The 277490-nt window shown below is 41.6% G+C and overlaps 2 protein-coding genes across 2 annotated transcripts; one reads left to right on the top strand and one right to left on the bottom strand.

Annotated features, from left to right (window-relative positions):
* Nucleotides 1-72342: 72342 nt before the first annotated feature.
* Nucleotides 72343-256999, top strand: adgra2 (adhesion G protein-coupled receptor A2). The gene is made up of 19 exons (XM_028799174.2): nucleotides 72343-73620; nucleotides 170218-170289; nucleotides 210175-210246; nucleotides 214692-214763; nucleotides 216433-216504; nucleotides 220968-221131; nucleotides 221514-221727; nucleotides 221809-221973; nucleotides 232147-232333; nucleotides 239058-239207; nucleotides 240588-240749; nucleotides 241833-242021; nucleotides 248718-248907; nucleotides 249673-249881; nucleotides 250052-250179; nucleotides 253845-253968; nucleotides 254367-254512; nucleotides 254760-254849; nucleotides 255422-256999. The coding sequence occupies exons 1-19, from the start codon at nucleotides 73388-73390 to the stop codon at nucleotides 256935-256937; spliced, it is 4155 nt and encodes a 1384-aa protein (XP_028655007.1). The 5' UTR covers nucleotides 72343-73387; the 3' UTR covers nucleotides 256938-256999.
* Nucleotides 257000-261384: 4385 nt separating this feature from the next.
* On the bottom strand, nucleotides 261385-271725 carry brf2 (BRF2 RNA polymerase III transcription initiation factor subunit). The gene is made up of 6 exons (XM_028799175.2): nucleotides 271638-271725; nucleotides 271450-271521; nucleotides 265246-265420; nucleotides 264966-265022; nucleotides 264348-264669; nucleotides 261385-263162 (listed from the first exon to the last, which is right to left on the bottom strand). The coding sequence occupies exons 3-6, from the start codon at nucleotides 265397-265399 to the stop codon at nucleotides 262367-262369; spliced, it is 1329 nt and encodes a 442-aa protein (XP_028655008.1). The 5' UTR covers nucleotides 265400-265420; nucleotides 271450-271521; nucleotides 271638-271725; the 3' UTR covers nucleotides 261385-262366.
* Between the last annotated feature and the right edge of the window lie 5765 nt (nucleotides 271726-277490).

Raw genomic sequence — 277490 nt, 5'->3', positions numbered from 1 at the left:
TAAAAGCATACAATTCTAAGCCTAAAGATATAAAACTACTTTTACAGTTACTACTGATTTTACTTTGGAAAGTAACCTTTTCACCAGTTAAAGATCAGAGCATAAAAACAGTTTATTAACAGTCATAGGTTACTCACTTTTTTTGGATGCAATTAAAGCTTGTAAGATCTTGTGGGATTGGGATTTCCCATGCTTGTTATAGATGCAATAGAAGTCATAAGCACTTTGTTGACGGTGTGTCTGTTAGATTAACTTTTTAATGTTTCCAAGACCAGTCACAAGTGTCCTGTTGTGCTACATTTAATCATCTACATAGAAATAGTAATAGCATTGTTACATGAACGGGTTACAGGGAAATTCTTGCATGCATATCAAGCCGACATTCAACATGTCACTACTCTCCGGTACCATGAAAAAACAATTTATAGAGAATTATAGAATTTAATATAATTAATTCTATGATAACAAGCAGCAATCCATCACTCTGCATTGGATCATGCAACATGTACTATGTAAAAGACAGCTGGACTTGTCTTTTTTTTATTATAATATTCTTTCTCTGTGATGTTAGTTGTGTGAGATCCAAATCTTTCTGTTGAGAGGGTAATTTGTGAGAATCCCTTGTGAAGTTAATTGACTATTGACAGTTTTTCCCAGAGTGAGTGTGTTAGCTTTGTGATTGACTGGCCTTACATTTTGCTGTCTCTTCTGTTTCGACTCCACATGACATCTTTTAAACAGTCAATAAACACTGAATTATAGTCTTAGGTGCTCTTTTCTGATTGATGGGGTTAGGGGTGCTTATTTGTTGAAACTTCTCTTTTAAAGGTAAGTATTTACTAAATTAATACCAAGACAGAGTTGATTTGAGATATTGGCCAGTCCTTGATACAACAGAATTAGCCATAAGGATTCTGTAGTAAGGCCAGTGTCTCATTACCCAACTTCTAGTCATTGAGTATGTCAGACTTGACAACTGCAGTTGCAGATCTCGTCATGCTGAATTAAGTTTTGAAGGCCTGACGTGTTGATTTATCTTTAAAGTGTGGATACCTTTATCCAGTGTATTCATTTTTCTCCATTTAGTTTTCCTTATTATCTGGTCCACCAACAAGAAAAAGCCTATATCGATAACACCTATAGAAAAAGCACAACTAAAATTTTGGGCAAAATGCCAGTCCATCACAGTTCAACATGTCTTGCAGTGCCATATTAGTCAAAAGCAAAGAATTACATGTGCTAAATTGCAAATATAACTTGTATGTTTTGAGTCACTGAAATAATCTACCTAATGACCATGGACAAAAGAGTACAATGATAGTGTTATAAGATGTGAAGAAAATGTTTTAAGATACATTTAAGGAAAGGCAAGAGTTTGCATATGAATAATATCATTGATGCTGCTTCATATACAGAGTTGAAAACAATCCCAGAGAGGAGAGTGGTACAGCTATAAGAAGCACTGTGAGTTGTGTGCTGAGGCTTTGAGCTAGCTGGAAGGCCATTGTCATGTAGGTTTATTAAGGGTGTTGAGCATCCAGAACATTACAGCCCAGTCAAAGAAAGTTGAAGATATCCTAAAGCCATCAGAGGTGTAACACAATCACAGTGTTTGATGAAAGTCAGGGTTGTATGTATTTTAAAATTTTCTATAAAATCACCAGTATGTTGAATTAAATTTTTTTTATACTGTAACTGTGATTTAATCGAATCTCTACCCAAAAATATATATGTGTGTGTGTGTGTGAATATGTATGTGTGCATGTATATAAGTATTATGTATTATGCCAGATCGTAGTTGAAACACCATGTTTTGTCACTGGTAATGATATTTTCCCAAAAATGTTCATCTTGTTCCGTTAACAGAAGATCCTGGCACGCGTTCTTGTTTCTGCTCTGTTTTCAAGGCGTGAGGAACACTCAGATCTTTCTTTTTCCCACGTCTTCAGTTACAATCTGGTAAACTGTCTCCTTCAAACGATCAGCAATCATTTGGAGAGTGGTACGACAGTACATGAAGCATAGCACTATGTAGTTACTGTGTCGGCCGCTAGATGTAACGCAAAGTACTCTTTTAAAACAACTCATCAAAAAACTTTTGGGTCGCACAAAAATGCAAAGTTGTCTCACTATTTCCCATGAAGTTAAAAAGCTGAAATTTGGCAGTATGGTACATCTAGTGTACTAGGTACAGTCATATGAAAAAGTTTGGGAACCCCTCTCAGCCTGCATAATAATTTATTTTCAACAAGAAAGATAACAGTGGTATGTCTTTCATTTCTTAGGAACATCTCAGCACTGGGGTGTTTTCCAAACAAAGATTTTTAGTGAAGCAGTATTTAGTTGTATGAAATTAAATCAAATGTGAAAAACTGGCTGTGCAATAATTTGGGTCCCCTTGTAATTTTGCTGATTTGAATACATGTAACTACTCAATACTGATTACTTACAACACCAAATTGGTTGGATTAGCTCGTTAAGCCTTGAACTTCACAGACAGGTGTGTCCAATCATGAGAAAAGGTATTTAAGGTGGTCAATTACAAGTTGTGCTTCCCTTTGATTCTCCTCTGAACAGTGACAGCATGGGATCCTCAAAGCAACTCTCCAAAGATCTGAAAACAAAGATTGTTCAGTATCATGGTTTAGGGGAAGGCTACAAAAAGCTATCTCAGAGGTTTAAACTGTCAGTTTCAACTGTAAGGAATGTAATCAGGAAATGGAAGGCCACAGGCACAGCTGCTGTTAAACCCAGCAGGACTGGCAGGCCAAGAAAAATACAGGAGCGGCATATGCGCAGGATTGTGAGAATGGTTACAGACAACCCACCGATCACCTCCAAAGACCTGCAAGAACATCTTGCTGCAGATGGTGTATCTGTACATCGTTCTACAATTCAGCGCAATGTGCACAAAGAGCATCTGTATGGCAAGGTGATGAGAAAGAAGCCCTTTCTGCACTCACGCCACAGAGTCGCTTGTTGTATGCAAATGTTCATTTAGAGAAGCCAGATTCATTTTGGAACAAAGTGCTTTGGACTGATTGAGTTATTTGGTCATAACAAAAAGCGCTTTGCATAGTGGAAGAAGAACATCGCATTCCAAGAAAAACACCTGCTGCCTACTGTCAAATTTGGTGGAGGTTCCATCATGCTGTGGGGCTGTGTGGCTAGTTCAGGGTTTGGGGCCCTTGTTAAAGTCGAGGGTCAGATGAATTCAACCCAATATCAACAAATTCTTCAGGATAATGTTCAAGCATCAGTCACAAAGCTGAAGTTATGCAGGGGTTGGATATTACAACAAGACAATGACCCAAAACACAGTTCGAAATCTACAAAGGCATTCATGCAGGGGGAGAAGTACAATGTTCTGGAATAGCTGTCACAGTCCCCTGACTTGAATATCATCGAAAATCTATGGGATGATTTGAAGCAGGCTGTCCATGCTCGGCAGGCATCAAATTTAACTGAACTGGAGAGATTTTGTATGGAAGAATGGTCAAAAATACCTCCATCCAGAATCCAGACACTCATCAAAGGCTATAGGAGGTGTCTAGAGGCTATTATATTTGCAAAAGGAGGTTCAACTAAGTATTGATGTCATATCTCTGTTGGGGTGCCCAAATTTATGCACCTGTCTAATTTTGTTATGATGCATATTGCATATTTTCTGTTAATCCAATAATCTTAATGTCACTGCTGAAATACTACTGTTTCCATAAGGCATGTCATACTGTATATTAAAAGGAAGTTGCTACTTTGAAAGCTCAGCCAATGATAAACAAAAATCCAAAGAATTAAGAGGGGTTCCCAAACTTTTACATATGACTGTATCTGCTAAAAAAAAGGGACATTTTGAGATCTCAATATTTAGGGGTAACCCCCTACAACAAAAATTACCCCAAAATCTGAAACGTGCCTTGATGGATTTGATTGAAGTTTGGTTTTGTTAAAGAAAATTACCTGAGAAGCGATTTATGTGCATGAAGAACTTGACAGAAGTGATTGACTGGCATTGCGAACAGCACCGCTAAAGAAAATGTTGGATGGGTGACTGAAGATTGGTTGTGTCCTGGACAGGAAAAACAGACATCATCCTGATGTGAAATGGAAAGTGAACTTTCTATGAGGTTCGCTTCCCGGGTCCTCCCTGTGTGGAGTTTGCATGTTCTCCCTGTGTCTGCGTGGGTTTCCTCCAGGCGCTCCGGTTTCCACCCACAGTCCAAAGACATGCAGGTTAGGTGGATTGGCGATCCTAAATTGGCCCTAGTGTGTGCTTGGTGTTTTTGTGTGTGTCCTGCGGTGGGTTGACACCCTGCCCGGGATTGGTTCCTGCCTTGTGCCCTGTGTTGGCTGGGATTGGCTCCAGCAGACACCCATGACCCTGTGTTCAGATTCAGCGGGTTGGAAAATGGATGGATGGATGGACTTTCTGTGAAGCTCAAGTAAGAAGCAAAGCTCAACGGTTAGCAAGTGTCATCTTTTTAATTTTGCCATGGAATGCCAGCACTCTTAGATGCATAACGGCTCTCATCTTGGTTATCTGTTCTGCTCCATCGACCTCCAGCCTTCAGTCACATCACTGAAACCAAAACCCCAACCGCGGCCTTCCCCGTTCTTCAATCGTGGCACTTAAAACCATTACAGCAGAAACCCACGTTTGATTGTCGTGCTGCAAACTCTTAGGGAGAAACGTCACTCTTAGTGCTTGACTTTTTAATGAGGAAATACTCTGCGCTCCTCACTCTTCATGTTACTAAATCAATGTAACACACAGCGTACCAATGCTTAATCCACTTGAAGCACTGCTCTGCATGTACGTCACATCAAACTGACAAGAAACACCCAAAGAAATCTTGTACCTGAGTGAACAGTGTAAACAAATGAAAATTGTAAAAATCTACTAATGCTAATAATACAAACTCAAATATCACATTAGATTATCCATTTCAATTCAAAGGAATACACCTTCTGTAAAATTGTGTTTTTCAGTGGGCATCAACAGAAGCCAATAGGAAAAGCAAGAACTGATCCAATGCAGTGATGTTTTACTCATGAGCAATTGTAGATAGCGTGTTCAAGAGTAACCATTTCCAGTGATGTAATAATATTTTTATTTGAGTGATGCCTTTATCCCAGGTAACTTATGACATGTGAGATATGATTGGTTACATTTCCTTTGTTTTTGAGATTGTAGCACAGCACAAGCTTGATTTGAACCCACAACCTACGGGTTTGCAGTTCAAAGCCTTAACCACTCCACCACACTGCCTACCACTAATATTAGCCATTGGCTTAAAAAAAAACTGCAAATATTGTTAAAGGCACATGGATGCACCCGATTAACCGATGGCACTATAACCGGCACCCATTGCTTTACAAAATTTCAAAGCTAATTTTTTATGTTACCCCATATAGTTTGCAGTGGTGAAAAGTTTCAGAGTTATAGACCTGCCACTTCCCCTCATTCATTGGTGACGAGTCCCGTCTCTAATTCAAAAGCACAATCCTATGTGAAGGGGCTTTCTGTTTGTGGACTACTATCATTTTCCAGAGTTACTCGTAGTAAGGGGGCCAGTGTTCTTTTCCTCAGTTCTCCATGTATCAGTATGAGTTTCCTACCATAGTCCAAAGACTTGCAGCTTAGGTGGACTGGCGATACTAACTTGGCCCTCGTATGTGGTTGTGTGTGTGTGTTGTTCACCCTATGATGGACTGTCCAGGGTTTGCTCCTGCACTGCTTGCTGGGTTAGGAACTGAATGACTGACTGACTTATTTAACAATATTTTAACCCCCTTAGCGTTGTTTTTTCTCAAAAAAACCTAAAAAGCTTTGCATTATTTGGCTACTGTAAAACGTGCAAAACACTAAGAGTACAAAGTCAGAAGTATTAAAAGTATAATGCAAATAATAATAGTGAATAATCGTAATAGTATGAAATCCATCCATCCATCCATTTTCCAACCCGCTGAATCCGAACACAGGGTCACGGGGGTCTGCTGGAGCCAATCCCAGCCAACACAGGGCACAAGGCAGGAACCAATCCCGGGCAGGGCGCCAACCCACGGCAGTAATAGTATGAAATGAATATTAATAATAACAATGATGCTAATACCATATATACTTGCAAAATATGTCTTTTGTGTGGTATATCTTTGAACGAGAAAACTGCTCTAGTGTACGGTCATTTACCCGACACCATTCTGCATAACGGTTAGTCTCAACAACAATTGTTTCGATTACGTCAACACCCAGAAATAATTACTATCAACATTCCCTTTTATCCCTGGCTGCCCCACAAAATCAAAACAAGGTGGTGCTGGTTTATATGAAGCATCACTTTCAGATTCATCAGAATCGCTTTCACTTTTACTGTCCGCTTCATCTTCACTACCTGAAGACAGATTCACTTTGTTATCACTGCTGATGAGAAAACGATTCTTACAAGATGCCATTGTGAGGCTAGGAGAAGATGCGGCTACACTGTGGGCCGGGTAGCGCTCAGGTCTGACGCTTACGTAAGACCCGCATTTACCGTTGCCTGAATAACACTCAGAACTAAAGTTATTATCTCTTTTACAGCCCGAGTAATGTTCAAGGCTTACGCGAGACCCTCCTATACAGTTGCTCGAGTGACACTCGAAACTAATGCTTTAACACTCTTTTTGCAGCCCGAGTGGTAATCATGTCTAACGCTAAGGAGGTTAAGCAAAAAATTCATGCGTTTTGCACATTGTGAGCATGCGACTGGATGACTTGACCTGTCGATTATGTACCACAAGTAATGTGAGATTTCTTTTTATAGATATTTGTGATGTTGTTTGCTGTTGTCCAGCATTGGTCCAATTCTGTCAGAAATGCTATATCCTTTCTACCCGAAAACATGAAATTAAATTATTTTTCAGCCACCACTACAAACGTCGTAGGGTAAGTAGCATTAAATAAAATACATTTTTGGGTGGAGTGTTCCTTTATCATTTAAGGGGTAAAACACCGACAGCTTAGTCATTTAATATTAAATTGCCGATCGTAAGTTTGTAGCGGGGCCACATAGGGGTTTTTTGTTTCTATGTAAGTGTGTCTTGTTGAGTGTTTGTTAAATGTGAATGACAACACTGGGTGCACCGATTTCTGTTTGTAAATTGGGATCGATGTCTTTAACCCTTTAACCGCCAACTCCCTAAATATTCCCCAAGCCAGGCGAAATCTGAACAATTTTTGTTTTTTTACTTTTTTACATTTTTTACATTTATTCAAGCAGTATTGACCACTAAATGTTGTGCAAGTTGCCAGTGTATACACGAAATCTATAAATGTAACCTGAATTCTCAGCTAAGCAAAACATCTTGATACCAAACCGTGCCCTTTTCAATGGTAGATACTGTCGAAACTGTAAGCGGCCCTTCCACGACAATAAACTTTCATCAACTGCAACTGACGGTCCTGGCATGTAGGGCAACTGAAATGCTTCAAATAAATGATCAATCAAAGGACGTAGCTTGAACAAGCGGTCGCGGTTTGGATCTTTCTTATCTGGCTCATTTCTGTTGTCATTCAAATGAAAGAATTTCAGCAGCAAAGAGAATCAGTTACGTGTCATGACAGCTGCAAAAATATGTGTTGCATACATAGGATCTGTAGACCAGTACATCTCAATATCTGGTTTTCTGATTATTCCCATCAACATCAAAATCCCAATGAATTTTTTCATTTCGTTTTCATCAGTGTCAAACCAAGCACGAACACGGGAATGTGGAGGTAAATTGGGATTTTTCTCAATAAACTGTGCTGCATACAGATTTGTCTGATGAACAAAATGTCTGATCAAATCAGGTGACACAAACAGCTCATAAAACTGCTCAGCAGTGTAATTGTTTACATCAACAATAAAGCCACACGTTCCCTCAAACGAATGCAGAAAAGGTAGTTCACCTCGGGCAGCAGTCCAGATGAGATGCTGGGGATACACCCACTCAGCGCCGTCATCCGATGCGTCTTCATTCACAGTATCATGCAGCGCACGTTGCTGCTCATCACTGTCACTAAAATCTTCTTCAGAACTGCTACAATCATGATCAGAACTGTCCAAAATCGCCTGCAAAGCCTCACTTGAAGTCAGTTTATGTTTCGCCATATTCACAGCTGTTACATGCGAATCACGTCACATGACCGGCCAAAACAACCACAGACTTGTCGAAATACAACATAGTAATAATACCCACGCCAAACCGTCAGTTATACTACTTGCCAGGCATTCATATAACCACAGGCAAATGTGCCGGATAATTCCGGCAGTAAGGCGTTAGCATTAAAACAGCGGTGCCGGATATATCCGGCAGAGGGCGGTGAAGGGGTTAAACAGGTTTGCACTGATGCGGAGGGGCTTGTGGGATTTGTAGTTTGTATGCACTGTATCAATAAAGGCGGGACCTTTCGATTGGATCATTTTCTAATCAACATCATCCTCAGCAGCTCCTAAACTTTTCATTTACTGGACATTCATAGCGGAGATGGATGGTGTTCGGCCACTGGATGTAAGGACAGCAGTGGGTTCTTTTCCTCCCAATCCAGTCCTTCGATGCTCTTGGAGAAGAGGCGCGACTCCGAAGACTATTATTCTGGACTCCGGTGGTAGAACAGAATTTCACTATCCATGTTCCAGGAAGCAGTTTATTGAATAGGAACATTCCGCACTTCTTTCCATCATGTAACCATAGTTTCCATTTCCAGAATCATTTCCAACATTTACAGTAAGGACTTTTTTCAGGACTGTAAAGATTGGGTTTGTTTGTGGGGTTTGTTTAGTACTTTTTGTGTTTGTAAGTAGTTATTCTAGCAAATAAGGATCATGTTATATATTTTTGTGTTTGATGTTTTGAATCTTAAGGGACATTTTCCTGGGTGTTGTTAATATTCGGGTGGCATGGTGAAAATTTGGTAGGGCTTAGGTGTTGGCCTGATTCTATCCATCCCTCATTTTAAAAGCGTAGCGGCTTCCTTGCTATATAAATCTGGTGGCACCCTCCGCACAAGCTGTAAGGGGGCAGGGGTGTGCTACAATTTGCAAAGTTAAAATGCAATATCAGATGAATTAGCTGTATGACTAAGAAGCTGTTTCTATAGACTTCCACTACTTTTTTGTAGGCATTGAATTTGTTTACTCCTAGATTTAAATAGCAGATTAAAGTTTATTGGTGCGGGTCTGCAAATGATGGCAGATTCTGATGTGACATGCTTTGTGTTTTTTTGTAACTGAACAATTTTATCATAGTGTGGTTTCAGTTTCTGTTGTGTTCACTACATAGCAAAGCAAGGAGACAAGGTTCATCCACTCACTGGTCACTAATTGGGAGAATGGACACTCCTGTGTCAAGGGCAGGGGTTCAAGTAAGTGTTGCCATTAAAGCCTAGCAGGCCAGTTGAATACACCAGGTTAGTTAATGAAGTCTTTTGCTGGATGGGACAGGCTGCTGTACTCTAATGCGTTTACATCGTCTGCTGCAAATGTTGGCTGGGGCCTGAAAGTAGCATTTCCCTCATCATCTTGTTTTCCGCCGCGCCAGTTTGTTTGTTTTTGCTTTGGTACTTATAAAAATATTTACAAATTTATTTTTTTCCCCTCAGAGGAAGAAGAATTTGAAGAGATCTACATGACCTGCGTTTCCGGTGTTGGGAAAACATTCTGGATTTGCTGCTTAAACAATAGTTGGTGTGTCTGAAAATAAAATATTGTGAAAGGTTTGGACTCGGCTAGCATAATGTGATATGAAAGGTTATAAACACATTACATAAACAGATATTCACGGAGACTTTAAAGAAGCATTGCAGCTGAGAGGAGGTCTTGGAAATCTGTCCTTGTAAATCTTTAGATTGAATAATGTGCATCATTTTATGAGCCATGAGTGAAGCCAAAACAAACAGCAAGCAAATGTTTAAGTGCAACTCTAGACAGAAAGAAGATAAAAGAGAATTTAATAAAACTCAGAGACACAAAAGGAAAAAAATCATTAAACATGATATGGACATAGGAAATACAATGAACAAATATTTTACCTAAGTGTTTGTAAAGGAAGAAACAATAGAGTGCCCCATGCAGATGCAAAAACAAACTCTTAAGTTCTAAGATTTTAAGATAAAAGAGTCAGATGTCCTTCACGTCCTTGATACTTTGAGGACTAATAAAACCCCTGAACTGATCAGATTTTACCTATTGTATTGAAAGGAATGAAAGATGTCCTCTATAAACCCAAAATAGGCACATATCAGTAGTCACTTGAGTAAGGAGAAATACTGGAGGCTTAGTAAGTTGCAAATGTGACAAAGTCAAGAGACAGAATTACAGACAATTACAGTAATTGCAGACTAATAAGTCTTACTTCTGTACAGTAGATTAGAAAAGTGCTTACATGATAAGAGCGTACTAAATAATAAACTAATCTTTCAGCTTTTTTTTATTTGAGCAAGCTACTGCAATAGTTTGAAAAAACAAAGCAAACCGTATAATTTATTTTGACTGTCAGAAAGCCTTTGATATGGTCTCACGTATTGAAGGTTAATTCTAAAACTAGACGCTGTAGGCATCAGAGGTAACGTATAAAACAGGATCTCAAGTTGCTGAACTGGCATGAGATAAAGAGTACAAATAAGAGGTGACTGGGGTCATCAGTGGAGTCCCTCTGGTTTGTTCTTGGACCACTACTTTTTCTGATTTATATTAACACTAGAATTCTTGAAGCCTACGAAAAAACTTGTAGTCCCAGCCCACCTTAAATCCCTTCGCACCTCTCTATCAGCGTCTTTTGTTTTGTAAAAGTGTCAATCAGCACAAGCAACCTGCTGTCCCATCCCCACCTTGACGGCGCTCAGCTCGGCCAGAAAGCCCTTCCAGCTCAAGCCAAGGCTCCTTATCTTCATATGAGGTGCCTGGAGTTGTACAGGGTAAATAATACAATATACCATTATTTGGAATACAGTGATCCCTCGCTATATTGCGCTTCGCCTTTCGCGGCTTCACTCTATCGCGGATTTTATATGTAAGCATATTTAAATATATATCGCAGATTTTTTGCTGGTTCGCGGATTTCTGAGGACAATGGGTCTTTTAATTTCTGGTACATGCTTCCTCAGTTGGTTTGCCCAGTTGATTTCATACAAGGGACGCTATTGGCAGATGGCTGAGAAGCTACCCAACTTACTTTTCTCTCTCTCTCTCTTGCGCTGACTTTCTCTGATCCTGACGTAGGGGGATTGAGCAGGGGGGCTGTTCGCACACCTAGACGATACGGACGCTCGTCTAAAAATGCTGAAAGATTATCTTCACGTTGCTACCTTCTGTGCAGCTGCTTAGTGAAGCAACATGCTGCACGGTGCTTCGCATACTTAAAAGCTCGAAGGGCACGTATTGATTTTCGGTTGTTTGTTTTTCTCTGTCTCTCTCTCTCTCTCTCTATCTCTCTCTCTCTCTCTCTCTGCTCCTGACGAAGGGGGTGTGAGCTGCCGCCTTCAACAGCTTTGTTCCGCAGTGCTTCGCATACTTAAAAGCCAAACAGCCCTATTGATTTGTTTGCTTTCCTCTGTCTTTATGACAGTCTCTGCTCCTGACGCGCACTCCTTTGAAGAGGAAGATATGTTTGCATTCTTTTAATTGTGAGACGGAACTGTCATCTCTGTCTTGTCATGGAGCACAGTTTAAACTTTTGAAAAAGAGACAAATGTTTGTTTGCAGTGTTTGAATAACGTTCCTGTCTCTCTACAACCTCCTGTGTTTCTGCGCAAATCTGTGACCCAAGCATGACAATATAAAAATAACCATATAAACATATGGTTTCTACTTCGCGGATTTTCTTATTTCGCGGGTGGCTCTGGAACGCAACCCCCGTGATGGAGGAGGGATTACTGTACATGCATTTCATGTGTTGTCCATGTCTACAAAGATCTTTATAAGTGTAGGATGAAAGGAAATGCTGAACACATACCTAAAGCAGAAACTTTTTCCATGTTATGCTAATAATGGTATGAAGTGTATAATGTGTGAAGACATTAGTCCAAATATCAAATAAACACGTGCGCATTTATTCAAGAATATAACCAAAGAAAAAAAAAAGCATTTGATTTACATGTGGCTGTCAATGAGTTAAAAACTTAAACTTTGATGTCAATCGACAGGAAGTTTATAAGTGGTCTTGAATGGTACAGGAGTAAGAACTGCTACCTTATAACCTGAAGGTCCCGGGTTTGAGACTGGTCGCTCTGTGTTTTCAGTAGTGAGCTGCTATTATTATTATTATTATTATTGTTATTATTATTGTTTCTACAACATAATAAAAACATACATTTAATTTGAGTCTGTGTAAATTTTGGCTACTTGTAACAGTTAGCCCTTGTTTTTTTTATAATTTAGTTTTATTCTCTCAGTGACGTTCACATGGTACAACGAACTTGCCTCTCCCTCTCTGAGTTGATGGCATTTATCTCCATTCTTTTCACAAGAGCAGCGCTGTGGCTGATGCCTGCTCAGAACTGTTTGTTGTACCGGCAATCAAAGATACAATCAGACTGGACAAAGGCAGAACTGTAACAACAGACAGCTTCTTCATAATGCTTTCGCCGGCTAATAGACTGCTGCATATCGGCACAACTCTGCTTGGCACTATAAGTAAAATGGGACTTCCACCTGCAGATAAAGTCACTTCAGTACACAAACAATTCACCACACTAGTATTTAGACCTGACAGTGCCGTGCTGACGGTGTATGCACCTATAAAGAAGAAGCCTTTGATTTCAGTCTGTAACAGCCGGTGTAAAGTTTTAGCGCATACACCGTCAGCACGGTGCTGTTAGATCTAAACAATAGTGTGGTGAATTGCTCGCGTACTGAAGTGACTTTAGCTGTAGGTGGAAGTTGCTGCTCTCATTGTGTAATAGCAGACATTTTCAAAATTGTTGATTTTTTTTCTTTGCTTTTCTAAGTGCACTGTTAAAATGGTTTGGGACCTGAGCAAATCAACATCCCTGAGACCTCCACCCTTTTTTATTTTCAGATATTGTATGATGGTCACAGTTTGATGGTCATGTTTTGGTTCATTTTGTATCTCATTATTGTTTGGCTGCTTATTAAGGAAAAGGAAACAATTAAGGGGTCTGAGCCTTCAAGAGCAAGTCAATTAAAATGAATTCAAAAGAAGTTAATTAGCAGCAAAAACAGGTCACTAATTAAGAAAAGGGTTAGCCACTGCGGCCTTCCAGGACTGGAGTTTAAGATTCCTGACCTACAGGAAGCAACTTCTGAAAAGGATTTAGGAGTTAATATTGACAAAAGATTTACGTTATCAAGCAGTGGGAAGGAAGCAATGAAAAATGCAAATTATATTTTAGTTTATATCATAAAAACTTTAATATAACCAAGGAATGTCATGCTTGCACACTATAATGGAGTAATGAGATCACATCTAGAGTATTGTGATCACCACACTAAAGAAGACATAGCAGCACTTGAAGCTATGCAGTGGAGAGCAACCAAGTGCATCCCAGGACTTAAGGACATGTCCTACTCTGACTGACACAGAAAATTAAATCTGTTTAGTCTAAAGCGGAGGAGAGACTCTGTATAGAGACCTATTCCAGGACTTCAAAATCCTCAGAGGTATTCATAAAGTTCATCCAGCATAAGTGTTTCTAAAAATTCTTTCCTGTACTTGAGGTCACCAATGGAGATTAAGGGAAGTACATTTAGGACTGAATGCAAGAAGCTCTTCTTTACGTAAAGAGTTGTGGGAATCTGGAACAGACGACTGAGACATGTAGTTGAGACCTTAGCAATCTTAACAAAGTGTTTAGATGAGACATCGGGACAGCTTAGCTGTTAGCTAAACAAACAAACCTGACGGACTGAATGGTCTCCTGTTGTTGGTCAGATTTCTAATGTTTTTGGTCTGTATTTGTGTATTGGTTGCGTTTCTTGTTATGATAACTCTAATGTTAGATAATGATACATAATTGTCATTTTTCTTGTTTCATTTGACCTTTTTGTAGTGTTGTTTTGCAGATTATGTTATCTTTTTAATTCACTTAGTGGGTATTTTTAAATGTTAGGGGATTTTTATAAGTAGAGGCCATTGCTCAGCAGAGCTTGGCATTTCCTGTCCACCTCATCTTTCTCGCAGCACTAAGTGTAACTGCTCCTCCTTAGCTTGGGTGTATATATTTTATTTATGGTAAAGTGTTTTCTGACAACTCCATATTAAACCAGTTTTGATGATGTTATTTTTTGTTGGTGCCCTTATGAAATCCCTTTGTGGCGAGAAGCAATTTTCTAGTGGGCCTCCTTGAGGTCTCAGTGGACCTCGCCTGAAAATCTGCAGCCCTTAGAAAATACACAGCCAAACTGGAACAGCTAGAAGTGTTTTTGTGTTACTTTCTGAAATTTGATTTTAATTTTATATATTTTTTATCCCCCCTAGGATTTTAGCAGAAATTGAAAGGGACTAAAACACTTGAAGGTGGCACAGAGATGCAGCAGTTATCATGAATGTTTTGCTACTCCAAGGAATCTTGGTCCATGATGGTATCTTCTGTTTGGAGGTTCTCAAGGTAATCTGGTTCCATGCAGTGTTTTAAAGATTATGTTACTTACCAGTATGAAATTATGCCAACATTCGTAAGTACACGGTTGACATCCAAAGGTGCTGGGATAGGCCATAGCTGCCTGTGTTCCTGTAATGGGATGTATAGAATTAGAAAACCGACTAATGCTTCGAGAGGCTGATGAATGTAGAGAATGAGAGAGAGAGAAGTTTGGATGATGTGGAGATAGTGAATCAGGAAGTGCAATGGATTAGCAAGGAGGAAGTAAGGACAGCTGTGAAGAGGATGAAAATTGGAGGTGTTTAGGAGAGATGGCAGTGGAATTTTTAACCAGATTGTTTAATGGAATCTTGGAAAGTGAGAGGATGCTTGAGGAGTGGAGAAGAAGTGTACTGGTGCTGATATTTAAGAATAAGGGGGATGTGCAGGACTGCAGTAACTACAGGGGGATAAAATTGATGAGCCACAGCATGAAGTTATGGGAAAGAGTAGAGTAAGCTCGGTTAAGAAGTGAGGTGATGATTAGTGAGCAGCAGTATGGTTTCATGTCAAGAAAGAGCACCACAGATGCGAGCGTCAGGAGTAATTTGTGACAGACTGGTATCAGCAAGAGTGAAAGGGAAGGTCTATAGGACGGTAGTGAGACCAGCTATGTTATATGGACGTGGCAGAGTTAAAGATGCTAAGATTTGCACTGGGTGTGACGAAGATGGACAGGATTAGAAATGAGTACATTAGAGGGTCAGCTCAGGTTGGATGGTTGGGAGACAAAGTCAGACAGGCGAGATTGTGTTGGTTTGGACATGTACAGAAGAGAGATGTTGAGTATATTAGGAGAAGGATATTAAAGAAGGAGATGCCAGGAAAGAGGAAAAGTGGAAGGCCTAAGAGAAGGTTTATGGATATGGTGAGAGAGGACATGCAGGTGATGGATGTGACAGAGCAAGATGCAGAGGACAGGAAGATATGGAACAAGATAATGCGCTGTGGCAACCCCTAAACAGCAGCAGTTGAAAGAAGAACAACAACAAAATTCCAGCAAAACTACTTTGTCACCTACTTGACTATAATGGTTTGCAGATGCTCCATTTCTTGACTATTTTGGCACTGCCTCAATGTATTCCATGTTCCTTAAGCCGTGTTAGGTAGGATTTGGAGTGTTGGCCAGCCATTCCTGTAACTCATAGCTCTAGAGAGTTGTGTTTGAATCCCGGCCAGTTCACTGTTGATGTGGAGTCTGCACATTTTCCCAAATTATATTTGAGGTTTTTCATGGGGTTGTCTTTCCTGCTACATCCAAATAATTTCTTAGTTAGGGTCATTTGCAGCTATCATTTGACAGATTGGTGACTCATCCGGAATTGGTTGCTGAATATGATGATGATGATACTGGGATAAGATTTGCATTCCTACAAACCTGCAATGAAATTATTAAGCTAAGAAAAATGAGTGAATGGATATTAATTTAAATTGGAGTTTGCACCATAACAAAATGGGAATATAATCCATGTGCTGTGAAGATGTTATATCGGCACAGTGATGCTGAGTGCTTTACTAGCTTATAAAAGAAGGTTATCAAGGAGGTGGTCTCGCTCCAGCACTTTAGTGTACTTTATGTAATCCCTGTGCTGGCTTTAATTAGATGAGAATCTGCAAAATGCCAAAGCATTTTCACTTGGGAGAAGGCCTTGGCTTTCATGCTTCTATGGAAATGGCAGAACATACTGATTTCCTTGAAAAAGTCAGCTTTGAAGAAGGTGTAGTTATGTTGACTAAGCTGATTGCAGGAACATGGGAATCTCTGGACCAGTTTATATTGTGGTAGTTTTGTCAGAGGCTGTTTGTGAATTACTGTCCATGCATGTTCACTCTCACACAGACTCGTGCATTGTTTCTGCTCTGCACATGCAGTTGCTCGCTTTCCCACACATATTGTAAAAGTGGGCTAATGTGTTTGCCATCTCACTTGCGCTCCAGTTGACGCTGCTAATGATGCGACTTGACTTTCAATGGAGGATGTGTGCTTAGTGTCACACATGCTACGGGGGTCTAACAAGGAACAGAGAGCACCCTGTCCTCAACCATGATGAGGGTAAAGGGGGTCAGGGTAAGCTTGGGGTGAGTGCTTTTAAACCGGCAATTAACCTTGATTGAACTGGAGAAAGGAATCCCATTGAAAATGAGGAACAAAAGCTCCTTTTCACAGAGTTCTGGATGGATATCCTCCATTCAGTGTTTATCTGTAAAGTTCGGCTGAGAGGTGCACAGTGTTCTGCCCAGGGGTGTCTCTTTTGTCTCACTGTCTAGAGCTGGTGATGGAGTTGTACGTGTTCTACTTGTTCATCTGCTGAGAAACTTTTGTAGTTCATCACTGCGGTGTACAGAATTGGGTTGGCCATTTAATGCTGGAGATTGCTGGATTGTTTGTCTTGTTTCATATAGACTAAGACACGTTGTATTAAATATATTTCCGTTTCTACATTTCTAAATATATTCCTAGGGGTGACAAGGCTACAGAAGAGTAGATGTAAGGTGCTTTTCACATACAAATATACAGTAGAACTGTTGAACATTTTCATTTTCAGTAGAATACTGCCAGCAGTGGAATGACATTTCTAACTCCAGTCTAATTAAAACTCCACTCTTGTTTTGGTTGAAACGCAGAGCTCGGCTTCTCATTCTCTCTTCTGTGAACCAGTGCTCTCCAGGAAGTCCTCCTCACCTAGACCTGATCAAGTTGGTCCACTGCTTTCTGTCCTTTTACCTCCAAACATCCAACCGTTTCTATGGCTTAAGGCAATGTTTGAGTTCTGTCTTTCGAAACTTCAACAAGAAATAAGTTTCTGCGCCTCTTGAGATAAATTTATTGTAGAGCCCAGAGTTATATGGAATGTGAGTGTTATGTTACAACAATCATTAGATGCTCATCTCGACCCATTTACTATTTTTGTCATCCATCTGTGATCACCAGCAGGTGAAAGGTTTCTGTTGTTAGGGGTAGTTTCTCTTTTTTTTCTGCTCCACAGTTTAAAATTTCAAATCAAACAATTCAGATGTGATTAAAGTGCACTTTGCAGACTTGAGTGTAAGGGTATTTGTGTCCATTTTGGGCACACCATATAGAAACGACATGTTTTCTACACGGCCTCCCTATTTCAGGGCGCCATATTGTTTGGGACATGGCAATGGCAGGTTCTTTATAGCAGTCATACTTAGGACTCTGTTGCACATCCACTGCATGCAATGACTGCTTAAAGTCTGCGATTCATAGACATCAAGAGATGCCAAGGATCTTATCAGATGATGTTCTGCCAATGTCAATTTATTTATAGAGCACATTTTAAACAACATCAGTGCTGCTGTGGCCAAAGTGCTCTATTTTAAAGTAAAGAAAATAAATAGAAATAAATTACAATAAAACAAAATACAGCCAGCAGAGAGTTAAAAAAGAAAGAAGATGACTAAGAGTAGGGAAACCATCAGTATCCCTGAAGGTCAGTGAAAGGTAGAGAATAGAAAAGTGTCTTTAATCTCATTTTAAACAATTCAGTTGAAGGTGTCATGAGATAAAGAGCTCTACAGATGAGGGGCGGCAGCTACAAAAGCCCTGTCCCCCTTAGTTTTACACTTATTGCATGGGGCCATAAGAGACAACTGTCTGGTAGATCTAAGCTCTCTGGATGGCTGGTATAAAACTCACAACTCAGAAAAATAGGCAGGAACATACCCACGTAATGATTTAAAAACTAGCGACAAAACTTTAAAGTCAATTCTGAAACAAACAGGTAGCCAGTGTAAAGAAGCTAATTGGAGAAACAGAAGCAAACTTTCTTACCCCAACCAAAAAAACGAGCAGCAGCATTTTGAACCAACTGCAACCTACGTATCGGGATTTAATGCAGCCATCTTCGGCTTCTGCTTGTTTCGAGGGCTTATCCCCTTAAGTTTTCTCTTCAGAATATGGAAGGCATGCTCAATAGGCTCTTCCATATTTCATATCAGCCAGCTGCTGCACTTCTGGTGCCGATATCAAAACAGACTAGCTATGGTGTTTCAGAACGTACCCAGACATACAGTAAACAACCAAGTCGCATTATTCAAACATTGTGCCAAACGTCAGGAGCTGAAAAGGAGAAGGGCTTCAAACTACATGTTTCAAGCTACATCGACAATGACATCTTACCTTGTAAAAAATCAAATGTCTCTGTCTGAGCCAGAAAAATGGTGAATGCCAAACTGCTGCTTCATTGTAGGGGTCTCAATTTGCTTCCTCAGCTGGAGGATCTCCTCTCTGAGAGACATGTTTGCATCAAGCTCTAGGTCGACAACTACTGGATTTGGAGCTGAAGTATAGTCGTGGTCCTTGAGGATTTTATCATCCTCCTCCTCATCTGATGCATCATCCTCCATCGGTTACTCTATCCTCTCCCAAATCCCTGGTCTTGAAAGTGGAAAGGAGAAATTGTTCCACTCAAACAAAGCAGGAACCGCTCACTTCTTCAACAATCGCTGCCCTATCTCGGACCTGGATTGTGAATATCTTCTTTTTTAAAATAACAACTACAAACTTAGGTATGGGGTCTAACCATAAAACTCCCCCTCCTGTCGGAGACGATCCATCTAGGTCAGGTTTCCACATAGGAGAGAAATGTATCAAACTAAGTACCTTGTTTTACTTACTGGAAGCTTGAAATAAAGATACACAACAAATTTCAGCTGTAAAGCTATGTGAACGCTGATACTTCTTTTTCTTGGACATTCTTGCCACTAAACAAAAATCACAACTGCAGTATGGACAAAGGAAGTGACTGAGCTGGCCGAGATTTCACCAGAATTATGTCTGCACTACCGTGTCCATATAGCCTATTGGATTTATGTCGGGGGACTGGCTTGGCCATTCAAGAATTTTCCATTTTTTAGCTTTGAAGAACTCCTGTGTTGCCTTAGCAGTATGTTTGGGATCTTTATCTTGTTACCATCCGATGAGTTTGAAACTTGAGCAGATAAGATGTTTCAGAATTAATTGTGCCACTGCTGTCAGCAGCTGGATCATCAATGAAGATACATGTGCCAGTTCCTTTGGCAGCCATACTGTACCTGCTCAAGCCATAACACTCCCAGCACCATGTTTAGCAGATGAGATGGTATGCTTTAGATCTCGGTCAGTTCCTTTTTATCTCCACACTTTGCCCTTGCCATCACTCTGATGAAGGTTCATCTTTGTCTCGTCTGTCCACCAGACCTTTTTCCAGAATTCTGCAGGCTGTTTTAAGTGCTTTTTCACAAACTGTAATCTGGTCATCCTGTTTTTGTGGCTAATTAGAGGTCTGCGTCTTGCAGTGTGGTCTCTGTATCTCTGTTCATGAAGTCTTCTGCAGATAGAAGATTCTGACACATCCACATCTGCCGTCTGAAGACTATTTCTGATCTGTCAGACAGGCTTTTGGGGTTATTTACCGTAGTGAGGATTCCTCTGCCATTTCTTGGCCTATGAGTTCCTTTGTGATTACTGAGCTCACCAGTGCATTCTTTCTTCTTAATGATATTCCAGATAGTTGATATAGTGTAAGAGACGCACCGAGAATGGAAGGATGGGGGAAGGCAGCAACTTTTGGACACTGCCTCCCCCAAGAGGCTAGATGGCAGCTCCTCTGGATTGTAGTGGTGCCCCGGATTCCCACAGGGCATCCTGGGACTTGGAGTTTGGTATCTTAGCCCTGTTGGGTGCCACTACACTCCATAGGCCCAGTCTGTGGTCTAGAGTGCTCTGGAGTAGGTTTTCATTAAGAATATCTCTGTAGTTGGCTCTGTTCAGCTTTCCCTCAACCCTGCCTAGTCTCCTATTGTCTTCTGCTGAAAAACATTCCCACAGCAGGAGGTTGCCACCACCATACTTCACTGTTAGATAGTTAGGCTTAACCCTTCAATCCTGGTTTCAATAGCTTGGAGAATCTTGTTTCTCATAGTCTCAGAGCAGTATAGGTGTCTTTTTGAAAACTTCAGGTGGGCTTTCATGTTTTGTCTGGCCAATCTGCCATTAGTGGAGTGTAACAGCGATGGTTGTTCTTCAGGAACTTTCTCCCATCTCCATACAGGTTCTCTGGAGCTTAGCCAGAGTGACCATCGGGTTCTTGGTGAAATTTCTTGCTATGGTCCTTCTCCCACAATTATGCCAGGCATCCAGCAATATGGAGAGTCCACACCTACATCTGGAAAGTATTCACAGCACACATTTTGTTATGTTACAGCCTTATTCCAAAATGGATTAAATTCATTTTTTTCCTCAGAATTCTACACACAACACCCCATAATGACAACGTGAAAAAAGTTTACTTGAGGTTTTTGCAACATTCAAGTGAGTTATTTACAAAAACCATCAGTTTTGAAAGAAATTCAGCAAACAAGAGAGTCTTCAAATGCTTCTTAACAATGAGGGAGTCAGCATTTCAAATGGAGGTGGGTAGCTCATTCAATCAGCTAGGAGCTATGCATTATGAGTCTGGACTGAGATTTGATGTCACACACAGGTGGCATTGCCAAATGCCTTTCATCAGCAGACCTGAGTGGTCAAAAAGGAGCACAGGACCTCACAAGTGTTTCCATATACAGTGCATCCGGAAAGTATTCACAGCGCATCACTTTTTCCACATTTTGTTATGTTATAGCCTTATTCCAAAATGGATTAAATTCATTTTTTTCCTCAGAATTCTGCACACAACACTCCATAATGACAACATGAAAAAAGTTTACTTGAGGTTTTTGCAAATTTATTAAAAATAAAAAAACTGAGAAATCCCATATACTTAATTATTCACAGCCTTTGCTCAATACTTTGTCGATGCACCTTTGACAGCAATTACAGCCTCAAGTCTTTTTGAATATGATGCCACAACCTTGGCACACCTATCCTTGGCCAGTTTCGTCCATTCCTCCTTGCAGCACCTCTCAAGCTCCATCATTTTAAGATCTCTCCAGAGATGTTCAATCAGATTCAAGTCTGGGCTCTGGCTGGGCCACTCAAGGACATTCACAGAGTTGTCCTGAAGCCACTCCTTTGATATCTTGGCTGTGTGCTTAGGGTCGTTATCCTGTCTGAGGTCAAGAGCGCTCTGGAGCAGGTTTTCATCCAGGATGTCTCTGTACATTGCTGCAGTAATCTTTCCCTTTATCCTGACTAGTCTCCCAGTCCCTGCTGCTGAAAAACATCCCTACAGCATGATGCTGCCACCACCATGCTTCACTGTAGGGATGGTATTGGCCTGGTGATGAGCGGTGCCTGGTTTCCTCCAAACGTGACGCCTGGCATTCACACCAAAGAGTTCAATCTTTGTCTCATCAGACCAGATAATTTTCTTTCTCATGGTCCGAGAGTCCTTCAGGTGCCTTTTGGCAAACTCCAGGTGGGCTGCCATGTGCCTTTTACTAAGGAGTGGCTTCCGTCTGGCCACTCTACCATACAGGCCTAATTGGTGGATTGCTTCAGAGATGGTTGTCCTTCTGGAAGGTTTTCCTCTCTCCACAGAGGACCTCTGGAGCTCTGACAGAGTGACCATCGGGTTCTTGGTCACCTCCCTGACTAAGGCCCTTCTCCCCCGATCGCTCAGTTTAGATGGCCAGCTAGCTCTCGGAAGAGTCCTGGTGGTTTCGAACTTCTTCCACTTATGGATGATGGAGGCCACTGTGCTCACTGGGACCTTCAAAGCAGCAGAAATTTTTCTGTAACCTTCCCCAGATTTGTGCCTCGAGACAATCCTGTCTCGGACATCTACAAACAATTCCTTTGACTTCTTGCTTGGTTTGTGCTCTGACACGAACTGTCAACTGTGGGACCTTATATAGACAGGTGTGTGCCTTTCCAAATCATGTCCAATCAACTGAATTTACCACAGGTGGACTCCAATTAAGCTGCAGAAACATCTCAAGGATGATCAGGGGAAACAGGATGCACCTGAGCTCAATTTTGAGCTTCATGGCAAAGGCTGTGAATACTTATGTACATGTGCTTTCTCAGTTTTTTTATTTTTAATAAATTTGCAAAAATCTCATGTAAACGTTTTTCACGTTGTCATTATGGGGTGTTGTGTGTAGAATTCTGAGGAAAAAATTAATTTAATCCATTTTGGAATAAGGCTGTAACACAACAAAATGTGGAAAAAAGTGATGTGCTGTGAATCCTTTCCGGATGCACTGTATTTAAGAATTATGGAGGCCACCATGATCTTGGGAACCAACATTGTGATAGGATTTTTTTTGCAGATTTTCCAGTTCTGTGCCTCGACACAATTCTGTCTCTAAGCACTGCAGGCAATTCCTTTAACCTCATGGCTTGGTTTTTACTCTGATACACATCTTCAGCTGTGGGACCTTCTATAGACAGGCATGTGTCTTTCCTGACCTTGTGCAGTCATTGGAATTGACTACAGGTGGACTCCAAACAAATTGTAGAAACATCTCAATGATGTTAAACACAAGGGGATTCATCTAAGTATCATAGTAAAGGGTCTGAATGCTTTGGTCAATGTGATGTTTGAATTTTTTATTTTTTATAAATTTGCAAAAATTCCTAAAATCATGTTATTTTGTTTTGCCGTTTTGTAGCAAAATACTATAGCACAGCAAAATGTGAAAAAGTGAAGTGATCTGAATACTTTCTGAAGACACTGTACATACTTGGTCTCTTGACTTCACAGAGGATATCCAATCCAACTGGTTCCTCTAGTATAACCTCAGCAGACAAATTCTTTCTCTCCCATCCCAGATATTTTCCAAGCTAGGAATACTAGAGTTACTGGATAGCTACCAGAAAGTGAAATCAGCAAAGCTGTTAGTAATGCCACATCAAGTAGTTGATGAGAAGTGGTTAAAATGTAATTTAGATGAGGTTAAGGCCGGAAAGGCAGAGTGATGGATGACAGTGTACCATTGACAGAACAGTGACTCATCCCTCTGCGTTCCTACTCTAACCCTCATTTTCATTTTTTTTTATTTCCAGTCACTTTAACACAACTTTGAGTTGCATGAAAATGCTGTATCACTTGGCTGGTCAGAGTTAGCACAATTTCTTTGCTGTCATCTACTCTGATTTGTGATTCAGACTGTAGAATGAATGTGAAAAATGTTTTAAGTAAACAAATGCAAGGAGTTGCATGTACAAAGGAGAAATGCATTCCATGAAGATTAAAAACAAATCTGGCCCCCACAGTGTGGTGTAGCTACTTCTGATCACTCTCACTGGCAGAACATCAGTACCACTCTGTTCAGATTTAGAAATACCATAATAAGACCATCAGTTCTCACCGGACCAAAGTAACCGCGGTGTAAACGTCTGTTCCGGTGAATTGACTGATGGAAATAAAGTTTCACCTGAGTCAAGGGTCAGGTCTTCTCACCAGAGATTTGATCATTTCTTCGCCTTCACAAAAATGTTGAAGAATTTCCAACAAATTTTTTAAACAACCTCTTTAGAATCTCTGTGAAGCAAAACATTTTACTGAAGGAGCGGTTTATTCTGCCATAGATAGCAAACCTTTTCCTTCACACTAATGTTGCATTCCATTTACCTTGGAAATCAGATGTTGGAGATGGGAATAAGGTCAGGCCCAAGTTGACCACATTCCAGTAAAACACATGGAAAATGAATATAGATGTGTCCAGGAAAACCTTTGTTGTGTTTACTCCATCGTACTAAATAGTTGATAAAAGTGTGTTACGTGGTATTTTGCTTATTCAAACACCGCTGCAACATGTCCACGAATAGAAGTTGGACAATACTGTGTGTACAACTGATTTAATGAGGCACAAATTGATAGAAGTCCTAATAAACAGTATAATACAATGGCTTTCAGTAAAGTTTACTGTGTATGTCACCATTGTGGTTTGATGTCTGTAGCAGATAAGGCTTTTGTCCACCTCTTGAACCCTCAGGTACCACTCCAAACACGATGTAAAAGTACAACTCTTCTTTATTGTACAACTATACTGTGCACAAAGCACCCTCCACTCCACACTACTCATAAATTCACAATCAACTCTCACAAACCAATCCTCCTCGCCCAGACACTTCGCCACCCTACCTCCCAGCTCAGCTCAATGTCTGGGCTTTCCCACAATCCTTTTATACACCCTGACCCGGAGGTGTTCCTGCCCAATCAGTCCACAGTTCCTTTTCCCTTCCGGGTCAGGGTAAACAGTCCTTTTCTTCAACCCGGGAGCACGTCGTTTCTTCCTGTCACATGACCGTGACGTACTCCCGGGTTATAGGGCACATAAGAGTCCACGAGCCCTCCTACAGCGACTCCCGGTGGCCCCCAAGGTATCCAGCAGGGCTGTGTATAAAAACTACATAGTCCATGAGGCCCTGCTGGAACTCGGGGCACGTCCACGCTGCTGGGAGAGCTCCTCCTGGCGGCCTGGGGGTGAGGGCCGGAGTAAAAAGCCGGCAATCCTCCATGATGTCATAATCTGAAGTCAGATAAACTCCAAGTTTCTGAGTTGGAAAATCCTGACTTAAGGGAACATTCCAGTTGAAAATTTGGAATAAAAATTCCCACATCCTACTTCAAATGGATCATAGCAAATATATAAAAAGGCAGCAGAATTAAAATCATTGGAAAAAAAATGTTTTCAATCAAATTTGTAACAACTTTTATTTTAAACCAGTAACAGTGCACTGTATGATAACGTGCAGTGAATACACTTGATGTGAGCATTCCTAGTTCTCACTCTCTTTCTCTGTATGTTTAGCATTCGTTTGCTCAGAGGTTGATGCGCTTGCTGCTTCCTGAGCAGATCTTCTTTTCTCCACCCTAGCGGCCCGCTTCTTCTCTTCTTTCGTCGGCATCTTTTCACGTTAAAACTGATTAAGTCAGTGTTTGTGTTCCAATTACTTAGTACGTTTTCTTTAATTTTCCACTTAAGCTGGCACTTAAGTCTTCAATCTGCCTCAAGAAAGATTTAAGATGAGAAGATGTAGGGGAAGTGACAGTGAAGGTGGTAGGGATGAGAACGGTGCTAATACACATGCGCCGCACGGCCGCCCTGCGGGAAGCTACCAAGAGTTGATTCATAAAATAAAAATAAAAAGAGGAATAACCTTGGAGGTCAATCATCACCCTGAAAGCAGATAGCAGACATCACGTAGTATATGTGTACCAAATCTCAGGTCAATTGGTCAAACGGTTTGTGAGCTGCAGGTGATTTAAAATCCTGGACAGACAAACGGACAGCCACGGTAGCGTATTATATAAGAAGATGATATCCTTAAATGGCATCTTTGAATACAGTTTAGAAAAAAAATAGAAACCGTATTTAGTAAGAAATGAATTTCCATGTTTTTTTTTATTATTATCAGTGAAGTCTAATAAAAGCCAAATTGATTTGTGACTGGTTGGTTTGCTTGTGAGTTGTGTGTATGACGGACATGAGACACACACAATTAAATGGTAGAAACAGCAGGATCACGTGCACACATGCTTAAAGCTCATAAGTGAAATTTAGACCTATTTCAATATTTCTTTCAATACTATTTTGGAAAAAGTACTTAACACTAATAGTACCATTCAGGCACAGTGGTCTAATTTGAATGGGAAATCACCATTGTCAAATATGCTAAAGCCCTGCTCGGCTTATTTGTGACTTTTAAAACAGCCACTTCATGGCTTGCATTAGAGCTGCAGTAATACAAGATCGTGTCATGGTGATATTGGACTAATTATACATCCACCATGGTGCATCGCGAATGTCTTCATAAGGTGTTTAACAGTTATGGGAACAGTTTGTTGCTGTTGATAGTGGATGACCGCTGCCCAGTCCAGGGATTGTTCCTGCCTTGTGCCCAATACTTCCCAAAATGTCCTCCAGCTGCCCCATGAAGCGGGTTAAGAAGAATGATGGATAGTTCATGGAGTAGAAAAGAGTGTTGGAGTGGGTGGTGGTGGCTGCAAGCCCATCTAGGAGAAACAGGAAGACCCTTGCCTTTCTAGTGCCATTTCCAACAAGGCAATGACTGATCACACATGATGGTCTTTTCCCTGGAATGCCACTCTGGCTTCAGCACCCTTTTCCTAGCAAACTTGTCCTGTCCTCTACATGGGACATCCTGAGAAACCTACCACAGCCCAGTCTCTGTGGACCATTGCCTTTCCTGGAACAGCAGCCATACGCTGACTGGCATAGTGGTTTATCAGATATTAACAACTAGAATGTGCAACTTCAGTCTTTACCAGTGTGTCATTCTTCAACTCCATTTATGGAATAATATTTTGCTGGTGTTGTTTTAGTTACCAGTTTTCATGTTCTGTCTACCACCACCCATGAATGCCAATATAACATCAGTATCCTTTCCTTCGGCGGCACGGTGGCGCAGTGGGTAGCGCTGCTGCCTCGCAGTTGGGAGACCTGGGGACCTGGGTTCGCTTCCCGGGTCCTCCCTGCGTGGAGTTTGCATGTTCTCCCCGTGTCTGCGTGGGTTTCCACTGGGCGCTCCGGTTTCCTCCCACAGTCCAAAGACATGCAGGTTAGGTGGATTGGCGATTCTAAATTGGCCCTAGTATGTGCTTGGTGTGTGGGTGTGTTTGTGTGTGTCCTGCGGTGAGTTGGCACCCTGCCCGGGATCGGTTCCTGCCTTGTGCCCTGTGTTGGCGCCTTGTGCCCTGTGTTGGCTGGGATTGGCTCCAGCAGACCCCCGTGACCCTGTGTTCGGATTCAGCGGGTTGGAAAATGGATGGATGGATGGATCCTTTCCTTCCCTCCCTTTTATGTTATATAGGGTGTGACCAGTAGGGGGCATCACAGAACCCCACAGACACAACCCCACAGACACAGTCCTGGGTTCAAAACATTTATTTAACAAAATTCCTTTGACAGGTTTCTCTCTCTAAACACAGCTCAGTCATCAATATAACTCTTCCTCTCTTCTTTCCTCCATTCCTCCCAAAGGTTGTCCAGCACCTCTCCAGACTCCAACGCTACCTGATGAAGCAGAGCTGCTTGCTTTATACAGGACCTTAGAGTACTTCCAGATCAGGCGGAAGTCCAACAGAATAGAGACCATTAATCCTCACAGCACCCGCTGCCAGCATCCAACAGGGCAGACCAATTGGACTACAGTCCCCAAATTGACCTGCAGGTATCTGTACAGGTACCATAACCCAGGGACGCTGCCAGCTGGGTTGCCTCCCCCAGTTAATCCATTGCACAGGCCTTCCGGCAGGTTAAGGATCCTTGGTCAAGTCCTTCCGGGCTCCCAGCACATCCATTTCTGTCATCACCTGGCTTCAGAAGGGACCACCCTGCCTGTTTTTTGGGCCTGCCTGCTGGCCAGGTAAGAAGCCTTGAACTATCCCAGCCAGGACATCAGCCCATGCCCATGCCTGCCACCCATTACAAGGAGAGCTGTAGAATATACTTACACCGTTAGGAGAAAATTAGAACAATTTTTAACAAGGACAGACCATTCAGCACCATTAAACTCGCCATTTCTATTCAACTAATTTTTTAAAAAAAACTTTAAGTTGAGTTTTGAAAGTCTCTAAAGTCCTACTCTCCACCACACGGCTTGTTAAATTATTGCATGTGTCTGTGGTTAACTTAACATTTCTGTTAAATCCACCCTTACCAAGTTGTCGTTTGTGTCCTTGTGTTTTTCTTTAAGTTAATAATTCCATTTGTAATTTTAAAAACTTTAGTCATGTCATGTCTTACTTTCTATTTTCTTAAACTGAAAAGGCTGAACTCCTTTAATCTTTCTTCATAATTCATTCCTCGCAGTCCTGGAATCAATCTTCTCTGAGCTTTTTCTAGTACTGCAGTGTCATTTTTTTATAATACGGAGACCAAAACAGCACAAATTACTCAAGGTGAGGCCTCACTTGTGTGTTAAATAACTTTAGCATAACCTCTTTTGACTTGTGCTCCACACTTTGTGATAGATAATTTAACATCTTCTTAGTGTTTATAATGGTTTCTGTATACTATCTGGATGTGGAAAGTGACAATGCCTGTGTCTTTCTCATAACTTGTATTTTCATGTTTCAGACCTCCCATTGTGTATTCAGGTCTAATGTTGTTACTTCTTACTTTAATTTACATTAAATTTAATCTGCCAAGTATTCAACCCATTCTGCCCAGGTCCCTCCATAACAATTAAATTGATTCTACATTATCTTCCATTCTGCTTGTTTGATATGTTATGCAAAGTTATTCAGATCATTATGTATATATAATGACAATACTACGGCACCATCTGATGAGATCACTTCCGTCATTACCTCACTTCCAGTCCACCTTTGATGACGTCGTATCCGTCCCACAGTTTGACGTCATCTCCTGCCAACTCACTTCACGTCTCCATTTTGTCTTCTGTATATAAACGCCAGTTTTGACTGTTATTGTATCAATTGCAATACATGCTTTTGATCACTGCAAAGTCTTTGCATTTTCTTTTCTTGTCCAACAGACATTATATGGGGACGGTCCCCAAATCTTTATTATTTGAGAAAACTTATTACTATATATACACATATATATTGTAGCGGGCGGCCGGGTCTCATGCTCGGCCGGGATGCCCCTTCTACATATGTTCCAGGGGAGCATCCATGGGCATCTCACTACCTCCCCCGGGATGCTTGGTGGCAGCCTCCCTGGCTGATGGTGGTGCCTCTGTTTCCTGCAGGGTTTTGTGGGAAATGGACTTCTCCACAACCCTGTGGGGATCTGGGGTGGCCGCCAGGGGGTGCTGCATGGAGCCAGGAACCCACCTGGACATCTCTACACCCCCGCCCGGAAGTGCAATTAGCCACAGGTGATCAAGCACCTGGATCACTTCCGGGTGGGCTATAAAAAGGGCCAGCATCCACCGCTCAGGAGCCAGAATCGGGAGGAAGAGGACGAGGTTGCCTGGGAGGAGTGGTGGTGCCAGAGGAAGGACTTGTTTATTATTTGTGCCATTTAAAGTGCTTGTGGGACTGTGTTGGGCCTGTGGGACACGGGGAAGGCGTGCCCCACGGCTGAAGAGAAATAAAAAAGGTCTGATTATTTTATACGTGCCTCTGCGTCAGTCTGTGCCATGTCGGGCGCTATATAGCACCTTTTTACAATATATATATATATATATATATATATATATATATATATATATATATATATATATATATATATATAATGTACACACATATATATATATATATAATAATATATACAGTATGTATATATATATATATCCATCCATCCATTATCCAATCTGAACACAGGGTCACAGGGGTCTGCTGGAGCCAATCCCAGCCAACACAGGGCACAAGGCAGGAACCAATCCCGGGCAGGGTGCCAACCCACCGCAGGGCACACACCAAGCACACACTAAGGCCAATTTAGAATCGCCAATGCACCTAATCTGCATGTCTTTGGACCGTGGAAGGAAACCGGAGCGCCCAAATGAAACCTACGCAGACACGGGGAGAACATGCAAACTCCACGCAGGGAGGACCCAGGAAGCGAACCCAGGTCTCCTAACTGCGAGGCAGCAATGCCACCGTGCCGCCCTATATATATATATATATATATACAGTGGTGTGAAAAACTATTTGCCCCCTTCCTGATTTCATATTCTTTTGCATGTTTGTCACACAAAATGTTTCTGATCATCAAACACATTTAACCATTAGTCAAATATAACACAAGTAAACACAAAATGCAGTTTGTAAATGGTGGTTTTTATTATTTAGGGAGAAAAAAAAATCCAAACCTACATGGCCCTGTGTGAAAAAGTAATTTCCCCCTGAACCTAATAACTGGTTGGGCCACCCTTAGCAGCAATAACTGCAATCAAGCGTTTGCGATAACTTGCAATGAGTCTTTTACAGCGCTCTGGAGGAATTTTGGCCCACTCATCTTTGCAAAATTGTTGTAATTCAGCTTTATTTGAGGGTTTTCTAGCATGAACCGCCTTTTTAAGGTCATGCCATAGCATCTCAATTAGATTCAGGTCAGGACTTTGACTAGGCCACTCCAAAGTCTTCATTTTGTTTTTCTTCAGCCATTCAGAGGTGGATTTGCTGGTGTGTTTTGGGTCATTGTCCTGTTGCAGCACCCAAGATCGCTTCAGCTTGAGTTGACGAACAGATGGCCGGACATTCTCCTTCAGGATTTTTTGGTAGACAGTAGAATTCATGGTTCCATCTATCACAGCAAGCCTTCCAGGTCCTGAAGCAGCAAAACAACCCCAGACCATCACACTACCACCACCATATTTTACTGTTGGTATGATGTTCTTTTTCTGAAATGCTGTGTTCCTTTTACGCCAGATGTAACGGGACATTTGCCTTCCAAAAAATTCAACTTTTGACTCATCAGTCCACAAGGTATTTTCCCAAAAGTCTTGGCAATCATTGAGATGTTTCTTAGCAAAATTGAGACGAGCCCTAATGTTCTTTTTGCTTAACAGTGGTTTGCGTCTTGGAAATCTGCCATGCAGGCCGTTTTTGCCCAGTCTCTTTCTTATGGTGGAGTCGTGAACACTGACCTTAATTGAGGCAAGTGAGGCCTGCAGTTCTTTAGACGTTGTCCTGGGGTCTTTTGTGACCTCTCGGATGAGTCGTCTCTGCGCTCTTGGGGTAATTTTGGTCGGCCGGCCACTCCTGGGAAGGTTCACCACTGTTCCATATTTTTGCCATTTGTGGATAATGGCTCTCACTGTGGTTCGCTGGAGTCCCAAAGCTTTAGAAATGGCTTTATAACCTTTACCAGACTGATAGATCTCAATTACTTCTGTTCTCATTTGTTCCTGAATTTCTTTGGATCTTGGCATGATGTCTAGCTTTTGAGGTGCTTTTGGTCTACTTCTCTGTGTCAGGCAGCTCCTATTGAAGTGATTTCTTGATTGAAACAGGTGTGGCAGTAATCAGGCCTGGGGGTGGCTACGGAAATTGAACTCAGGTGTGATACACCACAGTTAGGTTATTTTTTAACAAGGGGGCAATTACTTTTTCACACAGGGCCATGTAGGTTTGGATTTTTTTTCTCCCTAAATAATAAAAACCATCATTTAAAAACTGCATTTTGTGTTTACTTGTGTTATATTTGACTAATGGTTAAATGTGTTTGATGATCAGAAACATTTTGTGTGACAAACATGCAAAAGAATAAGAAATCAGGAAGGGGGCAAATAGTTTTTCACACCACTGTATATATATATATATATATATATATATATATATATATATATATATATATATATATATATATAATATACACAGATATATTGTCACACACGTGCACTTAGGAGGCAGTCAAAAAGCCCAAAGGTGAGTGTAACATCGCGAGACAGGGAGTTGTTACGTGGTACTTACCCAGATCTCTTAATCTCCCAACAGGAAAACCGAAGAAAAGTAGACACTTCAATTCTGGGTTCCAAAATGGCCGGCAAGATGTCACTTCCGGCGCCACTTATGAAATCACTTCTGTCTCCTGTTTTTGATGTCATCTCCTGCCAACCACTTCCTGTCCTCCATTTTGATACTGTATATAAACACCATTTTGTTTCATGTAAACTGTCAATTGTTACGAATTACAAGTACTTTTGATCACTGTAACCCTTTGCTTTATTTTTGTTTGTTGGACAATATACGGGGATGGTCCCAAAACTTTTTGTGGAGCTTCTTTTTTTTCTTTCTCTTACGAAGTATTTCCACTATATATATATATATATATATATATATACACACACACAGTATGTGCATAGGCCTGAGCACAGTCTGATATTTTGGGTGGTTACCTATCAGGTAACACTTGTCGTTGGTTGGCCAGTCTGTGAATATCCACCACAACCTATCAGATGCGAGAAACAAGTGGTAAAAATGATATACAGTATAGTACCTGTAACCACAAGTGTTACCTTTTAGGTATCCACCAAAAATATCAGATTGTGATCAGACCTGTGCATGTAATACTCCGATCTACACCCTGCCAAGTAATTGAACCAGCTACCCTGGCACAACATCTGAGACTTTGCCTCGGGCATTGATGTCTGAGGTTCAAGCCCCACAAGGGGAAGCTAAAGTGTGTACCCCTGATGAGCCCCAATTAGGGCAAAACATATGTCATGTACTCTTTGTATTGTTTGGCAGGTACTATATGTCATATATATGTATATTATATATATATATCAGTATTTTATTTTTTTTTAGATTTGCGAGACATTAGATAGATAGATAGATAGATAGATAGATAGATAGATAGATAGATAGATAGATAGATAGATAGATAGATAGATAGATAGATAGATAGATAGATAGATAGATAGATAGATAGATAGATAGATAGATACTTTATTAATCCCAATGGGAAATTCACATTCTCCAGCAGCAGCATACTGATATAATAAATAATATTAAATTAAAGAATGATAATAATGCAGGTGAAAAACAGACAATAACTATGTATAATGTTGAATGTTAACGTTTACCCCCCCCGGGTGGAATTAAAGAGTCGCATAGTTTGGGGGAGGAACGATCTCCTCAATCTGTCAGTGGAGCAGGACAGTGACAGCAGTCTGTCGCTGAAGCTGCTCTTCTGTCTGGAGATGATACTATTAAGTGGATGCAGTGGATTCTCCATAATTGATAGGAGCCTGCTGAGTGCCCTTCGCTCTGCCACAGATGTTAAACTGTCCAGCTCCATGCCAACAACTGGACTGGGGAAGTGTTGGGGTGCCAACTGGGAACTTTAAATAAAAATGGCGCACAATGGTACAATAACAAAGCATAAACTGCCCACTGCAGGAAATCGTTAACTGGTCAGGTCTGCTTTGGAGCTCCGTGTCTCTTGATTGTGGATCCAGAACGAAACGCCACCTCCTGCGAACGTCTTACTTTTATAACCCTCCGACTGGAAGGGATGAAGTCAATTACCCTCACTGGCCATCTTTTCCAGGCTGCTGGAAAAGAGATGATACCATTAGCTACAGCGCCTCTCCTCATCCAAGGATGGGACTGCTTACCCAAGATGAATCAGGAGGGTGATCCACAGATATGCAGTATATATACAGTGGTGTGAAAAACTATTTGCCCCCTTCCTGATTTCTTATTCTTTTGCATGTTTGTCACACAAAATGTTTCTGATCATCAAACACATTTAACCATTAGTCAAATATAACACAAGTAAACACAAAATGCAGTTTTTAAATGATGGTTTTTATTATTTAGGGAGAAAAAAAATCCAAACCTACATGGCCCTGTGTGAAAAAGTAATTGCCCCCTTGTTAAAAAATAACCTAACTGTGGTGTATCACACCTGAGTTCAATTTCCGTAGCCACCCCCAGGCCTGATTACTGCCACACCTGTTTCAATCAAGAAATCACTTAAATAGGAGCTGCCTGACACAGAGAAGTAGACCAAAAGCACCTCAAAAGCTAGACATCATGCCAAGATCCAAAGAAATTCAGGAACAAATGAGAACAGAAGTAATTGAGATCTATCAGTCTGGTAAAGGTTATAAAGCCATTTCTAAAGCTTTGGGACTCCAGCGAACCACAGTGAGAGCCATTATCCACAAATGGCAAAAACATGGAACAGTGGTGAACCTTCCCAGGAGTGGCCTGCCGACCAAAATTACCCCAAGAGCGCAGAGACGACTCATCCGAGAGGTCACAAAAGACCCCAGGACAACGTCTAAAGAACTGCAGGCCTCACTTGCCTCAATTAAGGTCAGTGTTCACGACTCCACCATAAGAAAGAGACTGGGCAAAAACGGCCTGCATGGCAGATTTCCAAGACGCAAACCACTGTTAAGCAAAAAGAACATTAGGGCTTGTCTCAATTTTGCTAAGAAACATCTCAATGATTGCCAAGACTATTGGGAAAATACCTTGTGGACTGATGAGTCAAAAGTTGAACTTTTTGGAAGGCAAATGTCCCGTTACATCTGGCGTAAAAGGAACACAGCATTTCAGAAAAAGAACATCATACCAACAGTAAAATATGGTGGTGGTAGTGTGATGGTCTGGGGTTGTTTTGCTGCTTCAGGACCTGGAAGGCTTGCTGTGATAGATGGAACCATGAATTCTACTGTCTACCAAAAAATCCTGAAGGAGAATGTCCGGTCATCTGTTTGTCAACTCAAGCTGAAGCGATCTTGGGTGCTGCAACAGGAAAATGACCCAAAACACACCAGCAAATCCACCTCTGAATGGCTGAAGAAAAACAAAATGAAGACTTTGGAGTGGCCTAGTCAAAGTCCTGACCTGAATCCAATTGAGATGCTATGGCATGACCTTAAAAAGGCAGTTCATGCTAGAAAACCCTCAAATAAAGCTGAATTACAACAATTTTGCAAAGATGAGTGGGCCAAAATTCCTCCAGAGTGCTGTAAAAGACTCATTGCAAGTTATCGCAAACGCTTAATTGCAGTTATTGCTGCTAAGGGTGGCCCAACCAGTTATTAGGTTCAGGGGGCAATTACTTTTTCACACAGGGCCATGTAGGTTTGGATTTTTTTTTCTCCCTAAATAATAAAAACCACCATTTACAAACTGCATTTTGTGTTTACTTGTGTTATATTTGACTAATGGTTAAATGTGTTTGATGATCAGAAACATTTTGTGTGACAAACATGCAAAAGAATAAGAAATCAGGAAGGGGGCAAATAGTTTTTCACACCACTGTATCTAATATATATATCCAAAATCAGACATCTGTCTGTCTGTATGCCTGTCCGCTTTTCACAAGAGAACGGATTTAGATTGGGTTTTTTTCTATAATTTGCTTGAACATTCCGGTTTATTGTGCGACTTCTCTCATTGTGCTATGTATCATAGTTCGGTTGTGGTACAGATTTATTTGCGTGAATCCGAGAGACGCAGTGGGCCGAGGGGATGGGGTGCAGGGCCCTTCTCACTCACACGCCAGCCTCGGGGCATGTACCTTACCACTGCTTAGCTAGCGAATGAGAGAACTACTTAATGGATTTAGATCAGGTTTTTTTCTATGATTTGCTTGAACATTCTGGTTGATTTTGCGACTTCTCTCATCATGCTAAGAATCATAGTTTGCTTACAGGAGAGATATATTCGTGCTAATCCGAGACAGAGGCTGTGGGCTGAGGGGAGGAGGAAGTGTGACGTCAAGAGTAGGGAGCTGGGCATATTATTAAAAAGGGCAGTGGCCCCAGTAGTGGTGCCTGAGGAACACAACTTTAACATCCCATAATTCTGAAAAGGTACCTCTCACCATAACACTACACACTGCCCCTTGAATTCCCAATTTATTTACAGTAGTTTAATGACTAACCTGTCATGTGGTACTTGGACAAAAGCTTTCTGAAAATCATGATAAATTCCATTATCTCCACCTCTTTCATTGGTTGTTTTTGATGATTCTTCATAGAATTCTAGCATATTAGTGAAACACAATTTCTTCTGCCTGAACCCTTTCCGACTCTTTATTAAAACTCCTATTCTTGCCCTATGATGCTCAATCTTTTTCTTAACATGTTATGCATGTTAAGCTTTACTGGCCTATAGTTACTTAGATTGGCCTGCTCACACTTTTTAATATAATGGAATAATATTTGCTAGCTTTTATTCCTTAGGAATTTCCCCAATGTGAAGTGATATTCTAAAAATATGCGTCAAGGACTTTCGGATAAATGTTATCTGGTTCCGGTCAATTGTTAGCTTGTAGTCTATTTAATCTGCAAGGCACTTCTCCCTTTACAATTTCCAGGTCACTAAGTACCTCCTTGATAGTCCTTGTTGCTTTTTGGAGGTTATCAATTTCCTCACACATGTACACTTCAGAAAAATGCAAGTTCTTGCCGTCTGTATATTTTAGTTTGCCTTTACTGTTCCTGATGCTCCACATCTCCTCCATGACTGTTACTAAAATATTTAAGTGTTGTTCAACTCACTGTCAACTGTTGATGTATTTAAAGTTTATGCCACACTTATGAGGCCTCCTCTGGAACACTCTGTGCAGTTTTGTTGGACACACTTCAAAACAAACATAACTCTGAAGATCCAGGGAAGAAACATTCATCTTACTTTGAGACTGATCTACGAAGTAAGACTGAAAGAGTTGCATCTTTACAGATTTGTGAACTGAGATTGATAGAAGAAGTTACTGAAGCGTTTAAAGCTCTGAATGGGTGAGGCTTGTACCATCACTGCTGCAGTAAAAACACTGGGGCATAGATGGACACCACCATAGCTAGGTGTGTTGTTCATACAGATTGTTACAGAGTGAATGGTAAATATTGAACATGAACCGTTCTTGAACAGCATCTTGTGGGCCTTCAATTCTCCTTCCAGTATTTTTGGACTCTGGTGAAATAGAAATAACACGTTCAAACTGAATCCCAAAACCTGTTCTTATGGGTCTTTCTTACTAACTTTGCAGTCCAAAGATGACCTTTTTTTGGCGATAGATGGCATTGAACAGGTCTTATTGAGATGAACATTCTTAGAAGTTGCAGGGGTGCAGCATGCCTAGGTTGCAATTTTAGAGGTCAGCCTTATCAGCAGATGCTGTCCAGTATTCCCTGTAGAATGTCTTATCAGGCAGCCAAAAAACTGCAAGAGAGGAAAGGAGATCTCTGGACTAAAAGGGGTAAAGAATCGTTAAAAAAATATTTATCTGGGCAGCATTCCAGGAAGAAAACATGATAAGATATGGTATGGCTTTTGAAAAAGGGTGGTGACCTCTGGGAATTGGCAGAAAGCAGGCTGTTTGTTTCCTCTCAGGGGTCTGAGTTTGGTGCTGCATGTCATTAGCATCATCCATTAACAGTGTGAATAAAGCCAACCTCAGCTTTTATTCGTGTTGTAAATATCTCACCATTTAATTCATTCCTTCAGGCTCCTCCAGTCTGGGATGGCTGGTGACCACATTTCTCGGGCACTGAAGTATGGCACTCCCTGCAAAGTTTTGCCAGATAGCTGGAATCCCGACATTCGGGTGCTATGAAACACCACACCATAGAAGTAGTAGTGGTCATGGCCATCTGTGTTGTATGGAAACATGTTCAGCTTTTATAAGAAGCACACCCTAAACCTGAAGCATTGGGCAATGTGTTTTAATTGGTAAGTTCAAAGTCTTTCAGAGAAGTGGTCAACATGCTTTAGCCACAGAGGTTTGTATTTGGTGATGAAGACAAAGTTCTCAATCTTTAAGAATCTCCACCAACTCAGCAGCATCAAGGCTCTGAAAATACTAACAATGTTCTCACTCCACCCTATTGAATAGTAACTTTCTCAAATTAAATAAAGAAAAAACCGAAATCTTAGTGATTGGCAATAATGGATACAATGAGGCTATTAGAAATAAACTGGATGCATTAGGATTAAAAGTCAAATCGGAGGTAAAAAGCTTAGGGGTAACCATTGACTGTAATCTGAATTTTAAATCGCATATTAATCAGATCACTAGGACAGCATTTTTTCACCTAAGGGACATAGCAAAAGTTAGACCTCTTATATCATCGAAAGATGCAGAGAAATTAGTTCATGCGTTTGTCTTTAGTCGGCTAGATTACTGTAATGCACTCCTCTCAGGACTCCCCAAAAAAGACATCAATCGTTTGCAGTTAGTGCAGAATGCAGCTGCTAGAATCGTTACCAGGAAAAGAAAATCCGAACACATTTCTCCAGTTTTGATGTCACTACACTGGTTACCTGTGTCATTCAGAATTGACTTTAAAATTCTGCTTATGGTTTATAAAGCTTTAAATAATCTCGCCCCGTCTTATATATCGGAATGTCTGACACCTTATATTCCAAATCGCAACCTCAGATCCTCAACTGAGTGTCTCCTTAGAATTCCAAGAGCAAAACTTAAAAGAAGTGGTGAGGCGGCCTTCTGCTGTTATGCACCTAAAATCTGGAATAGCCTGCCAGTAGGAATTCGCCAGGCTAATACAGTGGAGCACTTTAAAAAACTACTGAAAACACATTACTTTAACATGGCCTTCTCATAACTTCACTGTAATTTAATCCTGACACTCTGTATATCCAATTCATTATAATAACTATTCATTCAAAATTTGTACTAACCCCTACTCTCTCTTCTGTTTCCTTTTCCGGTGTCCTATTGGTGGTGGCTTGTGCCACCACCATCTACCCAAAGCACCATGATGTTCCAACAATGATGGATGGATTAAAAGCCAGAAGTCTGTATAACCATCAGCATCAAGTGACTCCGTGAGAACCCTAACTACAAAGAGGACTATTTCATTTATGTTAGGTAGAATGCCCAAAGGGGACTGGGCGGTCTCGTGGCCTGGAACCCCTACAGATTTTATTTTTTTCTCCAGCTTTCTGGAGTTTTTTTTGTTTTTTCTGTCCACCCTGGCCATCGGACCTTACTCCTTTTTATATTAACTAAGGTTGTCTTATTTTAATTTCTTTTTTGTCTTTTATTCTTCTTTTCTTCATTATGTAAAGCACTTTGAGCTACTTTTTGTATGAAAATGTGCTATATAAATAAATGTTGTTGTTGTTGTTAACCTTAAAATCTAGATTTGATAGCGGGGTTCACAATATGTTTGAGAGACACCGTAACTTTGGTGCTCAATTTTGTTAACCAAGGGTGGTCAGGTAATTCAGTGTGTGGTATTGCTGCCTTGATAATGGGTTGCTTGTAAGTCCCAAAGGTGCACGGATTGCATCTGCACTGTATGGATGGGAAGTGAATGCAGGAATGAGAGTGTCCGATGATGGACTCTTCCTTCTTCAGTGTCAGTTCCTCCCTCATGATGTCATTATAGGTTCCATCATTCCCAGTTCTACATTTAAATAAATGTGTGTTAGAAATCAAATAGGTGGATGGACATTTCACCAAGCTTTTTGGCTTTGAATAACTGTTAATAATTCAGAATCTTCTTTTAGAACATTACATTTAAACATTAGAACAATCTAGACGAGAACAACTTAGCTCACCACTCCTCTCCATTTCATTCTTCCAAAAGTCGAGTTTTGAAGGCCCCTAAAGTCCTCACATCTACCGCACTACTTGGCCTGTGTCTATGGTTCTCTGTGTAAATCAAAACTTCATAATGTTTGCATGAAATTTACCCATAACAAGTTTTCAACTGCATCCCAATGTTCTTGTTCAGGGGTGGTGAACTCCAGGCCTCGAGTGCTGCAGTGGCTGCAGGTTTTCATTCTTATCATCTTCTTAATTAGTGACCAGTTTTTGCTGCTGATTACTTCTTTTAATTAACTTGACTCAGGCCCCGTAGTTGTTTCTTTTTCTTTAATTAGCAGCCAAACAATAATGAGACACAAAACAAGCCACCACATGACCAGCTCCCCTGTGCCCATTACACAATATCTGAAATTAAAGAGCGGTGATGGTCTTGGTAAGGTCGATCTCTCAGGTCACCAAAACATTTTAACAGTACTCTTAGAAAGAACAGAAAAACAACAGTTTTCGAAATGTGTGCTGTGGCAGAATGAGAGCAGCAACAAGCCATGGAATTAAATAACGGGTTTAATTAACAGTAAGAATTGGCTTCTCAAGTGATTAGAGTGAAATTGGTTGGAGTTTGAAGCCCTGGGGCCTCATGTATAAACGGTGCGTACGCACAGAAATGTTGCGTACGTACGTTTCCATGCTTCCATGAAAATTAACTATAATGAAGCCCAAAACCTCTGCTTAAATAATAACTGCTTCAATAATTGTCTCTTTCTGAAAATACTTCAAACCCTTTTTACCAGGCTTCATCAACAGCTAACTAGAGCAGGGGTAGGCAATGTCAGTCCTGGGGCCTCATGTATAAACGGTGCGTACACACAGAAATGTTGCGTACGAACGTTTCCATGCTCAAATCGCGATGTATAAAACCTAAATTTGGCGTAAAGCCACGCACATTTCCACGGTAACTCATACCTTGGCGTACGCAATTTCTCCACTCGGTTTTGCAGACTGGTGGCACCCAGTGTCAAAGCAGTGCTACTGTTCCTGTGTGCTCATCCTTTCTTTCTTAGACCCACATTCCTGACACGGCTTTATAAATACACTGAAATTAACTGCATATTGCTTATTAGTGTAATGCATCTGATTGTAATTAACCTGTAGCAATATAATGGTCCAGGGAATAGCCATAGTATTCCAAATACCATAACTGCTTTAGTGTTGTTACTCTCACTGCATCTTGTTCTTCTTTCAGATGCTCCCATTAAGGGTTGCCACAGCGGATCATCTTTTTCCATATTACTCTCACTGCACCACTCGGAGTATTTATATCACTGTATCTGAGTGGGGAATCACAGCAGCAGCTGATCGGAAAGAGAATTATCGGTATACAGTTTCAAGCACAAACTACCTCAGCCACGGCAAAATGCGTCAAAGACTTTCCTGTACGGACCTCGCGTTTCAGAAACAGTTTCATCCCAAGAACTATAAACGCACTCAATCAGTCCATCAAGTGCTCCTTGTAGAACTGTTTGTACTTATAAGTACAATTACCCCCCTGTAAACTTGCACTAAAGTTATAATATTGCACAACCTGCGCCACTTTATAAAGCGCGTATGATGACGATATCATTTTTAAGATGAAATGCAGCAAAATATGTTGCTTATAGTATACAGATAAAACTTTAACTTCATTTAAATAATCAGTATTGTTAATAATTAAACATGTGAGGACATGGTGCCGCAGCGCTAGCTAGTTCATGGATAGCTCCTGTCTTGCGTTGTAGTATTGCTGGTGCTGACGCGACACTGGAAGGATAGACGGATAGAATAATTAAACAAGTACTACGAAGATATTTCAATGTTCCTTAAAAGTTTTGAAGAATCTGCGTTTTAAGCTTACAGATGGCTTAACATCTATTACAGAGCTGATTGAGTGGCGATTGGGTATTTGGAGAAAGAAAAGTAGGTTAGTACGTTTGAAAGAGACAGTACTTCTGTAATAAATTATTTCATCAAAGGTCGCACATGGCGCAGCAAGCCTCTTGTGTGAGATATGATCAATCACTGCGCCACTGTGTTCCCATGTTTAATAACATGCTTTCATTCCTATTATCATGAAAAAGATATCACATATACATCTCAGTATTTTAATTATTCAGAGAGCTGTAATATCACGAATGTAATGGATTCTGTGTACTGTCGGAGAAAGAGAAAGAACGGAAGCAGGTAGTGATTCACACACATAGAGCACATAGAAGATCAAACACAGAACAAAGCATTTAACGTGCTACTTTAGTTACGATGGGATTTGAGAAACTAGTAAAATAAATGATTTTAAGATGAAGCTTATGATGTTCTACTTTAATGACAAAATAAACTACGTGATTAAAGTGGAGATTTCGAGATTAAAGTTGACATTTCGTGCTTTTTTCCCACTGTGTGCCTATTTTTTTTCTCTGTACCCTAATAAGCTTTCATATGACACTCAGACAGTGAGCTACGTGTCGCCTTTTCACGGCGACTTTGATATGTGACAACTTCTTTTTTATTTCGGGCACTGTGCGACTTTGTGAACTTGAGCTTTCAAGTTTCTCCGACACTATGTCACTCGATCAACTTTCTTTAGTTGATTATACCACTGTTTATACCAACAAATAGTACATTTTTCCTTTGCCTCCACTTGGTATTCGCTGAAATTCTTATATTTTCCCCCGTGCTTTTCCCATTGTCTTTTCACAGAAGGCTATTTATATCAATTTGCATATTCAAAGAGGCATAATTCTGGGACGAGTTGGGGCGGGACAGAAGGTGCGTGCATGTGCGTTACTTTTCATGCTGATCAGGATTTATGTAGCGGAAGAACGTGAAAGTTTGCGTACGCACAGATTCTTGCATCTGGATTTTTCTGTGCATACGCACATTCCCGCTTTTGTGCTTACGCCATGTTATAGTGTGAGTTCTACGCACAGCGTTATACATGAGGCCCCTGGTCATCTGTTAGCTCATTTCACATCTCATTTCTGCTTGGCTGTTATTTAATGAAGAAAGGAATCAATTCAGAGGGCTGAACTCTTCTAACAGGGCTATTAAAGTGATGGGGAAAAAGTTAATTAGCAGTGAAAACTGGTCACTGATTAGGAAATTATTAGAATGAAAACCAGCAGCCACTGCGGCCCTTCAGGACCAGAGTTTGACACCCCTGTTCTAGTTAAACTGATTTTAAAATAACAGTCTCGATCCACTGTACTAATTCCCTTCATAATTTTAAACACTACAATCATGTCACATCTTAATCTTCTTTTGTTTAAACTGTATTGTCTCAGCTCTTTTAATCTTTTCCTCATAATTAGTCCTTTCAGCCCTGGAATCAGCCTAGTCGCTCTTCTCTGGACTTTTCCCAATACTGCTATGTCCTTTTTGTAGCCTGGAGACCAAAACAGCATGCAGTACTGAAGATGAGGCCTCACCAGTGCATTATAAAGGTTGAGCAGAACATCCTTGGACTTGTACATCACACACCGTGCTGTAGAATCTAACATTCTGTTAGCCTTCTTAATGGCTTCTGAACACTGTCTGGAAGTCGATAGCTTAGAGCCCACTGTGACTCCTAAATCCTTCTCATAAGGTGTACTCTCAATTTTCTGACCGCCCATTGTGTATTCAAACCTAACATTTTTACTTCCTATGTGTAATACTTTACATTTACTGACATTAAATTTCTTCTGCCACAAATTTGTCTAAGTCCTTCCATATTCTTTCTTCATAATTCACCCCCTGTAGACCTGGAATCAGCCTAGTCGCTCTTCTCTGGACTTTTTCTAGCACTGCTATGTCCTTTTTGCAGCCTAGAGACCAAAACTGTACACAGTACTCCAGTTGAGCCCTCACCAGTGCGTAGGTACTATGCTTTAAAGCACTCATACCTGAAATATCCAGAAAAAGCATATTCTACTTTTAAGGTTAAAATGATTACTGCAGGTATCTGTTACCAGTTTAGGCTGATATGTACCTGGAGTTATGCTCAAAAGTGAAGATTAATTTAGATGTCTGTAATAATTACACAGGGCAGTGAAGATTTTGCTTCCTAAATACTCTGCTGTCTATCTTATGAATTTTGCCCTGAGGATTTTGAAAATCACCTTTAAATGTTCCTATCCTGTACCATTTTATTTCAATCGAACATCTGTGGTGATCTAAAAGTAGCGGCCCTACTACTATGAAGGAATCCAACTTGGTGCTAAAGAGTCTCAGTCCATTAAAAAGAACTGGGCACTCCATAAGCATTTGCTTAGAGGGCAGAAAAGTGTTGCGCATAAACCACTGGTTGACCCAACAAGGATATTTTGCCTCTTCTTCATATAAAACCTAGACTGATGAAAAAATTAATGAAGGTGAAGGATTTTGAAATTTGAGACTGATGTTTTCACAGATAGCTGAAGGTTAAAATTAAGGAAGGCATTTTTGGTGGTCCACATCAACAATGACAAGCAGTTCAAAGATCTGCTAATGGCGCAGGAGAGTATTGCATGAAAGGTATTCAAGGATGTTGTTGAAAAATGTTTTGCCATCTACAGAGCACCAAACTACACCCAGCTGGCTGACACCATACTTCAACCATACAAACTCATGATGAAGTGCAGCATTATTTGCTGCATTCACACTTGGACGTCTTCCTTGCTAATCTCAGTGCAGTCAATGATAAACACAGAGAAAGGTTTCACCAGGACATTGCAATAATGGAAAAGCGGGGTCAGGGAAAGTGGAATTCATCAATGCTGGCCGACTATTGCTGGGCACTGAAAGGAGAAACGTCAGATGATGAGCGCAAATGTAAATCAACAGCAGAATATTTTGAGCTTAACTGAACTAAGACAATGAATCGGCATCATTAAGTGATTAAACACACTAAATTCAGTCAGTCAGTCATTTCCTAATCCGTTTAGCCCTGAACAGGGTCGCCGGGGGTGTTGGTACCTATACCAGACAGCTTAGGGTGCAAGACCATTGCAGATACTAAATTCAATAAACGTTAATTTCTCCAACTTCCAACATTATGTTTTAACTCTGAGATTATATTTATGTTCGTCTTGAAGTTGTTTATTATAATTACCAAAAATCATTCAGGAAGCATATTTTCTGAAAATATATATAGTCGATTTTTTATGTCTAACTAGTCCATATAGATATATACATACCTTAAGCCATTTCTAGCAAGTAAATGTGGTAATAAAAGATTATTTTAGATGGGCAAATATTGTTACCGTATCTGTCCTTCTGATTTTTGCTGACCATTTTAAGAAGTTTAAAGTTAAGAGACTGCTAGTTCAACTGTAGTCACTCATGATATGGTCCTGGAACCAGTCAAATAAATACTGATTTTTTTTCTGGCAGCCAGTAGTCAATCCAATGAGCTCTCCTTTAATGACACTTTAATTTCTTTGTGTTGTTTGGTTAAAAAGGATGAAGTGCCAATTAAAGTAGGTATTGGGATGAGACACAAGGACATTGCACAGGTAAATGACTTGACCTCATGCAGGTTAAGACTGCAGAAGACAATGCCAGCCTCTGCCACTAGAGTGCAGACACCTAGGTCCTGCTGCTGGCAGAGCTGTCAATTTGTCAGCTGGGAATCCCCGAAAAAGTGTTAGCTATAACGCTGACAAAATGCAAATCTTGATGTTTAATTTTACACTAGTAATTTGTTTAAACTGTGGATACATTACTGGTAAAAGTTTGAAAAATGTATTGAAGACCTTAGATGGTTTCATATGCTCTCTTTATACAGTGGACTTTGTCACTCCTGCAATGGCCGGAATGGAACAAGGTGACTTAGCTTAGTGACACAACAATGACCGACTGTTTTGAAGTTCTAAAGTCATGCAGTCAGATCAAGGGGACCTTTCTTGGTGAGACATCTATGGACAGCTGAACAATGTACTGGTAAGTTGCTCATTTTCTAGCCTAGGCTCACTGAACCACCACATAAAGATGAATCCCTGTGGCTTAGTTGGACTGAATCTTCTTTTCACACTTGAAGATGTGAATAAATGCACTGCATGTGCTGCTTTGTATGTCAAAGGGCAGTTTGTAACTGGCCTCTTCCAGCTCGTTGCACCATATAGCGCGTAATGATGCTTGTGCTTCAGATACCCGATAAGACAACACAACCCTTCGATGCAGGATACTGACAACATGATGAGATCAGGGGAGTGAAGCATGTTTTCCTCCCACTGTCTCATCAGCAGTGTGGGATTGCTAAAGATAGACTCCTAACAACAGCTTGGTCTTGCAGCTGCTCTGTGGCTAATTCCTGAATTCCCTAGCTGCACGTTAACCCTCCCAAATTGCTAGACATTCCTCTCGACGGAATTGAGAATGAAGGCACTTTCATTCACCGTGGCTCAAGCTCCTTATGCTTTTTAATCTTGAATTTATGATTGCCTGTGTAAACACGCTGACCTGAACGCATAGCTGTTCCAGAGGTGTGGGACTGTGGGATATGGGAGGGAGGCTCAATGCGCCCCTCTGTCTCCCCTGCTGCAACAGACTCAGCCTCAAACCCCCAGTTTCACCTGAAATAGAATCCAGATGTGTGAGTGGAGCACTGGCCTGGCTGCTCTGCAACTTCCACGCCAAAAAAAAAAAAAAATGTTGGAATCACATTAAAGTTTGTCTGGATGCCATTAAGTACAATTTGATGTAATGTGCAGTTTGGAACATGAAATTTTAATGGAAACTCTTTGCCAGATACATGCAGAGAGAGCGAAAGAAAAAAGAAAAGAGGCCAGTGTGTTCAACAGACAAAATACTAACACACAGAGTGTTGTGGGAGAGTTTGTACCCCCGAGCGAGTGACCTAATGCTGAGACGTCCTCGGTGAGAGACAACCTGGGGAGTCTGGGAATATCTATCTATCTATCTATCTATCTATCTATCTATCTATCTATCTATCTATCTATCTATCTATCTATCTATCTATCTATCTATCTATCTATCTATCTATCTATCTATCTATCTATCTATCTATCTATCTATCTATCTATCTTATAGTGCATTTCATATCTATCTATCTATCTATCTATCTATCTATCTATCTATCTATCTATCTATCTATCTATCTATCTATCTATCTATCTATCTATCTATCTATCTATCTATCTATCTATCTATCTATCTATCTATCTATCTTATATAGTGCTTTTCACATCCAGTTATATATCCTTTAGAATATCTGGCTTAATATATAGTACCTTTGAAGTATTGTCTCTCTTTGACATGCAGCTCTTTTCCTATCTATGTCTGATGCAGTACCTTTCATATCTTATCTACTGTAACTTTCTATTATATTTAATCACTGAGGAAATTCCTGTACTACTACTGGGTAGGCCTCCTCTAACTCTCAAAACAGCCTCAGTTGTTAATGGCATGGATTCCACAAGATGTTTGAATCATTCCTTTGAGATTTTGGTCCATGTTGACATGATTGCATCACATAATTTCTGTGGATTTCTCAGCTGCACATTCATGCTGTGACTCTCCCGTTCCACCACATCCCAAAGGGGGTTCTATTGGATTCAGATTTGGTGACCAGTAAGGCCACTGAAGGACACTGAAGTTATTGTCATATTCATGAATCCTGATTGAGTCCACTTTTGCTTTGTGACACAGTGCATTAGCATGCTGGAAGTAACCATTAGAAGATGGGTAAATTGTGGCCATGAAGGGATTCACATGGTCAGCAACAACACTCAAATAGGCCGTGATATTAAAGTAATAACTAAAGGATATTAATGGGAAAAAGTGCCAGGAAAATATTCCCCACACCATTACACCACCACCAGCCTGGACTGCTGACACAACATAGGTTTAGTGCATGGATTTGTGCTTCTGGTGCCAGATTCTGACTCTACCTTCTGTGTGCCTCAGCAGAAAATGAGATTCATCAGACCAGGCTATGTTTTTCTAGTCTTTTACTGTCTAGTTTTGGTAAGTTTGTGCCCACTGCAGCCTCAGCCTTCTGTTCTTGGCTGACAGAAATTGAACCTGATGTGGTCTTCAGTTGTTGTAACCCATCCACCTCAAGATCTGAAGTGTGGTGCATTCTGAGATGCCTTTCTTCACACCACAGTTGTATAGAGAGGTTATTTGAGTTACTGTAGCCTTTCTGTCAGCTTGAACCAATCTGGCCATTCTTCTATGATCTCTCTCTCATCAACAAGCCATTCACAGAACTGCCATTTACTAGATGTTTTTTGTTTTTCTCACCATTCTGAGTAAACTTTAGAGGCTGTTGAATGTGAAAATCCCAGGAGATCAGAAGTCACAGAAATAATCAAACCAGACCATTTGACACCAACAATCAGGCTACAGGCAAAATCACTGAGTCACAATTTTCCCCATTCTGATGTTTAATTTGAACATTAAATGAATCTCCTGGCCTGCATCTGCAGGATTTTATGCATTGCACTGCTGCCACGTGATTGGCTGATTAGATAGTTGCATAAATAAACAGGCATCCCTAATAATTTGGGTATTGAGTGTATCTAACATTTTAATTTGCATGGCTTTCTAAATTCCCCTGATAATGCAGTTAATTATCTGGTTTATATCATCTATCTATCTATCTATCTATCTATCTATCTATCTATCTATCTATCTATCTATCTATCTATCTATCTATCTATCTATCTATCTATCTATCTATCTATCTATCTATCTATCTATCTATCTATCTATCTATCTATCTTTATGGTACATAGTGACTTTCATATCTATCTGTCTGTGATGTTGGCCATTACAAAAAGTATCTGATTTTATAGTTCAGACTAATATAGCAAATAATAAAAGCTGAAACATGCTAATATTTTTTGCTGCTACCCAATACTACATTAAATATAAGATAACAGTGTGACATGAATTTGCTGTCTACCACACAACAACAGAAGACTCTGATTTGTCACAACAAGAATGAATGAATAAATAAATACATACATACTGTACATACATACATAAATTAAAGAATATCAGACTAAAAGCACCTAAAGCAGCAGACATGAGCCCAGATTTCCCCTGACGTGGAGCCGGAGCAGCATAGCTATTGTTTGAAGGTCTTTGATGCGTCATGACACTGCGGAGCTCATCTGTATAATTCAGTAGCAGAGCTCTGAAGATGGGTCGATACATGACATCAACCTGTCTGGTCAGGCCTTTTCAGAAAATCAGGTCTCTGGTAGCAGCATTTTAAAATCAATTGATGCTACATGCAGGCAGGTCATTCATTGGGGGTCACAATAATCTGCCCAAGCTCTATAAGGTTCTTTCAGCATTTGAAATTTTGTGCTGTACTTGTCTAGTGAACTGTGGGATGTTTTGTAGATTGCCAGCACAGCATTCTGCTTTGTTGGCAGTTTTGGGTCAGCCTTGTCTTTGTCCTTCTTGATTGCCCTGAGATGGAGTCAGTGCATGAAGGAGAGGTGATGTCGTACCTCTTATTCATCACAAATAGCTCTCTACACACTGGCACATTGTTAGCTTCGGCTCGCATATGTGCCTGTGGGTAGAGGCCTTCCTCTCCACACGCCCTTATACTTAAATTACAGTGAACGCTAACATATCGATGGTGCAGCCTGTGCTGTGGCTTCATGAAAAAACTCACTGTATTCTGATCCCCCCCACACCCCTCCATCCAAATTCTCTCCTCCCTGTCCCACAGGCTTCCAGGCTTTTGGTAAAATTTCAGTGTGCAGAGAAGGGATGCAGAGAGGCAAGCGGGACAAGTAATTGCTGGCAATGAAGTGGCACTTCTGTGGTCATTGGAGTCTATCTTTACTCCAGCAGCAAATAACAGTCAGTGGCTTGTTCATGAAGTAAAGGCACAGGGCGTGGAGGGAATTAAGATGTCAATTGGAGTGAGAAGATATGGTACAGTGAAACATTGCAGGTGGACTCTGTTAGCAGTATAGCTAAATTGTACTGATGATGGCTTCTGTGTGTGTGTGTGTGTGCAGCGTTGGCTCTTACTGAATGATCATCAGAAAGACAGCCACGTCAGCCGATATTAGCATCCTGGATTCCAGCACGTCAAGTTGTGGAGGACAAGACATACAATACGTAAAAAATGAGCAGAGAGTGCTGGGAGGAAGACATTGAAATGCTTAAAATCTGTGGCAGAAGTGGAGCATTGTGTGGCATGGAGGTACTTGCAATACTGAACAAAAAATATGCAAAAATTGTTTTTATTACAAAATACACCTCATGGAATGATTACAGTTGTAAAAAACACTTAAGGACATGCCTGAATGGGCTTCTCAGGACAGGATGCCAAGTGCTTCATAGTAGACACAGCTATGTTTCCCTCTCATCAGAAAAAACTTCTACCTGCTCATGTCCAGTCACTGGCTTTTCTGCTTGATGCTGAACTCTTGTCTTCTGGATTAAGGAACAGTCCTGTCTCCTTTTCTCTTTACTCCATACTCCTCAGTCTATAAATACAACACCAGGTCATTTCACTTGTACAAATTCTTAGATGATTCTGTACTTATGGGATCTATTGATAAAAGGGATGAGACAAAGGAGAGGAGTCAAGTGGAGAACTTTGTTTCTTGGTGCAAAGAGAATTGTCTGCATCTTAACATCAGCAAAACCAAGGAACTGGCTATTGACTTTGACTCCACCAAAGAGCCTTCATGTACAGTCACCAATCACTATTCACTCCTAGAAGTGCTTGGGGGTCCACATCAATTACAGGTTGGACTGGTTTCGGAACACAGAGAAACTAAATAAGAAATGGCAGGGCAGGCTTTTTTTCCTTGGGAGACTGTGTTCCCTTAATGTGGGAAGTGACATCCTTCACATCTTCTACAACTGTGATGGCCAGTGTGATTTTCTGTGCAGTGGTGTTCTGAGGTGGAAACAGCACTTTAACACAGGCCCACCAAATTAAATGGGAAGGCTCAGTTATGCAATGCGCTCTCGACCCCCTGGAGGAGGAGAGAAATCAAACAAAACCAAGTGCCACTATGAACACTGCTGCACATCCTCTCTCTGACACACTAACACTGAGGACTTTCAGACAAGGAATCCTTCAGCAGAAGTGTGTTAAGAAACACTACTAGGGCTTCTTTATATCAACAGCAGTATACCTGCATAATGCCTCACTGGGACTGGGACTGCCAATCCAAAGTGTTCTTTCTTTTTAGTCATTCTGGTGTATATACTGTATATTAATTTAATGAGCCTCTGTAAAAAGACAGATTTCTCCCTGAGGTCAAATAAAGTTCTATCTATCTATCTATCTATCTATCTATCTATCTATCTATCTATCTATCTATCTATCTATCTATCTATCTATCTATCTATCTATCTATCTATCTATCTATCTATCTATCTATCTATCTATCTGGACTGCCCAAGTTTATTATTGTAGCTACAGTCCTTTTTCACTATTGTATGTAGTTCTAGCAGGGCTCAGATGGATCAATCCCACTGCTATGAGTAAACCCTCGCAGTTATAATTGATGTCATTGTTTAATTTTTTATGTGCCTCCCTGAACATAGTGAATTTTTCCAGAATTACCTGGGGCTGCATGGCACATCATCTAATGAATGCAACCAAATAAAAAGCATTTGCAAGTTCAAGCTGATGCATCCTTTTTTTTCATCTAAGCAATGCACTGAATCTATTAAAAAAGTAAATAAAATGTTAGGTGATATAATAAAAGCTGTTGAAGTTAGGTCAAGGGACATTATGCTCACAGTATATAATACACTCTTATGATCACATCTGGAGTATTGTGTGCATTTCTGGTCACCACGGTACAAGAAAGACACAGCAGCACTTGAAGCTGTGCAGAGGAGACCAGCCAAGTGCATCCCAGGACTTCAGGACATGTCCTACTCTGACAGACTCGGAGAATTAAACCTGTTGAGTCTGGAGCAGAGGAGACTGTTTGGGGACCTAATCCAGGTATTGAAAATCCTCAAAGGATCCAGCAGACCAGCTTACTTGAGAACATCACTGTAAATTAAGGGGAAGTGCATTTAGGACTGAAGCACACAGGGAGCACTTCTTTACACAAAGGGTTTTGGGAATCTGGAAAAAATCTACTTAGCCATGTACTTGAAGCAGAAACCTTGACAACTTTAAGTAGAATCTGGAGGAGATATTGGGACAGCTTAGCTATTAGCTAAATGAACAAGCTTAAAGGACTGAATAGCCTCCTCTCATTTGTCAAATTTCTTTTGTTGTTATGTGTAAAGGTCAGTCTGAACACTTCCTTATTATCCAAGATTGGATTAAACTATGTATGTTTTGGCAAACATTTCTTTGGTGTGTGTTTCTGGTATTAAGACTTTTCTTCTGACTTTTCCATAGATTGATAGAACTTTATTTGTCCCCTGGGGGAAATTTGGTTTTTTACAGATTTTGTGGCTTTGGCTTGATGGAAGTTAGGCTTTATTTCCGACACATATCCAGTTTGCATCTCCTCATCTCATACTGTCTCTTTGGTTCGGGTGATGTCAGTACTTTCACAGCTAAAAGTCCAAATTAGAAGCTCTCCATTGGCCCAGCTGTCTAAGTCAGTTACTTTCTGATTGCAGTGTGGGGTGTGTGAATGTACTGTGTAGGGGAAGCCACCCCAGCAAAGAGAATCCATTTAAATCTTTACCAGTTTGAATAACAAATCATCCACTGGGACAATCTTCATCATCATGGTGGCCCTACCCTACCCGACCTGTGCAGCACCCTGATAAATTTGAGTAATTTTTAAGATTTTTCTGCTATATTGCTAAATATCTGTGAAAAAATATTAACAGTTACAATAAAACAAGATCCACACATTAAGGAAGACAGTTGCTATGCCTTAAAGATTCAATTTCCCACATGTTTGCGCTGGCAGAATGCTCACTCAGGCTGATGAAGTGCATGCTGGGTGCATTTCACTTTGCCTTGTCTTCTTTTCCTGGTGAGGGTTGAGGTTACCACTTCATCCTCAGCAGTCATAGCCAACCCTTTAGGGTGAATGCTTAAGCACTCTCAGATCAGTTGAGGAATATAATCCTCCAGTGTGTCCTGGGCCTGGGCCACTGGACCATTCCTAGTTACGTGCTCTACAGGAGACATACAATTAAATGCCCAAACTACATCAACTGATTCTTCTTAATCTAAAGAATAAAAATCCACTATGAAGTGGGCCTGTTCTATTGATGTGCTCCCTCACCCTTTTGGTGAGAATGAGCCCTCATTTTGGCAGTTTTGTATGGTTGCATCAGCCACTACCCATAGCTCATGATGAAATGAAACCCAACAGATAAACTGAAGGCTTAGTTTTGCTCTTACTTCACCAACACAATCTGGTACAACATCCACAAAACTGCCACCACCACACTAATTCATTGGTCACTTACACAAGCTCTCCTCCCCTAAACTGTGAAACAAGACTCCAACTCTTACATATGGGGCACCCCCAACTCAAGCCAACATGTCATCTTTTTCCATAAGAGAAGTGTAAATTCAAAATTGGAGGTGCTGATTCTAAGCTTGACTCCATCATGTTTGGTTGTGAAACACTCCAGCATGTGCTGGTGGTCAGGAAGTCCCCTATCTGTAAATAGCAGACATGTGACCTTTAGGTTTCCCAAGTGGAGTTCCTATCAACCTGTGTCCTCCCTCTTATCCTGTGTAGAAAAATCAAGAACAAAAGAGGTGACGTTTTTTCTGCAAAGGTCACAGTAGATGGACACAGTGTGTTTGGGAATGAGAGGCTTATGGATTGCACAATTGACCCCTTGAAGTATCTACTGCCCTGAACTCCAGCCTCCCAATGACCCTCATCTCCAAACACACTACCGTTGTTCCCATCGTGCAGACCACAACTGCTTGTTGAAAACCCTCCAGGGAAAGTGCATGGGGCGGGGTGGCAAGCATGGGTGGGAGGGTGTGTCCTTCAACATTGCTGCGGTTGTACTTGTGGTTGAGCAACATGACCACTGGCCTTTTCACTCTCTATGAAAATGGGCATGGTCTTACATAATGATCACCTCATAATCAGCGGTGAGCCTACGGGCGTCGCCATGAGCAGTGCAGACATGCTTCTGTTACAGTGCCCAAATTATATCTGTTTTTACTGCCTGCCAGTACCAAGTGCCAGAACACAATTCCAGATGATTCTAATGCAAGCTAATGCCGGGTTACCATTTCATGGTGGTTCTTCACATCAGGCCGTTTGCTACCCTGAGACACACCCTCTGGCCATACTGGGGATTGCACCTTTCATTGGCCTAACCAAAAATATACTGCCCCCCCACCCAACCAAAGGGCCAGTTCTGGGCTAGGCAGAAGGTGACTGTGACAAGCATCACTGCTCTCCTGATTCTGCAGCTTTTCCTAACAAAACTGTTACCCTGAAGCTTTAGTAAATTATCAGGACTGGCACGTGCCAAACGTTTTTCAGCTTTACCGTACTGCAGCCACTCATATGGTCTGTCCTGAACCCGCCTGCCTTGCCTGCATTCTAGTAGTCACTTTGTTTCATGTTACTGTCCCCCCAAACCCCTTGTGGTTGTTTGTCCAGTTTAACCTCTTTCATACCTTTACTGTAGAATTCTGCACCCCCATGCCCCTACTGTGAAGCCTTGTGAAAGGAATGGCTGGTTGAGATGTGGGGACGTCCAAGAAAGGAAACACTAACTGAAGCCAAAGTGGAACCAGAGACACATCCTATTCATTGGCACAACCAAAACGCTGATAAAAGAATCAAAGTAAGGAGACAAAAACAGAGAGTCAGGAACCAGGGTATATAAAGCAGAAGAAATAAACACACATTCATGAAAGATTATTTTTTAAAGATATCCACAATCTTGGATAATGACTTGTCTGATGCGTCACTTTTTATATCATCATGTCGATTATGTTAATTACAGAATTTCCATAAATGTGATCAACTGTGAACAGCTCAACATGTTGACACCAATAAAAGGAAATTAAACTATGACAAAGACAGCACAATTATTTAAGAATGGCTGAAATTAATATTAATAAAAATTAGTCCAAAATATGGTACAACATTTTCAGAAAATCCAAAATGGGAAGAAAATGAAAGTGGAAACAAATAAGTTCCGGTACTCTCTATCGGTTTCCTGGTTTTCTTCCCAATGCATTGCAAATGCAAAACTAAGCTCCCCCACTGGAGTTTTGATTGGGATGATATTTGTACATTAATTCAGAGATCCAGTGGGGTCTGGGGTCCACCTTGGAGTGTCAAGTGCAAAGATATACATAGATTAGATCAGAAAGCGGGGGGTTTGAAGTCCGCCTTGGAGTTTTGATTTCGATGAGATCAGTACATTGGATTGAAAAGCAATGGGAGGAGGCTCCCATGGAGTTTCGATCTCGGTGAGATAAGTACTTTGGTTTGAATAACAAGGGGAGGGGACCCCCATTGAGTTTCAATTATATGATATGTACATTGGATTGAACAGTGGCTGGGGGGGGTGAGTACTTGGAGTCTTGATTATAAGATATGTATATTAGATGAGAAATCTTTCCCTGTTGCAGTTTCACACAAGATGATTTCCACACATTATATAAAACAGCAATGGGGGAAATCCTGTTCAAGCCCTGGCTATAAACAACAAGAAGTTGAATTAAGCACTCACAAATCATTTTAAAGCTCACAGAGTCATAATACTTGTATCTGAGCTTTATTCTAATAACTAGCAAAATACCTGCACTTCACAGCGGAGAAGTAGTGTGTTAAGTTATGAAAAAGAAAAGGAAACATTTTAAAAATAATGTAACATGATTGTCAATGTAATTGTCGTAGGCTTATTTTAGTATTGAGAGTGAATTTGATGATTGTGAAGAGTTTAATTTATGATTGTAAATGTTGTGTATGAGAAATGCACATTTTTAGGATGTAAGGATCTCTTTGTAAATGATGTTTGCAGTTCTGCCCTCGGGCTGTAAAATGACCAAGCTGTCTGCTGAGCTTACTCTTGAGCATGCAACGTACAGTTGGCCATGTGAGACGCAATCTTGTGTCAAGTCAATGCCGACCTATTTTAGAGTCTGGCCCTGTGACTTATTTATTGTCACGGCGAAGCAGACCCTTACTGGAAAATTGGAAGTGTTTGAATTGGAATGAGAGGTCAGATGGTATGAGAGGGATGTGAGGAATAAATCCAGTCTCCCCTGAGTCGGTTCAGTGAAGACAGTTGCCTCAATGAGGTTCTTGTGCAGAGATCTGATCTGAAGCCTGGTGCTGTTACGATGTTTTGGTGGTTGTAAGTTTTGTAGTAACATAATTGGTGCGCGACCTTTAAATAAATGTAGAGTATGTGGAGGCATGCCCGGAGAATTAAGAGTGTGAAGAAACTAAATGAAAAGGCAGGAGTCAGCAGCAGGAAGACGTGAAGCAAGGCAAGCAATAACAGGCTTGAAGCAGTGGAGTTAAGAAGAAGGGAGCAGTGAGCACGACAAATAGCTGAGGAAAGTAAGGAAGCGAGTTAGGAGGCACATGAGCGTGGCATGTTGTTAATGTATATAGGCAGGGAGCCAACCACGTGGTAGGTGCGCGGAGAGTGGCTGTGCGGAAAAAGGAAGGGGGACTGGGGGCAGCCCTTGTGTGTCTCTGCCGTGATATAAATTGTCTGTTGACGGAACTAAGGAATGAAACCGACAAAAGGAGAGGTCAGTTCCGAACGTTCCTTATGGCATAATGGTGAGAACTGCCAAAAAGAAGATGCTATTTTCGAAAGTTCGTTACGGGGCATGGCGCAAAATGAAACATACTTAACGTTTGGAAGTGCAGTGTAAAGGATGAGCATGGGAAATTTGGGCTTCCTACGTATATATTGGAAGTCGCAAAAATAGTGAGGCAGGGTTTCCCCTATCTATATACAGTATACAGTTTAGGGGGTACACCTGTTTCCCCCCCTTGGGTGTTGCAATAGGACATAAAACATACCTAACTTTTGTAAGTACACCACAAGGAATGAGCACGCAAAATTTCAGCTTCCCATCTATATGGAAAGCGGAAGGAATTAGTGATGAGTCAGTGAGGGCTTTGCCTTTTATATACAGTGGTGTGAAAAACTATTTGCCCCCTTCCTGATTTCTTATTCTTTTGCATGTTTGTCACACAAAATGTTTCTGATCATCAAACACATTTAACCATTAGTCAAATATAACACAAGTAAACACAAAATGCAGTTTTTAAATGATGGTTTTTATTATTTAGGGAGAAAAAAAAATCCAAACCTACATGGCCCTGTGTGAAAAAGTAATTGCCCCCTGAACCTAATAACTGGTTGGGCCACCCTTAGCAGCAATAACTGCAATCAAGCGTTTGCGATAACTTGCAATGAGTCTTTTACAGCGCTCTGGAGGAATTTTGGCCCACTCATCTTTGCAAAATTGTTGTAATTCAGCTTTATTTGAGGGTTTTCTAGCATGAACCGCCTTTTTAAGGTCATGCCATAGCATCTCAATTGGATTCAGGTCAGGACTTTGACTAGGCCACTCCAAAGTCTTCATTTTGTTTTTCTTCAGCCATTCAGAGGTGGATTTGCTGGTGTGTTTTGGGTCATTGTCCTGTTGCAGCACCCAAGATCGCTTCAGCTTGAGTTGACGAACAGATGGCCGGACATTCTCCTTCAGGATTTTTTGGTAGACAGTAGAATTCATGGTTCCATCTATCACAGCAAGCCTTCCAGGTCCTGAACCAGCAAAACAACCCCAGACCATCACACTACCACCACCATATTTTACTGTTGGTATGATGTTCTTTTTCTGAAATGCTGTGTTCCTTTTACGCCAGATGTAACGGGACATTTGCCTTCCAAAAAATTCAACTTTTGACTCATCAGTCCACAAGGTATTTTCCCAAAAGTCTTGGCAATCATTGAAATGTTTCTTAGCAAAATTGAGACGAGCCCTAATGTTCTTTTTGCTTAACAGTGGTTTGCGTCTTGGAAATCTGCCATGCAGGCCGTTTTTGCCCAGTCTCTTTCTTATGGTGGAGTCGTGAACACTGACCTTAATTGAGGCAAGTGAGGCCTGCAGTTCTTTAGACGTTGTCCTGGGGTCTTTTGTGACCTCTCGGATGAGTCGTCTCTGCGCTCTTGGGGTAATTTTGGTCGGCCGGCCACTCCTGGGAAGGTTCACCACTGTTCCATGTTTTTGCCATTTGTGGATAATGGCTCTCACTGTGGTTCGCTGGAGTCCCAAAGCTTTAGAAATGGCTTTATAACCTTTACCAGACTGATAGATCTCAATTACTTCTGTTCTCATTTGTTCCTGAATTTCTTTGGATCTTGGCATGATGTCTAGCTTTTGAGGTGCTTTTGGTCTACTTCTCTGTGTCAGGCAGCTCCTATTTAAGTGATTTCTTGATTGAAACAGGTGTGGCAGTAATCAGGCCTGGGGGTGGCTACGGAAATTGAACTCAGGTGTGATACACCACAGTTAGGTTATTTTTTAACTAGGGGGCAATTACTTTTTCACACACGGCCATGTAGGTTTGGATTTTTTTTCTCCCTAAATAATAAACACCATCATTTAAAAACTGCATTTTGTGTTTACTTGTGTTATATTTGACTAATGGTTAAATGTGTTTGATGATCAGAAACATTTTGTGTGATAAACATGCAAAAGAATAAGAAATCAGGATGGGGGCAAATAGGTTTTCACACCACTGTATATAGATTATCACCTTTAAGTTTCATGGCACCTCTCTTACCTTAATTTAAAGCAGGGATGTCAATTTCAGTTCCTGGTGAGCCACAGTGGCTGCAGGTTTTCATTCCAGCCACTTTCTCCAATAGAAGCCAACTACTCAAGTGCTCAAGTGGTGTGGCCTTTGTGAATTTCCCATTGGGATTAATAAAGTATCTATCTATCTATCTATCTATCTATCTATCTATCTATCTATCTATCTATCTATCTATCTATCTATCTATCTATCTATCTATCTATCTATCTATCTATCTATCTATCTATCTATCTATCTATCTATCTACTCATTCTAATGGAACTCACTGTGCTGCCTCAATGCTTAATTGACTTGCATTTTAATTGTTTAATTTTGTTCTTTAATCAGTAACAGATGACCAGGCTAACTTAGATCCCACCTGCACCTGTGTGTTTTATAAAATATCTGTCTCAACACAAAAATGAGAAGATCTGAGAAATATTGATCTACTGTTGGAAATGTCTGGTGTGACAGAATGACAATACTAACAAAACCATGGAATTTAATAATGGGTTTCATTAACAGTTAAATACGAGAATGCATGAAGTGAAAATGGTTGTCCTCCAGAACTGTTTAAGCACTATAAGCTCATTCACTTCTAGTTAAGAAAAACAAAGAAAACAATTAAGCAAGTCAATTAAAATGAAGGCAAAAAAAGCCTGTTTAATTAGCAGTGGCCACTGCGGCCCCCTAGAATCTGACTTTGACAACGTTGATTTAAAGTGATCCCCTTGTGGCCACTGTGACTGATTTTACTTACTTTTCTTGTAGTAGTCTGTACACCTCTTGCCCCAAGACTGTTCTCTGAATTCACCTTCAGTTAAAAAATCAGTTCCTTTTTTTCAAAAATACAAAATGAAATCTGGTATTAAAAGCGTTAGGGTCCTAAGAGGAATACTCTGTGTAATAAAGATGAAGCTGTAGAAGATGGTGGACAGAGCAGCTCAGAGTGGGCAATTCCAAGTTAGACAGATCATGGAAGGGGAGGGTTTCCTGTGGAGATATGGGCGGAGTCAGACCAGAGTTAACAATCTTATGTGATGAGCGAAACAGGTAAGTTTCCTAAAAATTAGTTCAAAATTAAAAAATTAATAACTCACTTAAAAAGAGTTTTTGGAGCTTTTAAGTTTGTTTTTTGTGAAAACTGAGGAATAATGCTCCCTAAAACCTCGATTCATACTTCTGTGTTGGCCTGTGTTCTGTTTATTGCTGTACACAATCTGTTGTACACCAGTAAAATAATTTCTTTTTATGCTTCCCATTCATCACAAAGTCTAGGAGTGCAGTGTGTGTTTTAAATCTGTGACACACTGCCTTTCTTCCACACAAAGACTCACCAAAATGCACCATCGAGCACGTTACTTTGTTCTCATCACTACACAGGAAGCCGCTTGGCCCAACCCCACTGTTACCAAGCGACCACCCTTTCCTGTTTTTTGATTCCCTCAGAAGACATTGAAGATATACAATTGCCAAGCACTGTGGAGCTTTGAGTTTAATTTCTGTCTCCAATGCATCTTTAGGATTGTGATCTCTAAGACTGGCAAAGTGGGGATTGCTCTACCGATCCACTGGTGGCTCAACTGTATGTCTTCACATGACTGGAAGTTAGTCTGCTGATCTTTTTTTCTCTCGCCAGAGATATTTTCTTAAATACTAAATGAATGGCAGATGCATAAAAATGCTTTATAACAGGAAGTTAACACTTTTCTTTTTGTGTCAATGGCGCAAATTCTTCTAGAAATAAAATGCATCTCGTTTAACTGAGAATTTAATTTCACGCAAATTGTTTCACTTATCATTAGTGATCTTCATTAATTGTCAGCCACATCAGACCTGTGGAAGAAGTAGACAGGTGAGAGCTTCCCTGGTTTTCTCCTGGCATCCCCTTATTTAGCTCTGACTGACACATTCAAAGGACTAGGAACAAGCGCATGGCACCCTAAGTACTAATCTAACCTTTCACTGAAACACCAAAGTTAAAACAGCTCCCCGCACTAACAACTGTATTTGGATGGTCTTTACTGGTCCATTTCCTTCATCATGAAGCTGCCTCCATCTGCCTTTTTTAAAGGGACAGGTGTCCTCTGTACTTTTGCTCCCCTTATTGTTATTTCTAGTTTTTGGTGCCCCACAACCACAGTAATCTTGCATTGTTTTCTGTATTGGCGTTCAGCTTCTATAATGGTTTGTGTCTTTGCTTTGTATCTCATCGTGAAGCGGCTATTGGAGTAATAATTGAAGGCCTCAGGTCCTTCCTGATGCCAACATCATTTAGTCACCATTTATGCACTCACAGTCGTGAAGGTGACCTTATTGTAAAAATGTTTGTTGTCAGACACATGCAGGAGAGCAAAGGAAAGATGCTGAAGTGTACATTTGTAGATCTGGAGAGTGTTTTGCAAGGTGCCATGAGAGGTGGTGTGGCCTTTGAGTAAGTAAAGTGTAGATGAATGGTTTGTGTCTGTGGTGAGGAAGCACAAACAGTGGTCTAGACAGCAGATGGGGACTGTAGCAGTAGCTGTACTGGGGTCCATTTTGAGTTGCTTTTAGTGATATTGATGGAGATGGTGACCTAAGAGGCAAGTGTAGGGTTGCCAAACATCCCATATATATGGGACATGTCCCATATTTGATAATTTTGTCCCCTGTCCCATACTGACCTTTCAGGGACACCTACTGTAAATGTCTCGTATTTAGTTCATTTCCAAATTTTGTATTAAAAATATATTTTTACTACCTTCTTACAGTACTTAGTTGTAACTTTATAAGTAATTGTACTTTCTTTTCTCAGATTCTCTTGATGAAAATAACCCAAATGTAACAAGGAAACTAGTGTTTGCTGCCTGTTTGCAACTTGTTCAGCTGCTATGGTTGGCTGAGGACAGCGACACTCTTACTGTTTTGCCCTACAGCAGCGCTGCTGTGCAGTTCTGTATCAGCATTGCAACATATAGTGTCGACAAAGTGTGTTGTTACTACTTGCCATGGCCCACTTTTTTTCTAACTGCCGGTATTAAATAATAATATTTCTCTGTTGTCTGTATTAAATAAATATTTTCAAATGATTTCCCTTTACAGAATTTTTTTAACTTGTATTAAATAATTTTCAAATGATTTTACTTTTGTTTTCCTCATAACCCATTAAAATTCTTGCTTTATGTTTTTAATTTATGCCTCCACGTTTATATAATGTATTGGTCTGGGTGTGTAGGGGGCATGTGTATATTTATATTTATATATATATATGTATATATATATATATATAGAGAGAGAGAGAGAGAGAGATTTTAAGAGTGTCCCGTATTTCTAATTTTCTAATCTGGCAACCCTAGGCAAGTAAAAAAGCTAAAATATGTTTTCACAAAGGTTTGCAAATTTATTAAAAATCAAAAACTGAAATCTGTCATTCATGAAAGTTCTCAGACCTTTAAGTCAGTGCTTAGAAGCCCCTTTAGCAGCAAGTCCTCTTGGGTACGTCGCCTACCTAGTCCAGGGGTAGGCAACGTCGGCCCTGGAGTGCCACAGTATGTGCAGGTTTTTGTTCCAACCCAGTTCCTTAACGAGAACTCAATTGTTGCTGATGAAGCACATATTGCTTAAGTGACATTTTAATGCTTCATTTTAGTGGTCTCACTTGTTAAGGTTCTCCAACCTTAATTGCTTATTTCAATCTTAAACTGCTGCATTCAGTGTTTTAATTGCTCCTTATTAGCAATAAAACAGGGGTAGGCAATGTCGGTCCTGGTGAGCCGCAGTGGCTACAGGTTTTCATTCCAACCCAATTGCTTAATTAGAAACCAATCATTGCCAATCTCAGACCTTATTTAATTTTATGGCTTGTTAGTCTGTGTAATGTAAGGCTTTTATATCGTTGATTTTTTTCCTTTCCAAGGATATCATCCTAATGATTTGAAGCCTAAAACAGATCATTTTCAGTCTGTCACATTTTTCTATTAAGTGTTTTATTAAATCAAACCATGCATGATGAACACACACAGATGTAATTGGAAAAAAGCTAGCTGGAGAACTGCTGGCTGCTTTGTCTTTTACATCTTATTGCTAATAAGGAGGAACAAAAACCTGCACATACTGTGGCACTCCAGGACCGACGTTGCCTACCCCTTACCTAGTCAACAGACCTTTATTTACTCAGCATATTCGGGAGACATGCAGCTAGCAAGAATGGAGGTTTGTGTCAGTCAAAAGGTTGAAATGTCTTTGATTGGTTAGTGGGGCACCTGCATCCAATCGCTTGCTGCGATGGGTGGGATTTGGAGATGCAGCTGACCCTTGGCAACTGAGAAGCGGGAACAGGTAGAGAAAAAAACAGCGTGCGAAAATATGAAAAATAAAAAGAGTAGTAGAGCTCCTACCCTAGTGAAAAGCAACAAAGCAAAAGGAGTAGAAGAGAAAATGATTTTTTTTAGCCAAACTGATCAACTTTGGCAGTACAAATTTAATAGCAGCATCGAAGCTGTTAAATAAGTAACTTGCCGACTGTTTGCATGTAGTGCAATTTAAGTTCGTTTTACTAAGATATCAATACACAACGCGTGTGTTTTAAATGTGCTGTGATTAAATTATTGAAAAGTTTGGTATGTGTTGAAGACGCCACAGTATCTGGTTTGGGACAGACAGATTACTTATTTTCAGCTGTAACTCTTTACTGGTTGGTTGTGCAGTAAATTATCTTAATGCCTCACTCCACGTGGGAGAGACGCTGTCAGCCTCAGCGTTACAAAAGATGGGTTCATATAGAAGAAGTGGTTATAGTGCTCCTTGACCGGAGGTAAAAATTATTTATTTATTTATTTATTTTAATTCAAGCTCAGTTGAGTGAAGAGGCCCTTCGATTCTTTTCAGGCCCCAACGCTACCAAACGTCCTCCACATTGCTGCAGTGCGGGTGTTAATGATTTTTAAATTTACTTGGGTTCTTATATGTTGGTAGTGTACACTATAGGAATCTACTTTTATAAATATGTATCTTTAGTTTGAATATTTTTATAAGTACAGTACCAAGAAGGGATAAAATCGACCCACACATTTAATATCATTATTGTTGTTATTGTTTTAAAAAGTTTTATTTTTCCTCCGTAAATATTCTTTCTAATTTACTCTGTCTTATTAGCATCTTATGATTATGTGTGTGTTTGGTCTGAACTAAAGCAAATGTAGCTAAATTTGAAAGTAGTGAAATAGTACTCACTAAGAGAAACTACTCACTAAGAAAGTTAGCTAATTGTAGGAGGAAAAAACTCCGGGCTTTGCCAGATTACCCATAGGCATCAGTAACAGGGCACTTAGGAAGGAAGGGGTATTATAGGCAAGTCTCTACAAGCTTTGCAAACCTGGATTTGGGCAGTTTACTCCATTCTTCCTGGCAGAATGTCTCAAACTCCATTGGATTGGAAGGGAAATGTCTGTAAACTGCCATCTTCAGGACTCTCCACAGATGTTCTATGGCAGGGGTGGCAAACTCCAAGCCTAGAGTGCTGCAGGTTTTCATTCTAACCCTTTTCCTAATCAGTGACCAGTTTTCACTGCTAATTAACTTTTTCCCCATCACTGTAATAGCCATGTTAGAAGAATTCAGCCCTCTGAATTGATTCCTTTCTTCATTAAATGACAGCCAAGCAGAAATGAGATGTGAAACGAGCTAACAGATGACCAGCTAAACTGGGGCTTCAAACTCCAACCAATTTCACTCCAATCACTTTCTTAATGAGAAGCCAATTCTTGCTGTTAATTAAACCCGTTATTTAATTCCATGGCTTGTTGCTGCTCTCATTCTGCCACAGCACACATTTCGAAAACTTGTTTTTCTGTTTTTTCTAAGAGTACCATTAAAATGTTTTGGTGACCTGAGAGATCGACCTTACCAAGACCATCACCTCTCTTTAATTTCAGATATTGTGTAATGGGCACAGGGGAGCTGGTCATGTGGTGGCTTGTTTTGTGTCTCATTAGTTTGGCTGCTAATTAAAGAAAAAGAAACAACTATGGGGCCTGAGTCAAGTTTATTAAAAGAAGTAATCAGCAGCAAAAACTGGTCACTAATTAAGATGGTAAGAATGAAAACCTGCAGCCACTGCGACACTCGAGGCCCGGAGTTCACCACCCCTGTTCTATGGGGTTTAAATCTGGGCTTTGGAAGTTATAGACAATAACTGAAGCTACTCCAGCATTGTCTTGGCTCTGTGCTCTGGGTCATTGTCATGTTAGAAGGTGAGCAGTTGCCACAGTCTAAGGTGGTGTACACTGTGGAACAGGTTTTCTTCAAGGAGCTCTTAACAGTTGGTTGCATTCATTCTTTCCTCAATGCTAACCAGTATCCCTGTCCCTGCTGCTGAGAAGCAAACCGCCATAGCATGACGCTGCCACCACCATCCTTTACCATACACATGGTATTATTCAGGTGATGAGCAGTGCCTGGTCTTCACCAGACACAGTACTTGGGGTTCTTTCTGACACATCAGATCAGAGAACCTTTTTCTTCGTGCTCTTAGAGTCCAAGAGAACTGTGATATACCTTTTTAGACTAGAGTGACTTCTGTCTATCCACTCTACCATAAATGCCTGATTACTTGATTGGGTTGTCCTTCTGACAGGTTCTCCCATCTCATCATAGGATTTCTTAAGTTCTGTCATCACTCTGACCAAGGCCCTTCTTATCTGGTTACTCATTTTTGAACCAGCAGGACTCTTCCCACAATTGGCCATCCAAACCTAACGTCTTCCATTTCACAATTATTGAAGCCACTTGCTTATGGGAACATTCAAAGCTTTAGAAATGGCTTTATCCCCTTGCCCTGATCTATGCCTGACCACAGTCTGTTCATGGGGGTCTAAAGAGAGTTCCTTAGACTTCATGGCTTGGTGTTTGTCCTAATATGCAGTGTGAATTGTGTACCTTTCTAAATGATGTCCATTTAATTCAGTTGGCCACAGGCAGACTCTAGTAAAGTTCTAGACACATTGCAAAGAGAATTAAAGCAAACTGGATGCCCCTGGCCACAATCTGAAGTGCCACAGCAAAGGGTCCGAATACTTACACACTGAGAGAGATTTTTACGGGTTATTGAGTGTAGGTTGGACAAAAAATAGCAAATGTATCCATTTAAGACTACAACACAATAAGGCAAACAAAGTCAATGGATGTGAATATTTTCTGAATGTACTCTGCTGTATATGCAATGCAAATGACAGGGAAAATGTGGAAATAATACTAAGGACAGGTTCCCTACATATAACAGCTAGTCGTTTCTTCATTTTGTTAGTGCCCTTTCAGTTCACAACAACTGCTTTGTCAGAAAATATCTACACTGAACACACAGATCATGAATATATGTAAGTACACTGTGTCCTGCGGTGGGTTGGCACCCTGCCCGGGATTGGTTCCTGCCTTGTGCCCTGTGTTGGCTGGGATTGGCTCCAGCAGACCCCCGTGACCCTGTGTTCGGATTCAGCAGGTTGGAAAATGGATGGATGGACACTGTGACTTGGTCCTCCTTTCTGATGCCCCAGATGTTCCAGATTTGTCTCTGGTGACACCATGAGCAGCTGATTTTCATTCCAACAAATTTCTTTTAAGCACTAATTCTGGACACAAATTGAACACACCATTTAATCCTACTCTCGTCCTGCCTTGTCACACGCTTTCAACAGAGGATAGTTTTAAAAGACTCAAAATATTATCAAGCCAGCCAGATTCTAACTGAAATTACTTAAATTAAAAGTCATTTAAAGAGTGCCCACCACTCTGTGCTGCATTGCTCGCCACTGGGTCTTTACATTGAAACCTGACTGCTGATTAGATTAAAAAAACAAAGCAACTAAAATCTTGGAAAAGGTAAGTACAGTAATTTAAAAGTAAACCAAATCAGTACAATGAATGTCATGAGAGCAATGAAAAGCGTTATTTTTAAAAATCTGATTTCCTAAATGAAAAGCAAACCCACACTACTGAGTATTGGAGAGACTAGAGCAGGGGTGGCAAACTCCAGTCCTGGAGGGCCGCAGTGGCTGCAGGTTTTCATTCTAACACTTTTCCTAATCAGAGACCAGTTTTCACTGCTAATTAACTTTTTTCCCTTCATTTGAATAGCCCTGTTTTTAAGGATTCAGTGCTCTGAATTAATTATTTTCTTCATTAAATGACAGCCAAACAGAAATCAAATGTGAAACAAGTCAACAGTTGACCAGCTAAACTGGGGCTTCAAACTCCAACTAATTTCACTCCAACCAGTTTCTTGATGAGAAGCTAATTCTTGCTGTTAATTAAACTTGTTATTTAATTCTATGGCTTGTTGCTGCTCTCATTCTGACACAGCAGACATTTCCATAACTGTTGATTTTCTGTTTTTTATAAGAAATGTTTTGGTGACCTGAGAGATCAGCCTTACTGAGACCTTCACCTTTCTTTATTTTCAGATATTGTGTGATGGGCACAGGTGAGCTGGTCATGTGGCACCTTGTTTAGTGTCTCATTATTGTTTGATAGCTAATTAAAGAAAAAGAAACAACTAAGGGGCCTGAATCAAGTTAATTAAAATTAAGGCAAAAGAAGTTAATTAGCAGCAAAAACTAATGAAGAAGATAGTTAGAAAGAAAAACCTGTAGCCACTAGACTGGAGTTTGCCACCCCTGGACTGGAGAGTGACAGCAGTGACAATTGTCTCATTAATGGCAAGGATTAAGAAATTGCTTGGAATGCAAACTCCAAATGGGTTCCTCTTGGACAAACGATTAAAAAAAAAAACTGCCTTAATCAAATTCTTTAAAAGACTTAAATGTCTAAGGACACTCACTACCTGAAAGTACTCCGAAGGAGACAGCAAACGCACAGCTCGACTCACTTTTACTTTATAGATTCAGGAGTGCTGAAAGTGAAATTTCTCAACCCCAAACCATTTCCATGAGATATCAAATTCAGTGAAGATGTATTTTTGAAAAAAATAGTTGATTCTTTTTAAAAAATAAGTTAAATTTGTTTTATGGCACGATTATCTTTTCATGCTCAGAATATTATTTGAGGTATATTTTGAGATGAAAATTTGCAGTCTTCCTCGTTCTTCGTGTTAGTTGAGGTGGAAACAACCCAAAATCAGATATTTGCTGCTTTACTCTCAATCATTGTTTTTTTCCCTCTTTTCTTATTAATTCAGAATAGCCAAGAATTTGTAATTAGTAGATTATAAATATACCCTTTTACTGTCCAGAAGAGAGAAAGTTATTGTTTAAATATTTTTTTTAGAAATATGCAAAGTCAGGTTGATCCATCCATTGTTTAAGCCAGTTAAAAGATGACATGGGAGCAGTCTCTAATGAATATGGGGAGAGGTTCCACTAGGACGTTACAGTGGAATGTGGAGTAAGTCTAGGGTAGCAGACATCTGTTGGTCATTCCACCCTGAAACACCTTCACAGGATAATAAGGGGGGGGGGGTCTGGTAACCGACTTCTTATTTGTAAGTAATTATCTCTCTATTCTATAAAAAAAAAATCCTGGGATGAGACAAGACTTTTTTCAAGAGATTTTTTCCAGTCCCATGCGATGACACTTTGGCCATGGGATTTTTTTTCAAGTCACGCCCTCCTGTCAACCATATTCAACCATACATTCGGTTCTCTCACCTTTCATTCATTACAATGCTTTTGTCAGACACAGTTCCTGCACTCTCAGCTCTTATAAATTTTAATGCTTTCCTCACTTTAAGTTCCCAATTAAAGAAAGAAGACGTATTATGTCCAAATCTTATTGAAGAATTTCATCATGAAGGGTTATCAACAGGAAAAATGAGAACACGGATAATCCTAGCACCGAGAAACGATGTCAAATGAATTGACGCCACAAATGGCGATCGGTTACACTGCAAATTGGTTAAATTTGTATCAATAGACTGTGCTGAAACAGTTGGTGGTGATCATGCAGAAGATGTAAACATCAACTTACAATATCCTGAAGAATATCTACAACCGTTAACACTGTCCGGTCTTCCACCGCCCGAATTACTGTTGAAAGAAGGATATACCCAAGAAAGGTAATGTAGTACATCTTCAGGGCGTAACATTAGACAACAAAGGAGATCTTGATATGCCATTCGTATTAAAACGTTAACAGTTTCACGTTAAAATAGCTTTTGCAAAGACAATTAACTAATCTCAGAGCCAAACATTCAAAAAAGTCATTTTATTAATAGAGAGAAAGAAACGAAATACAATCACGGGCAGTAATATGTTGTGTTGTCATGATGAAAGTCCAAACACAGAATTAAAATTCAATGTGATATTGACAAAAAATTAATTAGAAAAATTGTTTTTACTGAAGTTTTACAGGAAAAGTGTAAGTTTAAAAAGTATTTGTGTGTTAATTTCAAAGCCAAACAGAACAAAATCGTATAACCCAATGAATAACTCAATGTAACATGAAACATAATTTACTTTCAGATTATTACATTTTACTCTTTTTTTTAATATGGTTAATTACTCGCTGTGATGTAAAATAGTTCTATTATGCATACGTAACAATTGCCATGAAATAAAAATCTGTTTAAATTGTACATCCGCATCCCCATACGCGAGCGGCAGAACTGCAAAGAGTCTAGCATGTAACGTGGGCCTGGAGGTTGGTGAGCGAAGCGAGCAGGGGGGCACAACCAGATAGTATGTATTAAAATTAAACATGCAATGTTTTCAAGTCTAAATAATTAGTTTAAAAATGTATTTTTTCTATATTTGTTTAACTTTCATATCATTAAAATTGGATGTGATAGAGGAGCTCTGTTACCAGAATTGGATCAGCACCCACAGATTTGTAAAGAATGCCTAAAATGTTTGATGGGTGCCGTTTTTTTTTTTTTTTTTTGTTTGTTTTGCAGACCAGTATTAGTAGCTGACGAGCTAGGAATTTGAGCGAAATTGAATTTAACTCAAACTCTGAAATGTTGGAGTCGTCTATAAGAACCCCGAAATTAACTGATTTCATTTATTAAGACTTACATTTTCAAATTCCCAAAGCTGTTGTGTGCCTGCATGTCATTACTGAGTGGCATAGATGTGAGCCTCGATGAAACAGAAGGATGCGTGATTTTTTTAGCACATGCTTGAGTTTAGAAAACGGGAGAAAAGAGAACGACTGAGAATAGTTTTGTGAGCTTTTACTCTTTCTTGATGGTAGACATTTGTTCAAATCAATTTTATGATGAGGAAGATGTTTCTTTAGGCTTTCACATACAGTGTTGTGCTATGCGGAAATCTTATATCAACTTTGAATCATCTTTGCAATGTTACTGTCTAATAATACCGGGGTCCCCCATACCCCATGAGCAGATGGGTAAATAGATACATAGATACTTTATTAATCCCAAAGGGAAATTCACAAAGGAGGACATGGGAGCAGTCTCTAATGAATATGGGGAGAGGAGACTATGAAGCCACAAGTGTGCTGTTTGATTGCCACACGATTGCAATTAAAACCAAAGATTACCATTGGTCAAACAGACAAGGCACTTATTTAAATTAAATGGAACAAATCAAATTGCTGTTCCCTTAAACTTTTGTAACTAACTCCAGGCCAGTAATTCAATCACGCAGCTGTGGTACTTGATTGTTTTGGTCTGTGTGCTACTGACATTCCCATTATGATGCTGCCTTTTATTGATGTTTGCCAGGTAAATGAAAAGGGCATGCTGTTGTTGGTGCTATAAAAAATTAAAATTAAAATATATCTTAACTTTTCACATCACAGTTCCAGGAGACTGAACGGGAATCTTGGCCCTGGCACTGTCTGCGTGGAGTTTACTTGATTGAACTGATTATTTTTTTTGGAGCTTTTTTTTCTTTGTGAACCCAAACTCAAATACAAGGATTGTAGGTTAAGTGGCCGGAATGGTGACCACTGCAATGTCCACTGATCCTGATCTGCACACCACAATCCGGCCATTGAGTTGCTGAACTGGATTAACCCATTAAATTCCGCTTAATTTTTGTAAGTGTTCTGCTGCCTTGGTTTAAATGGTTATGCCTTCATCGTCCTTCACTCAATATTCATGTTCTACCTCTCAAAATAAAGGTCGGACATTTCTCTTTCAGACTTTTTGTGGCTGGTGTGAGAGAATAAAGAGAACCATCAAGGGGTAACATAGCTTTTGTAAGTGAAGTGTTTTGAATGCAGTACACATTAAAAAGAAATCTATAACATTTGTCCTAGAAATTGCATGAAGAGACTGCTGTAAGGGTTAAGTAAAGAGACAGTGTGTTCTAGCCTGGTGCCTTAAGAAATTGGCTGATGTCTGGTGCCCAGTAAGCCCTGCCAGTTGTCACATATGCAGTTTTTCATAACAGAATAACAGCTGAACGTAAGAGATATTGGAGTCTTTTATTTTGAGTATGTAAGCTGGCAATGCCCTCTGCTGAAAACATCATATGTCTTTTAACCAATCGAAGTGAATATTCAGATGGTGTAAACCAATGAACCAATCAGGGTAAATGTCAGATTTAATTGAGCAGTTTTACACAAATTCAGTTGTGTGTAACTTGAGTTTCTGCCTTTATTCCTGTGATCATTTGCTGACAATCTCTGCTCAGTGCACTGTCCCATGGTGGTAGATTGCTGTAACAGGGTGATAATAATAATAATTCTTTACATTTATATAGCACTTTTCTCACTATTCAAAGCGCTCACCATGAAGAGAAATTAAAGCGTCATTAAATGAGTTTCCTCCTGCCTGGTTCCTGACTCGGAGAGGTCCTAGTTGAGGATACATTTCTTTCTTTAATATATTTCCAAATTAATTTCTTACATACTGGAGAATTAGTTATATAAATATGAGGGGCAGCACGATGGCGCGGTGGTAGTGCTGCTGCCTCGTAGGTAGAAGACCCGGGTTCTCTTCCTGGGTCCTCCCTGTGTGGAGTTTGCATGTTCTCCCCGTGTCTGTGTGGGTTTCCTCCCACAGTCCAAAGACATGCAGGTTAGGTGCATTGGCGATCCTAAATTGTCCCTAGTGTGTGCTTGGTGTGTGCCCTGCGGTGGGCTGGTGCCGTGCCCGGGATTTGTTCCTGCCTTGTGCCCTGTGTTGGCTGGGATTGGCTCCAGCAGACCCCCGTGACCCTGTGTTTGGATTCAGCGGGTTGGAAAATGGATGGATGGATGGATATAAATATGACAGCAGAATGAGTTGCAAAACTCAGTATTTTTTTATTTACCAAAAAACACATTTTGAATGTTATTTTTATTTCAATAGCTGTTGAAATAAGCTTCCAAACTCTATAAAAATGTCAGTGAATGTTTCAGGAACACCTAGAAAAAATGAAAAATTACTTGAAATATCTTCAAGTAATACGTCCAGTTTTACTGTTTTTCTACTGTTTTCTTAGTATCCATAGGCTATGTACAGTAACATTTTAGGGCAGACCTTACTCTGTCAGAACATATAACTGGATGCACAGTATAATTTCTTTTCTAGATGACAACACCAATAGCTGCAAGATTCAAAAATGTCTTAAAAACACCCTTCTCATTTAGCAGACAATAATCAGTCCAGCAAATTGTGCAAAATTAAATCGGGACATAAAAGAAAGCGAAACTGGTCACAGGTTTTGCTGTGATACAGAAATTTAGCAATGTTTGAGGGAAGAAAGAAAAACATTGAATTGGGGTATGCAATACGGCATTTTAACGGCAACCCATTGTACTTTCTAAGAATGAGGAAATGAATTATGCAGTTTGTGTAAATTTGCATTATTGTTCGGTCCCACTGCTGTGTCCAGAACAACGGGACGGATGGACTTTTGGGTTTCTTCAGTATTCCTTAAACACACGTTAAGTGGGTTGATGACTCGGATGGTCCTGTCCAGAACTGCTTTCAGTTTTCACCCAGTGCTAACGGGATAGTGCTACTGACTTTTGGTATAAGGTCTATTTGGGTTGACTGGAGTTTTGTACAAAACAAAGGTATTAAGATTATAAGTCTCTGCAGTACCATTGTACGAGCTTGAAGCTAATGACACCGGTCCGTTATTTTCCTATGTGTAACTGTTCCCAATCTTCTTTACAGACATCTTTGATATGGCGGCACTAGGACTCTGCGTTGCTGCGCGCACCCATCAGACAAAGCCGCGCGGACGGAAGAGGGGGCGCGCTCCCACGGCCCTGTCACGAGCCGAGTGTGACAGTGTGGCAGCGAGAGCGCGCCTAAGGACCGCTAGCTCTCCCATTATATTAGCAGCGAACCGCTGCGGGTCATGGCAGACCGCTGCACGGATTTGGGCCGCCGCTTTCAGTCGGGAACGTCAGGGTGGTGGAGAGGGAACCCCAAAACTCGGCACGGCAGGGTGGCCGCCTCCTGACAGCTGGCCCCGGCTTTTGAGAATTCGTTGCTTCTTCGCCATCGGCTCTGGAGGTGGGTGGACTAGACTGACTACTCGGGGCTACATGCGCACGATATGCGAGCCGACGTCTTCAAGACTGAAGGCAGTCGGGAAAAGAAAGTTAGCGGCTCCGATCCTAGCCAGGATGGATTAAATGCACAGAACTGAGAGAAGAAATTTGGAATCGAAAAGGGAAAGAAAGAAACAGATCTTAACAAGCGAAGCAAAGAGAGCAGCTAACTAAGCAACGCGAAGGACATTCCCATTGAAGGCTGAACTTTCAAGTCAAGAAACAGTTAACTGATGTGTGGTGTGTGACAATATAGTACATCTGTTGGATATGCAATGAAAGTCAAACTGAAATCGCTCCAGGCTTCAACGAGCACACTCGGGGCAAACGAATCAGAAAAATAAGGGGAGGAAAGGCACTGAGAAGAGGGACAGTTAACGGTACTGCTGTTTTGGCCCTGCCTCTCTCTTTTCCTTAACTTGTACTTTCTGCCAAGTAAGCTCTGCGTCTGCTTTGCTATGTTTATACAGCTTTGAATTGCCTATGTTCGTTGTTCGCAAACATAAAAAAAATAATTAAATCAGAGTCCGATGAAAGATTGAAGCAAAGCAGCCTGACATCGCTGCCCTGCGTCCACACTCCCGGGACAGCGTCTTTTTTTCTAGAACTGCATATTAAAGAGTGCAAGAACGACTGCGCCACTCAGCCACCTCCTCAAGGAGTATGGGCTGATTTCGGGCTTACTGTGCCGGGACAGACTGGGATAATGCGGAAACCGTGCAACTGGAACTGGCTGCTTTTGTTGGTGGCGGCACTGGCACTTTGGGGTGTCCGCCCTGCAGAAGGCTGCCCGGACCTGGTCACTAGCCGCTGCAGTTGCACGGATGAACGTTCTAAGGTCCACACAACGCCGACAGTGAGGAAGAAAGTGATTTGCAGTGGGGAAGAGCTACTCGAGCCACCGCACCCAAGCCTGCTGCCCAACCGGACAGTGACCCTGTAAGTACGAATACCCTTAGTCATTTTAGAAACGTTATGCGCTGTCAAATCCACTTTGTGACATGCAATAACCTATACGTCTGGCGTAATGTTTCACCGTGAATAGCACGAGAACCGTACGGTCGGGCAGGTGCTTAAAACCTCCAACTTTATGTCCATCCATCCATTTTCCAACCCGCTGAATCCGAACACAGGGTCACGGGGGTCTGCTGGAGCCAATCCCAGCCAACACAGGGCACAAGGCAGGAAACAATCCCGGGCAGGGTGCCAACCCACCGCAGGACACACACAAACACACCCACACACCAAGCACACACTAGGGCCAATTTAGAATCGCCAATCCACCTAACCTGCATGTCTTTGGAATGTGGGAGGAAACCGGAGCGCCCGGAGGAAACCCACGCAGACACGGGGAGAACATGCAAACTCCACGCAGGGAGGACCCGGGAATCGAACCCAGGTCCCCAGATCTCCCAACTGCGAGGCAGCAGCGCTACCCACTGCGCCACCGTGCCGCCCCAACTTTATGTCTCCAAACTCCAATGTACGTCTGAGCCGTGCACACCTGTGCCGAAGTACGAGGGCGGTTTGCGCAAGCGCTGTTAAGGGATAGACTAACTGGCTTCCATAGCCCGAATCGGCAATTTGAAAAGTCCGGAGTACTACTATAGTAATTGTATTAGTAATGATATGAGTTAAGCACTATTTTAAGTTCCTGGATGCGTCATGTTTTGCCGTGCCTGTTCGCTGTCTATGTGGACTTTGCATTTTCTTCCCGTGTCTACGTGCAGTTTTCTCCGAATACTCCGATTTTCAAAGGCATATTGTGAGGCTGATTGTTGATTCCAAATTGTGCGCGTGTGCGAGAGAGGAGATCCTTAAGGCCGATGTCGCTCCCCTGACTCTCATGCTGTGTATATATTTGGATTTGGAGGGATTTCATGGGTGGCCTTTTGCGCAGTGCATGTCGCCAATTACTCTACTGCAGTGTTTGATGTTAGGTCTTATTTACGTTCCAAGGTTATTGCTATTTACTGTATAATTATTGAGAATCTTGCACTTGCAGTTAGGCATGCGCATGTCAACACATGCTGTATATAGCGCATTTCACGGTCTTCTGCGCCTCACTCATCATCGAAAGCGGTGAGACGGGCAGACGGACGCTCGAAACGAAGAATGTTGGCATTGCCTTCCTTGGGTCACCAGTCCCGTGCAGTAAACAACACCAAACAGAAATTCTATATAAATGTGTTAAATAAATACACAAAGGTGTTCTTTTTATATCGTGGTTCGGTCTATGGAGATGCTGACGATGCTTTTCACTTGTGATGACTATAAAAACAACTTTAGTAAATTAATTATACGCACGTGCTGTTAATATCCAGAGGTATTTTCTATATGATGCTCATGCACTCTTAAAAATATCGATTCTTTAATGGCTTTTGGCTTGGATGTGTGGTTCCTTGTAGACCCACTGCTTGACAAAGAACTATTCCATTCTGGGAAGGGGTCTTTGCCTATGGAGTCGGTTGGTTGGATTTCGAAAAAGTCCCTAATATGCGAACAAACAAATCTTTAATGTATAATAGACGACCATAGCAGGGCAAAACCTGACCTTAACCTGTGTTCTATCTATTGTCGTCAGTAATCTGTTTCTATTTATTCGGGATTATTTATGAAATATGTTACAAATCTAAATAAGCAAAGATTATTCCTGGAGCCATCGTGTGAATGGTTCTCCTATATTCCATAATTCTAAAGCAGCACTTTGACCCCTTTATTTTTAAGACTGTAGTTTTCAATTTAAATGACTGCCGTCGTTGTGCTGTATTACCCTATTTGCAGCTTTACGTTATTGGCAATTAGTTAGAAAATATGCGACAAGTGTTTCATAAATGCAGATTATGCACGCTGTAAGCCATGTAATAGTTAACGTATGGTGCAGATTACTGGTAGTGATGTCTTATGGCATCACATTTAATGAAAGCAGATTCAGGTCTTTTTCGGTGCCACGCTTAGCTCTAGTATATCGTAATGCAATGACATTTCCACCCACCTAGTCCTTGATGTGGAACCAATTATAAGCGACACAGTGGCATTTGAGCGGTTTGGGGGCTCCGGCTGACTATAGCGTACCAGTAGAACCTGGGAGAAGTGCTGATACTGGTTAGTGTGGGTTCTGCGGAGAGGCTAAACTGGTCGAGATTCGAACGCGGGCTTCTGACACTGCGAGACAGTTGCGCTAACCTGCCGCGCCCACTGTCATCTCTAATAAGGTTTCCCAAATGTTCAAATAATGTTTTCCGAATTCTTTGAAAAGAAAATTTAGATAGGTGAAGTGTTGGCCTCCAAACTCCGAGGTTGTGAATTAAAATTACCGACACTGTGTGGCCATGAGCAAGTCACTTCACCTGCCTATGATTCCATTGGAAAATCAAAGGAAATGTAAGCAATTTTATCTCAGATGTTGCAAGTCGTCTTTCAAAAACGCGTCTGCCAAATAACAAGTGTTAGTGTAATCGGATTTAATCGGACACCTCTGAAGCTGCACAGCGGCGCTGGCGTTCAACAAAATGCGTGAGAGGAGCCGCAACAGAGGAGACAGGTGAGGCTGAACGGCGAGTCCCTGCGCTCGTCTCCCAAGAATTTACATGCCTGCATTTCAGTTCAAAAAAGTTTGCGTTTGGCCTTTAGTGATTTCTAAGTTATGATAGGAAGGCGCTAAATGAAATGGTAAGAATTAGCCATTAATAACGGGCAGCACTTGATGTTTTGACACCGAGGAACGGACAAATAGATTTTTACGGTGACCGTAGATCGAGGCGATAGACACTCAACAATAGTGCTGCTCGTTTCTTGTTCAGCAGTTTTTAAAATTTAATTTCCCCCTTTTCTCTCCGAAATATCTAAATAAACGCAGGAAGTTTATTCAAGAAATTCTTAAATGGTGCCAATCTGAACAGAATGGCAAAGAGCACAGCGCAGGCTGTTGGTTGTTTGCTCAGCCGTAGAATGTGCTTTAGCAGTTCTTATCAGGCGCATATGAATGTAGAAGGGCACGAAGATTTCAAAGAAAAGAAAGAAAGGCGGATAGGTTGGTACAGTAGATGGCTCCAGAGGTCTGGAGTGAATCCCAAATCGGGCACTGCCCATCGAGAGTCTAGCACATTCTGAACGGGTATTTGTGTTGGGTTGGCCCTAAATTTGCCAATCAAGTTGTGTGCCCTGTGGTGGCCTGGCACATTCTTCGGGGGTTGCTCTCAGCTTGGCAAGCAGTGCTGCTACACCCTTGGTTCTTAAATGGTACTTTACCTGGTTGTGGGATTCTTCGTAGAGCCATTGCTTGACAAAGAACCATTTCATTCTGGGAAGGGAGATTTGGAAGTGAAATTGTCTTTTTTTTAGCCTAATATGTGGACATTATAGAAATGTTTAATGTATAGTAGGCTACCTAGCAAGATACTAACAGAAGAAGAAAAGAAACCTGAACTTGGCTTGTGTGATGGGATGCAGCAAGAGTCATTTTTAAAATCGGGAACCCACTGAAATTTCACAAATCTGTTAATCATTAATTCATGGCTGTTTATGGAACCTGGTACAGGTCTAAATAAAGGTTCTTTCTGGAATTTTCTTGTGGATGATTCTTTTGGGAACTAAGTATGGTTCCTCTATGGTATCATTTTGAAGAACCACTTTGGCACCTTTATTTTTAAGAGGGGGGGGGTTAAGAGGGGGGGTTCCCAGCTCAGTGCCACCCTGAGTTAGATATAAGTTGAAGAATGAATGGATACATTAAAAACAGCAAAATCTAGACAGAATATACAATGAAAAGCTGCAGAAGGATGCAGTATGCTCATGGTGACACAAAATAGTCTCAAGGACTTGGCTTTGATTTTGTTGGTCCAGTCTCTGCCCGAGTGGACTTTACACATTCTCTTTTCTCCATGTGCTTCAGTTTCCATCGAGAGTCATGCCTGTTATCTGGTCATTCAGACTCTGACCAGGCCTGGTGTTGGTTAGCTGTGTGTTCTGCGATGAACAGGTCAATAACTAAAACTGCATCTGCTTCTGTAACGGACAGAACTCGTCCACATACTTGAATGAATGGCTGATTATAGCTCTCAGCATATCTAGATTTAGCTAAGCCTTTCATCCAAAGCACTCTGGATGATTGTTTAAATATTTCTCTAATTGTCAAGCTAAGTGGTTCACTCAGAGCCACACAACGAGACACAGTTATGGTGTAACTATGGTGGTTTCCTGCCCTGTGCCATACCTACAAGGCCACAGTGCCACCCAGAAACAGCAATTTCTGACTAAAGTTAAGCCCCCGCTTTGTAAAATGCCTCAAATAAAATAAACCCATAGGTTCTCTTGTGATTGTTGGTGGGTCTCCTTTTTAAAACATAGCTACTTACTGGCAGGTTAAGTGACCTGCAATGAGCCTGTGGTGGGCATTGAACCAGCATCCTTGTGCCATAAAGTCCAGTGCTTTAGTCAACTGGCCACACCACGTCAGTATATATAAACTCTAGCATCCATATTGTATACATTAGATTGGCTCTCCCGAATTCTGTAGTCTGCTGCTTTCTTCCATAATATACTATCTAAGGCAAGACAACTGAGATACATTTTTGTAATCCATAGCAGCACAAATAGATGCAGAACACCAGCAGGGCAAATAAGACGAATCAAGAAATGCAAAAAGGTTAGTGAAACCTGTGCATTGAAAGCTCTTATTTTAACACACATTTTATGATATTTCCTAAAAATGTAGGTATGCTGAAGGAAAGTAAAGGCAACTTATTTTATTAAACAGACAAAGAAAGTAAGTGTTAATAATAATAACATCGTCATCTAAAGCATCAGCCACAGTGTCACTGCAGGACCAGAACAGGCAGTGGGCATCCTTCAGTATAAGTTAGGAGTGTCTTATAGTGGGCACATCCCGAGTTCACGGGGCCCATCAGCTGTAACCCCACCCTACAGACACACCACATAAAAATGTGTACTCAGTCAAATGCCAGTGTTTATTTGTATTTATAGGGCGTCCAACACATTCCAATCCCTTCATTATAGTAGCACAGTAATTTCAGCCTCAGAGACTTAGTTAGCTTCCTTTTCTTGACCTTTTGGACCTGTTCAGGAATCCATGTATTCTCGCGGGTCATCCTGACTAGCCTCCCAGAACTTGATTTTGGGTCTGCACGCAGGATGGAGAACAGTCAAACCAAATGAGAACTCCTTCAGCTCAAGTGACTTATCAGGATTCTAACTGCGAGGGTGCACTTGAGCCCCACTAGAGCAGTGCCATTAGCATTGGGCCTTAAACTTTACAGTGACTGGTTCAATTTCTGGCACCGACTCGCTATGTGACCTGCCAGTGCCCCATCTGTACATTAAACAGTTATGATCTTTTAAGTTGCCTGGGAATATGAAAATGTTTGGACCCCAACTAAGCAGAATTTGCTGTAAGGGCTTTGGACTCCTAGCCAGTGTGTTCTCCCATTCACAACTCCTTCAGATTTTGAGGCTTCCATGTTGATTCTGGGTATCTGGTCAAGTCAAAGCTGGTCAGCGCCACATCTTGTTCACTTGTGACAAGGCCATTTGTGTTTGAGAATTGTGCTGGGCATCTCAACTTGAGTTGTTGTTATTGCAAATTTCATGAGTGCCATTGCACAATGTATCAGTCCTTCATGTTCTTTGACAGGGCATCATGAGTTTTTGAATCCACTTGCCAGGTTCAAGGGGCAGTACTGCCTGCCAAGTGCCAAGGGGACAATTCAGGCCAATATGACAGAGCTAAAAGTTACTTCTGAATAATAAGGCACAGTATGTATGAAAGTTTTAAATCACAGGAGCTTGTAGATATGTTATTATTGTTTACTTGATGTCTCCATTTAATACAATTTATAACATTTTGAGACACAATTGGTTACATTACTTTAGTTTTTGCAATAGGCACACAGGCAGGTGAAGACATAACTTGCTCATGGTCACATAGTGTCAGTAGTGGGATTTGAAGCCAAATCCTCAGGGTTTGAAGACCACTACACCACATTACCTGGGTCTCATAAGATGTAAAAAGACTTTATCATGGCACTGCTGAGTGGTGACGTTGGTCGGACATGAAAATAAGAATATCACCATACTCTGTATGCCCGTCACCATACCACTTCCACCAGTGAAGACATGATATTTACAATTTGGAAAAACACAGAATGACACCATTTCAGGTTGTTTGCCAGACTTTCATCCATTCATTGACCCACTAATTAATTTGGAGAGTCACCCATCTTGTGGGTATTGAATGCAAATTAAGAACCAACCCTGGACACACTTACTTACATGGTGTCCATCTAGGGCCACCATTTTACCTCAGATCCATGTGTGAAAAAGCTCTCTGATATGGAGAGAACTTGAAAACCCCTCATACTGACTGATATGGGCTGGCCGCCATGAGTTAGCTGCAATAACCACCATGTCAAGCAATTTATAATGAGTACATAAATAGCTGTTTATAGCACCTTACCTGACCAGTTCTATCATTTACAGTATTAAAACAATCATTTTTATAGTGCAGACTTCACTTACATTGTAGTTGATAGGGTCAGTATTGTCATGTGTGCAGAGCATAGTGAAGTTGTTACTTGTATGTGGTGATCAGCATGCGATAGATAGATTGATATTTTATTAATCCCAAGGGGAAATTCATATACTCCAGCAGCAGCATACTGATAAAAACAATATTAAATTAAAGAGTGATAACAATGCAGGTATACAGACTGACAATAACTTTGTTTAATGTTAACGTTTACCAAAGGGTGGAATTGAAGAGTCGAATAGTGTTGGGGAGGAATGATCTCCTCAGTCTGTCAGTGGAGCAGGACAGTGACAGCAGTGTGTCGCTGAAACTGTTCTTCTGTCTGGAGATGATACTGTTCAGTGGATGCAGTGGATTCTCCATGATTGACAGGAGCCTGCTGAGCACCCGTCGCTGTGCCACGGATGTCAAACTGTCCAGCTCCATGCCTACAATAGAGCCTGCCTTCCTCACCAATTTGTCCAATCATGAGGCATCCCTCTTCTTTATGCTTCCTCCCCAGCACACCACCGCGTACAAGAGGGCACTCGCCACAACCGTCTGATAGAACATCTGCAGCATCTTATTGCAGATGTTGAAGGACGCCAGCCTTCTAAGGAAGTATAGTCGGCTTTGTCCTCTCTTGCACAGAGCATCAGTATTGGCAGTCCAGTCCAATTTATCATCCAGCTGCACTCCCAGGTATTTATAGGTCTGCACCCTCTGCACACAGTCACCTCTGATGATCACGGGGTCCAGGAGGGGCCTGGTCTTCCTAAAATCCACCACCAGCTCTCTGTCATCAGTAAGCCCCTGGAACAGAATAAGCATTAAATATCAGTTATTGCAGGTGTAAAAACTAGATATTAGATGGCCATCATGAATGAAATGATGTGCTGTTGGATTAACTGGCCTTTCTTAAGTGGCTTGATGTGTGCAGTGGACCCGTATCTCCTCCTGTGTCTCCTTCTTCCAGATTGGCTCTGACTCCCTCAAGTTCCGTTTTACATTTATAAACTCAGAAAATGGATGGTTGGGCTATTGTGGCGTCACATCATGTGAGACTTGTGAAACCAGACCCTCGGTGCCATTCATTTCTACTTAGCATTTTGACTTTTTGTATAATATTCTTTCTGTGTAGCTTAAATAACACCCAAGTGTTTCAGGCATGAAATTGGTTCTGTTTGTGAGTTGCTGTTATTTGCCTTCCGAGTTATCAGATGGTGCTCATTAATCTGTGTCCCGTCGCACTGCACAGATGTTCAAACCTGAATCTGATAAATTGCTGCCCGTGCTGCAGAGTTCAGTGATGGAGTAACCAGTCCAGGTGTGAACAAACGGCAGAACTGAACAGCATGTTCCCCAGAGGCTCTTCAGGAGCTACTCACATCTGAACTATGCACGCATACTGCCTCCCCAGCGGCCAGCCAGTCGCAGGCTTTATTTTCACTTGTCGGCCCAGTAATTGATCTTTCTAATTCTCCTATGAATTTTGTCTCGTTTTGACAAGTGTGCAGTGCATGCCTTTGCTTTGGGGGTCATGGTGGGAGCAGGTCAGACTGGCTTGCTGCTTCTAAGATAACATTCCTCTTTAGCTGTGGTGTTGTCATGTGGTTGACACATTCAGAATTGTCTTGGAATCCTGACATCTTTGGCCTTGTCTTGTCTGGCTGAGTGTCCCTGAAGTTTAAGCCAGGCACATGGGCGATCATGTCATTTGGCCTTCATATGACAGGTCTGACAAGCTGGCAGTAAACAATGAATGACACTGGAAAAAAGGAAAGAATCACAGGCTCTCGATGTGAAGAAGCACCAGAAAGATGCCCATTGAAAGCTCATTCAGTCTAATTGCATGTTCTGTGTGACAGGCTGGAATTAATGGAGATGAGCTAGTGGAGTCTATTAGGGAACATCTGAGGGGATACTAATGATACAATGGCCTACAATTGAATTCCAGGGACTAATGTTGTAGAGTGATATGGAACAGGGTATGGCGGTAAAGAGGTTAAAGTAAAGTGTGAGTCCATATAAAAGATCTGACGAAATGGACACAAATTAATTTACTGAACTGTCCTAAGCCATTACAAGTCTGCAGGGAACCAAAATCTACTCCTGCAGCATGATGCACAAGCCAGGATAGCAGCCAAACCAACTTGCAGTACGCTGGTGTACATAACATCCATCCATTTTCACAGAGCCCACCCTGTCCAACACTGGCTTTACGGCATGATCCAGCACAAGGAAGGTTTATGCCCTTTCTGTCTATCTATCCATTTTCTCAAGTCACTAAATAAAAAAAGTTGTAGGAGGCTGGAGCTCACCTTAGCAATGCAAATGGTGGGGTACCAGATCATTGTACAAATTTTGTTAATCATTATAGGGGTCCAGTAGCTGGAGCCTGTCCTGGGAACACTGGGTTCAGGTCATGAGCCAGTACCAGGTGAGATGCCAACTCATTGTGGGGCATGTTCATGCCCAGCCCTTTATTTATCCATTCATCCAGTGAGGAATCACTTACTGCTCTTTCTCATCCTTGCATATAAAGACTCACTATGAACCTGGGGCCTCCAATTCCGAGGCGAATGCGTAACCAGCTTTGCTGAAGAGAATTTCCCCTCAGGTTTCTAACTGTAAGGGGCCTCTTATGTAGTGGCAGGCTCTTATGACCTCGGCTTTTTCTATCACCCCTTCCCCTCTTGACCACCCATCTTCCTTGAGACAGCATCAGCATGATGTGAACATGGGACCTTTAGGTTACACAGCAAGCCCGCCTTGCAGCTGCACTATGGGAGCATTCAATTCTAACTCTGAGGAACTGGGTCCATGGTTAGCTTCTCCATGTAATGTTTAAAAAAGTAAGTGGGGCAAAACCATGGAAACATTTCTAGCTGGAGGCAGTCCATTAGATTCTTGTAGACAACCAGTAACTACTGCTAAGATGTGAGATTAGTGGCATTGCTTTTCACGAGCTGGAGCTGAACATCTGACCTCATTATATAGCGCCTTTCACAATGGACTTCATGTAGGCAGGAACACTTACTGATATGTCAAGGAGATTTGGACCCTGGCCAGTGAAGTGACCCACTGAGGGTCACAATGAGAGGAAGGCCTAGTAGGGAGGATGAGAGGAATGTCCCAGAACCAACAGGCCCAGCCTGACCTAGATGGCCATATTGACACACACATCTTTCTGCCTTCTTCTCACCTTTTATCCATCCATTCACTTAATAAAGTCAGTTAGTGCTTCAGAAGGTAGCCAGAGTCCATCATGGCAGCATTGGGTTCAGTGTCTGAATGAATGTTAGATGAGATCAGATTAGATGGGGATCCATTGTAGGGCACATCCATCCATCCATCCATCCATCCATCCATCCATCCATCCATCCATCCATCCATCCATCCATCCATCCAAGTCTTGAACTTGTTAAGTCCATTATATCAGCATCAGTTCTGGTAGCTTTGGGGACACCAGTCCATTGTAGGTTGTATCTGTTCGTGCACCCACATTGACTCATTTATCTGTCTGTCCATCTGTTTTCTGAATTGGTGGTATCAATTGAGCTGTAGCCCATGTTGGATGTATTGTATGAAAGAAATAAGACCGCTATGAGTGGGACACCAGACCATTGTAGGTCTCTTTCATGCACTTAACCCTATTTTTCCTTCCATTTTCTGAAATTACTTAGACCTTTGGGTCTTGACAGTGCCACAGCCTATTCTAGCACTAATGAATGCAGATCAGAATCCACACCACAATGGAAGTCGGTCAGTTGTCGGAAACACCTATGCACACATATCTATCACATCTACATTCTTTCATCCATCATGTCCAAACTAAACAAATCCATTATATGTTAGCAGAGGATTGGATTCCATCCCAGTGGCATTCTGTGTGAATCCAACCTGGATAGAATGTTGTTTCATTGTAGGCACACACCCATATTCACTGATCAGTCCACCCATCCATTGATAGTTCCCAGTTACAGTCTTGTAGGAGTGGGGAGAACATTTGGTACAAAGTGGGACCAGTCCTGGGACTGGAGGCCAGTCCATTAGGGCATACTTGTACACACACACTCACACTCTCAGCCATCCATCCTTCCATCCCTTCATTTTCTCACCTTCATCAATCCTTTAAACAAAAACAGGGAGCTTGAGACCCTGGGTGCAAGGTGTAAACCAAAGCTTGATGGGATGTCAGTGAGTCGTAGAGCTCACTCATGGTGACACAAACACTTGAGTGAGTCCCTTTAGAGTCACCAATTAAACAAATGCGTACATCTTTTAGGGGTAACCAGAGGAAAGCCCTACAGACATTTGGAGGATGTGCAGTTGAAGAATGTGAAATTGGAGAAGAAAGGCAGACGCTCGAATAATTGTTGCACCGGCCCTCTCCACAACAACACGTGGCAACATGGCAGTGGAAGCCTGTAGCATAAATTGAACCAGGCAACCTAATGAGAATGCGGTAAGGCAATGAAACGATTACGTCGAGTCTGTCGGCACTGGAGAGCGCGCAGCAGGGTAGAGTTACAAGAAAGCTGGGTTTCTATGTGCCCACATAGGGAAGATGGAAAGAAACCACTGAGACAATGTGACTCCCGAACCGCTGGACCTAAAGACAGCACTCAGAGTGCCGTGAAAAAGTATTTACTCCTTCTTGATTTCCACTGTTAATCCACTGATGCTGAATGATTTCAGGTCCTCAACCAAAGCCTTCTATTAGATTAAGAGTGCCAGATTGAACAAGTGACAGTTTTTTACTTAAATCATTTATCGAATGAAATAAGTTCTCCAACATCAACTGTAATCGTGTGAAAAACTAACTGCTCCTTACACTTAATGACTGATTTGCAATGACTGCAACCAAATGCCTTCTCTAGTTTCATTTCAGTCATTCACATCACTGTGGAGGAATTGTAGCCCACTGTACCTGACCTGTCAGGACTCTGACCCTGAATTGCTTGCTTCAGTTCCTGTCACAGCATGTCTGTTAGCTTGAGGCCTGTAGCCTGACTGGACCAGTCCAAAACTCGAATTGTGCGTCTTTCAACCATTTTGATGTGCATTCTGGTTTTTGAATCATTGTCTTGTTGCATGACCCAACTACGGTTCAGCTTCAGCTCATTGATGGATGACCTTACAAACTTTCTGATACAAAGCTAAACACATGATTATTTCAATCACGGCATGTCGTCCACTGTTTGATGTTAATACTGTGCAATATGGCATTTGCTTTAGGTGGGCATGTTCTCCAAAAAGGTTTCGGGATCACCCAGGGCTTGAGAGACGAGTGCTTATGTATTTCTTGGTCAGCTGTGATTTCTGCATTGCTGCTTTCAATGAAGCCCATTTTTACTTGGTGTCTTTCTGATTGTGGAGTCATGATGACTGGCCTTTGTTCAGGCAGGGAAAGCCTGCATTTCTTTGGATTTTTTGAGTGTCTTTTGTGACTTCCTGGATATTTTTATGCTATGCCCTTGGGGTAATCTTGGCAGGCTGATCATTCCTTAGAAGATTCCCTACTGTTCCAAGTGTTTCCCATTTGCAGATTTTTCCTCTTGCTGTGGTTTGGTGGAGTCCCAGAGACTTAAAAATGGCTTTATGGCATTTTTGACATAATTGATATCAATAACCATTTTCTGATCTCTTCAGGAGTTTCCTTTCATGGCATTATGTGCTTCTTGAATCTTTGTGGTGGTAATTTGACTCTGATTTTGTGGGCGAAATAAGTGAGGATTGTATTGAATATGGCCTGGCAGAGTTCAGTCGGCTGTCTCTCATTATCCCTTAAATTGGGGTGATTTAACTAGGGGGCAATTACTTTTTCACACAGTGTTGATTGGTGTTGGATATTTTTGTTCATTAGATGAATTAAGGTTTAAAATTGTGCTATTTCCTCCTTTTGCTGCCCTTTACATAAGAGAAATTTCCAGTAATAAGGCAAGTGGCTGGTTAGTGGAATGATGTCATGGTGCCCTGACAAGGGCCTGCTTGTCACATCAGGATAGTTCCACTCCATAGTGAAGACACATATAAATCAGTTACCTTTTCATGGTCATTTTGGTCTTTATGCTGAGGTGGTACAGCAGCACAGAAGGCCTCCCAGCTAAACTGAGCCTGGACAGTGTGAAGTTTACACAATCTCCCCAATTTTCAGCAGCTGGTTGTCCTCCCACATCCCTAGATATGCTGGGTAGGTAAACCATTGCCTCTCAATACACCCTGGTTATGTGAGTGAGTGTTAGTGTGATAGTTGATGCTGGTGGCATTAAGGCATAAGGCCACATCACATTATATGACTTTTAGCGCGATTTTCATTTACACTAGCTAACCGCTGGCTGCTGTATTCAGGATTACTTCTTACTTGGATGTGTATCTCAGTGACTTGTCTGCTTGTTCTTTTTCAGTCTTTGTCAATTAATTGTCTTCTTTCTCATCATTGTTGCAGTCTGTATACTGCACTTTGTCTTGATGGCTATAATCCATATGCTCTATATTCAGGATTACTTTTTTCTTGGTGATGTGCTTCAGTGTTGTGTCTTCTTATATTTTCTCACTCTTTGTCACTGAAGCTCCATCCTGCGATTTGCATGACGCTCAGCGAATGTTGCCACTCTTCATCTTTTTTGTGGCATTATGTTGTTTAGCACTTTGCCGATTAGTTTACTTTTGATACACAAGCACAGGTCTCTATGCCATTCTTTATGCACACATAATAAAAGGTAATGTTCGCTGGTCCCATTGCTTTATTGGCCTCTGCAATTTGTGTGATGCTTAGCAGATGTCACTTGTCTTGTTTTTGTTTCTACCATGTCACTTGTCTTCCCTTTCACTTTGCTGTAAGAAACCCTGAAGCGAAGGTCATTCTGACAAGGTTGCTGCCACCTCACATGTTTTGAAATACCAGTAGTTATCAGGTTATAGGCATTTGATCAAGGTCCTAGTCCCAGAAGTCCATGAGTAATCATATAACAGATGGACACACCTTAGCATTTTATATATATACTAGCTGTGTAACAGTGTTAACGTTTGCAGTGTGCCATCTATTGGAATGTACTTTGTAATGCATGTAGTAATAAAATGCATTGCATTTGTCATTCCAACAGATGGCACATCACAAACATTTGTAGCAACAAATGCATTACTAGAAATGTTTGCTGTACGCCATCTGTTGGAATGAAACATGCAATGTGTTTGCATCTGTTATATGCCATCTGGTATGGAATTTGTAAAAGTAGTGTTAATGTTTGTCACGTGCCATCTATTTGAGTGACAAATGCAATACATTTTATTACTAGAAATGTTTGTGATGCGTCATCTGTTGAAATGACAAAGACATGGCAACTAGACTGACACACAGATACACACACACTTTCTATTGTTTTATTAAGGTGGATAGAGGCAATCTTAGTGAGTTGGGGAAGTCGTGTAGTTTGATATCCCCAGCAACTCAGTCCAACCAGTCGACAACTTCCATCCATCCATTTTCCAACCCGCTGAATCCGAACACAGGGTCACGGGGGGTCTGCTGGAGCCAATCCCAGCCAACACAGGGCACAAGGCAGGAAACAATCCTGGGCAGGGTGCCAACCCACCTCAGGACACACACAAACACACCCACACACCAAACACACACTAGGGCCAATTTAGAATCGCCAATCCACCTAACCTGCATGTCTTTGGACTGTGGGAGGAAACCGGAGCGCCCGGAGGAAACCCACGCAGACATGGGGAGAACATGCAAACTCCACACAGGGAGGACCTGGGAATCGAACCCAGGTCCCCAGATCTCCCAACTGCGAGGCAGCAGCGCTACCCACTGCGCCACCGTGCCGCCAGTTGACAACTTGCCTCGACAAAATAGATTTTTTTTTTTTTTAGTCCGTAGTGGTGAGAGTTGAGATCTGATGAGCTTCACCTGGAAGTACAATGCATACAATTCATAGAATGTAGCACTGAGACATAAGAGACGTGGGTGTTTTGGACCCGGCATACAGAAGAGAAGTTCATCAGTCTGATGTCTTACATTTTACATACCACGATAGAATGGAATAAGGAATAAAAAAGGGCCAAAACTGTGGGTCATTTCAGCCTACCTGTAAACCTTTCACATGATCATCAGCACCATCAGGTAGCACATTATTAGCTGGCCTAAAAAAAAGGGCGATCTTGCGATACTTTGGAAGGGATTTGTAGTTCTATATTTTGACCTCTTTTAAGCAAGGAGAACAGTAACAGCAGTTGTCAAGTGTGACATCCCCTCCGACTAGCATTGCCTCCATTCTGTTCTTACCTCCTTTCTTTATGCCCTTTGTTACCTTTGGGTTTTCCTCCCATCTTTCCCAAACACACTGGTAGGTAGCCTGGTGGCTTTGGTGGGTGTAACGTAGGCCCCGCCCCATGACTGTGTCCTGTGTGGAAGATTCTAGATGTATAGCAGCTTGTTTAAAGGACTGACAATGATTAAGTCAGATGGAGCTTCATATCCCCATTATGTGAGAGACCGAGGAAGAGGAGCACAACTAACACAACATAGTGAGTGGCTCACTCGGCTTCCCTGGAATTCTGTGCGATGTGAACTGGTGCCGCCTTCAACTGCAGACTGGGAGCTTCAGATTTTAGAAATGAGCGTGAATTTACATCATGTCATTAAAAGAGAAATGCTGTGGAACTGCCAGTCATGCTCTAACCACAACATTTGGGAAATTGAAGTTGGGGGGGTGGAGGGCGCTATACAGTGAGGAAAGGGAAAGAAAGAGCGCCACATTGATATCTTGGGTTGGATCTGTGCAAAATCCTTGGAAAAGAAATTGACTTTTCCCAATCAGGAAGCCCCTATGAATTAGGAAAAATAAATTTTGGATTTATTGATATACACCAACTGATAGAGCGGGTGATATAAATGTCTAACCAACCTTCTGCTTCTCATTACTTTATGAGTAAGAAAAAAAAAAGCACATTAAAGAAGTGGAGTCCCGCTGGCGTGTCTGCAATGCACAGCATGTGTGAGAATTACTGCTAAGCACTGAGATTTGTTGCATTGCTTTTCACGAGCTGGAACTGAATATCAGACCTCCTTCTACAGCGCCTTTCACCGTGGACTTCATTTAGGCAGGAACACTTACTGTCATGTCAAGGAGATTTGGTCCTTGGCCAATGAAGTGACCCACTGAGGGTCACAATGAGAAGGAGGCCTAGCGGGGAGGATGAGAGGAATGTCCCCAGACTTGACAGTATGGAAAGATGTAAGCTACAATGGACAAGAAGTAGCGTGATAATAACATCTGGGGCCGGCAACAATGAACTGCCCCTTTGTCACTGCTAAAATGTCAACAAGAAGTGGGATTTGTGTGTTATGTATCATGAGAGAGACTGAGAACTCAGTGGAGTAAGTCGCTCTCAGGTTTGAATTGGGACATTCAGAAGGACTCGCAAAGTACGACCCCAGTGGCTATAAATCCTGGGTGAAAGGGCACGACAGTGGTGAAGGAGCTTCTGTGATTATATGTCATTAAATGGCTAATCGCTGTGACCTCTTTGTGTAATAGGGTCTCAGAAAACTAGGAATGCTGCCTGTTTTTTCTTCTCCTTTTCCAGTGGTATAAACCAATCCTTGACACGTGGCATTGAGCAGGCTGGCACAATATTTGCATAGGCCTGTTTGGTCAGGATGACTTTGCCAGTTTTACACATTTTGTAGCAAGCAAAGGGGAAAAAAGCAAGCTGTGCTCTTAGAGTTTCTCGCCTTATAGAGACATAACGAGATCTTCTAATGTGTTCACAGAGGGTGATTTAATTAAAGGACAGCCAATAAATATGTAATGTATGTAATGTGATTGGGTCCACGAGTCCACTGGCACAAAGAAAGAAAGAATGACTTGTTCCTTTCTTATTTCAAATAGTGAGTTTCACAGTGAGCGGCATGCTGGCACAATGATTACCACTGCTGCCTCACAGCTGGGTTGGCATAGTCTGTCTCGAGCTTCCGGGTTGTCTCCATGTTTAAGTAGGTTCTTCTCCTGATATTACACTTGTTCCTCAACATCAGAAAGACATACACATTAGAGTGATGGGAGACTCTTAACTGTGCCAGTGTGACGGCTTGGTGCCCCTATCCTGGGTTGGTTCCTGCCTTGTGCCTGATACTACTGGGATAGGCTCTGCCTCTGGTCATGCAATGGAATGGTTTGACATCCCCCAAAGGATCCTAATGGAGTATCTCCCCCCCATACCCTCCATTCCTGAATCTGACAGAAGATTGGTTTTCTGCGTGGAGCTGAAAAGGTTACAATTATCAGCCTCAAAATCAAATGTCTTTGCTTGCTGTCTGGATGCTGTCTGTGAGGGCATTGCAGCAGAGGCTTGTAGAGGATGGATGTGGCATGCTAGGACATTTTTCCAGTGATGTATCACAAGGGAGTATATCCAGTGTGAGGTTGATGACGACACTCTGTGGCCGGACAATTGAGAGCAGAAGGATGTCCGGTGATGTGGAATGAGTCCACCATACAGTGTGTACTACAGTGTATAGTACAGCTGGTTACAGTACATTTTATTATTGATCTATTGATATATTTATTCTTTAATATGGTAGACAGTGAAACCTTTTCTTTTTCTCATGTTTTATATATATTTTATTCTGTACATTGCACTGAACTGCAAGAAACCTGCAGTAAAATATAAAAATGTTCCATTTCATGTAAATGACATGTCAGCCCAAAGCCATTTACAGCGCTGTCTTTTTTTGCATTTACTTATTTGGCTGACGCCTTTATCCAAGATCACTTACAACATTTATGATACAATTGGTTAAACGTCTTTCGTTTTTCCAGTTGGAGCACAGGCAGGACAAGTGACTTGCTAATTGTCATACAGTGTTGGTAGTGGGATTTGAATTCATAACCTCAGGGTTTGAAGGCCAAAGTCTTAACTACATCACACTGCCTTTCCTTACAGTATACAGTAATGGCCGTTGTTTACAGAGTGCTGGCATCAGTAATACAGATACCTATCATTTTTGGCTTTATACACTATGGCATTCAGTTAGCAACAGAGAACTGAGAGTTAATATATCTCTCTGTTATATAAAAAATATCCTGGGACGAAATGAGAGTTTTTCAGAGAGATAATTTCAAGTCCTGCGAGGCGAGACTTTGTGCCCAGAGATTTAACTACGCCCACGGTCCACTCACTTCTCATTCGTGTGAATGCTATTGTCGGACGCAGTTCCTGTGCTCTCGACTCTTATAAATGTTTACTTTTTCCTCATTTTAATACCAGACATACAATCTATTCTTTTCCTTCGGTGTAGTCCTTTTCTGGACAATTATTTTATACGTTCTAGATGAAACGTCAATGACTAAGCGAAGAAAAAAGGGCAGTCGAAAAGAGGCCAAAAAGCGTTGGAGAGAAAATAATTCAATAAAGAACAATAATAATCCATCCATCCATCCATTTTCCAACCCGCTGAATCCAAACACAGGGTCACGGGGGTCTGCTGGAGCCAATCCCAGCCAACACAGGGCACAAGGCAGGGCACCAATCCCGGGCAGGGTGCCAACCCACCGCAGGAACAATAATAATCTAAGTGCAAATTCAGAAAATAAGAAAAGTTATAATCAGCCCCGACCAAGTGGAATTGAAAACCTAACCGGTCCAAGTTGGGGCGGAAATAAAAGACAAAGAGTAGAAGACAAACTAGAATGTCATAAAAAAAAGTCCAAAAACTTTGGCGCGATACACATGCAGATCAGGTTAGAGATTATGAAAGTACTAAAATTTGAAAGTCTCAAAAAACTGATAGTAAAGATCGCATTAGCGCTAAAAAACGGAAATTATTACTCAGTGAAATAACAGAACAGCAAAAAGAGATCGAATATATGGACGTAGGCGATGTGACAGAAGTATGTAGATATTGTATGGCTTTAAAGTTTAAGTCGGAGACTTGTAGATCGGCTAATTGATGTTGCCATCAGGGAAAAGTAGTGTTTCTTCCAAATGAAGAGGCCTATCCGCGAGTAATTAAAGATTTGTTATTTGGTGAAAGTGAAATCCACAAACACTACAGGCAAAATATCTGAATCTACAATAATCTGTTCGCGTTCGCATCATTCAATGCTCAAAACGTAGATTTACACGATTCAGGACCTTACTCTATGAGAATCTGTGGTCCCGCAACAATTAAAGCTACTACAAGCAACATAGAATCAAAAGAGTTAAACGATCGGACGTATTAGAAATTCTACAGCCAATAATGGATACAAATCCATACATCCAAAAGTATCGCACTTTACACGAAATTTATCTGAAAAACACGGACAAAGAAGTTTTCTTGGATTTCTATATGAATCCAAAAGATCACTCTCGTATATATAATCAACCAACATTTGACGAATTGTCAGTGATAATAGTTTCGAAAGACGGAGATATCAAAGACAGAGTTGATATTCGTGTTTATCCAAAAGCACAGCACGATTCGTCAGAAGCTGCAGATTTGGGAAATGACTAGCGTATAGGGCCTGTACGGGGGTTGGCGAGCATAGTGAGCATTGGACAGAGGCCACATAGTTATTGTAAATTGAACAATTGCTGCTGATACCTTTAATTGTTTAAAATCCATCCATGGCACACTTTACATTGACATTTTGACTGGCATGGCTATACACAATGATTCAGTGCCTTTGGCTTATTTACTGACACAATTATTACATTTTCATGAATGAATTCAAAGTTTTGAGTAAAGTACTTTGTTTGGCAGGTTAACCAAAGTGTTGCACTGCAGCATATAAACTGTTTTGAGAAATGCATGTACCATTGTGAGACTTTAAAATGTGCCAAAGCAACTGAAAAAGACTGGCATGGCAGCAATGTGTACCATTGCAAATTGCCAGGCCTTTTTTTCAATGGTGGCATACAGAAACTTGTCCAAGCTGGGGTCATTCTACCTGCCCACCCAAATCTGTTCCTTCTGGGTTAGGTTTAGGGTTAGGGTTAGGCTTAGGTTTAGGGGTTAGGGTTAAATATCTGGATTAGCTGAGTTAAGAGGTGTGCCACCACTAATGCCCAATAAAATGCATTTCCTGAAGCACCATTCAATGTGATCAATTACGAAAGCGATTGCTTTATATAGTTAATTTAACAAGCAAACCGCATGACACTTATTATTTTAGCATACTGCAGTGTACAACAAAGATCAGCCATCACAAAGAAATTTAATATGCAGTACAGGAAGGTAAAAGGGGGGAAAAAGTCCCCATTGATTAGTGCTACCTACCTTTTTCTGAAGAGGTCACTTCCCTTCAAGTGAACTGAAATCTAAATTTTATAAAGCAAAACCAAAAATTAAGATTTCACATAAAAGTTTCTAAAGCATTTCTTAAAATGGTCTGTAATCCTTGTTAATGAGCAATTTTGTACTGTAAATCTAAGTGTGAATTACAGAGGGATAAATGAATTTCTGATCTGAAATAAACTCCGATTTAGTGGATAACTAAGAACCATGAACCATACAGCAAAGCCCTCATGCTGCTGAAAGGCACTATATAATTAGCTGTAACTTGCTTGGCACTCGGGCCTCCCTCTCTGAAATGTGACATCAATTACAGTCGGCACTTCCCTGTTACGTGTCTCTTCCAGATGACTTTACTACATGGAGCTGGAACACATTAAAACACTTTTTTTTTATGGTTTGTTTGGCTGCCTGCTCCTGCCCTCTTTTCCAGTTACTTTCTGGGGCGGCCTGGCATGTGAGCAGTCGTGTCATAAATATAATTTACTGGAAAACTCTGGGCTGTGAGAGCCTGAATTTGCAGCGGGCTGCTGTGCTTCTTATGGAAGCCGGCGGTGTTTTTGAAGTGGGCTGACACAGGCAGGCTGGGGGTCGGGTCTTTGAACTGTAATGTTGGCAATGCGTATCATGTCCAGTAGGAGGTGGCCCACCTATTTACAGATTGGGAAAGTTTCCATAAAATGTCTTACTGGTCTAATTATTTTTTAATTGCACGGCCTAGCAAAGAAGAAAACTGATAAGGGAACTAAATAGGAGTACTTTGGTTGAAAGATTGGGGGGGTTTGACACCCTGTGTTATATCAGCTGTTCCCTGGCCAATAGATTTGCGTGTACTTAAACACAGATGTGTGATAAGAGGCATTACTGCACGATCCCTCCGAGGGCTCATGTGTGCAGTTACGAAACAGCTGTCTGTTTCCTTGAAATCGGTGAAGAGACTTTTTCTTGCTAAAGGAGGGTGGGGCCGGCAGGGGCAGCATGTAGTGTGTTGCTTTCTTTTTTTGTTTTTGGGCCCTACCCCACCCTGGTGAAACTCCATCCCCTCCCCCCTTCAAGCCTCCCAGTTTCCACTATGAGTTCATCGACACGCAGTAACGCTCAACCTAAATATTTAGTTCTCCTGGTAGGAAACAGCGATTTCTAAACACTTTCCAGATGTGGGCCTATGTAGGTCTATATTTAAGGCTAATTACGTGCCGCTGTGAAAGCTGGGGATTAGTGGGACAGAACAGCTACAGTTCTGCCGTAGTCGGACTCCCTTAAAGGGAAACAGACCTGTGTCTTGCGTGGGCGTCGGGTTCTCTAAAGCTTACCCGTGAGCTGACAAGATTCCGGCCATATATCTCGTGTTCTGGCTGTCATAGGAGTGGAGCGAGTCTTTTATTTTTATTTACTGGAATAACCTTCCTCAACCCTAACTGATAATATGGCCCCCCTGTGAAGTCGTATTTTGCCAAGCAGATAAATCGGAAACTTCAGAAATCTGAGTGTCTGCCTTGGCCGTCTATCCCCAGTTTATCCCTGTGTTATTTTTCTTAATCATGCTTAGTATGTTCATCATGAGCTGCCATCTTAATGAAAATGGAGCTTTCTTCTACTGATTAAAATGTGGATTGGGATCATGGGTAGGTTGCCATTCCTCATGGGGTTCTCACTAAAGCAGTTGATTGCTACTGTATGGGGCCTCCCCCTTTTCAATTCATCTCTTAAATCTGTCCCTCAAGTGTGACTAATGTCTTGCTAGAATGTCATTCTTTTCTAGTTTTTTGGTAAAGTGCTCTGCACCCATTTGTTGACCTGCTCTTCGTGGTGGCAATGTTACTATTTCTGTTATGACTGAGACCTTGTTGGCAGATCTCTCATGGTGGTTGGTATCATCATCATCATCGTCGTCATTATCATTATGGGTGATTGAAATGTGGATTGCCATCATGGGTAGGTTGCCCTAGCCTACCAGTCTGATTAACACCTGGCAATTGTGATGAACATCTTTCTAGAATGCCTTTTTGGTAAAATGGTATGCACCCACTGCTTGACCTACTGTTCATGGTGGCAACGTTGCTACTTCTATGACTTAGTCAAATCAAATCAATACAGTCTATGCATTCTTCTAGTGATTTGAAATGTGGATTGCCACCATAGGTAGGATGCCATTCTTCACCGATTTTTTTCCTCTTAAAACGTCAGCTTCTACTGCATGACAGCTCTCTCTCAATTGATCTCTCAGTTCTGTCCCTCAGCCTGATTGAGACCTGGTAAGTGTGATGATCGTCTTGCTACAAAGCCAACCCTCACTACTAGTTTTTCAGTAAAATGGTCTGCATCCACTTGTTGACCTACTCTTCATGGTGGTGAAGTTGCCACTTATATGGCGTAGCATTCCATTATGACTTAGGCCTTGTACGTAGCATGGTGCTTGGTATTATCACCATCATCATCATGAGCCAAGTTCGTGCAGGGTGTGCTTTTCTTCAGATTGAAATGTGAGCTGGTTTGCCACTGAAGTGGTCATTTGCCTGTAGTGTCTGTATGGCGACCCTGTCTCTCTCAATGCATCTCTCAGTTCTCACTCTGAGCCTTTTGGTCTGAGTGAGGCCTGCTGAGAAGAAAGCCACACATGTTGCCATACCTTAACTTGCCAGTCTGGATGAGTTGTAGCTGAGAGATCTCTAAAGGTGTCATTTGGACCTTAAGTTTCCACTCTGATTTGCGTGCTGGGAATTTGGGATCTGTCAGACCTTGAGGCTTCTCTCAATGTTTAGCTGGTCATATGACAGAGATCAGCATTTGAGATCTTTCATTTCCCAATTAAGAAATCTTATGTAATGGTCTTGGCCTCCCTATGGCTTATCTGAAATGTCAAATGTGAATGTGCTTGGAAGATCTCTTCAGTTCTCCTAATAGCCATTTTAATATGGGAGAGAATGGAAAATCTGTCTGTCCCTTCCTGCTGCCTAACTGGCCAGTGTCTTGGTAGTGAAGACTGGTGCAATTCCTCCAAGCACTTACAGGTCCAGTGTAATGCAAATAAAGACAGAAGATCAGCCCAGTTCCCACCAGAGCTTAAATAGTGAATTCAGTATAGGTGAAGATCTGAGGTCTGTCCAGGTCTCCCAGTTGAGTGTAGGTATGGATATAATATGTGCCCAGTTCTCCCTTTTGAGCTGGGTGATCTCTCATTTTTCTTATATAGTTTAGTTGCCTGTCATGATAGTGGTGAACCTGAAATATCTCACATTTTTCATTTTGGCCCAACTTACCAGTCTATTTAGGGTATGCTAGAGTATCTAGCCTGCCAGCTTAACTGGCCAGTTGAACATGAGCACAGCTGGAAAACCAGTCTAGAGGAGGTGTATCTCTGAGGTCTGTCCCGTTTTTGAACATATCTCAACTATCCCATCAAATTGTGAGATCTCTGCACTTTTTTCTACCACTTGACTGGTCACTCTGGTTAAAGTGGTACTTTCTAGTTTCACTATTTCAGCTGACTGAGACATACCTGTCTGATTTTAGTGGCTGCCATGAACCAGGCTCACTCGATAATCCCAGGGTTTCCATTATGACTCTAGTGGCCAGTGTGATTGAAGTTTTAGCTGGGAGGTCTCTTCACTTTTCCCCAGAGTTTTAAATTTAATCAGAATGAGGTGTAGCTGGAATGCATCTCCTCTCCAGCGTCTCAGTCCTCATGAAGTCAGTCTGAGTATTCTGCCAAGGACTTTATCCTCTTCCAATGCCAGGGCTTATAAGTCATTGAAATCATAATGTGAAGAAATCCAAAATAAAATGGTAGCAAATGTGGTTTATAAAGCTGGCATGAAAAGCTGCAGATGATGGCATTGGCAGTGCATTTCAGCTGAAGACAGAGCAGTTGGGCTGAGCAGCCGTCTCCACACATTGGAAGTCCAGTTCTTATGCAAATGGACTGGCTGGCAATCTCCGTTTTAAAAAGCTGACATTTTTTTATTCTTCACCTTAATGTATCTTTGAGGTTTTATTTTAGTCTCTCCTTTATTTAGTCCACTTTCATGTGGAGTACTGAGAACAACCATAAGATTGATCTCTTTTAGAATGAAAGTGCTTATCGGAGATCCGTTTAGGGATTTTTAAAAACCGCCGATGTCACATTAGCACTTCTTTGGTTCACATGTCAACTCTGTGGGGTTCATGCCAAAAATGGACCAGCATGTGAGAAACCTGGGAAGTAGCTTAGGTGAGGGTGGTGTTCTAACAATTATCATGAAAATAAACTGTGGACCTCCAGTCACAGAAATGCCGTTGACAACTCCGCTCATCTAGATCCTCTTTATCTTTTCATTAAGAAGTTTCCCAGCAGTAGTCAATCCCTCCTTCTATTTTCTGTACTTGCTTGGCAGCATTTTGCAAACCTTTCTAAAAACGGTTTTCCATTTTGTCATTGTGGGCTGTTAAGTGTAGATTGATGGGCAAAAATGGCAAATGTATCCATTTCAAATGAAATCTACTGTGATAAAGGCGCTATATGAGCGCCGATCCGACACAAACAGACACGGGAGGCACATGTATAAAAACAAATAAACTTTTATCGTCTTCACCTGTGGGGCACGTCTTCCCCGTGTTCTGCAGGCACAGCACAGTCCCACAAACACAAAAGCAACAAGCACAAATAAATTCTCCTTTTCTTCACCACCACTCTGGGTCCTGGAGTAATGACTGCTGGCTCCTTTTATAACACCCCCGGAGGTGGTCCAGGTGCTCGTTGACCTACTTCTGGCAGCACTTCCGGGTGTGGCAGAAAACCCACCCAAGAGGGCTCAGCAGTTGTTGCAGCACCCCTTGGCGGCACCCTCGGATCCCAACAGGACTGTAACCAATTCCAACTCCCATGAAGTCCTGCGGGAGTCCAAGGCACCACTGCAACCCAGGGGGGCTGCCATCCAGGGACCCGGGGGAGGTATTGTGCAGCCCATATCTGTTCCCCCGGACCATATACAGAAGGGGCGTCCCAGCTGTCCGTCACACTACAAAACAATAAAGTGTGCAGAAAGTGAAGGGATCTGAATACTTTCTAAATCCACTGAATGTAGTCCCAGACCACTGGTGGGACTTGCACCCCACTGCATCAAGTTTTGTGTTATTTATGCATCTTTAATGCCATTTGGAAAGTGACTCAGTGTTGTGTGATTGTAGGACTTTAGAACATAAAGACTTCAGCAGTTGTATGGGAGTTCTGCAAAATATTGATTCTTGGAAAACAAAATAGGCAGACATGATCGAATCATCAAGCAAATAAAAATATGTAATAAGATGGCTCGGCTTGTTTCTGAGGTGCTTCAGGGCACATGAAAGTATTTTCTGTTTCGTTTAATGCCTTCAAGACCCTGAAGTGACACTAGAGGTGTGTCTAAACGTCTTCCACAACTGAACATCCCACCAGGATGTCGTTCATGCAGTTGTTACATATCTCGCCAATTTATGAATATGTGAACTGTAAATCTGAATCGTCATATCGTTGGCTGACTTTTCTCCCTACTGCATGCCTTCAAAATGCTGTAATCCCAATCTGAAGCATTTCCCAGGAAAGACTGGTGTTGACCCCATGAACCTCTTTGCAATCCTTTCAGAACAGCTTGACCCCTTGACTCCCGGCCTCACCCTCGCCTTACTCATTGGTTTTTTCTTCCCAAGGGAGAATTACATTTCAGGGTAAAATCAACTCCAGAGTCACTTGATGCTGCAAGGAAACACCTTCCCTTAACAACCTACCACCCTGCAGTCCGCTCCCACATGTCACCCCCAAGGCTCAGTCCCAAGATTCAGTGTTCTAACGATATGGTCCTGTTCATCTCTATAGGTGCTGCTTCCTTGTCAGTGTTTGTCTGTTTCTGTGTTTACCAGAAATCCACAGTAATGAAGATGAGTTTACATTCCATGTCTGATTACATGTGAGGAAACTCGGCTGCTACCCAAGGAGACGAGTTCAAGTGCACACCACCTCTTGGTGTCATGGACAGGAAACTGTTGTGAAGGATGTCATCTGTTTATCCTGCTATGACAGCTCCCTCTGTATGTGGAGGGGAATTAAAAGATGGAAAGAAGAGGCAGAACAAAGAAAATTCAATCAATGTAATCCTTATCTCCCTCTGTGCCATTAAATATGTTATTAATTTGGCAACACCCTCTCTGACAGTCTTACCAAGAAAAGAAGCTAGAAAAATAAGCAACGTGTCATCTCTGTAGTCCTCCATGACATCGACTGCGTTCCTTTTGTCTTCTACATTATCTGCCGGTGACACGCAGCACTTTGGTTTATTTTGGTCTGTCTTACCTTACAAGGTCAAGTACAGACACAAAAGGTTTGCTCTCACCACCCCCACCCCCCCAAGGTGAAAAAAAAGAGAGTGAAGACACAAATCCACAGGCACTTACTAGTGGAGCACGAAAATAGAAATAGTGTTGATGTGATGGTGGGGGTTATGAGACCACTTGGGATAAAGTTCTACTCTTCAGTCCAAAGGTTAACTCATTAGGAAGGCTTTGGCTGGCAATATTGAATTTCGTGCCACGTGTGGATACAGTAGTGACCACCCAGCACCTTCATCACTATACAGTCTGGTTTTCTTTCCCAAAAGGTCCAACTTCAGCTCCGTCAATCCAGGTATAGGATGCGTGCATTGTTCATTTGTCATGTCGTCCTCATCACCATAGTGATACTGAAGAACATTGTAAATGTGAATAATTAAAATAAATGGAAGTTTTTTATTTATTTATTTATTTTTCTTTTACTATGAATGATGCATTGAAATGTGAATTGGGCAGCATGGTGATGCCTTGGTCTACTGCCACACTGATCTAGCAGAATGGAGTTGAATCCCAACCTGCACACATCTATCAGGAGATTGCATATTCTGCCAGTCCATAGTTGGGTTATTTCTTGTACTTGGATTTTCCTTTCACACCTCAGTAATGTGCATTGCAGCTTGGCGGGTGTCTCTAAATCAGCACCCAAATGAATGATTGTGGTTGGGTGTCACGATGACATTGTGACAACACCTGATCACATGACTAGCAACAGAAAACACCACAAAATGGCAGTAGCCGCAGTAAAGAATGATCCTGAATATCACCACAGTGATCTTATTGACAGAATGATAATAATTAAAAATGGAAATTTCCTTGGATACCAAAATAAAGATTTTTTACTACTGGCCACCAGCTATCTCTAAACAGTTTTATCATATTCTGCACATGTAAAAATGTAAAGCAATAATGTTAGCAATCTCAGTTTTTCAGTTTTATTCCCTAATGTATAATTTTCATGCATTATGTACAATTTTTGGTGAGTAATTGTTATTTATTTATTTTATCGTTTATCATTGGTGACATCATTATGGAGCCTTCTAGAGTTTGATGTGCATCCATTGATAGTTCACTGTTGGTCACTTGTGGCGCATTGAGCACTTTGTGTGACGTCACAATTGATTATGTTATTTAAGATGACATCGAGGGTTCACTTGCATCCAAGTTTGTGGATGCAACTTTAAAAACGTAACTTAAAGCATATAGCTATTTAAAGAAATAATCTGCAGATAGTGAGGACTTTTTTGCCATTTTAATTAATTTTTGTGAGATTTCTTGAATAAATTGTTTCAATTTATATGTCTAATTAGGGGTTTTAGAACCCAACGACTCTGAACTTAACAATAGTTTTTGTCTTAATGACAAACTCAACAAGTTCAATATTGTCAGTGTTATGCTGCAACACCATCTTTGTTTTTCTCTGGGTGCCGCCATTTCAGAGCAGATGCTTTAAACGTTTGCATGGCAGTGTTACCCAGAACTCCCATGTGACGTGACTGGAGTGAGTGTATAAAGGTAGGCCCATGCCTTACCGAGGTATTAATGGACAGTTGCTTGTCAACTAAAATCATTTTGATATTGTCTGCATGGTTTAAAAATTCTTGCACTGGTGTTTGGTCTTTAAGTTCTGGTTAGCATTTTTATTTTTCACTACTGATCGGTTTGTCTTTCGGTTTTGACTTTGGCTGACTGTGTTTATCTGCCAGTCATTTTAATTCTGTTTATACTGTCTCTTTCTTAGTCAGTACATTTTTGCTTTATTTTTCTGACATCTGCATTTGATTTGTGATGATTGAGCTACTGAATTCCCAGTTCTGAACCCTGAATGTATTATGACATTTGAATGCCCATTGTCATTTATTTGTATAGATTTTGTAAATAATGTTAAGAATGTGTCTGTCTGGGCATTCACACAAAGACTGATTTACAAGATCGTCTTGGCCTCTGTCACACTATGGACTACTTTTTTCTGCCCCCAGTCTTTGAGGTTCGGTGGCTGTTTCTTTAAGAAATCTTTCTGGGTGACACATTATTTTCTTACATTTTCAGTCCCAAATAGAGGATGCATACAAACAGATTGTCACAAAAGTTTAGGGTTAAGGTAGACCTGCTTAAAAAATGGTGTGCACATCACCTCAGTACTACCTGAACTCATAGTCTTCGACAGTTGAGGGTACGTCTGGTCAGATCGAGCCATTCTTGTGCTGTGGAATAAAGTCAGTATGTTTTGCTACTTCTGTTTACTTTTTAATTATTTTTCATATAATCTCAGTTCTAGAAAGAGAACCAATTTAAATCTAAGATCTACCAATGCCAGAAGGCAGTGTCTGATGTAGGATTATGAAAGCCATTTGAAACCGTAGATTAAAAGTTATAGCTCTTCACAGCCACAACATACAAGCTGAAATACGGACAGGCGAGGCGGCAGGTCAGATTGTTTTCATCCCAAGAATGCCTCTGATTCCCAATAATTTTACGTTCTCATTGAAATGTCTGCAATTTCCTGTTTGTGTCCGCTTTGCTCTGACCATAAACAAATCACAAGGTCAGACACTGAAAACTGCAGGCATTGATTTAAGAACAGATTGTTTCTCTCCTGTGCAGCTTTACATTACTTTCTGTGGAGTGACGTCAAACAGGCCTTTGCTTATACTGTATATACTGCATGAAATACACCAAAACAATGTTTATAAAGAGAGACAATAACTTGACATCAGCCGCTTATTCACCTTAGAGAACTTTCATTTGAAAACAGTGTATTAATTATTTTAATTGTGATATTTCCATAAATATAATATCCACATGCATTATAGCAATATGGATATACATATGCATTATACAGTGAAATAAATGCTTATTTATTTAACATATTAAATCTAATGCTGTGTTTTCTTCTACAATTTTGAAGTAGTAGTCTACCTGTTACAGATGGGTAACTCATCCAATTAGTAATATTAATAATAATTGACTACCAAACACTTTGCATGTGCATCGAACTCCAGTACGGGGTGCTGTATGGGTCCCTACAATGCATCCTTCATGCTCAAATGTGCCAGTGCTAACGTCTGCATGCATGTGCCATATGCACCCAAAAAGATGACGCCCTACAGCAAGAGCAGATGGGAGGGATGTTTGGTTCATCATTGAACTTTAACCCAAAAGAATCCACAAGGTCATTGGTTAATTCCCTGCCTCTGACTCTCTATGTGACCCCGAAGTAAATTATTGAACCTCCTGCACTCCAATTGTAAAATATATGCATGGAACTGTATTATGGCTAAGTAGTTCAGATATTGGTTGGTTGCTTGTTATAGCTATAATCATTCCATTGTCTCTTTTATTTAGTACATCTACAGGTGATAGCCTAGAGGTTTTGTTTTTATTTTAGGATGTCTATGAAAACAGTAAAATGCAGCCCGAGTAGCTACTCCACACGGCGCTCCTATTAAATAAGTAGCCAATTGCAGAGAAATCTAAAACTAAATGTTAGTATTAGTGTTTGGAAAGTCTTGGCAGAGCTCAATACGTTTTGGTAAATTAGTTCAAAATTTTAAATAAAAATGTCAAGCTTCATTAAGTGGTATTTTTTTTATAATGTGTAGAGTATAAAATAGGAACATATGATTTAAAGTCCCTGTTTAAGTTTCTGGTATTCATCTATTTTATTTTTATATGTTATTCAGTATATATTCTATCTCCTTTAATGATTCAGCCATCCATCAACTTACTACATGTCTTTAGTACAATTTCAGGATTGTGGGGGCACTGACCTCAAACGGGGCACCAGTCCATTACAGGATGCCCCCTACACACACACCACACTCGCTCATCCCCGGCCAGTTTGGAGTTGCCCATTAACTCCTCTGTTCCTCAACTCCTCCAACTTCTTGTTTTATGGTTGTTTGTTTTTTTCTTGATCTTCTTGACTGTTCACTTATAAACAGAAAAAGGCAGAGCCCCCAGTTTGTTTTAAGTGATACTCTATGTACGTTTAAGTAACTGAACTATGAAGCTTTATAGCTGTTTCTGTACTCATAGATTTGGGGTGGGGTGGGGGGTGGAGGAGGCGCGTCGAGGTTGAACAGTAGGAGCTCCTCCCAAATCGTAGATGGGCCCAGGCTCAAATCCCCTTCCAACCAGGAGACAGCTGCCAGCTGAAGCCCCCCCACCCCCAAAGTCATGCTGTGACTCTGCTAGAATTCCTTAGATAATCAGAGAGAATGGATTGATGCTGTTGTGACTGAACCAGTGTAGAGTGGGGTTGTGGGGGGTCATGCCATGTTTGTTGTTGTAGCAAACAAAACCACAGTTAAAGAGAAAAACATCAGAGAACTAAAAACTATGAAAGGGAGTTTATAGCACCTGTCATGTCCGGCACAGCTGCCCCTGACCTTCTGACCCCACTTGGGCGGTGTCGCCCAGACATATCAGCCCTCCACACGCACCTCGTCTCCAGGACCACTTATAGTTCAGGATTTATTCTCTTCAGCTTTGCCCCTCACCAGAAGTAACCTCTTTGAGTCAATGCCTCAATGCAGGATCTCGGCTGGCCTGCACTTGGTTGTGTCATGAATCTTTCATATCTTCTCCCACAGTGGGTACACACACTTTCAGGGACCTAGCAGGCTGCTTCCCATTCTTGACTCCACATTTGTTGGCGTACTTCTGTACAGCAATGGGACAACAAATGGGAGGTGCGACCTCCATCCTGGATGCAGGGACTTGGCTGCTCCCCACAGTGCTCAGCCATGGGATATGACCCTCTGCCACTTCCTCACATTTTTGCCTCAGAATGACTAAATTTAGCAGACTGTACAAGGAGTCCAAAAGGAAAGAGAAGAGCTCATTCAGGTCACACACATCCTAAATGTTGCCATCAGCAGGATTTGACCCCCATAAATTCTGAAATTGTACTGCTGAGCTGCCCACAGGCTAACATGAGAAACAATGGATCAGTGTTCATATGGTCACAAAGGGGGTCACCCTGGGTCTGTCCGGTGCTTACTATGGATACACTGCATAAGTAGTCCTTACTGTGGCCCCTAGTGGTGAGTGCAGCAAAGTCCATTCATCCTTCACTTGTCTGCACAGAGCACTCGTCATGGAGTATTACAAACAGATACTCTTTATTTATAAGGTGTGTTTCTAAAGGGTCCAGAGCTTTTGGTATTAATTGTCAGCATGTAGGAAGGCAGGTTAAGAAACTGGCATAGGGAGCCCCACACGGTGGATTGAAAGAACAAGTGGCTGATTTAAGGTCCAATGCCATAGCCACTGGTGTTAAACAAACTGAAGGACATCAAAAAGCACAGCAACTTTAGGGCCAGCCTGACATTTTCATGTCTCTACATTCTCATCCTTTGTGCCTTTGCCATGTCCCTTCTTGTACCCACTGGCACAGAATGTGGAGGTGCTGGTTGACTGGTTATGAACAGGTTTCAATGCATTTCAAGCTCTCTCCTTGGGTTCACCATCTTGTGACTGATGGCACAATTGAACATGTTTGGCTGTGATGTCACCTGTATGCCAGGAGGGTTAAAAGGGGTGAGTGTGTGGTGAAACTTATGAAAAGTACAGTGGCGAGAAAAATTTGGCTCTGTAGTGCTCATATTTTCTTACTATTGAAATGGACTGGTGTGAGCATGCAGGTGGGGTGTCCCTCTCACTTACAAAGTGGGGTGTTAATTGACAGCACCTTGCTATACCATATGTGTAAAGAAGTATGACCACACATCATTGGGGTGCATCCAGCATTCTGCTCTGACTTCTGCTCATTACTGCTAAGATCATCATAGTGGAGATCACTAGACTGTCGCTCATCCTTCAGCCTTCTTGGCAAATCATGGTGTGGTAAATCACATTAAAAGGAATTTTGTTCCAAAACATATATAATGATGGATTGTAGACCATATTCTGTCTACTTCCCCCCAATGTGGTGAACGTTCTCTACCAACACATACGGGCATAAAAAGGGGTAGACGGTGAGCCCTGGAGTTTGGTGAGTGAGGTTCCTATATTAAAGGCTACAAGAAATTGTCATCTTATTCGAGTTCATCCAGGCTTGCAGGTGTTCTATTTTAGGGCCCCCTGCATTTCGTCTCATGTAGGTCCATCACAGATACAGTACATTTGCTCAACATGGCAATTAGTGCTTGCTTGTTCATAGTAGAACTGGAAACTTAGGAAAATGCAACTAGAAAAACACTTGTGCGGTGGACCTAATGGCTACTGGGACACACCATGCAGGGAAATGTTTCAGGATTCCCTTGAATGTGACATTGGTTATGGGACGGGCAGTGAGGGGCACTTTACAACCCAGAGGAATCAAGACTTGTCTTGCTTTGGGATGAAAGACCTAGAGATTGGAGGAGAGAGAGAGTTAAACTTCAGGTGGTGTAAAAGAACTATATATGCATTTTGGTCCTGGTCAGTGTTTCATTTATGTGGTGATAAACATAAGAACATTGACCCAGTGATTTCATATTTTGCAGATGCTCTAACTTCTTGCACCTCCATCCATCTTTCACCTACTGGTACTCAGCTCCAGTCTCAACATGGCCCTGCATCCATTTTACATGTTTGTAGAAGTCACAAGATGGGAGATTTCTAAGAGTCAGATAGTTAAACATTTTATTGTAGTGGTCCCAGTTACATTACTGTCCACTGCTTCTTCATTATCTACAGCTCTATTACTGTCTATGGCTCCACCGTTTTCCATGACTACAACATTTTTCTTCATCATTATACATCGCTCCATTGTTTTCCACAATTTCATTGTGTTGGCTTCACTGTTTCCATAACTCCATTATTGGTAACAGTTCAGCCACTGCCCATATCTCCATCATTGCACTTATTTCCATTTGTGTCCATAGTTCCACTAATGGCCATAGCTCCATCATGGCCTGTAATTCTATTATTCTCTATAGCTTTATCATAGTGTTTTCATTTTCTCTACAGTTGTCCACATATTCATCATTATTCACTGCTTCATTTTTACACAAACCTATACCATTGTCCATGGGTGTATTGCTTCAATGGCTTTATCTTTATGTACTGTACTGCCCCACTGTTGTCCATGACTCCATAATTGTTCGTAGCTACATTGCTGTCCACTCTATGTTATTACATATGGCTCTACTGTTATCTGTAGCTCCACGTGGTCCTTAGCTCTGTTGCTGTCCATAGCTCTGTTATTGTCCATAACTCCATTGTCATTCATAGCCCCATCACCATCTATAGTTACACCATTGAGCTTAGCTCTGTCATTGTCCTTAGCTCCATCATTCAAAATAGTTGCACGGTCCAGGACTATGTTGTTCAACATGTCCTCCTCCATTCAACATGTGTCCTCCATTGTTCCATCAAGATCTAGATCAATGCTGTTGTTCTTAGCTCTTTTTTTTGTTTTTGTTCTTTATTTCACCTTATACAATTTCTTGTATTAGGAATTTGTTAGTTTTCGCATACCCCTTGGGGTCAGAGTGCAGGGTCAGCCATTGTACAGCGCCCCTGGAGCAATTGAAGGTTAAGGGCCTTGCTCAAGGGCCCAGCAGAGTAGGATCTCTTTTAGCAGTGACGGGGATTCGAACTGACAACCTTTGGGATACCAGCACAGATCCTTAGCCTCAGAGCCACCACTCCGCCTTCAAAAGCTCTGTCATTGTCCATAACTATAATGTTGCCCTTAGCCATGGCTTGCAAATTTACATAAAACCTCACTGAAATCTTTTACTTTAACACTGTGTCAGCAAACAGCTGTGTGTAATGATGGACCTATGAATAATGGTGAAGCTATGGGCAATAATGGGGTTATTGACAAGTAGTTCATGTTAGCTCCATAACTGATCATAACTGAACTGATGATTAGTGTCCATGGCTATGTGTTACATATGGCTTCAGTGTCCTCCATAGTTCCATCAAGATCTATAGCTTTACTGTTGTCCATAGCTCTATCATTGTTCATAGCTCCACTGTTTTCCATAGCTTGGTTATTGTTCTTAGTTCCATCATTGTCTATAGCTTCACCTTTCTACATAGCTTGGTTATTGACTTTAGTTCCATTATTGTCTATAGCTTCATCACTGATAGTTGCACTGTTGTTCACAGCCACATTGTTATACACAGCTCCACCACTGTCCTTGGCGCCATCATTTTCTATAGCTCTACTGTTGTCCATAGCTTCACCTTTGTCATTATCTCCACCACTGTCCATAGTTCTGTCATTCTCCACAACTCCATCTTTGTCTGTATCTCCACCGTTATTCAAAGCTCCCTGATTGCCAACAGTTCTTCTGCTGACACAATGTCACAGTAAATATTTGAGGGTGTTTCTGTGTGAATGTGCAAGCAGCGGCCACACACACACATCACACACACATGTGCACCATGCAGGGACACGGAGGTTAGAGTTTGTCTGCCCCGGCTGCATGGCGCCTGCTGAAGAAGGGGGTTGCCTGTCGCCCATTAGGACCCAGCATGTCACATATACATCGGCCCTCCACACTGCCACCATTGCAGCTCTCCCACTTCTCTGGCCACATGAAGGAATGTGTTGCTTCCTGAGACTGGTGAGAGGAGGTGGGGGAAGGGGCGTGAATCTGGCACTGGAGCAGAAATAAATGAGCTTCTGCGTTTGCGGTGGGGATGCCTGTGGACGCCGGCAGCCGCGTGTGTAAGCATGTCACACAACTGACTCTGGCCTCCTAAAAACAGAAACTGAGTTCCCCTCTTTAATCACAAGCTGCTTACTTTTTTTTTTTTTCCTTTTTTAATTTTAGACCAGGCACCAGAAGCAGGAACTTGTATATTTCCCCTTCACATCAGCTTTATAAATACACACACCCCGACATGGCAGCCCGGCTCCCAGCACTCCCGGTGGCACAGCCTTCCTGAATCTCAAGTCTTTTTGTCTGATTTTGTTTTTCAAATTCCTTCTTCTCTTCATAGCTTACCATTAGACAATATTCTTAAGTGTATTTTTAAGGCTGACAATAACAAGCAAATATTGGGATTATTTGTATTTCATTAACAAAGCTTGAAGGAAAAAGCATGTTTTTTCCTTTTTTATACAATTTCAGCAATCCTTTACATTTTCACTGAACTCATTTATTTTAATAGTACATTTTCTTCTTAAACTTTCATTTTTTGTTTCGGCCTCATCTCATCAGAAAAATAATGTAGTCTAGAAGTTAAGGTAACAGACTCAACACCTACCCTTACATAGATTTGGCTTTTTACAGAAGCTCAATAAATAAATATTATGACAAACAACAAATTCCCCTCTCAAATCCACACCAGAATGACTAAGAAGTAAGAAAGTTCTCACTTGGCAGTCCTAGGTGAGACATTATGCAGACAAATTGCTGTTCATATAAAGGAGCCCCAGTAGTGTTTCTTGGCACACTTTTGCTGAATGATTCATTGGCTGAAAGAGTGTCAGATAGAAGATGTGTAGCTTTGTTCATAAGGGCAGTCAGTTTTGTTTGGATTCTCTCCTCCCCTACGTCCTTCAGGGTGTCCAGAGTGCATCTCACAACTATGCTTGCCCTTTTATTTAACTTGTTGATTCAGTAGACCTCTCTTGAAGTGATGTCACCAGCCCAGCATACCACAGTGTAGAAAATCACACTGGCCATCACAAAGTTGTAGAAGATGTGAAGGATGTCACATCCCACATTAAAGGAACACTTCTTCTCCTTACTCCTATACCCTGTCTCATCCCCCTTATCAATACTCCCCATACGTAGAGAATCATCTAAGCATTTCTGCAAATGACATGACCTGGTGTTATATTTATAGTCTGAGGTGCTCAGTGTGAAGAGAAAAGGAGACAGGACTGTTTCTTGTTGTGCTCCATTGTTACTCACATCCATGTCAGAGACACAGACCTTGAGTGTCACACACTGCGGTCTGTCTAACAGACAGTCCATGATCCAGGACATCATAGACTCATCCGCCTCCATATCCGAGTATAGCCCTTATCAGGGATGGCTGGATGGTATTGAAGGTGCTGGAGAAATCAAGAAACATAATCCTCACTGTGCTGCCTGTTTTGTCCAGGTGAGAATAAGGCTGGTGGAGCAGACAGATGATTGCATCCTTCATTCCAGTATTTGTCCAATAGGCAAACTGCAGTGGGTCCAGGTGGTCCACCACTAGAGGACTCGTATATCCCAGAACCGGTCTCTCAAGGGTCTTCATGATATGAGACGTAAATACCACTGGTCAGTATTCATTAGGTGAAGAGGTGCATGCCTTCTTTGGGACAATGCAGGATGTTTTCCACAGCAGTTGCACTTTCTGGAGCTTTAGTGACAAATTGAAGAGGTGACAGAGGAGACCACGGAGTTGGTCAGCACAGGCGTTATGAATTCAGGACTGACTCCATCTGGTCCAAAGTCATTTTCTTTGAATAGCCTCCTCAGTTGTCAGTGATGATACCATTCAGTGCTTAAGCTGTCAAAATATGGAGACAATCCCAGTATTGGAATGGCGATGTCTTTGGCCAAACATGATTCAAAGTTTTAAAGTAAGCCCAGTGGTGGAGTTATTGGACTATAAACCCCAAGGATTTGGGTTTAATCCTCTGTTGACAACTGTATGCTATCTCATTCACGTTATTGAAAGCCCACAAGTAACAGAATGCATTACAACATTTGGTATTTCATTTCTTGCTGCTAGTATATGACAGATGTGTTCTGTGGTTTTTCAGGTAGGAAGATGCGACATAAATTTCACAATCGGGTAGTTCTGCTCACTGATCCTGGCACTAGATATTCGTAATGTGTTGCATGTTGATTAGTACAGGACCATGACAACAGTTACTCTGTAAACAATGCAAAGGCACTATATAAAATAACATTTATTGTCATTGGTTTATAAGCAGGATGTGGGGTCAAGTGGTTCATTCAGGGCACACCACTAATGCCCTGGGTGACCATAAATGCGTGATCTCTCTTGTCAGAAGAGAGAAATATACAAACAATGGTGCCATGCTCATGAAGCGCTCATGTTGGTAAGATGCTTTAGAAAATTGTGCCTCAGTTGTTGTAATGTTAACTTGTCAATGAAGACCATACTGCTGACCTTGCATTTCAGTGCTTACATTATTAAATCTGAAAGAAGTTGTACAACACCTGTAAAGACTGTAATGGACAAGTGCTACACATATACTGTACCATAAAGGCATGTCATTTGGTTTTGATCATGATGTGCCCCTGTGATGAATCTTTTTATTCATGGTTGACTTCTGAGATAAACTCTGTTTCCCTGTGACCCTAAATTGGTATAAGAGGATTCCAAAACTGTTTGGACTTAACCCTTTAGTAGAGGAAGACAAAACTGCGTTTAGTATATAATGCCACTATGAACATGAAATTGCCCCCATCAGTAAGGGGCACTGCTGACCGCTATCACATTATATTATTAAGTTCTGAAAAGATTTGACTTCTTTATGAAGACCTGGATGACTTCATTTGTAATCCCTGCAGCAAGGACACAACGTTGGATACACTGGCGCCCAGTGACTCCCGTGTAGACTGTAGCTCCCCCTGGTGGGGCTAATGAGATGGCTCCAGGACTGCAGTTTCCTACTCCATGTTTATACCTTTATGGAAAGTTTAGAAATTATAAGTGAAAACTCTGAGTTGTCCTTTGTTTGAACATGTGGAGGGTCTCACACGGTTCTTCCTGCACCCTCATGCTTTATGATCCAAAAGTAAGCCACTAGGGGACACTTAAATATTATTTTATAGCAACTTTCATGCTAAGCATAATTTTAAAGAACATAAATAACCAGTCAGCTTTACTTTCCCATTGGCAAATATTATTTTTGCATCAATTTTTTCCACTTTCTTTTAAAAAAAGAAAATTATTACAACTGCACATTTTATGAAAGTTGAACTATTTTTTCTGGAAAAGATAAATGCCTTCAGAGCCAGCTGCTTTAACACCTTTGAATTCAATCCCAGTTGCTCACATCAGCAGATCTTGTGAACATGAAATGTGGAGTCATAAAGTGTGGATCTTCTTAATTCTGGATTACATGGCCAACTGCATTGGGCATCGGCGTTTCTTGTTCAACCACTCCCTCTGCCAACGTGACATTAAGTGGCACAGCTGTAAGAACATTAGATGGACATGCTTGTATAATAGCCACCTTGTAATGCTCTGGCATTCCAAACATGGTTGGTTCCTGCCTTATGCTCACGGCTCTTTAGATAGGCTCCAGCACCAGCAACACTCAGTTGTAATAAACCACTTAGAAAATAGTGGGAGGGAGGAAGGGGCAGGTGAGACTGGCATCCATCCAGGGCTGATCTCTGCTTTATGCTGTGTGTTGACTGTTACATTAAACTGGATTGACTATTTTCAAAAATGGACATATTGTACTGTAGGGCTGTGCCTGTGACACACCTGCAGATGGCATGCATTACAGAAAAGTGCTTCTAATATTTGTTTGTTACCCATTGATATTGGTGTGTGGGTGTGTTTGTGTGTGTCCTGCGGTGGGTTGGCACCCTGCCCGGGATTGGTTCCTGCCTTGTGCCCTGTGTTGGCTGGGATTGGCTCCAGCAGACCCCTGTGACCCTGTGTTCAGATTCAGTGGGTTGGAAAATGGATAGATGGATGGATGATATTCACTAATTGCACTCTGATTTTTTAAAATGTTAAAATCGGTTTTAATTCCTCTTTGGCTACCATTAAAACACAGTGGAGGGACAGAGGACATTAGCTGCACTTCGACCATTTGCCTTCAGAACCATCAGTACCGAAACAGGTGAACTGCATCTTAACCTGGCAGGGTTAAGTTTAAGGCAGGAACCCACCCACCCTCATGGCATACACTCTAACTGAGCCACTGGGTCCCACATTGTCAAACCTGCTTAATCCAAGGTTTTCGGGGATTAGATCCTGTCATGGTGTCAACCCTGGACAGGATACCTGTCTGTAACACATGCACCCCAATTTGAGGTCCCACTTAAGATAAAGTAACATTCTCAAACCCACCAAATCCAATTTAGGGTTACATCAGGTCAGCAGCATTGGGTGCAAAGCAGAAATCAAACCTGGGGCACCAGTCCATTGCAGAAGACGCCAACACACATAGCCAGGCCAACTCAAACTTGTGTAAACCCTCACATACACAGTGGCCATGATAAGAACAGAATCCAGGTCCCTGTAGTGTAAGAGCACAGTATTGCCCAAAAGCAATTTTTAATAGCAACATTTTTTTTAGGTAACCCAGTTTAATAAATCAACACATGAATAATGCTTTGCGGAACGTTCCACGTCTCTCCTCGTCTCATCACATGTGCACAATCCTTTCTTTCATCATATATATACATTTTGTGTTATTTGGCACACTTCATTAGTCCCCAAGGGGAAATTGTCTTTTCACATGACCTTTGGAGGTCAGAGCGCATTGTACAGGGTCCCTGTAGCAATTTTCAGGTTAAAGACCTTGCTCATGGGCCCAATAGAACAGGATCCTTTCTGGCATTAACAGGATTTGAACCAGCGACCTTCCAGATACCAGCGCAGAACCTTAGCATCAGAGCCACCACACTGCCTTATATACAGTATATGATCTATAGGGGGCATCAGCGAGCCCCAAACCCCAGACATAACTACACACAGGCAGACTAGGGTTCAAATACGCTTTTTACAGAATAGTACCTCTTTACAGGTCTCAATGTGCTCACTTCTATGTACAGGCCTTACTTTGCTTTCTTTTCCTTTTTCCATTCTTTTTCTTACTTTTTAAATGTTTTCCTTCTTTAGTCATTCCTGTGTGTGTGCGTGTGCGTGTGCGTGTGTGTGTGTATGTATATGTATATGTATATGTGTATGTATCTCCGCTTAGGCGGAGTGGTGGCACTGAGGCTAGGGATCTGCACTGGCAATCGGAAGGTTGCCGGTTCAAATCCCGTAAATGCCAATAGGGACTCTGCTCTGTTGGGCCCTTGAGCAACGCCCTTAACCTGCAATTGCTGAGCGCTTTGAGTAGTGTGAAAAGCGCTATATAAATCCATCCATCCGTCCATTTTCCAACCCGCTGAATCCAAACACAGGGTCACGGGGGTCAGCTGGAGCCAATCCCAGCCAACATAGGGCACAAGGCAGGAACCAATCCCGGGCAGTGTGCCAACCCACCACAGGACACAGACAAAGCACACACTAGGGACAATTTAGGATCGCCAATGCACCTAGCCTGCATGTCTTAGGATTGTGGGAGGAAATCCATGCAGACATGGGGAGAACATGCAAACTCCACGCAGGGAGGACCCGGGTCTCCTAACTGTGAGGTGGCAACGCTACCCACTGCGCCACCGTGCCGCCCGCTATATAAATGCAAAGAATTATTATTATTACATATATATAATCAATATATTTGTGTATTTATTTATTTAAAGCGCTTCTGTAAAAGGCCAAATTTCCCCATAGGGACAAATAAAGTTCTATTTATCTGTCTATCCGTCTATCTTCTTTCTCTCTTCCACTCCTCCCAGGTGTTATCCTTCTCCTGTCCTGACTGTAACTCCCTGGGAAAAGTGAAAGGCTCCTTTATAAACCCAGCCTTGGACTACTTCTAGTACCATAATATATTTATTTTCCAACCCACTTAATCCAGACCAGGGTCTTGGTGGGGTGCTGGTGCCTATCCCAGCTAACATAGGGCACACTATATATTTGTGTGTGTATTTTCCTTACCGGTATATTTTACAACTGAATCAGAATTTAAGTGACATCTAATGTCCATAATTTTTTTAAGTTTTTTGAACATCACTATTACTCTGAATGAATGAGGGAACAGCAACAGGAAAATATTCTTAACAATCCTTCTTAGATGGTGCCTTTTACAGCAAGTGCTTTTTACATTTTTATTCCAAGGCGTCTTATAAAGCAAAAATAAACTCTGTATATAGAATCAGCCTGATAAACTCCTGACTAGTGAAATACCAGAAGAAACAACAAAAAACATGTAAACAGACAAAAGAAAGTGCAAAGGGAGACATTATCTGAATTTAGAGAAGCTTTGAGGATGTGAAGAGAAGCAGGAATGAATAAGAAGTCCAGAAAGCAGGGCCTTCAGCCTGCTAGAGCTCATAAAGCATTGCTCTGGTTAGTGCCGCTTCCTTGTGCCTCCAAAGCCCTGGCTTCAAATCCCAGGCCGTAAAACAGGGTTGCAGTCGCATGTTCATCCCATTTGGATGGTAGTTTGTTTTTCTGCATATTCTGAAGACATGCAGTTGAGTCTACTGGTAGTTTAAATTGGCCTAATGTAGGTGTATACTTCTGTATGCACTGTGATGGGCTGGGATCCCCTTCAGAGTTGGATTCTGGTTTGCCCCAGTGCTGCCCTCCTGGATTGTATTGAGCAGATTCGATAATGGCTGAATAACTGAACATACTGATAAACTGCATAGTGTATGAGTGGGAAAACTGACCGACAGCATCACCACAGAAACCATAAGTCTTATAGTCATCTGCCCATCCATTTTCCCAACCTGCTTAGCCAGGAGAGTGTTGCAGGAGCCTATCCTGGCAAGCATAGGGCACAAGGTGGGAAAAATCCCTGGAGAGGTTGTGGCATTCTATTGCAGGGTGAACACACACATCAGCCTGACCTGCATGTCTTTGGACTGAGAGAGGACACCCACATGGTCACAGGGATGACTTACAAACGGCCTTGACAAATAGCACCAGGTCTAACTGCTCCACTGGATCTTATAGTCTTAATTTGGACAACTTGAACCATCTGCTATTTCTAGTGGGTCATACCAGCATTAGGCTGAGCAGATTCAGGGGTGTCATGATGGTGTCACCTCTTCTACCATGTTCTGCTAGGCTGCTGATACAGATTAGAAAATGTCAGACATGTCAGCCATCACAAAGCTGACTTCACCTCCAATGCAGTTAAGAAGCACCAACAGGGAGAGTGGAAAATGATGGCAAAAAAAATCCAGATTTTAAAGTTTTGAACCACAGTATACATGCAAATTTAGTTTCACAAGTTGACAGCAGGAAGCATGACCTAATGGTTAAGATGTTGGACAATTAAACTCTTTGACACTAATTCAGTGCTTCTCTGATCGGATTATGGAAAGAAATTGTTCTTTATATAGAATTGCTGTCATGGAAAGCCAGAGGCTAACATGGAGGTGCAAAGTGAGGCACAAGATGGACATGCACTCACACACGCTGACCAACACTGTCTCACAAGGAGCCAGATTAGAGTCACTGGTTAACAAAACTATTAAGGATATGAAAGAAAAAGACAAGATAAATGTGGGGAGAACATGAAACGTCCACAAAGACAGAATCCAGGCTGGAAATTTGTGAAAGTTTTCAATTGCAGGGTCACAAAGATCCAGAGCTTATCTTGGTAGCGTCTTTCACTTGACAGGAACCAACTGGAGTCCATTGCAGGACACACTGGCAAACATCCACTCCAAGACAGATTAAAGTCTGCTGCTCCTCTTCTAGAGAAAACCCATGACAACACAAGGCAAGCAAACCTTAGCCAATAGGGCAGTGACCATGTCAAAAACTGAACACAGGTCCCAGGTGGGCACTGACTGCGACACCATGCAATGTCCCACACCCATCGAACAGTCCATAGTTAGACTAAATATGTCTGCACACATCCACAGTGGATGAGCTAAGCAAGCACAGAAATATTTTATTGAAATATGAGGATTTTTTCCATTAAATAAAAAGCTGGCTTGTTATAACAGTCTAAGTAATGTTTATGTAAGTGATTTGTTAGTCTTCACAAGATGAAGAATCCCCATTTAATGGGGTGTGTCTGACGGGGTCTTGGACGACTGTGTAGTCTGTTGTCTTTTCTTGAACAAATCAAAGACGGATGACCCGAGGAAGACCGTGCCTTGGCGGATCACGGATAAATCGGCTCCCCACAGAAAGTCACAGGCCCCCATAGACACTCACACATCCAAATGCCCACTCTGTGATGTGTCCCTCTCAATCCTTCTGTGCCTTTCACTTGCGCTGGACGACTCCCTGCTGCGTGACCCTTCAGCAAAAGAAACAGCCGCGGAGAGGCAGGAGTCGAGAGTCTTGGTGTCAGTCTGTTATCCATTCCAGACGGTGGTGGCCTGGGGATTGAATCCAGCAAGGCCTTCCCTGCCCTTGTACTAATTGGATCAGACTCCACACACAAGCCAATAAAACCAGTAATCAGCATCCTGGCTTCATTAGCACCTGCGCCAGGGCCGCAACATGAAAGGAGCCCCAGATTAACAGGCCGGTTATTTGCTAACGAACTCCAGAAATGAGCTGTTCCCTGGATCTTATAGCACCTTTAAGTACATGTTCATGGTCTGGGAATGTGTTTTCATGGTCATTAGAGACACAGGAGGATTTGTGTTAATTCACTGCAGGCCTAGGTGGTTTTGGGGTTCAAATAGAACTATAATACCCCCCCCCCCCGCCCCCCCCCCCAATTTCAGTAAATGGGTCAAATTCCTAGAAGTACAAACCCAACCTAAGAAATCTGTTCCATTCTGGGCAGTGAGGGGTTCCAAGGAGTCTGTGTCTGATGTTCTTCTGTTCACTTGTTTAGAATGGCAGACTACACCTTGTACAGATCTCATTTCTTTTTTTTTTTTTTAATAATAATAATTACAAAGATCATCTAATGAGGTTGGCTTTGGGCTTCTGCTTCTGGTTTCCCTGGTGTAGTGACAGTCAAGTGTCAAGTGTCAGTTTAGGACTTTCTTCTTTAGACCAAATGATGAGATAGATTCCTCTCCCCCAGTGGCACCTATAATAGCCAAATTATTGTCTTCATTAATCATACTGCTTTGTCTGGCTAGCAGTTCCCTGTCTTGGGCACCAAGATGGCCATGCCACTGTAATGCTGGTGACTGTCATGCTTATGTACGCTGTGGGGAAGGGAGTATGTACAATTAGCAAGTACTATGATTTGGTTTGAATATTATTTTTTTCTTTTTGTTTTTGCCCTTCAAGTGGTACTTTGGTGAATTCTCGATGTTCACACTACGTTACAGAACATGTACATTTTGGTTCACTTAATGTTTTTTGGATTATCTTCAGTGCTGTTTTGTTTATTGTGGGTACCACCATTTTGTGGAGCGTTTGCTACAGTGTTGCTTAGGAAACAATCTGAAAGAGTGCAGCTTGTGACTCCACCGTCCAGTTCGCATATCGGTTGCACCTTGCACTTCCTAGATCATTTACAGAGAAAAACAAAAGAGGTAGCATGCATTTTAGTTAGTGTTCCTGGCAATCAAATTTAGGGCTTTGTTTTCTTTGACTACAACTTTGACTTTAATTTGTGTTTTAGACGACCAGGTGCTTTTAACTTCCTGGTTACAAATCTTTGTCTTTTGGTTATCTTTTAATTTCTTCCAAAATAACTTTCTGCCTTTCTCTATTTGGCAGAACAGCAAGTTTCCAACAAACATGCACTGGTGGTGTTGTGCTGCTGAAGCACCAAAGTGGTATAAGGCCTTTAACCTTTAAACTGCCACATACTGTACTTGGGGGTCAATGCACCCCTGGACACCAAATACTTTTTTGCTGCACTTTTTAAGGAAATGTCACAATTCACAAAGAAAAAGTGAAATTTTAATGGAACATGTACTTTTTTTTCATGCAAAGAGTATCACAATTACTGCAACACTGATCATTTTACACACTGCCAATGAACTGTAAAACTATAAAAAAAAACTTCTGTAACAATCTATTATTATATGTGCAAGGTGCAACTGACGCCATTGATGAAATTGAGTAAATCACAGAGCCAATTGCAAGCACACAAAGGCCAACACTGATGCTTGAAGGCTAGTCTAGTGCAGTGGCTGAATCCCAGGGGCAGTGAGGCTGCAGGGGGTGGCAGTGGTCTTGAGCTGGCTGCTTAACAAATTTACAGCACTGACTGATCAGCTCCGGCGTGCTGGTAAATTACATTGGGAACCAACTATAACCAGTTCCACCAGTTTAAGGGTTAAAGAAAATAGAGTTCCAAAATGTCCTTTAGAGGGGCGGGGGAAGCACTAAACCCTGGCATGTTAAGACAATGGCAAATGTAGAATCATTATAAATAAAAATGCTTTTTGACAAAAATAAGCTCTGAAGAGCGCACAAGACAAAATGAGTTGCCTGAAACAACATGGCAACCCCACAGCATAAAGTCCCTAAAACACAAATTCAGAACAAATTTTGAAAAACAGAACAATTGTTCAAAATCCAGCTAATTTTCAAAAAATAAGCACAATAACAATAATCACTAGAACTCCCCACACCACCAAGCATATTCGATGAACCCCAAGGGACTGTGGGTTCTCCTGAGGGCAGTCTCTTGACTGTGATGGGCACGTGGCTCCCCCTCATGGGTGGGCCACCTGCAAAATGCATAGACATGTAGAATTGAGCAAAAATAGTATCATAAGCAAAAGATTCAAAAATTAACTAAACAGACGTAAAGGGAGAATTTGAACGCCAGCTGGGCGGTCTGGCTGAAACATACCAGGTGTGTGACATCATGGAAGACGTTTCTTTCTGTAAAAGAGTTTAGAAATAGAGGAGGCTTAAATGGTCTCTCGCTTTTTAAATTGTCTTTAGACTGCCTGACACCCTGTAACCTTTTTTCCAATGTTATTTCATGGTGATTTACTTTCTCTATTGGTGTGTTGAGTGCATTTTGTTTTTGTACTTTTGTTCATGTTGCTTATTTCTTTATTTGCTTTGACGCCTATTTTATTAAATGCTCACTAGGAGCTAGGCTGATAGGCAGATACTCACAATAACAAAGAAAGACTTTTCAATAAAGCCACTGAGATAGCTTATATTTTTCAGGCTAGGATCAGAGTTTGAGAATAATAATAATAATAATAATAAAGCTCAAAATGCTTTACAGAAATTAAAGTACAATTCATCTTAAAACATGTAAAAATAAAAAGAGGAGAGGTAAAATATACTTTTGAAAAGTAATAATAATATTAATAATGAATAAAGTATACAGGGAAACTTAACAGCAGCAAAAATTATTACCTATTTATCCTAAAAATGCTAATGTGCTAGAGTTATTAGTTCATTATCTTCACAAAAGCTATGACCAAGTGTCAGTGAAGGAGATCCTGGAGTAAATAAAATATTAGGGGACAACAGTCTTCAACAGTTCAAGGAAACCAAGATTTGTTGGCCAAATGGCCACCTTCCAAGCATTGTATATTACATTATCTGTCATGATTTCCTGGTGGTCTCATGATTCCTTATTCACAATAGGCATGATGTCCTTTAAGTCAATTACACTTTCCTCAAAGATTGCTTGAAAATATCAACAATAGCGCAGGACCTTAAATAAATCAAGTTCCGAGAAGTCTTTCTGTCAATTTATTTTACTTAAGAATCACTTTAACATTTTCAGTGCATTGAAACATAATACTTTTATTTTTTGGCCAGGTGAGTGCTATCAGTGTGGCATGTAATAGACACTCCTTCTGTCGGGTGGCCATCTCTCTGCATGTTAATCTCTCAATCATCCAAGTAATTGGCTACCAGCCTTGGCTTTTCACACAGTTGTAATGATCCTGTATTTGAATACTCGCGAGACTGTCAGGTGGATGCCTACATAACAATATAATGTATAACTAACAATCACATGTGACGTGGTCCTCAGTGACTCCTAAAATTTGACAAATCTACCCTCAGGTGACGTACAAAAGATAACACATTTGACTTCGTCATTTATTAAAAAAAAAAAAACCAGAAGATTACAGAAACCAAATGTGAAAAAAGTTTATATCCTACAATTCAGTAGATCTACCTGTCGTGTCAATAACTTAGTCATCCTTTCTCTGTATGAGTTCCTCAGTTTCTTAAGTCACATTCCTCCTCCTCCTTATAGCCTTGCTTCAGGTTTATGGATGTGACAGCAATCGTTTAACGCAGAGCTCTCTTCTGCTCCCGCCACAATGGGGTTGAGGTCTGGATTTTGACTTGGCTATTCCAAAACCATGATTATTTTCTTTTACAGCCATTCATTTTTTGATTAGCTGGTACTTCAGACCTAATTTAACTTTCATTCAAAAGTATTTCTATCTATCTATCTATCTATCTATCTATCTATCTATCTATCTATCTATCTATCTATCTATCTATCTATCTATCTATCTATCTATCTATCTATCTATCTATCTATCTATCTATCTATCTATCTATCTATCTATCTATCTATCTATCTCTATCTATCTATCTAATCACCATTTTGTGTTGATTTTGCATCATTGTCATGTTTCAAGATCTAACGATGACCCAGTTTTAGTTTCTTGGCACGAGGCAGTCAGATTTAAATTAAAAAATTTCCATGTGATTCATGGAGTCCACAACGCCATGTACCCTAACAAGTTTCCCAGGGCCTTTGGAGGAATAACAGACCCACAATATCACAGAACATCCAATATACTTGACAGTGGAGATCAGGTTCTTTTCATGCCAAACCTTGAGTGTTTGTTGCCAAAAAGCTTAACTTTTGCTTTGACTGACCATTGAACAGAGTTCCAATCAAAGTTTCAGTAGTGTTTAGCAAATGAAAGGAAAGTTTTGTTTTGTTTTTTTCTGGTATGCCTTCCAAGTAAATCTGTTGGCATGGAGGTGTTGCCCAGCAGTAGTTTTAAAGTCTTGGTGACTCCTCTTAATCCTGCTCACTGTGTGTGTGTGTGTGTGTGTGTGTGTGTGTGTGCAAAAAAAAACTTGGGTCCAGTTCTAGGCAATTTGGTAACCGTTCCTGTTGATTTTAACTTGTTAATTATTGTCCTAACTGTAGATATTTTCTAGTCAGTAGGTATTTTTCTTATAGCCATTCCCTTACCTATGAAGATCAAAATGCAATTTAGTCTTATTTAAATGGTGTGTTATCTTATCTTTCCCATGTTGATGAATGAATAAGGGAGTTTAGCTTTCATGCTACCTCATATTTATACCACAGTGATACAGGAAGTTACAGATTACTGCTTGAAAGTTCATACACACTCTGATCAATTTAAGAGTCAGACATAGATGGAAAAAAATGCTTCACCTACACTGTGTTCGTGAGAATTTCTAGGGGTGTCAACAATTGTGAACATGTGGTTTTGTTAAAAATAATTATTTCTTGATGAGGGATTATTTTATTCTCCCCATGTCTTTGTGAGTTTCCACCTTGTGCTCCAATTTCCATGGCATGAAGTTTAGGTGGATTGGTGAAACTAAATTGTGGTTGGTGTGTGTATGTGAGTGTTCACTCTGCGATGGCCTAACGCCCTCTCCTGGGTTTGTTCCAGTCTTGTGCCCTATGCTGGCTGGTCTCAGCCCCACCTGCGACCCTGGTCTGGATTAAGCAGGTTAGAAAATGGAAGAAAGAAAGAAAGAAATGTACTTCAGTTACAGGCTGGATTTCTCCCATTTTATTTTAATAACCCATTTTACTTATCCATGGGTTCCAATAATTGTGGAGGGGGCTATATATCTTCTTATATAATACGCTACCGTGGTTGTCCATTTGTCTGTCCAGGATTTTAAATCACCTGCAGCTCACAAACCATTTGACCTATTAACCTTGTGATATATGGCCGGCCGTTCATCCCGGCCAATACACCCAGGCCGCCAGGTGGAGCTCTCCCTGCAGCATGGAGGTGCCCCGAATACCAGCAGGGAATCATGGACAGTGGAGTTTTCCTTTACAGCCCTGCTGGATATCTTGGGGGCCAACAGAGGACGCTGCAGGGAGGCCCAGAGACCCTTATGTGCACTATAACCCGGAAGTATGTCTTAGTCACAGCGACAGGAGGAATGACGTACTTCCGGGATGAAGAAGAAGAGTTATCTGACCCGGAAGTGTTCATAGTCACATGGCCAGAGATAGCGAAACACTTCCAGGTCAAGGACTATGAAAGGACTGTGGGAGATCCCAGACGTCGAGCTGAGCTGGGTGGAAGCGTGGCAACGCGTCTGGGAGAGTGGAGGATTGTTTGATTATTGTAGTATTGTTTTTTTATATAAGTATTGAGGAGGGTCCTTGGTGCACATTATTATAATAAAGTCAATATTTGGACTTTTACCTGGTGTCTGGCGTTTGATCGGAGGGTTCAAGGGAGAGATAGCGCCCCCTATCTGTCACAACCTGAAATTTGGTACACATATACTACATGACGTCTACTTTCCGCTTTCAGGGTGATAATTGACCTCCAAGGTTAGTCCTCTTTTTATTTTTATTTTTATTGTATTGTAGAATGAACTCTTGGCAGCAGCCAGCAGGGCGGCCGTGCGGCGCATGCATATGAGCGCTGTTCTCATTTGTACCACCTTCGCTGTCACTTCCCCAACCTCTTCATATCTTAAATCATCGTTGAGGCTGATTGAAGACTTAAGTGCCAGCTTAAGTGAAAAATTAAAGAAAACATACTAAGTAATCACAACACAAACACTGACTTAATCAGTTTTAATGTGAAAGAAGAGAGGAAGGGGGCCGCTAGAGTGGATAAAACAAGATCTTCTCAGGAAGCAGCAAGTGCATCAACCTCTGAAGCAAATGAATGCTAAACGTAGAGAGAAAGAGGATGAAAACTATGAATGCTTAAGTCAAGTGGATTCACTGCCCGTTATCATGCAGTGCTCCGTTACTGGTATATATATATATATATATATATATATATATATATAATGTGCATGTATATATATCGTCATATCAGTTGTTGGGTAGAGGGGTCCTTCCATCAGATTGGCTGCCTCAGCTGTGGAATGGCCAATAAGGGGAGGCAGCTTTGATGGCTGAGGTCTCCAGGACTCTAAACAAATCCAAATCGTATTTTGCGATATCATCTACTGTTGAATTCTGCTCTGTACTTGTAATATTTCTATTGCACTATTATATTGTATTGAGGATTACTTGTGTTTTGTTCTGTGTATTGTATTGACCCCCTAGTTTTTTGACACCCACTGCACGCCTAACCTACCTGGAAAGGGGTCTCTCTTTGAACTGCCTTTCCCAAGGTTTCTTCCATTTTTTTCCTACAAAGGAGTCAAGGCTAGGTGGCTGTCAAAAGGCAGGGCCTGTTAAAGCCCATTGCGGCACTCCTTGTGTGATTTTGGGCTATACAAAAATAAATTGTATTGTATTGTATATGTGGTCTTTGAAGTGTTGTCTTCTTTAGCGATATATAAACAAATACTGTATATAAATATTAGAAAAAAAAGAGCTGAATGGAAATTCCCTCTTAGTGTTTCTGAAATGGACGCAGCAAAGCTACAGCACATCCCATCTACAGTGGTCTTCAGTAGAGAAGCTAACTGAAGTCCGACTGCTACACAGCACAGCCAGAGCTTTGGCGGTTGCCTCGTCACTCTCTGTATGATACACAGTAGCCTTCTATTCTTCCCTACAAAGAGACCAAAGGGATAGTTTAAGCAATATTGATAGCGACCAATGATGGTTTAGTAATGACTGCAGGAGGATGTGAGCAATCTGGAAGGAGCCAATTATTTCACTATATAATCAATCATCATTTGGTCATTTCATCCAACTACTGGCAAACACACACATGGGAAGAAGTCACTTCTGAGGCATTTTTCCAACATGCAGTTGTGACAGTGGCAGGGAGGTAAAGAGAATTTAATATAAGTAAAAAGGACTTCAGAAACATACATGGCAATTTGGCTTAAAAAAAGAAAGGCTAAAGGGTAATTACAAATATCACGGATTAACCGACTCTGCTTTCTACTTTAAGACTATAATTTAAAGCTCAGGCAAACATGGCTACAAAACTAAAGAAAGCACAATTGATTAAATTCCTTATTACACCAGGCTGGTGATGTCCTAATTATTAATTTTTAAAACTAAGCAGGAGTGTCCATCCAGTGCATTTTCAGACTGGCTGCTTCTCAAAATGGCATAGTTTAAAGTGTTGCTTCTGTGTACTGTACTGCTTGTGTTTTGTATCAGCAGCAGGCATTAAGTACGAGGCAGGACTCTACAACGACTCAAGCGGCACTTAGCCCTAACATTGACCCCGGCCTGAACCTAAACTGCACATTTTAGAGAGCACAAGGAACTCTGAGTAGCTGGAAAAATCATAATCAATACCAGTTGCTAACTTCTGCATTTAGCCTAATTATGGAATTATGACTGATTTATGTTGCCCTCATTTCTGGATGAGCTAAAAAGACCCCTGACAGTTTATCTTTTTTATATTTGCGGTCGAGCAGAACCCGGGTCTCATCCAGAGAAATTGCAGAAGAGGGCCTCACTGAGTCACCTGGCTCTAAGTGTGCACCTCTGCCAACATCTGTAGAGCAGATCCCCCTCTGATGTGATGAATGTGATGGGGGGTGGAACGGAGCAGCAGTAAGAGAATGAAAGCTCCCTTTCTGCACGCAAAGCCCTGGCAGATGTACAGCTGAACAGACTTGCACCTATTATGCATCTACAGCAGCCCTCGGACTTTATTCGAGGTCGCTTCTTAAGGTGACATAGCAATCTCCTCTCATTAAGCTGCTCCTGTGTTTGTTATATTTTTAGACTGGAATGCAAAAAATGTGGACTTATGAGTGAATTCCAGATTTTCACAGTAAAAGATCAGAAACTCAGTTTTAGACATAAGGGCTTAGCTTATCCTGGCTTTTTGTAAATTATGAAGTGCATTAATAGATTGATTATAAAGGCACTATATAACAGAAGAATAAATATGAAAGGCACACCATAAACTATATACTGTATAGTGCCTTTTAAATCTGTAGATAGAAATTGAAAGCATTTTATGATATTTATAATAGACATAAGCCAGTGTAAAAGATGGTAAGGCACTGTGATGAACCAATAGAAACTACACATACTTTATAAGTAGTGTTGTATAACAGATGAATATAAGGGCAATATGAAACACACAAATCGATACAAAATGTTATTAAAAATGGATAAAAAGGCAGTGTTATGATTTAAGTTCACAATAAATAGCAAAGGGATGTGAGGCTTCCAAAGACCTACAAAACCAGGCCAGAGCCTTCCCTACTCTTCCTATAATAGGCCTCACATTAGGTAGCCCGACCCCAAATTCTAATGACAGACTCTGTCTTCAGGTTCAGGTTCAGGTTCAGGTTGGGAAGAAAGTGCCAAAACGTATGAAAGTGCGCCACAAGAGAGGAAATTCTTGAAGACCGCTTTTTGTGAACTGGGTGTCCCAAAAACACATACTGTAAGTCCCATAAATACTTCCAAATTTTCCCAGTAGTGGGGGACATACCGTCAAAACCCTGGCTAGACACAAAAAAGGTATCGAGGAATCTTTATTAAATAAAAGGTAGAGCTCCATAAAGCACAAAAGAAATTGCTTGAGAAGGCAAGGCAATCCAAGGCAAACACAGTCCCACAGAGTCAAAAACAAAGTCAAAAACAGAGCACAGGTTCAAAAATTCAGTAATCACAAAAGAAACCAAGCATAAGCAAACTCTTCACTCTGTAGTACAGCGTTTCTCAACCTTTAAGTATTTGCGACCCGAGTTTTCATAACAGTTTTAATTGCGCCCCCCTAACATTTTTTTGAAACCCTAATAACATTTATTCCTATACTGTATATATAATATTATTCCTATATTTTTTGCTGCCGATACACCGCTACAAGTTTAAATTTTCCCTATAAATAGTGAAATTACGCCACATATGGCAACATTTGCAGGGTGCCCCACAGTTTGAGAACCGCTGCTCTAGTACATTCAAAATGAACCACCAGGATCTATGGGAGACCTTCCATATTTATAGGGTAGAGGTGCAGTTATTGGCAGGTCTCCCTGTCTCCAGGAGAACCACCCACAAAAATCAGAGAAACATACATACAGGCATTGGCATCAAAGCCGATAATAAGCAAAACTAACATTAACATAGATAAATAGAACAAAAATGGACACAAGACAAGGAACATGACTTTAATCCCCAGCCAGGAGATGCACCCTGGCTGAAACATAACCCATCTGGTCTGGAGACAAGTCCAACACAAATTCTGTACAAATTCTGATATATATATTCATTAAAATAAGAAAAGTGATCAAAAAAACACAGAAAAATAGAGAATATGCATTTGCTTAAAATATGCCTAGTCCCACCACAATGGTGCACACTCCTCAAACATCAGTCAGTGAAATGCTGAAGGGCCCCCTCCCACCCTATCCATATATTGGCTGGGGGTGGTGTTTTAGCTGTGACATCACCGTGGCTCCACCTCATGGGGGTAGGCCTGCCATTCAAAACACAAGGAACACAGGAGAACATGTAATACATAGATAGGAAATAATAATTAAACAGAACAATAGGTTACAAAATATACATAAATATAATAAACACATGAAAATTAATACTTTAAAAGGGACAAAGAAAACACAGAAGGAGAAAATAAACCAAAGTCATGGGACACTGATATATTACAGGCAGAGAGATTAAAATCAAATGCACCATACAAAAGCTAGCTATGAAAGGTAATGTATTTTAGACAGAAAGATGGAATAGCTAGACAGACATCAAAGGGTTTATATAACAGTTATAGAGAGAAGGCCTAACTGTAAAACAGATGGATAGCTAGATGTAATTGATGAACAGGTAAGACAGTCAAATGTGCTATATAATGATGATAATAATTGACACTTTCAGAGTGATAAAATGGCCAGGTATCCCAACTTGAACATCTTTTGGATGGAAACCGATGTAAGCTTAGGAAGAACATTTAAATACCATGACTGCAGTACTCTAGTAAGGTTTTGAACCCAGGACCCTGGTGCTCTGATGCATTAACAATAAGCACTGCACCGTGATGCCACAGCCCAGATTTTTTGCATGTTGTTTGGTTATTAAAAGTGAGATGTCCAGCAGGCCCAAGAGTGCACCTCTTACAGGACCCTGCCTGCTATGAGCTCACCGGCTTATTGGGGCTATTTAAGTCATGGTGTGCATAGCTGGGGGTCTCGTTCTTTTAGATGGAGGAGCAAAAGCAGGCAGCAACCCAGCAAACTAATATCCATCCATCCATCTATTATCCAACCCGCTATATCCTAACTACAGGGTCACAGGGGTATACTGGAGCCAATCCCAGCTAACACAGGGCGCAAGGCAGGAAACAAACCCCAGGCAGGGCGCCAGCCCACCGCAGGGTACACGCTCACATACACACCTACGCACCAAGCACACACTAGGGACAATTTAGGATTGCCAATGCACCTAACCTGCATGTCTTTGGACTGTGGGAGGAAACCCATGCAGACACGGGGAGAACATACAAACTCCACGGAACCGAACCCGAGTCTCCTGTGAGGCAGCAGCGCTACCCACTGCGCCACTGTGCTGCCCACTAAGAACCATGATTCAGCAAAATGGGAGATGGCTTGACCACCACTCATCACTGCCGGCAGCAATATCCTTGGCACTGGCTGAAATGTTGATTCTGCTCTTAGATGTTTCCAAATAATTTTAAACTGGCCATTGTGGGTGTCTTTCAGATTGTGTGTTGTGACAAATTGCCTTCCTCCTGTCCAGGCTTGGTTCCTGTTTGTATCTGATTCTGACGAAACTGTCTGTGGTTCTTCATGACCTTATAATCGAGACAGATGGCTCAACAAATGGTTGGATTTGTTTTGTGACATTATTAATTATAACTAATGAATAGGCACCGTAGGAAAAAAAATTACTTCCATGGTGCATTAAGTGAATTCATGGTGTCATTGAGATATATGTTTTTTGCAAAAAAAATTGCACTTTTTAAGCAATGTCAAGCCCACAGTGCTTGTTTTATGAACGTTAATGATCATTTTTGTCCCTCGGTATGTGGGTAAGAGGATTTAGGATGACAGTCAAGTGGCTGTCCACCCACAAGCGTCTGAAAGTCCCCACTTAGATGAAGTGCTCAACTGGAGGGAATGAAGCTGGAAACCCACAGAAAATATTGGTTCATTGTGACTTGTCATGTAGATTCTGACTTTGACACAGCGGCTTCCTTGATTTCGATGGACTTCATATCCATCATCTTTGGGATGAGCACCAGGAATATTCATTTTCTGGGGAGGAAGCTGTCCTTTTCTTCTTTGTTGTGGCTTTGGTCTTGCCAGATTTCTTTCTGCTTTGGCGTCACTGCCTAGTGGCGTTTGGTCACATCACAGCATGAGAACGTGTGGCGCCTGGCTGTCGCTGCAGTCTGCTTGACACTCTCTTTGCAGAATTCATATGGTGGGCTCGTTTTTCATCTCTCACGCTTGTACAATTTACACTCAATGAAGGAGGTGTGCAGGGTTATTTAATGCGGCTGACTTCTAAAAGAATAAGCAAAGAAGGCTTTGGGTTTTCTTTACTGTTCACAGCACAAGTAGAATCTCATGATTAACTGCCAAGGGTATACTTTGGGTAACATGCTGGTAAATCGACAAAGGGTTACACTTTGTAATCATCAGGACATCTTGTCTCGCGTGTCCCCCGGCTGTAAGACATGCCCTATTTGCCATGTCTTGGCAATGACATTTACTTGTGCCTGAGCTGGAGCCTCATTTAAGTGTAAGTACTTCAGTTGTTAAGCAAGCTCTGGACCCTCGCTTGTGGTTTGGAATTTTGCTTCCTGTTGCTAGCTTAGCTGTGCATTTTTTTCCGGATTAATTCCAATTCCCATTCTTTCAGTGCTTTTCTTATCTGATCAGTTACTGACCCTTTGCCTGATCGGTGATATCTAATAATGGGCAGTTAACGAACAATTTCTTCTTTTTGAATGACTCTTTTCAGTGAATAATGGGAATTGTTTCTTAATGTTGCACTAATAGATTCAGTAAAGCTCATGTGTGATGCCATCAGCCTCTTTCGTTAAAATGTTTAAATCACATGTGCAAGTACCTTCTGTCTGATTAATGATCCTTGTTCACTTCACTTATGATTCTTTCTGGTTAGAGCATTATTGGAGAATAACGACTCTGTCACTGAGGATTCTCTCGTTCATCAAACAAATACAAAACAGTAATAACATATTTCAGAATGTTCTGTTTGTTTTGTACAATTCATTATTGGAACTGAACATATAAACCTAATATTAAACTCAAAAGTTAATGTCCTATTGTACATGCAACAGATTAATCACATAAATTTTGAACTTTATAAGAAAATTATTCTAATTTCTAATGATTATTTTGCTTTCAACTTCACTTTAGCATACACTTTTCATGGCTCATTCGATGCACTGAACAAATATCATTCACCGACTCTTTTAAGTTCAAACTATATCATTACCCAAGAACGAGCCACACAATTCTCATTCGATTCATGAACAAGTCCTATGATTCTCACTGATCTGATTCACAAAGTTAATTACTGAATCATTACCTCACATGATCCTCATTCGATTGATTTGTGAAGTGAATCACTCAATCCTTACCTGAAAACGAGTTGCGCAATTTGTGTTCATTTATGATTCTCAAAACTGTGTCTTATTTTAAGTATGCATTTTGATTATTAGCGCTGCTGCCTCGCAGTTAGGAGACCCGGGTTTGCTTCCCGGGTCCTCCCTGCGTGGAGTTTGCATGTTCTCCCCGTGTCTGCGTGGGTTTCCTCCGGGTGCTCCAGTTTCCTCCCACAGTCCAAAGACATGCAGGTTAGGTGGATTGGCGATTCTAAATTGGCCCTAGTGCGTGCTTGGTGTGCGGGTGTGTTTGTGTGTGTCCTGCGGTGGGTTGGCACCCTGCCCGGGATTGGTTCCTGTCTTGTGCCCTGTGTTGGCTGGGATTGGCTCCAGCAGACCCCTGTGACCCTGTGTTTGGATTCAGCAGGTTGGAAAATGGATGGATGGATGGATTTTCATTATACTGTTATGCTTAATGCATTCAAACATCTTAATATTGTATGACATAAATTGCCATCATGTTTAATATATAATTTAATAAATATTAATTTTATGGAATAATTAAAAAAATAATCATTCATTTGCAAGTCATTCAAGGAGGAACCCCCTCCCATGAAAGGTTTTGTTTTTTATTATTGATGAATCAAATTAATCAAATGAATTAATTCAATTAATTGAGTAAGAATCAAATCAGTAAAGTGAATCGAAATGCTGCTCACTAATGACATCTCCACATCTTCCAACTGTCCATCTCCTGCTGTTGAAGCTTCTAATGACTAAGTTTATTATAGTGGCATTTGGCTTTTGTGCAAATTTACACCTAAAAAGCTGCAAGGTGGGTACACGAGTAGGGGGTGAGACATTTTTTTGTGGTGGTTTGATAACATGGCTGGATGACAAGGTCATAGACACAGAGGGTAGGAGATTTTTTGAGCTACAAATGGGCCAAACTCCTAAACAGCTCAGAAACTACCCAGGTTTAACTGTCTCTCATTTACGCCAGTGATTGTTATCTAATTTTCATGAAAATGGAAGATGGGGGGCCTGTATGCTAAACAGGGCTTGGTGAGCACATCCTATTTTGTCTTGGTCAAGTTATCATATTAAGGAGACTAGTCCAAAATGACCAAAACTAAATACCTCCAGTTGCATGAAGCTGCCTAGTATGGCAACTGTTGGTTTACTAGTCCCAGTACCCACAACAGGGATGCTGATGGAGGGAAAATTGGAACTCTTGTCCCAGGCCCCTGAGCTTGTGGGGAACCCAGGATGGTCTGTGCAGAAATTCATTATTTTTGTGACAGCACTGTCATTAACAAGTCTGGTGGTGGCCACTGATTGGGCCACAGAAGGTGCGAAATGCATAAAGACTTGAACCAAGCGGGCCATTGTGCAAATCAGCTCCATGCTTCTGGTGACCAACAGCCCCCCCTCATGACAAAACGGTCTCCCAACGCAGATGGTTTTCAGTTATTCTCATGTGTCTGACCAAGAGGTCCTTTTAAGAACAGTGGTGTGAAATCCATGTGAAACTACTCACTGGTATACCAAGTAAGACCGAACAGTTTGGCAGTTTTGTCCATTGAATGGGATTTTACGCATCAAGCAGGCTTTGTGGATGTCATTAATGATTGTGCAGCTGTCAAAGCTCAAAGGTGGATTCTGGTCAAATTAGTGCAGTAAGATGGGTCTTGTTATTTACTATATTTGTTTTACATGATGTCAAAAAGGTATGGTGTATTTGGTTTGTGGTGTTTCAAAACGCAAGCTAATAATCTTTTCTGTTTGGCTTGAAATTTAATTTAAATATATATATTATATGTATACATATATTATATTTTGTATTTGGATTGAAGTGTGGTAAAATGCACATGAATTCTGTTAGGTTCTGCTCTATTAGTAATGGAGTTGTTTAATGGCTAATATTTTGTGTAGCTGACAGTTCTGTCCCAGACCCTGACATATTGCATATAACGGGACCCCCTGACCCACACAGTGAGTTTTTTGTATATTTAAAACTCTGTTTCACTTCTTAATACTCATAAAAGCAATTAGAAGCCCAGAATATAATTTAAGGTTCAAAGACTGATGGAGCTGAAACTTTTTAGTTTAAGCAAACAGAGATTAAGAAGTGATATGATTGTAGTGTTTAGTGTTTATGAAGGGAATTAGTACAGTGGACCCCAGCTGTTACTTGAAAATAAATTCTTCAAAAAGAACATGGGGGCACAGATGGAAACTGGTTAAAGATAAGTTTCGCACAAATGTTAGAAAGTTTTTCTTCACACGGAAAACCACAGACACATGGAATGAATTCCCAATTGGTGTGGTAGGTAGGGGTGTTTGGATTCCTTTCAAAACTCAGCTTAATGTCTTTTTGGAGAAAGTATGTGAATAAAATTGTGGCGTTTTATTTCTTGTTAAAATTGTTCTAATATTCTAAATGCAACTAATAGCTGAGAACTAGATAAGAATTCATTTTTTGTAGTGGAATGTAATTTGTATTAATGGAAGAGGCCAGGAAACAGCTGATTTCTTTGAATTTGTGATCTTTTAACATGAAAAGGGTAACTTAAAGCAGTTTAAAATTGAAACAAATTCTGATTGGTCATTTTAATGACGAGATTCATCTGAAAGGTTAGGTGAGGCCACTGACTTGTGGATGCCCCCACATCCCTTTGGGTCTCTGGACTCAAAGGGCCCCCTCACCAGATCAGTCTCAAGAAATATATTTAATTTTTGTAAAAGGAAAAAAAACTGTTGTGCATTTTTAAGCTAAACAAAACAGTGAGAAACTGGTGTGTCGCATCATGTGACATGACAAGCAGGCAACAAAATCTGCATAAGTTAGCGAATAGACAACAAAGAGATCCATCATGATAAGAAAAAGTAAATAATTAAGCACTGCCCAAATCTAAAAGCTGGAACAACAGGCCATTGCCAAGCTACTAAAGATAACACCTATGCTTAAGTGGATCAGGAGAAGTAGGAAGGGGCAAATGCTGCCATGTCATAAACAGAGCAGATTACTGTACGACATGAGAATTGAGCATTGCTTGCAAGTATGGCGGAAAAGGCTTTTTCTACTTTTCATCCTTCCCAAACTCTTTTCATTACAGATGACCACAAGCTTATTTATAACGATGTGCCGAGCAACAAATAAATAATAACATTGGGGTATTCAAAATGTCTTATTATTCTATGTTAACGCCACAGCAGTTTTCTTCCAAACTGCAATAAACTGGCCAGTGCGAGAGATGGCTCAGAACCTTACCCAGCCTGGGACACCCTCAAGGTAGAATGAAGAGACAGCCTGCAGAGAGCATTGCCTCTCCCGGGTAAGTAGATGGCAGTCCCCCTGAGTTGCCGCAGCACCATGGATTCTCATAGGGCATCATGGGAACTGGAGTTCTTTGGCTTAGCCCTGTTGGGTTCCATGGGTGACACCAGGGGGTGCTGTGGGGACTATCAAGCCCTACTTCAGGGGGCTCCAGCCTTATCCAGAAATGCTGCCTGTCCAAGCCTTTGGAAGACTGAAAGATCTTCCAGGGGATTACATAAAAGGAGCTGTCTACCTGAACTCCGAGAGCCAGAGTCGGGAGGAGGAGTATGAAGCTTTCTTGAGGATAGGAGGAGGCAGAGAGAGAGAAGAAAATGGAGAGTCACCATGCTTAAACTGTATTGTGGTTGTGGTGTGGGAAACACTTGCTAGGGAAGACTTTCCCAGAAAACGTAATAAAATCCTCTTGTTGAGTGTAGCACTTGTGTCCGAGCCTTTGTGTCGGGTGTTTTGGGAGATGGAGTGCTCCCTGGTTGCCATATCAGGCACAGTGCGGGTTTAATTTTGACTCTGACTGCTTGTTTGAATAGTTTTTGACTTTAGCAGAGAAATGAACAAGTTTGAAACACGGGAGAACACCCTTGGAGCGTTTTTCTAGGGAAAAAACAGGGAGAAGGAGCCTTGAATGCAGAAAATTGTCAAGGATTTCTTAGGATCCCACTTGTACAGTCTGGTTTCGCTGTATTCAGGGTTTTTTTCTGTATATTTTCACTGCAGTTATTTTAAGAATCAACTGTTATCATCCTGTATGAAGTATCTTGATTTGATCTATTTATTCTGTTTAATTATTATGATTTTTGCTGTTTCCCATTGTTGTTCCCTTTTATGAACACCACTGTACATTTTCACCTTTCTCATAAATCGCTGTGTACGACCTTGCATTTGATATTTGAAACAAAAAAATGCCCCATTCACATTACTGTAACTCCCATTATTTCACTCATATATGATAGTGATCTGATGTTTAGAGAAGTACGATTAGCAAAAAATGTTATGGCGTCAAACCTTTTCAGAAAGTGCTTATACTGTTGTTGTGACGAGTATTTTGCATTAAACAGTCCACTTCTTTCTCCTCAGTCATGTCTGCTATCCTTTGGGTCACTCGTTTCTATGTACAGAACACTATCAGGGATTAATGTGCTAAAACCATCAGCTCTGATGTTTCGTTTTTATGATTCTCTTCATGGCCACCATGAGCTGATGAATTTGCACGTGTCCTGCACTGAGATGGAGTGAAGTAGAGCAGCAAGCAGCATCTTCTAGTTTGTATCTGTCTGACAAAATTGTTTTATTTGTTTTGTGCATGTAGTGCACATTCGAGATAGGTAGATTTGGATCAGTTGCAAAATTTATCTGAGCAGTCAAAAAAAATGAGTGAACAAATATGAAGCAAGAAGCAGGATGGAGAAAATTAGGATCGAGTCACTTTTAACTACGCTATGGAAGTAGCTTTAAAAGACCAGCACTTCAAAGAGCTTTAAGATGTGAGCATCCAAAAGATGTTAAAAAATGCTAAATATGGGAATGTTAAATCAGGGTTCTATTGTAGAGCTTCTTTTCAGAGTGAAGCTCCCACCTCCATTATTGCTAGAGGGTCCACAAATTCTGTGCTACGCCACTGGGTGTGGTCCTGTTGAAGAGTTTTGGATATGCAAAGTTAAACTCTGAGTACCACAGGAGACGGACGCTGACCCCAACTTATGCGGTGTCAGATGATTCTGACTTTAGTTTCACTTTTTGGTTGGATTTATTCACATTGTTCAAGTGAACTACTTTGGAAAGTGCGTATTCCAGCACAGAGACGCAGAATAAAAAAAGGCCTGGGACTGGCAGGGAGCCTGAATGGGATTGTGAGACACTCTCGCTGCCAGACTCATGTTCACTCAGGGCTGGCATAACTATATCGGGGAATGGTGGGCAAATAAAGGAGTCATGGACCCCCCCCCCCCCAAACTCTCTTTACTATTGTACACTTCTGAGTCCAGCATCACTGTTTAATGTTGTCATCACTGCCTAAAAGCTGCAAGACTACCTTTTATACCACAAAATGAGAAGTTCTCACTTGAAGAGTCCCAGAAATATTATAACGGATTGTCTCAGATGGCCATAAAGTCAAGGAATTGATCGGTAAATAAAACCTGGGATCAAGAGGCCATCAAGAGGCCAATGGGTGGAGTGATGGTTCTGAGGATAGGGATCTACACTGGCAATCAGAAGGTTGCCAGTTCGAATCCCATAAAATGCCAAAAGAGACTTTGCTCTGTTGGGCCCTTGAGCAAGGCCCTTAACCTGCAATTTCTGAGCTTTGAGTAGTGAGAAAAGTGCTATATAAATGAAAAGAATATTAATTATTATTAACAGGAGTAGGGTGGTAATTTAATGAGCTCAAATGTTATCCCAGTGAATACCCTTCTGAGCTTCACCTTTCTAAGAGAAGACCACCATGGCTTATAATGATACAGCAAAGTGTGTGGCCTGCTGTTAAAAGGCTAAAGTGGTTCTGCAGATGATTTTTACCTCCTCAGAGTGTCTTGTTACTTGATCAACACTCACAGTCCATTGGCAGACCACTTAATAAAAGGTTAGAAGGAAGCAAAAAGTTTGCAAACTATGTGCATTTTACTAGGAGCACATGCTCTCTGAAGAAGAGATTCTTTAATCTTATGGCCTAATGTTAGCACAAAAACAACCCCAAACCTTCAAACGGGCAGAAGAGGACAAAACATTATAAAAAATAGCACTTAGCTTGACTTCTAATGCTGATTTAACTTCTTGAAAGAGACCTGTGAGAGCAGTGCTCAGCCTCATCACGCAAGAGTTGCTGGTCCACCAGGCACTGGGACAGGTTTCTTGTCTTGAGTTCTGAGGTCTGCATCCAGATGGTTTGGTTCAGAGAAAAAAAGGTCTAAAGGTTGGAATGGCTCAATGTATTCCATCAAAACAGCATTCAGATGTTAAACCTCAGTGTCAGACAGACAGACAGGCTGTGAGGAGCAACAGCAGCAGCGGCTGTGGCAAGCTCTCTTGTCATCTTATGTAAATGTTATTTACAAAAATTAGTTCAATAAATGATAAAATTCCATACATGCCCAATCCTCCCTCTGTTTGGCTCTGTAATCAGAATTCTCCAGCATGTGCTTAGCTACATGAAAGGCTGTGTGCTTCAGCTCTAATCTTGTATTCTCATTTATCTCTGGATGTTTACATCTCAAAAGGCTCTGCTTTCTCAGCTCATACTGTTTAATGTCTCATGTTCCAAGTACAAGCTTTGTGTGGATAAATGAAAGCTAAATCGAGGTGTAAATATGGACATATACATTACCAAAAAAAACACACTCATGTCTGCATAACCAAATATGGGATAAAGTAAATCACAGTAGCGAACTCATTATTAATTATATTTGCTCAATATAGTGTAACATTTTCACACCCAATGAACACACATTATGGTTAGTAGGGTCTGGAGTTGATCACAGCATCTTCAGGTACAAGGCAAATGCCATCTCTGGGGTGGCTGCCAGTTTACATTTGAATTTGTTTGCCTTAGCAGGTGCTTTTATCCAAAGTGATTTACAAAAGAGGATAACATTAGTGAGTCAATATCAGTCTGCAGGACTGTTTGGGAAACAAGTTTTATAGGAAAAGGGTACATAAATGACCACATTTCACCACGAGTGAAGAGCTGAGAGCAACGTTCAAGTGAGTTATTTACAAAAACCATCAGTTTTGAAAGAAATTCAGCAAACAAGAGTCTTCAAATGCTTCTTAACAATGAGGGAATCAGCATTTCAAATAGAGGTGCGCAGCTCATTCCATCAGCTAGGAGCTATGCATTAAGAGTCTGGACAGAGATTTGATGTCACACACAGGTGGCATTGCCAAATGCCTTTCATCAGCAGACCTGAGTGGTCAAAAAGGAGCACAGGACCTCACAAGTGTTCCCATATACACTGCATCCGGAAAGTATTCACAGCGCATCACTTTTTCCACATTTTGTTATGTTACAGCCTTATTCCAAAATGGATTAAATTCATTTTTTTCCTCAGAATTCTACACACAACACCCCATAATGACAATGTGAAAAAAGTTTACTTGAGGTTTTTTGCAAATTTATTAAAAATAAAAAAACTGAGAAATCACATGTACATAAGTATTCACAGCCTTTGCTCAATACTTTGTCGATGCACCTTTGGCAGCAATTACAGCCTCAAGTCTTTTTGAATATGATGCCACAAGCTTGGCACACCTATCCTTGGCCAGTTTCGCCCATTCCTCTTTGCAGCACCTCTCAAGCTCCATCAGGTTGGATGGGAAGCGTCGGTGCAGAGCCATTTTAAGATCTCTCCAGAGATGTTCAATCGGATTCAAGTCTGGGCTCTGTCTGGGCCACTCAAGGACATTCACAGCGTTGTCCTGAAGCCACTCCTTTGATATCTTGGCTGTGTGCTTAGAGTCGTTGTCCTGCTGAATGATGAACCATCGCCCCAGTCTGAGGTCAAGAGCGCTCTGGAGCAGGTTTTCATCCAGGATGTCTCTGTACATTGCTGCAGTCATCTTTCCCTTTATCCTGACTAGTCCCTCAGTCCCTGATGCTGAAAAACATCCCCACAGCATGATGCTGCCACCACCATGCTTCACTGTAGGGATGGTGCCTGGTTTCCTCCAAACGTGATGCCTGGCATTCACACCAAAGAGTTCAATCTTTGTCTCATCAGACCAGAGAATTTTCTTTCTCATGGTCTGAGAGTCCTTCAGGTGCCTTTTGGCAAACTCCAGGCGGGCTGCCATGTGCCTTTTACTAAGGAGTGGTTTCCATCTGGCCACTTTACCATACAGGCCTGATTGGTGGATTGCTGCAGAGATGGTTGTCCTTCTGGAAGGTTCTCCTCTCTCTACAGAGGACCTCTGGAGCTCTGACAGAGTGACCATCGGGTTCTTGGTCACCTCCCTGACTAAGGCCTATCTTCCCCGATCGCTCTGTTTAGATGGCTGTCCAGCTCTAGGAAGAGTCCTGGTGGTTTCGAACCTTCCACTTATGGATGATGGAGGCCACTGTGCTCATTGGGACCTTCAAAGCAGCAGAAATTTTTCTGTACCCTTCCCCAGATTTGTGCCTCGAGACAATCCTGTCTCGGAGGTCTACAGACAATTCCTTTGACTTCATGCTTGGTTTGTGCTCTGACATGAACTGTCAACTGTGGGACCTTATATAGACAGGTGTGTGCCTTTCCAAATCATGTCCAATCAACTGAATTTACCACAGGTGGACTCCAATTAAGCTGCAGAAACATCTCAAGGATGATCAGGGGAAACAGGATGCATCTGAGCTCAATTTTGAGCTTCATGGCAAAGGCTATGAATACTTATGTACATATGCTTTCTCAATTTTTTTATTTTTAATAAATTTGCAAAAACCTTAAGTAAACTTTTTCACGTTGTCATTATAGGGTGTTGTGTGTAGAATTCTGAGGAAAAAAATGAATTTAATCCATTTTGGAATAAGGCTATAACATAAAAAAATGTGGAAAAAGCGATGCGCTGTGAATACTTTCCGGATGCACTGTATACAGTATGGGGCGGCACAGTGGCGCAGTGGGTAGCGCTGCCGCCTTGCAGTTAGGAGACCCGTGTTCGCTTCCCGGGTCCTCCCTGCGTGGAGTTTGCATGTTCTCCCCGTGTCTGCGTGGGTTTCCTCCCACAGTCCAAGGTGGATTGGCAATTCTAAATTGGCCCTAGTGTGTGCTTGGTTGTGTGTGTGTGTTTGTGTGTGTCCTGTGTTGGGTTGGCACCCTGCCCAGGATTGGTTCCTGCCTTGTGCCCTGTGTTAGTTGGGATTGGCTCCAGCAGACCCCCATGACTCTCTGTTCAGATTCAGCAGGTTGGAAAATGGATGGATGGATGGATATACAGTATATGTGTGTGTGGGTGTGTTTGTATATACTCTATATGTATATATATGTGTGTGTGTGTGTAGATATATATACAGTAGAGTCTCACTTATCCGACCTTCGCTCATCCGACATTCCGTATTATCCGACGTCCCACCACAAAAACAAAAACAAAAAAATGCATCAATCGGCAACAAGAACTGCAAGTTGCGAGCGCGAGCCTAGTCTATTTTTTGTTATTTTTTGTTGCTAAGTTTATTTTTTCAGTTAATTGTATACTAAGGGGCTTTGCCCCCTGCTCACTTCGCTCGCCAACCCCCCAGCCTGCACTATGCGGCAGCCACTTCACATCTCTGCCGCTCATGTATGTGGATTTCACTTTCACCAAACAACAAATCTTTTAATTCTTGTGGATACGCCTCTTCATTGGGAAGAAACATTACTTTTCCCTGATGGAAGATCTACAAGTCTCCGACTTAAAGTTTAAATCCGAACAATATTTTTGCTGTTACGTTATTTCACTGAGTAATAATTTCCGTTTGTTAGCACTAATGCGATCTTTACTATCATTTTTATGAGACTTTCGAATTTTAGTACTTTCATTATCTCTAACCTGCTGTGCATGTGTATCGCGCCAACGTTTTGGAAACTCTTTAGGACGTTCTACTTTGTCATCTACTCTCTGTCTTTTATTTCCAGCCCCGGGCGTGGTTAAATCTCTTGGCACAAAGTCTAGTCTCGCGGGACTTGAAAGTATCTCTCTGAAAAAGTCACGTCTCGTCCCAGGATAATTTTTTTATATAATAGAGAGATATGTGTGTGTGTGGGTGTGTATATATATAATATGTGCCTCTACAGGAAGCTGGTGTAATGACCTAAAAAGGAGAAATCACCATCTTTGACACCTGGCTTTACTCCTGCCAGCAGAGAGTTACAATTGTCCCGAAATGGCAGGACCAAAACCTGGACCAAGGGTGAGCTGCATGCTCTGTCAGATAGTGTTTTAATCTCATATAGAGTAAATCAGCAAAACCGATAGATCGCTGCAACATAAAGGACAACTTGTCATCGATCAGGACCCCAGTTTTGTGTGCACACTTAGTGGTTGTTGGTGATAATGAGCCGAGCTGAGCAATGATTGGTATTAAATAGATGGATGATCTGGAATAACAAGGAGGTCTGTTATTACCAGGTTCAGTTGGAAATGGTGTTCCTTTATCCAGGTTGTATTATCAGTGAGTCATGCAGAGATTCCCTCTGTGGAGGAATTAATAGATACAGCTGTATATCATCGGCATAACATTGATAAGAAAACCCATGGGACATGATAACAGAGCCTAGTGAAGAGGTGTATACAGAGAAGAGGAAAGGGTCCAGAACTGAACCTTACGGCACCCCACTTCTTGCCTGGTGCACCCTTGATATCACTCCTCACTGAGACATACAGTAGGATCTGCTAAGAGGTACGACTCAAACCACCTGTGGGAAATCCCAGTGATGCCCAGTGAAGAACACGAGGACACAATTGGAAATTTGTTAAAAGCAGTTTTTTTCTTCATGCGAAGAACCATAGACACGTGGAATACATTACCAAGTCGTGTGCTGGAGAGCAGGACTTTAGGGAACTTCAACTCTTGACTTGATATTATTTTGGACAAGCTTATTGGACTGAATGGTTAACATTCTAATAATGCCAAAGTCAAAAAGAATGACAGATAGGGATGGGAATTGATAAGATTTTCACGATTCCGATTCCATTTTCGATTCTGTTTAACAATTCGATTCTTTATCGATTCTCCTATCGATTCTTATTTTTAAAAAAGGAGAACACACAGGTCGATTAACTTAGAACTTTGTTTTATATCTTATCTTTGAACAAGATAGAAATTTAGGAGTAGCATGACCTTACAAACCCAACAGTGAGATCTTAAGAGATCCACAGCCTACGGCTCCTCGATGGGGTGCCATGGGGTCACCAGAAAAAAATGTGTAAATGTAAAATAATAATAAAATAAATATTCTTCTGTAGCAATAACAAAGTATAACATAAATTATTCTGTGGCAATTACACAAGAATGTCCAGTAACATTTACACTCTCCTTTTTAAAAGTATATATGAGCTGAGCACTCAAAAATAAAACTACATCAGCCAGCAACAAATACAATCAACTCAAGTCCAATGGAACTGTGCACTGTGCAATTCTGCAACCATCAACTATTTTGACAGCTACATCCATGTTGGCCGCATTATCAACAGTGGCTGCCACAACCTTGTCTTTGATACCATACTCCTCCAAGATCTCATCAGTCTCTGCTACAGCTGTCCCTGTCTGTGCTTGGTACACTGGTTTGGTTTTGAGGACTTTTTCTTGAGCCTCGCCATTTCTGACATAATGCGGCGTTACTGTGAGGTAATGATCTTGACTAAAACTTGCCCATCCATCTGCAGTGACGGCTGCCTTCAACACATGTTTCAGCTCAGAAATGGAAACGGATGAAACATCTGGTAAGAGGAGAACACGCAAATTTGACATTCCCTGACTTAGCATACAATTAAACACATTCACTTACCAAAAATCGGGGGCATCTACTGTGGCAAATTGGTGCAAGCCTTTTACCACAAACTTAGTCAATGCTCGGTGACATTCGTCTATCCTGGCCTGTGTCATTTTACTTTTCCCCACCTCTGTGAAAGGAGAAGCTACCGGTAGACTGCAGCGAGAACTGCCAGCATCTGAGACAGCCAGACTCTGTCTGTCTCTCTCGTCATGGTCATCTAAATGCAATGCACAATAATAGCAGGTTTTGCAATAAGGCAAATCGCGCTAACATAATATGCAATGTTAGTTGATTAGTTACCTGCCGTATTAACGGGAGAGGACCTGCAAACGTTACCGCTGCTGCTGGGTTGAGATTCACTAGTCCGGAGCGGATCAAAAACACAACATTCATTTAAGGTTATCGCGTGTTTTGTGTGCAAATGCTTTTGCATATTCGTATTGTTTCCTCCCTTTGATTAAATATCTACTTTGCAAGTATTGCAAGTTGCCCTGTTGTCATCCTTTCTCGTAAAGTGTAACCAAACTTTTGAGCATTTGTGCCGCTTAGGCGCCATGTTTCCTGCTGGGTAAATGACGCTACGCAACGCGGTGACGTCATTCGAGGCGACTGGAATCGATAGGGGAATCGTTTGCAAAAATGGCAAACAATTCCAAGGAATTGAAACAGTGGGAACCGGTTCTCAACAAAAACCGGTTTTCGATTCCCATCCCTAATGACAGAAGGATCTGATGGTTGTCTGTTTTGAAGGCCTGACAAGAAATATAGCAGGATGAGGACACATGACATGTGGAAGCTCTGGCCAGCCGTGACATGTCTGTAGTAATAAGTAGAACTTCCTCTGTGGAATGGCCTCTCTTGAAGCCTGGCTGATTAGGACCAAGCAGTATGTTCTTAGTATTGATTCATCACAAACTGAACAGCAGGCACACTAATGCTTATTCACAGCAGGGCCAAGTCAGGGTCGCTTATCTGCCTAACTTGCTTACTTAGGACAAGAAGCCAAAAAAACATTGTACTTGGGGGGGAAAAACACACAGACACGCAAAGCAGATGAAAGCTGGTCAAAGATAATGGTGAGGCTGGGTTTCAAAGCCTGGCCTGTGGAGCACAATGGCAGCCATACCAACTATTCTGCCATCACACCACCCAGAAAAAAAGCACACACACTTTTTTCCAGTTGCAGTCAGCCATAGACGCATGAGCTTGGGGTTTGAAGTCAAGTTTGTTTTGTTTTTATTTGAACCGCTTGAGTCTTGCATGTCTAAGTATTCCTGTAATGCATATGTATGTGCATCATCTGTACCCATCTATGTGCCACAAGGCTACCCATTAAGTCTAATCAATACAAAAACAGGTTTATGGTCATTTCATATTACATGATTTTTCAGCAATTTTCAGTCATTTACTATGTTAGCAGGTCCCCTTGGCATACTCACTGAGTTAGTCCGTTGCTGGGACAGCCTCATGTGCATGTGAGAGCTGAAAACCAAGGAGCAAACACATGAAAGTAAAATGTAAATAATGCAGCTACAAAGAAATGACTTTGCAAAGAAAAGCAAGGCTCGTCTGTCTTTAGTCACATGTTTTACATAACACGACAGAATGAAAAAAAATATTAAAAAGGACAGGGATTGTGGCTGAACCTGTCATGCCTGTAAACCATTCACACAGCACTGGCTCCATCAGGCAGCATATCATTGGTGTAAACCATTCGTATGTCACCGGCTCCATGAGGCAGCACATTATTGGCTGTCACAAAAAGGGGCAAGCTCACAGTACTCTGAAAATTTGAAACTGCAGAAAAGTCACGATGCAGCTGTTGAATCTGAAATACCCTGCAGTCTCTAGGTGTGTAATCTGGCGTCTGCAGAAAACTAGACTAGCAGCTACAGTCATCAACATGGACATCCTCTCTGACTTCTTCTTCTTCTTCTTTCGGCTGCTCCCGTTAGGGGTTGCCACACTTCTTCCATATCTTTCTGTCCTCTGCATCTTGTTCTGTTACACCCATCACCTGCATGTCCTCTCTCACCACATCCATAAACCTTCACTTAGGCCTTCCTCTTTTCCTCTTCCCTGGCAGCTCTGTCCTTAGCATCCTTTTCCCAATATACTCGGCATCTCTCCTCTGCACATGTCCAAACCAACACAATCTTGCCTCTTTGACTTTGTTTCCCAACCGTCCAACTTGAGCTGACCCTCTAATGTACTCGTTTCTAATCCTATCCATCCTCGTCACACCCAGTGCAAATCTTAGCATCTTTAACTCTGCCACCTCCAGCTCTGTCTCCTGCTTTCTGGTCAGTGCCACCGTCTCCAACCCATATAACATAGCTGGTCTCACTACCGTCCTGTAGACCTTCCCTTTCACTCTTGCTGATACCCGTCTGTCACAAATTACTCCTGACACTCTTCTCCACCCATTCCACCCTGCCTGCACTCTTTTTTTTTTTTCACCTCTCTTCCACAATCCCCATTACTCTGTATTGTTGATCCCAAGTATTTAAACTCATCCACCTTCGCCAACTCTACTCCTTGCATCCTCACCATTCCACTGACCTCCCTCTCATTTACACACACGTATTCTGTCTTGTTCCTACTGACCTTCATTTCTCTCCTCTGTAGAACAGATCTCCACCTCTGCAGGGTCTGCTCAATCTGCTCCCTACTATTGCTCCTGTCTAATCTCATCTGTCAGCCTGTCCATCACCATTGCAAATAAGAAAGGGCTCAGAGCCGATCACTGATGTAATCCCACCTCCAACTTGAATGCATCCGTCAATCCTACCGCAGACCTCACCACTGTCACACTTCCCTCGTACTGTACATATCCTGTACAACTCTTACGTACTTCTCTGCCACTCCTGACTTCCTCATACAATACCACAACTCCTTTCAAGGCACCCTGTCATATGCTTTCTCCAGGTCCACAAAGACGCAATGCAACTCCTTCTGGCCTTCTCTAAACTTCTCCTTTAACATCCTCAGAGCAAACATAACATCTGTGGTGCTCTCTCTTGGTATGAAACCATACTGCTGCTCACCAATCATCGCCTCACTTCTTAACCTAGCTTCCACTACTCTTTCCCATAACTTCATGCTGTGGCTCATCAATTTTATTCCCTTGTAGTTACTGCAGTCCTGCACATCCCCCTTATTTTTAAATATCAGCACCAGTACACTTCTTCTCCACTCCTCAGGCATCCTCTCACTTTCCAAGATTCCATTAAAAAATCTGGTTAAAAACTCCACTGCCATCTCTCCTAAACACCACCATGCTTCCACAGGTATGTCATCTGGAGCAACGGCCTTTCCATTTTTCATCCTCTTCATAAATATCCTTACTTCCTCCTTGCTAATCCATTGCACTTCCTGATTCACTATCTCCACATCATCCAACCTCTTCTCTCTCTCGTTCTCTTCATTCATCAGCCTCTCAAAGTACTCCTTCCATCTTCTCAACACACTCTCCTCTTTTGTGAGTATGTTTCCATCTTTATCCTTTATCACCCTAACCTGCTGCACATCTTTCCCTGTCTGGTAATTCTTCACTGCCACACAGAGCCTGTCTCACCTCCTCCCTAAACTCAACCTTGCCGTCTTCCTTTTTCAACTTCCACCATTTGATCCTTGGCTCTGCCCTCACTCTCTTCCTCTTCTTGATCTCCAACATTATCCTACAGACCACCATCCTATGCTGCTTAACTACATTTTCCCCTGCCACCACTTTGCAGTCTTCAATCTCCTTCAGATCAACTCTTCTGCATAGGATGTAATCTACCTGCGTGCATCTTCCTTCACTCTTGTACGTAACTCTATGTTCCTCCCTCTTCTTAAAATATGTATTCACCACAGCCATGTCCATCCTTTTGGAAAAATCCACTATCCTCTGACCTTCTTCATTCCTCTCCTTGACCCCTTACCTACCCATCACCTCCTCATCTCCACTGTTCCCTTCACCAACATGCCCATTGAAATCCGCTCCAATCACCACTTTCTGTACCTTGAGTACACTGTTCATCACTTCATCCAACTCACTCCAAAAATCTTCATTTTCACCCAATGCACACCCAACCTGCGGTGCATATGCACTAATAACATTCATCATCACACCTCAAATTTCCAGCTTCATAATCATTACTCTGGTACTCTTGACATACTGTTCCTTCAGAATAACTCCTAACCCATTTCACCACCCATCCACACCATGATAGAACAATTTGAATCCACCTCCGATCCACCTGACCTTACTCCCCTTCCATTTAGTCTCTTGCACGCACAATATATCAACCTTCCTTCCCTCCATCATATCTGCTAACTCTCTCTCCTTACCAGTCATACTGCCAACATTCAAAGCTCCTACCCTCAGTTCCACTCTCTTTACTTTCCTCCTCTCCTCCTGCCTCCGGACACGTCTCCCCCCTCTTCTTCTCCTTCTTCTTCTTCAGCTAATAGTAGCCCAATTTCCGCCAGCACCCTGTTGGCTAACTGTACTGGTGGCAGTCGAACGCAGGGCTCAACCTATCTGGTATGGAAATTTGTATTGTTGTCCGCATATTGATTTGGCAAAATTTTATACCTGTTGCCCTTGCTGACATAACCCTCCCCATTTATCCGGGCTTGGGACCGGCATGAAGAAACACACTGGTTTATGCATCCCCTGTGGCTGGGTTGACATCCTCTCTGACTAGAAGTCATATATTGTAATACTGGATCTAGAAGATGTCTCCTTTTAAGTACAAGATAGGGAAAGCCGTGTTTGCAGCACATCTGTGTTTTTTGTTTTTTTTTCCTTGTCTTGTAATTTATTAGTTGAGACAGAATAAACCTACAATAGTCTGGATGGCTTGTGGTGTATTGAGTAAACTCCTCAGAGAGTGTTATATCATCACCAACAGAGTGCATGCTGGGCCAGCATTTCTCTGTAGGTGTCCAATGTGTTAATTTCCACGACAACACTGGCTGGCCCCTTTTATTAAAATGAAACATAAAGCCAGCAGTCCAGGATTTGCTTGTTTTTATATTTGTGTAGTTTCTCATCATCCCTAACCTAACCTGGCACTAATCTTCAATTGGCTCACCTGCACATGCTGTGTATAAAATGACTGGTCTTTGGCATGGCACAGAACTGATATATTCCACTGACTTGAACTTCACTAAATTCTTGCTGTAAAATGCCAGAAGAAGGATAAGACAGATAATCATTGAAGAATAAAAGCTGAGGGTGAAGATTGAAAAGTACTCAGAGCCCAGCCATAGACTCAGGAGCTTGGGGATTGAAGTCAAGTTTTTCTTGCTTTTATATGAACCTCATATTATTAGGACCAGATTTTTGGGGATTATAAACAGGAAATCCTGTTCCATTTACAGTGGATTTTGGGCAGTTTCAGTCCAGATGCTATTTAACAGCACTATAACTTCAAACAAGCTGTCGGTTAAGAGCTGCAGCGTGTGTGAAATTTGACAGCACCACAAGCACACCAGAGCTCCCCTGCCGCTTGAAGAGAGCGCACGTCTGGCCTCAAGAAGCTGGGCCAAGAACTCCAAACTTTTTCAAGGTTAAGAGATGCCTTTCTTTGCAGGGCTTGTAAGATCATGCTGCCAGGAAGATAGAATATTTGTAACTGCCTCATTGGGGTAAAGAGTTTCACAGTCCCAGGGTTAGAAAGGCTCAAATATATGTGACCTCTAAGTTGGTGCTGCTATGATGGCCATTTCAGATTAACCTTCAGGACTACTGCAGGTGTCTCAAATGTGACTGCTCCTTGGTATGAAGACAGCTGTAGAGTAAATAGGAAACAACTTCAAAATCTGGCCTGTCATAACATTTGAAAGAAGAACAAAAGGTAATTTAATTTCATACTTCTATCTGAGAGGGGCAGAAGGTTAATGGGGGGTGAAAAGAAGAGTAGTCAGGACTCAGCAGAGGAAACACACAAAAACTGCAAACTCCAAAATCAGAGTCAAAGTCAGATGCAAACAAAAGTTGCAACTGAAGTAAATATCTATTCAAAGTAATTGCTAGACAAACTATAGGCTAAGGATACATTTGGATGAGGTTGAAAATACAAGGGTATTTTTCAGATAATTGACTGGGGAATGTAATAAATGTTGGGAACTTGCTAAATTTCAGTCAAATACTAGTAGGAGTTTAAAGATGAGAAAGCCAGTTTTCAAAGGACAAACAAAATAAGTCCAAGTCAAAATGTTTGTAGAAAATGGGTTAAACTAGACTAATAATAAATGATCTCTAGCCACAGAAATTTGAAATTGCTAGGCCTACTGGTACAGATTCATTATTTATCTAAAAGCCTTCACTACAGTGCCACCATCTTTTATAGTAATTGTTTGATGATATCAGCTGTCGCAATATTTTTAATCATGTGGATAGCAACTGTGATAAGAGCAAAAGAGTGTGAGGCTTGAAAAAACAGGCCAGGGCCTCCTAACCTGCCTAGAATAGGCCTCAATCCAGGCAGCCTGACTTTTCAACTTTACAGGCTTTGGTCTATACAGGCCCAAATAGGGAATACAGCTTCAAAAATTCAAAACTAACTGAAATATCCCAAAATAAAACTGTGGCTTGTAAAGACAATCCAAACAAAAAATTAAAATGAAAAACAAACAGAATCACTGGGTTCCAAGACCTTCAATTAGACGCATACATTAAATATTCATTTAGGGGAGCCCACAAAAAAATAGCTGCTCTTCACAACCATACTTTGATTTTCCTGGTGACTGGAAAGCCCTGGTTTTGTAGTTGCCCTTTGCCACATAATGTTTGATTTTTGATAGCTGCTAATATTTATGGAAATAAGATAAATGCTTTAGTCTTGTGTTGCACAATTCATTTTTGGGGTTTGAAGAGTATGATTGGGTTTGAGGTCTGTGATGGCTGGGCACCTTACCTTAGGTTAGGTTAGCTACTGCATCAGGTACATTTGATTTTAAATCTCCAGCTTTGCATGTTAATGTCTGTAATAGTTATAATCCTTTATTTCTTAGAGCTGTAGAGGCCAGTAATCTATTATAAAAGTCTAGGAGGTGATCCAGCAGGGAGAACTGAACTCAAAGTGATAAAATCAGTTTAATGAAATGAGAAAACTCAACAATGAATGCCACTAAGCATTTTTCAGTACTTTATTCCTCACACAATGCTTTGCACAGCTGGTAAAATGCATTGTCACCCTCATTATATACTACAGCCTCCTTGACCCTGAATGGACTGGGAATACACGGGTGAACCATTTCATGTGAGGCCAGTCAGAAGAGATGTGTTGCAGGAACCAAAAAAAAAACCTCAATGTTTTGCAATTTTATTTTATTTATTTTTACATTTTTAGGTTATTCCAGGAATTAATTGGAAAATGATTGGGTCAAGGGCATATGTGAACAAAGCTGGAGTCAAGTATCTTGAGAAACGCAACCTGGCAGTCTCCCAGGTCAATGCTTGCTATTAATTTTCTGGAATTGTCTGGATCTGCCCTAAATATAAAAGCCAGGAATTAACCTTGGAGAAGTATATGAAATGTTAGAGAGGACCACACATTAGACAAGCTGAGAAGTTATATGTGTTTCAAAGCTGCATCCTTATGTGCTGCAGTTAGTATAATCCTTGGATTTCAAAGCTCTTTACCCAAAATATTCTGTTCCTCTTGTCTCATTCACTCAAATAAGGAAAGGTGTCTCTAAACGGTGAAAATGTCTTGATGTTAAAGTTTGATTCCTTAAGAGTGTATCCAGCTGAAAACGATGCACTGCCTTGGTGTGGCAGGAGAGACTCGGAAGAGCATATAGAAATCTACAGTACATCCAGCTTGACCGCTGCGCTGAAGTTTGTTATTTAAGGTTAGCTACCTGTTGGAAAGTGTCTGAAAACTGGGCTGAGAGTGAAATAAGAGAGCTACTTGCCATGCCAAGGTGGTAGTTGTTGAGCCAAATCAACTCCGATTCACAACTGCAGTTATCAGCTGTTAGAAGGAGCAGTAAGCTGTGAAATGAAGGGCTTTTGCCACTTGTCTGATGGGTATTGGGATAAGTGCCATAAAAGTAGAGTAGCATCTTTGTGTTTTCCTCTGTTTTCTTCAGTTTCTATTCATAGTATCGGTTTATGACTTGAATGTATGTTTGTGAATCTAATTCATTGTGCTAAAAAAAAGTAAATGAATAAAGAACAAGCAGTTCAGTTCACCGTTGCCACTTCTTAAACTGGCACCATTAAAGCCACTGGTCACCATCCTTTCGTGTACTTTTTGTGATCCAGGCCTCTTATTTGTGAACTTCATCATAACATAACATAATTTGATCAGACCCTCTTAATCCAATTCAAGGTGACGGGGACCAGAGCCTATCCAGGCAGCATCACACACATAACAGGAGTCAAACCCTAAACTATCCATGGAAGATCCTGCTCAATCACACACTCACGTGGTAGGAGTTTAAATTGCTATTTAACCTAACGTGTACATGTTTAGGATGTGAGTTGTAAACTCAAAGAAAAATCTATACATACAACATGGGATTTGAACCTAGAATATGTAATCAATGAAGACCCGGCACTAACTACTGCATATATCGATCAAGGAAATTAAAGAGCTATTCTGACATGCTTGAAAGAGGATTAAAGCACAAAGTTCAGTTTTCTTCCTGGAAATCAAACAACACCAGTGGCTCAAATCCACCCTTGTAGTAAAGAAGATGGTGCCATTCTTGGAGAATCTTACAGTGGGAAGAAAAGTATATGAACCGTATGGAAATAACCACATTTGTGTATAAATTTGTCTTAAAATATTTAGTTACAATAACGAATAAACATGATCTGTTAAACTAATAACTCATTTTTAAAGTAATGCCAGGCAGTGTGCATAGTGATTAGGGCTCTGGAGTTTGCACTTCAAACTCCAAGGTTGGTGGTTCAGATCCCACCAGTGATACTGTGTGACCATGAGTAAGTCACTTCACCTGCCTTTGGTCCAATTCAAAAAAAAAAATGTAACAAATTATTTCTCAGATGTTGGAAGTCACTTTGGATAAAGATGTCAGTCTAATAATACCAGACAAATTATTTTATTGCAAAAAAAAAAACATAATTTCCAGCTTAAAGTTTGTCAAAAGTCATCTTAACACTCCACACTGCCAGTGACCAAGCTCAGGAAGAATACACAGATGACGTAAAAAGGGCACAGCACACTAGCTTGAGAAAATCATCCCAATGGGGAAGTACAGTAAAGGAAGCTTCATGATTTGAGACAGCTTGCCATCATTGAGAAGCAAATTAATTCCAAAGTTTCTGAACACCACCTAAAGGGTGGCTGTCTTCCAATTGAAGCTCAGGAGAAGTTAGATGATGGAGCAGGACAAGGACCCTAAAACTTTGAGGTAAATCTACTACACACTGCGTCAAAAAAAGAATGTAGAGTGATCCAGTCAGAGCCAAGACATTAACCCAATTGAGATACTTTGGAATCACCAGAAGAGAGCTGTTCACACCAGTCAGCCTAAAAATATGGCTGAGCTGAAGCAGTTCTGGAAGGATGAACGGTCCTAAATTCCTCCTAAACGATGTGCAGTTAACAGAAGATCTTCAGTCAGGCAGTTATTTTCCAACCCGCTATATCCTGACACAGGGTCACGGGGGTCTGCTGAGGTTATTGCTGCCAAAAGAGGTTCGACGGCTTATCAAATCCAAGGATTCACTTACATTTTTCATAGCACTATGTGGATGTTTGATGGTTGTGTTCAGTAAAGGCGTGACAGATTAGAATTGAGTATGTGTTAATAGTCTAAGCATATTGTGTTTGAAGATCAAATTACATTTTATGATCAATTCCGATAGGTTTGCATACTTTTTCTTGCCACTGTATTGATGAACCCCTCCTTTAACCGCCACCTTATCGTGGTGGAGGGGTTTGCGTGTCCCAATGATCCTAGGAGCTCTGTTGTCCGGGGCTTTATGCCCCTGGTAGGACCACCCAAGGCAAACTGGTCCTAGGTGAGGGATGAAACAAAGAGCGGTTAAACAAAACCTCCTATGATGAAAAACAATTTTGGACGGCGTTTTCCCTTGCCCGGACGCGGGTCACCGGGGCCCCACTCTGGAGCCAGGCCTGGAGGTGGGGCTCGATGGCGAGCGCCTGGTGGCCGGGCCTGCACCCATGGGGCTCGACCTGGCACAGCCCGAAGAGGCAACGTGGGTCCCCCTTCCCATGGGCTCACCACCTATGGGAGGGGCCAAGGAGGTCGGGTGCAGTGTGAGTTGGGTGGTGGCCGAAGGCGGGGACCTTGGCGGTCCGATCCTCGGCTACAGAAGCTGGCTCTTGGGACGTGGAATGTCACCTCTCTGAAGGGGAAGGAGCCTGAGCTAGTGCGCGAAGTTGAGAGGTTCCGGCTAGATATAGTCGGACTCACCTCGACGCACAGCTTGGACTCTGGAACCAATCTCCTTGAGAGGGGCTGGACTCTGTACCACTCTGGAGTTGCCCCCGGTGAGAGGCGCCAAGCGGGTGTGGGTATACTTATTGCCCCCCAACTTGGAGCCTGTACATTGGGGTTTACCCCGGTGGACGAGAGGGTAGCCTCCCTTCGCCTTTGGGTGGGGGGACGGGTCCTAACTGTTGTTTGTGCGTATGCACCGAACAGCAGTTCGGAGTACCCACCCTTTTTGGAGTCCCTGGAGGGGGTGCTAGAGGGCATACCTTCTGGGGACTCCCTCGTTCTGCTGGGAGACTTCAATGCTCACGTGGGCAATGACAGTGAGACCTGGAAGGGCGTGATTGGGAGGAATGGCCCCCCCGATCTGAACCCGAGCGGTGTTTTGTTATTGGACTTCTGTGCTCGTCATGGATTGTCCATAACATACACCATGTTCAAGCATAGGGGTTTCATATGTGCACTTGGCACCAGGACACCCTAGGCCTCAGTTCGATGATCGACTTTGTGGTCGTGTCGTCGGACTTGCGGCCACATGTCTTGGACACTCGGGTGAAGAGAGGGGCGGAGCTGTCAACTGATCACCACCTGGTGGTGAGTTGGCTTCGATGGTGGGGGAGGATGCCGGTCAGGCGTGGTAGGCCCAAACGTGTTGTGAGGGTCTGCTGGGAACGTCTGGCAGAGCCCCCTGTCAGAAGTAGCTTCAACTCCCACCTCTGGCAGAACTTTGACCATGTCCCGAGGGAGGTGGGGGACATTGAGTCCGAATGGGCCATGTTCCGTGCCTCTATTGTTGAGGCAGCTGACCGGAGCTGTGGCCGTAAGGTGGTCGGTGCCTGTCGTGGCGGCAATCCCCGAACCCGTTGGTGGACACCGGCGGTGAAGGATGCCGTCAAGCTGAAGAAGGAGTCCTACAGGATCCTTTTGTCCTGTGGGACCCTGGAGGCAGCTGATAGGTACCGGCAGGCCAAGCGGAATGCGGCTTTGGTGGTTGCTGAGGCAAAAACTTGGGCGTGGGAGGAGTTTGGGGAGGGCATGGAGAACGACTTTCGGACGGCTTCGAGGAGATTCTGGTCCACCATCCGGCGTCTCTGGAAGGGGAAGCAGTGCAGTGTCAACACTGTATATGGTGGGGATGGTGCGCTGCTGACCTCGACTCGGGACGTTGTGGGTCGGTGGGGGGAGTACTTCGAAGACCTCCTCAATCCCATTAACATGCCTTCCAATGAGGAAGTAGAGCCTGGGGACTCAGAGGTGGGCTCCCCCATCTCTGGGACTGAGGTCACCGAGGTGGTCAAAAAACTCCTTGGTGGCAGGGCCCCGGGGGTAGATGAGATACGCCCGGAGTTCCTCAAGGCTCTGGATGTTGTAGGACTGTCTTGGTTGACACGCCTCTGCAACATCACATGGACATCAGGGATAGTGCCTCTGGATTGGCAGACCGGGGTGGTAGTCCCCCTCTTTAAGAAGGGGGATCGGAGGGTGTGTTCCAACTACAGAGGGATCACACTCCTCAGCCTCCCTGGAAAAGTCTATTCAGGGGTCCTGGAGAGGAGGGTCCGTCGGATAGTCGAGCCTCGGATTCAGGAGGAACAGTGTGGTTTTCGTCCTGGTCGTGGAACAGTGGACCAGCTCTATACCCTTAGCAGGGTCCTGGAGGGTGCATGGAGTTTGCCCAACCAGTCTACATGTGTTTTGTGGACTTGGAAAAGGCATTCGACCGTGTCCCTCTGGGAATCCTGTGGGGGGTACTCCGAGAGTATGGGGTACCGGCCCCCCTGATAAGGGCTGTTCGGTCCCTATACGATCGGTGCCAGAGCTTGGTCTGCATTGCCGGCAGTAAGACGAACCCGTTTCCAGTGAGAGTTGGACTCCGCCAGGGCTGCCCTTTGTCACCGATTCTGTTCATAACTTTTATGGACAGAATTTCTAGGCGCAGCCAGGGCGTTGAGGGGGTCCGGTTTGGTGGGCTCAGGATTGGGTCACTGCTTTTTGCAGATGATGTTTTCCTGTTTGCTTCATCAGGCCGTGATCTTCAGCTCTCTCTGGATCGGTTCGCAGCCGAGTGTGAAGCGGCTGGGATGAGAATCAGCACCTCCAAATCCGAGACCATGGTCCTCAGCCGGAAAAGGGTGGAATGCCCTCTCAGGGTTGGTAGCGAGATCCTGCCCCAAGTGGAGGAGTTCAAGTATCTCGGGGTCTTGTTCACGAGTGAGGGAAGAATGGAGCGTGAGATCGACAGGCGGATCGGTGCGGCATCCGCAGTAATGCGGGCGCTGCATTGGTCTGTCGTGGTGAAAAAGGAGCTGAGCCGCAAGGCGAAGCTCTCAATTTACCAGTCGATCTATGTTCCTACCCTCACCTATGGTCATGAGCTGTGGGTAGTGACCGAAAGAACGAGATCGCGAATACAAGCGGCTGAAATGAGTTTCCTCCGCAGGGTGTCTGGGCTCTCCCTTAAAGATAGGGTGAGAAGCTCAGTCATCTGGGAGGGGCTCAGAGTAGAGCCGCTGCTCCTCCGCATCGAGAGGAGTCAGATGAGGTGGCTCGGGCATCTGATCAGGATGCCTCCTGGACGCCTCCCTGGTGAGGTGTTCCAGGCACGTCTAACCGGGAGGAGGCCCCGGGGAAGACCCAGGACATGTTGGAGGGACTATGTCTCTCGACTGTCCTGGGAACGCCTTGGGATTCTCCCGGAAGAGCTAGAAGAAGTGGCCGGGGAGAGGGAAGTCTGGGCATCTCTGCTCAAGCTGCTGCCCCCGCAACCCGACCTCGGATAAGCGGGAGACAATGGATGGATGGATGGATGTATTGATGAAATCATTTAATGACGTTTTGCAAGGTTGTTGTTTTATGTTAATGTGCAGGCAGGATAGCTCTCAAAACAGTTTCTTCCCCAAGGTTAGTGTTTCAGGATGCATTTCCTCAGTGTGAGCAAGTGATAAGAACATTGGAATCTGACAGATGAGAGACCATTCAGCACTTGGCTAATAGTTAAGTTTTCCAATATTTCAAAGTATTTCCTGACCTTTTTAAAGAACATTTGCATAAAATGTGAAAGCACCTCTTGTTGTCATTATGTCTGTTTATCTGCTTGAAAGAACTCAACTCCCAGTGGACTACTTCTGTTGAGGTTTGGTACACTTCAGGGAAGTGTGTTAGGAAGGTTCCATTTTCATTGAGATATCTCAAATAAATATCTCTTAATTGCAAAAACTCCCCTTTTAAAGGGCATTGACAAATGTTCCAAATCATCTTTACGACCTCAGTTACTGGCTAATGTACTCTTTCGGATTCATCTTTGTCACATGTCTGATTGTCACTACTGACACCCAAACATATCCCCCCAGGACAAGTGTTTGAAAGGGATGCAGAGTTGCGCGTGGCCTGCAGCTCGTTGTCACGTCACCTGGTCGGTCAATGGACTTTTTAACTATCCATGGGTGTGCAGTCCTGTGTAGTTTCTTTTGATTGGGCAAATAATAATCAATCTGTATTTGCCATTATGTTTTTAAGAAGAAGGTTCACAGTTCCACGTAACAGTTTGAGCACCTTTTCAAAGTTTCAAGTCCAAACACCAGTTATCAGTGAAGAGATCAGTAATATCACAAATAAACTCTTTGGAAGGCAGACACCAATGTTAACTTCTCCTTCTGAAGACATCACAGTTGCCTCAGACTTGCCAGCAGTTTTTTGCTCACACATGTCCCAGAGCCCCCCAGGGTGTATAGTCACATGGTCTACATCGCATTCATCAAGGCGCCAACTGCAATGATGGCATTTTTCATTCAAGGAACAGCAAAACGTAGCTTGGTAGGAAACAGTAAGAAAAATAAGCACCTCAAAATGAAATGAGGGCCAGTGGGATCTGTCATCAGCACTGACAGGAAGCAGGAAACGGCGAGTCCGCCCATCGACAGTCACGGATTTGGGGAAACAAAAAGAAAGATAAAAACCACTACTCCTTCATCCGCGTCAATAATACAGCAGGATACTGCGCACATTTGGAAAGGAATCCCTCCACCCGACATTGCAGTTCACTGCCACTATTTTCAGCTGCTTGTGCATTTTTTTTCCTTCACACAGCTTGACATGGCCCCTTTCTGCTTTGCCAGATGAAGGCTGCTTTAAGGTCAGTCTTGATCTTAGTGGCCGCCAGCACTCCTCCAGTCTTGTAAGAATGAAAACAAGCAAATCCTTAGAGGCACACGTCAAACGTATTGAAGCAAACTTGAACATATGGCCCAGACTTGAGTCTGAATGATGGATTTGTTTGCTGTTTTATTGAATGCCTTGCTCCAATTGCCTGTTTTTTCTGTGCTGATTTTCTGTCAGCTGTCCATTTTCTGCTCACACAACACTAAGAGACGCAGGGCATCGTCGGACATGGGCTTACTGCCATGAATATGCTCTTATAGACCCCACTTTGATACTTAAAAAGGATGATATAACCTCATTTTCGCATGCCCCCTTAGTCCAAGTCAAGGTGGCAGGAGGCCAGAGGCTGTTTGTTGCACTACTGAAGTAACGTTTTATTGTTAACCTGACATGTTCAGCCTGATTTCTGTGGCATGGGACTAGCTGAAAAGAAAAGAAAGATCTCAGTGACTGTAAGAAGCATGAATTGAACTTGTTAATGTGTTTTGTTCTTTGTGCTGTTTAACTTGTTTCACTAATTGGTCTTGTTAAACTGTGTGATTTTATTAAATGTTTAAAACATTTCAAACTTCATCAATTTCTGTAACAGTAATCTGTAACTGGCACCAACAACACCAGGTGTAAGGCTAGGATCCAGTCCCAGACGTAGTGCTTGCACAGAATGAAACATTACTAATGTAAATTTGGTTCAGAGTGACAATTTCAGTATTGGCCATGTAGCCCAAGAATTATGGAAAATGGAAACTGTTGATATAGCCAATTACTTAGGGTCTGGTACGTTTGTGTCGATCCATCTTCTAACCCAGTTATTCAAATCACCATCCTACTGAGCTTTAGCCTGTCCCAGCATTTTCGGGCACAACCCAGTCCATTACATTGTACCATTAGACATGTACAGTAAACTTATGCATATAATATATATAACAATATTTTATTTATATATATTGTGACAATTAGAGGCACTGTCGACCCCTTGAACCCTCAGACCAGACGTCAGACACCAGATAAAAGTCCAATAATAATATTTATTATTATAAATAAGTGCACAAAGCACCCTCCTCTCCACAATATGCAATAAATCAATAATCAAATAAACACTCCCAGACGCTTAGCCACCCTGCCTCCCAACTCAGCTCATCATCTGGGATTTCCCATAGTCTTTTTATATTCCCTGACCCGGAAGTGTTTCCAATCCCTCAGTCCATGTGATCTCCTATCACTTCCGGGTCAGATAAAAATTCTCTTCTTCATCCCGGAAGCACGTCATTTCCCTTGTCGCTTTGCTTATGACGTACTTTCAGGTTATAGGGCATGTAGCATTCCCCGAGCCTCCCTACAGCGTCTCCTGGAGGTCCCCATGGTATCCAGCAAGGCTGGTTGTAAAAACTACAAGGTCCATGAGGCCCTGCTGGAATTCGGGGAACCTCTATGCTGCAGGGAGAGCTCCATCTGGTGGCCTGGGGGTGTTGGCCGGGATGACAGGCCGGTCATCCCTCACAATATATATATATATACTGTATATTGTGACGGATGGCTGGGGCCAATGCCTGGCCAGGACACCCTTGCACCATATATACCAGTCGGACAAGTATGGGAAACCCAGTATGTCCCCCTGGATGCTAGATGGCAGCCTCCCTGGGTTGCTGCGGTGCCTTGGACTCCCCCAGGGCTTCATGGGGGCTGGAGTTCTGTGCAACCCTGTTGAGTTCCGCAGGCGCCACCAGGGGGTGCTGGAGCAGGAGCTGCTGGCCCCTTTTGGGCGTTGGTTTCGCCACACCCAGAAGTGCAGCCAGATGTCGGCAATCAAGCACCTGGAGCCAGTGACCACCACTGAGCGGCCAGAATCGGGAGGAAGAGGACGAGGTGGCCAGGGAGGAGTGGTGGAGGAAGAGAAAGTGTGTTGACTTGTGGTGATTTGCTTGAATACTGTGCTTGGGACTGTGTTGTGGCTGGAGGGATTACGGGGAAGACGTGCCCTCCAGCTGAAGAAAAATAAACAGTTTATTTGTTTTACACGTGCCTCCATGTCAATCTGTGTCGGGTCGGGCGCAATATAGCACCTTTTCTTACTATATATATATATATATATTGTGAAAGCTTGAGGCCTCCGTGACCCCTTGAACCCTCTGAGCAGACGTCAGACACCATATAAAAGTCCAAATATTACTTTTATTTAGACAAATATGTGCACCAAGCACCCTATACTCCACTACACTCATATACAAATCAATAATCAATACACTATAATCAATCCTCCACTCCCAGACACGTCGCCACCCTACCTCCCAGCTCAGCTCGGCGTACTGGGCTTTCCCATAGTCCTTTATACTCCCTGACCCGGAAGTGGTTCCTGGCACAACCCACAAGTCCTTATTCCTCCCGGGTCAGGGTAAACAGTCCTTTTCTTCAACCCGGAAGTACACCGTTTCCTCCTGTCCTGGGATTATGACGTACTTCCGGGTTATAGGGCATGTAAGAGTCTAGGGGCTTCCCTACAGCGACTCCTGGTGGTCCCCAAGGCATCCAGCAGGGCTGTGCATAAAAACTACATAGTCCATGAGTCCCTGCTGGAACTCGGGGCTCGTCCATGCTGCAGGGAGAGCTCCACCTGGCGGCCTGGGGGTATTGGCCGGAATGAAAAGCCGGCCATATATCACAATATATATATATATATATATATATATATAATATATATATATATAAAATAGTGACCTTAAGGGGGTACCACAGAGCCCCAAACACAACCTTCACAGACCCAAGTCCTGGTTCAATAAAAGGTTTATTATCATGCAATACCTTTAACATAGGCTTCTTTTACCAGTTTGATTCTCTTTTTCCTCCACTCCACCCAGGAAAGCTTTGCCCTCTTTCACTCGACTCCAACTTGCCTTGGTGAGGCAGAGCAGCTCCTTTTATGGAAAACTTGGGTGTATTTCCAGTACCTGGAAATTGTCCATATGAAGCACTTCAGAAGTCTGGCAGAAGCCCCATAAAGTAGGGATCATGGATCCTTACAGCGCCCTTTGGCAGCACCCATGGGACCAAATAGGGCACTATGGTTCCCAACATGCCCTATGGATGTCTGTATGGGTACTGAAGCCCATGCATACTGCCATCTAGTTACCTTCTCGGTCCTTCCATTATGTTGGCCTCTCACCAGGTTATTGATTAATCCCAGCCAGGATGTCAACAGACTCTTCGTATTCTTCGTATCTTCTGCCAGTTAACTGGCAAAAACAGGTATTATTTTGCCTTTAAAGGATTCCAGCTTATAGGTGCTGTCCATCTATCATATATACCACAGAGCGGAGTGGTGGCTCTGAGGCTAGGGATCTGCACTGGCAATCGGAAGGTTGCCGGTTTGAATCCCGTAAATGCCAAAAGGGACTCTGCTCTGTTGGGCCCTTGAGCAAGGCCCTTAACCTGCAATTGCTAAGCGCTTTGAGTAGTGAGAAAAGCCCTATATATATGCAAAAAATTATTACTAATTATTATTATTATAGTTTATATACACACACACATATATAGGTTTATAGGGTCATTATTGACAAAGAAAGTCCATATGTAAATTGTGAGGCATAGTTAATTAACTGTGAGGTTGTAGGTCATTTCCTAAAACTATGACCCTAGGAAGTAACCTTGTCTTTTCCATGGAAGGTGCTATAAAGTTAGCTTAATTATAAATACAGCGGCTGTAAAATATATTCACCCCTTACACTTTCTTCTTCAAGATTTTTATTGACCACATATTAACATCCAGCCATCCACCCACTCACTTCCTGAACCCACTTTCTGCATTACGGAGCAACCATTGGGTTTCTTATTCACATTTGTTCTCTCAGTAACCATAAAAGTTTGGCCCAAGGGATCACGTATCATTTCTTCATACTCTGATCGGTCTTGTTGGCAGCACATCTCTGTTCCTTGGGCCAAATTTATAAATAACAAAACCACAATCAGAGATTGCTTGACAGAAGTAAATTTGGTAAAAATGTCGGTTTAGTGCAGGGGATTCAAAATGGGTCAACTTGTGTTGAAAATGTGTAAATCCATCAAAAACTTGCCAGGCCTCATTCCTTTATATAGTCTCATTCATTCCTGCTGTTAATCAGCCAATTTGCTTACTGACAGTTTTTTAAATTTTTTACATTTTGCTTTTTTAACATTTTATTGTGCTACAATATGGAATCCATCCATCCATCCATTTTCCAACCCGCTGAATCCGAACACAGGGTCACGGGGGAGTCTGCTGGAGCCAATCCCAGCCAACACAAGGCAGGGTGCCAACCCACCGCAGGACACACACAAACACACCAAGCACACACTAGGGCCAATTTAGAATCACCAATCCACCTAACCTGCATGTCTTTGGACTGTGGGAGGAAACCGGAGCGCCCGGAGGAAACCCACGCAGACACGAGGAGAAGATGCAAACTCCACGCAGGGAGGACCTGGGAAGCGACCCCAGGTCCTCAGGTCTCCCAACTGCGAGGCAGCAGCGCTACCCACTGCGCCACCGTGCCGCCCCAATATGGAATCTTAATGTTTAATTACTGATATTGATATTGTGTTGACATTCATGAAAGCAAAAATGCCTCCCCTCCATCAGTTTACTGACACCACTTAATCCAGTCTTTGTTTGCGGTGGGCTAGAGTTTATTCCAGCCAGGTGTTGATGGAAGGCCAGTTTATCTCATGGCACACTCACTTACATGGGGTCAGGCAAGAGCCCCCATTTAACCTAACATGCATGTCTTTGATATCTGTGAGGATAATCCACATAAACATGAGGAGAGCTTGAGAACCCATCACAGGCAGACAGCAGGCACTGATTCCAAGCTTGCCTCCTTGATCTGTAAGACCTCAAAGCTAACTATGAAAATTCTTAGGGTTGGCTGGAATAATTTAATATATACTTCATTCTCCATTAGGTTGTGACAGAAGCTCCACCAGTGTTGAGGAATAATATGCTATAAAATTATTAAAAATAAACCGGATTTATTCAACCAAAAGGTCTGTTAGGGATGTACAAAAGGAGACCCCAATGTGTCAGAATTAACAGACGATGAAACAAAGGCTTCACTGGTTCTGGCTAAACGGGTTGCTACATTGACTGCCAGATGACATGGCTTCACTGCTTTCCCATCTCACTCTCACGTCCTTTCTGTCTCTCAGACTTTCCTCCATGCCAGGGATCCATTTGCCGACCTCACCTCCTAACTGTAGACTTAAGATCACAATGGCTTTTTGTGGCCTTAAATGTGACCTTAAATTCTACTTGGAGTAATTCCTGTTGTGTATCAAAAGGGCAAAAAGGATTTGCCTAAAATGGCAATCCACAGCAAACCAGATCTGATAGGTTAAACTCTAAGAAAACAGATCAAAACAAATCACAAAACCAGAGAATCCAAAGAAACAGCAACACTCACACAACTCCAAATACAAACTCAGTGATCCACTGCTGGAGTGGCTTCTTTTCTTGCCTTAAATAGCTAGAAGGAGAGATCAGGAGTGCTGGTGACATCAGGGTGGCCCCACCTCCTGAGGCTCCATCCACAGAGTACATGAAATGGAGGGACACTTTAAGTTACAGTCCGTGATTACAAACATGACAGATTAAACATAAAGATATCCATCCATCCATTTTCCAACCCGCTGAATCCAGTCTCAAAAGAAATATTTCAAAAACCATAATAAAACATATATTACACATTAATTCAGACAGTTACCCTTGGTACCTTTTGGTCTTCCTGTCCTTTTTAGTCTTGTGTCATACTTGTGTCACATGGAAACTGTTGGTGTGGAGGAGTTCTGCTGACATCAGTGACACTTCACTTCAATTTGCATTTATTTGCTTAGCAGATGCTTTTATCCAAAAGAGGTCAACATAATCGAGTAAACATCAGTCTGGGGGACTATTTAGGAACACGTGTTACAGGACAAGAGTACAAAATTGATCACCTCAAGTGAGGAGCTCAGAATAAAATACAAGCAAGTTACACTTCCTTAGTTGCAAGACCCTATCAAAGCTATTATCAGTTAGGCAGAAGTTCACCAAACAAGAGAGTCTTCAAACACTTCTTAAACACATTGAGGATCTCAGGGTTTTAAATGGAGGTGGATAGTTTACTCCACCAGCAAGGAGCTACAAGTGAAGAGTCTGGATTGAGATTAGATGTCACAATGGAGGTGGCATCAATAGATGCCACCCTTCAGCAGACCTGTGTGATCAAGAAAGATCCCACAAGTGTCTACATATCATAAATGGGTAGTGACCCATTGAATGTGCTGTAGGCAAGCAACAAGGATTTGAAGTTAATATGTGCTGCTACAGGCAGCCATTATAGTGATTACTTAAAGGGTGCCCACTACACACCCTTAATGCTCCTGCTGATATAGGAATGCCCTCAAAATGTCTAGCTGAGCCCCTAGACCCATGGCATCTTGGTGCCATTTCATTTCCAGTAACTCCTTGCCATCTGAGCAAATCCTTGCATGTAATGTACAGAACCATTATAAAGCGATTTAACTTACCCTGCTCAACATCACATGCGGAATGTGGAATCCACTGCTAACAACAGAATGATCAAATCCAGAAAATCTAAAATAAATAAATTCACCACATACGACCACACAACATGGTGAGGGTGAGGTGAGAAAGAGTGTTACACAAGCCACTAGAGAAGCCCCTGGGGCCTAACTGCATTAGACTTTGACCTCCATGTCAGGCAGGCTGGCTAACTTCTAAGCACACCTCCCCACTTTCTCTCACCCTTGTTCTAACAGCTCGGGCCACACACACCCTCAGCCAGTCAGCCATCGCTATTTCTTACCTCTTGGCTATTGATATCTCAGCTGTCATGGGTTCACAAGGGCAGAAGGATTAAGACTGACCCATTGTCTGTCACTATATATGGAAATTCCCTTTAATTTGACTTCCAGAAAATGCTGTGGTGGTCTACAATATGGATGAGTACTTAAACTTAAATTCCATCCATCCAGTAGTCCATTTTCTGATGGAACATCAAATGTGGATTTGATTAGGAGCTTTGGAATTATTTGAGAAGAGTGATGCCATTATTTCAATGAAAATACACATATATAAATACCTTTGGGGCCATCTTGCTGGTTAACAGAGAAACTGTTTTATGGACTTCATTTGAAATTGTAATTTTATCATTAAATTGGATTTCATGTAACCAGCATTACAATTTCACCCACCCTTTTTGGGAACGTGCTAACACCACCAAAGCAGAAATGATCATTTTTTATATGTTACTTACCTGATGAACTTCACAGTGGTGGTCAAGGAAAGTTTTTTATCTTCCTTTTTCATGCAGAATGGAAGTAAAATAGTTTATGACCTAATAAAAGTCAATAGTGACCAATGCTGCACAATAACAAACATCCATAGAAAAAAGAGAAAAAAATCCCATGTTACTCGTGTCGCATAAATCACATTTCAACTATCCAGTCGTATGCTGAAAATATGAAAAACGCATGCTTTTATACCAAAATATTGTTATATAATTACTCCTGGAATTATCAGCACACACCTAAATAGGAAGCCTAAAGACTCATGGGAGTGACTTTTTGAATTGAAGAGAGGTCTCTCAACAAATGAGAGGGAGAGACGGGTCTTCAAGTTATAATGTCACTCCCATGAACCTTCAGGTTTCCTATTTATTTCACATTTCATGTTTGAGTTGATATTCCTTTAATGGCTTACAGGAAGACAAAGCCTATCTAGGCATCAGTGGATGCAAAGCAGGAGTTAATCCTGGATAGGACACCATGGACATTCCCCCACACGGTGTCAAATTAGGGCCACCATTTAACCTAACAGACACACCTGTGGGATGTGGAAGGAAACTGGAACATCTGAGGAAACCACAGAGAACATGCATGGAACTCCGGTCAACTGAAGTGTCAGGAAGCAGTGTTAACCACTGTGCCGCCATGCTGCCAACTTCAATTTAATGAATAATTATGATCTCACCATTATTGGAATAGAAAAGGCTAAGTGACACAGTAAATAGTCATTTTTTAATATATCTTAACTTATTGAAAGGCGATTTTTGTGTATGATCATTAACAAATTACAAGTATCATTAAGGTGTCATGATCGGAAATGTGCGAATCCATTCATGCATTCATTCTTTCATTTATTCTTTCACATTCTCAATATGCTTTATTCATTACAAGGTCAAGGGAAAGCTGAACCTGTCCCAGCATCTTTGGGAAAACTAATCCCTGAACATGGCGTCACTCTGCTGCTGGGCACATTCACACACACACTGGCATTTATGCAATTTAGAGTTGCCAGTCAACCCAACCTGCTTGGCTTTGGGTTCTAGGAGGAATACTCACACAGGCATGGGAGAAAAATGTAGACTCCCCACAGGACTGGGATTTGGACCAAGCACTCTGGAGTTGTGATGCACAAGCGCTAACTAGTGCTCTGCTCATGGAGAAGGAAATTCCGAGCAAAGGGGTGCGCACACATTGTCATTAAACAGTCATAAATTTCACTTCGAATGGTGAATAAGTCAGAGAAGGGGAACAAAAGGAAACCTCCAGTCAATCCAGACCTTGAGGAGCTCATAATCTATTGCTCATGTCAAATTTAAAAAGACAAGTTTGTTTGTAAATCAGTTTGTGTGTCATTTCTTCCTGCTTTGATTAAGTGTTTATTACGAATAGTGACTGTGCACTAACAGCAGGCGTGTTTGGAAGTTGTGGCCACGTCTTAGCTTTGGGATTGAAACCCTCAGTCCCTGAGGTAGGCGGCCCTCAATTTCCTGACTTTCTCTTTGCAGGGCCTATTTATGCCGACGACAGCTCATTAACACCGGATATGGCCTGAGCCGGACTTGCATGATGTTTGCACTTTAATTGGCTGCAAACTCTGTTTGTTAAAGGAAGTGTGTTCTTAATCGGTTGTTCTGGAGCTCTGCACTCATTTTGTACTCATACTTGAAAACAACACAACTGTTGAATGAGAATGAACAGTGCCAAGCCAGAGCTGCGTTAAAACATGTACCTCGTAGTCAGGGTCAGGGTGCACTGTGGCATAACTGCTACCTAAGACAATTCAGGAACCCAGATCATAGATGGTAGAGACATTTGCTGTTGGTGTCATCTTTCTGAATGAAAATGCAATCATCTCTTCCCCACATTCCCATTTAGGGGATAAGTTGTCTATGAGGACAAGGCCTAAGTAAGCAGCATGATGACCAACAGCAGCAGCAGAAGGAGGAAGAGGATGAGGAGGTTGATGTGCTTAAGGAGACTTTTATCAAACATTTAGACTGAAGTCAAATGACAAAACCGGAACATGAAAGGAATTGCTATTTGCACGCATATTGAAATATTTAATAAGAATTAACCAAACTCTCACAGCGTCCCATTTTCTTCCAAAATGCTTTTGTTAAATCCACATCAAATTTAAAAATGGTTAAGGTTAGGGTTGGGTTAAAGTTGCTAAATAAATGTATCAGCTTTCCTTACGTTACGTTGCACTGTAAGAATTTCCCTGCTGGAAGTTTAAGCTCTTAACAACAGACTGAACGCTCTGGTGATGTCACAGCTTTGGACCACTTCTGATGGGTGTTTGTTGTGTTATTAACAGCCTCGTTTGCAATAAATCATTGTGATGCATAGACATTACCTTTCAATATTTTGCCAATTTCAATTTATGATATGTTTCTGCGGTAAGACTTGTTTTGAAAATATTCCATGATCTATCGATCCATCTGACTTCCAAACCTGCTTATCCAAAGCAACACTGATATTTCGAGCAATTTCTGAAAGTACAAATATGATCAACTTGCACACAGGAACACCCATTATATGTGTAAGAGATATGAGTAATTTAGTAGAAGATCATTCATGGCAAAATATGCCACTTTCTCCTTGCTGTTATGCACAATGAATTGCAAGAAAGCATAATAAGGACTTCCAGAAGCTCCAATCTTCATTCATAATTGAGACAAATATTAACACTGTAGAGAGGTAAGACAAGATAAAAGGTGAGGGTCCTAAAGCACTTGCCCAGTTTAATGACATCTTGAAAAATGAAAAGGTTTAAGGGAAGGGCTGAAGTATTTATCAATCCAGTTCCCTCACAATCATTAAGTAATGGCATTTCTGAAGAATGGACATTGTCTCTATCGTTAGTGGGCTCTGGAATGAACACCAGCTTCCTGTCTACCAGTGTCTTAAATAGTCAGGGGAGTGTAAGAGGCAGGACTTCCATGTTGTGGGAGGAAATGACATCACAGACATAAGGTCATCGATTCTAATGGAAAACACGGAAAAACTGTTGATAGATAGATAGATAGTGTTTCTTGACACACTTTGGCTGAATGATTTGTTGGTTAGAGGTTCTCAGTGTTAGTGTAACACAAAGAGGATGTACAGCATTGTTCCTAATGACACTAAGTTTTGTTTCTCTCATTTGCTACTACCTCCAGGGAGTCTAGAGAGTGTCCCATAATTGTGCCTGCCCTTTTAATTAACATTGTTGAGTTGGTGGGCCCCTCTTACCAGCATAGCATACCACAGCCTTTGAAAATTGCACTGGCCATCACAGAGTTATCGAAGAAGTGAAGATGGTTTCTACTTTGGTATAGGTTTGAAGATGCTCTTGTTGTGCATATGTTTGACAACAAATTAAAAGATAATTTTTGTTAGTGCCACAGTGTTTGGGTGATTTAGATCTTATCACATCTGGCAGCCTGTGATCAGTTCAGTTTTTCTCACAATGTCTCACTTTCAGGTCTCAGTGTTTTGTATTTCAGTTCATTCTACAGAGGTACTATGCATTGTGGCGGACAGCCGGGTCCCAGGGACGCCCCTTCTGCATCTGTTCCTGGCGGACAGTAATTCCCCAGCCTGTCGCATGGCTCCAAGGGAGATGGAGTCCTCCACAGCCTGGTTGGTGGCTCGGGTGGCCGCTAGGGGGAGCTGCATGGAGTCAGCAGCCCAGCTGGAAGTATTTTCAACCCCACCCGGAAGGGCAATTAAGACCAGGTGGTCAAGCACCTGGAACGCTTCCGGGTGGGATATAAAATGGGCCAGCCACCACCATTCAAGGAGCCAGAGTTGAGAGGGAGGAGTGGTGGTAAAAGGGAGAAAGAACTGTTGGTGTATGTGACAAGTGCTTTTGGACTGTGTATTGCCTGTGGGTCATGGGGAAGACGTGCCCCCACGGGTGAAGAAAATAAAAGTCTGTATTAATTTTATACGTGTCTCTGTGTCCATCTGTGTCGGGTCGGGCGCCTATATAGCGACTTTGTTACAGCATTTGAATTGGCAGTTAGGAGCTTCTGGGAAAGCTGGTTGAATCTGAGAAAGCGATTACTTTATACCTTGGAAAATAAAATCATCCTTCGCATGATGTGTTGCCCTAGGGCACCTTTAGTTACCTGCTTATTCCACCACAGTCATCAGACTATATGATAAATTCTGCAGTTGTGTCTGTCTTGATCCTTACCAGTTCTGCCAAACACATAGGCATAGGGACAATACTTCTACAGGGAGACCATACAGAAAACATACCCTGGGTATATTATCTGGGCAGTTGTGAGTCTTCTTTCTCTTTCCAGCTCCTAGTGGAGCACATCTATCTTCAGCTTTCTCCAATCCTTAGGAATTTGAGTAGCCACGTTCCAGGTTAGTCCTGCCTCTTTCGGTTACACCATTTTGGTGTGTTTCTAAGTCTGTTTGGTGTGTCCTCCTCTTTAATCCCTGAAGGTTCCATTCAAGTGCCTCTCTAGTGATGCATGAATGGTCTTTTCTCAACATTTGCCTTATCCATTTCCATTTTCTTATCCTTATTTGGATCTCCATTGGTATCTATCTATCTATCTATCTATCTATCTATCTATCTATCTATCTATCTATCTATCTATCTATCTATCTATCTATCTATCTATCTATCTATCTATCTATCTATCTATCTATCATATAGTGCCTTTATACTGTAAGTATCGATCTGAGTGAGTGTGACCTGTGATAAAACATCACCCTGCTCAGGGTTTGCTGCCTTACACAAAATGCCACCTGGATAGGCATCAGCTCTCATTTGGTTAAAATGATAAGTTTGGTATTATTCAAGTCAAAATTATTTCTTCACAAACATGTTATATATGCTTTTGCATCACAAAGTTAAGCATTTTCTATAAATTTGGATGCAATGAAAAGTAAAGCAAAATGACACCTTTTATTGGCTAACTAAAAAGATCACAATATGCTATCTTAAAGGTAGTTTCATTGCATACATAATGGCTAAAATAGTACATTACCCTACTACTATAAATTTTGAAAAATACATAGCCAGACCTAGTGATTTATAAAGTAACCTATAGGCCAAAGAGCACCACCGGAAAATATAAACCTAAAGATTTCCTTTTGATGCATCAAAAGAAAGCATGCCTTCCGTGATTCCAACGCATGTTGGTGACAACATAAGGGATCTTGAAATAATTACTTTATTGCATATTCCCGGTGCTGTTTTTCTCAAGGTAAGGACTTCTTCACTTGTGTGACATCAGTAGCATTCTTGGGAGGAGGTCTCACGTAAATATGGCACTAAATTAACACGATACCAAGCAACTTGTCAGGAACAGTTGACTGTGATTTGTTGAAGAGGAAACCACGGCCTCAGGTTGAAAGGTTGTTGCGGAAGAAGACAAGTACTGAGGGAACATGTGCATATCGTATACTTTTTATATTGCCGTTTGTCTGTGTGAAAATGACATGTATAAGCTATTTACAATATGTGTAAAATCTCACAGTGTATTCTTGGACGTATTCGGTACGTATCTTTGGCCTTTTGTTTTCCAAGCGTCCCATGCTCCAAAAGATTCCAATATTAAATGCCAGGACTCACTAAGTGTTTGTTTTTTTTTAAATGTATAGAAATTGCTTAACTTTAGAACACATTTTTGTGCACAAATGCATCTATACCATGTTTGTGACTTTGACTTGAAAAACACCAAACTCATCCTTTAAGCAGCTTCAGTAAATAGTGTACGGACACTATTGACATTATAAAAGTAACTGCTTTAGTCCCAATTTAAATTGTCATTTTCAAGTAGGATGTGTACAGTGTTTTCGGTAAGGTACAATATTTCCTGTATATATCCACACATTCATATTGAAGATATCTGTTCGACCTTCTTTTACATTGGGGGACGTTTATTGTATTTTCCTCATATAATGGTGGCAATGAAATCCCCATTTGATTTAGTGCCAGTTTCGTTCTGCCCTGTTAGGCCCCCACAGGTCAATGCCAGTCCCACTTCTCTGTTAATTTAGTGCTCTTACTGTCTTTCATTTCAGTATTAAACAGCATTTTGAAAGCCCCGATTATCTTGTTATCATTAGTTTGGATCCACCTTATTAGGCGCCCTTTGAGTTGTCAGAGCCCTAATTAAACCCTCATTTCCGTTAGGTTATTAAAGTCCCCAGAGGCTTCTCAGGGTCTCCATTGAGTTCATCATTAGAGCTACTTTACTTAAGAAAGGTGAAGGCCGGTGTCAAATACCCCCTTAGAACTGTAAGAGGGGGGCACTTTTCTTTGTTTGTTTTTGAGGCTCTGACTGTAATTTCTTTCTGTCCTTCAGGAACCTGAGCAACAATCGGATCAGCGTGCTGAGGAACGGCTCCTTTCTGGGCCTGAGCGCTCTGGAGAAACTGTGAGTATGCAGCTCTGCTGTGACCAATGCACAAGAGCACTTATTATGGCCTGCTGAATTCGTCATCAGACATCCCTTTAGCCAGACAGCGTGGCCTAGCGAGTAAAGCATGTTTGGATCTCAAAGCCCCGGTGTAGTGGCAGGGAAAGTGAGCTGTAAAAACTGGTTTGTTCATAATGAGTAGTGTGTACCCCAGTGTCCTAGCTAAATTGTCCACCCTGGCTTGGTCATCCACTGTCTCTCTCAGTCCTTCACCATCTAATAGTTAATGTGTGCTGAGTACACTGACACATAAATGGCTGACGTCACATCATGCAGGTGGAAGCTACACATTGGTGGCGGTTGAAGTGCTTCCCGTCTGTCTATGTAAAGCACTTTGTGAAGGTGCGAAAAGCGTTATATAAATGTAATGAATGAATGGATGATTTAAAGGCATGGATTGCAAACCACAATTCTGTCTCCTCACTGTGTGACCTGACCCTGAGTAAGTCATTTGGCCCAGACAGCGCTGAAGAATTTCCTTATAGCACTGTAACTGAAAAATGTATTAGGGTGATGTTCATCGTAGAATTTATTTATATACATATACAGTATATGTATAGTGCTTTATCTGTGATCTCCCAGAACTTGTGAATGTATGATCTTGTGACAGCAATTCCTTCACTGGATCTCGTGTAGAGTGGCACGGCCTTGGCTGTTTCGTGTCAGATGTGCTAAAACGTTTATCTTGCTATAGAAACGCTTAACTCACAGGTGTCGAACTCTGGTCCTCGAGGGCCGCAGTGGCTGCATGTTTTCATTCTAACCATCTTCTTCATTAGTGAGCCGTTTTTACTGTGAATTAACTTCTTTTGCTTTAGTTTTAATTAACTTGACTCAGGCCCCTTAATTGTCTCTTTTTCCTTAATTAGTAGCCAAACAATAATGAGACATCAAACAAGCCACCATATGACAGAAAAAACAGAAAAATCAATAGATTTGGAAATGTCTGCTCTGGCAGAATGAGAGCAGCAACAAGACATTGAATTAAATAACGGGCTTAATTAACAGCAAGAATCAGCTTCTCATTAAGAGACTGTTTGGAGTGAAATTGGTTGGAGTTTGAAATCCCAGTTTAGCTGGTCATCTGTTGGCTCGTTTCATGTCTCATTTCTGTTTGGCTGCCATTTAATGAAGAAACAAATCAATTCAGAGGACTAAATCCTTAAAAACAGGGCTATTAAAATGAAGGGAAAAGGAGTTAATTAGCAGTGAAAACTGCTCACTGATTAGGAAAAGGGTCAGAATGAAAACCTGCAGCCACTGCGGCCCTCCAGGCCCGGAGTTTGACACCCCTGGCTTAATTTATTCTCCCTAATTTGGGATCCCGAGGTGGTTCATCGTGGGGTGGGTGCGGCATTGTGTTGTATCAGTGCATGCTCACAATCTCAATAACCTCCATGATGGTTTAAAGGAGACATGGCTCGAGGGTGTATTTCTGGAATTTATAACTTTTTTCTTTGCTGGTAGTAACTGAGGAGAGCACCACCTAACCATCACACCTTTCTGGAAATAATGAAATGGTTTTGAATTGGGGGTTGAATTCTGGTTTGTTAAGTTTGACTTGATTGTATGTAATGTTGCTTTATTCAAATAAAATCAATAAATAAAAAATTAAATTACATTACAAATATATGTGTGTATCGTTAAAATGCACACAAGGGATGGAGGGACAAACAAGGAAGATCCCCAAGTACAAAGAAAAACACAAAAAAAAATGGCCGCCCAAGTGAGCCAGCTTTACTAGATGGGGTAGGCTGTCTTACCCACTTGCCCTCCTCCAAACACACTTTTCCTCTTGAATTCCACCCCTCACTTTGCCCTTGTCTGCCAGTGAGCCTGTGTCCCCACTCACCTCAACACTCAAATGGTCTGAAGCCTCTTTAAAGTGCCCTCCCAGAGTTGTATCAGTTTTAAACTGTAATGTGTCCTCGGGATCCTCCTAGCGGCGAGCTTTCTCTCTTGTATCATGATGAATAACTCTGCTGCCATCTGCTGGCCTGGAGTAATGGTGCGCTCCCTCTAAATCCTCTGTCTTCTGTCTCAGGTTGAGTTAAGCTGCATCACACTACCTGACATTTCCACAAATTTTCTATTGTAGTCCTAATTTACATAGTCTTAGGAAGTTGTTGGCAGCTGTGGTACAGTGGTGACAGTCATGTAGTGTGACATCCATAGTGACTAAGTCATAGCAGTCTGCACTAAAGCCAATGTCACATTACGCAACTTCTAGTTATGACTTGCCAACTGTAGTTACTTATCTTGCCACTAGACCATGTCAGTTTAAATAGCTGAAAATCACTGGACATGTCTACTTTACAGACTGTGTGCTGACCTTTGTTCTCGCACCTTTTGTGACACCAAATAGGGTGCTGCCTGACAGAGTCATTGCTGTACAAAGGGTTAACAGGTACGCTGAGTTTAGCCACAATTTCGGATCTTTTTGTGTTGTTTTCCCATTCTGTTGTGGTACATAAAACATGCAACATCAGACAGACCATTTTTTCTTCTGTTTGTGAGGTCCAAAACCCTGGTGTTCCTTATTCATCCACACTGCATTCTATGCATTGCTCTTCTCGGTGAGCATTTATTGGTTGTTGACGTCATCCGATTTCAGGAGTGATGTGTAAAACAACTGGCCAAATCCCAGCCAGACTCTTATCAATGCTTACTTTCTGTTTTATAAAATTTTGTTAAGGGAGGAATTAATTCAGCCTTACAGGGATTCTTTTTAAACCTATGTGTAGAAAGACAGAGGTCCACCATTACATTCCCTTGTAGACTATGTTGATATGTTTATCCCCCACTGGGCATTACAAATAAAAACAGTGTGAGCATTTTTGACAAGAATGGGCCATCCAGTGCAGCACAGATCATCCATTCCTGTTCATCTTGAGCAGTTTTGCTCAAACTATGATGAATTTCAAAGGACCTAACTAATTTACAGAAGAATTTATAGGACCCCTGCAAGCAACTTACCTAACTGGTATACAAAAAACGTTTACAAAACTCTTAAAAATACATCTTATTTGAACAAGAAATGTAAATGTTTTCTGTCTTGTGCCAATCATTTATTATTGTAATGGATTTGTCTTATTATCCAAGTAACTTATGGTGCTTCTAACCTTAAAATGGTCAGACAGTTGTCACAAGAAATGGCACAGACAAGTACAAGGGCCAAGGCTTTTAGGCAGAACCATTCTTCACTAGGATAGCTAGCCAATCATATGTGCATAATGTCACATGGGCCAGAATCCCACATGTATTTTTGACACTCTTGAGAGATCAGAGGGCAGCAATTTCAGAGACTGAGAGACGTCAGAAAAGAGAGGGAGACCATTACATCTGGACATCAGAGAATTGGTTGTTGGCTGTCATACCCATACAACTAAAGATATTGTTGGTTGAATCGTGGACTACATGGCAGGTCACATTACATGACAGATAGTCATGGGAGTGTTCTGACCACTGCCTCTAACTCACTAAGTTTATATAAATGAGTCCTATGACTGTAAATCGCCAGAACAATCTTCTAATTTGACAATAGCCCCAAGCTGATTTTGTCTTATGTCATGGGGCTGATAGTACAAGAAAAGCAGGTGCAGCTGTGTTTGCCCAAAGTTTCCAAAATTCTGCATCTTTAACTCGTTTCAGGCAATGAGTGAGACATGTCTTCTTATATAATATGCTACCGTGGCTGTCCATTTGTCTGTCCAGGATTTTAAATCAGCCAAGCCTCTGCTTGGTTAACATTGTAACTCCTTTTGCAACATCAGCTGCTTTGTTAGGCCCTGTATACACAAACAAAAGAAAATGGGAAACAGAGAATGGCAAGTCATTAGCACATACGAACGCACATAGGGAAACTGGCTGCCAGTGTTTTTGTTCGCCACCAGAGCGTGTGGTCATGAACAGATGCAAAACTTTGGCAAACTTTTTAATCGTAACCCGATTTGTACATGTTCGGAAACGTTCGTGACCAGAGGTTCTAATGTATCTTCCTTTTTAAAGTTTTAGTAAAATTCAACCCAATACCAGTTTACACAAAAATAAACAGAAAAATTGATAATACACAAAAGAAAGGAAAAGTTCTTGTAGAAGTTACATTTCTTTAAGTTTCTTTCCTTACTACATACACACGTGGCATACAACATACAGTCAGAAAGCTGCATGCCATTGTATCCTCTTTGCAAGCAAATCTAACAATTTGTTTTTCTAGCTAACAGACGGACTGAAATCCTTTCATTACATTACAAACAAAGCTGAGCAACAAGGATGGTCCATTACAGGTTAGCTTTAGTGAATAAAGCAGAACCTTCCTTTTTCTGTGCAGCTATGAGAAACCTACATTCTATTCAAATTAAGCAAATGTTTATGTGGATTTAGCATTAACATCAACTTTCTAAGATTCGCTTTTACATCGAATGTTTGGAGGAGAAACTTGTCTGTCTGACAATCTCGGGTTTTTATGTCATGGCAGACGGGGAAAAGGAAAAAGACAGGCCAAGACTGTGGCTGAAGTCACCGTACCTACAAAACATTCATAAAGTCACCAGTGCTGTCAGGCAACCCGTCAATTGGTTGTCAAAATGCCACAAGCTTGAGATGCTTAGGAAATATGAAACTGTGCTGAACAGTCGCGAGACAGCTGGGTAAAACTTCATCCCCTACAATTCCTCATCATATAACCTGATGTCCTTAAGACGATGAAATCCACCACGTGCAGTTGTTAAGTGTGACAAACACTCTGACCCAAAGTCATGTAGTGCGACGCCAGCCTTAAGCACCCTTCATATAAAATAATCTGGTATGGCTTCACTTTTTCATCCTCGGGGAGTATTCTGACCTTTCTTCATGGAAGTCACTCTGCCCTCACAGATTTGACTTCCAAGAGACATTTCTTCATTCAGTAGCATACATGGGCATATAAAGATGCCATCTCATGATCTCACTGAGTGTTTCCTCTCGGTTTGTGGCTGCAACCTGTGGAGTGTATTCAGTGAAGGTGAGATGTGTAACAAAGCACACCAACTGGCAGCTTTTCTCCCTTTAGCTCAGCTTGCACAGAAGAGCTGCTTATGATCCTGACATCCTGGGTTTGCATCTAACCTCTGCCATCTTAATTACTTCTGTTATTTGCCAAGTTAGTGGCATTACACTCGTGGTAATGCCTTGTCATCTGACAAACATTCTATATGATTTACGATTACTGCGTGGAGTTTGCATGTTCTCCCCGTGTCTGCGTGAGTTTCCTCCGGGCGCTCCGGTTTCCTCCCACAGTCCAAAGACATGCAGGTTAGGTGCATTGGCGATTCTAAATTGTCCCTAATGTGTGTGTGTGTGTGTGTGTGTGTGTGAGTGTGTGTGTGTGTGTGTGTGTGTTTATGTGTGCGTGCCCTGCCTGGGGTTTGTTTCCTGCCTTGTGCCCTGTGTTGGCTGGGATTGGCTCCAGCAGACCCCCGTGACCCTGTAGTTAGGATATAGTGGGTTGGATAATGGATGGATGGATGGATATCCAGTGGATTCAGAAAGTATTCAGACCCTTTTTTTTTGGCACACTTTGTTGTGTTATAAATTTAGAAATTGATAGATTTTCCATTTTGGTCTATCAATCTACACTCAATAGCCCCTCGTGACAAAGTGAAAACACGTTTTCAGGAAGGTTTGCATCCTTTTTACTTTAATTCTCCTTGAGATGTGTCCAGAACGTCATTGGAGTCCACCTGTGGCAAACTGAATTGAATGGACATCATGTAGAAAGGCACACATCGGTTTATATAAAGTCCCACAATTTTGACTGCATGTTAGTACCAAAAACAAACCATGAAGTCCATGGAACTCACTAAAGATCTCCACAATCAAATTGTGGTGAAGCACAGATCAGGGCAAGGGGATACAACCATTTGTAAAGTTTTAATTGTTCCCAGGAGCGCATTGGCCTCAGATTGGCATTGAAATGGAAGAAGTTTAGATCCATCAGACTCTTCCTAAAGTTGGCAGTCAGACCAAACTGAGTAACCTGGCCACAAGGGACTTGGTCGGGGAGTTGACCAAGAACCAATGGTCACTCTAACACACCTTCAGATGTCCTCTGCTGAGATGGAATAACCATTTCCAGCATCACTCCCTCAATCAGGCATTTATGGTAGAGTACCTGGATGGGTGACACTCTTGCATTAAAGGTATATGACAGGCACTTGGACTCTGAGAGCATGAGGAAAAAAGATTTTCTGGTCAGGTGTAATAGAGACAATAATTAAACACTTTGGGCAGAACTTCAAGCACTGTGTCTGGAGAAGACAAGGCATTGCTTATCTCCTGCCTAATACCATCCCTTTGGTGAAGTATGGTGATGCAAGCATCATGCTATGTGGGTCCCTTCCAACAGCGTGGATGTGGAGGCCGGTCAGAATTGAGGGAAGGATGATTGCAGCCACATACAGGGTGCTCCCTGAAGAAAACCTGTTCTAGAGCTCATATAATCTCAGACTGGGGTAATGGTTCACTTTTTCAGCATGGCAGTGAACCCAAGCATACACCCAAGACAATGCTGGAGTGGCTTTGGGACAAGTCTCTGACTGTCCGTGAGTGTCCCAGGCAAAGCCCAAACTTAAACCCCATTGAACGTCTGTGGAGAGACCTAAAGATGGAAGTTTACAGACACTTCCCATCCAGTCTAATGGAGCTGCGTGTAAAGCCTATAGAGACTTACTCAAGAAGACTTGAAGCTGTAATTGATGCCAACGGGGCTTCTACAACGTACTGAATTAAGAGTGTGAATACTCTTATGAATGGAAGATTTCAACTTTTGACTTTTAACAAATTTGCTAACCTTTCTGAAGACATATTTTCACTTTCTTATGGTTTATTGAGTGTAGATTGATGAGCAGAAATGGGAAATCTCATAATTTAAAATTGGTACAATATGATGTGCAAAAAGTGAAGTGGTCTGAAAACTTTCTGAATCCGCTGTACATGAATGAGGGAGGATAAGAGCAGACTCATGGGCCTAGCAGATGGGGTCCCCCCCTCTGTAAACATCAGCCTGTCTCTCGTCATTTTAACCACCAGTGACTGATCTCCGCTTTGCTCGTGTAAACTGGGGTTGAGTACACAAGTCCCTGACCAATCAGAGCGTAGCGTCACTGAACTTGTTGACAGCTGGGCATTACCAAAAAAAAGCCTTTTTGATAGTAAGTAACTGTGGGGAATGGGAGGAGGAGAGAGCAAGCTGCAGAGGACAAGACAGTAAAAGTCATCTGGAGTTAAAGTTTAAATTCTTAACAAATTAGGTATTTCCTGTTCTTATTAAAGCTGAAGAAGATTTATATCAAGTTTGTGTGTGCAGCTGCTGCTGTCAGGCTGCATGTTGTACCCATCTTGCTGTCTTATGAAAGACTCTGAGGTCACTTGGTGGCCACGTGCTGCTAGTGGCTTGTCTAGTGTCTCTCAGGGCATTCCGACTTTCTCAGAATAATAGGGGCCTCTAGCGCAACCCCGACCAATCCTGCGCCCTTGTTAACTATCGCTTGTCACTCAGCAGGGCTGAAGGAAAGGCCAGCCACTGGCCACAGACGGCAACGGAAAAAAATACTTAAAATGAACACAGCTCCTTCTAGTCCAGGAAATCATGATCTATAGACATCTCTAAAGTCAAAAAGATAATTAAAATTCACATCCCGTAGAAATGATGATGTGCTGGAAAGCTTACATCTAGAAGTTCAGAGACCCCTAGTTATAAAAATGATTTTTTAGCAAATATGTTCAACTTCTGGGGAAAGAGCAGACTTGCCACTGTTGGCCTTTTTGGCTGAGAGCCGCCCTCACTGTGTCAACTTATTTTGAACTTCTTCCCGTTTCGCCTTTTGTGCTCCCACTGTGTGTGCTGCAGTCCATTCTGGGAGTTTCTGTGCTCCTCTGCAAATCAAAAAGGTGATGGTACCAAGAAAGTCACCGGTCCACCATGATCCTGTCTTGCACTGTCCACTCCATCCAGTTCAGGGTGAAATGGGGCAGAGCAGGGGGCACAAAGTTGAGATCAATACTAGACAGGCCACTCACACAAACTCAGAAAGGCAGATTTGGAGGCAGCAGTTAGCCATCTTTGGGATGTGCGAGGTAAGCTGGAGTACAAAGGGTAAAGCCCAGAGAGACACAGGGAGAACATACACACCCTACACAGACGACAAGAGGGCAAGGATATGAGGCCAGTGTTGTGGAATGTGAGGCAGAGGTGCTAACTGTTGTGCCACCATGCTGCACAAACAAATGGATGATTAATCTGAGTATGTTGCTCTGCATTGCAAGTTACTGTACTTAAAAAGAGGCTATCATTAAAAAAATTTTTGACTCTGAGTTTTAATAATCGCTTTAGATTTCACACTGGCAGATTTTGGTTTTCCTGTCAACAAAATTCAGCTCTGAAATACAACAACCTGTTTTTGATCATTCCTTTATCGTCCTGTCCTAGTTAAAATAAGTCAGCTCTTTTGGACACTCTAATCTTCATCTTGGCTGCAACATTTTACCAAAATTAGCCAATTTATTTTTCATGAACATGTATTAGCTGTCATTTTAGGTATTAATGTACCAGAGAGACTCACCTAAGGCAGTGGCACCCTACCCCAGTCCTAGGACCCCCATGGCTGACAATTTTTCTTCCAGCCAATTTTCTAATCAGCCAGGAATCTTCTCTATAACTGATCTCATTTTTGAATAAAGTGGTCTTTACTTACTTCTCTTATTCTACATTTAGAAAAGAGCAGTGAGTGAGATTTACACTTATAAGAAATTTAGAAATATATTCATAGTTTTAAGTTCTTGTAATTTTTTTCCTAGTAATTTGCCCTTTTATGTGGAGTTTGTATCCAGTGCAGATTAAAATGAATAAACCAATTAAGGCAGAAACCTAATTTCTTAATAATGCGCGTTTATGTGCACAAGTAAACATCTGGGGCCTCATGCATAACGCCCTGCATAGAATTCGCACTATAACATGACGTAAGCACAAAAGCTGAAATGTGCTTACGCACAGAAAAATCCAGATGCAGGAATCTGTGCGTTCACCAACTTCCGCGTTCTTCCGCTACATAAATCCCGCTCAGCGTGGAAATAAACGCACGTGCACGCGCTTGCTGTCCCACTCCAACTCCTCCCAGAATGACTCCTCTTTGAATATGCAAATCAATATAAATAGCCCTTAAGCCCAGCGTTCTGTGAAAAGGCAATGGCAAAAGTACAAGGAAAAATAGAATTTCGGCGAATACCAAGTGGAGGCAAAGAAAAACGTACTATTTGTTGGTTTAAACAGTTATATAAGCGACAAAAGGAAGTTGATCGAGTGACATAGCATGTCGGAGAAACTCGAAAGCTCAAGTTCACAAAGTCGCACAGTGCCCGAAATAAAAAAGTTGTCACATATCAAAGTTGGCATGAAAAGGCGAGTCGTAGCCCACCATCTGAGTGTCATATGAAAGCTTATTAGGGTACAGTGATATAAAAGGCACACAGTGTGAAAAAAGCACGAAATGTCAACTTTAATCTTGAAATTTCCACTTTAATCACGTAGTTTATTTTGCCATTAAAGTAGAACATCATTAACTTCATCTTAAAATCGTTTAATTTACTAGTTTCTCAAATCCCATCGTAACTAAAGTAGCACGTTAAATGCTTTGTTTTGTATTTGATCTTATATGTGCTCTATGTGCCCGAATCACTACGTGCTCTTCCTCCGACAGGACACAGAATCCATTACGTTCGTAATATTACAGCTCTCTGAGTAATTAAAATACTGACAAGTATACGTGATATCATTTTCATGATGATATGAGTTAAAGCATGTTATTAAACATGGGAACACGGTGGCGCAGTGATTGTTCATGTCTTACAGCATGATGCTTACTGCGCCATGCACGACCTTCAATGAAATGCTTTATTACAGAAGTACTGTCTTTTTCAAACGTACTAACCCCCAATTCCTGTCCTTACTTTACTTTCTCCAAATACCCAATCACCACACAATCAGATGTTAAGCCATCTATAAGCTTAGAACGCCAATTCTTCAAAACTTTTAAGGAACATCAAAATATCTTCGTAATGTTTAATCATTCTATCCATCTATCCTTCCAGTGTCGCGCCAGCCACAGCATGAAAACAGCGCGAGGCAGGAACAAATCGTGAACAAAGTTCAAGCTCGCTAGTGCTGTGGCACCGTGTACTTAAAGTTAAAGTTTTATCTGTATAATATAATAAACCTATTTTGCTGCATTTCATCTTAAAAATGATATCGTCATCATATGTAAATACGCGCTTTATAAAGTGGCTCAGGTTGTGCAATATTATAACTGTATCATAAGTACAATTACCTCATGGTAACTTGCAAGTACAAACAGTTCTACAAGGAGCACTTGATGGACTGATTGAGTGCGTGTATAGTTCTTGGGATGAAACTGTTTGTGAATCGCGAGGTCCGAACAGGAAAGGCTCTGAAGCATTTGCCGTATGAGAGCAGTTCAAATAGCGAATGGCTGAGGCAGTGAGTGCTTGATGCTGTATACCGATAATTCTCTTTCCAATCGCTGTAGATCTGTGATTCACAATCCGATACAGTGATATAAATACTCCGAGTGGTGCAGTGAGAGTAATATGGAAAAAGATGATCCGCTGTGGCAACCCCTAATGGGAGCAGCTGACAGAAGAAGAAGAAGGTGCAGTGAGAGTAACAACGCTAAAGCAGTTATGGTATTTAGAATAGTTTGACGATTCTGTGGACCATTATATTGTTACAAGTTAATTACAATCAGATGCATTAAATTTATGAACGATATGCGGTTAATTTCAATGTATTTGATAAAGCCGCCATTAGGCATGTGGATCTAAAAAAGAAAGGGTAATCACACAGGAACAGTAGCACTGCTTTGACGCTGGGTGCCGCCAGTCTGCAAAACCGAGCGGAGAACTTGCGTACGACAGGGTATGAGGTACCGTGGAAAAGTGCATGGCTTTACGCCAAGTTTAGGTTTTATACATCGCGATTTGAACGTGGAAATGTTCTTACACAACATTTCTGTACGTACGCACCGTTTATGCATGAGGCCCCTGGTGTTCGCCTTTGACAAAACGCTCCAATGCCATTAAACTGCGCAAAAAAAAAAAAAGTTAAACATCATCATTGGTCACCGCAGATCTGAAGATAAGCATGACGCCTGTGAGAATTTCATTGTGTTTTATAAATATGATTCGTCAAAATGACTTTATTTATAGAGTTCTGTTAGCGGATTACATGCGGCAAACTCTTCTGCTTGGCAGTGCTATTGAGTCCAGCAAAGGAGCGACGGTACCTGTGCTTCTTGTCTTACACCCAATGCAGCTGGAATAATAACAACGCAGGGATTTTTACTAAATTAAGTACAGTAATCCCTCCTCCATCGCGGGGGTTGCGTTCCAGAGCCACCCGCGAAATAAGAAAATCCGCGAAGTAGAAACCATATGTTTATATGGTTATTTTTATATTGTCATGCTTGGGTCACAGATTTGCGCAGAAACACAGGAGGTTGTAGAGAGACAGGAACGTTATTCAAACACTGCAAACAAACATTTGTCTCTTTTTCAAAAGTTTAAACTGTGCTCCATGACAAGACAGAGATGACAGTTCCATCTCACAATTAAAAGAATGCAAACATATCTTCCTCTTCAAAGGAGTGCGCGTCAGGAGCACAGAATGTCACATAGATAGAGAAAAGCAAACAAATCAATAAGGCTGTTTGCTTTTAAGTATGCGAAGCACCGCGGCACAAAGCTGTTGAAGGCGGCAGCTCACACCCCCTCCGTCAGGAGCAGACAAAGAGAGAGAGAGACAGAGTTTGTTTTTCAATCAAAAATCAATACGTGCCCTTTGAGCTTTTAAGTATGCGAAGCACCGTGCAGCATGTCGCTTCAGGAAGCAGCTGCACAAAAGATAGCAACGTGAAGATAATCTTTCAGCATTTTTAGACGAGCGTCCGTATCGTCTAGGTGTGCGAACAGCCCCCCTGCTCACACCCCCTACGTCAGGATCACAGATAGTCAGCGCAAGAGAGAGAAAAGTAAGCTGGGTAGCTTCTCAGCCATCTGCCAATAGTGTCCCTTGTATGAAATCAACGGGGCAAACCAACTGAGGAAGCATGTACTGGAAATTAAAAGACCCATTGTCCGCAGAAATCCGCGAACCAGCAAAAAATCCGCGATATATATTTAAATATGCTTACATATAAAATCCGCGATGGAGTGAAGCCGCGAAAGGCGAAGTGCGATATAGCGAGGGATCACTGTATTACTTTACTAGGTACGTAACAAATGATTGGACGACTTTAAATGTGTTACTCTACTGCTCGAGATTGTGTTGCTCGTTAGCACTGTACATTCAGCTCTCAACACATACATTTAGCGATTTATGAAATATAGAGACAGATTGTACTAGGCTGGATAAAGTAGATGCAATTGCCTGAACATCTGCCTCTGGAAATGTGTTTTGTGGACGTTTCTAATTGCGGCTGCTGAAAGTGCGTGTGTCGTGTGAAGCAATAAGATGCGCAGGATGACAGAGTGCAACGGACATGCACAGACTACCCAGTTGAGGGTTTAAAAGGCCGTATAACCAGATTATTCACGGATAAGCCTACCACTGCTAATCGTTTTTTTCAGGGGCCGGTAACCCGATTTCTGTAACCGGAATAAGGGTTTACATGGCATTTTAGAAACCAGGTTAACATGAATAAAGCACATGCAAACACACTGAAATGAGTTGAGTAGACAGGCGAGCAAACATAACGACACAAAACGATGAAAGGCTTGGCAGCAGAAATTCCAAAGCAGGCATTAATACGTGCTACATGTTGTGTTTATCATAACATCATTATCATTTTCATTCTGCTCTTGCAGGTTTGGTTATTTCCTAATGATCACTCTGACCCCGAAGGAGTTGTGTCTTCAGCGTCATTTGCCAACCCCAAATATTCTCAATTGCTTTTATTAGGATATAATAGAAAACAATATTTCAGCAAAAAATGCATCTATTTTGCAAGTTGTGAGCATATGAGTGGACAACTTGACTTGTGGATTACTTGAAACAAATAACTTTAGATTTTTTAATGGACATTTTTATATACAGTGGTGTGAAAAACTATTTGCCCCCTTCCTGATTTCTTATTCTTTTGCATGTTTGTCACACAAAATGTTTCTGATCATCAAACACATTTAACCATTAGTCAAATATAACACAAGTAAACACAAAATGCAGTTTGCAAATGGTGGTTTTTATTATTTAAGGAGAAAAAAAAATCCAAACCTACATGGCCCTGTGTGAAAAAGTAATTGCCCCCTGAACCTAATAACTGGTTGGGCCACCCTTAGCAGCAATAACTGCAATCAAGCGTTTGCGATAACTTGCAATGAGTCTTTTACAGCGCTCTGGAGGAATTTTGGCCCACTCATCTTTGCAAAATTGTTGTAATTCAGCTTTATTTGAGGGTTTTCTAGCATGAACCGCCTTTTTAAGGTCATGCCATAGCATCTCAATTGGATTCAGGTCAGGACTTTGACTAGGCCACTCCAAAGTCTTCATTTTGTTTTTCTTCAGCCATTCAGAGGTGGATTTGCTGGTGTGTTTTGGGTCATTGTCCTGTTGCAGCACCCAAGATCGCTTCAGCTTGAGTTGACGAACAGATGGCCGGACATTCTCCTTCAGGATTTTTTGGTAGACAGTAGAATTCATGGTTCCATCTATCACAGCAAGCCTTCCAGGTCCTGAAGCAGCAAAACAACCCCAGACCATCACACTACCACCACCATATTTTACTGTTGGTATGATGTTCTTTTTCTGAAATGCTGTGTTCCTTTTACGCCAGATGTAACGGGACATTTGCCTTCCAAAAAGTTCAACTTTTGTCTCATCAGTCCACAAGGTATTTTCCCAAAAGTCTTGGCAATCATTGAGATGTTTCTTAGCAAAATTGGGACGAGCCCTAATGTTCTTTTTGCTTAACAGTGGTTTGCGTCTTGGAAATCTGCCATGCAGGCCGTTTTTGCCCAGTCTCTTTCTTATGGTGGAGTCGTGAACACTGACCTTAATTGAGGCAAGCGAGGCCTGCAGTTCTTTAGACGTTGTCCTGGGGTCTTTTGTGACCTCTCGGATGAGTCGTCTCTGCGCTCTTGGGGTAATTTTGGTCGGCCGGCCACTCCTGGGAAGGTTCACCACTGTTCCATGTTTTTGCCATTTGTGGATAATGGCTCTCACTGTGGTTCGCTGGAGTCCCAAAGCTTTAGAAATGGCTTTATAACCTTTACCAGACTGATAGATCTCAATTACTTCTGTTCTCATTTGTTCCTGAATTTCTTTGGATCTTGGCATGATGTCTAGCTTTTGAGGTGCTTTTGGTCTACTTCTCCATGTCAGGCAGCTCCTATTTAAGTGATTTCTTGATTGAAACAGGTGTGGCAGTAATCAGGCCTGGGGGTGGCTACGGAAATTGAACTCAGGTGTGATACACCACAGTTAGGTTATTTTTTAACAAGGGGGCAATTACTTTTTCACACAGGGCCATGTAGGTTTGGATTTTTTTTCTCCCTAAATAATAAAAACCATCATTTAAAAACTGCATTTTGTGTTTACTTGTGTTATATTTGACTAATGGTTAAATGTGTTTGATGATCAGAAACATTTTGTGTGACAAACATGCAAAAGAATAAGAAATCAGGAAGGGGGCAAATAGTTTTTCACACCACTGTATTGATCACCATATGTCTGTTTTATCAGAAAGTTTGCTATTTCCGGTATCTCTATAAAAACACAAGATTAGAAGTTTTCTTCTCGGCCAGCACTTCAAGCAATACTGGTTAAGCAACATCTAAAAAAAAATATTATTCTCCATAAAGACCATAACATCTCCATCATGACCATAGATCCATTTTGGGGTGGCGAAGGACCAAAGTCTAAATAGACAGTGTCACACCTGTGTGCATGGGAGGCAGCTAAAAGGCTCAAAGGGTTGGAGTTCAGTTGTCAGGTCCTGCTCCTGATTCTTCCTGGAGTCCATCATCCTGCCGACTACGCCACTGTGAAAGGATTCAAATGAACACAGAAAGAGGTTTGGGGTCAGCCGCCCGTATACTTGAAATTGGCTGCCAAAATTGAAGGTTGTGGTTCAAAGTTTACAGACTTTAGTACAGAACAAGAACAAATAGATAGGGAAACATGGAGGCTTTAAAGTCAGGCAGTGGAAGTGATGTCATTAGGGCATGAACTGGAAGTGACATAATCGGGGTCAGAACCAGAAGTGATGTAATCGGTCCCAGAATGGGAAGTGATGTCATGGAGCCAGAGCAGGAAGTGACATCGTCGGACCCAGGTGAAATTTCACATGATCAGTCTGCCGATGACAACAGCATTGGGTACCAAGTAGAAAACAGACGTAGACAGGGTGGCAGTCCATTAGAAAGGATGCTAAGAACCTCACCCACAAGGCGAATTTCAAGCCACCATTTAAATTAACAAAAATGTCTTTGGGATGTGGGAAGAAAAAACAGTCGAAAACATGGGGAACCCACAGACATGGGGAGAAAGTGCATGCCCCACACATTTGAACCAAGGGGGCTGCATCCATAAAGCAGCTGTTAACCACTGCACCACCATGCCACCCAACTTGAAGACTTCTATTGGCTCATGGGAGCTGCCCAGATGGGAATGCTGGGATTCATTTGCTTATTAGAAGGTCCATGTGTAGCCAACTCTGATTGCTGAAATGTGCGCTTTGTTCATCAGCTGGGGAGCATACGCACCTTTAGGCTCTTTGCCAATGTATTCTGGTGTTGGCAGCTTTTTAGCTGTTGGAATCAAAGCCAAAGCATCTGGCATGCAGGTGGCACTGGGTAGCGTGACAGACAACAAGTTCTTGGTGGGGGTCATCAGTGTTCCTGAAGGGGGTACTGCCTTCCACTGTGGTGCACCTGCTGAGGGTCTCCCATGCTTAATCATCTTTTAGCTTGATGCCATCCATTTCCCATTGGGATTAATAAAGTATCTATCTATCTATCTATCTATCTATCTATCTATCTATCTATCTATCTATCTATCTATCTATCTATCTATCTATCTATCTATCTATCTATCTATCTATCTATCTATCTATCTATCTATCTATCCACTAATCTGCTACCATAGCTTTCCTGCTCCAAGTTTGCTTTCTGTCCACTTGAACTTCTACAAGCGTCTGGCACACCATGACATTAGTGACATTACACCTTCAGACTCCAAACTTCCCAGTAATGATGGGTGACTCAGATATGTTAGTGACCGCACCACAGCACTACAACCAGAGACATGAACATCAGGGTCCACTATGTTCTCATCAGCTAGGAGAACAAACATGCACTGTGACTCCATGATAGCCAGCTTGTCTTCTTTTTAATGCATAATGCCAGCACACCCATTTGGAGGGATGAGCGAAGTTAGCAGACATACTTCATTTTCTCATGCCTACTTTCTATTGTTGGACCTGCTGTGCTGCCCTCTTCACTGCCCTTTCTTCAGTGGTCATTCTTTTATCCCTAAGTGTGTTGTATCAGTTGGCAGCTCCACATGTTACTGCATTACCTGCCACCCTCTCACATTTTAATTGTCACCAACAGCTCCCTGGCCCTTTGTACATCAGCAGCATGTTATGTGGACTGCTGCCCCCTGCTGGTTTTTGAACTTGCCTTTCCTTTCACAGGTCTTTAGAACGACTTCCATTGCCAGATCTCACACTGGTGCCTCCTTTGATTCCTCTTTCTTTGCTGTGCGCTGACCATGTGACACTTCTTTATGGGACCACCCTTGGTGCCACCCGTCTTACCAATCGCTTCACATACTACAGTATGGCTATGAAATCTGATTCAAGGGGTTACTGTCCTTCATACGTCTTGAGGTTGTTTTCTGGGATTGTGCCACTTTGTGGGCAGACATTTGCAATTCTCACTACCCTCGGATGACACTTTGCTCTTGCTGGATGAACCTGTTTCCCTGTCCATCTGTTCCTACTCTGTTTCCATTTCTTATGCCCCTTTCCCCTTTACCACCATGGTGATGGTGAGCATATTAGACATGATGATTTGCTGATGGCTCTGCTTCTGGCACTCATAAAAGTTGAAGATGCAATTAGAACCAAACACTAACGCCAGGGGCCTCCGAACTCAGCCGTCCCTAACAAGCGACAGCTCCAAAAGGCTGTGGACAGATCCCAGCAAGCTGTCCACTGTTGATCTGAGGCGCCTTAATGAGAATAATGAGCCGAGACTCTGGCGCAGCTCCAAGCCTGCTGCATGGTCTGCCTGAGAAAACAAACGACACTCCTAACAGGGGCTGGAAATGGCTTTAATTATCACGGATAATGGGGTCTTTGAGAGGCAGAACGCGTGCGCGTGCATGTGTGCGACAGACACAGTGGGACGCTCGCATGGAGACCGCTCTGTGTGTGTGTGTGTGTGTGTGTGTGAGAGCTCCGAAAAAGCTCCAAAATTCAGATGTTATTAACTTGGAAACAAAAATCAATAAAATGGGTGCAATAATGTACTTTAATAATGTACTCTCCTTTCTGGTAGTTATTCTGTAATGCCAGGGATTTGACATGGCACCGTAAGGTATAACCTATGAGGAAAGATTGAAGGAGCTGAATGTTCTCAGTGTAACCAAACATAGATTAGAAGGTGACATGATCAAAGATTTTTTTAAATTATGAAAGAAATTAGTGCAATGGATTCCTGCTGTTACTTTATTGTGGCAGACAGTAAGACATCAGGGACCTTCAGATCTCAATTTTTGGACAAACTGGGAGGAGAGGACTGTAAATCTGTTTGGCTGAATGACTAATTCTCATCGAAATTCTTCTACAATTCTTATCCCCTTTAATAAAAAGACAAGTGTCTGTGTGTGGCCGAGTATAAAAAATTTAAAATAGGGAAAACATGTAGAAGAATACCAAATAAGGGTCTAAAAATAAGAAAACTGATCTTATCGGCTTATGCTGTTGTCCAACGTTACAAGTTGGCTTCAACAGCATGATAGCGACTCTCTTACCCCCACTCAGCCCAATTGAATACGGTTTATACAGTTAGGTCCATAAATATTTGGACAGAGACAACTTTTTTCTAATTTTGGTTCTGTACATTACCACAATGAATTTTAAATGAAACAACTCAGATGCAGTTGAAGTGCAGACTTTCAGTTTTAATTCAGTGGGGTGAACAAAACTATGTGACTATGTGACATTCTGTGCTCCAACTAAAGTATTTTTTTGAACACAATCCCTTCATTTCAGGGGCTCAAAACTAATTGGACAAATTAATTAACTGGAAATAAAATGTTCATTTCTAATACTTGGTTGAAAACCCTTTGCTGGCAATGACAGCCTGAAGTCTTGAACTCATGGACATCACCAGATGCTGGGTTTCCTCCTTTTTAATGCTCTGCCAGGCCTTTACTGCAGCGGCTTTCAGTTGCTGTTTGTTTGTGGGCCTTTCTGTCTGAAGTTTAGTCTTCAACAAGTGAAATGCATGCTGAATTGTGTTAAGATCAGGTGACTAACTTGGCCATTCAAGAATTTTCCACTTCTTTGCTTTAATAAACTCCTGGGTTGCTTTGGCTGTATGTTTTGGGTCATTGTCCATCTGTATCATGAAACGCCGCCCAATCAATTTGACTGCATTTAGCTGGATTTGAGCAGACAGTACGTCTCTGAACACCTCAGAATTCATTCGGCTGCTTCTGTCCTGTGTCACATCATCAATAAACACTAGTGTCCCAGTGCCACTGGCAGCCTTGCATGCCCAAGCCATCACACTGCCTCCACCGTGTTTTACAGATGATGTGGTATGCTTTGGATATTGAGCTGTTCCACGCCTTCTCCATACTTTTTTGTTGCCATTATTCTGATAGATAGATAGATAGATAGATAGATAGATAGATAGATAGATAGATAGATAGATAGATAGATAGATAGATAGATAGATAGATAGATAGATAGATAGATAGATAGATAGATAGATAGATAGATACTTTGGTAGAGGTTGATCTTGGTTTCATCTGTCCAAAGAATGTTTTTCCAGAACTGTGCTGGCTTTTTTAGATGTTCTTTAGCAAAGTCCAATCTAGCCTTTCTATTCTTGAGGCTTATGAGTGGCTTGCACCTTGCAGTGCACCCTCTGTATTTACTTTCATGCAGTCTTCTCTTTATGGTAGACTTGGATATCGATACGGCTACCCCCTGGAGAGTGTTGTTCACTTGGTTGGCTGTTGTGAAGGGGTTTCTCTCCACCATGGAAATGATTCTGCGATCATCCACCACTGTTGTCTTCTGTGGACGTCCAGCTCTTTTTGCGTTGCTGAGTTCACCAGTGCTTGCTTTCTTTCTCAGGATGTACCAAACTGAAGATTTTGCCACTCGTAATATTGTAGCAATTTCTCGGATGGGTTTTTTCTGTTTTCGCAGCTTAAGGATGGCTTCTTTCACCTGCATGGAGAGCTCCTTTGACCGCATGTTGTCTGTTCACAGCAAAATCTTCCACATGCAAGCACCACACCTCAAATCAACTCCAGGCCTTTTATCTGCTTAATTGATAATGACATAACGACGGACTTGCCCACACCTGCCCATGAAATAGCCTTTGAGTCAATTGTCCAATTACTTTTGAACCTCTGAAATGAAGGGATTGTGTTAAAAAAATGCTTTAGTTGCCTCACATTTTAATGCAATCATTTTGTTCACCCCACTGAATTAAAGCTGAAAGTCTGCACTTCAACTGTATCTGAGTTGTTTCATTTAAAATTCACTGTGGTAATGTACAGAACCAAAATTAGAAAAAAGTTGTCTCTGTCCAAATATTTATGGACCTAACTGTAGGTTTAATACTAATGACTGATGACTTCTGTTGAACATTCGGTGAATAACCATAATGTTAAATCAACACGGTAAAAAGCCAACCCTGACACAGACAGGCGTGGGACACAGTTATAACAGCACATGTGATTTATTTTAGGATAAAGTCACTAAACCAGGCCAATGCAGTAGCAACCACAGCCACATTTTCCCAGCAAAACACTTCCACCATAAAAGTGGGACGTTCATAGAGTGATGTCGATAGGAAAACACGTAGCTCAATCCAAAGAGGAAAAGACCCAACACATTGGAAAGGGACTGGGTGCATATTATTGTACCAAACCAAATGGACAACCTATTTTTCAAAAAACAAAACATGAGGTTTACATTGATTACTTAGGTTTCAACCCATCTGAGGTGGGTAGCACAACTGTCAATGTAATAAAAGTAAAGCATGTGAGTAGCGTAGGTGTGGTATTGTGAGAGAGAAGCCTATGAATGAGCCATTGGGACCATGAGGTCAGCACTGAGAAGGATGAAATGATACATAAAGGCTCTTTAGCCGCACCGGCAATCTGAGGCTGAGTACATCAGCAAGATGTAAGCTTCAATCATGGATGGACAGGCTGTCAAGATCTGGCATTAGGTCTTTGCATGTTTTGCGGTTGTGTAGATCAAACTGCGAAGGTATGTAAGAGACAGGGAGTGAACTGCAAGAACTAACTGTCCAGTTTAACAAAGTGAGGACTTGTACACTGTAGGTCAGCACAGACTCTCGGTGGTTGTGTAGATATGATGAATATGGTTGTCTAGATCAGGCAGTAGACTTGAATAATGGGCAGGGAGTAGACCGTAGGGATAAACCATCCAGCTTAACAAAGTGAGGACATACATTATTTTGACAAAAGTATATAGACAGCCTTTCACATTGAGTTTATATATTTCAACCATAGCCGCTGTTAACACGTTCATGAAATAAAGCACATATCCATGCAGTCCCCATTGACAAACAGTGGTTGAAGAGTGGGTCATACTGAAGAGCTCAGTGACTTTAAACGTGGCACCCTTTGCCACAAGTCAATATGTGAAATTTCTGCTCTTCTAGATCTGCCCTGGTCCAACTGCAAGTGCTATTATTGTGAAGTGGAAGGACCTTGGAGCAACAACAGCTCGGCCACAAAGTGAAGACCGCATAAACTCACCGAGCAGGGTTGCCGAGTGCTGAAGCACATAACGTGTAGAAATCGCCTGTCCTGTGTTACATCACTCACAACAGAGCTCCAAACTGCCTCTGGAAACAACATCAGTGCAAGAACTGCACATGGAGAGCTTCATGAAATGGGTTTTCATAGCCATGCAGCTGCACACAAACCTAAAATCACAATGTTCAATGCCAAGCATTGGCTGGAGTGGTTTAAAGCACACCACCAATGGATGCTGGAGCAGTGGTAATGTGTTCTCTGTTCTCTGGTAGCCTGATAGATGAATATGGGTTTGATAGATGCTAGAAGAATGCTACCTTCCAGACTGCATAATGTAAAGTTTGGTGGAGGGGGGATGATGGTCTAGGGCTGGTTTTCTGGTTTTACGCTAGCCCCCTTAGTTCCAGTGAAGGGCACTGTTAATGCTACAGCATACAATGACATTTTAGCCGACTGTGCACTTCCAACTTTGTGTCAACAGTTTGGAGAAGGTCCTTTTCTATTCCAGCATGACTGTGCCCTTGTGCACAAACTCAGGTCCATGGTTTGACGAGTTTGGTGTCGAGGAACTTGAGTGGCCTTCACAGGGTCCTGACCATACCCCTGTTGAACACCTTTGGGATGAATTGGAATGCTGATTGCAAGCCAGAACTGCTCATCCAACACCAGTACCTGACCTCACAAATGCTGAATTGGCACAAATTCTCTCAGACACACACCAAAATTTTGTGGGACGATTTCTGAGAAGAGTAGAGGCTGTTATAGCAAGAAAGGTTTTGTGATGGGATGTCCACACAGGTGTCCACGAACATTTGGTCATATACTGTTTATACCATAGACAAGCACAAGGTCTCCATGGTTGTGAACATATAATCAATATGGCTTTGTAGGTCAGGCAGCAATCTTGTGTAAGGGGCAGGGAGTGGAATGTAGGGATTAACAAAACAATGATACATATAGTGCCCTGTCTATAAATATAAACCCAATATAGTTGTGTCAAGTTATGACTAGAGGTCTATTGAGACATTATGTGAATTATATAGAAATGACATGGGACCGACTGTCTGGACCCAGCTCTAAATTTGTGGATATTAGGTAGTCACCTTTGGTAAACATGAGTTGTGTAAACATTTTGTAGATGAAGTTAAGAAAGTTCTGTAGGAGGCAGTGAGCTAGACACGGAGAAGCTCTCCAAATCAGGTACTATAGCATTGTGTAGTGGGGTAGTGACTTTAGGTGAATACGGGCTTTCTAGGTTGCATAGATATACTGTAATCAACAGCATTGTGTAGATAAGCTATTTAAGTTGTGTATGGGATGAGAGTAGACTGTCCAGATCAATCATTTCAGTAATTTTCACTCAAGGTAAACCATAGGCTTCTTATGTATGTTTAGCCCTGATCATTAATTTTAGTTTACCAGTCAGGAAATTTGTGTAGAACCCAACAATGAGTCATATACTCTATGGCACGGGTGTCGAACTCCGGTCCTGGAGGGCCGCAGAGGCTGTAGGTTTTCATTCTAACCATCTCCTTAATTAGTGACCAGATTTTGCTGCTAATTAACTTCTTTTGCCTTAATTTTAATTAACTTTACTCAGGTTCCTTTGTTGTTTCTTTTTCCTTAATTAGCAGCAAAATAATAATGAGACACAAAACAAGCCGCCACATGACCAGCTCACCTGCAACCATCACACAATATCTGGAAATAAAGAAAGGTGATGGTCTCAGTAAGGCTGATCTCTCAGGTCACCAAAACATTTTGACATTGTTCTTAGAAAAAACAGAAAATCAACAGTTTTGTAAATGTCTGCTGTGTCAGAATGAGAGCAGCAATAAGCCGTGGAATTAAATAACGAGTTTAATTAACAGCAAGAATCGGCTTCTCATTAAGAAACTGGTTGGAGTGAAATTGGTTGGAGTTTGAAGCCCCAATTTAGTTGGTCAACTGTTGGCTCGTTTCACATCTCATTTCTGTTTGGCTGTCATTTAATGAAGGAAAAAATCAATTCCGAGCACTGAATCCTTAAAAACAGGGCTATTAAAATGAAGGGAAAAAGAATTTAATTAGCAGTGAAAACTGGTCACTGATTAGGAAAAGGGTTTGAATGCAAACCTGCAGCAACTGTGGACCACCAGACCTGGAGTTCAACACCCCTGCTATGGACAAGCTCTCCAGGTAAAACACGCTGGTTGTGTGTGGTAGGAAGTCACCTTTGGAACGTATACTCTTCCTAAACACAAGCTCTTTAAGGTTGTGTATTTATCATCAGCAAGGTTGTGTGGATCAAACAGAGAAGTTCTGTTGGGTATGAAGTGAAACTTGTGTAAATATGATTAATAACACTGTGTAGATCAGTCTGGAATGTTGTGTAGAGCAAGCGGTGAACTATGAGTTCAGGATCTGGAGATATGTTCATTCTAGAAAAACAAAGGGTTTTTTGAATTAGCGTAGATACTACAATACACTTTTAGTTGGTAAAGTTGTGTAGTTTTGAATTGTCTCGGCTCAACACAGAGGCAGCGTCTGTGCAGTCAGTGAACTGTTTAGGCACTTTGAGCTTCTGAATAAACAGGCATAGATGTTATGTAGCCACCGATAGTGTAAGTATTGATGTGCCAAGATTATGAACGGGGGCTCAGTGAGCATGTGTGATGTGGTAAGTCGGGACCATCTCTGGTCCCCAAACCCTTCACACAATTACACAAACACAAGCCATGGTTTCAAGTAACCTTTCATGTCAAGTTTATATCTGCAATGCAGACAGACGCACATCACAAAACCTCCCTCCTGCTTTCGTTCTCCCAAATCTCCTCCAGAAAGTTTTGTCCTCCTCTTCCTCCTGACTCCAACTCCTCGAGTGAGACGAGAAGGCCCATTTTATGCTGGACACAGGTTTACTTTTGGCACTACAACATGGCACAAAGGAAGCACTTCTTGGTGAGGTGGAAGGCCCTCATAGCAGAGACAGTCATTCCTATGCATGGGATTGCCCAACAGCAATACTGTTCCCAGTATGCCAAGCAGGTGTGTGCATGAATCCACCAGCCCAGGAAAAGTCACCCCCTGTCAATTCATTTTATACTCCCATCTGGAAAAGGAAATGCCATCCATCCTGGCCAAGTCATCATTGCTGTGTCACCTCTCATTACAGTAAATATACAGAGTTGTGAAGATGGCGTTAATTTGTAGAAGAATGGAACTGGTCATACAAATTGGCCCCTGATATGTGTGCTTATTATATGTGTTTGTTCATCCTGTGATGGGAAGAACTTCCGTCCAGGGATTGTTTCAACCTTATGCCTGAAGCTTCACTATGACCCTGCTCTGTATGAGTGGGTTTGAATGGATTGTTAGAAAAATGGCTGGCTATCCAGGATTACAAGCAGTGATGACAAATAGACACTGGTGCTTTGAGCTTATGAATGAGTGAATAAGCATGCAGGGCGTGTAGAACTGGTTGTGTAGATTACTTACAAATTATATTGTGACATCTTTGAGCTCTTTTGAGAGCCTCCCCAACAGTGCTGTGCTCCAAAATGTGATTGACACATCTGTTGAGGGTTGCCACCAAGGCAACTGCAAGTTCAAAGCCTCACCACATAACATGTCTGTCACTTGATGGGTGATGCAGGGAACATTCTAACCCGGTCACAGACCTGGCCCCATCCGTGCTCGTTTGCTGTGTCTGTGTGTATTGAAATGGTAGCTCCTGTTTGAAGAAATACTCTGACTGTTCCTTTTTTGATTGGAATAAAGTTGATTTTCTTGAAGCCTTTGGACTCGGTGTCTTCTCTCGGTTGCAAGACAGTGACTCGCGTGTCATAATATAACGGAGCAGAAGATCCTCATCAGATGTACAAGTTGTATAGCTTGAACATCACATTGGCGTGGACGCAGTGAGTGAATAGAATTGATATTAATGTTTCTGAATGGAACTGCAAAGTGGTTGTGTAGTCACAATTTATTGTGTAGGCACAGTTGCATCAATCGCTCTGAGAAGTTGTGTAGAGGTGCTGTCCAAGCTTATGGGCAGACCCAACATCGAGGTTGTGTAGAACATCATGGTGTAGGCTCAGCAGTAAATTGTATAGAGACAGATCGACAGTTAGCTGATAGTAAAGGGCAGCAAGAGTTCTGCAGATAGAGGACTCAATGGCACACTGTCGGTGCAGACTCTCTATGATTTGTACAGATGTGCTGATCCAGCAGTTAATTTTGTGCACTGATGTTGTGTAGACATCAGTACCTTGATCATTTTTAGACAAGTGCCTCTCCAGAAGTGTGGAATCACAGATATAAAAGTGTATCGGCATCTCTCAGGAACACCCGCGACACCACGAGAGGGTTAATGGTGCACAGAGCAGCGCTGATGGAATCCAGATGTGCCTGTTAGATAAACTGGAGGAAGGGGGGAATGTTTACTGACCGCTCACAAGTTCACTGTGGAACGGGGGGTTAGTGAAACTCCACTCTCCTTCCTGCCTCTCTGTCGCTCTTTTTTTTCCTCCTTACTTAAATGCATCTCGGTTCATTGGGAAGCAGATGTGAGACTCTCCAACAAAGAGAGCGCCTCTCCCTGGCGGCACCTTCTGGAGCTAGAGTCTGCTCTCTGAATTCCTGAGTCTTACGATTTGGGAGAACAGGAACTCGAGCACAAGCTGCAACAACAATGGTGGTCGGGCAGGGGGGAAGGGGTGCAAGAATAAGGGCTGGAAGTGACTTGTGGAAGACAACGTAAAAGGCTAGGGCCATCCTGTATTCTACTTAGCAGGCCTCCTTCACACATCAGGTTGGGGTCTAGAGGTGAATGTACAGAGAGTGATCGAGGAGCATGCGTACATAGTGGCCTTATCTTTATATTTGCAGTGTAATCCACAATGGTCACTGGCATCAGGTTTTATTTCTCTCTGACTACCAGTCTTGGGTACTGGAAGCAATCCATGTCCACCAAGAAGGCTTGGTGTCACACAGAGAGCATTCTGGTCACACCACTGCCTGTAAAATCACACCAAGAGATTTCTGCATTTGCAGCCTTCACCCTCTGAGCCCTGCTAATACATGTAAAGCGGGTGACGGTTGTGAATTGTGATAAATATATTTCTCTTCAGAGATATTTTTATTGTTGATTTTCGAAGTGGTTTGGAACATGGGGAAATTTCCCCTTGTCTAGAATTAATATTTAACAAAGTCTTTTTGGTGTTACTATAATTTTTTTATATTTTATTTGGGTGGCCCCCTTTTTACAATGATGTTATTTAGATGCTGGAGTCATGGCCTTAGAAGTTGCTCATCAACTTGTCACACCAGCAACGGTATAAAGACTGACATCACAGTATCAGCGACATCCAAGATTGTGCATGCTTAGTAAAGAATCCTAATGTTATTGAAATCTCAGTTTTCTGACTTTCTGCTTCATTTTGACTTTGAATTCTTTTTAGGGATTTTGTTTTGTTGCCAGTACCTTTGGCTTTCTGATATTGGTTTTTGCTTTCCTTTTGACCATGTTTCTCTTCTGTTTCTTCCTAATAATTAACACCCTTGTGGCCTGCCATTTATCAATCACCATGGTAGAACAGCAGAATGTTGCATCTTGATTAGCACTGCACTCTGTCCATGCGACAATAAAGACCCATACACCTCTTAAGTCATAATAGCAGGTGACGTGAACCTGTTGAGGGGAAATTATAGGCCAGTGGATGATCTGGAAGTCCTCTAGATTCAATGCCTTTAAGCTCAAGGCCATTCAGGGAGTCAACAGCTGAACAAGGAGCCTTCACAGTGGGCCACACCACCAGCTGTTATCTCATACAAGAGGTGGTGACCAGGTTATGTCATGAGCCAGTGATTAATGTGTAGGTCATGTAGGTTGACTGAGCTGCACAGGGAATAATTAAAACTTCTAAATCTTCACCCGCTAAGTGACAGTGCCTCCTCTGATATTACATTTAGATGTGTGGTTTGCTAGCTTTGAGACATTCAGTTAGTTGCTGAACTCTAAGTCAGTCTGATACCTTTTTGCACCATGACACCTTTGATGTTAAACTAGGAGAGCAGTTGATCTGACTCTTAGTCATAAAAACATAAGAAATTTGACAAAATTTCCATTCAGTCTATTAAGCCCGTTTGTTTAGCTAACAGCTAAGCCATCCCAATATCTCATCCAAATTTTTCTTAAAGGTTGTCAAGGTTTCTGATTGAACTATATGGCTTGGTAGTTTGTTCCAAATTTCCACACCCCTTAAAGACAGTGTAATGAAGTGCTTCCTGGCTTCAGTCCTAAATGAACTTCCTCATGGGAGAGATTACTTTAACCAGGGCATGGAGCAAAGAAGATCTCATGCATTCCCAGGGCCATTAAAATGGCTGAGTCTGGGTTGGCACTTGTGTGAGGTATGATCACATAATGATGTGTGATCAAAGCTTTAATGTTTCAGTGCCTGTGTAGAGCTGTCTGTGCCTACATGGATTTTTCTCTGAGTTTTCTTCAGTTTTCCCTCCCACATTCCAAAGAAAAGCAGGTTTGGTTTATTGACAACTCAAAGGGGTCTCAGTACGAATTTGTGTGGGACAGTGCTCAAATTCTGGCTGGTTCAGGGTTCGTTCCCATATTGTGTGGCCAGGATGAGCATTGAATGAATAAGCAGGTTAGTTAAAGAATGAATGAATGGATGGATGATACCTGGAAATGGCCACCAAATTGAATTCTCAAAAGCAGAGGGCACCAGGGCATCGCCCTTCAGCTTTTCACAGCTAACATGGGCCTATCCATTGAAACTGAGCGGCTGGAGTCCAGACTGGGTGTGGTAGTGCACTTAGAAATGACCACAAATATGAGCAAATTAATGGAGTTATTGAAAATGATAGTGATAAGGCTGGCCTAAAGCTGAAAATAAGTGTGGAAGCATACTTGTGGAAGCATACTTGGAAAAAACTGAAAGCGTAAATAAATTGATGTGGCAGCCAAACTTGGAAAAGATAGAAAACGTTAATAAATGGATGTGGACACATACTTGGAAACAACCAAAAATGTGTATATATGGATATGACAACGTAGTTAAAAGTGACTGAAATCATAAACTACATCTTTTAACTGCAGAAATAGGTGTGACAATGCAGTTAAAAATAACAATGACCAAAAATGAGAATGACTCAGTAGTGCTAGAGTCATCAGATTTTACAAACGATATGTGTGGCCAGCTATTTCTGTATAATCAAAAATGAGCACAATGGGATGGGAGTAACTGCAGCGTACTTGTGGAATTTTTAATTTGGCATATAACAGCCATAACGGAGGAACTGATGTCCCAACTGGGCTGGCTCCCATTCCACTTTCAGGTTGGGCAGAAAAAATAATGAACTGACCAGAGGAAGCTGCCTACAAGGATCAGTCGTTCCTACAGTACAATAGGTGGGCAGTGCCCCTCTGGTCTGGCTTCATTTTGGACACCTGCAGGGCTGCACTGGACTTGCAGTCTGGGAAGGCAGCCTTGTTGGGTTCCTCAGTTGAACACTTCCAGGAGAAGACTCCCATATTGCATGACAGTTCCGCCTGACCTGGAAGTGCTTCCTGGGTGTAATGTTCTTGCCCTGGAAGTCCTCCAGGTTCGAACATAAAGGTAGGTGCCCCACCTCTCTCGGATGAGTTGGAGTCGGGACTAGGTGGACAACGTTCACTTGAGAGGAGTGTAGAAGGAGAATAAATAATTGGAATTGTGACTATGATTGTTTTGAGGGAAAAGAGCTTGCGAAAAGGTATTTTACATAATAAATGATTACTTTTTTGAACCCAGGACTGTTGCCTGCGTGGTTGTGTCTGAGGTTTGAGGATTCAAGACCGCCCCTAGTGGTCACAAGCAGTAAACATTTGGCTGTAATTGTCAACATCATACATTTTGCCCATTTCCCTCGTGCAGTCACTCCAAGAGCTCATACAATTATTGTTAACTGTACGCTTCTCCTGTGTCAACAGGGGTGGTCTTGGTGGGCCTCCTTGACAGTTTTACTTTGGTACTGGCCTTGTGTTTATCAAATTACCCGCCTGCAAAGTTGCATATAAAATGGTGATAGCAGAGGAGGCCATAGGCACACTGACCTAGTGGTTATTTTGGCTTCAGGACCCTTCTTTAATTCCAGGATTGCCATGTTAGGCCCTGAAAGCACCTCTAAGGTGACACAGCTTGCATTTACAATTGAACCTTTTAATTTGCAGTCTTTTTCCACTCATCTACAGTGTACTGCTGCAGATATAATTTCATTAGCGCATGAGGTGGCCTGGCTCAGGGTCATAACGGTGTTAGTGCCTGGTTTTGTAGTCACTTGGCCTCCATGTCTTTAAGCATTCAGCCACACACTGAGCTACTTCGTGAATTGAAAGCTTTTCCTTCAACACCTTCTCCCACCAGATTATGCCAGCACAAAGTCATAATAGGATTTTGTGTGATCTGGATGAGGTCCATACAGTGAGCTCGAGTCTGAACTAGAAGTGGCAGATGTAGAAGCTGGCTGGTTATATGCCTCAATTATTTGCCCAATGGCCTGCAAGACATTCTAAAACAGGGAAATCATTTAAACTGAACTGGTCGAATTAAAAAAGAAAGGCCTTATTGTGCCTTCAGGCAAGCGTGTCTCCAACAGCTGTGTGTCTGGTAGGGTTTTGTTCTAAAAGCCATCACCGAATAAATCAACATTGTGTATGTCCCAGCATCTCAATCTCATCTTCAGGAAGGTCACTGTGCAAGAGTGTGCTTAGCATGGCTTGGGGAAGGAGACAGGCAGAGCGGGAGAGAAAGAGAGATGTTTATCTTTTCTCCAATTCGGCCTGTATAAACACTGCCAGCACAGTCATTCACAGAGAGCTGTATGATTGCCTTAGCTCACCGCAAAGCATAGCTCCTGGAAACCTGGCGCCATTAACCCTCATTGTGCCAGGGATTTACACTGTAAATGCTCCTTCGCAGATCTTTACAAAATGAGGAGTCCCTTTGTATGGAGTAATTTATGTATCATGGACAACTTTTCACATGGTAAGGACTTCCATTGAAGGGTAATTCATAGGGTAAGATTCCATATGGATTTTCTCGTATGCCTTTTGACCTTATTACATCACCCTCCTACATTCTGTAAACTCTCTGGCTTGTTCATACATACAATATATTCACTGTTAAGCCCCCTCCTCAAAAACACCTCATTATGTAGATGTTAGCCACTACATTGGTGGAGTAGCCTTTGAAGTCTTATATGTTGTGATGACCCCCATATGAGTTTTTATATTCTAAGTGTTCTCTTGTAGAATTTTCTGAATCAACTTAATACAATTTGGCTAATTTTATGTAAATGTCCCTTCACTAGACTTTATTAGCAGAAGAAGTGATACCAGTTAGACATTACATTTCTCATTTGTATCCTTCTCTGTCCCACACATCACCTGTTGCAGATCTGCTCAAATCACTACACTGAAATCATAATGGTCACAATGGACAGTTTCCAGTGCTTTCTTTACCCCTCACTGCCCCATCAGATCTCTACAATGATATTATAATGTTCTTAGTAGACAGCCCACACTGCTGCTGCTATCATTAGATGAATGTGTCACTGGCTTATCGTGTCTCTACACAAATCTGATAAAACTCACAATGTACAACACCACCCCAATGATTGGAGAGACCTAAACTCTACATGAAAATTTTCACTAATTCAGTTGTTCTTTACAACGATATAATAAAGGGTGCAATAAACAGCATCTCCTACTGGTGGTATTAGACTACCTATTTAACAACAACATCAGCCTCATTTACAAATTTTACACCATCCACCACAGCTACTCATGTCAAAAGACTCCAAAAAGCCAGCTTCTTCAGGTGTAACATCAGTGTTTTTATAAAGTTAACAGTAACATGAGGGCAACTCCATTGTATCTTCTGCCATGTACAACAAAGCTATAATGTGCACAGTAGACAGCACCCTAAATTGGTGGCCTGGAGGACTGGTAATCAAAAGCACCCCAGCTAGCCTCATCAGGTGTCTGAACTGGTACAACATCACTGGTGCTATGATTTAGGGGGCACCCAATGGTGCCAAAACCATCAGTTGTTCATTAAGCCCTTACGCCGGTCATAATAATGTCATATTTGACTGAGACCTTTCATTTCATCAGATTCTTGTACTAATAAGACTGGCATTACAAAGTTCACACTTTATTTTGGGAAAGCAGAGCAGAAGGCATAAAAAGAGCATTCCACTTATTAGTTTCACTGTAGTGTGGACCTTGAAACTCTAACATGGCACCTGTCCCAAGATGTTGCCTCTGCACACATACGCAGCTTTTCAAGTGTAGACACCGAATTCCTGCCTTTTGTAGGGATGGCCCCTTCTTAATCAAGAGAATTTAATAGATCGCCTTTGCCATGGAACAGTTACAGCATTTCTCAACTAGAGTCGATTAAGGAAACAGACCAAGGCAACTTGAAGAATCTGAACTGGCACAGCTCACTTCTGCCCCTCTATGTCTCTGATGCACCCCAGAAAGCCACCTGCATCACTTGTGTCACAGTGCGGCCTTGCTCAAATATAAAGGTGGTGTGCCTCGCGGTGGCTACCTCTTCTGATGTCTCAGATTCTTTTTTTCCCCTCTATCTCCTCCTTCAGAGCACCAAAGGACCAGGCTTAGGACTCGGCCCCAGCAGGTAGTGCTTGACAACTCTGCTTGAATGACTGCAGATAACTTGACAAGTAAGCCAAAACCTGGCAGACGTGAACATTCTGAGAGCAGAAATTGCAAATATTGACTGGGACCCAGAATGAGAAACTAGGGTAGGTCATTAATAACCTGTTAGTGACAAGCCACCTTATTTTCCACTGTGGCTTTAAGGCATATTCAGAGCTTCATATTCAGGGCGAAGAAAATAATCCAAACGACTCTCCAGGAAGGCAGGAAATGGGTATAAAAATAAGCGCTAGGCTGCTCCTGACTTCCTGTTGAGGGGGCTGAGGGGAGCATAGTGCCCCATTGTGAGCAAGAGGGCTGATAATTAGACAGAGGAGACTCTGTTCAGAACTCCAAGGGCCGTAGCCAGAGTAAACTGTATAAAAGTGAGGAAATTGTACAAATAAATGTGCAGCATGGAGGGCCCCTCAAATCTGAATTGATAAAAGCAGAAAGAAATGCCCGCCGCCCATCCGCTGCAAAAACCCACACTTGGGAAGTAGGGGAGTGTTTGTGTTCAACATTTTAATGGAGTGGACAGGAAGACCTCTATACCAGAAATAAATAAATAAACTCCATTTCCACTGTGCTCCAGCTTCCAGTCCCATGACAAAGGCCGTTATACATCATCTGATAGCACCGACTTTTAGCTCTCAACACCCTGACAAAGAATCTATCGTCATATAGCACCTACCCACAGTTTATAATGCTCTAACAAAGACGTTTGTAGATCTTTATATTGCGTTCTATCTCTGCTCGCAGTACCCTAAAGAATACATCTAAATATATTCTTACAGTGCTTTCTTGGAGCCCTGATCAAGACCCTTGCATGTCATCTTGTAGCACCCACTTTGAGTTCCCAACACCATTGACAAATACCACTACTTGTTCTTTTTATAACATCTACCCTGAGCTCCCAGCCACATAACCAAAATCCTTTACATCTTCTCATACACCTTACTTACTTTCAGTTCCCAGCACCATGACACAGTCTCTATGCAGACACTTACTGCACTTATTCTGTCACCCTGTATATCGCCCTTTTGTACCCAACTATGACATGTGTGTGTTTCAGTCTAACAGCACCTAACAAAGCTCCCTAACCATCTTCATAAAGGGTATACTTCATCCCAGTGACCCTATATTGTACATTACCTTACAGCATCTAAATTCAGTTCCCTGCCAAAGACCCATGTACATGTTTTAAAAACAATTACTGAGAGTTTCCAGCATCTAGACCCTGATCCCCATGTATTCTATCATAGTGGCTACTGCCACCTTAACAAAGTCCACTTTATGTGTGTTTAATGCATTTCTTAGTCCTAAATACACTTAATGGACTATCATTACCATCCCAGCAAAGATCTGTCTTCATCATCTGACTGAAACCACTCTACCACAACACCTGACAAAGAGCCTATGCTGTATATTCTACATTCTATACACTGTACTGGAACCTTTTTGCCAAAGGATGTGAGGGACCGAAGAATGGAATTGGCCACTTCACTAACTGCTGTTGAGTGGCCCTTAAAAGGACCTTTGGATTCTTCAGCTGACATTTCCACCACAAGGCTCCATACACTCTCAGCTGCTTCAGTCTTTTACCCTCTCATACACACCGGTTGGCTCCACCTCACTCCATTTACCACCGTTTTCTGGTGCTCTGTGAACCAACTCAAGACCAAGGTGTGCATCTGAGACTCACTGGCAGTGGCGGTTATGCATCAGGGCTGATGGACTCTATCAGTCAGGAGCTGCCTTTATGCCAGATTGTCCAGGCAGTCACGGCCCCCTCAGACAGGTCTCAGCCACCTGAGGAATAGGTCCCTCTTAGGTCCAGACCTGGGGTGCTTCACTGTCCACTTCTCAGAACCATTGTCCTCAAGGGTAGCACAAACTTGAAGGGTGCAAGATGATCTGGCCCATCTGCTTGAAGTGAGCCATTGTGAGTGTGACTGTGGGTTCCACCAGCATTATTGTTAAACCAGTCCTCCATCTCAGGGTTATTAGTTGGCTCTCTCACAACTGCCACCAACGTAATGACTTGGATGGGTACGAGAGATGGAGGAATGGATTAACTCCCAGCACCTAGTACTCTTGTAAAGATTCTAATACTTTCTCTTATAGTACCTACTTTGAGCACTGAGGACCCTGGTAAACACCACTGTGCATTACAGACAAACAGAAAGCATAGCCAGCTCTGTCATAAGGGTGGCTTGGATGTGCACCCCAGGACCCTGCCTGCACAGGGGCCTTTGTATCTGCCAGGCACAAAAAGTCTAATAACAGGAAAAGTCAGAGTTTCACCAGCGGTACAGGTACTCACAAGAATTCACTGTCCAGCACACACGCCAACCATGCTCGATCTTCATCCATCCATCCATTATCCAACTCGCTATATCCTATCACAGGGTCACAGGGGTCTGCTGGAGCCAATCCCAGCCAACACAGCTGGCAGCTACCTAATCAGAGCTGAATAAAAAGCTTTTAAAAGAGAATTATGAGTTCTGTCTGGGTGATATGGTTAGGTCATGATCAGAACAGGTGTCTAAGTGTGCTGCAGAAAAAAAGAAAACAAAATCGATAGCCTTTCAAAAGGAGAGTTCAGTGGTGCAATGAAAAGAAACAATTAAAAAAGAGAACTGAACTGAATTGCTGTAATCTATGGCTGACACTTCTAAAAAAAATATAATGATTTGAACAAGCGCGTTGATTGAGCCATAAATACTGCAGGCGAGACTAATGAGGCCAACCTTACAGATAGTCAGGAGATGGCTGAATTCCACACAGTTCCATAACAGTGAAATATTCGTGAACATCTCTGTGGTAGACAACGAGGCTCCAGCAGAAGATATGACTCTTAAGCAACACCTAACCTAAAAAAAGGATCCCCTTTCCACTCTTCAATTTAATGTGGTGCAGAAATGTGTCCCCAAAATGCTCAGTCACCTTTTTGCCACAAAATATCACCGGCCTTTTAAAAATGTTTAATTGATGTTTGTTAAGCGCACTTTCAGAAATCGATTTTCTGCAGATGTGCAGCTGCACTCATCAATTAGTTTGGTACATTCAGTGAAATACAGATTCAAAAAGGAAGGTGAAGTGGACCTGACATAAAGTTTTGGAATTGTTTCTAGGTCAAATCCTGTACCTGATTTATCTTTATAATTTATAGGTAGATGTGCCTATGGGGGGTGTCTTTGTTGGGGGTAGTAAAGTGAGGTAATGGGGGAGGGATGTCTTTATAGATAAATAGAAGAAAGAAAGAAAGAAAGAAAGAAAGAAAGAAAGAAAGAAAGAAAGAAAGAAAGAAAGAAAGAAAGAAAGAATGAACGAACAAACCAACTTTCTTACTTTATTTGTCCTAAGGGGAACTTTAGCTTTTTATAGACGCTCAAGAAATATTACCACAAACACCAACAACCCATCTCAAAGAAGCATAAAGAATTACAAAAAGGAATAAAAACACTTAACAAGGTAAAGATAACTGACCTGTCCCGGTGAGGCATTATGCAGGTGTATTCCTGTTAGTATAAAGGAGCCCCAGTCGTGTTTCTTGACACACTTCTGCTGAATAATTTGTTAGCTGAAAGTCCTCAGTGTTAGTTTGTCAGAGAGAGGATGTGAAGCATTGTTCATAATGGCACTCAGTTTTGCCTTATTTTGTAGTATCTAATCTCCAAAATGACAAGGACCCTATAGACCTATTTATACGATTTGATTTCACCTTCTGCCACCCTGATAAAGCCCCCTGTATACCTTTTAATTGTTTCCGCTCTCAGTCTTCACACTTTATCTTCCAGAACATCGAGGTCAGCTCCCTGCACCCTAACAAAGTCCTTTATCCATTATCTGTAGTGTGTCCTGTCAGCATGCTGTTTTGGCTTTTGGCCCCCTGCACCCCGATAAAGCTTGCTTACAGCAGACATCTTGTTGCACATGTTCTCTGTCTTTATAGCTTCCAAATGAGCCCAGTCTCATTTCCCAGCATCCCACAGTGTGTATTCTTATCGCATGTATTTTCAACTTCCAGCATACTAGAAAGATCACAATACCATGCATTTTCAGACACCGGGACCCTGATAGTGCTCCTGTACATCTTATTGTTTTTATCTATTTATCCAAGGTGACTTACAAAGCTAGTTATAACACATACAACAATGGTTAGAAGGTGCAAGCATCAAAAGCAACAGAGAACAAGATCAAAAACTGAGCAAGAGGGAGTCATACTTCTACACTATCATTAATACTGCAACTTGACAAAAATCACCATCCTAAACAGCAGTAGCTATCCTGAAGAAGAGACACGAAGCAGTTCCAAAATATTTAATGAAAGTTATATTGTAGCTCACGTTGTCAGCATCCTGCATGTTGTTTGTGCACCATTCCCATAACCCAGCATGCTAGCAATGGCCCATATGCATCTCACTGCACCCACTGTCACGTTGTTGCTCCATGACAGTGACTCCGTGCATTTTCTCGTCTTTCTCTCAACAACCTGACCAACTATACCTAAACATGTACCCTTCATTAGTGCCCATCATTTTGAAAATGTTCCCTTAGAGTACCACTTCTTAACCACTAAAACTTCTCCCACCACCTGGACAAATGATCCCTTAACCAATTAATGGACTCACTTTCAGCTCCCAGAATCTTGACCAAAAATCTTTTTTCTTGTACCCTGTTTCAGGTTACAGAGCTCTGGAAAACAAACCTCCATTTTCAATCCTATAGAGTCCCCTTTTGATGTAATGCACCTTAACAAAGGCACTCTAGGAGATGACCCCTATGCCTCATACTGTGTGTAATCTCACCTCGTAGCACACTAGACCCCCCCAACCCCACTAATGCTATGTCCATTGTCGGCCATAAGCACCTGTCATGGGCCCCCGCAGAGCTTTCCACTCTCAAGAATGTCTCCATCCTCCATCCTGGCAGAACACGTTCATTTTGCTTGTTACTTCCTCCATTTCCCTGTTGACTTCTAAGTTCCACATTCCCCATTCAGGTGATAAGAGAGTCTGTGTGAATAAAAAGTCATTTATCTTCAAAGAGACTCGAAAGCAGACGTTCCCCATCCCGATGAGCCAGGATGGCCACAGTTTTTCAGTCTATCGATGTCTTAATTAGACGCCGGTCTGTGGTGTGTACTGGTCTGATTGGACCCGATTGTCCCAGTTCACACTTTAGAGCTAACCAATAGTGCAGGTTTCCCCTCACATGCTTATTGCACAGGAGTTGATGCAGTCTTGGATCTTTTATGTCATTTTAATTTTCTTTGTTTTTAAATTTTTAAGTCTTTTATTGCTTCCTTTCGTTGCAAGTAAAAACATTTAGCACAAGTGTGGAGCAGCTGCTCAGTCCCATTTCCACCTGCTATGCGGGTGTTCTTTATAACCTAGCAGCTTCAATAAAATTTTTAGGACCAAATAAGAACAAAAAATATTTGCGGTCTGAGGAGGACGAGACCACATCTGTGAACAGGACGCTTTATTTATAGGAATTTCTGACAAATCACAGATTACATTACCAGCATGAAGTGGCCTCATAGTAAGAAATCCATTTGCCACGGTAAATCCGTGGGACTGGGCTGTCATGTCACTGCTGTGACCCTGTCTCCACTCACCTGACCACAACCCCACCCAGTCTAGCCACCTCACCCTACCCTCCTACTTTCATGGTTCTCCGAATCAGAATCCGTGCCTCCATCATGTCTCTTTCTCTAATAATTCACTCCACCCCTGAAGATGCCAAAGCACTGTGTTTCCCATCAGGTCACAGGTGTCGTCTCAGCATGGCTGGTGCTGGGGGCACATATGCGTTACCAGCACAGCAGGACACTCTCCAGGTCATGCTGACCTTTTGTTTCACACCTGCCTAGTCAATCTGCTCAGGACATAAGAAACCAGGTGTCCACTTGCAAGGAGGCAGTCAGGAGATTCAATACGTTGTTGCCCCCCGAGGCCAACTGCCTGAGAGATGCAAGCAGGAAGCAGAAAAGTGGCGGCATGGAGTATGCTTTCAAAGAAAGCTGGGGCTGTGAGTATTTATTGAGAGCATGTGTCTGTGAAACTTTAACTGCAGCCGCCTCATAAAAAGCAGAGAGCTCGGCTGATGTTAAGTTTTGAGTTTCCAGGGGAGAGGCAGAGTGGCCTGCCTTCCTGTCAATTAAAACTACATTTCCCAGCAGTCAGGACTGTGTGTGTGAGAGAGTGAGAGAGAGAGAGCCAGGGGCATCACCTTGCCATGTGAGCGCATTGGTTTACTAGACTGAGACCTTTTAAGGTAACCCCAGTTTAGATCGCCTTCAGTCTTGGTTACTGATATCCACCATGGAAAACATTGGGCTGCTTCTAGTGTGGCTATGCAGGTGACGCACCTTTCCTCTACAGCAGGGGTCGCCAACTCTAATCCTGGAGGACCACCGTGGCTGCAGATTTTCATTCTAACCCTTTATTTAATGAGCACCCTGTTTGGGCTGCTAATTAACTTTATGTGAATTCACTTAGATTGAATTGCTTTTTAAAGATTTCTTCATCGTTCCTCTGAATTGCTTCCTTAAATGGCACCCAAACAGAAATGAACTGTGAAGTGAGGGAGCCAACAGAAGACCAACTAAGTCAGGGCCTCAAACTCCAACCAATTTCATTCCATCCAGCTGCTTAATGAGGTGCTGATTCTTGTTGTTCATTAAACCCGTTCTTTAATTCTGTTTCTTGTTGCTGCTCTTGTGGTGCATTAGCAGACATTTCTGAAATTGTTGATTTTCTCTTTTCTAACAGCACTGCTAAAATGTTTTGTGGGCCTGAGCAGACCAACATTCCTGAGACCTTCACCTTTCTTTACTTTCAGATATTGTATGATGGACGGCAGTTGTTTTGGTTCATTTTGTATCTCATTATGCTAATCAAGAAATAGAAACAATTAAAGGATCTGAGTCTTCAACAGCGAGTCAATTCAAATTACTTCAAAAGAAGTTAATTAGTAAAAACAGGCCACTCATTAAGAAAAGGGTTAGAATGAAAACCTGCAGCCACGGTGGTCCTCCAGGACTAGAGTTAGTGACAGCCTGCTCTACATGATTAGATAGAAGATTGAGGGCTCTTTAGCTCTAGGAGATGCAAGGAGGACACAAGTTTCACTGGCTCAGGACATCTACAGTATCATAAATAGCAGAAAGAGGATCAAGAGTCACTACTAGAGTAAAGCAGCCAATGGGGATACTCAGTTTGGGGTCATAATTTACTGACCAGCATAAGAAACACTAATGGTGGAATCTCAAAGTGCAAATTGGGCGTTTTCTCCTCAACCTCCATGTTCCTCTAGGGATCCACTCTGCATGCTGCCCTGCCAACCCTTCGTTCAGCCTTAAACAAAGTGAACTCCATGTTTTGAAGCAGAATAATCTTCTTGTCTGCATTTGCACTGCATTCCCACAGTCCTTGACACCTTTGGGCTTGTTAGCTCCTTGGCCCTGCACAGTGGTTCTTCTTAGGGCACTCTGTAATGAACACAAAATCACTAAGTTATAGTAGCAGCCAGCAGCCTTTGGTGCCACAATACTAGACAAGTGATGCCATTACTGCCATTATTGAGCTTCTGGATTTAATTTGTTCAGGTTTCTCTTTTATCCCAATAAAGAGTCACATTGAGCTCAAGGACAGATTGTCTTCATTTTACTCAGAAATATTCTAACTTGGCAGACCCTCACATTTATCAACATATTTTTAATTTCCCACGTGTTCTTACACTGCATTGCTAAGTATCTTGTGTGCTAATTGAAAGTGGAGGAGAACGTAGAGACCACCTAATTGTGCCAAGGTCTAATTCACATGGGGACACATTGTTTGACAGAGTGGAAAATGTCATTGAGCCCCCTGCATGGGAACTGGACTGCTTCTGTCTTCTTGTGGTGATGTCCGACATTAACCACCATGCCATGCCATACTGAGCCCGACTCAGAAATTCTTGTAAGGTTTGCTCGGTTTCCATCCCCTGCTGTTCCTGCTGAAGTCAGCTGTCTTTGCTCATGTCTCTATCTTTTTCTCTGCAGGGACCTCAAGAACAATCTGATCAGCACAATCAGTCCTCATGCCTTCCAGGGTCTGCTGGAACTCCGCAAGCTGTGAGTAACTGCTGCGAGCCCCCCACCTCTCGCCACTTGTCATTCTCCTACTGCTCTCATCTTTCCTTCTGTTCCCTTAGCTTAAAGCATAAAAAGTGGCTGCTTAGGCAGAGATGTGCATGCAAGGGGATCTCTCAGTGGTTGAGCGCCACCTTGAGGAGAAGGAGTGAAATTGCAAGTATCTTACATTAGGGAAATAATTTGACATGCAGTGAGGAGTGTAGACAGGGTCAGCACTGAATCATTAAATTATACAGCGTGTTTCACTGTGCACACCATCTCAAGGTTCTTTACAAGCACACAAGAATCCAATCTAATACTTTACAACAAGATATAAATCAAAAACAGGAAAGAAACTACAAAAATTGATGGCTTAAAAAGAAAAAAAGGAAAGACAGTTCAGTGTTAAGAAGACACAGAGCTGGACTCACAATGCTGGAGAGGAGCTCGATGAGAGGAGTTTGTATAGAAAGAGGGCTGACATTGGGAGGGTGGGCTAAAAGTCATGTTCTTGTCCCAACTATTGTTATACTTAATGCCAGGTAAGTGGCAGGTTGACATGGAGCACATGATGATGACAATTAGGCTGCAGAGGTGCAGCTTACAGACATGTAAGTCAGTTGTAGAAATCTGATGATGATTCAATAACAGACTGGAAACAAATGTTTCAGCAGTGATAATGTCCAGCAAATCGGGTCAAGCAGCATCTTGAACCTGTTGGGATTAGTTAATAGAAAAGAGCAGTGCTGTAATTCAGAGGAGAGGCTGGGTTACACTCTAGCAGTATTTCAGATGATCTGATGGCAGACAAAAAAAGAGATTCAATGGCCAGATTCCAAGGATTGTAACTGAAGTTAAGGAGTCGAGATTTCATCTTGAGATGAGCTGCAGAATCTCACAGCTTTGTTAATGCTCAACTGTTGGAAGCAAGCAGATGTCCATGTCCTGAGACAAGGGGAGTGTTTTTCATCACTAGAACATGAGATTGTGCTGTTGAATCACAGAAGATATGTGTGGATGCTGAACAAAACTGGAACTGGCACCAAAGGACAAGAGAGAGAGGCTACAGACAACTTAAGTCATCAGCCCAGGCCCCTGCCGGCATGCATACAGCGAAGCATAGGAAGGTCTGGGAAAAGCGTGTCCAAAAGGTCCAACAGAGTTCTAGGAGCACTGAAGGTCAAATAGGATGAGCAACAAGGTGGAAGCCAACCACAAGGGGTTTAAGAGCTGTCTCAGTTTATAGGATGAGGCTGGAAACCCAAGGTTACGTTAGAGCTAGAGACTGGGAAGAGTCATTCAGAATTGAGCAAATGTCAGTCGAATTAGACAGGTCATGTTTATTTTCCCATTTATAATGTTTATCTATCTATCTGTCTATCTATCTATCTATCTATCTATCTATCTATCTATCTATCTATCTATCTATCTATCTATCTATCTGAATAATGGCAACAAAAAAGTATGGAGAAGGTGTGGAACAGCTCAATATCCAAAGCATACCACATCATCTGTAAAACACGGTGGAGGCAGTATGATGGCTTGGGCGTGCATGGCTGCCAGTGGCACTGGGACACTAGTGTTTATTGATGATGTGACACAGGACAGAAGCAGCTGAATGAATTCTGAGGTGTTCAGAGACATACTGTCTGCTCAAATCCAGCTAAATGCAGTCAAATCGATTGGGTGGCATTTCATGATACGATGGACAATGACCCAAAACATACAGCCAAAGCAACCCAGGAGTTTATTAAAGCAAAGAAGTGGAAAATTCTTGAATGGCCAAGTCAGTCACCTGATCTTAACCCAATTGAGCATGCATTTCACTTGTTGAAGACTAAACTTCAGACAGAAAGGCCCACAAACAAACAGCAACTGAAAGCCGCTGCAGTAAAGGCCTGGCAGAGCATTAAAAAGGAGGAAACCCAGCATCTGGTGATGTCCATGAGTTCAAGACTTCAGGCTGTCATTGCCAGCAAAGGGTTTTCAACCAAGTATTAGAAATGAACATTTTATTTCCAGTTAATTAATTTGTCCAATTACTTTTGAGCCCCTGAAATGAAGGGATTGTGTTCAAAAAATGCTTTAGTTGCCTCATATTTTTATGCAATCGTTTTGTTCACCCCACTGAATTAAAACTGAAAGTCTGCACTTCAACTGCATCTGAGTTGTTTCATTTAAAATTCATTGTGGTAATGTACAGAACCAAAATTAGAAAAAAGTTGTCTCTGTCCAAATATTTATGGACCTAACTGTATAAACCGTATTCAATTGGGCTGAGTGGGGGTAAGAGAGTCGCTATAATGCTGTTGAAGCCAACTTGTAACGTCGGACAACAGCATAAGCCGATAAGATCAGTTTTCTTATTTTTAGACCCTTATTTGGTATTCTTCTACATGTTTTGCCTATTTTAAATTTTTTATACTCGGCCACACACAGAGACTTGTCTTTTTATTAAAGGGGATAAGAATTGTAGAAGAATTTCGATGAGAATTAGTCATTCAGCCAAACAGATTTACAGTCCTCTCCTCCCAGTTTGTCCAAAAATTGAGATCTGAAGGTCCCTGATGTCTTACTGTCTGCCACAATAAAGTAACAGCAGGAATCCATTGCACTAATTTCTTTCATAATTTAAAAAAATCTTTGATCATGTCACCTTCTAATCTATGTTTGGTTACACTGAGAACATTCAGCTCCTTCAATCTTTCCTCATAGGTTATACCTTACGGTGCCATGTCAAATCCCTGGCATTACAGAATAACTACCAGAAAGGAGAGTACATTATTAAAGTACATTATTGCACCCATTTTATTGATTTTTGTTTCCAAGTTAATAACATCTGAATTTTGGAGCTTTTTCGGAGCTCTCTCACACACACACACACACACAGAGCGGTCTTCATGCGAGCGTCCCACTGTGTCTGTCGCACACATGCACGCGCACGCATTCTGCCTCTCAAAGACCCCATTATCCGTGATAATTAAAGCCATTTCCAGCCCCTGTTAGGAGTGTCGTTTGTTTTCTCAGGCAGCCTATGCTATCTATTATATAGTGCCTTCACATCTATCATTCTCCTGTATCTCTGTGCTTAAACCTGTGTAGCTTCCACTGCTAGTAATCATGCATGATTTGTTTGTTGCTGTTTTTCATTTTCTCCATACTCCATTTTATGTAATTTAACTGATGTTATTCTGACTATGTAATGCCATGTTTTAGAGCAGGGGTGTCCAACTCTGTTCCTGGAGTGCTACTGTGGCTGCAGATTTTCATTCTGTCTGTTACCCTAATTAATGACCAGCTTTTGGCTTAACTGGATTTGATTTGCTATTCAAGTCTCGGAGACCTCATTTTTTTCTTCTTTAATTAGCGGTCAAACAATAATGAGATACAAAATGAGCCAACGCTTGACCAGCTAACCAGTGTCCATCATGCAATATCGGAAAATAACAAAGGTGAAGGTCTCAGTAAGGCTGATCTGCTCAGGTCCACCAAATATTTTGATGTTTTAGAGAAAAGAAAATCAGCAGTTTTTGGAATGTCCGCTGTGGCAGAATGAGAGCACCGACAAGCCATTGAATTAAATGACGGGTTTAATTAACATTAAGAACTGTAACAATAACTAAGAAACTGGTTAGAGTTTGAGGCTTTGACTTAGCTGGTAATCTGTTGGCTCACTTGACATCTCATTTCTGCTTGATTATCATTTAAAGGAAAAAGAAGCAATTCCGATACCTGAGTCTTAAAAACCAAGGCAATTAAAATAATGAGAAAGGAAGTCAATTAGCAGAAGATATCATTTACTGATTAAGGAGATGGCAGAGAGGAAAACCTTCAGCCACTTTTGGCCCACCATTATTGAAGTTGAACACCCCTGTTTTAGAAGCTAGATGTATGAGGTATGCCCTTTTGAAAAACTGTCTGCCACAAACATGTCCCTGCCATGCTTTGGACTTTGTACAACAATGAAAGGTGATGAGACCAGTGATGCAGGGTCTCCTGGCATTCAAGTATGTCCATTTAAAGTGGAATGGGATAGACCATAATTTTGATTTCCTGCTTTGGCCATAATATCCTACCCTACCCCTAACCCCCCTTTGCCACCCCTACCCCCCCACATTTACTAAAGTGTAAATATGCTACCATTTACAAATCCCTCATTTGTGTCAAGCCATGGTACACAACCAAAACCAGTAATCGTGACTGAGCTATGGTTGTTTGTGTCAACATAATTGGCACAAAGTTATGCTTGTTTTCTTTGCTCACCACCCTCCTCCTTACTCTCCACATTTAAAGCATTTAGTGGTTTTGCCCCATAACCTTTGAAATAAGTTGCACCACCATTGACTACGCCCGTGTGATGATGCACTAATAAATGGCACAGCTCTCATTGTTGTGCCTCTTTAAGGTAGTTAAAGTGTAACTCTAATGACTGATTTCTTTACCAGGGACCTTTCAAACAACAGAATCGGCTGTCTCTCCTCTGAGATGTTCCATGGACTGCACAACCTCACCAAACTGTAAGAACCCTGCATTTATTCATCTACTTTTGGGAAAAAAGTGCAATCCATGATAAAGTAGGTTTGAAGATGGGATAGATAAGAGAGAAGGAGAAAAAGGAAGCAAAGTAGATCCAAAACTAGGCGTGGATGGGAACATCTTAGTCAGAGCATTCCAGAGGGGTAATAGAGATGGGGGAACCATGAAGGAGAAGCTTGCTTTGTCTATGTATTTGATCTTTCAAATTTGGCCTTATTTTATAGGTGAATGATATGATGCGGGCGGCACGGTGGCGCAGTGGGTAGTGCTGCTGCCTCACAGTTAGGACACCCGGGTTATCCCTGCGTGGGGTTTGCATGTTCTCCCCATGTCTGCGTGGGTTTCCTCCTGGTGCTCTGGTTTCCTCCCACAGTCCAAAGACATGCAGGTTAGGTGCATTGGCAATTCTAAATTGTCCCTAGTGTGTGCTTGGTGTGTGTGTGTGTGCCCTGTGGTGCGTTGGCACCCTGCCCGGGGTTTGTTTCATGTCTTGCGCCCTGTGTTGGCTGGGATTGGCTCCAGCAGACCCCCGTGACCCTGTAGTTAGGATATAGCAGGTTGGATAATGGATGGATGGATGGATGGATGATATGATTCCTGTTATTATGTTTATGTAGACAACAACCTTTTTTTAACTGATGACAGATACTTTCAGATTTCTCTCATTTATGCATAAATAATAGAAATGTATGAAGGACAATGTTATTTCCTTTTTATAAATTCAAAATAAAAGGTAGGTAAATATATCTGTTGTCATAAGAACTGCCCATCATGAACACCCATGCAGGTGGTTTGTTTGAATAAAAGTTGTTTTTTTTTTCCTGTTTCTGATATTTTTATGTGTTTCCATCAAGACACAATGAATTCATACAAGAAACAAAAAACGAAGACCATCAGTTTAAGTCCACCAGTTAACCAATGGCCCAATATAACCTGTCCATCATGCTGTCGCCTCCAGGCTGTCTTTCTTCTAGTTCTGCTGACTCCTCTCTCAGTTTATAAACCATGTGATAGTCCGGAATGGCTGCATCAGCCTTAATGTCACTTGAACTTCCACACCAGGAAGTGCTGCAGGAAGGTCATCAGGGAGCGTGCATTATAAAAGGGTCCGCCTCACTCCATTCAGAGAGCCAGAGTTGGGAGGAGGAAGACGAAACTTGTAAGGAGAGGAGTAGAGGCATCAGAAAAAATGAACAAACAAACAAACAAAAAGTAAAGTATAGTTAAGGACTGTGTTGTTGTGACTGTTTTGAGCACTGTGTTGTGTGCAAGAAAGAACAGTAGAATAAACGTGTGTGCTTTTGGACATTGTGTGCCCTTGGTGTCTGTCTGTGATCCGGGCTTCTTTCACAACTGGTACAAATGCCAGGATATCCTAGTTAAACAGGCAGGCAGTTTCAGGTGCATTTCCTGTTACTGGCAGCCAATTTTCTGCCCACCCTGTCTGTGAAATCCACCCACCTCCCAAAGTCTCTTTCCATTTCAAGGTTTGGGGAGAGTTGGCATTGACCCACCCAGGACTCCGCGCCAGTCCCAGCACTCCAATGAACAGGATCATGCCATGTCTTTCTACAGCCTGGTGAATGTAATCTTGACATCTGCCACCATGGTAAAGTGTCGGCTCATTGTTCTTGTCATTCTTCTTTTCAGGAACTTGTCTGGGAATATCTTCTCCTCCCTGGAGCTGAGCCTCTTCCAATCTCTCCCATCACTCCGGCAGGTGTGAGTATCTGCAAACAGCACACAATTTGGCGGGCGGGGGGGGGGGGGGGAACTGGCAGTAGTTTGAAGGATCTGAAGTACAGGTTTATGTTCAGTCATTCAGTCAGTAGGTCTGTCATTTATTCATTAAGTCAGTCAGTCAGTCAGTCAGTCAGTCAGTTATCCATTCATCAGTTCAGCTACTTAGTCATTAATTTGTAAATTCTAGTAATTCTAGTAATTCTTTCTTTCATTCCTTCAAGTATTTGGTAAGTCATTTATTCTTATTCATTTATTTATCTTTCCATATTAATCCAATCTTTCAGTCCATCACAGTCATAGGTTGGAGTAAAGTGTTACTGTAATCAAATGACATTTCTGAGTAATATCATAGTGTAAAGTATTACAGTTAAATCTGAGTAATCACATTACGGTTACTGATCTAACCTGAACACCATTACTTGTGTTGTACACATTTCTAAAGATCTAAAATGTAAATGTCACAAATGTCTTGAAGGGAAGACATTCCACGTCATGTAACTTTCAAAGAAACAAGTATGGCGACTTGACCTGAACCTCTGGGCTGATTTGCGCTGCACATGTGCACTGCTTTCACTAAAGCACACAGTAACATTGCTTTCTTACAATGCTGCTGGATCTGGACCTTAATGTCTAATCAAATGACAACGTTAGGAGTGCCTTGGCTGTCAATTGTGGTGTCATATCCTGACTTGCATTTTGATTTCACATCTATGTCACATCTCTTTAATGCTCTCAAGAAAATGAAGAAATCTGTGTACAAGTAAGATAACTAAATCTTTTCATTAATTGTCAGTGGACGTAAGATAGTTAATCACAAATGCTGCCTTTTTTTCGATTGCCACGTGCCTGTTTGATTGTGTAAAGAGCACCAGAATGGAAAAGACATAGGCGTATTGATTGTGTTACAGGATAAACACTGCAGGTGTTATGACTCATTGAGGGTTCCTCCCATGGCTGTGGTTCCGATTCATGTTGTTTTGTCTCTTTAGTTCATTTCTGATTATTTTATTTATTTTGACTATGTGCATCATTCTTTATTTTTGGTGATGTCTATGTATATAAGCTACATTTCTTATGTTCCGTGTGTTTTGTGGGTGGTCCCCCAAGGGGGGGAACCACCAGCCAATCATTGCCAAGGAACAGCCCTCTGCCCTGTAAATCTGGCGTTTCGTTTCTTATGAGTGGTGAGTTCTTGCGAATTTATAAATGTGCCTTGTGATTTTTCTGTTTTTTTTGTCCTTATTCCCTCTGTTACCTTACTTTTGGAATTTCATTTGGAACTTGTTCTACTTGGATTGCCTTCTTGTTGCAGGCAATTTCATTTTGCTGTTGTGCTCCACAGAGATTCATTGTGATTGGAATGCCTTTTTGTGAAGAATAAATCCTTTATTTCATAAAGATTTGCTCCTTGCCCTTATTACTAACCAGGAATTATAATAGCAGGTACAGCAGCTGGCTCCACCTGATCAAGAAGTGATCTTGTCTGCTGGCCATCTCGTACAGTTTACTGACTGAACATTTGCAAGTCAGTTTTATTTCTAATTATTTGGATTGATTTTTAATTAAGAATTCCTTTTGTGAATGAAAAGCATCTGCTGGCTCTGGCTGGCTCATATGTCTGAAATGGCACAGTGGTAATGTAAGTCATGTAGTTGACTTGTTTAACTGCTCATATTTCCATCCATCCATCCATCCATTTTCCAACCCGCTGAATCCGAACACAGGGTCACGGGGGTCTGCTGGAGCCAATCCCAGCCAACACAGGGCACAAGGCAGAGAACCAATCCTGGGCAGGGTGCCAACCCACCGCAGGACACACACAAACACACCCACACACCAAGCACACACTAGGGCCAATTTAGAATCGCCAATCCACCTAACCGGCATGTCTTTGGACTGTGGGAGGAAACCGGAGCGCCCGGAGGAAACCCACGCAGACACGGGTAGAACATGCAAACTCCACACAGGGAGGACCCGGGAATCGAACCCAGGTCCCCAGGTGTCCCAACTGCGAGGCAGCAGTGCTACCCACTGCGCCACCGTGCCGCCCGCTCATATTTCCTCCATATTAAAATACCGAACGGGCATTGTGTATTAACCTTGTATTTGCATAAGTTTAGACAGTAATGTAAAAGTAAAGTAATTAGTAATGTAATCACTTTTTCCAGGAAGTAATGAATGAAGAAATCCAGTTACAAAATGAGTACAGTAATTAGTAATTTGTAATGGTTTACTTGGAGTAACTACCCCAGATCTACTCATAGTCATTCATTTAGTCCTTTTATATTATTCATTCACTCAGTCAGTCATGTTCATTTAAGCCAATTTTATTTCAAAGTAGTAGGGAGGCAGAGCCACTGGTGGCATCGTTTTTCTAATAAACCTTTTTTTTATTATTAATATATTCACTCACAGAGCAAATTATTACGATCACCTGCGTATCCATGCAATTACCAAATCAGCCAATCACATGGCTGCACCACAATGCATAAAATCAATCACACAGGTACAGTTCAGCAGCTTCAGTTAACGTTCTCATCAAACACCAGAACTGGCATAAAATGTGATTTTGACTGTGGCGTGATTGTTGTCAGACGGGCTGGTTTGAGTATTTCTGTAACTGCTGATCTCCTGGGACTTTCACACAACAGTATGTGAACAGTATGTAGAGTTTACAGATCTGCAGATCTGCAAACAGAAATGTTTTGTTGATGAGAGAGGTCAGAGGGGAATGGCCAGGCTGGTCTAAGCTGATGGAAAGGTTAACAGTGATTCACATATCCACTCTGTACAACTGTGGTGAGCAGAAAAGATTCTCAGAACGTGGAACATGTCAAACAGTAAAGCAGATAGGATGTAACAGCTGAAGACCACTTGAGTTCCACTCCTGTCAGCCAATTTAAAAAGGGCTGAGACTGCAGTGGCCACAAACTCAGCAAAACTGGACAGCCAAAGATTGGAAGAACGTAGCATGGTCTGACGAATCTCAAGTTCAGCAGAGGCACAAAGATAATGGCGTCAGAATTTACCACTATCTGCACGAATCCGTGCATTAAATCTACCTTGTGTCACAGTTCAGGCTGGTGGTGGTGGTGGTGTAATGATGTGGCGAAAGTTTTCTTGGCACACTTTGGGCCCATCAATACCAACTAATCATCACTTGAATGCCACGGCCTATTTGAGAATTGCTGCTGACCATGTGTGTCCTTTCATTCCCACAACTTATCCATCTTCTAATGATTACTTTCAGCTTGATAATTCACTGTTTCACAAAGCAAAAGTTGTCTCAAATTGGTTTCTTGAACATGATAATGAGTTCAGTGTTCTGTAGTGGCCTTCTCAATCACTGGACCGGAATCCAACAGAACACCTTTGGGATTTGGTGGAACAAGAGATATGCAGCATGAATGTAAAGCTGAGAAATCTGCAGAAACTGCGCAGGTGCAATCATGTCGACATGGACCAGAAAATCAAAGGAATGTTTCTTACGTCTTTTGAAATCCAAGTCACGAAGAACTGAGGCTGTTTTGAGATAAAAAGGCGGCCCTCCCCAATATTAGGATGGTGGTCATTATGCTCACTGAGTGTATTTGTGACATTGTATTGAATGAACAGCATGAATGGATTCTTAGCGTTACTCGTCCAAGGTAGATTGGCATTTCATTTAAGGCACTAGAGATGCGTTGCCCTCATGTCGTTTGTGAATCTCAATAATATTAACCTAAGGTGACATTCTCAAACTTATCTAAAGCAATTTAGGATTATGGGGCATCCAGGGCCTAATATGGCAGCCCTGGACTCAAGCTGAAGCTGGTCTTGAGTGGGGTGCCAGTCTGTCACAGGGCGTATTCGTACACACACCCACAGGGGCCCAGTTTACCAAGTAAACTAACACACCTTTGAGATGTAAACCATCATAATGATGAATAATGACCATGATGAGGATGTTATCCATCCAGTCATCCATCATCAGACTCATTTAGTCTATTCTAGTAGCATATCCTAGAGGTGTGATGAAGATGACTTTTCGTTTTATGTAACTACAATTAGTAAGAAACAGACACTGAAAGGTGGCATGTGATAGACATTTTGACACCTCAGAGGGTCTATTTTGTTTTAATAAAAAAAAGTCCAATGTGGAGTGAGCCAGGTGACTGCCTTCAAATGCTGACTCCCCCCCAATGTTCATTCTCAAGTCACAGGAAACAAGGAAGAGACAAGCTTAAGTCACCAACTAGAGTTGTTCAAACCTCACTGAGAAGATGTGAACCCATTTTGCCCATCTTGTATGTCACTGGAGTGTGACCCAGTTTATGATCTGAGAATGTCAAAGTTTACCAGACTTCACTTTTTTAAGAGGCAACTTTTTTCATTTATACACTAAATGGCTCACAACTCTTCCTCCATTTTTGAAAGCTCATGCCTCTTTTCTCACTCCACAGAGATTTCAAGACAGATTTCCTTGTGTGTGACTGTAACATGCGTTGGGCACCAACCTACTTCCACAAACCTTTTATTCGTCTGTCCGAAGATACAATCTGTGCTTTTCCCAGCAGCCTAAAGGGTAAACCACTGAAGGGCCTGAAGGAGAGTCAGCTGACATGTGGTGAGTCAATGTGAATGTCTCTGCTGGCCGCTGTGATATGCCATGTTGTTAATTAAGCACTAAGAAATAATCTGACTCATCAGTGAACTGTGATGGACCCCCAAAAGAGTGAAGGTAAAGTTTTTGTTCTTTTCGCCTTCATTTCCCCATCTTTATAACCACCAGAACTGATGACTCTTCTGGTTCTTATTACCCAGTGTGCTGTCTTTTTAAGGCAGTGGGCTGCTCTCTGTTATGAGGAGACCCAGTTAAGCTAATGAACCGAAGAGAAGCTACACAGTTAAGAAAATCCATGTGGGCGTTTGGTGGTGTTGTATTGAGGAACAGAGAAAGCCCAGACTTTCTTCCCATCATAATCCTCATTTTTCTTCTTCTTCCCCAGACGGGCCATTGGAACTTCACACCCTGGTTCTGCTTCCCTCACTCCGGCAGGTGGTGTTTCAGGGAGATCGTTTGCCATTCCAATGTACGGCTGCTCTATTGGACCAAAGCACGTCACTTCACTGGAGACACAATGGCCAGGTGGTGACCTCTGACCTGGAGCAAGGCATATCTCTAGAGGAGAGTGTGGTGCATGACTGCACCCTGGTCACCAGGTGGGGGAATCAAACTGTCTCATGTAACTTGGAGTGAGTTGTACAAATTCTGAATCTTATCCTCTGTCTGCTGTCCCTCAGTGAGTTGATCCTGTCAAATGTGCGAGTGACATCAAGCGGAGAGTGGGAGTGTCTTGTGGAGACGGCACGAGGGAACACCTCCCGCAAGGTAGACATTGTGGTTCTGGAGTCCAGTGCATCCTACTGCCCAGCAGAGAGAGTTGCAAACAATCGAGGCGATTTCAGGTAAGTGTAGTCCTACTGAACATCTTGGGGAGAAACTCAATCTTTTCTAGACTACATGTCTCTGCTCCAGACATAGCAGGTAGTTCACCACTCATGGCATTCTCACTCATGGAGATAGACTAGTGGCACTCAAATACATCCCTGATTGGGGTACTTCCAGATGGGCTTAAAGGGGAGAAGGACAAATAAACTGTAATTGCCTTTACTTCACTATTGGCATGTAGACTTGTCTTGGGTCTACAGTCATTGGGTAACCGATGTTATATACCAACTACTTGAAATTGGAAAAAATTAAACACTCACTTGGCGGATCTGTACAAAACTTTTATAAAACCTAGTAGGATCTAATAAATAATATTTTAGAATAAGCATTTAAATGGAGGAAGCGGATTCTCTTCCTCTTTTTATTCTATTTATTTACTAACTTGTCTTTTCTACTATTAAAATTTAATTATGTTGGCCTACCTCTCTTTCTCATGGTGGGGGTTGACGTTTATGTAAAATGTGACTTGCTTGTATGGAATGTTGTTTGATTTTAGTCAATTCAATAAAATGTAAAAAAAAAAAAAACACATCCCTGATTGATCCGACACTTGGCACGGTAAGCTGACCAACAGAGGCTTCAAACTCAGCAACAGCTACGCTAGCAGGTGCTCAGAGGAGGCTATGGTGTTATTCTAACTTTTTGTTTTCGGTTAATCCTTTGCTAATTTGCTTGTTTACCTCTAAGTTGTACAGCTCCATAGAACAGAGCTATTCAAATCTTCTTTTTCTTTGCAACAGAAGTATTTATTGTAGAAATTTTACAGAATGTAGAAGAAATGAAGCATTCACCAGGCTATAAGAAAAACAGTGGCTTTGCTGCACCCCCTGTTGGAATGCTACAAATCTGCAATTAATAGAAGAGTGGTGCATCAAGGCCACAGACAATCAGTACAGCCATTGTCTGCATTTTGAATTGTTCTGGTAAAAGGAAGCCATGTAATGCTGGAGAGGATTGTCAAGTTTCCAAAATCAAAATTAAAACTATAGCTAAGGCTACTTTGTTTTTGGTTAAAAACGCAGACACATTAGAGACTATTTTCACCTTTTGTCCACACTAGCCCAGCATTTTTAACTCCCAGAAGCTGAGAATTTTCTAAATGCTTCCATAGCCGTATATTTATGAAAACACTTTTATGTATGAACTAGACAAAGAGCCCGTTTCGATACCATAAGATGAAACGGGCACGAGTGGAATAGTAATAAGTATAAGCACCACAAACCTGATATAGGTGTATTGAATGAATGCGTAATTAGGCCTGGAGCTGTAGTCGAAATCGCCTTTCAGGCCTGTAGAGCTTTAATCGAAGTCGCCTTTCTCTTTGAATTTTCACGGCCATAAATCCACCGCCTGCCGCGATGTCAGTCTCGTAAGGTTTTTCAGGCAGCTGCGCAGAAGGCGACTGCGCATTCGGCTTCGGACAGGAGTGAGTGAGTGAGTGAGTGAGTGAGTGAGTGAGTGAGTGAGTGAGTGAGTGAGTAGGCTGGCGAATTATATATAAAATGGGTGAAAACGCAGTTTTGAAAATCGTGCTCTGATTGGTTTGTGCTTATTATGTAGCCCCTACCTGATTGGATTCTGCTCGTTGCATTTTCTCAGCCACTTTGCTCGCCTTATCTTTGTGCATCACTCTCGATAACGATTCCACCTCGTCGTCAGTCCAAACAAAACAATGTGTTCTTTTGTTTTCTGCGGATTTTCCATTTCTTCTCTCTCATCATGTGTAGCTGCTGGCAGGTGAAACGAGCTGCCCACCTCCATTCGTAACTCTGACTTCCTCAATGTGATCAAAAGAAGTTGAAGACCCTCTTGTTTGGTGAATTTTGCCTAACTGAAATTGGTTGTTGTGTAAAACTGGGAATTGTGACTTGCTTGTATTTTGTCCAGCGCTGTTAACTTGCGGAAATCAATTTTGTACCCTTGTCTTGTAACACTTGTTCTCAAACAGTCCCTCAGACATTTATGTTGACCTCTTGTGTAGGTTGCTTTGGATAAAAGCATCTGCTAAGCAAAGAAATGTAAATATAAACCTGCAAATGCATGTCTGGCATGGAGGACACTTTGTATCTGCTTGTTTCCACTGATGTACTCATGCCCAGAATAGGTGAACAGCTACGTCGATCCTGGAGGGCCATAGTGGCTACAGATTTTCATTCTAACCATCTTCTTGGCTAATTAACTCCATTGAATAGGTTTTTCTATTTAAGAGTCAGGCCCTTTAAATCAGAGGTGCATAATGTCGGTCATGGAGGGTCACAGTGCCTGCATGTTTTCATTCCAACGCAGTTCCTCTGTGATTCTGATAAAGCACTTATTCCTCAAGTGACATTTCACTGCTTCATTTTCATTTCACTTGTTAAGCTTTTGAACCCTTAATTTCATATTTTAGTTTTAAAAAGCCGCATTCATTGTTTTTAATGGGTCCTTCTAATCAATAAGATGCAAATGACAAAAGAACCAGCAAATATCCATCGAGCTTGTCTCCATTTACATCCACCTGTGTATATTCCTCGTAAACTATTTGGTTTAATTAAATACTTGGAAGGAAACTGATGATATTCTCAGAAAGTGACATAAGAATGACCTGACACTACAGAGATATAACACTAGCAAGTGTGACGGTCAGCCGGGGCCTTTTCCTGACCAGGATGCTGCCATAATGGAAGGACCTGGGGAACAGACATACAATGTATATGGGGCACTACCTCCCTGGGGCACTAGATGGCAGCTCCCCAGGGTTGTGGCAGCACCACGGTTTAACACAGGACATTATAAAAATTGGAGATCTGTAAATTGGCCCTGTTGGGTGCTGCTAGGGGGAGCTGCAGAGCCCTACTTTGTGGGGCTTTCACCACACCTGGAAGTGCTTTCAGACCTCACTAACAAGCCACCTGAAGTACTTTCATTTGCAGAATAAAAGGAGCCGCCTGCCTTTATTCAAGGAGCCAGAGTCGGGAGGAGGAAGAGGAGGGGAGGCAGAAGGAGAGAGAAGAAGAAGAAGAAAAGAAAGTGCCGTTAGTGTGCTTCACTGTGCTTGGTGCTTGTTTACTGTGCTGTGCAGCTTGGGAACAAAGGAAAGGGTTTCCTCCAGTGGAAGAATAAAATGTGTGTGTTGCTGGACTTGTGCCTGGCGTCTGTCTGTGTTGGGTTTGGGGAGCTGCTGCACCCCCTGGTGGCCACACTAGTCATGAAATTAAATAAGATCTGTTATTGGTGAGGATTGTTTTCTAATTAGGTTCCTGGATTGGAACAAAAACTGGTAGATACTGAAGCCCTCCAGGACCAACGTTATGCACTCCTGGACTACACCAAACAGTACAAAGATGTGAAAACAATAAAATGGACAGAGCTTGTTTTCATTTCGTTTAATTACATTTTTAAATAAAAACATAGTAGTGTGGATGTGGCCTAAAAAGCAAAAAAAAAGGTAATAAAGTAAATATAAATTTGACTTTAGTACATGAAAAAGTTCAAAATAAAATTTTAGAGACTGAATTAAAAGGTCAACCTGCATATCAAAAATCTGGACGCTCAAGTAGAATTTTAAGCACTTTGAAGAAGTTTAATATACAGTATAAAGTGTGCCTTCACGTGTTAACATTTTAAAAGTTTTACCCCAAACATCAATACTTTTATTACATTTTTATTTTCAACTTTTTAGTGCACTCAATCCAAATCTTAAACTCTTCTTAAAATTTTACAATATATGTGAACTCATAAATGAGTTACAGATGGAGAACACAATCAGCAAACAGCAACATGAATAGAAGAAGGTCAGCCATTCAGGCCGGCTCTGGCTCCCCTGGGATCTCTCAAGGAACATCCAATATGAAAGGAAGCTTGTCTTTTAATGTATATTTATTGGCTTTGCCATATTCTTTAATGTTTCAGGAACAATTCACCATCACAAGAGTTGCCGGATTTCCCATTAGGCCCTGTGTTTTTAAAAGTGTGCCTGGCCTCCGGGTCTGCTTGGCACCATACTGCTAGGTCCTTGATCCCACATGTCCACAAGTCTTTACGTGCTAATGTGTTTTCTAGTGTTTGTGTGAAGTGCGGCCTTCCACTGATCCATCCACCGATGCCTTCTGTGCATTGCAGGGAGTTTATTTTAAAGTACCAGCTGGCCTCTGCTTCACTTATGTCTTCCTATCAGACCTGGCCACCTTGCTCTTTCATTTTCCTCTGTAAACTTTAATTTTATTATTTGCACATCCACCCACTTCTTCTGTTCAGGAGCACCGTGGCCCAGAACCTAATAGGACAGCAACAGGCACAAAACAAAAAGCCATCCTAAACTGAACACCAGTCCATAGTAGGACACGTGCACTTACAGACACACTCCCGCTAGGCCGGTAATTTAAAAGTAACAAGAAATCAAACAGCTGGCATGTCTTTTGGGCATGAGAGATTATGGGGCAAAAACATGAAAACTCCATGCAGAAGGCATGTAGACCACCAAAGGCTGCACAGCCCCTCAACTATTTTAGGCTCAACCGATTTTTGAATTGTGAATTCCACAGAGCCGTATCGTACTTCTTAGATGCTTCTGTTTCTCATGAAGTAGTACGAAAGAAGATGACCAGCTTAGAGGAGCAGTTTGTTCATCTCTGGTGTCAACACAGTTTAAAATTGAGAAGCAACAATAATAGATAGATAGATAGATAGATAGATAGATAGATAGATAGATAGATAGATAGATAGATAGATAGATAGATAGATAGATAGATAGATAGATAGATAGATAGATAGATAGATAGATAGATAGATAGATAGATAGATAGATAGATAGATAGATAGATAGATAGATAGATAGATAGATACTTTATTAATCCCAAGGGGAAATTCACAGATTCCAGCAGCACCTTACTGATACAAAAAACAATAGTAAATTAAAGATTGATAATAATGCAGGTAAAAACAGACAATAACTTTATATCATGTTAACGTTTACCCCCCTGGGTGGAACTGAAGAGTCACATAGTGTGGGGGAGGAACGATCTCCTCAGTCTGTCAGTGGAGCAGGACAGTGACAGCAGTCTGTCGCTGAAGCTGCTCTTTGTGCTCTTTTACTAAATATAACTTAGCAGATAACAACGCATGTAATACAACATTTGTGAATACATGGCTGCTTCATTTAAGGAGACTGCATTCTGCTCTCCCAGCATGCACAGACTTCACTCCGCGTGTAAATGTTCATAAAGGCTCCACTCACCTGATCCACAGCTAATCCTTTCAGTGTCTGCTGTCTCATGCACTGCCGCTCTTTACAATTCACTCCATGGCACATTTTCTTCAGTTGTTGAGGTTAAAGGCTAGTCAAACATTTGGTCACTTTTCAGAGACATCTTTACACAAGGCAATTCTGCCATTCATGTTTTGGCTGTGGTGTTCCTGATACACGTTAACTAGACAAGAAAGAATCTCCAAAAGCATATTGTTTTCTAGCGTTAGAAATTCAATGATCATTAATTTTGTTGTTTGTGGCATCCATGGTGACTTTGTCCTGTAGCAATAATCACACGTTACAGGCAATAAGTTGCAATTCACAGAGCTTAGCTCACAGGAGCCAATACACTCTCTGAGCCGATTGTTAGTAAAACCTGTTTACCTGTTTATTCATTCAGTTTTTTAATCAGCCAATCATGTGGCAGCAGCGCAATGCATAAAACCCTGCAGATACAGGTCAGAGGTTCAGTTAACGTTCACATTAAACACCAGAATGAGTGAAAGATGTCATCTCAGTGATTTCAACTGTGCTGTAATTGTTGGTGTCAGACAAACTGGTTTGTGTATTTCTGACACTGCTGATCTCCTGAGATTTTCACACAGCAGTCTCTAGAGTTTACCAAAAGAACAAAAAACATCCAGTGAGCAGCAGTTCTGTAGATGGAAACACCTTGTTGATGAAAAGAGAAATGGCCAGACTGGTTAGAGCTGACAGAAAGACTACAGTACCTCAGATAACTACGCTGTACAACCGTGATGAGCAGAAAGGCATCTCAGAGTGCACATCACTTCAAACCTTGAGGCGGTTGGGCTGCAGAAGACCACACTGGGTTCCACTCCTGTCAGTCAAGGACAGAAAGCTGAGGCTGCACTGGGCACAAACTCACCAAAACTGGAAAGGTAAAGGCTGGAAAAGTGTAACCTGCTCTGAAGAATCTTGATTTCTACTGAAGTACACTGATAGTAGGCTCAGAATATGGCAGCATCGGCATGAATCCACGCACCCAATCTGCCTCATGTCAGCAGTCCCTGGTGGTGGTGGTGGTGGTGGTGTAATGGTTCAGGGAATGTTCTCTTGGCACACTTTGGGCCCATTTACACCAATCAGCTTGAATGTCACAGCCTATTTGAGTATTGTTGCCACAATTTATCCATCTTCTAATGGCTACTTCCAGCACGATAATGCACTATGTCAGAAAGCAAACTGGTTTCTTGATCATGATAATGAGTTCAGTGTTCTTCAGTGGCCTTCATAGTCACCAGCTCTGAATCCAATAGACCACCTTTGGGATGTGGTAGAACAGGAGAGTCACAGCATGAATGTACAGCCAGGAAATCTGCAGAAACCATGGGATGCAATCATGTCAGCATGGACCAGAATGTCGAGAGAATGTTTCCAGCATCTTGAAGAACTGAGGCTGTTTTGAAGGCAGATAAATGACCTCCCCACTTATTAGTATTGTCCTAAGAATTTGTTCAGTGAGCAAATCTTACAAGCCATAAGTTTCAATTCACATATTTTAGTTAGCAGGAACGAATACTTGGAGACTTACAAAATCAGCACTGAAGAACACTCCTATCGGGCTCAGGCTCAAAAGGTTTTGATCTCCCCTAACCGATCTTTGTCCATTTGTTTTTATGAATCAATCTAAGCCTACGTCAACCATATCTCTGCCTTGTTACAAAGCAAATCCTGTATAAACTCCAATTCTCCTTTAATCAAAGCCACTTGACAAGATGGCACAAGCTTTCCACTCCCTCATACCTTCACACCACTTTGCACCAAACCCACTTGTTGTGCAGCGTGACTGTGCCATCATGTCTTACTGCCTACTCCCTCAGCTGGTTGATGCCACTTTATTAGTCAGGGACAGCCACCATTTGTGGGTAGAGATTAGCCCTTAAAATGAAACAGTTAGGTTTCCAGTAGTTGATATACTATTTGCATTTTTAATTTTTTGCCTGCATTAATGTTGTTGTCAGTCAAATGCTAGCATTAGAGCTCCCTGATTTGCTGTAGTAGATTTAAGGATATTTTTGCAGTTGTCATTGATTTTATCATTATCTTGAACATTATTTTTAAGGGTGATGCCAGGTTGTTGCCAGAGATCTGGCCTTTATTGCTGCGTTATTACATTTAGCTGCATAGGTATTAAAAGCAAGAGAAGTTAAATGTGTCAGGCAGAGCTGACCAAGCATACTTCTTTATCTGATTTTGCTGCCTTCAAAGACAGAAATGGAAAAAAAAATGCCTAGGAACATATTAAAATATAGAAGGATAAGGAAGAAAGGTTGGAAGTGTCTGCGGTGGGCTGGCGCCCTGCCTAGGGTTTGTTTCCTGCCTTGCGTCCTGTGTTGGCTGGGATTGGCTCCAGCAGACCCCCGTGACCCTGAAGTTAGGATATAGCGGGTTGGATAATGGATGGTTGGAAGTGTATGTTGGAAATCCTTTCAGTGTCTGCTGTCTCATGCACTGCCACTCTTTACAATTCACTCCATGGCACATTTTCTTCAGTTGTTGAGGTTGAAGGCTAGTCAAACATTTGGTCACTTTTCAGAGACATCTTTCCACAAGGTAATTCTGCCATTCATGTTTTGGCTGTGGTGTTCCTGATACATGTTAACTAGACAAGAAGGAACCTCCAAAAGCATATTGTTTTCTAGCGTTAGAAATTCAATGATTATTAATTTTGTTGTTTGTGGCATCCATGGTGACTTTGTCCTGTAGCAATAATCACACGTTACAGGCAATGAGTTGCAATTCACAGAGTTTAGCTCATAGGAGCCAATACACTCTCTGAGCCGATTGTTAGTAAAACCTGTTTACCTCTTTATTCATTCAGTTTTTTAATCAGCCAATCATGTGGCAGCAATGCAATGCATAAAACCCTGCAGATACAGGTCAGAGGTTCAGTTAACGTTCACATTAAACACCAGAATGAGTGAAAAATGTGATCTCAGTGATTTCGACTGTGCCGTAATTGTTGGTGTCAGACAAGCTGGTTTGAGTATTTCTGACACTGCTGATCTCCTGAGATTTTCACACACAGCAGTCTCTAGAGTTTACAAAAAGTATCCAGTGAGCAGCAGTTCTGTAGATGGAAACACCTTGTTGATGAAAGGAGAAATGGCCAGACTGGTTAGAGCTGACAGAAAGACTACAGTACCTCAGATAACCACGCTGCCCAACCGTGATGAGCAGAAAGGCATCTCAGAGTGCACATCACTTCAAACCTGGAGGCGGATGGGCTGCAACAGCAGAAGACCACATTGGGTTCCACTCATGTCATAATGCTGACAAAAGGCATTTCAAAATTAGCATTTATATGTTTCCTCTGTAAGTATGACAATGGTGACAAATGAATGTCACATTGGCTTGTCACAATTTTGTACTCTGGATTCAAGTCTAAGACAAATGCACTGACCATTGTTTACAACCACATTATTACATCAGATACTTCATATTATATTATATTATATTATATTATCAGATACTTCATGATGAATTCATGTGTTAGATGGCATTGCATCCTTTTTCATTTGCATCTCACTGTTAATTAGTATCAAGCTATTAAAAACAGATGAAGAAGCCATTTAAGGCTTTGGGATTCTTAATGAAATAGAAGCACAAAAATAATGCTTGAGCAATAAATGGCCTCTAATTCAGCAGCTGGGTTGCAACAAAAACCAGCAGGCACTGTGGCTCTCCAGGACTACACTAGAGGACCCCTGCCCTGACATCTATCTCTGCTGCTTGTTTTATCACTGGTTGTCTCAAACAATTGTTTCCCTTATTTAAGAAGTATTTCCACCTTTTTGTTTTTAAATTTATGTCCGAGTCAGCTCATTTTGGTTACTTCTCAGTACCGTCACCCTACTTCTCAGTACATTTACACCAGCAGTCTACAAGTTGCTTAATGGTTTCAGAAAAAAAGTATTATTAACAATTATTTATATTAGTATTACTATTCTGGTGATGTTATCTCATTGACATTTTATATGCTCATGGGTGCCACCATTTGGGGAACTAAAGGTGCTTTGTGCTGTTGGCACGTGACACAGATGATACATGAAGCATAACGTCGTGACCATAAATGGTGTACAAGATGTCTGTGCACATTAAACAACATCCGGACTTTAAAAAATAAAAGGACAGACTCACCAAGAGACATTCTGAATTGGTTTCTAGTTTCTGATTTCGTGTTGCCCATGTCTTTCACCCGAGTGTAGCCCCTTGGCGCATGGTGAACGGTCTAATGTCTTGTGCACAGACCATTGCTGGTGACCTTGAATGTTCTGCTGAAAGACCCTAAAAGAAAGAAATACAACTCGGTAATACAAACTGTCTTGTTAGTTCAATTTAAATGTGATTTTATATCAGTGTTCTTAAATTTATGAATGTCATTTTTGTACCAATCCTGCACACATTCTAATAAAATATTAGTAACATTATGAGCTGAATCTAACCATTAATTCTAACTTTAACTACTTTTAAAACATACAGCATCTTTCAACAAAAGTAGGCCTATAGAAATACAATAAGTTGTTGCACTTTTTTATTTTAATTACATATTCAAAGTTTCCATAACCTGCAGCCAGGAGCTGACGCACATGATCACCTGTTCTTGTTTTTAACTGTCATTTAATTCAGTAAGCAGATTTTTATTCTCTGTTACTAGCACATATTTTCTAACCACTTAAATGAGAGATGTATGGTGCAATGTCAATTAATCGAGGCCGGCCTGTTTTTCTCAGTGTTCTATAGAGATAGCACAGTCATGCTGCTCAGTATACGATCTAATCCAATATCATTTTCAATCTCTTATACTTCTCAATTTTTGTTTGCTTCCCTCTGCTCCACTTCTCGTATTCATTTATTTCCTCTTCATTGTTCTCACTAGATGGCCTCGCACACTTGCTGGAATTACCGCTTTTCAGCCCTGTCTGCAGTACCATTTTGCAGTTGAAGGCAACGTAGAAAAGAGAGCTTTGCGTCGCTGTGACCGCTCAGGACACTGGGAAGAAGGCGACTACTCACAGTGCCAATACGTAAATGACATCACACGAGTTCTCTACACCTTTGTCCTGGTGAGTACCTCTGCAGTTATCAATGCCAACTGGAAGGGAAATGAAGGAGGATCAGTGACCCTACTTGTGTTTAAGGAGGAGACCATATTTATATCTAGGGTGTGTGTGGGTGTTGTGGAAAACACTTTCATCTGTTTTCAAAGTCATTCTCAGAGACCAGATGAAAATGCAGAATGATTCTTTATTTGCACATAAATATGCACAGATGTCTTGGTCCATGGAGTGAGTACTCAATAAAACAATTTGTCTGCCTTTATGCTTTTCTGTTGCATTACCTCATCCAATACATCACATCATCTGACTCATAACATGCATAATATGCATAGCTTCATCCAATCAAAGACTGCCACCAGTGTTTTCTGACTCCTTTTGACCCTCCTATTAATTTGAATATTGCCTTGTAATAATGGTGCTCTGCAGACTCTTCTATTGATTTTAGCACCACTTCATAGGAGGCGTGTTTGGGCCTCCCCATTAGTTTATTCCTGCTTTCTAGAGGGGTGTTTGTTACTCACCTACTTCATTTTACCTTTAGCAGCTATCTTGGTGAGACAACAGCCTCACGTGCCTACGTGTTTAACAATTCATTGTTATTACTTCATATAAGTATATACTTATTATCATGCATTGATAAAAAATATTTGATTAAAATTCTATATATATTTCAGTCATTTTTCAAAAACCACTTATTCCAAAACATTACTGTAAAAACCCGGTGGAGGTGGCAAATGAAACAGAGAAATGGAATTGGACACTGTACGCTACCTGCTGCTGAGTGGCCCTAAAAAGAACCATTGGCTTCTTCTACAGCCATTTCCGCCAAGTCTCTCAGATGTTATTGTTACTTACTCTTCCACCTACTAGGGGAAGAAGGGGTCTCATAGATTAATTAATTTATTTACACAACAGGCAGATTATTAATTTAAGAAAATTCATCCAGACAAAACAGCATACATTAACACTACACAAAGCAATGTTTCCTGCAGACACAAATTACACACCACCTAACCTAACCTAACCTACATGCAACAGGAATAAGTGGGATAAGTCACCAAGTAGTGTGGTAGACAGTAGGACGTTAGGGACCTTCAAAACTCAACTTGCTGTTATTGTAGGAGAGTTAAGTGGACAGGACTGGCGAGCTTTGTTGGGCTGAATGGCTTCTTCTCATCTAGATTGTTTTAATGTTCACAGAGGACATAACAACCACACAACATAAAACACAAGCATGGACCAAGAAAACATTGCATGGCAGACATCCTCATGAACCTGAGTAGCCTTGTGTGGATAAAATTGCATCAAACAGTTATCTACAGTAAGCCATTGTGATATGTTTAGTGAGACAGAAGAGTTTATGCTAGTCATACGAGATCAAGTTCTAAACATAAGGAACTACAGAAAATATATTCTTAAGGATGTGAACATTACAGACAGGACATGAAGATACTGCCACAAGGAACAATAAAAATTCCAACATAATATGTCAGGTTGTAAGCGACTGACACAAACAGATGACATGGACAGTCACAATCAGGTGGCACACATTATACATGGAGAACTGGCACTACAACACAAACTGCAGACACATACAAACAAACAAACCATATAATAAGTACACTAGAAAATGTCACACATAAACTATACTGACAGACAAAAGCAGCATCAGGCAGGTACTGGGCACCACTCGATCACTACGCACACTCCTTAATGTGTACTCGTGATGTAGTTGGTGAAGTTTGAATTTGTATCTACCAGGGAATTTGTCACAGTGCTCTGCACCAGCACTTGGTTAAGAGTGCTATACAATAAATAAATAAACTCACAAGCATACCGACACTCACTCCTGCTGGGCTAGTTTACAGTTACCAGTTAACCATATGTACACACTGAATCTTCAGGAAATGGGAGGAAAAAACAGAATACTCAGCAGAGAGGAAGATGATGAAGATGATGATGATTATCTGAGTTCTTAAGGATGCTAGTGAGTGATATATAAACCCTTGACACATATTATTAGGAAGTCACTACACACTGGAGAGATTCCAAAGGACTGGAAAATGGCAAATATCATCCCATTATATAAAAAGGGTGACAGGGCTGATCCAAGCAACTATAGGCCAATAAGCTTAACATGCATCACAGGAAAATTAATGGACGGAATTATTAAAGATAAGATTGAGCAACACCTGGCAAGGACAGTCAGCATGGGTTCGTTGTGTTTTACTAACATGCTGGAATTCTATGAGGAGTTTTGGTCTCCAGGCTACAAAAAGGACAAAGCAGCACTAGTAAAGGTCCAGAGAAGAGCGACTAGGCTGATTTCAGGGCTACAGGGGATGAGTTATGAGGAAAAATTAAAAGAGCTCAGCCTATACAGTTTAAGCAAAAGAAGCTTAAGAGGTGACATGAATGAAGTTTTTAAAATTATAATGTGAATTAGTACAGTGGATCAAGACTGTTATTTTAAAATGAGTTCATCAAGAACACTGGGACACAGTTGGAAACTTGTTAAGGTAAATTTCGCACAAACATTAGGAAGTTTTTCTTTACACAAAGAATGATAGACACTTGGAATAAGCTACCAAGTAATGTGGTTGACAGTAAGACGTTGGGGACTTTCAAAACTTGGCTTGATGTTTTTTTGGAAGAAATAAGTGGATAGGACTGGCGAACTTTGTTGGGCTGAATGGCCTGTTCTCGTCTAGAGTGTTCTAATTTTCAAATTATGGTGATCATACACTTGTTTCCCCATGTCCATCCAGGATAATTACAGGATCCGGACCCAGCGTTACTGATTGCATACAGTTTTTTTTTTTTTTACAGGACCACACATAAAAGATCTCACCTGTCTTTTCAGCAGTTTACAGTCCAATGCCTTATCAGTTAGACATAGGAAAAACACACAGACACCCGCAAAAAATGCAGGCTTCTCACAGACAGGAACATGGCTGGAATTCACACCCTGTCTTATGGCGCTGAGGATAGAGTCCTAACCTGTTTTGTACCTACAGTTCCTTTCAGTCATCATATTTTAGGTCTAAGAAAATGAATAGCCTATGAAGATGCAGGAGGCCAATGGCTGTCAGCCCTACAGTATAACATTTGCTGCCTCATGGATGGACGTCTTTCCTTTACACAGTGTGCTAGGCCTGCATCATATATAACAGATACACATGTGTACGCTGACTTAAAGATGTCCAACATGTTTTCTTTTATTTTTCTTATGTTTCCAGAACATCATTACGTGCAAAAGTAATAATAATAATAATACATTACATTTTTATAGCACTTTACATAGACAGAGGGGAACCACTTCAGTTACCATCAATGTGTAGCACCCACCTGGATGATGCGATAGCACCCATTCTTGCAGCAGTACGCTCACCAGACATTAACTATTAATTGGTGAAGGGGTGAGAGATAGTTAGCCAATCAGAGACAGGGGATGATTAGGGGGCCAGAATAGACTAGGCCATGATGGGTAATTTAGCCAGGATATACAACTTACATGTGACAGTTATTCATGAATATCTAGATATGATGCAATGGCCTATAAGGTTTCATGTAGTAGTTACCATCTTCATCCTTCAATGTTTATCACATCAAAGATGTTCGGCTGCAGAGTGCTATTGCCAGTCGGCAGCAGCACAGGACACAACTACAGTTTACTGGAAAGAGAAACCACAGAAGCAGGGATTAGTAACTGGAAAATTAAATATGAACATTCAGAACTGGCTGATAGCTGCATCCTGGCGACTGTGATGCCTGCCACTGTGAAGAAATTCAAAGTTAACAGTATGCAATAATGAAGGATTTATTGTAGTTGCACAGAACAGATGTTGTATAGAAGGGCATCGATTATTATCGTTCCAAAGAAGAATAAAGACCCTCTGGACTGTGCCAAATCTGTAGACACGCCAGGCTTGTTAATGAATGACGATCAAGGTATTAGCGAAAGCAAAAAGTTCTCCCTACAATACGATTAAAGAAATCAAAGTGGGTTTGTTAAAAGAAGATAGCTATTGTTAAACATCTGCTGATTGTTTGATGTATTTTACGTCCCTTCTGCGCCCGCGATTCCAGATGTCTACAGATGAAGAAAAAATGTTCAGTGGGGAAGAATGGAGATATTTATTTACTGTACTGTGTAAATGTGGGCTTAGACCACAGTGTTCATTTGCCCTTGGCTTCCACTGAACCAACAGCAGAAGGCTGTGCTGTGTGTCGTCAAGCTACCCATAAGCCATTGCGTTGTATCGCTTCAGCTTCTATACATTGCGGTTACTACATAATTTTCAAATTGCCTTTAATCTTTCTTTTTACTTGTATTTATGTTTGGATTACGTTAATATACTCAAGACCAGAAAGGTCTATTCGAGTAAATAATATGATTACAAATAACTACAGTAGAATGTGGAGCCTGACACAATTGTCTGCTTTTCTGAATGCTCTTCACATGTGGTATTGAAAATCTGGCAGCACCTTCTAACATAAGGAACTACAGAATAAGAGAAAGAGTGGAACAAAAAATATCTATTTATGCAGATGCTATGATTTTGTTCATTCCTGACCCAAATTCATCATTGCTGATTTAATTAAACTTACCAGATGAATTTTACAAGATCGTTGTGGTTAAAATAAATTTGAATAAAAGCAAGACTCACTACTGTATATCAGAGCTCTTTCCACTGACTTTCTCAGAACAGTCCAGGTAGTTACAAAGAAAGTGAAACTCGGTTTTGCATTTTGATGGAAAGCTTCATCAGCATATTAATAGGTGGTCAACTCTTCAGCTCTCTGTTACCATATTGTGCTTTACTCGCTCAAGACATGGAACCATTGCAGGGAACATTTTAAGGCAGAGACCACCGCTCTGTATTGGCTGAGTAACACGCCGACTTGAGAAGAACTGAATAAACAAGATCCATAAACTGCTTTTCTTTGGGGTTCATGTTGGTTATCTAAATGATTATCTGCTATCCCCTATTATGAACATGTCATGATTATTTATGATGTTAGGTATTAAATATGGAAATTAACTGATAAATTAGACATCATAATGGGCACTGGGTACAGTTGGTTGGTCCAGCATACTCTGATTCTGCCATTTACTCCAGAAGTTTTGAACCTTTTTGAGTTGTGGACTGGCAGTAGACTGGAAAATCATTGAAAATATAATAAACATATTTACTTTGTATCATAATTTGTCCAGCCAGTGCTAGAAGTGGAAATATATAATTGCCAGTACTTTCTTTTTAAGTCTCATTTCTTAATGTAGAGAAGACTGTAACGTACATATTTACTAACATTAGATAGTAGAGTGGGGTCCCCCTAGAACTTTCGAGTATCCAGGTTTACTACCATTAGATTGGAGAGTCTGGGGTCCTCCTTGGAGTTTCAGGCGTCCTCCTATACTAACTATACATCGGAGGCCTAGGCCCTCTTGGAGTTTCGAGGGTGCAGACGGAAAACAACACCAGAATTTTCCATTTGAAATGTCGTCTGAAGCTTCACATTGGCTAGAAAACAAGTCCTTAAAATTCACTGATTTTCATAGATGGCAAAAATAAAATTCCACGAACTGGCAGATGGGAAGCACTAACTTAGACTACACCTGAATAAATGTTGTCAATTAATCCAGCTGATGCTGAGCCTTCGTGCTTCAAGGTCATTTTCCCCTGTTGGCTTCATATGTTAAACTGGACTATAGAGGTGGCTGTGGCTGATATAGAAAAATGTATTCTTAAAATTGGTAATCTCTACGTATTAGAAAAGTATTATAAGCACATGAGAAAAGCAGACACTACATTTTACTAAGCGTTAAGATGTAAGAGTTTAAAGACTTGTGCCTACATATTTTTATTATTCTGTATGAACTAGAAACCACCAATAGTCCATTAAGCCCAAGGTTAGACGTGCAGGAGAGCTGGAGAAGGGCGGGCCCCATGCTTAGAGAAAGAATGTAAACTCTTTGGCGGTAAATAATGGTAGCAAGCACCAAGCTAATGGGGAGTAAGGATAGGACTCGTTAAACAAAAATAATGGACAGAGAGGGGTTTGACACCCCCTAGGCTAAGAAATATTGGTAGAATTAATTAGAGGCAAGATTAGTGGAGTGAAATGATAGGAGTCAGATGAGGATGAATAAAGATTTGTATGATAATTATAATAAATGAAAGAGATGCCTATGTCTGCTTGCTCATTGCTTCTCTAGTGAGTCTGTATGTGCGCCCTATAATAAATCTTGATTCTGCTGCCTGTCCTGAGACTCTGAGTGCCTTCATTTGAGCTGAGGATGCCTTCTCACTTCTACACTGATTCTGCTTATTCCCAGATAGCCCTATTTTCACCTCAAATCTTGTGGCCAAGTTTGTGGTTTGCTCCAGCATGAAGGCCTCCAAAGTACATCCATACCTTGACTTTGAAGCCACCTGCTTACCCACAGAAGGAACATCCTTCACAATTTAACATTTCAAACCACATGGTCCTTATGGTTTGCCTTATTGGGTCATTCTGTGTCAGGATCAGAGCTTCAAGTGATTGCATGCTGTACTTGTTCCTTTGCTTAATGTGTCTGAGAATCCAGCTATATATGGGTAACATTTCAGATTCTACTGTATGTGCACTAGTACTGATAATTGAAGAAATATTTCTAGAATGAGATGGGCAGCAGGCCCATACTGACTTCTTATTCACTACCACTTTGTGTGTTTCACTTCCACAGATGCCAGTCAACGCTTCCAATGCTCTAACAATAGCTCATCAGCTGCGCACCTATACTGTGGAGGCCTCCACCTTCTCTGATGCCATGGATGTCCTTTACGTGGCACGAATGATGGAGAAGCTTCTGGTGCATGCTGGACTGATTCGGGAGGTGAGGAGATAAAGTGGGGGATGGTGTGGACAATGGCATCATGATGAGAGTCAGGAGAAAGATGGGTACAGTATGACAGAAAAGGATGAGTGGGAGTCTGGTCTTTTCGTTAAGCCATGGTTGTAATACTTGTGTCAGCAAATCAAGTTTACTGATGTATGAATGGATTGGTGCTTGCGTCTAGACGGGAGTGTTAGCTCCAAGAGTGTACCAGGTGAAGTGCACTGTGGAAAGGTCGTTCTGCTTACAGGACCGCCTCAAAGCCACAATGGTAGCAAAATAATCACAAGATCAAGAAAAAACAGCCACAACACGACTAACCAGTTATATTTGGCTTGTGTCAAGAGAATAATCCATGTCAAGTTTTGTCAGGAAAGCCAAATTTGAAAATTGTCAGGGCGAATTTTGCTGTAGATTTTAGGACCCTCTCTCATTCTCTCCCTCTTCCACTGTCTTTCTCTGTTAGCTGAGGTCCTCTGGCTGTTATGTTTTTGTGTCAGAGTGTGCAGAGAATTGTAGTGGGTTCCATTTTACTGAGAGCCACCATACACAAATCCCAGGATTGAGTGTGTCATTGGTTGTGGTGCACCAGCATATCTGGGTGTGTTAACAGTGTTTATACCTTTAAGACAGGGCTTTTTAAACTTTTTTTTTTCTCACAACCCAGTCTTGCCCTTCTTAGTGTCTTTGAGACAACGTCCTTGATGACCGTCAGATCGGGGTGGGGTCCACCTTGGAGAATATGTCGTCACCAGTAATAGCAGAGGGGGGTTCACCTTGGAGACTTGCCAATGACATTAATAATGGGGTGGTGGGGAGGGTTAAAAAATTTTCAAACTTTTCTGAAAACATGTTTGCACTTTGTGCAGACTAATAGGCAAAAATGATGCATTTGTCCATTTAAAATGAAATCTGCAGCACAATAAAGTGTGCAGAAAGTGAAGGGGTCTGAATACTTTCTGAACCTATTGTATGTGTAGTGGATGGCCCAGTGGTTAGCCCTGCTACCTCACAGTATACGACACGTCTACAGTATACAGACACACACGTCTGTGTGATGTTTGCAAGTTCCCCTCATGTCTGGGTGGGTTTTTTCTCCCACATCCCAAAGACATGCCAGTTGATTGGCAGCTCTAAATCGTCCTGTCTCTGTATGACTGGTCCTCTTGCTGGACTGATGTCCAGTTCTTGGTTGATTCTTGCCATATACTCAATGTCGCTCTCTTTCCAAAACTCTCAACTGCATGTTCAAGTTATAAAATGGATGGATGTGTTTATAAAGTGCCTTGGGATGGCGTTCATTATGGAAAGATGTAAGATTTAGCCGACTATACCATAACCAGTATCTTATGCTGTAGGCTTCCTTTGCTCCCTTTGCAGCTGTCAGAAATCATTTTTGAAATGGCCAGCAACATGATGCAAGTTGATGAGCAGATTCTGTGGCGAGCACAAAAGGAGGAACAGGCTTGCAGCTCCATCGTCCAGTCACTGGAAAAAATCGCCATGCTGAGTTTGAACTCCAATTCTCAAGACCTGGCAATGGTATTACAGAGTAATAAAACTTAATACCACGATGGGCTCTGGGAGGACATGAGTGGGTATTTGGGAGCTCCTAACAATCTTTTTTAGTGGCTTTTCTAATTTTCTGGCATGTCCACACATCTTTAGGCTGAAGTGCTACTCATCTGAATGAAGTGAAGCTTTACGCTGCTCATAACCTGCACTGCCAGTCTGCGGCAGACATTTTCTAGTTAGGGCTGGGTTATACTTGACGCTCAGAACATCGTGCGCACACATCACGGCTGCCATGAGTTCCCAGTGCTCTTTTGAAGTGTCCTCTGAGCACATTGTCAGAAATTAATGCAACATGTATGCAAGTTGCAGTACCAGCAAAAATTTGGGTGGCGTGTGTGTTCAAGTTTTGGTACGTGACGTCAGCATCACTGTTTACTATCAACATCTCCATAGGGACAAACATGCCTGTCAGGTCAGCTGGCATCAAATCTCCAGCTCTTTGAAAGTGGATGTAGAGATGTGAATGATGTAACAGAAGCAAATTCAAGACAGATATGTCCTTGCAAAATGGAAAATGTCTGATAAAAGAAGTGGGGATTCAGCCTTTGCGAGATAATGCAGTGTGACGGCAAGCCGCATTGCAGCTCCAGCAGGACAAATGTGCATGCTTCAATGTTTGATGAATGGTTCAATGTGGTGAAGCAAATCATCAAACCTGAATGCTGACATGCGAATGTTTTTAGGCTGCTTTTCTCCATCCATTTCTCGCAGATGCAATACAAGTGTCACATTTTCCCCATCACAGTGACGTGATACATTTAAAGGTCATCTTCTATGTCGCTGTTGCTGTGTTTTTTTTTTATTTTTGCACCTTCACAACAGCATCTCACACTGCCACCTGGTGGAATCCTCCAGATTTACATAAAGTATGCACGCAAATATAGTCCATACACTGCTTGCGTAGCAGCAGCATCCACAAGCGTATGAGTCGCGTAGCGTCAAGTATATCCTGGCCCTAATACACCAGTCTACTTGGTACTTCGAGGCCCACTTTGGTGACCAAAATCACACAGACATTTTGATGATCTTTATCTCAAACTTTATCCACAGAGCTCAAGGAATATCGCCCTGGATGCCTATTTGATCAAACCTGCTCGCTACACCGGCCTCAGCTGCACGGCCCTCCAGAGGCGAGATGTTGGAGTGGGAGACAGAACAGACACGGGCCACGACATGCTGCTCCGCTTCCGCTGCACCACCGGAGTGCTCAACGCCACTCTGCACAGCTTTGCAGTTAAGGTAGGCCAGCGGCCTCATGGTGACCTGACCCTGTGTGACTGGACTTGGTCTAGCCTATTCATTTGTCCACTTGCTCTAAGAGGGAAGTCAAACCTTAGTCTTAGTAGCATCAAATGAGAGGTGGGAACCAACCATGAATGAGCTACTTGAACATGGCAGGTGCAAACTGATTCAAGATAGTGTCACTGATTAACAAAATGCACTCTCCTTTGGATATGGAGGAAGCATCTACAGGGGCACAAGGTCAACAGGCCAAACTACTCAGAATAAAGACCAAGCAGAGAAATGAACCTGCCAATCCACAGAACTCACCAATGTACTGTGGCTGTGAAGTAGACACGAACACTCTGGGAAATAGTTGGGGTACCAACTGACCCAAAAAACAGATGGACACCACCCTCCAAGAACAGCTCCTTTTCATGGCAATGGTGGGCCTTTGTGGGCAAGGTTCAGCGTCCCCCTTGAGCAACTGTTCAATGATGTTGGGAAAGGAGAAGATACCATTAGAGTCAGCACCCCACTTGTCCCAGGGTAGTACTGCTTAACTCCTCAGAGCCTGAAAAGTGGTCACTAGGCATGTGTGTGTGACACTACTGTGCCACCAGCTTCTGTTCTGTAGCATACTGACAAAAGGAATTAAGCACTACACTTCAAAGATCCCACGTACTGGGTTCAAATCCTGGGCCTGGTTATCTGTGTTGTGTTTGCACGATACCCTATTGGGTTTTTCTCGAGGTACTCAAGTTTTCTTTTGTCCCAGATTTCAAATATATGAATCTTACTAGTTATCAATAATAATAATACAAATAATAACACATCTTTCAAAAATACTCAAAACACACCTACATGCATGCCACACAATTGAAACCATTAATACATATGCCATACCAATACTCACACGCTACCGTGGAGTTAGTGGTCACAAACAGACCTATAACAGACAGCTCCAAAGGGAAACACAAATACCACCACCCTAAAGCAGCCATAGAATGACTTACTCTTCCACCTGCGAGGAAGGGGTCTCATAGATCTAATTCATTTACACAACAGACAGATTATTAATTTAAGAAAATTCATCTAGACAAAACTGCATACATTAACACTACACAAAGCAATGTTTCCTGCAGACACAAATTACACACCACCTAACCTAACCTAACCTATATGCCACAGGAATAAGTCACCAAGTAGTGTGGTGGACAGTAGGACGTTAGGGACCTTCAAAACTCAACTTGCTGTTATTGTAGGAGAGTTAAGTGGACAGGACTGGCGAGCTTTGTTGGGCTGAATGGCTTCTTCTCATCTAGATTGTTTTAATGTTCACAGAGGACATAACAACCACACAACGTAAAACACAAGCATGAACTAAGAAAACATTGCATGGCAGACATCCTCATGAACCTGAGTAGCCTTGTGTGGATAAAATTGCATCAAACAGTTATCTACAGTAAGCCATTGTGATATGTTTAGTGAGACAGAAGGGTTTGTGCTAGTCATACAAGATCAAGTTCTAAACATGAGAAACTACAGAAAATATATTCTTAAGGACACAAACATTACAGACAGGACATGCAGATACTGCCACAAGGAACAAGAAAAATTCCAACAAAACATGTCAGGTTGTAAGCGACTGACACAAACAGATGACATGCACAGTCACAATCAGGTGGCACACATTATACATGGAGAACTGGCACTACAACACAAACTGCAGACACATACAAACAAACAAACCATATAATAAGTACACTAGAAAATGTCACACATAAACTGTACTTGAACAACACTGTCCACTATAACAGACTAGACATAACACTGGCAGACAAATAAAATAAAGCTACATATCTTATTGACATTGGCATACCAAACACACCCCTCTTACAAAATACACACACAAATAAAATGCAGAAGTAGACAGAACTAACAGCAGTGATTCTGGAGAATGAGCAAGGTGATCACTGTGCCCGTTGTTGTATCCACCACTGGTGTCACCCCAATTTACACTACACAAAAGTCTATAGACATTACATTTAAATGAACAAACATACAGTACATGAAACTACAAAAACAATGCATGTCATATAAGGAGGAATTTCACAAACACAAAACATAAACACATGTACAAATCATGTGAAACCTCCCTGTGTCTTCTTGGCCTATGCTTGGTATAGACTGTAGCAACACGACTGTCCTAGAATATACAATAAAAACATAATTATTATTATTACTTAGAAGTGCCTTTCAAGGGACTCGAGAACACTGTACAATTGAGTATAATAAAATACCATGAAATACACACACACACACACACACACACACACACTATATGCCCTAAAAGTTGAGGAGGAGACGTGACCATCACACCATTATGAGCTTGGCTTGCTGAACATCCCATTTCCAAACCATGTGCATTAATGCAGAGTTGCCACTCACCAAACTTGGGTGGCTATAACAGCCTCCAGTCTTCTGGGAAGCCTTTCCACAAAATTCTGCAGTATGTCTGGGAGCAGTTGTGTTCATCTGTGAGGCTTGCACTGATGTTGGAATAGAAGTCTTGACTCACAATCACCAGTCCAGTTCACCCAGAGGTGTTCAGTAAGGTTGAGGCCAGGGATCTGAGCAGGACACTCGAGTTCCTCCATGCTTTAATGAACCTGGTTTTGTGCACAAGGCCTTCCCCAAATTGTTCCCACAAAGTTGGAATTGAACAATTGTCTAAAATGTCTTTGTATGCTGTAGCATTAACCATACCCTTCACTGGAAACAAAAGTCCTAGCTCAAACGCTAAAAAACAATCCCTTCTCCACCAAACTTTATAGTAGGCCCAGAAGGTAGTGGTTCTTGTTGTATCCACTAAACTCAGACTTGTCCATAAGACAGATAGTGAAGCGTGTGTGTTGTCCAATGGTGGCTTGCTTTACACCACTCCAGCTGACACTTGGCATTGTGCATAGTGATCATAGGTGTGTGTGCAGCTCCTTAGCCAAGGAAGCCCATTTCATGAAGTTTCCGAAAACACAGTTGTTGTTGTAAGTGATATAACAAAGGATTGGTGATTTTGACGTGCTATGATACCTCATCACTTGGCAGCCCAGCTCTCTGACATTGCGTGGTCTACCACTTTGTGATGGAGTTGTTGGTGCTCCTCAACACTTCCACTTCATAGTAATGGCACTTACAGTTGGCCAGGGCAGGTCTAGTAGAACAGAAATTTAATGTACTGACTTGTGGCACAGGTGGCATCCTATTGCAGTGGCACATTTAAAGTCACTGAGCTCTTCAGTTCAACCCACTCATCTGCCAATGGAGACTGCATGGCTATGTGTTTAATTCTATCCACCTGTTCACAATGGGTGCGGCTGAACTCAATAATTGGCCACATTTGGCCACATGCAGTAGTATATACAGTATATATACTGTTAGCTCCTGACAGTCATTTAGAGTAGAGATAATCATACAGTAAAGCCGGAGGGTCACAGACTCAAAAGCACAAAATTAACAAATAAACCATATATACAGTACATACTGTGGCCTGCAGGGGGTGCTCCAGCTCCTCAGACCTAACACAGACAGACACGAGGCACAAGTCCAGCACAGCATAAAGGTTTACTTAGTGGGAAATGCTTCCCAAGTCATTTCCCACAACACAGTCACAGTATAAAGCATAATAAGCTTTATATATAAAAGAATAAGTACACAGCACTTTGTCTTTGCCTTCTTTCTCTGGCTTTTTCTCTCTCTCGTTTCTACCTCTACCTTTGCTCCTCCTCCAGCAAGTGTTGCCCTCCACCTCCCAACTCTGGCTACTGAAGTAAAGGCAGCGGGCTTCTTGTATGCCACACTTAAGTACTTCCAGTGGTCCATTAGCATAGAACGCCTGGGTGAGGGGGAAGCCAAATGAAGAAGGGTTCTACAGTCCCTCCAGCATCCCGTGGCGGCACCCACAGAACACAACAGGGCTGAGTGAGCAAACTCCAAGTCCCATGATGCCCTGTGGGAATCTGAGACACCACTGCAACCCCTAGAGGTCCGGGGGAGATAGTACCCTATGTAAGCTCTCCCCCCAGTCCTTCGACTGTGCAGGTGTTCCAACTGGTTAAGGATTCCGGCTGTCAAGTCATGCCCTCCTCTCATTCAAACAAGACCACGATCCTCTCACCTCTCATTCGTGTTAATGCTTTTGTCAGACACAGTTCCTGCCCTCTCAGCTCTTATAAATTTTAACGTTTTCCTCACTTTAAGTTCCCAATGAAAGAAGACTTACTATGTCCAAATCTTAATGATGAATTTCATCCCGAAGAGATATCAACAGAAGAAATGAGCACATGGGCAATCCTAGCACCGAGAAACAAGGAAGTCAAGCAAATTAATGTGAAAATTATCAATCAGTTACACAGCAAATTGGTTAAATACGTATCAATAGACTGTGCTGAAACAGTTGGTGGTGATTGTGCGGAAGATGAAAATATCAGCTTACAATATCCCGAAGAATATCTTCATCCGTTAACACCATTCGGTCTTCCACTGCATGAATTACTGTTGAAAGAAGGATGTATCCAAGAAAGGTAATGTAGTACATCTTCAGGGCATAATATTAGACAACAAAGGCGATCTTGATATGCCATTCGTATTAAAACCTTCAAAACATTCGAAAAAGTCTGTTTATTTATAAGAGAGAAAGAAACAAAATTCTCTAACGGGCAGTTATACGTTGCATTGTCACGATGAAAGTCCAAACACAGAATCAAAATTCAATGCGATATTGACAAAAATTTAATTCAAAACATTGTTCTTACTGAAGTTTTACAGTAAAAGTGTAAGTTTAAAAAATATTTGCATGTTAATTTCAAAGCCAAACAGAACAAAATCGTATAACGCAATGATAAAACTCCGATGCAACATGAAACATAATTTACTTTCAAATTATTACGTTTTACTATTTTTTTTGATATGGTTAAATTACTTGCTGATCTGTTTAAATTGCACATCTGCATCCCCATACGTGAGTGACAGAACCACAAAGAGGCTAGCGCGTAGCACAGGCCCATGGGTTGGCAAGCGAAGTGAGCAGGGGGCAAAGCCCCCTAAGTATATAGTATATGAATCCACATACAAACATACCCTTAAGTATCACAAAAATATAAAAATCCTAAACTATAGTGTATGTAAGTTGTTGCTTATAAGAAGTTGTAGATTCCCACAAGCAGCGAGGCAAAGCATTCCAGAGTTCTGGGCCAGTAGTGCTAACTGCATGATCACCCATAGTGCAAAGCTGAGAGGAAGGGACAATAAGAAGATGAGATTCTGAGCGACCCAAAGAACTTGGAGGCTTTTATAACTGTATGAGATTACTGAGATATGTAGGGGCTAAACAATGGAGAGACGTGAAAGTGAGCAGAAGAATCTTATACTGTGTCTGAAATGTAACTGGGACTTGTTGAAGTACTTGTTGAAAATGTTCCCAAAGTTTATTATTGCAGAGAATTGTAGCTGCTGAATTCTGCACCTACTGCTGTCTCGTAAGTCCCTGTGAAGAAGCAACATACAGAACAGCATTACAGCAGTCCAGCAGTATGTGGAAAAAGCAGCAATTAGAGTTCCAGCTGCACTGCAGTATATGTCACAACTTTGCAAAGTTTGGTGTAATGTATTTTAATTGAAAGTAAGATGTGTTAGTAATGCTCGTAATATATGGGATTAAAACAAAAGTGTGAAGTCCAAAATAACACCGTGATTGCTCACTTCTTTAGAAGTAGATGTAATAAAACATGAAGCACAAACACTAAAACTTTCATTTTTCCTCAAGATGTTTGGAATGGCAATAAAGTTAGCTGACAATACTATATAAGCCTGTTCCTGTAGGGGGCGGTAGCTCCCTAGTTGGAATAAGTTCTTTTGTAATTGCAGCGTTTTAAGTAACCGAAAACTATATAGATATGATATTAAAAGGCGATACCGCTCCCATAGTGATACGGCGGTAAAAATCACATAAGAGAAAATAACTTAGCTTTCTTTACTGACGATTTACGTGGCATTATAGACAGGAAGCCTATAGCAAAGACAACACCAAGGTGGGATCTTAATCTATACAGTCTGCCATCTTTCGTCGCTGTGCTGGAAGGCTTTTCAGGACGGATGGCGATATCACCCATCCATCCGTTGGCTTCAAAGTGTTTGGCTGCTGTCCAAGTCTTTTATGCTGGTTTCTCCACGTGCAGGCCCTTACTTAGGTTCCAAACAAGGGAAGGAGAGGATTCAATTTCATCTCTAACATACAGAAATAGTACAATGCTTATTTTCGTAGTTGTACCTTCTCTCTTCAAATCTTGCCTAGCAGTTCTAAATACTGAGAGCCCCTGTGTGCTAACTTTGGCCTGGTCTTTACAGGTGAGTGGATTTCTAAAATAAGTTGTGTACAGAGCACAGTGACATTAAACTTATATTCTTATTACAAAGCCCATGAGTATCTAGTAGCCCATCCAGAGCTGGTCACCCTTCCAGGATAGGTTCTGGCCACTCCACAGGTCTGAACTGCATTAAACAAGTATGAGAAGAGTCTGTTTTGTCTCACCAAACATCATTCAGATAAAGCAAACATGGCCTTCAAACAGCCCGTGCCAGCCAACCTTATAAGGCTTTGGCCTTAGACGAAGCCTCATCTAATGAAACTTCTTGCTTTTCTTTGTATCCTTGCAGAACACCATTGGACTTGCGTCGGTCAGCCTACCCCTGACTTTGTTTCCTCCTGCTGCGCCCATGGACTGTAAACTCCAATTTCTGGCCTTTCGCAATGGTAAACTTTTCCCCAACACAAGCAACACCAGCAGAACAGTGGAGCAAGGAAAACGGCATGTAGTCAACAGCCCAGTGGTCTACGTTGGACTTGGTAAGAACCCCTGGACACACAGTGTCCCTACCATGGACAGGGGACACAAAACACATTGAAAGGCATTCAGCAATTCCACGGGATTTGTGGGGATTTCTACTAAAACTGTCAGAGTGCAATTCGGCAGGACGTCACAGGCAGTACCTCACTCACGTAGGTTACCCCAGTGCTGTTCCCAGGGGGCTTATAACCATTCTATTGAGACTGAGTTAGACCTTAGTTGATTTTACATCATGGTGGTCTTAGTTTTCCTCCAAAACAACTGATGCTTCCGAGTATGAGGTGTACTCAGACATTCGATTTGGACCCCATTGTGTTGTTAGATTATAATGCAGAATTGAGCTGCCACTGCTTTGCTTGTCCTGTGGACTGATGCCCCACCTAGCGCTGGTTCCTGGTGTGCACCCAACGCGTCCAAGATTGGCTGTGGTCCCCTCTTGACTCTGAATTACATCCACGTTCAGAGTCTACTTACTTTATCACGGGGTCATACAAACCCAGAGTTTATCTTGGCAGGGTAAAGCACAAAGAAGTTACAGATGAACCCCAGAGTACACAAACTCCCCTTAGAGAATGGCAGGGTTAGGATATGAACTCCTTTGAATGTGAGTAGTGTTCAGAAATTTCTCTTCACCTTTTGAAAAACTTCTGTGCATCTAACGAAGGGACGTGAAATCTTTCAGAAAATCAGCCCCCATTATTCCCTACACATTGTACCAGACCTCCATATTCATGCCTGTTCATCTTTGCTGCTCCCACTTTCAGATGGCTGCTCAAGCTGGAACTTCTCAGATCCCATCACCATTTCCCTGCGCCATTCATTCCCCGGATCTGACTCTGTGGCAGTCCACTGGAACTTTGATATGCAAGATGGCCGCGGTGGATGGAGTCAAGATGGCTGTGAGCTGATCGGCAGTGACCCCAACATCTCTACCCTGATATGCTTCCACTTCAACAACTATGCCGTGCTGCAGGTACAAGAGCGCATAAATGTGTCAAAGGTCCACCTTGTTCGTGAGCGAAGAGTGCTGCTGGTTTTTGCTCTCTTAAGAGCGTAAGGCTGTTGTGGTTTGTCACTCTGCCTCCCAGAAACATTGTCTTCTTTTGAACCATTTCCTAAATTATCTATTTTTGCTTTGCTCAGGAGCTGCACAACATTCATCAGCCATCCCTTGTGCCAGTAGAGGTTCTGCACCCTGTTATTTACACCTGCACGGCCATTCTGCTGCTCTGCTTATTCACCGTCCTCATCACACACATCCTGCATCACAGGTAAGCAACCAAAGAACTGCTTTAATGGCGCCAAAGACAATGGCTGAGCTCTCATCTTCTGTAACGAACACAACTGGAGAGATGACTAGGAGATTTGTAACAATGGCTGTCTCTTTGGTTACCTGCAATCAACACTCTAGTGCTGTGGTCTCAAACTCCAGTCCTGGAGGGCCGCAGTGGCTACAGGTTTTTCATTCTAACCCTTTTCTTAATTAGTGACCTGTTTTTGCTCCTAATTTAATTCCCTTTCCTTTCATTTTAATTGACTTGTTTTTAAAGATTTGTTGCCCTGAATTTCTTCATCGTTCCTCTGAAGTGCTCCATTGCTTTCCTTAAATGGCACCCAAACAGAAATGAAACGTAAAGTGAGTGAGCTGACAGAAGACCAACTAAGTCAGGGCCTCAAACTCCAACCAAGTTGCTTAATTAGGTGCCAATTCTTGTTGTTCATTTCACTCGTTCTTTAATTCCATGGCTTGTTGCTGCTCTCATTGTGCATTAGTAGACATTTCCAAAATTACTGATTTTCTCTTTTCTGAGAGCAGTGCTAACATGTTTTGGGGACCTGAGCAGATCAGCATTCCTGAGACCTTCAAGTTTCTTTATTTTCAGATATTGTATGATGGACACAGTTTGCTGGTCATGTTTTGGTTCATTTTGTATCTCATTATTGTTTGGCTGCAAATTACGGAAAAAGAAACAAGGGGTCTGAGTCTTCAAGAGCAAGTCAATTCAAATTAATTCAAAAGAAGTTAATTAGCAGCAAATCAGGCCACTCATTAAGAAAAGGATTAGAAAGAAAACCTGCAGCCACTGTGGCCTTCCAGGACCAGAGCTGTGGGACCACTGCACTAGCGAGTTGACAGGTTTCAAAAAGACCCCTATGGGTGCATTGATGGTTGCAATTACAGAAATCTTGATTTAGAGAGCTCAGTCCCTAGAAGGTATACATCTCTTTTAGCAGAAGCAGGTGCTAAAACTTGAGATGTGGCACAGTACTGACCCTAACCCTTTACCCAGAGGTCTCCAGCTTTAAATTACTAATGACCATGGTGGGCATTTCCTGCCTGGGCCACGGCTTTACAGAGGCACATATGAAGATCTGGTTGGCAAACGTGGCCTCAGCTCTTCCTCCTCTTTCTTCTGGCTGCAGTTCTTGCTCAGTTTTAAAGGACTACTCCAACCAGAAGTGTTCCTATGTTACTTACCTCAAGTAGGTTGTAGTGGTAGCCAAGAAAAATGTTTCTTTTCACGTTTTCATGAAGAATGAAGAGAAAAAAGTTTGAGGTATAATAGATGTCAATATTGACCAATGCTGTCCAGCGGTAAGCAATGTGAAAATTGTCCATGGATTAAAGATCTCATGTTACTCATGTCACATATTCCTCATGTCAGTTATCCAGTCGTATGTTCAAAACATACAAAATGCATGCATTTTTGCTAAAATATTATTAAATAGATACTTCTGGAATAAACACCACAAATTGTAAACAGGAAACTAAAGCCTCATGGGAAAGACCATTTGAATTGAAGACCCACCTCTCCCCTTATTCATTGGTCAGTATTCCTACCCACTTAATCCAGACCAGGGTCGTATGGCTGGAGCCTGTCCCATAAGGAGCCAGGCAGGAGTAAACCCTTGACAGGGTGCCAGTCCATCACAGGGCAAACACACACACGCGTCAATTTGGCATCGCCAATCCACCAAACCTGCATGTCTGCAGTGGGAAAAAAATGGAGCACCCGGAGGAAGCCCACACAGGGAGGTCCCAGGATGCATACCCTAGTCTCCTTACTTCGAGGCAGCAGCACCATGTCGCTGTTGGTCAAGAGTCTGGTCTTCAGTTCAAGCCTCCCATGAGGCTTTAGTTTCCTGTTTATGATCTGAGCTTTAACAATACTTTAGGGAAAAAAAACGTGTGTTTTGAGCATTCAACTGGATAACTGCCATATGGATTACACAACATGAATAACGTAAGATTTCTTTTTTCTTCTTTCCATGGATGTTTTTCAGATCATTTGCTATTGTACAGCATTGGTCACCATTGGCTTCTATTATGTCATTAACATTCTGCATGAGAGTATTCAGTCTGGCAATATGGTGCAGCCTTAGTTTGTGGAAGACAGACACAACTAGACATGACCATAAAATGATGGTTGTCAATTTCAAACTGTGTTTCCTTGATTTGCTCCTTGAGAAAAAATCTTCTGAACCAATCTCTGCCCGAACAAACTGATTGATCAAAGATACCCTGACAGCTTGTCCTAATGTCCACTGTCGTATAACACGCTCAGCTACTTTGACCACGTTGACTGTACCCTCAGAAGGAATCATCAAACCTCCTTTGTTTTTTAATGTGAGCAGGTGGTAGCTTTGATCATATGATGCTGGTACAGCATCTGTTACCAAACTAGCACGGCACTCATCACAGGACAGCTTTCTTAAAATCCCGTCTAAGGGCTACCTCCCACTGCTTCCTGAGGTGGATTTCCTTGGAAAACCTTCAAAGTTTGAGAAATGTTAACAGCTAACAACAATCTACATAGTTAGTGACTAAATACGTTTAGCCAAAACGTTGTTTGGAGGCTCACTTGAACACATAAATGCATAGCTTTGCTATCTTAGCCTGGCATCGCTAAAGTTAAGATTATAAAATGGGATTTTCTAATGGCCAAATATAACCAAAACAATTGTTCACCCTTACCGCGTACAGCGGTTTGTACAATCCCAAGCAACACATGCATAAGGCATCTTTATCCATTACTTCACTCCACAGCAGTGCCAACTTGCAATATGGCAGAGACGTTGATGTACGATGCTGCTGGTCATGTGGCGTCTAGTAATTCTATGTCTATGTGTCTCAAACCTAACTATATCACAGCAGAGAAAGTGAGACTCTGATGATGGATGAAGAGAAGGTAAAGTTACCAAAAGAGGGGTAAAGGAAGGCCGAGTGTAATATTCCCGTGAGTGGTAGACCTACGTGATGAACAGATCCATGTCTATCTTGTGCTTTGATGACCTGTTACATTATATTAAGCCCCTTCATTTATCATTCTGGCACCTACAAAGCCAGACTCTCCTTGAAACTCACTACAAAATTCAGGGTGCAGCATGTGGTGAAAGCCCAGAATGCCGTGGTGTGCCTGAAAGTCTGATGTCACATTAACCCCGCAGACACACCACCTGTACACCAGACTTAAACCAGGTTTTAAAAGAGTGGTGTTCAAGGGTCTGGTTTCATAGTGGATACGTCTGACACCTCCACGTTTTATCCAGGCACCTCACAACTCTGATTCCTGACTTTCAGCTATAGAAAGTAAGGACACGTTTCCCGAGGACATACTTTACCAGAGGTGTAGCAGTGAAGGTGACGTCTCCTCTCCCCAGACTGATTCTTTAGCTTTGTGGAAGCTTCTACAGCTACACAAGATGTAGCCAAAGGCCCAAATGAGGTCATCCATTTTCAGTTGTATTTATGAATGACATATCCATGGATGGGTCATGTTATCCTGATAATGTTACTTCAGTAGGTTATCCACACATTGGGCAATGACAAGGCCATGCACCAGCCCCCACGGCAAAGATGCAGTTGTGTATCACATGGCTTAGAACTAAGCCCCTTCTCATCTGTTGCCTTAAGATCTGTTTTTTTGTCTTGCAGTTCAATTGGGATTTCACGGAAGAGTTGGCACACCCTCCTCAACCTCTGCTTCCGCATTGCCATGACAACAGCTGTGTTTGCAGGGGGCATCACGCTCACCAGTTACTCTTCCATCTGCCAGGCGGTGAGTAGTTGCTCTCCCACTGGCTTGTGTTGGCCTTGTTGTATGTTGCTGCCTACCACTCCTTTATTCTTGTTCATCATTACTCTCGCCAGTGGTAGCAGGACTTCTAAGTCACTACTTCTCAAGTTCATTCTAGCTGGCATGTAGCAAGGTTTAAAGCTCCATGATCAGTCATCTTCTTGCAATAGAGATTGATCACGAAACGCCCTTCGTCTTGCACTATGGTTAAGATTAGGGTTATGGGAGGGTTATCTGACTCAAAGGACGTTTCATGACTGACGTTGTGGGCATGACCTGACCGACGCCATAGGTACTGCAGGCTACAGTTAGACCCATCTCTCATCTTTTGTGGTTTGCAGTGTTTTGTGGCTTTTCTAACATCTGTTTGTCGGTTTCAGGTGGGCATTGCACTGCACTACTCTACCCTGTCCACCTTACTGTGGATAAGTGTCAGCGCCCGCGTGATCTACAAGGATGCGGTCTGGCAGTCAGAGCGACCACCAGAGGGTGAGCAGGTCATTCCTACACAGCGGCCAATGCTCAGGTGAGCAATGCACAATCCCACGATACATCAAAAACGCGTAGAGGAAATTCTTCCTAACATTCATCTTAAATCCTATGATTCTGTGACTAACATCTCCACTTGACATGAAGACATTTGGGTCCAGTAGTGCTCCAAGGCCTGAATGCCCAAATCAGTGTGGGTGTGATGAACTGTCAGAGAGTTAAACTCAGTATGTGTCTTTACTGTACATTAAAGTTTTATTTTTCCTGTGTTTCTCTTATTGTAGGTTTTATCTCATAGCAGACGGAGTGCCACTCATCATCTGTGGAATCACAGCTGCTGTAAACATTAACAACTATGGAGACGCCAACCCATAGTAAGCATCTGAGCTTTCCAGCTGTTGTAAGCCATTCCAGAATTCACTCCAAGGATTATGGTTGGAGTGGGAAGGGTAGAGTACTTCCTTCTAAGTTCATCTTAAAAGCTATAGCTAGAGTGGCCATCACAACCAAAACTGGCACTTGATTTGTTAAGCTGTTAGCAAAAAGAGGATCACAGGAAGGAATTTAAAGGAAAGGCATCCATAGTAGAGGCAGGGCTATCCTATCAGACCCCTCTTAATGACTTCTCTCTTATCACAAGAAACTGAAACATGGGCCAGTGACTTCAACTTGAGGCTGCACTGAAGTAGGGGGGTCACTGAAGCTTCTGCTTGTCAAAGCTGTCCACTGAAAATGACTCGCTCTTGTGGTGGGCTAGAATTCTGGATGTAAAAACTACCTGTTAGCTACTGCAGAATGGATGTGGCGAATACTGATGTCAGACCACTGCCAGTGCACAGACTAGGAAAATGTCCATTTACGCTTCTGGCAGCGTTTGAGGTTAATCTCTGCAATTGAAAATCCTCTTTGCCACCTTTTTTAACATTCTGTCCTTTTCTTTTCACAGCTGCTGGCTGGTGTGGCGACCAAGTTTGGGTGCTTTCTACGTCCCAGCAGGCTCTGCAGTGTTGGTGAGCTGGATTTACTTCTTATGCACCGTTTTCTGTCTGAGGAGCCATCATCAGCCAAAAGGACCGACAACAATTGCCACGTCATCCTCTTTGTCCCCATTGCCCGAGACTCTGCCGGCACATGGTGGGAGTGCCAGTTTGCCCTCCACAGACTCAGTAGTTGGAATGATGCATGGCGGGATGACAATTGAGGACCAGTATTCAGTGAAAATGAGGTTGTTGGCACTGGTGAGCACTCACGTTCTCTTTGCTCTGCTCTGGACTTTCGCCGCTTTGTCTGTGCTGAGAGTTGGTGACGGTGATCTGATTTTCAGTTGCCTCTATGGAGTGACGGCAGTGACCCTCGGGATTTTCTTGGTGGTTCACCACTGCATACGAAGACTTGATGTTCAAATAGCCTGGCTGGCATGCTGCCCAGCTTACAGACAGTCACTGCCGATGCCGGCTTATATGCACCCTTGTGCCCCAGGCGACACTGAAAGAGAATCTCAGATTTTTATTGGCTGCCTCCCACCTGATGTTGCTGCCACAGCTTCTGTGAAATCCTCGTCTTCTCCCAGTGGGAGCAGTAATCTCTCCAACCCAGGGCCTTGCAAACTTACAAACCTTCTACAGGTAGCACAAGAAAATGGCACCAATACCAACAATGTGACCTTGAGTATGTGCAGGCTGGCCTCTACGGCATCAGCAGCAGGGACAAACAGCTGTGGCAGCGTGGGCTCTGGATGCTGCAGTGCCACTGACAGTACCAATAAACATTTAAACAATAACCTGCTGCAGCAGCAGCCCCTCATGGCAGCAGCAGGCACTACTACAGCACCCCAGCCACAAAGAAGGGCATACAAGGCTGGGAGCAGGACTAAGCAAAGCCAGTCTGCTCCTGGCCAGTATCACCACAAAGCGCATCACAGGCTAAAGACGTTAAGGAGCGCAGGGGGGAGCGCCATGGCTTTGGGACCAGCGGGTTTAGAGCGCCTTACCCCACCACAAAAGAAATCCATTTCCAGTGAGAGTGCCAGCCTTCACAACAGCCATTCCGAGAGCCAAGCTAGCCCGCTTCCCAATGGCAAAAGGAAAGGACTGAGTGAAACCACAGCGACCAGTCCCTCTGAAGGCAGCGATGGGGGAAGCAGTGGCAGACGGAAGCCATATCCGTTGGTTCTGCTCCCTTCAGTGGCCACCAGGGCAGCAGCGCTATGCCAGGTTGCCCAGAAGCGAAGTGCCAGTCGGGATAATATTAAGCTGGCAGCCACTGCAGAAAGAGAAGCAAAACGGAGCTCGTACCCTCTCAATACTACTATTGCTATCAATGTGCCCTCTGGCACCAGTCAGAATGGAACACTGAAAGGGTCAGGGTATGAATTAGATCTGAACAGCACAGACGACCCTCCAGGCATTGGGGAAACAGGTGTGATGAAGGGAGGAGTATGGAAGAGTGAGACAACAGTGTGAAATGTGTGGGCGGTCAAAAGGCAGAAAAGCAGACAGGCACAGGGGGAAAAGGAAAAAATAAATGTTTAGGAGACGGGACCAAAAACAGCAAGGGATGGACAAGCAAACCATTAGCTGCTGACAGTCATTTAGAGCGGTGACAATCAAACTGCAAAGCGTGAGGGGTCGCAGACCCAAAGGTGCAAAGTGAATAAATAAACCGCACATATATAAAGTACTCACACACACACAAAGGGTAACATGAGGTAAATAACAAACAGGGCATTCAGGGTCAGGAAAGATGAAGAGGGAACAAAGTCTGAATGCCAGACAATCAGCCCGGAACAACAACGATGACCATATTACATTTGATTAAAGACATGGAATAGGTAAGCTAAAAACAAGAGAGTCATACGGACACATTCAAATCAGTAGAAACAAAGGAAAAAATGGAATTGCAGCAGACGGACAGATCAGGATCAGGCACAGTCTGACAACAGGAGGAGCTTGACAATCAGAAAGAGAATCTGACAAAACTTGAAAACCACAACAGGAACTAGACAAAAAGATGAAAAACGGCACTCACCTATGAAATGCATAAACATTCACAATATGGCAAAACCCCAAACCTACAATGGGAACTAAATAAAGACAAATAGAACCAATCAGTAGCACATTATAACAACTTTCATTACTAGCCCTTTACAGTGGATGAATAGTTAAAACTTTACATTAGGTACTGCAAAAAGACATACAACTAACAAATGAGAAATTTGTAAAGACTCAAAAAAGCATTGTAAGGGTGGGTGTTGATAAATAATTAATGAAAGATGATATAAAGTTATCAGAAAATCTGGAGCCCACAGTAGGAAACATGAAAGAAAGAAAATCAAGATGCAGGCGGCTGGACAATTTTAAACCAGCAGGAAGAAAGCAAAAAGCCCAATGCAGATGCTGTGTTCATGTGCTATGGGACAAAAGGGGCACTTCCACATGAAGCCCCTATCAAGATGGGAGCTCCCAGTGGGACAATTCAGCGATAGCAGTAGGACCCAAAAATAGAGTTCTGCTCCCCCCCACACAAACACACGTGTGTCTGACACCAAGCAGTGGTTCCCCCTTAGAGTTCAGATTGTGTTGACATAAGACAGAGTGCCAGGGGTCTGGACACTGCCATGTACTTCTGGTGCCAAAAGTTAGAATAGTGGTATGGTACTGTTTTAAAAATTGTACTGTATACTGCTGAACACCAGAAAGGAGAAAAGAAATTTGGAAGAGTGAGGAAAAAATAAAGCAAGCAACAAAGAAAATGTGAGACATAAGGGAATGGACAGCAGCAACTAAGAGGCATATGCAAGTCAACCAGAGAAAAAAAATAAAAGGTGGAAATGCCAAGTAGTAAGAAAGCAAATTAGAAAAAAATCAGAAAGAAAGAAAAAAAAAAAAACACGAATAAAGATGACAAGTTGTAATGGAATCAGAACATGAGACGAGTCAGGAAAAGAAAAATGGAAGGAAAGAGGAAGCAAACAGCAGGGCATAGGCAGATAAAGTCAAAAGCAGAGGGAAAGTTTCAGTAACTGGTGATAAACACCGACTGTGTGATACAAGGCATATAGTCAGGGTAAGTAAACCTGGGGAAGGGGGAAGAGTGCAGGAAGCTAGGAAAAAAGACAACTAATCAAGCAGGAAGGAGCTCATACAGAATACACCCATCTAAACAGGCAGAGACAGTATCTTATATATAAACGTCGACGCGTGTAAGTGAGAGGTGTAGTCAGGGTAAAGGCTCTACCTCTGAGGAAACAGAAACTCGCTTAGCCGCTAATAACACAAGTGGGGCCAGCATGTCAGCAAAACGAAACCTCCAAAGAAAGACAAAGTCACTTAGCCGCTAACATCAGCAGAACGGTATCCCTTTTACTTTTCCTCCTGCTGGTAACGCACAAGCGAGGTGAGCACATCGGCAAAACGAATCCTCCTAGGAGAGAGATGCCCAGAGTAGTTCCTTTCAATTACCTGACAGCTCTACATTTCAGGTTTTTTTCTATTTCAATAGTTTCTAGGACCCGGGGCTTTTTACAGCACGGGCTTACACAGCTAGTACTGTAATATGTACTGCAGTCTGCTGTGAAGGAAACGAGTGTGCAAATACAGCAAAGGAACAAAAGCAAATGAGTGTAGAGAACATTTGGGTATCCGCTTAATCTCCACAGTGCAAACAGTTAACAGAATAACTGGGAGCAAATCATAGAAAGAAAAAAAAAAAAAAAACTAAAGACATGAAAAATAGTTATAAAAGTTTGAAAAAGAAAAAAATCAAGACAGTTGGATTTGAAGGAAAAGTACAGGAACATAAATGTAACTTGAAAGCAGAAACAACACACTTGGAAATAAGGTAAAAATACAAGAATGTACAAAGAAAAAGGAGGTGCAACACTGACGGATGACTGGCAGAGGCCAACGGCAAGTCTCCATCACTAGCAGGCCGACTTGAGAGAGAAAACAAAAGTGTTAAGCATGGGGGGGATTATATATAAATAGAAGCAGAGTGTTTTAGAAGACATTTCTCATGATTAAATAATTCATTTTAAAAGATAGGGAAAACAGACAAGGAAATTTATATTATTTAATCTGAAAGTCTACCAACAAATGCACAATGTTGTGAAAGTGATTAAAACTTTATTTTGACGCCGTGGCCCTGGGAGCGCAGACCAACTGTTATGACTGCAATTGCACATTGCTAGTCCATGTCACTAAAATTTACAGTGATGCACGCACATGCTGAGAGGCCTGCCATTCTAATTCTGTATATGTTGTGTTGTAGAACACTACCACAATGTGTGTTACAAACCAGTGTGCAGCAATCCCATTAAAACATCAAAGTAAAGCAATACAATGTGCTGCACATCCAAAGAGAAGGGTCAGACAACAAAATGAGATCAAGATCAGAAACTTTAGAAATTCCAAACAAAGCATAACACCCACCTGATTTGTCATATTCCTTTAACCAATCACCATCCACAGAGAAACCGCATTATCTCTCAAAACTAAACCAAACTCACGTCAATCCTGAGGCACTGCTAGAAACAGCTGAACCCTTTCTGTCTGCCCCTCATGTGCAATAATACATTAGAAAAACAGAACTATTTATGTTAAAATTCTCACTGTACCTCAGACTATTACGGACTGCATCTATTCATACAAAAGGTAATTCTGTACTTTACACACACACCTACTAGCCATCATCCCTAATAAGGGCCTTACAAATAAGTGCATTTTACAGTTGTCTCCATATTAGGAGCACTGGCAGGTATAACGACTTACTCAGGGTCAGTAGTGGAGATGAAAACCAGCAGCCGTATGGCTTACAAGCAAACATCTTGGTCTCTAAGTACAAGTTGTTGTATAATCTTCTGTTAATTTTCAACATCCAATCGCAAAAACCTGAATGATAGGCAGTCTCCACTTAGTTACACTAAAGTGATTGGAATACTTGCCTCTCATGGACAAACTTCAAATGAAAACTTGTTAATAGACAATACTCAATGTACTTACCTGGTAACTCCAATTGTTTATCAGCTGTTTGACACAACATAAGTACTTATGAAGAGAACCAAGGAAAAGCAAAACCGTTATGATTTACATTTACAACTTTGAAGCTGTAATATTTACACAGAATACGTTAATGCACTTTGATAAAACTTTATACAAGAAGTCAAAGCAGGAATAGTGAATCAGCATCCATGTCAACCTTTGGACTCATGGGGACCATCCTGTACCCAAAAAGATCCATTCCAGGCATGACTAGCCAGCATCTCTGAGCTACATGTACACAATTTCATATGTTTTGCTGTGTAATGTACCTTCACTGGGATACTCTCATGTCAAACATTCTATAAAGTTAATATTTTATTTTTTAAAAGGCCACACTGTTGTATACAAATGTAACATGAACCATGCAACACTAACTGTCCTGCTATAGGCGTCAGCCTGTTAAATGCAATTTAAATCATTTTATGAATCTGTCTTTATCTCAAACATCATTGCAATTTTATTTCCAATGTCATTATTTGTATCAGTTTATAAACCTTAGGAAGTGATTTTCTCAGGGTCACATGCTGCATAAGTGAACGGGCTGGAATTTCCCCTTTCTAGTTTCCAGCCATGATCGGTTCACACTACCTTCATGCATACTGATTAACGGATTCACTTTAAACCAAGTAAGCTCAACGACTCTTTTCATTTTTACTAATACAACTCTTAAGCCTAATTGTTCCATTGGTAAACCATGTACAATATATTTTTATGTTGAATGTGTAAGATTTACAGTAATCAAATACAGGAAAGACAAACGTTGGGTTATCTTCGTAACAGGCATTTCATTTATTTATTTTTTAAGAAAGCTAAAAGCTATATAAAAAGTGCCTTTTCCAACTGTGTGTGTACGTTTAAAAAAAAAAAAGATGTACAACTTCAATGGAATCATCATCATCATCAGCTGACGGACTACGGTTAACAGGAAATGAGATGATTTTAATCGCTAATGCTTGCCCTTTCTTGTGCTCGAGTATCCCTTGTCAGAATAATCATTTTTATTGGAGATGTGTAGCTGTGATAATTGAAATCCAAACACATGGTGTGTACCTAGCAGCCGCAGTAAAGCCGGACAGCACAGTGAGTCAAGACTCGGCACTTACTGATGTGTTATTGTCTAATATTAAGACTCTTACATAGTTCTGAGAAAAGCCACATACCTGATGTTCTGAACTATCAGAAAAGAAACCTGCCTCTCAATTATGCAATTCTGCACAACTTACAGTAGCGGTGTTGTTCAGAACAAATGGGATTATAAAGCCAAAATGTGTATCTATTTAATGCAGCCAAATATGTATAGTAATGTATCAGGGCGAGTGATTTGTTTTTGTTTTTATATTTGTTTTAGTTGCCCATATTGCAAAAGTGCCTTACACAGAAGATTTATTTTGTTAGCTGGTTTGTACAAAATACAAATAAACTATATTAAAAAGTCCTATGTCCAGTGCAAATTTAATGTCAGCTGAATGACAATAACCCATTCTCCCCCGATATCAACACAGTTTCCTTCATTTGGTTCATTTGTGGTTTTGATATGCACACAAAAACTACAGACAGCATTCAAGCTCATTATGGACATATGTAAGAGGAAAAAATAAAAACATGACAGAGGATTAAAATAAATTTATGCAGACATATAAACTGGGGGTAGCACAAAAACTAAATGACTCCCATTATCTTCACCTTTAACAAAAACTGATGTTCAAACACTGTTCTTAAAATTTAACTAAAACATTTTATATAAATTTGAAAACAGTAAAATAAAAAAAAAAAAAAACAAATTCTACATGCTCAACAACTTAACGCCCCCTCCAATCATACAAGCTCCTCGCGAATGCAATGAATGGATGGTATTAGCTAGACTTCATAAGCTTTGCTTGAGCCCGACACAAAGCCTGAACTTCCTCTGGTGTGCGGATGTACATGTCAATTTCACTGTCCAAAATTTCCTCATCCCCAAATACATCCAACTCTGCCACTACTTCCCTTTCTCTTCTGGGGTGAGGATTTTGTAAACAAGGAGGCAGAAACAAGGAGGGGCACTGACTTTTTTCCTTTTCTGAATTTAAGCCCACTTCCTTTCCTTTGTGTCCAGAAGTGTTTGATGAGACTTGATCTCCACTGGCTGCTCTCTCTGAAGGCTCGTCTAATTTAGTCTTTTTCAAGGGTGGGCCTTGGCTGTCTTCTTCACTGTCAGACAATAATACTGAGGAACACTTCTGCTCATTCTCCCATTCTTCCTCATACTTCCTCATTGCTTGCCGCAGCAGTATTCCACGATGTTTGAGAATGTCCTCAGTATACTTGGCCACAGACTTCCGGTCAAGTTTCACTCCTCGAAGCCATGGTAACCCTTGACCCAGCTTACAAAGAACATCCTGAAGTTCTATCAGCCGTTTTGAAGCAGGTGCTGGAACAGGTACTTTAGCTATTTTGCAAAAGTTGATGAGGGAGATGTTAAGACGAGAAGCAATGGGACGGAGAGACAACCAGGACATGTAGGTGACTGCTGTGAGAATGGGCACCGGCTGACGTCCTGTAACCAACCAAGTTTCATCTGCTAGTTCCAACAGCTCTGAAGCCCGCTTAGCAAGTCGTGTAGTGCATTCACTGAAAAGATCTGGACAGGAGCTTGGTGAAAGCTTGAAGCTACAGGCATAGGAGAAAACAATTAGTATCAAGTATCCTCTGAAATTGCATCTACAAATGTATCTACCGTATATACTCACGTAAAAGTCGGGTCTTGAAACCCGAAAAATTGATCATAAAATCAGACCCCGACTTATACGCCCGTTCAAAAATGCAACACTTAATTTTTTATATTATATATGGTTGAAATAGTTTACTGTCAAATAATGCAAAGAGTACGCAACACGTGTTCTGGGCTCATCAGGCGTACACACTCTACTGCACTAACCACCCATACAATCTAATTGTGAACCACACGCCGTGGCGCAACGTTAGGGGCTTCGCCTCTAGCACTGACGTCCGAGGTTCGATTCCCGAGAGGGAGTGCAGTAGAGTGTGTACGCCTGATGAGCCCAGAATTAGGGTGAAACACGTGTCGCGTACTCTTTGCATTATTTGACAGTAAACTATTTCAACCATTCTATGATCTGCTTCTCACAACTGAGGGCATCGTGGCGGATGTTAGCCGACTTGCTGACCAACCACAAACGTTACCTAGTAGGTAACCACCCATACAATCAGATTGTGATTCATATCACAATGAATATATATATAATATAAAATCTTCTTGCTTCCCCCAATCTCACACCAGTTTCTCAGACGCATCTAATTTTGTTGCAGCAGCGCAGTTACCAATTTTTTTTCGATACTTCAACGACATTTAATTTAAAACCAGCTTCATAAATTCTTCTGATCGAACGCTCCATCATAGATAAGGGATGCTCTTACGATAAAGGTGTATCAGGGTGTGAGATACAAAAACACAAATCAGTAAAAACATTGCTTCGGAATAGTTTGGGTATTACCGGTGGTCATGTAGGCACAATAGAGAGAGAAAGGGGTTAGCAGCACGTACTGATACAGCGCATTGCCAGACACACATAGAAAAAAAAGCCAGTGTGCTCCGTGGTTACTTTCTCAGGTGGGTGTTAGCATATCATAATCTCTTGGATCAATAGCGTGAGTTTTCCACATTTGACTTATATGACCGATATTATAAAATACTAGAAATTATACTGTAAAATCAAGTCCCGACTTATCCGCGAGTATATATGGTAGTTGTCTAACAATATGCTTCAAAACTTCACTTTATCACATCACAAAGTGACAGTTTGGATTACTAAGACTTGTTCATGAGCCCGATACCTGTTGCAGTGGCTCTCAATCAACTGAGTCAAATCAGTAGGTGGAGTTTCCAAGTGAAGCTTCTGTACCAGCTCTGTGTAAACTTTGTGCATCACCTCACCATTTGCTTGTAAAAGATAGCTTATTGTTCCCATCGTAATGGGCCAGTCATTCTGGCGACAGGCAACTAACACACAACAGCCTGCCAAAGCCTCCTTTTTCTCCGCATGAGTACTCAGAAATGCTGGATGATAATAGGCTTTTTTGAAGAGAACCTCAGAAGATTCTTCTATGTTAGAAGAAAAACGAAGGATGCGGCAAAGACTGCGAATTCGCTGAAGACCTGTCAAAACAAGGAAAAAGCTAAATATTTTGAGGAAGATAGCATAAAACAACAGGTATGATAAACTTAATAAAACATTCTCAGACACACTACTGTAATTAATTGCATCTTTGGAGGGGGCTTGGGATTGGTGGGGGACTATGAAAGCAGGAAAAAAAACAGGATTTACTCATGCACACACCCTCACTTTCAAACTTGTTATTTTAGAGTATGCTGAGGAGAACATGCAAGGGATGCAAACTGAGGACACTGGATCCAGGAGACCACTATGCCATTATGACACCCTGATAAGTTACCTTGTATATGACCTCGACCGGGCTGCTTTTCTGTTGGGAGACGAGAAAATTTCACTTCTGTGAAGGGTGAAGAGAAAAAAAATATATATTATTTTTACTCTTGACAAAGGACATTCCAACGCAAACGCTCAAAAGCAAACACAAATAATTAAACTGAAGTGTTGTAAACACTGTTAAGATGTTCATGATCATGAAAACCATTAAACACAATTCTTAAGTCTGGGTAGGTAACACATTATTATTCAATGCCTTCAAGAGCACATTCTGATGATCTACCAACCATTGAGATGCTTCTCTTCAGACAATGTTGTGGTCAGTAGTCCTTCACTGACCACTGCCCCACAGTCTTCACACACAAACTGAGTCTGTGAGTACAGAGAGTCTTCCACAATCTGTGAAGAACCACACTCTGGACAAGGCCCAGAGGGCTGCATTATGTTAGCTTCCTTTGATGGCTGCAAGAGAAACATAAAAGTGTCAGTGTTCAACAACGATGAGGAGAAAATCTATCTAGAAAATACATACAGTACATACATAGACACATCCACAAGATATAAAAAAAAATAACTTCACAGCTCTAGGAAAGACTCATCTACAATGGCAGACAATTCTGTCTTCTACCATGGAAATGCTGATTTATAGTAAATGTACAAGAGAAGTAAGGGGTCTCAGGATAATTCGACATTGTAACGTCCGTAAACTTAACAACAGAAGAAAATTCATGTGAAAAAACAATTTCTTCTCAGACATTAACAAAAGTATATAAAAAAAAGATATAAGCACTGTAAATAGTATGTTTCTACTGTTATTGTTAGTAAGAGATACTGTATATCACAGTGCATTTATCTCAAAATAAACAGTAAGACAGAGTAGTTAAATAATGTCTCCTATCACTGCTATTCCCAGTGAGAAGTGTACACAGCATGCTGCCAGTCTGCAATGCATGGTACATGAGAATGAGAGATGGGTTTTGTGAACCGGCCAGTACAGGTCTTTAGTGCACAAAAACATTCAAATTTAAAAAACAAATCTAGTTATTAAAAATAAAACTGATGTAAATATTCAAACACTTGCATACATGGGGACAGGGATTGCTAAAATTGCTAGTGTAGCAGCCACGAGATGAGATCACTTAGTGATCAGGAGGAGCAGCCAGCAACCTGCAGTGGTCATTATGTAACACAAATACGCCCGGGTCTCTCCCACCTCTGGGCTTTTTACACTTTTAAAAAAGGCACGCAGCAATCAGAAAGAAAGCATTTACAGTTGGCAATTAACTGTCTTAGATTCATTAAAGATTTAATTAGTTTACTTTTACATAAACTTCTCCATTTTCACAGGAACATTAAAAAGATAGGGCAATAAAAGAGAAATGTGTTGGGAAAGGACACTACATGTAACAACATATGATGCTTACAGCGTTTTCATTTGATTGGACATTTGAAGACTTTTTTGCCTCATTAAATCTAATTCTTTATGAGCTCTTTGACCAAGAGGCTATACTTCACAAGTGACAAAAAATTAATAAAGGCTCCAGAATAAACACAGTAATTCAAGTTCCTTAAACTACAATTAAATGCATACTGTTTCAATGCACTGTAAAACTGACAAGTTGTGATATAAAGTACAACATTAAATCTGTATTTCTTCATAAAGACAAGGGCGACTGCAATAGAAACTTTAAAAAAAATGGACTGTCACGTAAAACACCACACATCTCTGGTACAGATTGGGCAGCATCGTAAAATTCAATGTGCTCTACACCAGTGTGGAAATGGCCTGCAAGTGCGGGGCAAATTTCACTAAATTTCTGCTGTTGCCATCAGGCTGCAGATTTAGGTTTCCAAAGGTAAAGAACAACAGGTTTAAGATTAATTTGTAGAGCCATAAGCATTTTAAATTCTGTTACTTGTAGGGATGTTGCTAAATGTTAAATTCTGCATTTTTATTTTATGTACTATTGAAAGCAATTATGCTTCTTTGTAGTGATATTGAGTGCATGTTTATGTAATAACATTGGTTATCAAATGTTGTGCCTTGGTTTATCTATCAGATCTCTCTAACAATATCTTCGTTTTTTGTACTTTCCTGCTGCAAACAAATTTCCCTCTGGGATAATAAAGTCTTCCTAACCTAAATTAGCACATAGACATTGATCGGGTAAGCTACACTCACCTCAAATGTAATGTGAGATGGAATGCCAGCCCTTCCAGATTTTTTAAAAACAAACATTGATACATTATTTGCTTAGAAACATGTGTAATGCTAGTAATTAAATTCTAGTTGAGCCATAACTGTAAAGTGATTGCAAGAATTTAAACTTTAACATGTTTATACTACTCTGTTACTGGAAAGTTCAATTAGATCACTTTAATGCTTTACTTAGTATTGTCTTACCCACAACTCTGGTGTAGTACTACTACTTCAAACTATGTGTTGTAAAGCATAAAGTTATGAAGGGATTTTCTCAATTCCTCAAACTTCTTTTTCTAGCTAAAAACTAGATTTACATACCACAGTCACAGAGTCTTTGGCCCCAAATCATGTAATGATTTATACAGTACATGGGTTGACCCTTTATCTAAGTATTTATTTCAGCACTGAAGACCCCAAATACACGTGGTAAGGTGGCATGGTGGAATGATCAACAGTGTTCCCCAGACCGCTAGTGACTGGTAATGGACTGACGCTCAACCCTGGGTTAGTGCCTGTCTTGCAACCAATGATGTCAGAGTTGACTTCAACATTCTCTGACCCTGTGTTCCCAGGTGGTTGCTCTTTCTCCCTAAAGAATGAGCTTGATCAGGTTGCTATTTCTGACTAGTTATAAAAAAATCTTTATATGGCCATTGGGCTGTTTATAAGACTGAAACGTAGGTTGACAGCAGTTGTGGCTGTGCTGTTTGTCACTGGTGACAAAACATCTCAAAGTCCTACCTCTCGCCCCTTCTCTCAATGATCTGTTGATCTCAGCATTAGAAAAGTAGAGAAATGAGCGAACACAGGATACGTTACGGAGGTGGAAGTAAGAAAGTTTCTTAATGTGGCACTGGCTTATGTGGGTGGAGTAATAAAGGGATGAATCAAAAATGACACCAAAATTCTTTGCATTAGAAGAATGTCTGATGAGATCACCTTCAAGTGTAAATGAAAAGGAGCTCATTTTCTTAAGTTGTGCTTTTGTTGCAATTTAATTTTAAACAGTTCTGCTCCAACCTGAGCTGAGAAAGCCCTTATGAAGTTTCACTTTTAACATTATTAAAATAGAGTTGAGTATCATCTGCATAAAAATGATAACCCAGTCTAGCTATGAATGATATGGCCAATGGGAAGCATATAGATAGAAAAGAGCAGAGGGGTGAGGACTAGGGAATCCATTCCCGGTCGGGTTTATCCATTCCCGGGAATTCGGGAATCCCGGGAATGACACCGTGCATGGGCATCTCACATGTGAATGGTTTTAGAACGAGCAACACTTATTTTTAATAAAACTACTGCAATATGTTGACACAAATAAAAGAGTAACCTTAACTACAAGCAGTTCATGCTGTCATATAAGTACATGTATCTAGTTAGTTGCAGTAATAAGAGCAAAGAAAGCACAACATGTCAAGCGTGCGGTCGTCCAGGCAAGAGCGCACCTTCATGCAGAGTATGCCAGCTGCTAAGAAAGAACACTCTGCCTCCACTGAAGTAGGCGGCACAGTCATCAGATACTGATACACTTGTTCTAAACAAGTGTTTCTAATATTCTAACAAGTCATAAATAATTCTGTCAGTACATAAGCAGATTCCTTACAACCTTTCATTCAATTAAGTGGACACAGAAAACAAATCAAGTTTAATTAATTGAAGATTCCCATTTTTAGATCCAAAGTAAAATAACCTGTTTTGCTGCCTCCAAAACCTTCTGTGTGTATAGTGTTAGCATCACTTAATTTTTAATTGACTTATAATTATTTTGTCTCCAGTAGTATGCCACTTCTGCAACAGAAAAAGTGTATTCATATAATGGATGGAGGGGTGAGAAATTTACTCAAACAAACAATGTGTAAGATGTCATACCATTCTCTAATTCAATCCATCCATTTTCAAGACCAGCTTATCCAGGGCAGGGTCATGGGGAAACTGGAGCCTATCCAAAAAAGCATCAGTGCAAGGCAAGAACAACCCCCTGGACAGGGTGTCATTACTTTGCAGATTGAAAATACAATCATACATATATCCACACAGCAGGGGCAAATTCAGCATCACTAATCCACCAAACCTGCATGTCCTTGGATTGTGGGAGAAAACCAGAGCACCCAGCAGAAACCTACATGGACATGGAAGAAAAATGCAAAGCTCACACAGAGTGCATCCTGCCCGCCAGATCGACTACTACCACTGCACCACCCCTTCATTCTCTAATTCAGGGTTTCTTAAAACTTATTTTTGAGGCATCACAAACTTACCCTCTTTAGTTCCTTCGAGACCCAAAAGTTGAATGCCTGGATGATCATCTGTGTTTGTTGGGGGGTACCCCTTGGTGAATTGTGGACAATCATCACACATCTGGGGGATATTTAGGATGATCATTGGTGCAATGTCAATTGCTTAACTAACCTGCGGCTAACAACCGCGACCCTTTGCCATTAAACACAATAGTAACTCGCAACCCAACAGTAGCAAACATGGGTGGACGCACCGATTAATAAACCCTGCTCTAATCATTTTGCTCAATTCAGGGCCCTGGTATGTATGAGCTTACCCCACCAGCATCAGAAGGAGCTAGGTAGGAACCATGCCTGGACTGGACGCCACTCCATCACAGGGCCAACTTAATGTTGCTAATTAACTTAAAAGCACTCCTGTAGTGGAGTGACCAGAAATCCACTTTTTGATGCCTAAAATATTGGACAATAAGGATTTTATAAAAATTAATTAAAACTGTAATTTTGCTTTGCTTTTTAAACAAAAAGATCTTCGTATTTCTGTTCGCTCCATCCACTAACGGCAGATGTTTTGAACCTACAGGTGACGCCAATTCCTACTTTGTGTTGCATACATTGCTAGCATACGCGGTGCACAGGGTAATACAGCGGCTACGACTTGAATAAAAAATGCAAGTGAACGGTCAACAGAAAACGAAATTTTACAGACAAATTAAAAATAAACACCTGAACGCAACGACCGACAATACGAGTAAAGACACTATAGCGACTAAGTAGCTCATGCTACAAAACGAGAGACCATGAAAGATCTTCGGCAAAAGTGACAAGACTAATATGAGAGATCAGGGCAACGAGAGGATGCTGTAACTGTCTTTAAGGGGATTTGGCATTTCAGTCGTGGTGTTGAAAGGAAAATGAATGTAAAAACAGTTTTTTCCCCCAATTATGGAAGACAACTAACACTTCGCAATTGTGTTAAAGTTTAATATAACTACGAATTTAGTAAAGCACCGCTATTTCCGGTGCATGTATCGGTTACATCCAGCTAGACCAGGGGTGTCAAACTCCGGTCCTGAAGGGCCGCAGTGGCTGCAGGTTTTCATTCTAACCCTTTTCCTAATCAGTGACCAGTTTTCACTGCTAATTAACTTTTTTTCCCTTCATTTTAATAGCCCCGTTTTCAACGATTCAGTCCTCTGAATTGATTCTTTTCTTCATTAAATGACAGCCAAACAGAAATGAGATGTGCAACGAGCCAACAGATTACCAACTAAACTGGAACGTCACACTCCAACCAGTTTCTTAATGAGAAGCCAATTCATGCTGTTAATTAAACCCCTTATTTAATTCAGTGGCTTGTTTCTGCACTTATTCTGCCACAGCAGACATTTCCAGAACTGTTGATTTTCTGTTTTTCTAAGAACACCATCAAGATATTTTGGTGACCTTCACCTTTCTTTATTTTCAGATATTGTGTGATGGGCACAGGTGAGCTGGACAGGTGGCAGCTTCTTTTGTGTCTCATTATTGTTTGGCTGCTACTTAAAGAAAAAGAAACAACTAAGAGGCCGGAGTCAAGTTAATTAAAACAAAGGCAAGAGAAGTTAATTAGCAGCCAAAACTGGTCCCTAATTAAGAAGATGTTAAGAATAAAAACCTGCAGCCACTGTAGCCCTCCAAGACTGGAGTTCGACACCCGTGAGTTAGACCAAAAGCGCTCTTTGTAACTGAAATATGTTGACCCTATTTTGGAAATACGAGTAAAAACTCGGGAAGGCGGAGGAACGCGAACCAAGCAACACAAAACAACGGGAAGTGTGGAGCCTTGGGTTTTTGTTTGTTTTTTTACAATTCCTTAACCTATTTCGTTTGGAAATTATGTCTCCAATGCAAGTTAAGATATCTTGGTAATATACAATAGCATGTAAAATCCGCTTGATCACTGCAAAATGTGCTCTACTAGTTGTGCGGTCTGTTATAAAAAATTCTTGTTCTCTTTTTAGTTTGTCGTCAATAAGAAACATAATTCATATTTTAAAACATGGACTTACCTACAGTCTCGACTTGCAATGGAAACGGGAGTAACACCCAAGAGGGAGCTGCCGATGTTGGTTTTAAACGCACTATTGGAGGAAAAGGACAAAAATTGCATTACAATTATTTTATACTCTTCTAACGGTGTGCAATCATCATTCAGCCTCCATACGCAGCCAGTTTAACATTCATGAAGACGACATACCGACGTTTACCAAACTCGAGTTGGGTGAAGCAGTCCGTGTGGAAACCAGAGCAGCGACTCTATAGTTCCTATCATTAAGTACGACAAGGTAATGTCAAAGAGGTAGGAAGCATTAGATAAACACACAGAAATGCCGCATTCACCGCAGGCGATCCGTCTGTGTGCCCGTCATATTAGAGAGGTCAAGATCCACTTGCAAACTCGGCGTGCTTGGAGATGGGCGGGGTTGCTATGTTAACAAATGTTGTGACTTTATTATTTATATATAAAAAAAAGTTCGCATGAATAGCTACAGGCATCAGTAACGTTATGAGCCACAATAAATATCTAATATGTTCAATTCTCTCCAAAGAAACAAGCCGGTAATAGTATGACATCTCTTCAGCATACTGAACAGAGAGATCTAATATACCGTACACACATTATTTATTGTACAAAACAAGCATCCGGTCACAAAATAAAAACATAATAAACATTGTTTTCCTTAATATTATGATTGTCAGAAGTTCATTTACTGCCAAGTCATTTTAGTTATTCTGGTGTGTGTGTGTTTATACAGGTGTGGGCAAAAGTAGGTTTATAGTTGTTCATACGGAAAAGACATGCAGGTCATGACTGCTGCACTCAAGCACACTTTAATAATAAGACAAATAATACAAATAAATACAATAATAAACAATAATGTAAGAATAAACTTTCATATACTCACAACTTTAAACCCACTTTTGCCCACACCTGTGTGTGTATGATATATAAGAGCTTCTGAAAAATGCCCCTTGGAGACAGAAGTTTGTCAATCTGTATGTATGAATATGTATTCGTTCTGTGACCTACAGATAGGTTTGTTTATTATTGTTTTCATTGTTTTATTCTTTGAAGTTTGCCTGATACTTGAAGTTATTTGTGTTTGGCTTGTGTTTAAATTCCTTTTTTTTAGTCCTTTTTGTTAATTTTTTATCCATTAAATATCATTATTTATATTTACTGTGTTGTTTACATTTATTAATTCTATAATTATGTATTTTTTGTCAGTTCTGATTATTATTTCATTTCTGCGTTTGACAGTATGTTCTGCCATATCCTTTGTGCTTTGTGGTGTGCTCCCCAAGAGGCGGGGCCACCTGTCAATCACCATTGAGGCACTGCTCCCAGTCCTATAAAGGCTTATGGGAAATGCAGTCTCTCATACTCCACTGAATGACGTCTCCTTTTCATGATTATCAAGTTCTTCAGATTTTCTGTCCAACTGGCATTTTTTGCTTAAGTATTTAGATTTCTGTTTAATGCTTTGAGAGTTGGTTACTGTGAATTGCCTTTTTAGGCAACTCCTTTGTGCCTTGTTTGCTTTGTGTGATCTTTTGTACTTTATAAATAAAAGATTTATTACAAAAATAAAGATTCTTTGTTGCCCTTTTTATGGTCATGCTGGTAGTTTATGGTGACCCTCCTCCTTGCGGGCGTTTGCTTCATTTTTGTGATTTTTTTACTGTTGTTTTGCCAGCTTCCCTTTTTCAGGCCTGCTCCAGCTGAAGCTGACATATAGTATTTGGGGTCTGGCAGGAATAAGTGAGCTGCTGTGCAGACCAGTGAAGATCCTGGCCTTCTTCTTGGCTGAATTTCGGAGGACTTGCCTATGTATTAGAAGGGTCAGAGCAGACTGTACTTTCTAAGGAGACTCTGGTCTTTTGATGTGTGTAGGAGGCTGCTGGAAATGTTCTATCAGTCCATAGTGACCAGTGTGGTGTTCTACGCTGTGGTGCCCTGGGGAAGCAACTTGAGCTCAAAAAAGCACAACACCTGAACAAACATATTAGGAAAGCAGGTGTCAAAACAGGATGGTGGCAAAATTGGATGCCATCCTGAAAAATCCCCTCCATCTTCTCCTGGAGGTGCTGTCTTGGAGCACATTTAGTTACAGTCCCATTCTGCCACAGTGTGGTTAGAAGCACCTATTGGGGGTCTTTTCTGCTCATTGATAGCAGGTATTTCAAAACTTCCTCCCAGGGCATTCATTGAGTTTATTTTGAAATACCATTTTGACACATCTGAACAATACACATTTTTTTTTTTTTTTACATATTGGTTGGTTGGTTGGTTGATTGGCTATTATTTGTCATTGTTTTTATGTTTCTGCTGCTGTATGCATTTGAATTTCCCTTTCGGACTAATACATTTTGTCTAATCAAACCTAATCTGTTATGCCTTAGTGGAAACTCCCATCACAATTCTGCTATGTGAACTTTATGCTGAACTGCACTACTTTATTATGTATTAATGTTTGTTCATTTTGGACAGTAACCCTAAAACGGAATACATCTCAAATTTCATAACATAGTATCCAGTACCTGGGGCAGGTCTTGTACATGTTGTGTCCAATAAATAAAGAAACCTCTGATGTGTTGTGGTAAGGAAGTGGAGGCAGGAGTTGTTACTTGTTTCACTCATTTAGTGATTTTAGCGCAGGTCATTTTTGACTTTTGCCGGGTGCCAGCGTTATCAGCTGATCGCACCGCAGTGAGCTGATCAGCGGGCACTGGCTGCAGAATAAAAAAGTAGCGGGTTAGCACTGTGGGGAGAAGGGGGCATTGTTTGATAGAATGACACAAAGAGCGTGCAATCTCTGGCGGGAGAGGTAATGGGAAGCAGAAAAGGGCAGCGCCAGTCCAGCGGACCAAGTACTGTGAATGTTCCGAGCAGTGGGATGGAGAGAGGGGTAGAGAGCCAGGAGTTGGACGGAGGAAGGAGGCTAAAAGCGCCGCTGCATCGTTAGCTGGTATCAATGGGAGCTGTGAGGAAGCCGTTCGCCCTTGAAGTCCAGAGCCACTGGGGTGGAACGTGAATGCAGCGGCATCTGCAGATGGGCATGGCGCCCTGGAAACGGAGGAGCCCATGGATGGTACCGTTCTGATCTGAGGATGTGACTTTAACATCTCCCGTTGTCCTGATGAGGACAAGAGACCGAAATGAGGAAGGACAAAAAGGATTTTTTTTTATAGTTTTCCCCCATTTTTTATTGGAATTATTTCTTTGAACCCCATGTGACACTGCTTTTACAACACACATGTATAATTATATCTATACTAATAAAAGGCAAAGCCCTCACTGACTGACTGACTCACTCACTCACTCACTCACTCATCACTAATTCTCCAACTTCCCGTGTAGGTAGAAGGCTGAAATTTGGCAGGCTCATTCCTTACAGCTTACTTACAAAAATTAGGTAGGTTTCATTTCGAAATTCTACGCGTAATGGTCATAACTGGAACCTGTTTTTTGTCCATATACTGTAATGGAGGAGGCGGAGTCACGTATCGCGTCATCACGCCTCCTACATAATCACGTGAACTAAAAACAAGGAAGAGATTTACAGCACGAGTCAAACGCGGGAACGAAGGTAAATGACGTTAATTTTTGAGTGTCTTTTAATACTGTGTAAGCATACATATTAACACGTGCAATTAAACGTGTGCATTTACGGGATGATTTCTCAGGCTTAAAAGCTCGCCTTTTATCAAACGCGGGAACAAAGGTAAATAACGTTAATTGTTGAGTGTCTTTTAATACTGTGTAAGTATACATATTAACACATGTGCAATTAAACGTGTGCATTTACGGGGTGATTTCTCAGGCTTAAAAGCTCGCCTTTTATTAAAGAGGTAAATGCAAACTGTTTTCATTCTGAAGGGCACAAACCACGTTAGATTTCATGCTCAAGAGTAAACTCAGCACACAGCTTGGTCATATTACAACCGGTTCATTTTCCTCAGTTTAAAAAGGTTTACTTTTCTTCTTAATAAAATTTTTAAAGCAGTACTTCACCGCTGCGAAGCACGGGTATTTTGATATATATCAAAATATATCGCGTCATCATGCCTCCCACGTAAGCATGTGAACTGACCCGCTGCCATTTGCAATGCCATATTCGCGAGATACAAGTTTAATGAGAAGACACGAGGTATGGACATCGCAACATCACACAAGACAGCGGCTCACGTGAAGTGACTGAACACAGCAGGAGTGATCACTTCGATGAATCAAACCTGTTCAAAAAACACATTACACAATTGATAAGGTACGAAAACAATATGAAACCGATTGTGGATTTGCGTACAGCCACTGAAACTTTGTGACGGCACGAGACTTCAGGTCACGTGTCTGCAAAAGAACGTCATTGAGGCAACTATTTTTACTGGCGGTGGCTCAGGGGAGAGAGTTTTTATTCCTCGCATCCCCGTTATACCCTCTGATCTCCCATTTCAATTCAAACGCCTCCAATTTCCACTAAGGCTCTGCTTCGCAATGACAATTAATAAGTCTCAGGGACAGACCCTACAAAAGGTTGGCATTGATTTGAGGCAAGACTGATTTTCACATAGCAAACTGTATGTTGCATGCTCAAGAGTAAGCTCAGCACACAGCTTGGTCATATTACAACCAGAGGGGCGACCTGACAACGTGATATACAAAGAGATCCTTAACAAATAATTATTGATTCATTTTCCCTCAGTTTAAAAAGGTTTACTTTTCTTCTTAATAAAAATTTTAAAGCAGTACTTCGCCGCTGCGAAGCGCGGGTATTTTGATATATATCAAAATATATCGCGTCATCTCGCCTCCCACGTAAGCATGTGAACTGACTTGCTGCCGTTTGCAATGCCATATTCGCGAGATACAAGTTTAATGAGAAGACACTTTTAACTGCTGGGTCTTAGCTAACATTAAATAAACCCGTGGACATCGCAACATCACACAAGAGAGCGGATCACGTGAAGTGACTGAACGCAGCAGGAGTGATCACTTCGATGAATCAAACCTGTTCAAAAAACAAATAACACAATTGATAAGGTACGAACAGAATATGAAACCGATTGTGGATTTGCGTACAGCCACTGAAACTTTGTGACGGCACGAGACTTCAGGTCACGTGTCTGCAAAACAACCTCATTGAGGCAACTATTTTTACTGGCGGTGGCTCAGGGGAGAGAGTTTTTATTCCTCGCATCCCCGTTATACCCTCTGATCTCCCATTTCAATTCAAATGCCTCCAATTTCCACTAAGGCTCTGCTTCGCAATGACAATTAATAAGTCTCAGGGACAGACCCTACAAAAGGTTGGCATTGATTTGAGGCAGGACTGCTTTTCACATGGCCAACTGTACGTTGCGTGCTCAACAGTAAGCTACCACACAGCTTGGTCATATTACAAGCAGAGGGGCGAACTGACAACGTGCTATACAAAGAGATCCTTAACAAATAATTATTGATACATTTTCCCTTGGTTTAAAAAGGTTTACTTTTCTTCTTAATAAAAATTTCAAAGCAGGACTTCGCCGCTGCGAAGCGCGGGTATTTGTGTATATCCATCCATCCATCCATTTTCCAACCCGCTGAATCTGAACACAGGGTCACGGGGGTCTGCTGGAGCCAATCCCAGCCAACACAGGGCACAAGGCAGGGAACCAATCCTGGGCAGGGTGCCAACCCACCGCAGGACTATATGTGTATATATATATATATATATATATATATATATATATATATATATATATATGTAGATATGTAGATATATATATATATATATATATATATAGATATGTAGATATGTAAATATGTAGATATGTATATATATATATATATATATATATATGTTTATATGTAGATATGTATATATATATATATATATATGTAGATATGTATATATATATATATTTATATGTAGATATGTATATATATATATATATATGTAGATATGTATATATATATATTTATATGTAGATATATATATATATATATATATATATATATATATATATGTAGATATATATATATATATGTAAATATGTATATATGTAG

Source organism: Erpetoichthys calabaricus, chromosome 1, assembly GCF_900747795.2.
Source record: "Erpetoichthys calabaricus chromosome 1, fErpCal1.3, whole genome shotgun sequence".
NCBI classification, from domain to species: domain Eukaryota; kingdom Metazoa; phylum Chordata; class Cladistia; order Polypteriformes; family Polypteridae; genus Erpetoichthys; species Erpetoichthys calabaricus.
The sequence above is the reverse complement of the archived record's forward strand: the minus strand, read 5'-3'. Positions and strand labels throughout refer to the sequence as shown.

What these genes read in the sequence shown, in the direction of transcription:
- brf2 (XM_028799175.2), bottom strand. Translation starts at nt 265,399, where the DNA reads ATGCAGCCCTCTGGGCCTTGTCCAGAGTGTGGTTCTTCACAGATTGTG. An exon ending in TGAAGAGAAGCATCTCAATG is followed by an intron (nt 265,023 to 265,245) that starts GTTGGTAGATCA and finishes CACCCTTCACAG; the next exon opens with AAGTGAAATTTTCTCGTCTC. An exon ending in CGGTCGAGGTCATATACAAG is followed by an intron (nt 264,670 to 264,965) that starts GTAACTTATCAG and finishes TTGTTTTGACAG; the next exon opens with GTCTTCAGCGAATTCGCAGT.
- adgra2 (XM_028799174.2), top strand. Translation starts at nt 73,388, where the DNA reads ATGCGGAAACCGTGCAACTGGAACTGGCTGCTTTTGTTGGTGGCGGCA. An exon ending in ACAACTATGCCGTGCTGCAG is followed by an intron (nt 249,882 to 250,051) that starts GTACAAGAGCGC and finishes TGCTTTGCTCAG; the next exon opens with GAGCTGCACAACATTCATCA. An exon ending in ACACACATCCTGCATCACAG is followed by an intron (nt 250,180 to 253,844) that starts GTAAGCAACCAA and finishes TTTGTCTTGCAG; the next exon opens with TTCAATTGGGATTTCACGGA.